Source organism: Solanum verrucosum, unplaced genomic scaffold, assembly GCF_900185275.1.
Source record: "Solanum verrucosum unplaced genomic scaffold, falcon-dt-bn FXZP01000284.1, whole genome shotgun sequence".
NCBI classification, from domain to species: Eukaryota; Viridiplantae; Streptophyta; class Magnoliopsida; order Solanales; family Solanaceae; genus Solanum; species Solanum verrucosum.
In genome coordinates, this window is record NW_026019936.1 from 2,816,422 (window position 1) to 3,104,779 (window position 288,358).

Sequence of the window (288,358 nt, forward strand, 5' to 3'; positions counted from 1 at the left end):
ACATGTAAAGAAAAGGCTAACTAAGGTAACTACATATCTAAATCCCTATAACTTATATACAAGAAAACATATAGCTTTATCATGCCAACTTGTTACAAAGATAATCAACTCGAGTTCCATTCAATATTTTTGTGAACAGATCAGCTAGTTGCTCTCCTGTCTTCACGTAGCCAGTGGAAATCATGTTTTCCTGAATCTTCTCACGAATAAAATGGCAATCAACCTCAATATGTTTAGTTTTTTCATGATACACCGGATTTGACGCAATATGAAGAGCAACTAGATTATGGAGTATGCATTGTTTGTCCTAGAATGTGATTTGTTTATAATCTCTTTGCTTGCAGAGCTGTCGACATATATCCACTCTGAGGAAATTCTGCTGGAAAACAAATGTCTGAAATAGAGAGGAGATTTCTTGGTACTTTTTTGTTTTGGGCAACTCAAAAAGGAAGGATTAAGGAGGGGAGATTGCGCGGACATGGAATGAAAGTCGGTGACACTGTCTCGGGACCAAGGGCAGACTTATCTTCTGCTGAAGTCAAAGAAGGTTATGAGTTTCTCCTTTCATTGGTTCCAGGGAGGTGGCCTTTATCAAATTTATGCAGCCCATTGTTTCAGAAATTCATTGAGTACATCCTTCAGAATGTGAAGGATCTTCTCATCAACAAGAAAGATTTCGATAGGTTTGTTCTTCTGAAGAAAGAGTTTCAAGTCCTTGAAGAAAGTCTAAAATATCTAAAAACCTTCCTCAATTTCATAAAAGATGCAAGCATGGAGCTAGAGAAATCCAACATTCTTTTTAATCATATAGAGGGCATCACAGTGAATGCTGCATACATATGTTACCTTTGCTATGGGGAAGAAATGGATGGAGATTCACCATCTAAGTTGACACTTCAAATCTCTCATGTTTTGAAAGATATCAAGCCCATTAAGCCACACGTTGCAGAAATCTATACTGGAGCTCTAAGAGGTTCAGTTAAATTGCAAATCCAATACAGCCGGGATGTGATAGAATTTGTTGAAGGTTTTGTTCATTTCATCTTCAAGGATTTGTTGAAGTTATCAGACGGTGAGGCATGTTCTTTGATGCTTCCTCTTAAAAAGGATCAAATCAAAAGCCTTGCCGAAGCATCAAAGCAATTGGTAACTTTGCTCATTTGTCCACCAGAAGATTTATATGTTATCCAGGAAAAAATGAGTGACAAACTTACTTGCATTGAAGGTCTGATTGCTGAGGTAGTATCTGCTGCTTTCTCTTTCTCCGTTGACAAAGCAGCAGAAGTTAACTCGGTATTCAGTGACTTGTTAAAAAAGATTGAACATGTCATGGAAGATCTAAAAGATGTGATTCTGAAAGATGTAGTGTCATCAAAATGTAATTTTCCTAGGACAAATGGATTGGGGTTTATCGATTATCTCTTACGCTATCTGAAAGAGCTGCTGCAAGACGGAAAGTGTGATTCTGTTGTCAAGCATCTTATTGAAGAAGCTCAGGAAGAGTTATATCTCTTAAGATACTTCTTGAAGGAAGTTGAGAAGAAAAAACATGAGTTTGAGGAGGTGAAGAAACATGATCTATGGACAGAAGTCATATCTCTAGCATACCAGGCAGAATGCATAATTGATTGCCTGGTTACCGGAGATTATCCTGTTTGGTATCTACATTTGTTATGTAAGATCACAACAGAAACTAAGGTTGTAAGGGATCATTTGAAAGAGTTCCATGCTACGATTATGCGAGAAGCTGAAGTCCCTATTGAAGGACAAGGACCAAATCCTGTCAGACAAGTAGTTGAGACTACACAACTTGATGAGGTAATGGTGGGTTTTAAGGACGAGATTGACTTGCTAATCGACCGGCTCACTAGAGGACCAAAGGACTTGGATATTGTGTCTATTGTAGGGATGCCTGGTCTTGGAAAAATTACACTAGCAAAGAAAGCTTTTCATGATGAGAAAATGCGGCATCATTTCGATGTCAAAGCTAAGTGTTGTGTTTCCCAAGCTTATGACAGGAGAAAGTTGCTGCTTGAAATTTTGAATCAAGTTAAAAGTTCCAATCAACAGAATGAGTCAAATCCAGCAGATGCTTTGCAGAAATTCTTAAAAAGGAAGAGGTACCTTCTCTACATTGATGACATTTGGAGTGTTGACACATGGGATGACTTGAGAGGATGCTTCCCGGATGATAATAACGGAAGCAGGATTTTATTAACTAGCAGACTCAGCAATGTGGCTTCAGAAATTAACCCTGATAGAGCACCTCTTCACCTTCGTTTCCTTGACGAAAATGAAAGTTGGGAACTAATGAGAATCAAGCTGTTCAAGGAACAAACTTGCCCACCAGACCTATCAAAAGTAGGAGCAAACATCGCGAGTAAGTGTAAAGGACTACCTCTCCTTGTGATTTTGGTTGCTGGAGTTTTGTCTGGGATAAGCAAAAATGAGGAAAGTTGGAGAAGAATCGCAGAAAGTATAAAGTTAGATACTGTTACTAGTGCAAAAGAGTGCATGGAGGTTATAGAACTGAGCTACAAGCACTTGCCTGATCATCTCAAACCCTGCCTTCTATATTTTGCATCATTTCAGGAGGATGAAGAAATTCCACTCTCAAACTTGGAGTGGTTATGGACTATTGAGGGATTGGTGCCAAACATAGAGGTAGAAAGTATACACCTTGCTGTAGAAAGTTTACTGAATGATCTCATTGGTAGAAGCTTGATAATGGTGAGCAAGAGAAAGTCCACTGGAGGAGTCAGAACATGCCACATTCATGATATGTTACATGATTTTTGCGTGACAAAGTCTAAGGAAGAGAAGTTTATGCAACTAACAAGCACCGGGAAGACTGATTTGTCTAGTTCCTTTTATGAGCACCGGAGACTTTGCATTCATCATAGCCTTTATTGGGCAGGGAAGATTGGAAACCTGCAAGTTCGATCTGCATTCTTCAGACCCCCGAAATCTGGCTGCCAGGAATTTCTTGATCATGAGAACTTTAAGCTATTAAGAGTACTACAAATGGAATGTCCTATGTCGGACAGTTCATTCCAGAGATCAAAAGAGCTGATCCATTTGAAGTACTTAGGAATCAAAGGCTATATGGTATCTATGCCATTATGGATATCGAACCTTTCAAACCTAGAGGTATTGCTTGTAATAACAGTAGGCAGTGGCACAATTTTACCGATGACCATCTGGAATATGCCAAGGCTAAAGCATGTACATGTTGAACCTGTTGCATCTTTTGATGGACGCATTCCTCAGACATCGACAAACATATGTTGCATCGAGACCTTGGCCACAGTGTCTCTCACTAATGAGCTAGTAGACTACATGGTCAAGAAGGCAAGCAGACTGCGAAAGCTCAAATGCCACTGTAAAGAGCCTCTCAAACTCAAATTAGATGCTCTTCAACTTGAAACACTCTGTGTAAACGGTAAGATTTTGAATTTCACCTTGCCCGCGACACTAACAAAGCTAACTCTATCAGATGTTTTGTTGCCACAAAGTGAACTGTCTAATATCGGAAGATTACCAAATTTAGTGGTTCTCAAGTTGGAACATAGAGCATTTCAACAGGAAAAATGGGACATTGAAGATGAAGAGTTTCTGACCCTCAAGGTTCTTAAATTGAGATCCCTTAAAATAACAACATGGAATGCCTCAGATGAGTCCTTACCCAATCTCGAACACCTTCTTGTAGAAAACTGCTTTAATCTTCAAGAAATTCCTTCTATGGTTGGAGATATTCTTACTCTAAAGATGGTTGAAGTGAAACGATGTGGCGAGTCTCTTGAAAAATCAGTCAAGGACATTCAAGAAGTGCAAGAAGGAAATGTAAATGCAGAGCTCAAAGTCCTTATTTACCCCTTGCATATAAAAAGCTGCAACACTGGTACTTTAACAGGTAACTGACTCAAGATTAATTGCATCATCTTTTGAGCTTGTACACTTTTACCTGTTAAATCTTTCGTAAAATATATTTGAGAAGTGTTTCTTTGCTGTGCAGAAATAGAAGATTGCGATTGAAAGAGGGAATCTAATGGACCAGTTTTTCTCTTAAGCTGTTTCCTTTATTCATTATGCATAATAATCATATCCAGCTAGATGGATAATTTTCTTGTTTTTGAGTTTTGTGTGTACTTCAAAATAATTTCTTTCATGAATCCATTGCATTGACATATGAACTTTATATGATATTCTGTATGCTTTCACATTAACACTTTGTTTGGATGGTTGTTACACATTGTATTGTATTGTTAAATTAAATACAATACTTGTGCTGATTGTTACTTAAATTTTATTGTATTGTATCATTTAGATCCATAGTTACCACGAAATGTCTCATTTCATGTAACGACCGATTTGGTGTGATCGGGTAGTAGTTTGTTTTTGGGTTGTTTGGAGGTACTAGTGGTCACTGGTCCGGTGATGATGATTTCAGTTTTATGAATTATTGATTCGGTATTTGGTTTCCGAATTATGTCAATCTCTAAAGTAAATTAATTTAAATAATATTGAAATGTTTGAATATTAAAAATTTATTTCTACTGTAGACCCCTTATTGAAATTTTGTTTCAGAGAATCTAAAGATTTGAGCCCTTAGGTTCTGATACCACGAAAACAAGAGAAGTTATATAGAATTTCTTATCTACCCCCCTCACTCTTATTTATATGCCACAATTTTAGATTTCACGTTTAGGTGAATTGACTGGTGTACCCTTATTTAGTGATCTCTTGAAGTCAAGTTTCAATAAATGAATATAAATTAATTTAGTTTGATTAATTAAATTGATCAATGAAATATGATTTAATTATTTAGTTTTCCTATTTTGGTCATATTCATACTTTCAAGGCTAATAACTTTTAAAGGTAAAAATAAAAAGAATCGTTTTATTTATGTATTGGTTTTGTGAAATGTAAAATATTAAAGATTATCTATCCTTAGAAAAGGACGACATATAAATAGAAACGGAGGGAGTATTACTCAAAGAATACAAAGATATAAATACATGAGAATAGTCAAATTATGGTAATTAAATATTCAAATTCCCACAAATCAACTATAGTATCATCTATACATTATTCTGTAACAAAACTTAATTAAAGATACAATATACGGTTTATAAGTCACATTCGTCGAACATTAGTAATATTTTTCTGGAGTTTTTCCTCAAGAAGTTTGACAATTGAGGAAGGTAAAGAGGAAGGGGGAGAGCTTTCATTGGTATTAGTGTCAAGCACATAAAATATTTTGTTATGAGAATGTATCACATGAAGTATTCCAGGAAATAAAATGGCTTTTAGTTCCATTTCTTGCTGAGGCAATATCAATGACCATGCTGATGTCAAAGTGTCTGGTGGTAGTTCTTTAAGAAGATTCCTCAACAGATTAATCATACACTTTGTTGTTTCTTCTGTAGCAAGATGTTTTCCACCACATAGAATCTTAAAAAGCGAAATCGAAAAAAAATGTCTTCAGTTAATAGTTTGATTCAAAAATATGTCGTGAAACAACTGAACTCGGACATGCATCTATAGATTCTGATATGGAACTAACCTCTGCAAAAACTGACATAATTTTTGGTAGGTGTTCATAATTGGAACCCAAAAGTTCCCTATCTGACCTGCAATTGAGAAAATTTGATAAATCATTAAGGGGTCGTTTGGTTTGGAATAAGTTATCGTGACATCAACTATTTCGGGATCAAATAACTTATCACATCACTAAGGTATAAATGGTGGGATAAATAATCTTATGATTACATAATACTTCCAACTAAACGTGGGATAAAATAACCCTGCATTTTATGAAGATATAACATATTAGAGTTTGCAAACAAATCCAATACCTTTCAACCATGGAACATAGTTGACCATGAACATATTTGGCTTCAGCAAGGTCACCTTTTATAGGCAGGCAATTCAACCAAATGGGAATGACCTACACAAGGATTCAGAATCAGAAATTATAACAAGACTTAAACATTAGGGATTCTGAGAAGGACAAACCTGGGCTGATTCGATAAGTTCTCGATGAAACTGACATATTTTACCAAGTGTAGAAACAGCATTATCATATGCAAGTTGATTCTCAGGTTCACGAGCACGTAAATGCATTATCACTACATTGATCCGTGAAATAGCCTCTAAACATAAACGCGTAAGTTAAACGAATACACTTACTTGATTAGAAGTATCACATTCAACAATATTCATACCTCTAACATAAGGTTTGAAAACAGAACCATCATATTCTGCATAAAGCCCAAGTCCATATAGAGCATTCTGAACATAAAGTCATTGTGAGCAACCAACTTGAGTAACAGGAATGTAAACAATCACTATGATCCAAACCTGTCTAACTGATGGATTTTCATCGTTGCTTGCTTTCAGAAGCAGAGGTAGAAATACATAAGAAGTAAGTAATTTATCAGAGGTAGAAGTAAGCATTCTGAACATCAGAGTACCTAAGTTGGCATAAGAAGTAAGTAATTTATCAAAATGGTGACACCAGAAACTCATACAGACAAATTAAACTCACGTTAGAGCTGCTTCAGAGCACTCCTTCAAAAGACCATCAAAGATACCAAGTGATGTAGATTTCTCTTGAATTGTCATTTCTTTGTCCTTAACAGAAGTCGGAAACAATAAGATATGGTAGATATGAATAATAGTAAATAAACTAACGTCATGTCAGAATAATGTCAATGAACTTACCCACATCGGAATCAGACATAATGATAACTCGTCAAAGTAAGGCAAGAAAACAACCTTGAATGTTTCGATCAGTCTACATAATATGAAACCAGCCTGTGTTCAAGAATAACAGCATAACCAAAGTGAAAATGCTTGAATATATAAAGACAACAGTGAATCACTGTTTTAATATAGAACATACAAGGAAAAATATTTGATCTTGTCGATGTTTTTCCCCTCTCAGCAATTCAGCTTCCTCAGCATCAAAATCTTCTGTTTTTTCTCTCTCTGTTAGTTTTCTTTGGCTATTTGAACTCTCTGTAATGATATGCTTTATCTCATCCACAATCGGATGAAGCTGATCTTCATTGAGAAGTGGTCCACATATCTGAAACAATTCCAAGAACTTCATACCTAGCTCATAGTGAAACTCCGAAAACTTTGGATCAAAACAAATAAGCAGTGTTTAAAGATCACGAACCTGAAGGCACACTTGTAATGTATTCAACATAAGTACATATATCTTTGTTTCAGGCTCCTGCATGATATAGAAATCAAAGTGTTACTTTCTCATTATCTGAATTGAAGAAGCTTAATGTTAAAAGTAAACCTCATGCAAAGCTTCCACCAAATTCAGTATTATATTGTCCGAAAACTGCTTGAAATCCGAATGGCTTTCACCTGGAGCAATCCCTTTCTCATCAGCCAGTTTAGCAGATTGCAAAAGGTGCTGCATCGCTATAAACATTACAAATTAAAAAGTCTTGGCGGTGATCAGATAGTTATAAAAGACGGAGAAATTAACTATGTGAAATCCTGAGAAATCTCACCTTGAACTGTATAGATCCTGACCTCATTGAAATGGAATTTCAAAAGTGGAAATAAAATTGAAGCAGTCTGTATCATTTATCAAGCATTAGGCCATTGAAACCACTTGTTAAATTTTCAGCTCGCAATCAAAAGCACGGGTAGAAAAAAAGAAAAAGAGAGAAGTCCAAGTGTGACAACCTGGAAAATCCATGGGTAGAAGTCTTCCTTCAATTTGTAAGCAACCATGACTAGGATTTCACATGCTAAAGCTTTCTTCTTTAGGGAACTTTTTTTTATACATATCGTTGAATCGCCAACCTTGACTCTGTGTTTACTACAAGATGTGATAATGTACATAAAAAGGCGATCACTCAGAGCAATGATCTGACAAAAAGGCCAAACGTCATGACAAAAAAGGCGTACCTATTATCATCTGAATAAGTATGGTCTGAATCTGGAGATAATATGATTTTATCAGGTTCAAGTTGAGCACATTGAAACAAAAGGGGCATGACAACGCTGGTGCAAGGAAGAAAACCTTTCCCTATGCCCTCACAAAATCCACTAATAGCCTGCAATGAGATCAAGAAATATAGAGAGACCAATCTTGAAAGAATTTCTGACTGATTAGCATGTGGAAATTCTTTTTAATTTGGGTGGCGGAGAGATTTGAGACCTCTGTCTGCTCTGATATCATGTTGAATTGTGTGACCATCTCATCTAAAAGCTTAAGCTATTAGAGAGAACACATTTTTATTAGTTAACGATATTCTCAACAACACATACCTGTAGCTTGAAGATAGTATTTGCATCCTCATCATCCTCTTGTGATCCTTGTAATGATATAACTGCTTCCAAAATCTTATTGTGACATTATGACAACAACAGAAAAATAGAAAACAAATAAACAATAAGCTCTAAGTTGAGTGAGATGTATAGAATCCATTTGGTATAACTAGTGGAAGACCTGTTTTGGAAGTACCGAAGTTCCAGGTTTGTACGATGCCATGATCATCTCTAGATCTTTGCTTGGAAAATTTGCTTGTACCAAGGTAGCTTTCAAAAGTGGATTAATCAATTCGTAGGTGTTCCCAAAGCATTCCTGTTGAAGTAATGTTAATATACATATAGCCAGCATAAAAGTTGAAGCAGAATTACTAGGTAATACCTTAAAATGCTTAGCCAAAAGTTTGAGTACAGTTGACGCTGATTCTTGGACCTTTCATGTCAAAAACAAATATAAATCAGGCAAAGGCAAGATCTCAAGGGCATTCTTGTTTACTTCTTAAACGTGGAGGGTGCTTACCATTTGAGCAACTCTCTCACTCGTCTATTTGCTACTACTACTAAACACCTCATAATGCAGCTCAAGCACTGGACAATTTATGTGATGCACTTTCCTTTTAAAACTTGTCATTTTATAGTCACACAATATCTATTTAAGTTTCAAAAGCTTTTCTTTCTTCCCATCAATAGAGCATTGCATAAATTATGGTTGTTTCCCTTTATGTATTTGTAATATTTTTTTTTGGAAAATGAAATGTATTTGTAATATTGTATGTTCATTGTTCAGGAAAATATCTGGTTTCTCTTACACTTGGTTCTACAATACGTACCATCGCAACAGTATGTGACGACAGTTGAAGTAGTTTATTGTGTATTTCGTGTATGTAAAGTGTCAAATATTCAGGCGTGCCAACGCGAAGGAAGCCCCAGACCGCGAGTATGACCTTGAGCTATGAAAATATGAAGATGGTGAAGTTAGAGCAGGGATTAAATCTAATAAAATTAAAAGGTAAGCCCATCGAAAAGGTTCAGTAAGAAAATTTTGGTCATAGGACATACAGACCTGCACTTTTACACTGTCATCATCCATAGCTTTAGTTAATGCTGGCACTACTTGGTGATGACATTGTTCTTGAAAATGGGGACGCATGAAACGCAAAAACTCGTGAATTGCTTACAAGGAGGCGAATCTGACTCCAGGATGAGGATGTCCCATACAATCCAGAACCATTGTCACCACTAGATTCATATTCTTAATCATCACCTATTATAATGAAAGAAGAGATGAGAGCAAGCTAAGTACTTAATGTACAGAATAACAGAAGAAAAGTATAATAATCGAGATGACCTTCTACTATCCCAAGATCGTTAACTAATCATTTTAAATGCAATTCTTAGTAGTGTATCAATAAATACACACCTCAGAGCAGCCTTTAACAATCTGAGCAAGTGCATTGAGTGCTGCGCATGGCTTCTGCCACGAGTCGTCAGCCAAGTGAGCACGGAGCTGCTCAAAGGCAATAGGACCAACAGTCTTACCACCCAGCGCATTGGACAACCACCATAAACACATCTTGAGAAAAACTAAATCATCTTTGTTATCCCATTTATCATAAGGATCAGGCAAGAGAGGGTCATAAACCTCATCCTCTAACAAATTCAATAAAATTCCAAATTATTTTTCAGTAAACAATGGATACTTCTTGATCATGCCAGGGGTCTTCTCCTTGGCCTCAACCAATATCATCACGAATTCAACCGCCAAATGTCTCGTTTTCTTTTCATAACTCTCGCATTCGACTATATCAAACATGGAACCCACCACAACCACAAGCTGCATCCTGAAGAAGCTAGGCTCATTCTTGGCCAACTTGATTAAAATCTTGAACTCAGACTGAGCTGATGCCTCACATTTTTCTTCCAATGCCTCATTCAGCATGTCCATCATCGCAGCCAACAGATCCTGAAACCTCTCCCTATCTTTTGAACTCCCCACCCGTTGAATGAAGTTAATCATCGCCGTCAGGGCAGTGATCTTCACTTCTAGATTAACCAGGGAATCATTCAATGTGTTTAGGAACATAGGGTGTAATATATCAATGTAATCGACTAATACTTCACCGTCAATGTGTTGGATTAATTCAACAAACAAGTTTAAATTCTCTGTTAAATGGGAATTAGTACTGAAACATCTATACAAGATTGGTAATAATTCAGGCCAGTTGTTGTCAGGATGAAGTGCAGCAGCTAGCTGATCAGAGCCAAGAGACTTGGCTAGCTTAAGAGCTAATGAGTTAGGATCCTTCTGCTTCATCATTGACTTAGATTCCGACCTTTTCTCGACGAGATGAGAACTAACAACTGTAAATGGCTGTGAATCAGGCCCCAGAATTTCATCCATAATGCTAGTTCCGATAACAGATGATCACTAACACTCTATTTTTTTCCTCGCAGACTATTTTCTTATACAGTCAATGGTATACCTCATTCTGCTTTCTAATACGAACAATATCATGAGTGAAATCAATGACAAGAATAATATCTAACTTGCAAATGTCTTATTTGAATTTTCTTCGCCAATTAAATAATATTTGACAAAGTGGTGAAATTGGTAGCAGCAAATGAGGACTTTCTTATGTAATTCATGAGATATTTCAATGATCTAATTAATATGATACTGACTCTTGACCTACTTTTCTTTTTAGTAGGTTCAGACTTTCAATTACTTCCTCCGTTTTAATTTGTTTGACCTACTTTTCTTTTTAGTCTGTTTCAAAAAGAACGACCCTTTCTTTTTTTAGCGACTCTTTAACTTCAACTTTCCACACGACATGTTTAAGACCACAAGATTCAAAAGTCTTTTTCACTTTCTACAACTTCACGTCAAAATCAAAATAGGCCAAACAAATTGAAACAGAGGGAAAAAAAATCATTTCTTATCCATTACCAGTGGCCAGAATGAAACAATCAAACTGCATCATTTTATAGTCTTCATTTACCTGTAACTTTTAGTTTCATTATACTTTATATTAAGTAATCTCAAAAGTCTTCCATGATTAACACACATATAAAAGCAAGTCCACTTTAGTTGTTTTTGGTTAAAATTATGGAACAAATTGATGAACCTTAGATCACTGCTTTCTGCTCTGCCAAAGTTGTTAAAAAGGTATGTGATAAGACTTTTATAACAAACTTAATTTGTATTAATTCTTGCATCTTTTGCTACATAATTTTGAATGCAGACATAATGCAATCAGCTATTGTTATATATCAAAGAATGAAGTTTAAGAGTATAGCTTGTATTTGTATATTATCCAAAGAATACACTGATTTAAGTACACGTAAAGAAAAGGCTAACTAACGTAACTAGATATCTGAATCCCTAGAAATCATCTAGAATATTATATACAAGAAAACATATAGCTTTATCATGCCCAGCTTGTTACAAAGATGATCAACTCGAGTTCCATTCAATATTTTTGTGAACAGAATCAGCTAGTTGCTCTCCTCTCTTCACGTAGCCAGTGGAAATCATGTTTTCCTGAATCTTCTCACGAATAAAATAACAATCACCTGAATATGTTTAGTTTTTTCATGATACACCGGATTTGACGCAATATGAATAGCAGTTAGATTATGACACCAGAGTTTTGCTGGTGTAGATTTGGAGTATGCATTGTTTGTCCTAGAATGTGATTTGTTTATAATCTCTTTGATTGCAGAGCTGTCGACATATATCCACTCTGAGGAAATTCTGCTGGAAAACAAATGTCTGAAATAGAGAGGAGATTTCTTGGTACTTTTTTGTTTTGGGCAACTCAAAAAGGAAGGATTAAGGAGGGGAGATTGCGCGGACATGGAATGAAAGTCGGTGACACTGTTTCGGGACTAAGGGCAGACTTATCTTCTGCTGAAGTCAAAGAAGGTTATGAGTTTCTCCTTTCATTGGTTCCAGGGAGGTGGCCTTTATCAAATTTATGCAGCCCATTGTTTCAGAAATTCATTGAGTACATCCTTCAGAATGTGAAGGATCTTCTCATCAACAAGAAAGATTTCGATAGGTTTGTTCTTCTGAAGAAAGAGTTTCAAGTCCTTGAAGAAAGTCTACAATATCTCAAAACCTTCCTCAATTTCATAAAAGATGCAAGCATGGAGCTAGAGAAATCAAAGATTCTTTTTAATCATATAGAGGGCATCACTGTGAATGCTGCATACATATGTTACCTTTGTTATGTGGAAGAAATGGATGGAGATTCAGCATCTGAGTTGACACTTCAAATCTCTCATGTTTTGAAACATATCAAGCCCATTAAGCCACACGTTGCAGAAATCTATACTGGAGCTCTAAGAGGTTCAATTAAATTGCAAATCCAATACAACCGGGATGTGATAGAATTTGTTGATGATTTTGTTCATTTCATCTTCAAGGATTTGTTGGAGTTATCAAACTGTGAGGCATGTTCTTCGATGCTTCCTCTTAAAAAAGATCAAATCAAAAGCCTTGCCGAAGCATCAAAGCAATTGGTAACTTTGCTCATTTATCCACCTGAAGATCTATGTGTCAATCAGGGGAAATTGAGTGACATTCTTACATGCATTGAAGGTCTTATTGCTGAGGTAGCATCTGCTGCTTTCTCTTTCTCCGTTGACAAAGCAGCAGAAGTTAACTCGGTATTCAGTGACTTGTTAAAAAAGATTGAACATGTCATGGAAGATCTAAAAGATGTGATTCTGAAAGATCTAGTGTCATCAAAATGTAATTTTCCTAGGACAAATGGATTGGGGTTTATCGATTATCTCTTACGCTATCTGAAAGAGCTGCTGCAAGACGGAAAGTGTGATTCTGTTGTCAAGCATCTTATTGAAGAAGCTCAGGAAGAGTTATATCTCTTAAGATACTTCTTGAAGGAAGTTGAGAAGAAAAAACATGAGTTTGAGGAGGTGAAGAAACATGATCTATGGACAGAAGTCATATCTCTAGCATACCAGGCAGAATGCATAATTGATTGCCTGGTTACCGGAGATTATCCTGTTTGGTATCTACATTTGTTATGTAAGATCACAACAGAAACTAAGGTTGTAAGGGATCATTTGAAAGAGTTCCATGCTACGATTACGCGAGAAGTTGAAGTCCCTATTGAAGAACAAGGACCAAATCCTGTCAGACAAGTAGTTGAGACTACACAACTTGATGAGGTAATGGTGGGTTTTAACGACGAGACTGACTTGCTAATCGAACAGCTCACTATAGGACCAAAGTACTTGGATGTTGTGTCTATCGTAGGGATGCCTGGTCTTGGAAAAACTACACTAGCAAAGAAAGTTTTTCATGATGAGAAAATGCGGCGTCATTTTGACGTCCAAGCTATGTGTTGTGTTTCCCAAACTTATGACAGAAGAAAGTTGCTGCTCGGAATTTTGAATCAAGTCAAATGTTCTAACCAACAGAATGAGAAAAATCCAGCAGATGCTTTGCGGAAATTTCTGTTAAGAAAGAAGTACCTTCTCTACATTGATGACATATGGAGTGTTGAGCAGATGCTTACCGGATAATGGAAACGGAAGCAGGATTTTATTAACCAGCCGAAACATTGATGTGGCTTCCAACATTACACGTGAAAGAGAACCTCTTGAACTTCGTTTTCTTGACGAAAATGAAAGTTGGGAACTAATGAAAATCAAGCTGTTTAAGGAACAAACTTGCCCACCAGACCTATCAAAAGTAGGAGCAAACATCGCGAGTAAGTGTAAAGGACTACCTCTTCTTGTGATTTTGGTTGCTGGAGTTTTGTCTGGGATAAGCGAAAATGAGGAAAGTTGGAGAAGAGTTGCAGAGAGTATAAAGTTAGATACTGTTACAAGTGCAAAAGAGTGCATGGAGGTTATAGAACTGAGCTACAAGCACTTGCCAGATCATCTCAAACCCTGCCTTCTATATTTTGCATCATTTCAGGAGGATGAAGAAATTCCACTCTCAAACTTGGAGTGGTTATGGACTATCGAGGGATTGCTGCCAAACATAGGGCTTGATGCAGAAAGTTTACTGAATGATCTCATCGGTAGAAGCTTGATAATGGTGAGCAAGAGAAAGTCTACTGGAGGAGTCAGAACATGCCACATTCATGATATGTTACATGATTTTTGCGTGACAAAGTCTAAGGAAGAGAAGTTTATGCAACTAACAAGCACCGGGAAGATTGATTTGTCTAGTTCCTTTTATGAGCACCGGAGGCTTTGCATTCATCATAGCCTTTATTGGGCAGGGAAGATTGGAAACCTGCAAGTTCGGTCTGCATTCTTCAGACCCCCGAAATCTGGCTGCCAGGAATTTCTTGATCTTGAGAACTTTAAACTATTAAGAGTACTACAAATGGAATGTCCTATGTCGGACAGTTCATTCCAGAGATCAAAAGAGCTGATCCATTTGAATTACTTAGGAATCAAAGGCTATATGGTATCTGTGAGAAATATATACGAAAAATATTATTGAATTGTGTATCTAAATAGTTACATTGAGACCCTATTTATAGACACTACATTGGAATCCTTTTCCAACTAGGATTCCTATTCTTATTCCTATTCCTATTCCTATTCCTATTTCTATTCTAAGTAGGAAATACTTATTTCTATTCTAACACTCCCCCTCAAGCTGGTGCATACAAATCATATGTACCTAGCTTGTTACAGATGTGATTAATACGAGGACATGTGAGGGACTTGGTGAAGATATCTGCAAGCTGATCATTTGACTTCACAAATTTCGTAACAATATCTCCCGAGAGTATCTTTTCTCTGACAAAGTGACAGTCAATCTCAATGTGCTTAGTCCTTTCATGAAACACTAGATTTGATGCGATATGAGGAGCCGCTTGATTATCACACACAAGTTCCATCTGATCAACTTTGCCAAATTTTAGTTCTCCCAGCAACTGTTTGATCCAAACTAGCTCACAAGTTGTTGTCGCCATTGCTCGATATTCTGATTCTGCACTAGATCGAGCAACCACATTCTGTTTCTTACTCTTCCACGACACCAAATTACCTCCTACTAAAACACAATATCCGGATGTTGAACGTCTGTCAGAGGGTGATCCTGCCCAATCAGCGTCTGTATATCCAATGATATGCTCATGGCCTTGATCCTCAAAGAGTAGTCCTTTACCGGGAGCTAACTTTATATATCGCAGAATATGAACAACTGCTTCTCAATGACTATCACAAGGGGAAGTCATAAACTGACTTACAACACTCACAGGAAAAGAGATGTCAGGTCTAGTCACTGTGAGATAATTCAACTTTCCAACAAGTCGTCTATACCTTTCAGGATTACTAAGTGGCTCCCCCTGTCCTGGAAAGAGTTTAACATTCGGATCCATAGGAGTGTCAACAGGTCTACATCCCATCATTCCTGTCTCCTCAAGAATGTCTAAGGCATACTTGCGTTGAGAAATAACAATACCTGATCTAGACTGAGCAACCTCAATACCTAGAAAATACTTCAATCTGCCAAGGTCTTTAGTTTGGAAGTGCTTAAAGAGATGTTGCTTCAAATCGGTGATACCATCTTGATCATTACCGGTGATAACAATATCATCAACGTAAACAACCAAATAGATACATCGACTGTTAAATTAGGTCTTAGGCCTAACTCACACCCCAAAAGCTAGCTCAAAGGGAGGAGGATTGCCCAAGCCTTATAAGGAGTCCACCTATCTCATGAACCACCGATGTGGGACTTTTGTCATTCTTTAACACCCCACCTCACGCCCAGTGCTTAGTATCTAGTGCGTGGGCAATTTTGATTTTGGGGGCCCCAACATCGGGTGAGACGGGTCCTGCTCTGATACCATGTGAGAAATATATACGAAAAATATTATTGAATTGTGTATCTAAATAGTTACATTGAGACCCTATTTATAGACACTACATTGGAATCCTTTTCCAACTAGGATTCCTATTCTTATTCCTATTCCTATTCCTATTCCTATTTCTATTCTAAGTAGGAAATACTTATTTCTATTCTAACAGTATCTATGCCATTATGGATATCGAACCTTTCAAACCTAGAGGTATTGCTTGTAATAACAGTAGGCAGTGGCACAATTTTACCGATGACCATCTGGAATATGCCAAGGCTAAAGCATGTACATGTTGAACCTGTTGCATCTTTTGATGGAACGCATTCCTCAGACATCGACAGACATAGAGACCTTGGCCACAGTGTCTCTCACTAATGAGCTAGTAGACTAAATGGTCAAGAAGGCAAGCAGACTGCGAAAACTCAAATGCCACTGTAAAGAGCCTCTCAAACTCAAATTAAATGCTCTTCAACTTGAAACACTCAGTGTAAACGGTAAGATTTTGAATTTCACCTTGCCCGCGACACTAACAAAGCTAACTCTATCAGATGTTTTGTTGCCACAAAGTGAACTGTCTAATATCGGAAGATTACCAAATTTAGTGGTTCTCAAGTTGGAACATAGAGCATTTCAACAGGAAAAATGGGACATTGAAGATGAAGAGTTTCTGACCCTCAAGGTTCTTAAATTGAGATCCCTTAAAATAACAACATGGAATGCCTCAGATGAGTCCTTACCCAATCTCGAACACCTTCTTGTAGAAAACTGCTTTAATCTTCAAGAAATTCCTTCTATGGTTGGAGATATTCTTACTCTAAAGATGGTTGAAGTGAAACGATGTGGCGAGTCTCTTGAAAAATCAGTCAAGGACATTCAAGAAGTGCAAGAAGGATATGGAAATGCAGAGCTCAAGGTCCTTATTTACCCCTTGCATATAAAAAACTGCAACACTGGTTTAACAGGTAACTGACTCAAGATTAATTGCATCATATTTTGAGCTTGTACACTTTTACCTGTTAAATCTTTCGTAAAATATATTTGAGAAGTGTTTCTTTGCTGTGCAGAAATAGAAGATTGCGATTGAAAGAGGGGATCTAATGGACCAGTTTTTCTCTTAAGTTGTTTCCTTTGTTAATTATGCATAATCATATCCAGCTAGATGGATAATTTTCTTGTTTTTGAGTTTTGTGTTCAAAAAAAAATTCAATGGATCCATTGCATTGACATATGAACTTTATTATATGATATTCTGTATGCTTTTACATTAACACCTTGTTTGGATGGTAGTTACCCATTATATTGTATAGTTAGTTTAAATACAATACTTGTTTGGATTGTTACTTAAATTTTATTGTATTGTATCGTTTAAATCCATTGTTAGGTAACGACAAAAATTTCAGTGTGATCGCATCATTACCTTAATATTTTCTTATCATTTTGTCTTTACTTATTATTTTATAATTCAATTTTAACCTTTACCCTACCTTTTCATAGTATCTCTACCCAAAACGTACTTTTCTTATTGATTTATCAATCAAATTGTTGATGTGTGATATTTATATAACGATGGGGAACGGTATAATCTATCCAAACATAGTATACATTAAAGTAATACAATATGGCACAATACAATATAATATATTACAATACAATACAATATGAAACAATACCCACCATTTTCACCTCATTGCTCTCCTCATCTCCACTCATCTCTGTCCACCACCAACTCCATGTCTTCTTCTGGATCTACAAATATACCCACCATTTTCACCATCAGCAAAACAGAAATCGGCAAAAAAAAGAAGGTAAAATTGTAAGAACAATAACAAAACAATTTCTTAGTTGATAACATGTTCTTGAAGCTCTAAAAGCTCTCCCGGTGCACGGCTACTAACGTGCGCTAGCCATGGGCAGGAAGCTAAAGAGCACAAACCTAGCTGAAGCAAGCACACTAGGAAGTACACAGAAGAACACGCAACCTGGTAATGGGGGACCGGCGCAGCTTAGGGCTTAAGAAGCAATCGAAACAGTGCAGGAACACCAGTTGAGGGATGAAAGTACGAAGGGAATGGGCACTCCAGCGAAGGAGAGAGTTCAACAATGGACAGAGGTTGTATCTGGAAGGAGCTCACGCATCTCATGGGCAGACAAAGTTAAGCAAGAGGTGAATTCCAATGCAATTGATCAAGGTAAGGGCACACCTATGAAGGGCAAATCAATTTGGGAGAACTTTGACATCTCAAAAATTGCTAATGCAGGGTTCAAATTGGAGTAAGTGAATCCTGAATGTTGTGACAACAAATTAATTGGTGAAATTGATTTGGGGGATATTAGCTCTAAGATAGAGTATTGGCAAAATGCTATTGTTTGCTATTTGTTGGGTGCACACCCACCATTTACAGTACTTAATAGATTTATCCAAAGAGTGTGGGGTAAATATGGAATCAACGAAGTGGCAATGATGAGGAATGGGATTGTCATGGTGAGGTTTAATAGTGAGGAAGGAAAATTGGAGGTGTTACAGGGAGGTATCTATCATTTTGATAACAAGCCGTTGATAGTTAAAGCTTGGACTCCAGAAATGGAGTTTTCTAAAGAGGAACTACTGACCATACCAATATGGATCAAACTGCCAGGATTAGATTTCAAATATTGGAGTGCAAGGGGTTTGAGTAAGATAGGTAGTCTAGTAGGTAAACCGTTGATGGTTGACAAACAGACTGAAAAGAAATTGGGATTAAGCTATGCTCGACTGTTGGTTGAGGTTAATGTGGGTAAGACACTACTTGAAGAGGTGTTGTTTAGAAATGAAAAGGGTGTGGTAATTACACAATCAGTGACATATGACTGGAGGCCATCTTTATGTGACCATTGTCATAAATATGGTCATGATAAAGATAATTGTAGGAAATTACATCCAACCCAACAGCATGTGGATGAAACGAAGGAAACCAAGGAGGAGGACAAGATGCAGACTAATGCGCGATTTGATAAGGGGAAGGAGAAAGTGCAGGAGATTCGAAAGTATGGTGGCAATACTAGGAGGTATCAGTAGGGAAGAAAAACGATCGAGACTCAGCATGTCAGTGCAACAAATGCTTTCAAACCTCTTACTATACGAGATGAGCCTGAGCAAGTTTCTAATGAGGGAAAGGATGGTAACATTGTCCAAACCCCTCTGGGGAATGGTTACTCTCCTTTGTTGGAATGTTCGAGGCCTAAATGGCCTCAATAAGCAGAGGGAAGTGATGTACCTCTGTAAACAGCTTGATGTTTGGGCTTCTCGAGACCAAGATTAAACATAAACGTATTAATAGGGTTGCAGTATCAATGTTTGGAATGACAAAGGAACTACAAATGGAGTGTTCTCTAAAATAGATTGGTCTTTTATAAATGGAGTATGGGTAGATGAAATGTTTGACTGTCGAACAACATTCATGAATGAAGGGGTAAGCGATCATAGTCCAATACATGTTAGAGGTGGGGGCAGAGTGGTAAGACAAAGAGCAGCATTTAAGTATTGCAATATGTGGAGCTCTCAAGATCAATTTAAGGGTATAGTTCAGAAGTGTGGCAAAGACAAGTCCCTAGGTGCCTGATGTATCAACTAATGCAGAAATTGAAGATGCTGAAAACTGAGATACGGAAGCTACATACTCAACATTTTGTAAATTTGTTGGATGAGGTTAATAAGCTTAGAGGGAAGTTGCAGGTGGCACAGGATCAGTTACAAGCAGACCCTCCAATAGGCTAAAACAACATGAGGAATTAGAAATTGGTAGGGAATTTAAAAGGATGAGCTACTTGGCAGAAATGATGTTGATTCAGAGAAGCAAAGCAACTTGGCTGAGACTAGGGGATGATAATACTCAATATTTCCATTCCATTCTCAAACAGAAAAGGCTTCAACAAACTATTACTCAGTTGCAAGATGAGAACATGCAGATGCAAACTCATCCTAAACAATGTTGTTATAATTGTCAGGTATTTCTCTCAACTATTAGGGGAAAAGGAGTTTGGACAACGACAAAAGGCTGAAGAGGTGTTCTTAAAGAACGGAAATCAGTTATTTGTGTATCAACAAGTGCAACTACTTGAACCGTTTACCAGGAAGGAGGTGAAAGAGGCAGTATTTAGCATCAAAATAACAAAAAGTGCATGACCTAATTGTTATAGTAGTGGGTTCTTTAGAGATGTCTGGGATATAATAGGGGAGGATGTTATTAATGTTGTGCTGGAGTTCATGAAAACTGGGAAGTTGTTAGGACCGGTTAATGCAACTGTAATAATCTTGATTCCTAAAGTCAAAAGACCTGATTCAGCTAGTCAGTATATATAGACCAATTTCCTGCTGCAATGTGATATACAAAGTGATTTCCAAGTTGTTATGTAGCAGACTGAAGAAGGTGTTGCCATATTTGGTAAACCAAACTCCAGCAGCGTTTGTAAAAGGGAGTTCTCTAGTACACAATGTCCTTATATGTCATGATCGATTGAGACACTACAAGCGGAAAACTACACCAATGTGTATGATGAAAATAGACTTAAGGAAAGCCTATGACATGGTGAGTTGGGAATTCATGAAGGAAATGCTACATGGTTATGGTTTCCCACAAAAATTCTTCCACTTGATTATGGTGTGTATAACATCAACAAAGTTTTCAGTCAGAGTTAATGGAAACAATTATGGCTACTTTGAAGGGAAAAGGGGCTTGAGATAGGGGGACCCATTATCACCTTTATTCTTTGTACTTGTAATGGAGTACTTAACTAGAGTCTTGGCAAAAATGGGACAACCTCCAGACTTCAGAATCCATCCAATGTGTAAAAATCAGGCTCTCAATCACCTCATATTTGCTGATAATCTGATGATATTTAGTAAAGGGCATGAGGAGTCAATGCAAACGATTGTAGAAGCTTTAAATCACTTCTCCAAAGTAACAGGACTAGTAGCCAATACAGATAAGTCTAGTATTTTTATAGCTAGGGTATCCGATGTTGTCAAAGAAAGACTGTTAGAAATGACTAGCTATGTTGAAGGTGAGTTTCCTATCAGATATCTAGGACTCCAACTGTCCCCAAAGAAATGGTCCAAAATAGAGTGCAACAAGCTATGCCAAAAGATCATCGAAAGAATCATATCAGTATCAAATAGGCACTTATCGTATGCGGGGAAGTTGCAGGTTATTACATCTATCCTATTTTCCATTCATAATTTTTGGGGGGCTGTATTTATTTTGCCTCAGAGTGTAGTTAAAGAGATAGATGGGAAATGTAGGGAGTACCTGTGGGACGGCACTGAAGGAAAGAAGAAAACTTCTCTAGTAGCTTGGGATAATATTTGTAGGCCTAAACAACAAGGAGGCTCAAGTATCAAAAGCTGTAAGCACTGGAATGTGGCATCAGTTGGAAAACATATTTGGTTACTAATGGAGAAAAAAAGATATTTTGTGGGTAAAATGGGTGAATGAATTATATATGAAACATGATTGTGATTTTTGGACAAGTAAACCCCCTGGGGATTGCAGCTGGTACTGGAAAACATAACATAAAATGAAGTTGAAGATGAGAGCATGGTATAACAATGATCACTATTATTTAACAGGTAATGGTGAGTATTCAGTGTCTTTGGGATATGACAGTCTAATAGGCAGTGTACCGAAATTGGAGATAGCTACTCTAATATGGAATAGAATCACAGTACCTAAACATCAATCTATCAATTGACTTGTTGTTTGGGGTAGACTACTTACGAAAGATAAAATACAAAAGATAGGTTTCGGGACAGGAGATACTGATTCCAATCTATGTAACAGTGCAGCACTGGAAGATGATGAGCATTTATTTGGTCAATGCCCATGGAGTAAAGAGGTATGGTTGGGGATAAGCTTACCATGTAAAGGGGTTAAGGATATACATCAAGAATAAGCACTGGAATAGAGGGAGAAAAGTAGTGGTTGCTGCTACATATGAAGTTGTAATCTACTACACATGGCTGACTCGAAACCAAGTGATCTTCATGAAAGCAAAAAGCTAATAGTAGGTTTGTAATCCAGTAGATAAAACATATCATCAGGGAGAGTTCACATTTTACAGCCAAAAAAAAAACCTTTACCAAAATGGACAGGAAGATTTATTTTCCCCTGTACTGGAAAATTTTGCTGTGTGATCGTTTCTTCTAATGAACCACCAGCTACTGTCAGATATTCCAATCTCTGCCATTTGAAGCAGAACCGGACTGGCAATTACGATTCTGACGAGAGCTTCTTCGGAGAAAGACGATGATAAACCCCGCAGTTGAAACTGACAGAAAGTGGTATTAAAAATTGGGGAAAAGGGAATTTGATGGCTGCTTAGTGGTTTGTTCACCGGAGATGGAACGAAAATGGATAATTGGCGGTGGGACTATGGTGGAGATGAGGGAATCCGTGGTGGTTTGTTTTTAGGTTGTTAGGAGGTACCGGTGGTTCGGCGGTGATGTGATTCGGTTTGGTTCGGTTCGATTCGATATGAATTAGGGTCTAAATTATCAATCACATAAACTAATTTAAATAATATTGAAATGTCTGAAATTAACATGAGTAATATTTTTATATATTTATATTAAAATATTTTAATTATATATTTATTGCATATATATATATATATATATAATACCAAATCAAAATGAATTATATAATTGTTATATACTTTTTTTTTATTAATGATGTTAAAAATGTATTATACATTAATTTCAAGTATTCAAATATTATTTAAATTAGTGTATGTATTCTTATATCAAAATTGTGTTGAAAATGTGTTATATATATAGAGTGAGAGCGCTATTTTTAATAAGAAATTAAGGTTAACTTGTGTAAAAATAAATATTGTATTACAACTTTTGAGTAAAACATGTGTTATAACTCATAAATAAAGTTTTATAATATATTATTTAAATAAATTAGCCTTGAGAGATCCTACCTACATTTTATATATTTCTATTTCTATTATATAGAAAGATGAAGCCAACCAGACGACCAAGGGTAGTTTTGTCAAACAAAAAATATTTCAAGCTTAGTTTAAGTGTACATTGTGCATAAAGTATTAAAATTTCCAAAAAAAACCAACCAAAATTTATGTAATTCCCAATGAATCCATCACTAAGTCAATAGTTGTGGATTTTAATGGGCACACGTGTACCAATACATTGGGAGGAGTAAAAGAAATCATTGCAAAATTACATGGACCCCATTTATTGATTTACTTCAAAACCATGTACATTCAAGCTGATAAATTTTTTTAAAAATTCTTTTTTATTTTTGAATGTATAATTTTTAATGAGATTTTTTCATACCAAAAATTCAAATTTGAGGGCATTTAATCATTTCCTTTCTTAGTGTGGTTTGATCATGAAAAAATACTGTTTATTTTATTTAAAAAATTTATAGTTGAAGTCATGTTTGGTTAAATTTTATGCAAAAAATATTTAGAATTTAAATATACTTTTTCTAAAGGCATAATATATAAATATGTCATTTAATTTGTTTCATCTAACATGTCCTTCAATTTTAGATATCCATAAGTAGACACATAAACTTGTATAGAATTGAACAAGTTGACACTTGTGTCCTACTTGACGTCCTATGTATAATTCACGTCCTATGCGATATTTTATGTGGCTCCCACGTGTGTTATTCCCCGTAGGACGCGTGTGTCTACTTCTTCAACTTTATAAAATTTTAAGTGCTTACTTGTGCACTCCCTAAGTAGAATGTCATAGATGTCAGACGAAGTCAAGTTAAAAGATATATTTATATATTATGTTTTTCTAAATATGGTTTATATTCCTCAGTTTCTAAAAATTACTTGACTAATATACCTGAGATGTACAACCAAATTGCAATAAAAAAAAGTAATATCTCAAAATACATAGTTGTATAATGTCATAGATTAGATCTCATATAGTTAGGGGCTGTTTGGTTATTGGTTAGACTTACGCAGTTTTTAGTAATGCATGGTTTAGTTATGTAGGATTTAGTTATGTGGTATTAATTATGTTGGTGTTAATTATGCAAATATTAATTATGTAGGTATTACTTAGTTATGTAGAGATTACAATACATAAATTATTAATTATTGAATATATTATTTACAAATAAATAAGCAAGCAAATAGTATAATTTCCAAAAAAAAATAAAAATAGAAAGAAATCTTCTCTATACTTAAGTGGGAATTCTATTTATTTTTTCTCTCTCTATTTTTTTTTTAATGTTTAAAGCTTATAAAAATAAAATACCATAAATATATTTCAAGTACATTATAAAATCCTATTTTATATAATGTAAATTTCTATCAAGATGCTGCATGTATTGTTTGTACATTTTTAGTATACCAAATATATGAGTTATATATAAATTTATATTCCAAATAAAAAAACAATACATAATAATTAAATATGTGGAATATATTTAGTAATATATGGTGATAATATATGATTAGCATATGCGTTGTCAAAGTTATACATTCCGATTCATCATATTAATAAAATATTTATATTTTGATTTCAAATGAAAACAAATAAAAAATTGTTCGTATACAAAAGAAATAAGACACAAAAATAGCTAGGAAAATAGAATAGTTATGTAAAGTTTTTTCTAGAGTTTTCAATATAAAAAGGTAATAGGGATAAATGTGTAGTTTTTTTAATACATGTATAACTAATACCCTCATAACTTATTCCATCTTTTATCATGCATAATTTATACATAGATTCCCTCATAAGTTATGTAGGTATCAATTATGTAGGATTACAAAAAATGTAACCATACACCGTATAGAATTAATACAAGAATGAAACGTATCAACCAAACATGGTAAGTCATGTTGGCTTTTCTACCTAATACAAAATTTCTACCAAATATAGTAAAACAGATACAACTTTTTATATATGAGAAAAAAATGCATCTTATACGGTAACCAAACGGCCCCTTAAAATATTAACAAGGTTTTGAATGTTTTTCAAATTTCAAATACAACTTTAAGTTATATTTGTAATTTTCATAATCAGATGTTGATTTTCAAATAAAGTGAAATAAAAAGATTATCTATTTCTTTGTGTTAATTTATTTTTCATATCTATTAAAAATAAATAATTAAAAATAATTTTATTATCTTAAAATAAGATATAATTTTATTTTATTTTTCATGTTTATACTACTCTAAATGTGAAAAGAATATCATCAAATTAACTGTTTAATTATGTTTGACATTATGTTAAAATAACCATTGGTGCATATTATATTGTATTGTTAATTAAGACAATTTAAATAAGTTACAAGTTATGATTTGATAAAAATATATGTTTATATATATATATATATAATTAACTGTTTAATTATGTTTGACATTATGTTAAAATAACCATTGGTGCATATTATATTGTATTGTTAATTAAGACAATTTAAATAAGTTACAAGTTATGATTTGATAAAAATATATGTTTATATATATATATATATATATAAATTATTATTATTATTGTTATTAATATAAAGTGTGATTTTATTATCATTTACTCTCGTTTTTATTAGAAAATATTAATGATAATTTTTCTTTTCAAAAAATTAATTAAATACCTCTTAAATTTGTAATATTGGGCCCGTTAACGGGCCCTTTCATATCTAGTATTACTATATATTAGAAGAGTCTAGGATTTACTACCAAAAGTGGGCCCCATCTCCTTCCACTTAAATAATATTTTTCAACCTTATCATGGTAAAAGTTGAATTTATTATCCTTTTCATTTAATTTTATATGATATTATTTTTTCTATAAAATCATTATATATGTTTTAATAATTTAAATTTCAAAAACATTATAATTTAACTTTAAAGATTTTATTTTATCAAAATCTTGTGCATTGAAATATATAGTTATGAATTTAAAATATTTTTAAAATCATATAAAAATTTCAATAACTTCTCAAATTCCATAATATAACACTTAAATACTACATATTATATATTAATTATACTATACTATAAATGACTTAAATACTCCATATTATCTATTACAATAATTAACAATTATTTGACACTTTAAATTCTATCAATGCCATATAAATTAGGATAAAAAACCTAACATATAATATTTAAATATATTTAAAAATACTATAAGTAATACTATACATTACAATAATTAACAACTTAATTATTTAAAACTTATATACAAAATTTAATTGACTCTCTAAATTCTATTGGTACCACATAAAATGGATTATATGATAAACATATATTGTTTGAAATTGACGAAAAAGAAACAATAAATTACAATAATTAATAAAAAAAATAGTCGACGAAATTGACGAAAAACAAATTATAAATTACAATAATTAACAAAATAAATCTCTCAACTCCAACAAATCTATCAATTAATGCCACATAAATTGGGACATGGCAAATAACATATATTATTAAAAAATTAGGTTCAAAATGTACTATAAAATACAATAATTAACAACTTAATATATTAAAGAGACATATAAAAAAGGGTTAATATTTGAAATTCTGCATGTGCCACATAAATTAGAACAAATAGATTAATAAATATTATTTTCAAAATTATGTTAAAAAAAGTACTACAAATCACAATAGCTAACAATTTAAAATATTTTTAAAATCATATAAAAATTTCAATAACTTCTCAAATTCCATAATATGACATAAATTTAAAAAAAAAGTGTTATAAATCATAATAAATTGTACAATATTTTAACTACTTTAAAAGTATTATAAATTGTAATAAATAATACAACAATTTAAATTACTTATTACTTAAAATTTAACGACTTCAAAATATTTTTTTAAATGTATTAAAATTTTGGTTAATTGTCAAAACTATACATGTGCCACATAAATTGGGACATGGAGAGTCACACATATTTTTTAAAAAAAATTACATTAAAAGTATTCTATCAATTAACAACATATATTGTTTGAAATTGACGGAAAAAAAATAATATAAATTACAATAATTAACAAAATAAATCTCTCGACTCCAACAAATCTATCAATTAATGTCACATAAATTGGGACATGGCAAATAACATATATTATTAAAAATTTAGGTTCAAAATATACAATAAAATACAATAATTAACAACTTAATATATTAAAGAGACATATAAAAAATGCTTAATATTTTAAATTCTGCGTGTGCCACATAAATTAGAACAAACAGAGTAATAAATATTTTTTTCTAAATTATGTTAAAAAAAAGTACTACAAATCACAATAGCTAAAAATTTAAAATATTTTTAAAATCATATAAAAATTTCAATAACTTCTCAAATTCCATAATATGACATAAATTAAAATAAAAAAATATATATATTTGGGCCCCGTGCTGGCACGGGGTCCTATATCTAGTATATATATATAGCTTCTAATCGCTTTTATTATTAATATGGATTTAATTCGAACTCCCAACACCTCACTTCACTTGCCAAGTGAATGAGTGGAAGGTTAATTTGATAGCATAACTATGAGATACAAGTGCTTTACTCCTAATATAGATTTAATCTTTTCGACGTAAATTTAAATTTAGTCAAGCTTCAATATAGATATGTAATACTCCTATAATTTATTTATTTTTTTGGTTTCCCACCCGATGTTCGGAACCCACATTGAAGCTCCGACTAAATCTAGATCGTGCACTCTAGAGCCCATTCGGGGATGGCGCTTCCAGAATTTTCTCCATAACCAAAGCTCGGATCCGAGACATCTGATTAAGGGTGAAACACTCTCACCAGTGCACCACAACCCAAGTTGATACTCCTATAATTTGTTGAATTCTAGTAACAACCATCAATAAGATTGCTAAGCCAAGTGCTACAAAGATTATATTTTAATAGTTCATCTATTAGTATTATGAAAGAATATTGAAAAGTAAATTTCATATGAGTTCATAATCTCAAGTTTGACTAGGTTGGGTGAGATATAATTTCATAAATTAATTTTACCATCTCTAGATTACACAAATAAATCAAGTTTCCGATAAAGAGCGAATTCCGGCATGCACAAAAAATATATATTATAAAGTAAATTACTTTATCAATTACAAAATAAGTGACGTAAAAGTTATTTTATTTATGAATAAGAATAACAAAATTAAATAAGTATTAGCAAAGTTGAATCAATTTTTATAGTTGGTTTTTTTTCTTTTCTAAACATGAGAGAATCTCATAATTTGTAAAATTTAACAACACATTTTCAACTCTTATATAATTTTAAATTAAACAAATCATATAACATGTGACATAATCCAATTTTAATCATAGCCTCAACCAAACTTTCTTAACTTTAATTATTTATATATTTATTTATACGCGCTTTTGTACTTTTCTTGACTTTGACTTAAAGTGTAAGTGAAAAAAAATGATACTATAGCTAATTAAAATCAATTATTAACAGCGCTGCCTTTTTGAAGGTAAATTAAACATGTGACATAATCCAATTTTACTCATAAATTACATACTCTTTGGTAAATTAGATACTTCAAAGTTTTATCATTTAATAGCAAAAATTATTAGTAGTTATTTATCATTTAATAGCAAAATTTTAAAAAGCTCTTTGGTTTTATCTATTGAAAAAGAAATAATGAAAATGACAAAAGAAATGGCGTTGACCTCAGCTTCCTAGCCATTCTTCTTGTTACATTTGTGGCATTTGCATGGTCCTTTATTTATCTTTTGAAACTAAATTGTTTTTAATTTTCACTCATTGTTCGATATTCTGTATTTGAAATGTCAATTAATTAAAATTTATGTCGTATATGACTCATTAAAAGGAAAACGTTTCTTACTAAGATTTTCTTCAAATTTAAAATTCGAGCCTCGGACTTTTGATAATGGGTGAGTAGAATATAACAATAACAACAACATATCTAGTGAAATCCCACTAGATGGGGTCTGGAGAATACAATGTACGCTACGAGATAGCGAGACTGTTTTTGAAAGATCTTTAGCTCAAGTGTGTTAAACTCAAGTAACAGAAGAAGAAATCATATCAGTTAATAAGAAAAGTTGTGTAAAGTCTACGATAAAGAAACAATAATAACAATCAAATAGTATGATAATTGAAATACTATAAACAGTATATGAGTACGACTAATACTACGACAGACACTATCAAGACTAAACATTTGCAAGGTAAGACAATATTCTACCCTAATACACGATTTCTACTTTTTCTTATCTAGAATCATGTCATCGGTAATATGAAATTGCGTCATGTCGTGTCTAAGTACAATGTTGGAACACATATCATAAATATTTATTATTTTATTTTTTTAATTTGTTATTGATATTATAGTTTAGGGGTATTATTGGAAACATATGCCTTGAAGCAATCGTTGGATTGGTTAACTTACTTGCAGACCTCGTAAAGTGGGGAAATTAAATGTTTAAAGGTCAATAATCCCATTAATACCCTCATTAAAAATCTAAATTTACTTTTAATGCCATTATTTATAGAAAATATCGCCGCCAAACAAGTAGGAAAAATAATATTTTTTTAAAAAAAATCTCATCACACCAACATTGAATTTGGGGGAAATTAAAAAATAAAATAAAAATTGAATGTTGGTGGCTAAATTACATAATTTACCCTTGGAAGATCAAATAATTCACTATTTTTACCATTTTTTTCTTTTATAGGTATCCATTTTAAAGTCTGACTAATTCAAATACGTATAGAAAACTCTTTAAAAGAAAACTTTACTTTTAATCGAAAGTAATTTTTATTTTCAAAGCTCGAAATCAAAATCTTTTATTAATTCTCTCTACTTTATTTAAAAGCTCTGCCCACATTATGATGTCAAATTTCCATTTAAGAAAATGCCCATCACAAATTAAATAGTATTTTTTTTTGTGGGAAAAAAAGATGACAGTTATGATACTTTGTTTTTATTTTCAACTTGTGTGTGAAATATAACTTCTAATTTATTTGTTGCTCATCTTTGCTATTGCAATGTAATGACTTTTTTGCCCATGTACACAAGTATATTTGCAATATTTTTATAGTAATATACAAGATATTGCTGCCGAATTTTAATATAAATAGGTAAACATACAAAGAAATCGCAAGATGAAAAAAGTTTTGACTTTGTATATATAGTATAACCTTTCAATAAAAAACATTCATATGAACTCCTTGCAATCCTAGCTTCAAATCCGATCACGCATATATCATAAACTTTTTAAATATGCATATCATATCTTTTAAAACTTGACAATTTTGAGATACACCATGATTTTCATTCAATTTTAGTGTTTTAATTTAGTTAATTTCTTTCATAATGAAATACTTACTCCAAAAACATAATGATGAGGCCAAATTTTGAAATAGAAAATTTTCCAACAACCATAAAGCAAGGTATATCCCTTTGCTCTATCTTGAAGAATAAAATTAGACGTTGTCAAATGTATGTTCCTTTTCACAAATTAAAGTAGATTCTTTGTGGATTTTTTTTTTGTTGACAAATTATAGAATGATTCTTTTTATAATTCAATCCATTTTGTATGATTATACTAGAATAGCATGATAAAATTAAAAGTATGTCTACTTTAATGGAATCTTTGTCCAAGACCATTCGAGTTAGGATGGGATAAGGTTATACTGAATGAATGATTAGATTAGAAATTAAAAAAAATAAATCATTTTTTTAGAATCGCATGGTGTTTAGATTAGCTTTCGTGTACTTTGATTAATTTTATGGGATATTTGTCACCTCACCAATAACATATCTCGACTAATTTCACAGGACACGTCACATTCCACCTGCAACATGTATCGACGGATTCTACAAGATACATGTCATCCATCTCCCACCAACAACATGTCTCGACTAATTGCACAAGATACTTGTCACCTCCCACTAACAACATGTCTCGACTAATTCCACAAGATACATGACACCTTCCACCAACAACATGTCTTGTCAATTTTCACAAAATACTTGCCACCTATCACCAACAATAAGTACCAAGTTACTATGTTCATCAATGTTAGGGCGAATGAGAAGAATCAACTAGTAATTTTTTGTCTTCGTTAAAATTTGAGCAGACTTCAGGGGTGGGGGGCATTTGGGATAGTCGAGTTGATCGGGTGTTCTCATTCTAACATCGGTACATAAGAATAATGAAACGAAGTGAGACGTTGAAGACAGGAAAAAGAGTAGAGTCGATCATGCTCGACGATCGGGAGAAGCAAAAACGAAATCAGAATTTGATCGAAAAAGAAACAAGGCTATGGATACCATGGCCAATCATCATTGATAAAGAAAAAATCTTTCTATGATTCTAAACCACCAGATTCCACAATAATTGCAGCTAAACGACGTCACATAAATTGAAACAGAGACAAGTATAATTTTAAAAGGTGTATATATTTCTAATTTCTAAAAGTGTAATTTTGTGAAAATGAAGGGCTAATATTAGAGACAATAAATTAAAGCAGTCCTAGTCACACACAAAAATTGATTCAACCACCACAGAAGGGTTTTCCCTTCTTAATTGGCTCAACAATAGTGGTACTATTTGTTTGTTGTGTATAAATACCTCTCTCCCCTTTGCCAAAACTCCTCTTTTTACTCTTGTGAAAACCCTCGAGAGCTTCAGTCCCCAAAGGCCCTATTCTCTTTTTGAAATCTGAAGAGAAAGAGAGCTGAGAAAGAATGGGTGAGAAGCCAGTATCTGGAGGTGTTTGGCCTACTGTTAAGCCATTTATTAATGGAGGTGTTTCTGGTATGCTTGCTACCTGTGTTATTCAGCCTATTGATATGATAAAGGTAACATCTTTACCACAATCTTGATTTTATTTTTATGGGTATTGCTTTTATTGATTGTTAGTGTGTTCTTGATTGTAAGGATCCTGTCTTTTTTGATGTTTTGATGTGTTTTTGGGGTTTTGAGATGTGTTTGGTTAGTGGGTCGTGTTCAGATCTTGAATCAAATGAATGTTTTATTGTTATTTTGTTTTATATGGGATGTTTGGTACTGATATTTTGGTGGATTTGGTTGGATTTCAGATCTTAGATCAAATGGATTTGGTTGAAATGTGTCAGTTTACTTTTCTTATATAGAGTTGTTTTGTAGTGAATGGACAGGATTTAGCCTTGTAAATATTGAATCTTTGGGGTAGTTTCTTATGCAATATGAGGTAAAGTTTGAGTCTTTCAGCTTGTGGTGTGCTAAAGTTTGATGGGATCTATTCTGATTTATGTTACGTCCTTCTTATGATGGCGAGCAGGTGAGGATACAATTGGGACAGGGATCAGCAGCTGATGTTACCAAAACCATGCTTAAAAATGAAGGCTTTGGTGCCTTTTACAAGGTTTGTTCTCGTGAGATTTATATCTATGTAGCTTTGGTTGATGATTAATAATGTATCGGCATTTACTTGTTGATCTCTGATTGAATGAATCTTTATTTTATCTCGGATCACAAGAATCAGATAGGTATTTTAATTTCCCACCAGGTAATGAGTATACCTTGTTCTTTTAAACTCGGTGAGGATGCATTTGTATTTCATACATTATAGTATCCTCAATAGAGTAGGAACGATAAATCTCTCCAATACTTTGGTTATGCCGTACTGGATTACCTATATTCTTGGAAAAAAATCAGCAAGAAAACTAGATGATGCTTTTCCCACTAGAAACATTGGAGAAAGCTGCCTGCATTTAATGCAAGTGACTCCCAGACCATTAACTTATCTATTGTACAATTATTAATTGAGATAGTTGTTAGATTTCCTATGAGAGTACCTAGGGAAAATAGACGATTCTACCTAAAATTCAGATCGCTTTTACTTGGAGGACAATTGAGTTAACTCTGAGATGGATGCAATATTATCGCTGTCATCTAAGACTGATGTCTTATATCAAGATTGTCCAAATTAATATTACCCATCAGTGGATGGCTTAATGCACTTCCTCTCATATTTTTGTGTTATATGTTTTTTTTGTTATTCCATGCCATCAATTATTTATCATCTTACGCAGGGTCTGTCAGCTGGGCTTCTAAGGCAGGCAACCTACACAACAGCCCGACTTGGGTCATTCAGGTGACTGTTTGTCCTAAGTTTATCTTTTCTCCATTCAGAATGAGCCGGGTTTATTAAAATTTTCAAACACTATTGATGATGTGTCAAGGTTCATAGTTGTGACACATGTTACTGTGGAATAACTTGGAGGTTGTCCAAGGATACCACTGTTATTCTGCATAGTCGCACCTTTCTTATCAGGTCTAATTTTTCATTTGTCTTATTTGAATCAAGATACAGTCTGAACTACTCATGTTGAGGTGCTTGGCGCATGTCTTCTAGTGAAGTTACTCTTTGGTTATGTCAATTGTCAAGATGGAATAAATTTGTGAACAGTTATATTATTGATTTTCTGCAAGTGTTGCTTTTCAGATTTTTTGAGGATTAAGACACCCCATGTCACCCTCTCCCTCTACCCTCCACCCTCCACTTGGCTGTTAACTTTTTGAAGGTTTTGCAGCTTGGTATTATTTTATAATTTTATGAGGTGGTTGTGATTATTGGGTTTACTCTGTTCTTTTCTGCTTATTCTATTTTCAAGGGGTGCGATATCATTGTTGGACCTCCATTAGAATTCAGGGTTTTGCTAAAATTTTATGTGTTCATGGAAATATTGAGCTAACATACCTTTTGAAAAGAATTAGCGTGAAAAAATATCTGCAGGTTCTAGAAAAAGTAAACAAATTTTAGATAAAATACAAAGGTTTAATAATCTACTAAACTTATACCATGCTTGATTGTTGTGCCAAGTGTAGTTGCAAGCCACTTAAAGTCTTGAATCCTCTAAAACCACTTCAAATCCTTTGGCTCATTAATCATGAGATGTTGAAAACTAGTTTGGGTTTCCATCCTCCATGTGGATAAAGACAAATCAATGAGAATCCATTGTCTTCTTCCTTTGGAGGAATGTGAGCTGGTTTCAGGACATCGATTTATGTGCAACAGGAAGCTACATTTCACATGTAATTAGCCTATCATTAAATGAAGGCCTGTTTTTGTCTGTTGTCTGTACCCTTCAGCAAACAGTGTGAAGACCTTGAAACTTTTTCGTGATTTAAAACCTAGCTTTATACACTACATTGTTGGTGATTTTGGGATGAGTTTTTATAATAGTACAACTTAATGCTGTTATGCCTTTTGCTTGATAATGTTCTTTCTATAGTCATCCATGAAAAGAAAAAAGAAGTAGGACTAACTCTTTTGCCTTTCTTCTGGTTTTCTTAAAATAGAATTTTGACGAACAAGGCCATTGAGGCTAATGAAGGGAAGCCCTTACCTCTGTACCAAAAGGCTTTGTGTGGTTTGACTGCTGGAGCAATTGGTGCAACTGTTGGCAGTCCAGCAGATTTGGCCCTCATTCGTATGCAAGCTGATGCTACCTTGCCTTTAGCACAGAGACGCAATTACACAAATGCATTCCATGCACTCTCTCGTATTGCGGCTGATGAAGGAGTTCTAGCCCTCTGGAAAGGTGCTGGCCCAACAGTAGTAAGGGCAATGGCATTGAACATGGGTATGCTTGCCTCTTATGATCAGAGTGTGGAGTTCTTCAGGGACAACCTTGGCATGGGCGAGGCTGCCACAGTAGTAGGTAAGATAATTTCTGTACAAATGCTTCCTTGGTTTTAGCACCGGTGTATCCTATATGTACTACAGGTCTTGATTTTAGTTTTAAGTCGAGTTTCTTCAGTGTGTTTCCTCAAGAAGGGTTTGAGTTCAGATTGTAATTTCAAGAGGGCATCAAATGTTTCCAACTTGTCTTGAAAAAAGAAGTGAACTTCTCTTTGGAGAAATCCGCCCATCTTTTGCATAGCGTTGCTAATCATTTAAGTTACTAATTGCTAGAGACTGCAGCATCTTTAGGCCTGATTTCTCTCTTTGGTGCAATTAGTGCTTTATGGCGAAAAACGGCTTGCTGGGAAATGTTTTGTTTAAACTTTGCTTCCTGTGTTTATGCATATGGAACTTGTATCCATTCTAGTTTCTTGGTGGATTAAGGGAAATTGGGACTCTTTAAAAGCTGGTTAACACTTAACAGTAGTGCAGACTGTTAGATGGTGTAAGTTATTCCTTTGAGTAGATTCTTCTGCTCTGGCTCTAGAATGTTATCAAGTCAGTCATTTTTGTTGTGGCAATCAATAACCATGGAAAGGGGAAAAGGTTGTCCGGGGTATTAGTGTGTTCAAGCACTTTTTTTCCTTGCTCTTCACATTCAACTGTCTTGAACGTTAGTGTTACCATTGAATGATGAATATGCTGCAAATTTCAATATCCCCCATGAGGCATAATGTTTCATGCTCTTACAAAAAGTACCTTTTGTGTTATTAAAATACAGGGGCCAGCAGTGTTTCTGGATTCTTTGCTGCTGCTTGCAGTTTACCATTTGATTACGTCAAGACCCAGATTCAGAAAATGCAGCCAGATGCTGAAGGAAAAGTGCCCTACACTGGTTCTTTCGATTGTGCCATGAAGACTTTGAAGGCAGGAGGACCCTTCAAATTTTACACTGGATTTCCAGTATATTGTATTAGGATTGCCCCTCATGTTATGGTATGTTTCCCTCTGTTCTCCCAACTTCCTTTCTCTCGGTTTTATATTAAAGCTTTAAATATATGTTTGCTTCTTTCTTTTGCCTATGCAGATGACTTGGATTTTCCTTAACCAAATTCAGAAGGTGGAGAAGAAAATCGGATTGTGATTTTTGCAAAAAAGATGCATCCTCTCAAGTTGAGCTTCATTAGAAATAACATCTTCGCCTTGTTGTATTAGTACTGTTTTCTCTCTTTCTTAAAGGCGTTAAGATTTTTGTGGTGATACATTGACTTGCGGAAATTTAGGTTAGACATTTGGTCTTTTCAATATTCCTACCAATATAGTTTTGGGAAGATTACTTTATCCAAACTGATGGGAAGATTCTTTTAGCTGAATAATCTATGTGCTTCAAAAACCGTCTTGAAGTAGGTAGTATGGAATTCACCAATTTTATTGTCATCTTGAACTTGATCTTGTTGCCTATTTTTGGATATACACTCATTTGTTAGCATCCATCCTGGTATGAGCTATTGAGTATTATTGGAGTAAAAATGCATCCTAATGCTCTTGCTCCATTTGGATATATAGTTTTTCATGCACTTATCTTTGTCTCCCTTATCATTTAGCCAATTGTTATATCCCTTGTCTATGCATTACAAGAACATGTAGAATGTGCGTAGACCTTGCCATTATCTCGTTGAGGTAGAGACTGTTTCTGAAAGACTCTTGGCTCAAAAACATGCATTATATATACATAAACATGCTCATGAATTTCTATGAAAATGTTTCATTTAACTAAAAGAATATTTGTGATGGACAATCTAGTTGCCATATCAAGGTGCAATGTTGCAAAAGTTATTGAACTTGAGTGGAGGTGTAGAGTAGTGTGTCGAGAGTATTTTGGAGGCAACAAATCCATTAGCTGCTTCTGTGTAGTGAATACCATCCCAACTAATGTACTTGAATCTATCTTCACATATTGTGTAATTTCCTTGCCCACATTTGTTGTTTGATTCAAAGTTGTATGGTGGCCCTCCATATCCACAACATCCCATCAATGGATTCACAAACCCTGCCAAAAAAAGGAGAACCAATACATTGTCAAGAAAGTCCTGTCCGCACTCGGTGTTTACACCAAACTGGTCACCAATAAGGTAATTATAAGTAGATAAGAAAGGACATGTTTCTATGGGTTCACGCGCTAAGGAGGGACCTAATCTCCATCTCCACTCGTTCAATGAGACCCCAACCTAAGTTGCTCAGACTCTCCAAAAATGTTGCCACACTCGTGTCGGATCCTTCAAAAATACACGCACCCGTCGACATTTTTGAAGAGTCCGAGCAACATAGACCCCAACAATAGTTGTTTCTATTTGGCATAATTTATAAATGTACCTTTTAACTTTGCTGCGTTTGACATCTATGCCCTCCAACTTTGGTTGTGCATAAGTAGTGCCTTAAATTTGTATTAAGTTGAACAAGTAGATAAAACGCGTCCTACGTGGCAATTCACATTCTACGTGTATTATGCAACGTAGGACATGTGTGTCTACTTGTGCACAACCAAAGTTGGAAAGCGTAGATGTCTAACTGATATTTAAGGAAGGAAACAAAGACTTACCATAAGTAGAAGAGTTAGCAATGAGATCATATTTGATGGAGTAGATATCAACATATACAATGGTGATATTCTTCATTTCATCTCTTAATTTTTCACAAAGGAATTGTAATTTGTCATTAAATGTTTTTGCACCTTCATTAAGAGAAATTAAACATCCATTCTCATCATAATCATTCTCATTTTTCTTATATGTTGCAAGTGATTTAGGCAAACACCCTAATGGTCCTGTATTGTGTACCCAAAAATTATTTCCACCTTGTTCATAAATTGCCTGCAAATTCAATAAATCCAATAAAATAATAATAAAGGAAAAGTAAAAAAATTAGAAAATAATATAATAATAATAATAATACAAATTCACTAAACTTACCTTTATAACATTTTCAATTTCTGAAATAATATCAGGAATTTTGAGAATTGCTTTTTCATATATGAGTCCACCAAATATTCCATCCAAATCATTTTGTCCAATATCAATTGTGTAAAGTGCATTCCTTAAATCTTTATCTCCTAGCAAATTTCCATCACCTATCAATCAAGAAATCCGCGATGGTTAATTATGTTTCGAAATTCAGTACATGAATCTTACTCACACAACACGTGTTGTGCTCATATTACTGAATCAAACTATTGTGTTTCGAAATTTTAGTCTATCTATCACAAAAACACGTGTTGTGCTCATTTTACTGAATCAAAACCTTGAGGGGATCAGCTGGTTAATTATATCTCGAAATTCAGTCTATCTATGACAATATGACATGCGTCTGACTTATACAACACGTGTTATTGTGCTTATATCATTGGATCAAAGACTCGAGGGCGTTATAATTTCATATACCTTTGTTAAATAACTCAAGAGAAAGAGATTGAAACCGATGGAATTGAGCAAATTGGATGTGCAAATTGAAAGAATCTAATCTTGGAAGAGTTTTAGAACCAGCAATAGCAAAATTAACTCCATTTGTGAAGTTTTTGCCTATTGATTCCATAAATGGAGTCAAATATCCATTTCCCACACTTTCACCTATAATAAAAAATAAAGAAAATCAAATTAAATAAAATTAATAAATAAACAAAAACTAATCATGAGACGGAAAAAATAAAATATGAAATTACTTTAGATAAGAAAGGCATTACTCCCAAACATCGAATAAGAAACAAAAAATATTACAATTTCTTATAGATAATATGATTTGAAAAAAGAAATGGTAACAAATTATTTCAATTATCTAACGATATCACACTGTGTAACCATCATAGATTATAGTAGAACGGCATATATTCCTCTTCTTTTAATCAACTATCTCGGGTCCAAAACAATGAATATATAATTGTTTTTGATAGAAAGAGTTTTATTTTGAAATAAGATCTTCCGACATGAATCAAGATCTTGAATATCGAACATCGAGCAGGAATTCAAATAAAAGATAGTGTAATAACAAACCAAACTTACATAAAAAATCAATAATTAATCTGCCATCACACATTCGACCAGATAAATCATGATTAAAAGTATGTATTTTTGGAAGCTGTCCCATCATGCCACGTACTATTACATATCCACCAGTATCAGAATTTGAATCACCAAAATTTATAATTACTAAATTTTTATTGCATTCTGAATCAACAGATAAAGGGAAAAAAAGACCAAGAAAAATGGAAATTGCAAATGAGATAAAATAAAATATTTTTTCCTTCAAATCCATCATCAAACTTTTTTTTTTTCTATTTCTAAATTTAGGGTAAGAAAAATAGATGAAATGATAATTTTATGTAGATGTAATTAAGGATCATATAAATTCTGTAACGGAAAATTATTTTATTATATGAAAGAAACCAAAAGATTAATTAATTACCATTTAATGAAGAAAATTGTTTAGCTTCTTAAACCGCAAGAAAAATAATTAATTTCCCTATAATACAATTAAAGTTGAAAATAACTCCAATCAAGCAATAAATATTCTAGCAAGGACTAGTACAATGGTAAAAAATTATTCGAACTCGATGTTTGTTACAACACTTCCAATCATGTAACACGATTTGTGCAGATATATTTTATAACGTTAATCATAAAATTAGTTAATTGAAATATAGTTTAGTATAGATACTGAATACGAGTACGTATTTACCTTCACATAATAGTAATAGTTCATCTTCCAAAAACATGTTTAACGGTGTAACTACTCATGATGTCTTATCTCTAAGGAAATAAAAATAGAGATGATGAATATTGTTCTATTAGTGATCAGTATGAGTTAGACTCAATCGAATTTAATTAATTCGATTTTCTGTCAAGGTGAAGAACTGAACCAAAAATTCTTTCTTTATCATCAATCGAATCCCCTTGTACACACAAGATTCGGGGTAGGTGAACCCAAATAGTGTGATGTAGGGAACCTAGCTACCCTGATTGGCTCGTAACCTATAGATCATAAAGACAATTTTACCTTTGCTCCAAAGCTCTTCTTCAAAGTTTTAATCTTTATAAGGTATTAGCTCATATACAAAGAATCTCTAGTACACACAAAATCCGAAATAAACACACCCAAAAAATGCGATGTAATCATGTAAACAACCTAGATACCTTGATTCAGTGGCTTATAACATATCGATCGATCACATGAAGATAATTTAAATTTTGCTCCAACACTCCCCTTCGAAATTATAATCCTTACAACAAACAAACAAAAATAAGAAACATACGTGGTGATTCTAGCAGATTAATAAAAGATAAAATTCCAAATTAGCAACAATCAAGAATCTAAAACCCCACAAATAGACAAAATAAATGGATCAATATGAGCAAAATAGACCCTTTTTTTTTACAACTCTCTAATTTTAACTTTCCACACGATAAATTTATTATCATAAAAGTAAATAACGTTTTAATACATTTTATCTATCTTTAACTAACACCATATTTGGATATTAATTTTTTAATTGTTGTCAAAAAGTAGGAAGATAAATAAATATTTAAAAAGGAGGGACCATTATTAAAATATAAAAAGATAATTAATTTTTAAATAAAAAATCGTAGGAAGACGATAAAGTTGCTGAGAAAAAAAAGCTGATTTTGGCCGAACATTGAAAGTTTGAAACACTATACAAAAAAAAAATTCAAAATTTTCTAGAAGAGAGGCTGAAAGGGGAATTCTTTGTTTTTTTTTCTGAATATTTTGGGAATTTTATATTTTAGTTGAAAATTTTGAGATTAGTATTGTTGATTATGGTGTCGATTAGATACATATTGGTATTAGGTTTTGTATTTGCAGCGTTTGGATATACGAATTCCGAATCGGTTTCTTCAATTCAGTCTTATAATTTTCTCTATGATCTGAAATCTCAATGCCCTTTTGGGATCTCCGTTCCATCTTCTAAGATTCTTGAGGTAATTCAGTTTCTAATATCCTTTTTTGGGGGATTTTGTTATGCATTTTGGTGTTTTTTTGAATTAATAATTGAAATGGGTTGTAGTTTTTTTTTTGGATTTTTTTGGTGTTTGGGTTTCATTTTTGAAGTGGGTTTTGATTATTTTGGTGATTAGGAGAGGTTTGGAGTTGTTTTATGATTTGTGAGAATTTAATTTTTTTAATTAATTGAAATGGGTTGTATATTTTTTGATTGTTTTGGTGATTGGGTTTCGTTTATGAAGTGGGTTTTGATAATTTTGGTGATTGGTAGGGGTTTGAAGTTGTTTTTTTAATGATTTGTGAGAATCTTTTTTGTTTCTTGATTAATTGGGGTTACTTTTTTTTTTTTACCCGCAGCCGCTACCCTTTGGGTTTGCTTTTTGATTAATTGGGGTTGCTTTTTGAATAGCTAATTATGGTTTGGTTGTGATTTGTTGATTATTCATTGAGTTGAATCTGTTTTCTGATTATTTTTGCTTTAAAGATTGGATTTTTAGGTTATTTTGGGGGGTTTGAGATTATCTCAAGTCATTGGGGGGAAATATTTATTTGGTTTGGGTATTTTTAATGCTCTTAGTGTTATGTATATGAATTTGGAACAAAGAAAGGATTATTGTATGAGGAAGATTATGGTTTCAAGTTGTGTTGATGTGGAGATACTTGTTGCATCATATAGCCCGTTTGAGTATTTTCGATTGCTAATCATGGTTTAGGTTGCTCAAGTCATGGAGTTGATGCTGAATGTTTAGGAACATCTTTTGGAAGTTATAATTTTTGGTATTCTTTTAAATTGTTGTAGATGATTTAAAAGATTTGTGTTGTCATGAATGATATGTAAATTGTATCTTTTAAGTATTGCACGTTCCTGTTGCAGAGTCCTCTTTTTTAGCCCCTTTTATAGCATAGCTGAACATAGTCGGAAAAATGATTTTTCGTTGAATTTAGATATTGAAAAGAACGTTTTCAAGTAAAAATTGAAGAAACGGATCAGAGTAATCTGTACACTGTAGTATTAAGTTGTAATTGTGTAGCTTTTCCTTGGAGATGCCCATGAGTAGGATACTTCTCAATGTAATGATGTTCACTTTGTTTTTGATGATCTTCTGTTTAGAAATTATATGCCATGTCTTGAGAGTAGGCAGTTAAGGGCATTTAGTGCGTATAGAAATATTGATTTTTGGATTTATTGCATTTTTATATGCATTAGATATAAAAGTTTGTGCAAGTGGTATGAGCGGCCTCTCTTCTTCCTTGGAGAAAAGGCTCAATGTTAAGTAATTGATTCCATCAGTGAGAAAGGCTCAAATTGATTTTGTTTTGGAACTTTGCCAAGTATTTGGAAAGTGTATGCGATTGTTCTAACTTTTAAGAATTGAGAGTGAAGTGTGCCTAGAGTTGGAAACTTGGGTGGTTGAGTGTTAGGTTATCTGCTTAGCTTCCTTTGCAGTGGGAGATTGTTTTTGTGGACAGCAGGACAATTTTGGTCTCAGAATGTAGCTCATGTATTCTCCCTTAGGATGTATTCACATGAATGTCTACAGGTAATGAGTTGACTGATTGTGACCATCATGGCATTTTAACTTGGCTTCAATCGGAATGTGGAATTATTTCTACTCTATGTGAACATTATAATGCTTTTCAACATTTTAAGGAAGGGGACATCCACAAAAATAAGTTTCTATTTGACCTCCTCAGGCTCCACACTTCTCTTATCCTTACTTGGTATGCAAGTTTAAGAAATTGATTTATGTTACCACCTCCTACAAGCAAAAGATTGACCAAAAGCTTTGGTTAAAAGGTGACAGTAGCATGTATAAGAGCTGAAATAAGACTAGAAATAACTGGCTTCCAAGTAAGTGAATGAAAAAGTGGTCATTAAGTGGTTGGTGAACAGACAAGTTGGTGGTCAAGCTATTTTAAGCTTGAATGAATGTTCTTATCTAACTTGTTGTGGTTTCAGATGGATTTGTGATGTTCCGTTCAACTTGAAAAAATAGGTTATTCAAGTTCTAATGTAGGTTCTGAAGGTGTATCTAGTACATACTGTTCAAAACAGGTGTATCTAATACATGTTCATCAATGTGTGACTGTTGTGTCTCAGCAATATATACGTTACTTTGGTTCTAGGATTGCTCCTTTTTTTCTTATTCTGTGTTGTTTCTGACAGGCATTCTCCCTATCTACTAAGTTACAGGATTTTGTGTACAATATCAAAACAAAAATGATACCATTACTACCATTATTATGATAATACATATTCCAACCTGCTTGAATACCAGAAAATAAATGGATTGGACATTGATCTTTTCTCTGAGATAAAGGCATAAAATCGAGAAAGAGAACATATAGAATTGGACTATTCTTTTTAGCTTAGCCCACTTTTATGTTATATGATTTTCCTGAATACTTGTGAGGAATGCTTACTGTTTTCTTTCATAAAATTCATCTCCAGCCTGAACTCTATGCAACCTTGATATACATATGTTGTTCTTATTGGATGGGTCTCATATAGATCCTTCCATAGTTTCCCAAAGTTCACATTTGTTATTTGATCATTTTCTTTTCCATTTCTGTTCCTTGGCGTAAGAGAGCTCGGTTGTTTTTTTTGGGAGTAGCAGAGGGAATCGATGACCTAATTTCTCATAAATTAACTTTATAATTCTTCATGTGAACTGCATTATTTTTTTTAACTATGACATGTATCTTAATATAGTTATTTTTCTTTTATCCTGATTTTTTGCATTTATGCAATTTTCTCACAAGACGGATGGAGAATCACTTGACAAGGCTCTAAGGTCCAGTCAGAAAGATGAGGTTACTGCTATTCTGTTTTACGCCTCGTGGTGTCCTTTCTCGACAGATGTTAAATCGAAGTTTGGTGCTCTGAGTTCCATGTTCCCGCAAATCAGACATGTGATGGTTGAGCAATCAAAAGCTACGCCTAGGTTGGTTTAATTTTTGTTAATATTATCTTTTCTGAGTATGGTAAAACTTGTCATCTTCATTAGCATTTTGCTCCACCGTTAAGAGCTTTTACAGTATTGCAGTAACTGCTCACAAGGTGCCGATAAAGTTTATGGAAATGGCTGATCCCTGACTACCCTTAATTCCCTTGTTAAAAATACTTAATCAATGCCGGACATTAAACAATTAAATAGTCGTCCCAACTCTACCTTTTTGTTTTCAGAACGTGGATGTACTGCATGGAAATTTGTGTTGCGTTAAGTATGAAATTGAAACTATTAGATCAATATTTTGCCGAGCAACCTAGTGACAGAAGCCGTTTGAGTTTTGACGTAGACCTACATATGCTTTCAATTAAATAAGTACTTTATTGCGCTTCAATAATAAAGCATGTATCCCATGATGTCATCATAACTTTTCTCCAAGAGAAGGAAAATTGATAAAGAATTTTGCCTTTTCCTTTCTCCCTAGCTTCTCCGCTCTTGTTTCAGCTGCTCTCACAATTTTAATCATGTGCCTTGCCTCTCATCTGCAGTGTCTTCTCAAGATATGGAGTTCACAGCTTTCCATCAATATTGATTGTGACTCAGACATCAAGAGTGCGATATCACGGCCAGAAAGATCTTCCCTCCCTTGTGAACTTCTACAAAAGGACTACAGGTGACCTTTTCAAATGCTTGCCTATATTCTCTTTTGCCTGCTTTTGGGTGGCATAGTAAGAGTTCATCCATACTGTTGAGAACGTTTAGGAGTGAGCATTTTTCATCTTTTACAAATCACAAGCCAAATCTAAACCTATGTGACTGGCCTTTGATTATTGTGGTGGAATGGTGTTAGGTTTTCATTTCCACTACATTTGATTTCGAGTTTGGTGCCATTTTTTTAAGGGGCACATTCTACGAATTGGCAAAAAAAAACCAATTTCTCATTTTGAAATGTCCTACATTTAACATATGCACATGGTTAAGCCAAAATAATGTTGAAGCAAAGAAGAACTAAAATTGGTAACCATGGTTAACTCTTCCCCAGACCCCAGTCGTGGGATTACACTGAGTTGTTGTTGTACAGTTTAACTCTTTAATTTAAGGTCCACACACTTATATTGAGGCACAATAACCCTTCTTGGTATTTTGATTTTGGTTCCGAAATGAAGAGCCCACAACTAAAAACTCAACTAGTACAAATAAGTTTGAGAGAACCGAATCTGAATATTTCTTAACTCAGCAAATTAGTTTCCAAAAAATAATTACTGAAGAAACCGTATGAGCAAACCTAGTAGCAGCAGGTACTATAAAAAGTATCTGCTCAATGTCCTAGATCAATTACACACTATTGTCAATTGATAACATTTAATATCAAGGGGTGAAAGTCCTGATTGAATAGATTGTGCAAGTAAGATATATGCGTCTTCAGCAATTTCTTCAACAGTTCAAAGCAATCTTACAAAAAGGTCAAATTTTGAACTACTTTAAGCCTAGTTTTGGCACTCCAGGGAATACTGTATTGTAATATCGTGCATTCAGAGGGTATGAAGACTAGTTAAGACTTAAGAGGAGTACTATTGGGAGTTGGGACTTAAAGTTCGTTAACTAAACTCATCCAAAATTTGGCAGTTCTCATATGTAGGAGGAACATTTTCTTGCAATTCAACCGCTTCTTCATCATTTATTGTTTTTTAATCATCATTGCTTTCTGCTGCAATTTATCCGATGTCCTGTTTTGATCCATGAGACTTGAGAGATACCAAAAGTCAGACATGCAGAGAGTCCCATGATATTCCAATTTGTTAGTTTTTGTTCTCATCAGAATACTAAAATGACAACATAGCTCTTAATGTGAGTTCATTTTGGGATATTGACCTAAAATTCATTTTTATCCTCTCTAATATTCTCATATTTTTTCTCATCTACATCTCTTTCAAAGGTCTCTCAATTTGCCTCTTTCAGACAATGTCCACAAATGATTTTACAGCTGCTGAAAAATGCAAAGGAAATTTGCCACACCGCATAGAGTGAACACCTGAAAAGTGGCTGTCTTTTTTTATGAGTTTAAAACTTGAAGTCATTATTGGAAATTTGTACAGTATGCAACAATTAGTGTTCTACCCTTTCTCATTTTAACTTGATGGCATTGACTTCACACTTGTATGCTTGTTTCAGGGCTTGATCCTATGGTCGATGTGACTGAAAGTCAAATTACCTGCAAGGCAGATGGTCGCAAAGCTTTTCAGAAATGGAAAGGGTCCTCTTTGAGGGAATTATTCTCGAGTGAACCTTACCTTGTATTATCGGTTGCATTCCTATTGTTTAGGGCTTCCCTATATTTCTTCCCCAGGTTGGTAGCTCGTGTAGTAGCATTATGGGCTGCATATATTCCTCATCCAAACATGGGGATCTTTGGAGATTCAAGGCAGATTCTGGGGCGCATCTTCCACGTAATTGATCCCAAGAGGGCTTGGAGCAAGCTAAAGCTATGCAAAACGAGAAACTTCCATAAAGGTGCTAGGAATGCTCGAGTTTGGGCTTCGTCCTTGACATCAGTTTCATTGGGAGAGACCTCAGCAGCAAGAATAGCCCCCTCAGGAGACTTGTAAGCTACTACTCGTTGTCTCTTGCATCAGATTGTCACTAAAGCGAACAAGTTAGAACTCAGAGTCTGGCTTCTACAGCAAGTAGAATCGTCTTACTTCTTCATTCCCTGTTATTTCTTCCCCCTCGGGTTAGCTGTTATTGCCCGGTGTTGTATCTTATCTTTTTCAGAAAATTTAAATATACTCAAGAGACCAGAAGATCTTGTGCTTTTAGAGTTTAGGTGGAAATATGAACAGCTTTCTTGTAAATTTTGAGAACAGAGTGTTTCTATGTATATTACATGATGACAAGGAGACTTTGTAACACTGCATGTATTTGTCTGTGATGATTTGTTGGCATCAACAGAAAGTGTTACACTATGTGTTGGTAAAAATGGCAAGTTACTCATTTGGAACATCATCCTTCATCTTTTACCTTGCAGTCTGTGATACTTGGCTTGTCACTACTTTGATTTAGAAGGTAACTAACGTTACTTTGATTTGAAAGATAATTGACGATTCTCGACTTCTGTTCTACTTTGATTTAGAAGGTAACTTACATTACTTTGATTTGAAAGATAACTGACGATTCTCGACTTCTTCTGTTCTATGTCTCTAATCACTTGTCATTGCGATTACTTCATCCATAACACTATACAAAGGGGTCTGCATTTGCATACTCTCTTGACTTATAAGCTTGAATGCTTTGGGGGGGGGGGGGATGGATTAATCATATATTTAAGCGAAAAGCAGAAGTGGAGCCAGGATTTTCACTTAAAGGGTTTCAAAATATGAAGGAAATGAACACATGAAGAAGCTAAAAGGGATTCAATATCTAATGTATGTACATAAAAAATAATTTTAACGATGATATTATTTTCTCTGAAAAAGGTTTAGATGAACTCCTCGTTCCTACCTAACTCTGCCCCGAAAAGGCCATATGTCTAGGCCTTCTCTTTCATTATCTACTCCCATGTGCACTCCAAATGAAATACAATATGGAGAACCACGTTTTCCTTTCATAATTATGGTGTTTGAGTCTGTTTGAACATATTTTAAATTCATTGTTTGTGGTACATGTTATCTCCCATTAGACAGGTATTGGTTTATGCACTAAATCACTTGGACAAATACAAAGAAAAGTCCAAAAAAAAATTCGTTGAAATTTAAACTTGAGATCTTATGATTTTCAACCAACCACACCCTTGAATGCATAGACATCATTTTTTGTTGCTAGTGTATTTCCAGGTGTCCTTTTTCTTTGTGTTAAACTAAAACTTGTCTTTTACTTAACAATTATCATATTTTTAATAAAGATGATAGCATATTGATTAAGAGGAGTATCTTCTCTTTTGTAGCCATGTGGTGGTTTGAATTAGTGGGGTTCTAGGTTTAACAATAATCACATATTTAATCAAGATGTTAAGTTGAAATTTTTATCTTTTCTTGAGGATTTGTTTAATAATGGTGTTTAGTGGATTTATTTGGTAAATATAGACAATATTCAAAAAACACTCAATTAACATACATTGAAAAGAAAAAAGAAAACAGAAAAGCATCAAAGGATGTGGTGCAATGGATGGTATTGTTCCTCTCTTAATCAGAGATGTCAATTCGTATCATGGATATGAAAATTTTCTTGGTATGAAACGCTTATCCGCGAATGAGACTCTAAGTGGACTCTAATACAAATACTGAACACCGAATTAAAAAAAAAACAGAAAAAATAAACAAACAAATCTAGTAACTATAATTGAAGAGAAACCTCTCATTAATTTGTTTCAAAGAAAATAGGAATGATAATTAATACATATACTAAGTCTTTATTTTATTAGATTTTGATAAAACCAACCACTTACTCATACATGAACAAGACATAAATAAATATAAATATAATGAGAGCACCAAGTAGCCAATTTTGGTACCTATAGATTTATGAAATGAGTTGTCTATAGTTTTCATAATTTGGTGGCCTTTCATTGAACTTCCAATAAGATCACAACTTGTTAGTTCACATGTATAATTTTAAGAGTCACCATCAATTGATTTCAAGAGAATTATTCCTCTCAAAAGTAAGGACTCATAGGAAGTTAGAAGCAAGTAGAGTAAAAGGCGGGTAAAATGCCACTACTCAATAAAGAAAATCTAAATTTGTGCCATCTATTCAATTTCCTTTCTTGGGAAGAGACGGAAAATGTGCTCAATATCTTATGAAGTACTTCAAATCTATCGAAAAAGGATGTGGCAGTAAAAGATCTACAACAAATAACAATTTGAGTTTTTAAAACTACAAATTTATGTTTTGGGAGTTTTGCTTTTTAATGTTATAAAATTATTTTTTTGTCTTTATTAGAATCTAAATTTATGATATAGAATTTGATTCATATATTATGCGTTGCGCTTTTTATCTCTAGATTTAATTCTTTTAAGGCAATTTATGTTTGGAGACTTGAAATTCACATTTCTTAGAATAAAATTAAAATGCCTATTGTACATTCCATTGCAAGTTGCTAGTGGAATCATTCTCAACATGTTCTTTTTCTAAGCTTTGAATTCTTTCTAGAAAGAATAACATAACAAAAGAGGTTTAAAAAGTATATTTGGTCCAAATATTATGCTTATAAAGGTTCTTTTTCCTCAATTATTTTTTTTATCTCAATGTTTATTTATTGGTAATAGTGTTCCCTTGCTTTCTTGAGATTTTTGCAATTTGGTACACATTTAAGGAAGTAGTAATAAATAAATAAATTAACTTCAAAAAATAGTTTCAAATTTAGCTCATGAATAATACTAGGGGAAATCCATTATACAATTCTAAGATTAAAATTAAATAATTTTACCACTATTTGGTCATTTAAAATCTATAGATAACTTCGTTGCGTGGAATTCTAGTATTCTACAACAAATTAAGATAATCTGATAGTATAAAAGTTGATATATATATAATTAATAACTAACTATTTTCCAACATATATTAAAATGAACTAAGCCAAATTTGATGTATTTTTTCAAATAAAAATAATTAAGGAAATGAGAATTGTGAAAGCCAAAACACTAGAATTCAAGATGACAATATCTCTTAATTATTATTAATAATAAATAATAATAATAATAACCTAAAAACTCACTAAATATTCCAATTATATTACACAAAAAAAAAATACATAAAACTAACAAAATACAAATCATAAAATCACCCAAACAAAAAAACAAAACAAAAAAATCAACTCCCACAAATTAAAAAAAAATGACGAAAATACCCTCATGAATAAAGAAAACATAATAGTAGCTTAGAAGAGAAGAGCAAAAGCAAGAGCAACAAATGAAGATAAAACGGCGGGGACGAAGACGGTAGCGTCGGAAGCCGGTGCCGGTGCCGGAGCATCAGCGGCGGCGACGCCTTTTACGGCGGAGATAGCCATTATCGTCATCATCATGACTGCAACAACGAAGATCTTCATGTTAATAGCCTCCATTTTTTTTTCAATTTTGGGGAAAATGTGACTGAAATTTGTAGAGAAATTGTAATGACGGAAGAAATGGAGATTTTGGGAGATTTGTGGGTAAATTGGGGATTTATATATAGCTGAGTAGTGTGTGGTGTTTGTGTGAAAGTGAAGAATAAGTACGGGCAGTTAAGCTGCCCGTTTGAAAATATATCACATGTATGTCACTACACCATAAATAAAAAGTGTGAGATAAAATGAAATTTCATAATATATAAACGTGTCTTTTAATTTGATGATATTTGTGTCTTTCAATTTTTGATATGTATAAGTAGATGCTTAAATTTGTATACAGTTGAATAAATATATACGTTATTTGTGGGTTATGGCATAATAATGTATAACGTATATGACATCAAATGTCATGTAGGATATCGTCAAGTGGCCCAAGGGCTCCCTTTCTTTAATAATATAAGGTAAACTTTGAAAAGTAACACGTTTCCGACAGACAATTAATCCATAATATCATCCATCATAAAGGACGTATCTATCTGCAAATACTCAAACTTGAAGGACATAAATGTTTGTTGAAATAAAATTAAAAGGCATTTTTTCAAATATATTATATACATGTAAAATTACAGCATAATACAAACTCCAAAATATTTCCTTTAATTTTGTCTCATCTTATATTTATGCCCTCAATTTTTTGAGGTGCATAATTAGACATTTAAATTTGAATAGATTTTTATATGAAAAATCATGTTCTACACGATATTTTACATATCTGCTTGTTCAAATTTATATTTACGTATCTACTTAAGCACATTCAAAATTAGATGACATAAATATTAATTAAAACTAGATTAAAGAATATATTTATGTATTATGAATACAATTATTATTTCCTACATCCTAATTGATCGTAAACCAAATGTATTAGCATGTAAAAATATATTGCTCAACGATTTGACCATTTGCTTAGACATATATTATAGATACTTTTATGGCTAATAAATTCACAATCAAATATGTCTAGGGCAAATCAGTGTATCGATTGTCTAAGGATATATAATCATGAATAGTTTTTAGTACTACAAAATAATGTCAAATTTAAAATTTCAAAATATCAATTATCAACAATAATTAGCTTAACAAAATGTATATTTAATTAAAAAAAATTAAAAAGTATACCAAGTCAAAACGATCCGAATATTATAAAACGAAAGAAACATATATAATGCATGTAATGTCAAATTTAAAATTTCAAAATATCAATTATCAACAATAAGATTAGCTTAACAAAATGTATATTTAATTTATTTTTTTAAAAAAGTATACCAAGTCAAAACGATTCAAATAATATAAAACGAAAGAAGTATATATAATTCATGTAATGTCAAATTTAAAATTTTCAAAATATCAATAATAAAATTAATTTAACAGGATATACATTTAATTAAAAAAATTAAAAAGTATACCAAGTCAATATGATCCGAGTAATATGAAACGGAAGAAGTAAACTGTGACAGCAAATAAAGGATAGGCTGCCCGCTGCCCAAAATTTGACAGAGTGTACAAACAGCGATTTATAAAGTACAGCTTTTATTTAAATAAAAAATGAAAATATAATCTAAGAATTTTTTTTTTAAAAAATACTAGTGGGTCACCACCTCAAAGCTGTCTTATTAACAACACTTTTTATTTTTTATTTTATTTTTTAGAATTTATTTATGTATTTTCTATCAGTAATTTTGTTTTGAGGTCCGTTTTGAAAGTAAAACACTCCCTATTAAAAATACAACTCATTAAAATGCGTAATTAAAGATAAATGAGTATTAATCGTTCCATCGTAATATTTGACGTTCACTTTGTGAAAGGTAGTATAAATAGGCAAATAAAAAGTAGGTATGAGTTGGTATTTTTTTGACGTTTTGTTAATTGTAATTATTTATTTTTTGAATATATATATGATAAAAGAGTGTGTGAACAGTACATGCGCATGCCACATAAATATTAGAAAAATAAAAAAGTTGAAATTTAAAAAATAGGAATGTGAACATAAATTCAAATATAATAAAATGTAAATTTTTTAAAACAAAACAAATTCAAAAAACTTATAATTTAATTGATCTATTGTTACTTGGTCGTTTTCTAGATGTTGAATGCTTTGAATATTAACCAAAAATATTAGTACTATTGTTATTATTAGGAAAGGTATATATTATCAATAGAAAAGTCTTTTATGTTTATTCAGAATTCGATATTTATATTAGGGTTTGATTAAATTTTGAATTCGTAATATAACGTTGATCTTTCATAGTCATATTGATGGATAAAATATTTTCTAACAAAGATAACTTTATATTAACTATCAAGTAGAGCTTAAATTTTATTATTTTTTTATAAAAAATGAAAAAATATTTACAACTGTATCGTTAGAACAGTGGGTAACAATAGAAAAGTCATTATGTTTCATCACTCAATTAGTTAGGCTGTAACACCACATAATACATTATGCACTTTAATTAGTGTAATGTAAATGTAGAAATGGTAATTCATTAAATTTGGCAAGAAAATTAAGAGTCGCATCAAAATAATTAATGCATCCATAAGTCAAAGAAACTTTTAATCTACCAAAAATAATGATGAAACTAAAAATCTCATTAAAACTATTCAATATTTAATTATATATTCAACAACTATTTTTTGAATGATTTACACTAATATGCTGAATCAATATAAATAGGGATCTCCATTTTCACATAATTCCAGATTAATTATCGCCATAATTTTGGGGTTTTTAAAAGACTATTCGTCTAATCATATTGGTCTCAATATTATACTCGTTCTGTTCATTTTTATTTATCACAGTTTAACTTGGCATATCCATTAAAAAAACAATTATTAATAGAAGTATTTTATCAAATTATTTCTATTAAATGATGTTTAGTATTAGGTCTTGGAAAAATGATTTGAAGAATAAGTATTTAACACTGAGGGTAAAACATGAAAAAATAATTGTTTTTCTTGATCAGTCAAATATAACAAATAAAAATGAAAATATATTTTAGAAATAAGAAATCTATTTTAGAAATAAGTGACAAGTAAAAGAAACGGAGGAATATTTGATTCATATATAGACATTCAAGTTCTAATTTATTTTAATACTCATATAAATACAACACGATCAAACAAAATCACAAAAAACAAGAGCTCATTGCTTAATTAATATATTTTTATTATCATAAAATTTCCTTCTTCTTCTGCCTTTACTTTTTTTTGTTTTTATATCTTAAAGCAAACCCCTTTAATTTGTGCAATTTTACTTACAAGGCAACCTTTAGAAAAAAAATTCTTTTGATTGTTTTTTTCAAACAAAAGGGTAGTTAGGAAATGACACTAAAGTTGCAATTTATGCTCCAATTTTTTTCAAAAAGAAGGGTTCCCACTCTACACATGAATTATATACTCATATTTCTTGATATTTGTTTTATATGCCAATTTATACATCTATGGTCTATATATTGTGTGAATATATAGAGTTCCATGATTAGTCACTTGTAACATTATATATATACCGAAGATCGTGGTAGAGATCATATTTCTGATTAAGTCCTGAGAATGAAATCACTTCTCTACTTTGGTAGAGTGTTTTATCCCATAAAGTAAAGTTTATTTCCAAAGTAAAGAGGATAATGAAGAAAAAATAAAGAGTAACTTGTAACAATAATTCTTGAATTCAACTCCAAATATATATATATCATGTTTTAGATTTTTATTTTTTTTGTGGTGATTTTAGATTTTAAAAAATTACCCAATGTACATCTTAACCTATTAATTTGTGGGTAAAATTATTTCAAATTTTGAATGATAATGTTCATGAGCAAAGGTAAGATAATTGCATATGATAATGTTCTTTTTACGTGTTTAAACATAATAATTACAATCATGCATGTCAAATTATGAACGATATCAAATTAATTAACAGTCATCCTTAGTAGTATTTTTTAAAAAAACTTTCTTTAAAGATTAATCTTTTGTTTTCTTCCTTTTAAAAATAAAATAAATTTAGTCTTTTGCTTTTCCTCCCTTTCAAATTAAAGTTTCAACAACAAAGACTTCTCCACCTTTTGTCAATTTTGCAAATTAAAGTTAGCTCAATTATAACGTTTGATTATTCTTCCAAGATTAACTACATATTGACCGTTGAGAAATATAATGCAAATATTACTATCGTAGATTTTTCGAAATCTCTTATTAAAAATTTAAGTAAAATCAAAGCAATGTTATCAAAATATATACTAAAAATAATATTTTTTTATCAATCCTTAAAAGTTTTAACATATATATATATAGAAATTTTAATTTTTGTTCCATGCATGCATGATTAGTTTACCTAACGAGGGACCAATAGTTGTGTTTAATTGCAAGTCAAGTTTGTACCAAACACTCCAAATTTAATTTCTATTCTCAAGTTGATTTTTATATCTACCGGTCAATAAAAAAATGTTCGTTTAATTAATTAGGATAATGACTCTCTAGCTAATTAAATCTTACTTGTATTATTTTTCAAACTCAATATCTATCTCTAAATTTAACTCAACCATTATCAAGTTAAGAATTATGTGCATGTTATGTATAATCTAGAGTAGACAACTTTACATAGTCAAAATATTTTATACAAATTAATTAGTGTAACTAGATATATTCATTTGGTTATAGAAACCCTAATTCTATACCATATATTAGTGAGAATATATTACACTAAACAATATTAGGGCTTGATAAAAAAATCTCCATTTTAAGTGATTCTTGTTAAATCCTTATAATTATTTCCCAAAATGTTTCATTGCGAATCACTCAAACATTTGTGTTATAAAATATGTTTTTCATCGTATTCCCACTGAACCAACTCATTCGAAAAACACATGGTGGAAAACATATTCCCACTAAAATAATGACAATAGCCATTGAATATGTTGTCTTATTTTCTCACTAATTGTATTCAATTGCGGTTCAAGCTAATTAGTGGCCTAAAGCCAAAAATCAACCATAGCCTAATTTTTCATTATTTTTTTATTTTTGAGATGCAATGTTATTTCTTTCTTTTTAATAAAAAAAACTTTATGTTTTTTATGGTCTTAAGCTAAAGATATATATATCCAAAACATCTTTTAATCTTGTGGTGTAAAACATATCATGTGGAGGTTAAATTTAAAAATTGACAAAAAAGACAGAAATATTTTTTAATGTTTCGAAATGAACTAAAAAAAATAAAAGATATAATATATTATTTTGTTAAAAAGGGCTTATAATAATTTTATTATTACTAAAAAAAAATTGGCCTTCAAATTTTGGAGCCTAAGTTAGATGCCTCATTTTAAAAGGTATTGAATTGATTGTATTCAATCAAAATATCTATGAAAAAATCGATGAACAATAATGATATTTTAGAAGTGATATAGTGTTTGTTTCATGACCATCCATCGGAATCAATATAATGTAGGTCTCCCACTTTTTTTTTTCTTTCAAAAACCAACAAAACATCAACTTTTTATAATAAGCCTAGATGATATATGTAAAATATATTCCATATAATTTTATATGACTAGCAAATTAATATATACCTTTAAAAAGTTTGAGAAACAACCAAATGGAATAATGAATACTACAAGGACATGCATGTGTATCAAAGGGTCCCCATATTGCAATTATTATTATTTATTACATGTCTTCTACTAAAAAAAAAATTCTTTGTTTCACCTTTTTGTGGGGGTCATCAAGAGAGTGTGTGAGATGGGTGAATATATATATAAGTTGAACATGGAGTTGTATGAAACAATTTCCTTGAAAGTTCCCAACACATATCAATTATTAGATACACATGATTAATTAATTGAGAAACTACCAAAATTATATTCATATTAGTGAACTAATATTATTAGAGAGTCATCGTCTGGTGAAAAAGACTTTGTAATTTTGATCATGGATTTGGGCAAAAGAACTTTGCATGGGATCATGGTCGAATCCTTTTATAAATGATAAGAGAGAAAGTTGATAATGATAGACGACATATTGAAAGAAATTCAATTCCAAGAAAGAAGTAAGCAAACGACCGTCTCAACATCTAACTAACTAGTTCCATAGTTTCGTTGCACCCCTAGACGTTTCACCGAACATTTCACCGGGGGTCATTTAGTAATATCTACATCAATAGTAAGAACTGAACTCACAACTTTTTATCTATAGACTTAGACATATTTTAGCATTCAACTAACCATCATCAAGAAATCAAAACATTACAAATTCAAAACTCCATGAGGCTCAAAATGACAACTTAAGACTTGAGCTAAGTTTGAAACCCTAAGCCCAAATTTTCTTCTCTTAACCTAACCCTAGCCCATTCCCAAGCCCAAAACCCAAGCCCAAACTCAACAAAACATTTAGGCCCAACTCATTTTGATGATTCATTTGGGCTCAACTTTGAGTAATTTTTCTCCACAAACTCCCAAAAGTCTTCATCCATCACTTAGAGGGAGTGAAACACATCTAGTCGTCCATTCAATATCCAATGGCCAAGATTTGCCTCACTTTAAATCTACTTAAATAAACCCCCACCCCACCCCCTTAAAAAAGGAAAAAAAAAAGTTGAAAAATTACTTAAAACCAGAAAACTGTGGGAGGGGAAAGAAAAGGAGGTTAGAGAGTAGCAAAAAGACAGAAAGATTATCTACTGTAAAGAAGACAAAGTGCACCTGTTTTTTGAGGAAAATTCAAGAACCCCATTTCATTTTAATGGAAAAAGAGATGATCTTTGAATACATATTGGAATTTTGTTAGGAAAAAATCATTGAATTCTTCAATAAAAATCTCATCTTTTTTAGAGTTACTGTGGATATTCAAGAAGAAGAAGATTGTTTCTTTGTAAAGTTCCTATCTTTTGTTTGTTTATTTCAATCTTTATGTGTTTTTTCCACTTCTTACTTGAGATTTTGGTTATGTTGTTACAGAGTCAAATCTGATTTGGAGTATCTAAACCATAGATCTTGAGGTCAGTCTTTGTTTTCTTGTTTTTACTGTTTCAAAATCTAGTCTTTTTCTTCAATTTGTGGTTGATATGTCAATTTGATTTTGTGGGGTTGTTGCAGATATGGATAAATTACAGTGGGGAAACAGAAAAAGACTTAGGTGTTTTAAGGTGAAAGATTCAACTTCAAATGGGAAATCTGATGGAGGAAGAGGTCTTGTGGTGAAGAAGAAAATCACATCTAGAGTTGTTGATAATAACAAGGAATCTGGTCATCTTCCTCTTCCTATGACTTCACCTCATAGGCTTAACAGGTAACCAAAAAAATCATATTTTTGATTGTTAAGAAAACTTGAGATTGAAGATTGAGGGGAAAAAATGCCTCATTTGTGTTAAAGATTTGATTTTTATGTCAAATTATGACTACTTTTGGTTTCTTTAGATGTTGTTTGGTAGAGATTTCTTGTATATGTCCAGATTTTGATGCAAAGAATCATTCTTTGATTGCATAGGTGTTTTAATAAGTTTTTTGTATATCAAATTGAGCTGTATCTGTCCTGAATTACGCTATTTGATGTCTTACTTGTACATTAGAAGGAAAGGAAGTTTCAAAGTTTTCGACTTTATGTTAGGTTGGGATTGGTTTGTAAACACATTAGATGTGAAGTTAGTGAAGCATAGGTTGTTTTGGAGCTGGTAATTATACTTGAGAATGAATCAGATTGTTTCTGGTGAAGCTGTTACTTCGAATTTCAGTCGTTGATTTACTGATTTTCGTAGTTTTTGTAAGGGACTAGAGGTGTTTCCTGTTGTGGTGTTTTACCTTTGAGCACAATATTGCTGTTTGATTCCCGAAAAGTAAAAGATTGTAGTACTACAATTTGGTGGTTCTTGTTTTGGCAGGGATTTGGGTGTGAATAGATCTAACGCAAATGAGCACCGTAAGACATCAGTGTCATCTCCCGAGAAGGAGGATCGATATTATACGACGAGAGGGTCGGTAGGCGTGGACGATAGTAGCAAGTTGTTGATGGAACCAAGGGAGGAAAAGAAAAAGATGGTTTGGCCAAAATTGCTCATCACATTGTCAAGTAAAGAAAAAGAAGAGGATTTTATGGCCATGAAAGGTTGCAAACTTCCTCAAAGGCCTAAGAAAAGGGCTAAGTTGACACAAAGAACCATTCTTGTAAGTCATGTGTTATCCAAGAATTGAAAACTTTGTCATTTAAATATTTCTTGATTCTTTCCAAGTTAAACAAGTCTCTTTATCTTGTTGTGTGCAGTTGGTGCAACCAGGTACATGGTTGCAAGATTTGTGCCAAGAAAGGTATGAAGTGAGAGAGAAGAAGACCTCTAAGAAGGTAATACACCTCCTCTCCTCTTATTACACGCACCCGTGTCAGATCCTTCAAAAATGCACTACTTTACGTTTGGAGGATCACATGCACCCGTGTCAGATCCTCCACTCCAAAAATGCACTACTTTACTATTGGAGGATCCAACACACACCCGTGTGAGATCCTCCAAAAATGCATTACTCTACTTTTGGAGGATCCAACACGCACATGATAGTTCTTGACGAGGGTGTATTCTATTATTATAACAGTGTTGTGATGTTATTTTCAGAAACCGCGAGGATTGAAAGCTATGGGAAGCATGGAAAGTGATTCAGAATGAAATGTGGTGATGATAAGTGTGAGTTAAGGAAACAAAGATAGTGTCAGTGTAAAGCCAAGATTGATTTTTGGGAATTATTTTGGGATAGTTGAAGATGAAGTGAGCAGAAGATGGAAAGAAACATTTGGATCTTTTGTACTTTATTTTTTGGGGGGTAGAGAAGGAAAGAAAAATTGTGTATTTTGGCATATTATTTTTCTTAATATTAGCTCACCTTTGGAAAATGAATGCTTCATTTTTTTTGTGTTCTTATTGCATACATATTTGTGTATTGGAAATTGATGTTTCCCTTCTTATTTTTTTAGCTTTTCCTTATTCTTTAGATACTCAAAAGTGTAGTCGCATGACATAGGGCTCGAAGTTGTGACCTAAGATACAAGTCCCTCAATCTAAACTTCATGGCATAGGGATCAAAGTTGTGACCTAAGATACAAGTCCCTCAATCTTGGCTAGTTGAGCTAAGCTATGTAGAATGATGTATTCTACGTATTAGATCGTATAATATTATTGTAGCATATGTGTTAGTTTACATGATATACATATATTGTATCATTTCACTTACAACTAGTTTTTAGTTTTGTGCTTGTTTATATATATAAAATACGTAACAGATTTGAAAAAGTTATTTTCTTCATTTTTGGTCCCTCCATGATTTGTACAATTTTGTTTGGTTCTTGTGGTATCCAACAAGGAAAAAAACTAACATCCAACTAAGTATGTTTAGTATTCAATTAATTGAAGTGTGCTCTTATTATTTTGTACTAATGAATTTTATTCAAGCTTGACAAATCATTAGCTCTTTAATCATGTGTTATATTGAGGTATTTATAATTGTAATTTTTCAATTGAATTGTATATAAGTGTAATAACAAGCGAGTATTTGTTAAGTAACCTAAAAAAGATAGTTTGATGCATGATGTATTCGTGTTAATATAGGGTTTTAGGAAAATTTACATAGAAATGAACTTTACTAATTATTTTCACACAATTATTATTTTGTACCATTTCTTCAAATTCTCCTTCTTTATTTTAAGCAATTTACCTAAAGATACTCTTGAAGATAAAAATTGAAATGAAAACTTCAACTATAACTTAACACGAATACAAATATGAGATTAGTGATTACACTGCAAGACACATGTTCTCTCATGCATTTTGAACATGTGTGCTATATCATTTTCTTTAGTAAGACTAGTTTGTTGATGTTTAATGCAAATTTATTTATTTTTAATTCAAATCAAACTCAAATGTTCATCAAATGGGAGGGAGGAGAAGGGGGTGAGAAAAAAAAATATTATTAAGGAAAAATATGTCCTCTCATGCATTTTGAATATGTGTGCTAAATTAACTTTTCTAGTAAAATTAGTTTGTTGGCATTAAATACAAATTTGTTCTTTTTTAAAAATCATATTAGACTCAAACAGTGTTTTAAAAGGCGGGGTGTTTTACTTAGTATAGGGCGAGGTGTAAGCCTTGAGACATGGGGCCTAAGCCCTATGGATCTTTAAAGTTTTAATTTATAATATAGTATAATAATAATCTAATAACACAAAATTATAAAAGTACATCAATAGTTTGAAATAACTACAAGCATGATTAAGAAAACTCATAGAAAATAAAATTTCTAACATGACTATACAAGTGTAAATAATCTAATATCTTAACTTTCTAATAATAAAAGAACCATTATTTCTAAAACTATTTTTTTTTATCATTTTCCTCCCTTAAAGAAAATAATCAATAAAACTTACTAGTATTATAGTAAAAACATCACTCCATCATGAATAAAATTAAAATCACTTTCAAATAGTTAATAAAATATGATAATTTTGAGACATATGACAAAACCATGAAACCAATGATAAGTGAAAAAGTAAAATTTCGCTAAGTATTTTTAAAAGAAATATTAGGTAATATATAATCACCTTCACAATGTTAACAAATAATAAAGATGTGATACTACAACTTGTTATTTTGAGTTACTCTCAATCTTCTTATCTCTATAAATTAAAAAATTATTACGTATCATTCATTTATTTAAGAATTTATGAGGGTCAACAATGTTAATTAAAGATTTTAACACATAATATGTGTAAGATCTATTAGGCGAGCTCCAAACGTTGGGCATTGGACGTACTTAGTATTATTTATCAAGCAAAAATATATCCTCTTGAATATGGGTGCTACACCAACATCTCTAGTAATCCTAGTTTGTTGATCTTGAATGCAAACTTTAATTTAGTCAAAACTTCTCTATATAGTTTTGTTTGATATTATATTAGATGTTAAACAATGAAATAATTTTTAAATATATGTGAATCACGCTTGAATATAATCTATCTAGAAAAAAAATTACATCTAATTTGAGTCGCATATATCCTATATACATATATCTAAGTGTACTATATATATATATCTGACAAAATAAATATAATACGAAAGATATTTTTTAAAAAAAATTAAAATAAAGATACGTAATTAAATCTTAAACTAATAAATTTGTGTTGTTTAATCCTTGTATAATATCTCAATTGCAAACAACAAAAATTTCTATCAAAATACCAAATCGAACCCTCACCAATAAAATGAGAATTCAAACAACAAACCAATTGAGCTACTAAAATTTCCTCGAAACTTCTATATCAGTCCATTGGGAAAATCTTTTTTAAAATATGCACAAGTGTTATGAGGTAATAAATTAATACAATGGGAAGGGAAAAAAACAACCCAACAAAACCAAGAAAACTCATCTAGCCATCCATTCAACATCCAATGGCCAAGATTTGTCTCACTTAAATCTACTCAAATACCCCCTTATCCCCACCACCCCCACCCCCTCCCCCACGCTCCTTAAAAAAGAAAAAAAGAAGAAGGGAAAATTACAAAAAACCAGAAAACAGTGGGAAGGAAAAGAAAAGGGGGTTAGAGAGTAGCAAAAAGACACAAAGATCAACACTTGTATAGAAGACAAGTGCACCTGTTTTGAGGAAAATTCAAGAACCTCATTTCATATTTAGGGGAAAAAGAGATGATCTTTGTATATATATTGGAAAACTCATTGAATTTTTCAATAAAAATCTCATCTTTTTAATAGTCACTAAGGCTAAACAAGAAGGAGAAGAAGAAACGATGATCTCTTTGTAAATTTACTATCTTTTTGTTTGTTTGTTTCAATCTTTATGTGTTTTTTCAGTTCTTATATGAGATTTTGGCTAATGGGTGTTGATTTTTTTATGTTGTTGCAGAGTCTTTTGATAAAATCTGGCTGAGAGTATCAGTATCTAACCCATAGATCTTGAGGTCAGTCTTTTTACTGTTTCAAAATCTAGTTTTTTTGTTCAGTTTCTTGTTAATATCTGAGTTTGATTTTGTGGGGTTGTTGTAGATATGGATAAATTACAGTGGGGAAACAGAAAAAGACTTAGGTGTTTTAAGGTGAAAGATTCAACTTCAAATGGGAAATCTGATGGAGGAAGAAGTCTTGTGGTGAAGAAGAAAATTACATCTAGAGTTGTTGATAATAACAAGGAATCTGGTCATCTTCCTCTTCATGTGTCTTCTCCTCATAGGCTTAACAGGTAACCAAAAAAAATCACATTTTTGATTGTTAAGAAAACTTAAGAGTGAAGATTGAGGGGGGAAAATGCCTCATTTGTGTTAAAAGATTTGATTTTTATGTCAAATTATGACTACTTTTGGTTTCTTTAGATGCTGTTTGGTTGAGACTTGTTGTACATATCAAGATTTTGATGTAAAAACTCATTCTTTGATTGTGTTTTGGGGTTTTGGTAAGTCCATTGTATGGAAAATTGATTTGTTGGTTTTTTGTGTATCAAATTGAGCTGTATCTGTCCTGAATTACGCGACGATTTGATGTCTTATATGTAGTTATGTACATTAGAAGGAAAGGAAGTTCAAAGTTTTCGACTTTAGGTTTGGTTGGGATTGGTTTGTAAACACATTAGATGTGAAGATTGGTTGTTTTGGAGCTGGTAATTATACTTGAGAATGAACCAGATTGTTTCTGGTGAAGCTATTACTTCAAATTTCAGTCCGGCATATCCAATTCATCATTTAACATATCTTGTGCTGAATTGTAGTTCTCTACCGGTTTTTCAACCTCATATACCAGTTTTCCTGTTGTGGTGTTTTCCCTTATGAGCACAATATTGCTGTTTATTGAAGATTCCAAGTCTTAAAACAGAAAAATTCATCGATTTGGTTACCCAAAATGTAAAAGATTGTAGTACTACAGTTTCAGTTATTGATTTGCTGATTTTCTTAGTTTTTGTAAGGGACTAGAGGTATTTCCTGTTGTGGTGTTTTACCTTTTGAGCACAATATTGCTGTTTACTAGAAGATTCCAAGTCTTAAAACGGAAAAATTCGTCGATTTGGTTACTTGAAAAGTAAATGATGGCTGTACTACAATTTCAGTCATTGATTTGCTGATTTTCTTAGTTTTTACAAGGGTCTAGAGGTATTTCCTGTTGTGGTGTTTTACCTTTTGAGAACAATATTGCTGTTTTTTTTTTGAAGATTTCAAGTCTTAAAACTGAAAAATTCATTGATTTGGTTACCTGAAAAGTACACGATTGTAGTACTAAAATTTGGTGGTTCTTGTTTTGTCAGGGATTTAGGTGTGAATAGTTCTAACGCAAATGAGCATCGTAAGATATTAGTGTCATCCCCTGAGAAGGAGGACCGGTATTATACGACGAGAGGGTCGGTAGGCGTGGACGATAGTAGCAAGTTGTTCATGGAAGCAAGGGAGGAAAAGAAAAAGATGGTTTGGCCAAAATTGGTCATCACATTGTCAAGTAAAGAAAAAGAAGAAGATTTTATGGCAATGAAAGGTTGCAAGCTTCCTCAAAGGCCTAAGAAAAGGGCTAAGTTGACACAAAGAACCATTCTTGTAAGTCTCTTTACTTCAAATTCAAAATGTGTGATCCAAGAATTGGACTTTTGTCATTTAAATATTTCTTGATATGTTGTGTGTAGTTGGTGCAACCAGGTACATGGTTGCAAGATTTGTGCCAAGAAAGGTATGAAGTGAGAGAGAAGAAGACCTCTAAGAAGGTATTGCGCTCGCTCTCTTTTATTATACGCACTCGTGTCAGATCCTCTATAAATGCACTATTCTACTTTTGGAGGATTCCTGTCTCGCACCCGTTTCAGATCCTCCAAAAATGCACTACTCTACTTTTGGAGGATAGCATGCACTTGTGTCAGATCCTCATATACACTACTTTTGAAGGATCCAACATGAACTCATGTCAGATCCTCCTAAAATGAACTACCCTACTTTTGGAGGATCGCACGTACCTGTGCCAGATCCTCCAAATGTACACTACTTTTGGTGGATCCAACACGCACCCGTGACAGATCCTTCAAAATACACTACTCTACTTTTGGAGGATCGCATGCACTCGTGTCAGATTCTTCAAAAAATGCACTACTCCTTCTGAAAGATCGTACACACTCGTGTTAGATCTTCCAAAAATGCACTGCTTTTGGAGGATACAAAACGCACTTGTCGTTTGAGCAACATATATAGTTCTTGACAAGGGTGTCTTTTACTATTATAATAACATATTATGATGTTATTTTTTGGTGCAGAAACCAAGAGGATTGAAAGCTATGGGAAGCATGGAAAGTGATTCAGAGTGAAAATGTGGTGAAGATAAGAGGAGGAAAGAAAATTGTGTAGTTTGGCATATTAATAGTATATTTTGCTTTTTTAATTTTAGCTTCATCTTTGGAAAATGAATACTTTTTTTAGGGGTTCTTATTTTATAGCATATAAATGTTCAATGATGTTATCCTTTATTTAGCTTTTCCTTTTTTTGCCATCATTCCTTTTTCATTATATTTTCCTATTTCTTCTCATTTTTAACCTCTCTATGAACACTTCAATTTCATTAAACATTTTGGTATATATGTGTTTAAGTATGTCTTTTATACTTGAGAAAATTGAAAATAGATTTGTCTTTGAATAAACTTTTTACAATTTGATTTCATCATGTATATGTTGATTGTTAGATGAAAAACTACCAAAGTATGTGAGATTTGTGTGAAAAGATTATTTGGTGGAATTAATGAAACATGCTTTAAAGGGATCAACTTAAATTTGTGACTTTATGTTACTATATATACCCTTAAAAAACAACATTTATGTCATCTACTTTCCATGCCTTTTTTTTCTCGATTTCGAATCTGAAACCTCTAATTAACGAGAACAAATATGTACATACATAAGTGTTAGAACTTTATTGTAAAAAAACACACATTATAATAGCATTTTTCTACCACAAGTATTTGGAATTGGACTTAATAATCTATACCAATTCTTCTCCTACACAATTCACTTTACTAGCCCAATCACCTGCATCTGCATGCATATATATATTTTAAAAAACATATAACATAACTAGTGACATTATAACTAAGGTTTAATACATAATTATGTGTTCTTCAAAATTTGGCTTCAGCTGATATTTATGTCATCTAACTTTTTGTATGAAGACTTTTGTTCAAGTATTCATGACATATGTTTTGTTCTGACATAGAAATATATGGATCTTGATCCTAATTGAATTCTAAAAATTAGTCCATGAGTAACTAAAGTTAAACAAACAGATATACATGTCCGATGGTAGAGTTAGAATTTTGACAAAAGAGTGTCAAAATATAAATAAGTGAAATCACATACCAGTCAGAGACACCCTTCAAATATATGTGGCTTAGTTACTACATATATCCGACGTAGCATAATACATGTAAGTCACGTATGAGGCCAAGTAGGATAGGTGTGTCTACTTGTTCAACTCTATACAAATTTAAATGTCTATTTGTGTACACTCAAATTTGGAGGACATAGATATTAGATAAGGTCAAATTAAAAGGTACATTTATATATTATGCCAAAAAAAATAAAAATTCATGCTAGCTAGTAACACACACATATTTTATTTGCATGCAAATAGGTTATTATAATTTCAAGTTTCAATTTACGTGACGTAATTTAATGGACGTGGGAGTTTTAAGAAAACAATTGAATTGTATTGTTGAAACTCGGGGTCATAATAAGCATATCTGGAATATTTGTATGATTATAAAAGCTTCTAATTAAGGAGTAAAAATAAAAGTTTAAAGTTAAATACTTTCAAATGAAAGATTAATATGCATGAAAATTGTGTCATATAAACTGAAACAGAAAGATTAAGTAATATATTTGTGATAAATGAGATTAATAATTAATTTGCATGAGCATGTATATATAAATTAAATTACCATACAAGTGTGACCAAAAGCAAAATCAATTTTGGTGAAGAGGAAAACCTAGCCAATTTTATTTATTTTTAACACTATGAATATAGTTTAATTTAATTTGTGATAACACGTTAATATTTTTAATTCTGGTGGCTCGAGTTCATTAAATTAAATAGAGCAACTTTCACATATAGCAAATATAAAAATCATATTTGTATGTTATAGCTATAGTTTGGATAATTGCTCTCCATAGCAAATTTTATGTTTGCTATAGAGTTTTTGATTTGTACAATTCGCTAGATACATCCAATTTTATACAAATTGTCCAGTTTTGTATAAATTCATTTATACATTGTAATGTGTATAATAAGATCTGTATTTGTATAATTTTAAGTGTATAGGACGAAAATACATATATTTGTATTTGTATATACACTTTTTTCTCGCTTTATACAAACACATTTTATACATTTGTATACTGAATGGGTAATTATATATCGAAAATGACTAATTGTATACCGAACCAGATGGCAAAAAAATGAAATATTTACTGCGAATTACAAATAAAATAAACTATGACTATAACATTTAATTTGAATTAATAGTTTGTTATTTCATACATTTTTTTCCAATTAAATAAGCTACCAAATATGTAATAAATATAATTGGGCCAGTGCAATCAGCAACCCTAATAATTGAATTTTTGAAAAGATAAAAAAAAAAAAGTAGACAGAAAAGATAAGATCTGGCCTGCCTTTAGCAATAAATTAATTTAAAGGTTGATCAGAATATTTATTTTCTTCGTTCACTTTTATTTGTTCTTTGAACTTGGTATGTTTTTTAAGAAATAATGAAATAATACTCATATTAATTGATCTAGAGTTTTAGGTCTTGGCCGAAATAATTTAGAAAATAAATAATTAATTTTGAGGATAAAATAAAAGAATATATATTTTCTTAATATGTATAAGATGACAAGTAAAAGTAAACGGAGAAAGGCCATGACCTGATCTGGAGAATTATGGTACCTTATAACTAATCAGATCTATTTTCATGATTCAATCTTTTTATTTTATTTTTTTACTCATTCCTAAGGTACCAAGTATAATTACATAATTTGATCAGTTTATTATCAAGTTTATACTAAATTACATTAATAAAATCACTTTTCTAGAACATATGAGACTAGATATACTAGAAATCTACTCACTTTTTTTATATTAAAAAATGTAGATAAGTCGTGAATAATAATTCAATTGAGGAAGAAAAAAGAGAGTTCTTAAAAGCAACACATTCACAAATCAATGCATCCGTGAGTGTTCGAACAAGCTTGTGTACACCTCGATTAAATTCGTAAGACACTCGTTACCTCATACAACAAATACCAAGTTACTCTATCCAGCCAGAGTTAGATGGATGGAAAAACATCATCAAATCTCTTTGAAGTTGATTTAAAGACTAAAGAGAAGTCCATTATAGGACCAATCCTCTTACCACAGTGAAAGGGGAGTTTGGGAAGGGCAACCTTGAATAACGGGTAAAAATTGTTGTCATGTTATAAAAAGGTCACGAGTTTAAGCCTTGGAAATAGCATCGGGAAAAAAATGCAAGGTAAGGCTATGTACGATAAGCTCTGGTGGTCGGGCTCTTTCTCAAACCCTGCGCATAGCGGAAGCTTTAGTGCACCACGCTCTAACCACAGTACTTCAAACTTTGCAACAAATAATGAAGAAAGGGTTTCTTTAAGCAAATTGATAAAAAAAAAGGCAACAATAAGCTATGTGTACAACTACAAATTGGCAAATAACTTGCAGCAACATCAGCAATAGGAATTCAGATTTAAATGGTTCAAAATATAGTGTCTGCAGAATAATCCTCAACCTAAAAGATAAAAACCTCTTGAAATTTAGTATACCAAACAAGGCCTTAACTCCTTTTATTTCTCTTCAATTCAATATGCCTCAAACTGCCTGAGGAAGAAAGACTTGTCCTCACACATTTAGGCCTTTGCTTTCAGAAGTCTTGCTTTGAGCTCATCGGCAACAGCGTCAATGAACTCTTCCGTGTTCAGATAATGCTCTCGTGAAAGCCTATTGAAAAGGCGGGAAAAGGATTTAAAAGGGATGAGAATAGAAGCTCGATTAACGATTAATAAAGACAAACGAGAAAAGGAAGATAACAAGGCTCACTTGGATCCATGGATGATGAGTGCAAGATCTTTCGTCATCTTTCCAGATTCCACTGCACCAATGCATGCTGCCTCTAGTTTCTCAGTAAAATCCAAGAGCCTTTCATTGTTGTCCAATGTTGCCCTGTTCACAAGCATTTTATTAGGTACTCATACTTCCTAAGCTTGTGATACCAGGCTAAAGCTCAGCTGATCGAGAACTATAGTAACCTACCTGTGTGCAAGTCCACGAGTCCAGGCAAAGATAGAGGCAATGCTGTTTGTGCTGGTTTCACCTCCTTTCTGGTGAACCCTGTAGTGGCGGGTAACAGTTCCATGGGCTGCTTCAGCCTCAATGGTCTTGCCATCAGGACACACCTGAACCATACATCCACAACTTTTCAGAATCCAAAACAATGAATCATATCAGCGACGAAAAGGAAAATGATCTAAAGAGCCAGAAGCATTGTCATATATTTCAGAGAATTATAGAAAAAAGATAAACTGAAAACGGCATAAGGAGTTGGTTGAAGCAATTGAAAATAAACATACCAGGACAGAAGTCATCAACCCAAGGGATCCAAAACCTGTTCCAAGGGAAAAGGGATAAAATTATAAACCTCTAGGAGCAGAGATTATAGAGAGAAAGACAGGAATACTAAATTCAGCAATTAGCACGTCAATACGTCATAACATATTCTATGAAGATTTGTCGAAATGACAGTCTTAAGGCTACAAAACACATGTGATACCTTGTGCTAAGAAATCACTCTGAACATCCCCATCGTAGTTCTTGCAAGCCCATACGTAACCACCTTCACTCTTTAAAGCATAAGCAACCATATCGTCGATAAGACGGTGTTCGTACCTATAAAGCATCACGAAATAGTCAATGTTTATGTACTTGTGATATTATAACCATGCTTACCAAGTGAACTGTGGAACTCACCAGATTCCGGCTTCCTCGTACTTGGACTTCCAATTTGCTTCATAAACTTCTTGGAAGATATCCTTGAACCTTTATAAGAGTATTTATGGTAGTTCAGAGGAACAGAATGTATACAAAAACCACTAGTTATGTGAGCGGGAAAAAATGGCTCAAGGTGCCAACCTAATTTAAAATGGATTAAGTGAAGGCAAAATGGGAAGCAGAAAGATCAACTGTTAGGTTGCTTACCTCCCATCATATTTCTTAAGAATGGTATTCTTTGTACTAAGATAGAGTGGCCATTTCTTTTGGAATGCCATGTTCATTGAAGCCTCAGCAAATGAACGAACAGACTGCATCACATCAAGAAAGGGAAAGTGAAAGGATATAAGTCTGCAGCAATTTAATATTCAAAATTTGGAATGGAAACCAAACAATTGTAAGCAAACCTCGTCTGTGTTGTACATGGATAAAGCTACTCCACCAGCACCAGTAAAGTTGTAAACTTCAAATTCAGTCTTCTCGTCTGATCCTTCTGGCACTGAAAGTATTATACACAACATTTCAGTAAACATATCCTAAGCGAGTAAGCAAAACCCTTGGCTAATAAGTAAAGACTGGAATAGACCCTAAAAGGTGAGTAGCATTGCTATCTAATAGGTTCATATCAAGTAAAGCAACCAACAAAAATTTACCAAACACCAATTTGAGTTTTCCAGCTCCTTTAATAACTGTATCAGTAGCTCGGTATTGATCTCCAAAAGCATGTCTACCAATGCAAATTGGTTTAGTCCAACCTGGTTTAAGAAGCAAATTTTACTTACCTACACAATTAAATCAACTTGAGGGAAGACGCAAAAGCAGAGAGCACAAGAAATCTGGGATACCTGGGACAAGTCTGGGGATATTTTTGCACATAATTGGTTCTCTAAAGACAGTTCCTGTAGACAATGCCAATGAGTGCAACAAGCTATAATTAAGCACGCCATAACTAAGAAAGAACATGATCCAGAAACAAGAAGAAATGCAGGGGTACCATTTAGGATGTTTCTGATTGTCCCATTTGGGCTCCTCCACATGGATTTCAAGTTAAACTCCGTTACACGGGCCTCATCTGCAAAATAGCACATTTTTAGAATGATAGTCAACAGAAAGGATTGATTTTTGCTGAAAATATGAGCAAAAGCTCAACAAAAAGGAGTAGAGTCCAGTTGGACACTGAAATAAGCACCTGGGGTGATGGTTGCACACTTGATAGCTACGTTGTACCTGCAGTTAGACCATACAGTAGACATTAAGAAACCAGAAGGAGGCTGAAAAGTTACAACTAATGGACAACCGATACCAGTTAAAGTTAATATGAAGCACAAATGGAGAGATATCCAGTAATCTAAAAAAATTAATGAAGACATGAATATAGGAAAGAATAGCAAATGGATTTGCTCCAACAAATGGATATTTTCTTTCCTGTTAGTTGTAAACTAGGAAGTAAAGATGAACAAAAACGTACTTCTGAGTGGCTTCCGCACTTTCAACTGTAACCTTATCATCTGTGGCATCACGGTGGGGAAGGCCAAGGTCAAAGTATTTTATGTCCAATTCCAGAAAGGGAAGGATGAGCTAAAGCAAGCAAAGAAGATTCATATATTAGTGGCTTGCAATTTTATTATTAGAAGGTGACAAGAAACCCATACTGATTCAGAAACAATCCAAGAAAACTTGTTACCTTATCCTTGATAGATTTCCAAATAACTCGTGTCATTTCATCTCCTGAATCACATAATCAAGAAGAAGATAGTAAGAGATAAAAATTTGTAGTCTTTAACAGTCAAAGTCGCATGAATAATTTAGATAAAAATTACGTTAAAAAGATTCCTTCGGACCAAAATAACCAAAACTAAATTGACTTCTGAAATGATGTCACCAGTCAATGTTATAATGAAATACTATAGAAACCAAAATGAGGTCACAAAGTACGACTTACTATCAAGTAAGACAAAATTTTAAAGAAACCTTTCATATGATCAGTCTTGAACTAATTCAAGAATGGTGGGAATAATTCAAATTAAGAAAATTAGATTGTTTCCCATTTTTTACGCATCCCCGCATATCAAAAGAATGGTTAGAAGACTAACATCTGTTTAGTTTGGATTATGAAAACCACTCTGATTCTTCACATAAGTGATTACTAATCGAAGAACTGTCTATTTTTAATTGAGAAAGTGATTCCTCTACACACGATAACTAACATTGATTTTGAAAAATTCCAATCCAAATAGTCCCCAAGTAATATTGAACAAACATAAAATAAACAAATAAATAAAAAAGACAGTCACTAGATTTTCCTCTTCAGCATCAAAACAGAACAAACAAGGACCCACAAGATATATAAATGCAAGCAATAACACAAAAGAAGACCAGCATATAAGTTTCCCATTTGTTAAAAGTTTGAATCTTTTTTTCATCAAAGAGCTCAATATCAATTCTTGAAATGGATGGTCAATAGTTATACAAACTAGTTAACAACTCTGATCCAACCAACCCCACAAGATATATATATATGCAATGCAAGTAATTACACAAAAAGACCATGTTTCCCATTTTTTCAAAGTTCAGATCTTTTTTTCATCAAAGAGCTCAAAATCAATTCTTGAAATGGATGGTCAATAGTTATATAGAGTAGTTAACAACTCTGATCTAACCAACCCCACAATATATATACAAGTAACAATGCAAAAAAACATCATATATATGTTTCCCATTTGATAAAGTTTGGATCTGTTTTCATCAAAGAGCTAAATCAATAGTTATACAGATTAGTTAACAGCACTGATCTAACAAACCCCACAAGATACATAAATAAATAAATAAAAAGGACAGAGTCACTATATTCTCCTCTTCAGCATCAAACCCAGTACAAACAAGGACCCACAAGACATATATATATATATATATATACAAGTAATAGACCAGCATACGCAACGGAGACAAAAAAAACACTAGGTAATTCTTCTCATTTGTCATTATGGTATCTTTTGCTGCGAAAGCTGACTCGGACACTAGGGTCATCAAAAAAATAAAAAATAGACCAGCATATATATTTTCCCATTTGTTAAAATGTTTGGATCTTTTTTCATCAAAGAACTCAATATCAATTCTTGAATTGTTGATCATTTTTTATATAGACAGGTAATATATCTGATCTAAACAACCCCACAAGATATATACAAGTAATAATCAAAGAAAACACCATAGTTATGTTGCCCCTTTGTTAAAGTTTCAATCTTTTCCCTTTTTCAAGAAAAACAACAGAGCTCAAATCAATCAGTAGCTAAACAGTCAATCAGTAAGATCTACAAAAAGAAAAAAAAAACAGATCTACTAATCAAAATGGAGAGAAAGAGATCTAACCGTCCATCTCAACGATGGGGTTTTGCACAGTGATTTTCTGAAACGCCATTTTTGCAGATTGAGAGAAAAAATAAACAGAGAAATCTCAGCCGAATGGAGAAAAGTTGGTGGAAGAAAATGCAGTGCACAAGAGTTTGCTATGCTTTAATATATATAGAGAGTTGGTTGAGTTGAGTTGCCACCTAAAACACGGTTGTGGTGGTGTGGTAAATACGTTTTCATTTTTAGTTAAAAATTTCAATTTGAGTATTTCTTCTTCTTATTTCGAATTTAGTCGGATATCAAAATGAATACCAAACACTATATTGAGAGCCTGCTCGATTGTAATTTTTGTTAGAAAATATTTTAATTGAAATTTAGTCAAATTTTTATACGTATAGTAAATATTAAAAATTGAGATTTAATCGAATTTTTATATGGATAGTAGACACTAAGTGAGGGGAAAAAAGGAGTTGGTTGAGCTAAGGATACTTTTTTTTTTCTTTTGGTGGTCTTTTTAAGAATATTCATTTTCAATAATTGCTATCTAAAAATAAATGACAAATAACATACTTATAACACAAATAATCTTTATCATGATCATTTAAAAGGGTAACACTTAATAATGGATAGGTTGTTTTTTATTAATTAGAAGTTTTATGTTCGACTTGAAGTATAAAAAAGTTATTAGTAGGGAGTGTTTCTCCTCTAATAGGATTTTATGTGGTATGAATTTAAATTAATCAGATTAAATATAAATATCAAAAATAGAATGAAAAATAAAAAAAATAAGGGAAAAGGCTCAAATATGTCATCGAACTTTCAGAAAAGGCTCATTTATGCCATCTGTTAAAAGTTTGGCTCATCTATGCCATTACCGTTTAAGAAAAGGCTCATTCATGCGATTATTTTTTAATGGTGGTTTTGCAAAACCATTTTTTACACGTGGCCAATTATAATTCGGCCACGTCATTATTTTTTTCAGAATTTTGATTTTTTATTATTAAAAAAATAATGACGTGGCCGAATTATAATTGGCCACGTGTAAAAAATGGTTTTGCAAAAAATGTTTGTTTAGAATTTTGATTTTTTATTATAAAAAAAATAATGACGTGGTCGAATTATAATTGGCCACGTGTAAAAAATGATTTTGCAAAATCACCGTTAAAAAATAATGGCATGAATGAGCCTTTTCTTAAACGGTAATGGCATAGATGAGCCAAACTTTTAACGGATGGCATAAATGAGCCTTTTCTGAAAGTTCGATGGCATATTTGAGCCTTTTCCCAAAAAACAATAACTTTAAAAGGTATAAAATCACAGATTAAGTAAAGTTTACAAGTTCATTTGTCCCTTTTTGAATTTTTCAACTTATTTGGTGAAGTAGACCAAAAAGCACTTTTATGATATTCCTCTCTTATCTTTGGTTCTCATTGGTTGATAAATATATAAGTACAAAGTAAATTAGGTTTGGACTCGTTCCTCATTATAAATATCGAACATCACATGAAAAATAAAAACCACAAATGAACCCATTAATAATAGATGAGCTTATAATTCTGTAGAAATATACAAGTGAAGTATTATTATCTAGGATTAGTAGTACTTTTGATTCCTCGTTTACGGGTAAATTATGATTTTAATTTTTATATTACGTAGATTACTAAACTTTCAATTAATTGGATTATGCATTTTTAATTTCTTTCCTTGTGAATATTCATAAATTCAATATAAGTATTAATCATCTTATATCATTAATTACTCACGTGATATTATTAAAATTGTATTCTTATTTCATATTTGATTTTAATATAATTCTTTAAATAGTCAAATATATAACATATTTTCTACATGAAAAAAAACACATATTTTAGTTAATTGAATATTAAATATACTAAATCATATATATTACAAAAATGACCAAAACTAGAATTTTACCAATAACTTGAGAATCAAAAACTACTATTATCCTAATATCTATTTTTCTAAAGTTATTATAATATGAATAAGGATCATAAAGTCCTTATCCTCATTGATATTATATTATATTCGTCCCCATATATGTATATTTATACACCTATTTATGCAAATTAAGTAAAAGTCTCTTTCTTGTCCCTCCATCATTCATTTTATTTTATTTTTGGATATTGTTATATGTGAAAAGGCAACATATATATGTGTAATTCTGTCATTGGTTTGTCAGAAATATTTGAGGATAATTAAAGTACAATTCAAAAATTGCAAAATTTTCAGAGTTCAAAAAATATCTTATCTAAAAAACATAACAATAGAGGCATGAAAATTATAGCATATATATAGTAATAAATAGATATTGGGAAATGATTTTATGTGAAGCCAAAAACCAGCTATATATATATATATATATATATATATATATATACAAATAAAATTATTAATAATAGCCAAACTTTTGTGCAATCGTTTGGGAATAGTTAATTAAATAATAATGTAGAGTTAGGTGAGATGCTATTTATTTTTATATTTAAATTAAATATATCTACTAGAGTACTATACTTCTTTCAATTTTATTTTTTTTCTAGTTGCATATCTCTATCATGGGAAGTGGGGACTTGGAGCCAGACTTTTCTATGCAGAAATAATTGAAAATAAGTTAATATCAACTATCCACTTTGTTTAGTAAGAGATTTCGTATTTGAGTTTTGAATGTAAAAATTTTATGATAAAAAATGTTTTTTGTCAAACAAAACTTATATATGACGTGTAATCAAATTAATCAAAGTCTTGATGTGACATCAAATGGGAAACAAAAGAAAAATGAAAACAAGAGGGATGTCCATTCAAGAGTGGATAAAGGGAATTATTTGCTTGTTCCGATAGAAAAGAAGATGAACTGAATCTTAGAGTCTGGTTGAACAAGCGATATGAAATCAGAATGATATGAAATTAAAATTTTAATTGAACATGTAGTTTAAATTTCTTAAATTGTATTTATTTTCATAAACATAAAAATTTCACAAGTTAAGAAAGTTATCAAAATTTTCTCAATTCTTACACAATCTTATCAACGGAGGAAAAACATAATTCATAAAATAAAATATCGTAAATTTTGTGATGGTAATATTAACATTTTCTTTTTTGGTAGGCTTTCTAGAAGTTGTCTAGAAGACATATGACTTTATAAAGATGACAATATAGGGGTCTTGTCCTACCCTACACAATGTCACAAGTAATATACAATATATAGTACAAATTTTAACTAAAGGTTCCAAATATTTGTAGATAACAATAATAATTACGCATCATCAATCATATCGTATTCCAATCAAGTTAAAAATTGAGCAAATTTTATATTAGATGCCAACCTATCAGCAATTAAAATTCTTTTTTTTATTCGGATATGAAACTAACAATATGAGTAAGCTCATAAATATTTGTCTTAAGATTAGATATATTAAACTGAGTTGTCTAGATTTAAAGTTTAAACGTTTCTATAGCCATGTGAGAAGATATAAATTCAAATAGTCCCTCCATCTAATATTATTTATTTAAGTGGACAACTAAATCTGACATCAATATCAATAATTATGTTAATTTGATCATGGAATGTTGAGGATATATAATTTTATATAATCAATTATTAAGACTAGTTGACTGAATATTCTTTGTATCGACTTTTATATATATATATATATATATATATATATTATATCCTATACGTTTACCTAATATATAGTATAATGTCTTACTAGCATACTTATCTCATAAAATGTCACATCAAATTAGTTACGTATGATATTTTTTATGAGAACACAATTTTTTTAATTATGTTTGTATTACATATATATTATCAATTCAATCCTTATTCTTACCTAACTCTTATATATACGTATATTACATGTATCGAATATTATATGCATGAGTTCTACATGGATATATTTATATTATCAAACTTACAATTTAATTAACAAAGTGTCAATTCATAACCAGCTATTTGATCCTAAGCACAACCTTATTATAAAAAGAATATGGAATAGAGTAATATCTTATATTTATCAATAAACTATGATCTTCTTTCTCTTTTTTTCATTTTTTGATTGATTTTAAGGAAGTTATAGTAGAAATTTGGAATAACAAAAACAGTTAAACTAAGAGACTACTAGAAAACATGGAATTACCTACGAAATTTATCAGTATTCCTAGCTAATTCATCGCTAAATAATTTCTAGCTAGTTGGATTTTCATATAGTCTATAACTAATCTATAGCTAAATGAGATTAGAATGAAATTCTTGTTCGTCACAAATTTCTTATTTTCCTGTAGCGCTAAAATGTACATAAGGAGGTCCAGTAAATTAGATTATAGGCTTCCATGGTCCAGTCTGTAAGCCCAAAAGTTTCACAAACCCAATTGCCTTTTAATCTTGGGCTTTATGTTAATTCACTTAGGTTAGGACTTTCCTTTGACACCAAATTTTTTTGGGAAAATTTTCAAAATAGCAATATTTTAGCTTTTAATTGGACTCCTTAGCAATAGTTTCACTATTTATTTAAAATGTCAATATTTTAATTTGTTAAGGATTGAGTTATGTATTTATTTTATTTTGATTAATTTAAAAGAATACAAATAATTAATAATTGAATAGAGAAAATCATGGAACAAAAAATTTCAAAAAAAGTAATTTTTTTAAAAAATTTAACATCAGTTACGTTTTTGAAAGAGCATATGTTGCCATTTTTCTTTCTAGCGTTTTTTTCTTTGTTCTTAAGAATTTCAATTTTTTTTTTAAAACAGTAGTTTGTATTTTATATCTTATATGAGTGGAAGTGTTGGAAAATTTCTAATGCCCTCTGTTTTGTATATTTAAATGTTTGAACTTCTTTAAATCTGTGTTCATCCGAAATGTATTCGAATACCTAATGATATGTATAACTAATTTAAAATACAAAAAATGTTGGTATTGATTTATGATGAATACAACTCTTTGGCATTCTAGTTCAAGTACAAAAATAAAGGCAGTTGTGTAGTATATACCAAAATATAAATACAAATTAGTTGTAGATCGAAATGATATTGAAAAATACAGTTGCGATGAATACATAAATAATACATAGAATAAGTTTAATCAAAATAAATTGTATTTATATTTCAATATCCAATTTTGTTATATTATTATTTCACTTTAAATTTGCAGAAAGTATTTTCTATCTTAGTTTTTATTTGAAATATCAGGTTATATTGAAATATCATTTTGTATATCAAACGCAGAATGAATACCAATAATTTTGTATTCCCCTTCTTGTGATGTATTCGTCGCACAATTTTATATATTATGTATTCATAAAATGATATTGCTTTAGCCAAATAAAATACAAAGTATGTCTTACTAAGTTTGTATTTCAAATATCAGGTTGTATTTCAATATGATTTTGTATTTCAAACAAAAAAATGAATACCAATAAGTTTTCATTTCCCTTCTTATAATGTATTCGTCACAATTCTATAAATTATGTATTCAATCATAATATATACAATTGTGACGAATACATTATATACCTATTTAAATTACTACAAACTAAAAAAGAAAGACAATATTTTAAAATAAAAATACAAATGATGAGTAAAAGAAAAACAATTGACAAACAAAAATTAATATGAATACAATTGTGGTATCAATACAATTTTGTAACCTTCTTATTTGACTTTGTCTTTCTTCTTCTTCTTCATCTACTATGTTCTTTTTTTCGATTATTTTCCATCAAAACCGAATCTGAATCCGTATTCACTTGTGCATTAGTAACCCTATAAGCAAAATTCAAAATTATTAAATATGAATGTATAAAAAAATCAAACAATATATGATGTATGTGTGCTAATGTAGTTACTACAATCTACTAAATCTCAAATATGAAAACAAAATTTTTGATAATTTGAATTTCGAAATTATCAAAAATTAGAATGTATTAAATATCAAACAAAATAAACATACATATGAATTTCTAGATTCTCCAAAATCTGAAAAATTAAAAGAAAATCACAAAAAAAATTGAAAATTTTGAAAATCATAACTATTTGATGAATAACTAAACAAAATCACATAAAAATTGAAAAATTCGACTGGAAATCCGTAATATATAGAATCGGTGATTTAAACATCAAATCAAAGTAAATCAAAATGGATAATGGAAATTACCTTGCCAATCGAGAAATTTGCTTGAATTAATAAATAGATTTCATTTAACAATAAAGAAGATTTCTTGATGAACAACAATTTAGCACCTTGAAGAAAGATAAACTTGAAACGTGAAAGGTAGGGAAGAAACGTGAAAAGTGGGAAAGAAACGTAAATGGAGTTGAAAAAAGGTTAATGTGTATTGGTTTAATTTTTTTCTTTAAACGGTTATTAATATATAATTTGATCCAATATAGGACTCTTTCCATAAATAAAATTAATTTTAAATACTAAAATCTGAATACATATTATTTTATAAAAATATTGTCATTCTGCCATTTTAAATAAATATTTTAAAGTGTTGTTATTTTAACTAATTATGACTTAATTGCTAATTTTCCCAATTATTTTTAGCAACTTTCACATTTAGCAAACATAAAAATTATATTTGTATGTTATAACTATAATTTGCATAATTGCGTTACATAGCAAACTTTATGTTTGCTATGGGGCATCAGATTGTATAAATCGTTGGAGGCATTAGATTTGTATAAAATCGTTGGCAGCCTCTCATTTGTATAAATCGTCGGCAGCTTCTCGTTTGTATAAGTCGCTGGCAGTCTCTCAATTCAATTTTATGTGTTTGAATATCTGCATAAAATTTGAATTTGTATACAATTGAATCAAAATAAAACGTTTGTATATCAAATCTCTCTCTCTCTCTTTCGCTTTATACAAACACAAATTATACATTGTATTTTGTATAATCTGTGTTTGTATAAAGCGAGAAAGAGAGAAAGACAAAAGAGAACTAGGCAGAGGAAGATTTGTATTGTATAATTATAAATGTATAGGACAAAGATATATGTATTTGCATGTATATACAATTTTCTCTCGCTTTATACAAATAGAAACACAATTTATACATTTGTGTTTGTATAAAGTGAGAGAGGCGAGCGAGAGAGGGAGAATGGCGAGCGAGAATTTCAGGGAGAGAGGCGAATGGCAACAGTTTGCTACGGGTTACAATTAAATCGTGGTTATAACATATAATTTGAATTAATAGTTTGTTATTATATACAATTTTTCCAAAAAAAAATTCTTAAAGAGGTTGTTTGGTTTAAATACAAGTTACGCAAGGGATAATTATAATGCAGGAATTAGTAATGCAAGATTATAGTGGAACCAAACGAGCACTTAAGTTTTGAGCCTAGTGTCACGGACTTAGAGTGATGGCTAAGGTTCCGTGTGGCCCTTGACGGTTTACTCACTAATCTTTCAAGATCTTGTAAACTCAAGGAAGCCTTTAGGACTTGGATTGCTAAGAGAATGTTTAAGGAAAGTTTTGGAAAGAACAAAGAAGGCTTTTTGAAGAAGGCTTTGTATTAAGCTTTGGAAGATTGCTTACAAACTTGCTTGGTGCCTTTGCAAATGGTGGCACCTCTATTTATACTACTCTTCAAGGACTAAAGTGTAATTAATATTTACATGAGAAGTCCCTCAAATATTTACACTTTGACCCCTATCTAGAGAATTCTACATTTCTCTAAAGTCTTCTTGAAATATCTAAGGTTTTCTAGCCTATTCTAGAAACCTCCATGCCTTCTTCGCTGCAAAAGTTGCCTATGTGGGTGGCGGGACGTCACACTAGGTCCAGTATAGTATTAGTTAGGTCCGGAGGCCCAAAAGACCATGGATTAGTGGCCTAATTCACTGTTCTTGCTAAGTGATTATCTTTATGTTATGCTAATTGCCAATGTGTATATCTAGTTTTGATCATTTCAAGTTGTAGTTAGTACTAATTACTATCTCCACTAGCATTAGTGCTAAATCATTAAAATTAACCACTTCTTGAAGCAACTCTGGACTACTAGTGCCAATCTTTTTCATTAACTAATAATTCAATGTACATGTTATAAGTTATTACTGTGGTGTTTTAGTAAGCTTGTGCATGCATACCTTAAGGGGTCATTTGGTGTGAAGTATAATACCAAATAGACATGGAATTAAATTATAGTATCACTTAATTTGTTGTTTGGTTGGCAAGTTTGGAATAACTTATCCCAGGATTAATAATTAGTACCGGTATAAGTTATCCTTCCCCTTGGATGGTATAGTAATCCCGGGATAAAATAAGTAAATGACAAAAATGTCTCTTTCAATCCTTTTTATACATCACTTTTTACATTCATGAAGGGCATTTTTGTAAAAAATTAAATTGTTCTTAAAATTTATTATTTTGAATATAACAAACCAAATACTCAATAAAAAATAGGCAAAAGTACTCATTACCCCCCTGAACTTGAAGTTTTTTATACGGTGTACACCTAAACTAAATTCCATTTTAATTACCCCCCCCCCCGACTTGTTTACTCCTCCGTCGGGTACACCTTTTTTGTCCACCTGGCGTAGAAATTGACAACACACTCTACTAGGCGCGTGAGGAAGTGATTTTTTGCCACATCACAAAGCTACAACAGTAAAAAAAACATAAAATCTTCATTTTTCTTTAATATTTGGCATATTTTAAACGAAAAATAAGGGAAAATGTAAATGAAAAGTAAAGGAAACAAAGATTAACACTTACTTGGTAAGAATTTCCGACAAATTTGAAATTCAAGGAGTTCCGCGAAATCAGCCCTTATTCAAAAATAACTTTTAAACAATGAATTTTAATATTTAGCATATTTTAAACGAAAAATAGGGCAAAATGTAAATGAAAAGTAAAGGAAACAAAGATTAACACTTACTTGGTAAGAATTTCAGAAAAATTTGAAATTTAATCGACCAACTTCACGTCTAGAAAAACCCAAATCCAAAAAGAGTTCCGCGAAATAAGCCCTTATTCAAATATAACTTTTAAACAATGAATTTTAAATTTTAGAAATTTATTTTTTGCAATATTAATTTATCTAGGTGGCTATTATTTATCCAGGTGGAAATCCACATCATCAGTTTTGTCAGCTGTCGCGCGCGTGTAGTCACAATAGGAGCAGGTGGACGAAAAAGGTGTACGCGACGGAGGAATAAACAAGTTCGGGGGTAATTAAAACGGAATTTAGTTTAGGTGTACACCGTATAAAAAGCTTCAAGTTCAGGGGGGTAATGAGTACTTTATCACAACTTATCCCATCATAACTAATCTCATCATAATTTATCCCATCATAACTAGAATTCAAACCAAACGACCCCTAAGTGATTCAACTGGACACCTACTACCTCCTATCTGCACTAGCGGAGTCAAGATTTTCACTTAGGGGATTCAACATCTACTCTATCTATAAATATAAAGAAAGAAAATAACCTTATAATGTATAGTGTAATTTTTCGCAAAAGGAGTTCAGATGAACCCTCTTCTCTCCACTTGGTTCCGCCCCTGCCATCATCACATGTTCACCAAGACTTGGATGGGTGGCAAGAAATCACCTAATGTTTTTGCCTATTGAACTTGAGATCCCATAATTCTTAGTAGGGGTGTACAAAACCGAATCGAAAACCGAATCGAACCAAACCGCAAACCGAGAAAAAAACCCGACTAGTGGTTGGTTTGACTTGGTTTGGTATTGAAAAAAAAAACCCGATTATATTTGGATTGGTTTGGTTTTAACTAAAAAAAAATAACCAGAGACCAAACCAACCCGACATTATATATAGAATTTAAATTTTTTATTTTATACATAAAAATATTTACTTTGATATAATTTTTAAATATTTCTTATACTTTTTCATAGTTTTTATCTTTTAATATATTATTTCAAGCTTGAAATTTAGAATTCTGAATGGTTCAATAAAGATTATAATCCACATATGTTGGTAATTATAATAAAGCCTAAATCAAAATCAAATTAATACTAATGCAAAATGAAAATCAATTCAACACTAAGAATGACAATAATATTGATATTTGTTCTTTGATTTTACATTGGTTTAGATAATTCAAATACATAATCTAATTTTAATTTCCTTTAATATTTAGTCATGTAACTAATACTTATTAAACTTATTTTAGCATGATTTAGTACTTTTAAATTATGATCATTTTCATTATGACTTGTTAATTTGCAATATTTGTTTTATGTGATTTCATTATTATTATTTTTTTGTTAGATATTTTAGTGTCATTACTCATATCATATTTTGTGTTATTTTCTTAAGAAACAACTTAGATAGTTGTATTTTAGTAGGACTAAAGAAATAATTGAAGTACAAGTAAATTATATGTTTGTATGAATACTTTATAGGAAAAATTCGAAAATCCGAAAAACCCGAAAAAACCCGAGGTTGAAAAACCCGAGTTTTATTGGTTTGGTTTGGTTTATAGATTTAAAAATCCGACACAAATGGTTTGGTTTGATATTTGAAAAACTCAAACCAACCCAGTCATGTACACCCCTAATTCTTAGATTATTTCGTTGATCATTAGGCCACACCCGAAGATGCAATTCAATGTATATGTTTAAGGACATGGTCTTAGGTTGGCATTTTACTTCACAACAGGCTTTTTCAGGAGGGGATGCAGTTTCAACATATTCACTAAGAGTAATGATCATATTGGTATTTCACCACTTACATTTCTGAATTCATCTTTAACTTTTTTTTCCCACTAGTGTATAAAAGTACCATGCAAGTTCTTACAAGACCAGTGTTTCCTACTAATGGTTTGTGTAATATTCTTGAAAAAAAGTGAATCATTATGAGTATTATAATATATTCATAACATGTATTACTACAAAATATTCTACCAAAAAGAGAAGCAATTTCCAAAATAATATAAACTCATAAAAAGGTTGCAACTTTACAATCACTTTTCATGCAATGGTCACCTAACAATTTTAAGACAGATAACCAACCAGAGTTGCTGTGGAATGATAAATACTTTTTCATCTTTAACCAGAGGTCTCAAATTCAAATCTCCCAAGTAAAGACTTGTTTTTGTTAGGAAGCATTTTAACTTTCCGATGCAAATCCAAATTTAATCGGACTTCATACTAGAAAAGTTTTAGGACAGATAAACATTGGACACAATGTGATTAGTGGGAGTGACAAAAGTGGGGCTATTTAGAAAAAGTTAATGGACCATCCACAGATGATAAAATATAGTGAGATCCACTAACACCCCATCCAAAATGCCTTTCTTCTATCCACTCAACTCACTCACATTATAAAACAAACAAAAAAGTCACATTCTTTGAACAAACAAACCACAAACCAAGACTTGGTTGTAAAATGAAAACTAATGGGATACATTTGATTATCCATAGAGTGACATTACTCCATAGAGTGGAGTATATAAACAAATGAAAAACAAAGAAGATGACAAAAGGCCCTTTGTTTCTTTCAAGCTTTTTTTGAGAAACTAGGCCACACTTTCCCATTCACTTACATGGGAGATCACCTTTCAAGGTGAAGGAAAAAAAAAGCAATAGGATCAAAACTTCCCACTAAAGAAAAAAAGTTCACATTTTTACTACTAACTCAAACCTAAAAAATCAAGAAAACCAAAAGGGGTATACAAGAAAGAGAGCATTAGACTAGATTAAAATTTTACAAGGGTGGGGACTATTATCAATAATGAGATCTTCTTCTCTTTTTTTTTTTTTCTTGTTTTTGAGCTTTTTTATTGCCTCATTGACAATTGGGGTTTCTACCAGGGCCTCCATAGTAAAAGTGATGGCCCCAATCCTCATTACTTCCTGTTTGGACATCATAACAGTTGGATTGCTCAGTGAAGGTGCCAAGATCTTTTGGAGATTTAAGATTATTTGAGCTGTCAACAACTTGAATGTTTCTGAAATAACTGGACTTGCCAAAACCTTCTTCTGGAAATCTACCACTTCCCATTTGTGTAGCTGTATGTTTACCATCTGGTTGTGAATTCACCACTTCACCACCCCACTCTATCATGGATGCACTCTCTGCTAAATAGGAAAACAAGAAAGATGGCCAATACCCTAATACATAGTCATTTCCAAATTGCATCCACCAATGTCCTTCTTTTGGATCCTACAATAATTATGTCCAATATAAAAGGATTACACAAACAAGAATAAACATAAAGTTAAGTTCTTTCCTTTTTTTTTTGAGTGTGTGTGTGTTTCAGGTACAAGAATGCACAGTTTGTTTTTTGAGGGGAGTAGAGAAAGGGGATTACAAAGTGCGGAAATGAATTCATGTAGTCAACCAATTGAACTAATAACATTTCCTCAAGAATGCACAGATCAATACAACTTGTGTGTTTCTGAATAATAAAGATTTAGTCTTTCTATGTGTTCAGAAATGCATTTTTCCTTATAGTGATGTTGAGTGTACTTTTCTTGCACTCAATTTACTTTATGAGATGCTGGCAACTGGTGCCATAATTTGGCACAGAAGGCAGAGAATATTAGGCCGAAAATCTTGAAAGTGGATTTTTACCTTCCAGATAAGAATACTGATATCGTACTGAGAGTTTCTCAAGGCAGAAACAGGAGAGATACTTGCTCCCATAGCTATAGCACTGCTGACTTGAATGAAACCTGAGCAAAGAAGGTTGTAGCAACCTGTTGCTTGATATGCATCACTCTGCAAATATAGTAACCAAAAAAGATTCAAGAGAAGATTACATAATGTTCAAATGAAAATGAGATAAAGAGTTAATCAATTTACTCAAATTAGAAAGAAACTTACAGTCCAGTAAGTGAATAGTCTTGTGTTATTGTCACCATAGAGGTCAGGGCTAACCTGACATTCACATGTATGCTTACTGTTAGACTCAAAAATACTTTTTGACATGTGAAGGTGAACTAACTTTTTAACTCAAAATAGTTCAAATGTAGCTAAAACATCTTTCATATAATTAATATACCTGCCAACCAGCTTCAATGCTGTTTAGATCTTGACCAAAAGAACCACCAAGAATCCAAAGCTGAGATAAGCTAAACTCATTTGATTGTTGTACCTTAGGTTCCCATACATTAATAGTTGCTTTAGCTCCATAATACCTATCTCCTTCAACATAAGCTATTGCATGCTGGAAATACACACACACAAAAAAAAAGACGGTCAGAATATGGACTCCAACACAACCTCCAAAGGAAATGACAATGAAATCAAGAAATGGTTTTGCACCTGATGGCCACTTTCATTGGTAAGGTCAGGATCTGTAGACCTTGGCTTAGCAATGCCTTTGGGCTTCTTCTTACCATACTTTTTGACAGAACTTGCCCTCAAAACATCATCTTTCTTTGTTCTCCTAACAGGAATAGTGTCCTCAGGGCATCTTCCATTCATATGCCACAACTGAGTTATGGGATTAGTACTTTCTTTAGACCTTGTTGACATTTTCTCCTCATCATAAAGCCCTTCTGGATGATAGCTAGGTCTCATCTGAGCATATTACAATAAATTTTCAAAAACTGATAAAGTCATTTATATTAAAAGCAATGAACAAAACAAAAAAGAAATATAGACCTGGATTTTGTGATCTTTGAGGAATGGGTGGTCAAAAGCAGGTTGCTGAGAGATGTGTATACAGTCAATGATATCCCCATCTACACTCTGTATAATCATTACATTCACAACATTAAAAATCTAATCTTAGTCACTTCCCTTCATCTCAGAGATGCCATTATTACTCTTAAATAATTTTGAAAAACTTCCAAGAACAAAGGAGGAAGAAAACACACAAATTGGAACAAAAAACAAGAGAACCCTTACCCACACACACACACACAAAACAAGCTCCCAAAAACCCAAATGTAACAAAACACTGAGAACATCATTTTTCTCCAGCAAGAACTTAAAAACTCAGAAAAAGATTGATTTTTTTTATTGTAACTATCTCAAAAGTAAGCTAAGTACCTCAATGCTTTTAATGGGAGGTTTATTGACCCTTTTCAAGTGTTTCTCAACCTCAAGCTTCTGTCTTGAAACAGATAGTCTAGCAGCACAAGATAACGAAATCAAAGAACCCCACAAGTAAACCAACATGAAAACTACAAGATAAGCTCCTTTCTTCTTCTTAAAACAGCTAAACTGCACAGCAACTGCCATTGTAGTTAAGCTAAGCTAGCTAACCACCTCAAATAAAGAAAACAAGCAAGACCCAAGTCAAGATTTGAGCTAAAATCACTACCCAATAAACAATTTCAGTGTTTTTTGACCTCAAATCAACTCCACCATAGCTAGATAACCAAGCTCTTAAACTACACCCCCCTCTGCTTATCCTACCCACCCCCTTTTTTTTTTCTTCTCCTCCTCAAAGAAACACACTTTACTATAACCCCAAAGTGTTTGAGGACAGTGAGAGGCTAAAAAAGCTTTTGCTTTGATTGTTTCTTCTCTCTCTCTCCTTTCTGCTTCTATCGAAAAATCCAATAAAAATGCAGAGATGGGTCTGTCTTTTTCTGTTTCCATATTCACACCCATGTATTTTATTACTCTTTCTTTTCAATTACTCCTATTAAGTAATTCTTTTTTGAAAATAATAATAATTTGTTTATACCCTATGACTCGTTTGATACAAGTGATAAGAGATAATTAATCAAATTTATTTTATGTTTGATTGGAATTAATTTACCTCGGAATTTACTTTGTTTGGATGGTTGTTATGTATTGTTTCATAATGTATCGTATTAAATTGTATTGTGTTGTATTGTATTATATTGTATTATTTTAATGAATACATTGTTTGGATAGATTGTATCTTCTTTGTCGTTACATAATATGAATGACAAACCTAAAGTAAAGAGTAGGGTATGAAGTAAAGCTACTATGAAAAGGTAGGATAAAAGATTAAATGTAATTATGAAATAATAAATAAAGATAAAATGAGAAGAAAATATTAAGGTAACAACGTGACCATACCAAATCGATCGTTACATAAAATGGATATTTTTGTTGTTACCTAACAATGAATTTAAGCGATACGATACAGTAGAATTTAAGAAACAATCAAAACAAACATTGTATTTAAAATTAACAATACAAGACGATACAACGGATAACAACCATCCAAACAAGGTGAGAATTGCCTTGTAGCTGGTTATAATTATGCTTGTAATAGTAATATAGGAATTAGTCGGAAGTTTCATGACTTTAGATAGAAGAATGTGAGGAGGTCGCGAATTAATGGAGTGCTATCTTGTTTTTTAATGATTTTAGGCTTAATGGTGTCTAACGTAAAATGAGTCGTATTATATAGTTTCTTGCTTTTGATATCTGTTATCATTTGTTATTTGTTGTATTTCGATTATCGCATTATTATTATTGTTCCTTTTTTGTATGCTCTACCCTACTTTTTATAAATACTTTAATTAATCGTATTTGAACCAAAAAATATTTTTAAAAAACTATACCTTCACAAAATATGAGTAAATTTTGCGTACATTCTAGACTCCACATATAGTTGGGTTGTATATCTTATTTTGGTGAACACGAGGGGTAAAAAAGGACGGTGGGTGGAGAAAATGCGGCACCACTGATGTCCTTTTCTTTTTTCAAATTAGGGTCCACACTATAAATTAATGTGAAATTATGTTTTTGCCCTTTTGTTATTCAAAAGTTTTTTAACCGTTATCATTTCGAATTTGTCCCTCCATTTACCATCTCGAGACAATAGTTGGTACCAACTTTTTATTATTTTTTGGTGTAAAGATAAATTTTATAATTCAATGGATATTGTTTTATTAGATTCTTTACACAAAATACATATGAGACTAATAAATAAAATATTGTTTATTTTATCAATAGTTTAGATATTTAGGCTCGTTAAACATATTAAGGGTGATTTTTTTGTGAAGTTATAACGGGTGTGAATTCATGATCTCTTTGTTGATATTGCGCTTAATTGAATGATGTATTACTTACTCATAGGAACATGGATGGTTCTAACCTAATATGTTGGTGTTTCTCCGTTTTCTAATAATGCATTCATATTCTAAAAATTCTGGATTGACCTTTAATACATATGTTGTGAGTGTGTTGTCATACAATATTATATATGATTAAATGATTACTATATTTGCCAGTAAAATACAGGTATAACACGTAATCATGAGGATAACATAAGAAAAATCTATTGAGATTATTTAAACATGTTTGCATTTATCTATATATTCAGATATGTGTAAGTATCAAATTATAATAAGTGAAAATGTTAAAAGGACTAAGGAGTGAGATAAATCTAATATCTTACGAAAAGAAGTCGTCTCAAAAAATGTCACGACCCAAAAATGGATGTGATGGCACTCGTCGTATCCCACCAAGACAAGTCAGCCTAAAACCCAATCATTTCGATAAAGTGCGGAAATAAAGCAAAGTTCAATAGCAATTACTATTACGAAAACAAGTCAACTTAATTCAATCCCCAAAACCTGGTTGTCACGTGCACAAGCCTCTAATGTAAATACTAGAATTGAAAGAAAATACGCAAGTCTCAAATGACGTTGTCTTTCAAGTAAAAACAAAATCATAAACAGGAGTAAGAAGGTTCGCTGAGATGACAAACAGCTACCTCTCAGATCTCCACAGAAAACCTCGGAAACGAAGAGAATTGAAGGTATCACGAAGATCCGGGCTCGTAACCTACAAAAGATTGTAGAAGCAAGGGGTGAGTACCAAACCACACGGTACTCAACAAGCAAACCTCTAAACACAAGCTAAGAGTACAGAATACGGGTACTCCTTACACCCCATCCTAACCTCCATAACTACAACCTGCATAAAACCAACCCAACCTAACAATTTACAATTTACAAAGCATACAACTCAACAATAGCACTCTAACAGGTCATATATTCTCAATAACACCTCAATATTCGTCAGTCACAAGTTCCATAGAAAGGCACTCACAAGATCAACAACACACAAGATCAAGTTCATTAATAATAAAAATGTGCAATGCAATGAAATGCAATGTCAATTATAGTGATGCATGTCTGACCTAATGATACACACCCGCTGTCTCTCAGTCCGGGACCCATGGGGGACATATCTGTCCATGCATCCATCGCGGCGCGCGATACGTCCCTCGAAATATAATATCCGTCGCGGCGCGCGACACGTCCCTCGAAATATAGTATCCATCGCGGCGCGCGATACGTCCCTCGAAATGGTACATCCTCCTTAATTTCTTATTCTTTCTCAATGCACATAACACTTGTCACAACCATGTCTCAGAATAATGCAAATGACATGTTCACACAAATAATGAGGAGATGACCATTTTCATAACATTGCACAAATCACAAGTTCAACGATGATTCAACAAGTCTTTCAAACAATTCTCAACACATTACACAAACAATTGATCACATTACTCCCAAACATATACCACAAGGAAATACACGAATTCCATACGCTTAACAAGGGTTTAGAAATCCACTTGCCTCAATGGATTCACAATTCACTCCGAGACTTGAGCCTTCCCTTTTCGTTGAGCTTCCAAATCAATACAATCTATTCAAATAAATAACCACAATAAGATTTCGAAATTAACAATATTCATATTACTCTATGTCCAACTAGACCCAAGAGCTCACCCAAACCTAAAATCAAGTTCCTATATCTTGGTGCCAATTAACATGTCAACTCTTATATTTCCAAATTTCAAGTCTACGGTTAAGTCATAATTTCTCCAATATCATAATTATAATAGTATTCATATTATAAATTACTCCTTATATTCAATTATCTACCTTAATATATCAAAACTTGAATCATAATATGATAATTATAAGAAAGAATTGGAGAAACACTAAAAACCCGAATTATGCACATAGCTTTTTAGATTAGGGGAAAACCAAAACTTTCCAGAACTCAAATTGACACAAGTTAATCTCAAAATCCTTTTCTCCATCCTATCCTTCTAATTATTATACTATAATTTGATAATAATTACTGAATGACTATATCCTACCAAATCACACTTCCCTTTAACCAACATTCTGCCGCCATTCACCAACTGCAAACAAAATTATAACCTCCTCATTTTATACCCACCAAACACCTTAGCCATTAATAATCTTGCATACATTAACCCACCAACATGACACACCCACCAATAGGAATAACGATCTTAACCAAATTTGAAAACTAAATTGTTACCTCTAACATATAGTAATAATAAATTAACAAAATGTCACATTTACGCATACACTCAATTCATTGTTTAAAGGCGTACCTACCTGAATCTTGAAGTTTGGCCGTTCTTTTTCATCTCGTTCATCCGCCTAGGTAAGTTTCTGCCTCCCTTTCTTTTCTAAATTAGTTATTTATTAAAAAGTGACAAACCCCTAATTTATTATAATAATTGTGGGCCAAATAATAGAGGGTCTTAAATAAATGATCACTTTAGCCCACTAACTATCGATTAATTAACTCAAGTTAAACAAATAGTTTAAAATTTCCAAAAATGACCTTTCGGGTCATTACAAAAAACCTATAAATCTTGAGAATCAATACTAAAAGAGATTATTCCATAACTATACCGTATTATTCATAAGTCCCTCAAATTTACAGGTTACTTCCCAATTAATTATATACTACAAGATTATTCCCAGGTTCCTCAAATTTATAAATTATTTATCAATTAACTATATGCAATATTATATTACTCCTTTCAATTTAAAAGAGTGTCTCTTTTTTGGTTGGCAATTTTAAAACGTTAATTTTTTACTTGACATGTTTAAGACTACAAAATAAAATAATATTTTGATATATATTTACGTATCTTTAATTTAAGATCACAAGATTCAAAAAAAAATTATAAAATTTTATATCGAATTAAACCAGACACACAAATTTAAACCGAATGGAATAATTGCTTATTGCAATTGCACATGGCATCTTTTGCCATTGAGTCGTGAGAATAAAGATGAATTATAAGTCAATTTGGTCCATAAAAGTTTTTCCTTTTTTTTCCTTTTCATCTTTATTGAGAAAAAAAAAAGATGATTAAAGCCAAATGTGTTTAGTATTTTTAGAGCATATATAATCAACTAACTTTATTCCACGTTCACCCTAATTAATGGCCACTAATTATAAATTATTGTAATAATAATAATATTCCTTAAAAAGTTCCTTTTTTTCAGAAAAAAAATCTTAATGTTTTATTAGTAGTAAAATAATTATTATTAGAAGAATAATGCACATACTACATACCTTCTGGATTGATCCTTCTTTAATTTGAATATCTGACTCACCTTCCTTGTGAGTTCTTCATCAATTGATTAAGAAAGTATGGCCTCTCTTTTGTATTTTAAGATGTGTGACGTTCTTGACAGAGGGCGGATCGATGAGAACGAGTCAAAGAGAAAGATCGATAAGATTCTAGCTATATATCGTTAGCAAGTTTTAAAAAAATAGATGAATGTTACATCTTAAATAAATCTCGCATGTGAATAAGAGAGAAAAATGAATAGCTTTATATATGGCATAGTTGATAGTTAAGTTGCTCGGACTTTTTAGAAATATCGATGTGTGCATGGCGAATCCTTCAAAAATAGTGTATTTTTTTTTAATGACTCAACATATATATAGATGATATCATTTTTGAAGAGTCCGACCAACACAACATAGGCTAATAACACAAATAATTCTTATGCTACGCACAATTTTAATTTTTAAGTTTGAAAATAATTGTACGTCTGAACAACAAATTCATGAAATCTATTAAATTTAAAACATATAATACGTGTCATTGACTTGGGTTATGACATTTAACTTTTTCTTAATATATATAATTCAAACTAAAATGAATGTTCAAACATGAATAACTTTATCTAAGACATAGCTAATAACACAGATTCATACAAAACGTATGATTTTGAGCTCCATTATTGTAAGCCCGAAGAACAAAATCGTGAAAATCTATTGAATTCAAATCAGATAATACGTGTCATTGACAACTTAGGTTAACATTTAATTTCTTTCTTAACATAATACAAACCTAAAAAAAAACATACATGTAGATGAGTGGAATCCAATGAAAAAATGTGTCATTAATTAATTAATTATATTTTAGTCAGAGAATCCACTGCCAACTTGGAGTCTCATCCACGATAATCTTTATTAATTTGTTCTTAATTCATCTTAGACAAAGATTCTATGCTTTTGATATATTCTAATACAAGTAAAATTAAAAAATTATTTCCATATATATGAACACTTAAATTAATAAAAAAAAATTAACAATTATTAGTAAAATAAATTGAAGTAAAAACGAATATACTTCTGACGTGACAGTGGTCAAATAGTGTTTTATGTGTAATAATAAGTTGGTCAATAATATTTGTAAAAAGCACAATTTCCAAGTTTATGATTTTTGCAGTTTATTTGTATTTATTCGAATAATAATTTTATTTATTTGTATTTATTCTAATAATAATTACTCTATGGAAGAAGAAGAAAAAGACAAGTTTTTGGCTAAGTATTTGACAAAAAAACAGGATTAGAACTTAAGAAAGCAAATTAATGTATTTTAACTTCCAAGTAATTGGAGCTAGCATTTCTTGTTATCTAGCTAGTCAAAACTTTGGAAATTCCTTCTAAATTGCATTTTAAAATCCATATTTTTTTAGACGGGTTGAACATCTTTATTATCGATAAATATAGTATTGAAAAATAAGTCGAAACACTATTAATTCTTGGGATGAGGTGAGAAAAAAATATCGCAAAATGGATTAGATGTTTCAAATGAGTTTCTCTTTTATAAGATTTTTATATTAAAAAAATTGAATTAAATTAATGTATAATGACATCAAAACTCTAAAAAGAAAGTGACGTCAATCATGTAGAGATAAGAAATATCGTTCACTATGTCTACACAAATGGACCTATAAAATTTGGAGTCAAACGGAGCTGGTTAATCATATTCCAAAACGAATATGGATTAAGATACACAAAAGTCTTGGACAATCCTGACTTTCTGTTTCATGATCTCGAGACTCCAAAAAGGTGATGACTATCCAGTAGAGGCAATGAATGCCATTCACTTGAGCCATCACAAATATATATATGATCAAACAAACTAGATCATACTTATTCCTGAATCTTCGTGAATAAATACACACATAAAATTGAGATTATGTTGAATTCATGTCATCCGACTCAAAAACTCTAAAAAAGGAAGAAGATATCTATCCTTGAAAAGTAACGAGTATCATTTATTAGATTATCATGAATAGACAGACTCCATCAAACATATTACAAATAATGAGTAAAGACATAAATACACCATCAAAGTTGTCCCGTATTTTCATAAAGACACCTTAACTTTCAAAGTGTCCTATCACCCCACAGAACTATTTAATATCTTTGTAAATGGGCCATTTTGACCCATTCCCTCGTCTATTTAGTGGCGCGTGTTGCTCACTCCCTATGATGAGAAAAGACCCGACCCGACCCGACCCTGTTCTTTGAAGAAAGTCGTTTCTCCTTTTCTTTTCTTATTTCTCAACTTTCCCTAAAATCTAAAGAAATAGAAAAGTTTTCTCGTCGTGTTGTTGTTGATAATCTTGTTGTTTATGTGTCTTGGAGAAGATTCTTGGAGATTGAAGGTCTAACATGTTAGGGCTCTACATCATATGATAAAAATCTTCTCTTTTTTCGATTATTATGATTTTAGGGATTATTAAAATCCTCTTGTAAAAGTGTTGGAATCGACCTCCTATTGTTGCCATTGTTAAGATATTGTTAGGATATTATAGTTTTTTGTTGTTACAGGTTGATCTTGCTATGGAAAAAACCATGAAATCAAAAAATTAGGGCTATTTTGGGTTTAAAATTGGGGAAGATGACATAAATTGATTATATAATTAATAATAAAGAAAGAAAATGACACGTGGCAGTTTTAAATTGGTCCATGGCAGTGAAAACACGGAATGACGCGCCACATGTGCGTGGTAACAACTCAGACGGGGAATGGGTCAAAATGGTCCATTTACAACGATATTAAATAGTTCTGTGGGGTGATAGGACACTTTGAAAATTAAGGTGTCTTTATGCAAATACGAGACAATTTTGATTGTGTCTTTATGTCTTTTCTGTACAAATAATTTATGAACTAAAACATATAACAATAAAAAAAATCAAAATAATCCTGAATTCTTATTTTATGACATCAACCTTAGAAACTTCACAACCATAACTTACATAATATATTATTATTATTATTTTCATGATGAGAGTAACTAACTTATATTCATTTGGTAAAAATCACTTTACCGTTACTTTTCAACACTAACGCCGTTAAACCTAATCGTCCTTTTTTAATATACACGTGCAACGTCCGTCATATAAAAGCTGAGCTCCGTGAAGAATAACAGTAATAATACTTAGTCAAAATACCTGTCATGCCCCTGCACGAATCACGATGCATGTTTCTGCAAAAAGTGAGATTTTTTTCATGGGTTGATTTGGTGTTTTACTCAATTGGCTAAAAGAGAATCCAATGGTAAATATTTATGGTATCGACACTATGATAAAAGAGATATTTAGTGATAACAGATTGGAAGAAAAGATAAATATACCCCTAAACTATCATAAATGGTATGCAGATATCCTCCGTCATACTTTTGGGACATTGGTGTTTCCACCGTCCAAAAACTAGAGCATATATATCCTTTATACTAACGGACATACACGTGTCATAATCTTATACACTGACCCGATATTTATTAAATATCGGATCGACGGATAAGATTGTGCCACGTGTCCCTATTTCGTCTTCCGTTAGAGTGAAAGACATATATGCTCTAGTTTTTAGACAATAGGGCATCAATGTTCCAAAAGTATGACGGAAGGTATCTGCATATCATTTATGATAGTTCGAGAGGTATATTCATCCTTTTTCCCTAACAGATTTAACGATGATGTCATAGAATTTAGAGTCGCCAAGTCTTTGATGATATTTATATAGAGTGTTGATTAGTATACCATCTCCGTCTCATATTAGATGGACATCTTACTAAAAGTATTTGTCTCATATTATTTGATCACTTACTAAATTAGTATATAGTTAAATAATTTTTTTTCATTTTATCCCTACAATTAATATGACTTTGGAAGTTTAAATGAATTTTGAAGATCTAAGAATTTCTTTTTTCAAGATGTTAAAAATAAGAACAAAGGGTAAAATAGTAAAGTTGATTAATCTATTAATGATTTTTTAATCACTGTGTAAAATTGTAAGGACTCATCTAATATGGATATGCCATTTTTTCAAATAGAATTAGCATAGATGACTCTGACTCTTAATGATATAGATGAACCATTTTTCAAAGTTCGATGATATATTTGAGTGTTTTTTGTATAGAATTTGAGGTTTATGTATTCGTCGATTCACGTTATTAGTTTTTTTTGGTGAATAATTTTGTCCATGTTATTTTAATGAGTGAAAAATAAATAATTAAATACAAAGTTCATTGAATCATTGTTCTTATAAATGCAATTATTTTGACACTTTCTATGAGTGTGAATCTAGGTGGAGGGTCATAGTACTTTTAGGCATCACAATTGCTCCTTTTTGACATAACACTCATATATATGTGGGCTTTCATGTTATTTTAACACAAAAAATGGAACCATCCCATAAACATGAATCCACCCAATTAATTTTTTTATTCTATTTTATATATCACTTCCCAATATCTCAAAAAGTTGATCTTCTATTGATTTTCTTTCAAGAATATGTTTTTTAGGCTATAATCATTTAGAGATGAAATTAATATACTTGTGTCAAGTTGAGAATTCATAGATGGAACTAATAACGTACGTCAAGTTTAGAATTCAGATATAAAACTAATAATTTGTGTCAAGTTCAGATTTCAGGGATGAAACTAATAACTTACGTCAAATTCAAAAATAAAATGAATAACTTGCGTCAAACTCCGAAATGTTTTCAATAATTCTCTTTAAATAAAATTATGTGTAAGCTAACTAAGACTATAAATCTATTTAGAAAATTGAAACCTAAATGACTTGTAATGACTATGATGATACATGTTGTGTTGCATCACATCACATTACATATAGCATGTGAAGGTGTCTTATTTAGCCAGAAGAAAGTGGGGGCAATATTCTAGATGAATTTGCAATCACCAATAATTTTTTTTCTCACATAAAAAAATAATTTTACAAATTCGAGATCACTTAAATGTTTAAAAAAATTGTCCCTTGAAAGTGCCATATGATAGACATGATGTTTTTTTTTCCTTAAACATTATTGAAGGTTTTATTATTTTTAAAAATATATATAATGCGTTACATATTCGATATTTTTTTTTTATGTTAGATACACCTTCAATGATGTTTCTAACGAGGGGGGAGGGGGGAGGTGAGGTGAGGAATAAAAGGTAAACTTCAGAAGACGAAGTATATATACATGATATTTTAGACGAATCTCATATCGCAGAGAGAGAAAAAAGGTGAAATTATGAATAGTAATCTTGATTTAGGTAAGATTTAGAGATAAGATAATTTAGTTATATTTCATCAATTATGAAATGAATAAATGCCAAATGAAATGAAAAAAAAAATGTTGGAGATATATAAAGATTGTTCTTCATGCTTTAATTAATTGATTTGCTATAAAGTTAGAAATGATTCATCTTTTCTCTTCTCCTTTTTTTCAAAAGCATTTTTTGTTGTTTAGATGGATTTATAATACAAAATTATTCTGGAATCAAAATAGAATATAGTAGAATTCATCAATCTTTTTCATAGTTGTTCATTCAATCATAATAATAATTAACATATTTTTATAATCATGTGTAGTTGTTTATTAGAGATTAGTGGATTATTATGTCACAAAAGTTCCTTTTCATAATAAACTTTCTTTGAAGTTTGAATGAGAAGCTATAGATAATATAGATTAATATATACCCCATCCGCCCTTAACTTTTTACTAGTCCAGTATACTAAAAATATATTGTAATAAGATTTAGTTTTTCAAATAACTTCCTTATCGTCAAGTAAGTATTTTCCAACCTACTAAAATACTAATAGTCAAATTTGGATTTCCTTAGTATATGAGCGACCTAATAAAAAATGCATGTACATATAGTTAATATTAGACGCGTAAAAAAGAACAAAGGGAGTGGAGTATAAATCATTAATTCACTACTAGAAAACAAAGAAATAACGACGAATAAAATTTTAGAGCTAAACAACAAAAATCTCATGCTAATATTGTTTAGTGATGAATTTTAAGAAAATTTAATTAGTTATGAACTTTTTAGCGACTGACTAGCTAGTTAGGAGTTACCTACAAATTCCATATTTTGTAGTAGTGATTGTTGGTGCATGCATAAATAATCATAATGTATATATATGAATATGAGTATATATGGATTTTATTAGAGAAGAAAATCTTGAAGAGTTTGTCACTATATATCATCAACTTTAATCATAGATTATAGAAGTACTACAAAAAGTTTTTTTTGCAAAATAGTCTGAATACAAACTTACAAAATAATCACTTAACTTTATTGTGCGTTGCCCATCATGAAAAATTGGGACAAGTTTCAATAGTAATCTTGTGAACCATTATTGTTTGAATATGTACCATATAGTATTTTTTGTCATTCTGTATGAGACAAGAAATATTGGACAAACTATTGGTACACACAAAAGTGATTTAATATGATCTAATATTTGTCAACAGTTTGGATTTTATGGACACAATAGGTAATTAATTAAAGATAAATAATGATTCAATAATAATCATAATTGTTTGTTAATTTGTTCACTCAATTTGTTTCCAATTAGTATTAGGAGTAAAAGTTTAGGGAAAATTGGGAATACACATGGAAACTAGCTAGAAGACAAAAAACAAGAAGATTTTAATTATACCAAGAAGTTTTTCGACAGAAAAAATAATGTATGCATTAACTTTGTTTATTATAAATATCTTATTTGTTCAGATTTTCAATTAATGCAATCATTAGTCATACATTCTATTTGGTATTTTATATAACCATTATATGACAAATCATGATACCATTAGCAATTGAAGGTTTTGTAATGCATGCATTCATTAGCATGGTTAAAGAGACAATTTCCCCTCAAAACTTTTTTTACATTCTTTTCACGATATTTGTGGAGAGTGTTTTTTGTAAATAATTTTTTTAAAAATAGAAATTATGCAATGCATATGATTTTCAATACACCAGACCAAATAATGCATAAACAAATGTAAGCTCTTACATAACTAATATTAGCATATCTAACCTCAGTATTACTAATACAATCAACCTTAATACTATCCTCCCCCAGTATAAGTAGAAGAATCACAAATGAACATTGATAAACCAATGTAGTAGCTATATTGGAACAAAAAACTAATGATAATATTTTTTTTGAGATTCTAATAAGTTAAGTTAATGATATATATTATTATGCCTTTAAGTCACTTTTGAATTTTTCATTTACATGATGATTCATGATTTTATATTTGGTGAAACCACCAATTAATTGAAAACAAAGATATTATTAAGACATTAATATTCCTTAATTTTCTGCTAGCTATTAATTAACTTTTTCCTAAAGGTTAAATGGGGAAAAAGAAAGAGAAAGAAGTGGTCATGAATTTCCTTTCTGTTTTGACTTTCTTCTCCAAACAAATGATGTTAAACACGACTATCTACTAATTTTCTATTTTAATTTGTATCTTTCGTAACTTCGTATCTTATGTTGTGCCTTCAGTAAGTTAGAGTTGTGTTATATTCAGTGTAAATCATCATCTCTCTCCAATATTTCTTCGATCTATCTTTACCTCTCCTTAACTCATCTATAGTCAGCCTCGTTCATACCTTTACACTGGGACATCCAAACATCTCCTCTTTATATCTCTGAGGACATCTTAACCTCGCTTCTTGTATTTTGTCGTTCATAGTAGTTGTTCCCACCTTATTCTGAATACCTTCATTTCATATCCTATCTCTCCTCTTAATTCGTCCACACATCCATTCACATCATCCTCTCATTTCCGCACCTTTCAACAATTCTTACAATACAATTGGTTTAACTACATTTCTATATTTTTAAAGTTTTGATATGACATCTTATGACACAATACTCTGAATGTGAACCTCTATTTCATCTACCCTATACCAATACGACAAGTGACATCCTTACCAATCTCTTTCCTTAGATATATTTTAACCCCTAAAATACTTGAAACTTTTTCTTCTTTAAATAATCGACGTATCAAACCTCACTTCCATATCTGCCTCATACGTTACCAACTACAAAAACTAATTACACGTTACTTGCTTTTAGCTTTCTATAAGTCCACCAAACTTCCTACTAGCTTGATAAGACTATGTACACTATTATATTTTAAATTCCTTTCTGAATTACCTCGAATAGAAAAAAAAATAAAAATCAGCAGCAACATTGAAGTAATGTATTTATGGAAAATTATTAATAACTCAACTAATTTATCATATGTCCTTTTTTTAATTTTCTTGCATGACATGATTGAATTTTTTTCCTTTTGTTGTAAAGTTTTGACTTTTTTCCTTGATTGTCTTGATTACAAAGAAGGAAAAAAAATAATTTCCGTGATTAGTGCGGTGGAAATTAAATACAATTTCTCTCAATAATTTATTGTATTCTTTATGTCAAGGGGTGTCATTCGATATGGCTTGTAAAATATCACAATCGATGAGAAAAATATAAATTTATGTCACAAAAAAAAGTTATTTGCGGGACAAAAATTAAATCCATTTTAATTTAATTTGTTTGACATGAACTTTTAGTCTGTCTTTAAAAGTGATTTTTTCCATCTTACCAATTTTTTAATTTCAATTTTCCACGTTATATATATAAAACCATGAGATTAAATATTTTCTTCTTTCTATATTTGCATATGCTTAATAAGACCACAAAAACCAATTTATTTTCTTTCAAATATTTGTGTCAAGTTAAAATAGGTCATATAAATTGAAACGGATTGAACAACTTTTTTTGGGGCCTTCATTACTAGTACAAAGCCCATTATAGTTGGGCCTGCATGGCAAAGTCCACAACCAAAATAGAATCGAAAGCAAAATAAATAAATAACTATTATGATATTTATACATACGAAAATACATATCTAAATACAAACAACCTCAAAAAAGTCATTAATTAGGTTTATCAAGAGGCTTATTGAATTTGTCTACAATGAAATCTGAACTATTAATATTACCAAGTGATACTATTTCTTTCCTAGAAATCAATGGTCTACATCCCTTGCGACAAGCACCCTCACAATCGTGCGAGGTGGCGTTGTCTAAATTCATGCAGATACGCATACAATCTCTTACACATATTACGATGTCATCATTTAAACCAGACGGCGCCGTTGATGAACTGTTATTTTCATCTGGTGACAATGCTATTGATGAATCATTATTATTTGTTGGAGACGTCAATGATGAATCATTATTTACTGTTCTAGACATCATTGATAAATTATTGATTTTTGTTATAGGTGCGATTGATGAATCATTATTTTTTGTTGAAGAAGCCATTGATGAATTATTGGTTTCTGCTGTAGATAAGATTGATGAATCATTATTTTCTGATGTCACGAACGACAATGTTGATGTATACGCCACCGCATATAACATTTGGATCCCTAATAAGTACCTAAAGTATCCCATTGATCTTACTTTTTTTCTTTGTGAGTGAAACCTTGAAAATTTGTCATGTAAACTTTAATTTGGGGTGTTAATTTTTTTGTTGTTGTTGTTTGTTTTTGGTTAATTTGTTTCTAATTGTGTGATAACATGTTGATTTGGATATTGTTAAATGGGAGAAGTGGAGAGTGAAGTGAGGAGGTTTGGACAATTGCCATTGCCTTGACTTTAATTAATTAAATATATATAAGGCTAGCAATTTCTTTCTAGAAATTTAAAATACTCTCAATTTTTCTTTTATCAAATGAAAAGAAGAAGCTATATTGAGTTTTTAAAACAATTTGGAAGTGAAGTATTTTAGAGTTGAGAATTTGAGAACAAGAAAATGGCAAAGTGCACTTGTTTGATCAAACATTTTCATTTAGAGTTTAGTTTATGCATTTAATCACGTTTACAATTGTCAAATAGTCAAAAATTCTTTTATTAATAAGCAACAAGAGGGGAAAAAAGATTTATAAAATGAATCATGAGGACAATTAAACAAATTTCGATACCTATTATGATGGTAAAAAAAAGGGAAAATGCATAAGTACCCCCCAGCCTATGCCCAAAATCCCCAAGACACGTCTAATCTTTACTAAGGTCCTATTACCCCCCGAACTTATTTTTTAATTAATTTTCTACCCCTTTTCGGCCTACGTGACACTATTCTTGAAAAAATTGTCAACACGCGCTGGGCCCACAAGATAGTGCCACGTAGGCCGAAAAGGGGTAGAAAATTATATATAAAATAAGTTCGGGGGGGGGGGGGAGGGGTAATAGGACCTTAGTAAAGGTTAGATGTGTCTCAGGGATTTTGGACATAGGCTGGGGGTACTTATGCATTTTCCCTAAAAAAAATAGTAGATTTTAGAACAATTAACCTCATCATTCATCAACTTTTATTAAAAATATATCTTGAAAAAATTTAAAGGAATATTTTTTAGAGGTCAATTTTAAACATTAAAAACTAGTGTTTGGGTTTAGTTTTAACCAAATATTTCGAGAAATAGTTTGAGATAAAGTAGTACTATATATATATACACATTCTATTTTATGTAGTTGAAATCAAAATATAGTTTGCCCCCTTCTTTTGTTGAGCTTATTAATTTTTGTTTAACTCTAAAATGTTTTAGGTTTTTATTAGCTAAAATATAATGGAAAGGCTACCCAATTATACAAATATTTACCATAAATAATAATCCATTTTGTAGCTTGAAATAATTACATATTGTCTCTCTAATTAATAATTTCGTACTAGATATTAAGTCAGATACACTACTCTTTTAGATTTCAAGTCAGATACATATATATTTGATACCAAATAGACAGATACATTCTCAATATACATATACAGAGATAAAAAGGCGAGCGAGAGAGGAGATAAAGGTGCTCGAGAGAGTTAGTGTATCCTAGATACATGCGGATCACACTAGATAAATATATTTGAGATACTAGATACATTTTAAAATAGAGATATACGCAAGTGAGTAAGAGTGTTAGTGTGTCCGAGATACATACAAACAAGTTTGGACACAATATATGTGGAACAAATTACTATTTGAGATACATCTATCTGAGTGCGACATATACATATATCTGACAAAGTAAATATGGTACAAAGGTAATTTTAAAAAGAAAACTCACAAAAATTTCACTAGTTTATGAACTAATTACTTATATACACTTTAGTTTGCAATATTACGAATCTTGCAAGATTTTGGTGTTTTAGATACATGTATCTCGAAATATATGAGTCAAAATTAAGTGTAATTTGTTTAAGTTACACTGTATCCAAGTAGATACATATGTATCTGGGATACATAGAAAATCTCGCTCGCGTCCCTTCGATCTCGCTCGCCTCTCTTCTATGTATTTAGTATCCAGATACATGAGAATCACACAAGATACATACAAATACATATCTTGTATCTATATAACGTGATTCACATGTATTTGAGATACATGACCATCTCCCTTCCCATCTCGCTCGCCCGCTCGCTTCCCTCTCATCTCATTCACCTTTCTCCCTATTTTAGTATATATAACAACAAAAATACATGTATTTAGATGTATCTTCATCAATACATGGTAGAATTTTTTTAATTAATGATAAAATGCATAATTATTTGAAAATATAAGTAGAATTAATATATATATATATATATATATATATAATAACATAATTTTCGAATTTTATAAACCCAACTATAGACACATAATTAAAGCCTAAATTAGATGAAAAATTGGGTAGAAGTTATAGTGTAGATAGTGTTTGTTTGGGGGGAAGAGAGAAAGAATGGAAGCTCTGCAGCCATTGAAGCAACTTATCCACTTTACTTCTCTCAGATTTAGACCTTCTTCTTCTTTCTTCATTGTTCGTTGCTGTTCTTCCACTACAACTGAAGTCACCGGTAGAGCCGCCGCCGGCGGTGGCCGCAACCGTAGGTCCTCTTCCGGCACCTCTACTTCCACTTCTGATAAAGAAGCTATTCGTGCTATTCGTATCAAGAAGGTAACTTTACTTGATTAGTTTACTTGTGAAAGCTTATTGGTTTCTTGAAAAAATCACTTTTTTATGATTGTGAATATTTGGGTATGAAATCAATTGAAATTTAGTTGAATTGAATTGGGTGTAGTTAGTGTAAAGATTGAGTTTTCATGCAATGATCATTGTTAAAACTTATACCCTTTTGTTAGAACAACAAGGTGCAGTAGAAAATACTGGAATTTAGCTGAATATGGGAGTAGTTGGTGTAAAGATTGCATCTTTATACAATGGTGAATGGTGAAGTTCATACCCTTTTGTTAGAACAAATAGGTGCAGTAGAAACAACTGGAATTTAGTTGGATATGTGAGTAGTTAGTGTAAAGATTGCATCTTTATACAATGGTGAATGGTAAAGCTCATATCCTTATGTTAGCACAAAAAGGTGCAGTAGAAATTACTGGAATTTAGTTGAATATGGGAGTAATGAGTGTGAAATTGTATCTTTATGACAATGGCCTTTTTAGTAGTTATGGAAATTATACATGGGAGTGCTTGCTGAGATTAGTGGCGTGATTACAATCAAATATTTGGTAATCAATCTGCTCGGAGGCTTTGTTACCAGGGGTGGAGCTAGGTAGGGAACCCCCTCCAATGAAAAAAGTACACTGTTTATACATGGTTAAAGTTATTTTATATATATATATATATATATATATATATATATATAGCAGATGCCATATGTTAATCCCCTTTGACTTCTTCATGTGTTCACTTTTCATATTTTGAACCCTTTAGTGAAAGTCCGGCTCCTCCACTGTTTTACCAATATTGTTGGGGTAGGCGTTATAATCCTCTGTAACCATTCTACTCTATTCGGGGGATAAAAAAATGTTTTGTAACAGGGATCAGTAAATTTTATTTACAATTTTTTTTGACATAACAATCACTGTTAGTGTATGGATCAGTGAAGATTGATCTCCTTTATAATTAACTTAATATTTTTGAGAAGGTTTATAGTTAACTTAATATTGCTTTCACTTTAGGATCATATCATTATTGTGGTTTGCTCACATATTTTGAGGTGATAGCTTAGTTTAGATACAATACAGATGTGGAAACTTCTCCAATCTTGTTAACTTGTGGTTCATTGGGACCTTCCATTACCTTAAGAATTCAGATCAATATTATACAAAATACTTGTGCATACTATAATTATTCATATTCACTTATAATTCTTCTTTTGCTTTAAAATTTATGCTGATAAGGCAGATTCCTTTTATGCTTCCCGAAACTGCATTTACAGTGTGGTCTTAACTCCCATGCATTGCTTAAGAATCTGTGACATTTTCCATAGTTAGGCTTACATGGTTCACGCCAAATCTGTTAAAGAAGTTTTCTGGTGCTGGTCAGTTAGGACCTTGACGAAGAGCACAGAGGGTCTATCATCCCACTATGCATCTTTTCTTTTGAGTTATTTGGAGTGAACAAAATCAAAGGTATTTTGAAGGAAAGGAAGAATCAGTATAGAATTAAATACAAAAGTTTTTCTTTTTGGCTTTTTGGTGTGAAATGCTAAATGCATAAGAACTAGATGCTGATGGTATTTCCTCAGCAACCTGCATTTACAAAAGACGCTGAGGTTTGCTGTACATATCAGCACCTACTTGGTGCAGTTTACATTTATAAAGTTGTTTGATTTATCAAGAAAAAAAATCATAAGAAATGCTTTCTTGACGTACTTGGGGCCATTTAAATATTAGAATTCACTAGTAAAACACCCTCTTTCAACTAAAAACTCCCTTCATCCAAATTTGACAGTGTTTGATTGGGTACGAAGTTCAAGTTATATATTATAGTAATGGTCTGTGTTGGAGTGACTTTGAGTCTCACATTGTTTGGGGAATGGATTGGTGTCTGCTTGTATGGACTTGGACAATCCTCCCCTCAAGAGCTAGCTTTTGGGGTTGAGTTAAGTTCAAGTGCCATATCTTCACATGGTATCATAGACAGGTTCATCCCTGTTTGGGTTCCTGGTCCACACTCCAATTGGGGTTGGGCTTGAAGGGTGTGTTAGCGTGAGTTAGAGTCCCACATTGGTTGGGGAATGGACTGGTCGTTTGCTTGTATGGACTTGGGCCATCCTGCCCTCAAGAGCTAGCTTTTGGGATTGAGTTAGACCCAAGTGCCATATTTTCACAGTCTGATAAAATTGAATTTTGGAAAGTTGTGTAAGTTGTATAGGAACAGAATGGTTTCAAACATTTTGGGACGTCCTAAAAGGAAATAATTGATTTATAAATTGAGGTGAAGCTAGGACTTAGCTATAGAGTTTGCATCTGTAACTATTCTTTTTTTGGGGTAAAGGGTGAATTGTGAACCTATTGAGAATTTCTGGGAATGAATCTTGATTTTGTTAAGAATATGTGTTCTAGTTTCTCAGGATAAAAAACCGACCTCAATGCTTTGTTGATGTCTTAACGTCAGTCCTTTATGAATCTTGGCTTTATCATGAGTACATATGCTGGTTTCTTCCTGACATTGGACATCAAGATGCATGGTATATCTAAGCTTGTGTGGATTTAACTATGACTTATGGGAACATGATTGTAAAATGTAGCTTAATATTGTTCCCTAGCATGTGAAGGCAAGAACCTTGGGTAATGCAATTTATCTTTGAAGTTTCATCGAAGGTTTAATAAGGATTCAAAAAGATTTTGTAGTAATCTTCCCCACTAATGGCACTTTTGTACCAGCATAAGACATTTGATCTTTACATTTTCCTGATTCTACTGGATCTATGCCATTTCCAATGTAAATTTTCAATTTCATCTTCAGAGCATAAGTGTTCTGCTTGCTCACAGGTGGAAGAATTAAGAAGCAATGGCTTGGAACCCTATGCTTACAAGTGGGATCGAACTCACAGTGCCAGTCAACTGCAAGAAATTTATAAGAATCTGGGAAATGGTGAAGAATCAAAGAGTGAAAATGATTATGTTTCTATATCAGGAAGAATAGTGGCTCGCAGAGCTTTTGGAAAGCTTGCCTTTTTAACTTTGAGAGATGATTCTGGCATGATTCAGGTTTTTATATTTGCCATAATCTACTTACTGTTTTTTGCTTTGGGTTGTTTTATTCGGAGACAACCTCTCCACCTCCATGAGGTAGGGGTAAGGTTTGCATACATTCTACCCTCCCAGATCCCCACCTTGTGGGCTTACATTGTGTATGTTGTTGTGTTTTACATTGCTCACTGTCTGTTAGCTGCAATAGCTGTAGTGCTGCTTTACTACAAAATACAGTTTTTGAGACATCTAGTTAAATATGTTTGATGATACTGTTAATTTTACTAGATAGGCTCTATCTAGGACTGGATATAGATAGTGCCTATCCTCTATTTGCTATGCGAAGTTTGAACTGCATATTCCTTTTAATCTGTACTTCAGCACATTTCATGTGTTTCTTAACTAGATCTAAGCAAATATGTATGGAAGAAACTGGGATTGCAATTTCTTGAACTTTTAGGTTCAGTTGACAATTTGGTGATTTACAAGTTAGGATCCTCTCTGAGATATATCCCTAGAACCTGTTATAATAGATTTTCTTGTGTTTCTGGATAAGCAACCGTTTACCTTTTACCTTTTAATTTAGCAATCTTTGAATAGACAAATGTTGCACTCTATTGAAATAAAGTTATTGTTGGTTTTAGCTTTATTGTGAGAAGGAAAGGCTTCTAGGTGATCAGTTTGACCAATTGAAGACTCTTGTTGATATTGGTGATATATTGGGCGCAAATGGTTCAATCAAGCGCACAGAGAAAGGTAAGTTTGTGTCTGTACCCATCCTAGTTCTACTTTGACATCCATTCTTATTTCTTTGTTGCATAAGTTCACTTACATCTGTATTCAACAGTTTAGATCATTGAACGTGGAAGTAATTTAAACCTATCACAGATTAGTTCATAAAGACATTTGTGCATTTTTTTGCCTTTGGTAGTCTTGTGAAGTATTTGAATCCTCTTCCTCCTCTTCCTGTTCATCTTATTGTCAGTTTGGGTCTATCTGCTGAAAGTTTTAAGATCCTAACTTGAGTTTGCAACCCAGTTAAAAAGATGTTGCTTTCTTCTTGACATGCTGAAGACATGTGGAGGACACATCAAGGGTATATCTGTAGCAAGAAAATGAATTATAACTATCATCTTTGCTGTCCCTATGGGTGTAATCAAGAGAGGATTTTTCTTTAATTTCCTGTCTACTTTCTTCATTTGATCATATCGTTGCTTGGGTGAAGAAAAAACACAAATCAAATTGAATAAACATGAGCTTTTAGACAAAAGAGTACTACAAGAACAATAAAATCTCTGCTGCAAAGGAGACCACTTAGTAGGCTGCTTACAACCTTAGAGGTTAACATATATGATAGATCTATGAGATCAAGTGCTGCCCTACATCAAAGAACATGCCAAATTTAGGTCCCTTAGGAATAAACACGATTTCTTTGCAGATATTACATACGTATTTTGGTACACTCAGTCCAATTTGTTTATCCCTTTCAACTTGACATTGTATTAAGAGGAGTTAAAATTGGGTCGTATTTGACTTTTGTGTTCTAAAAAAATAAAATAGAAGATGAACTTGTGTCTGGATTCTGGAAGAGTAATGTGGATCCAATTAGATTTTCTTTCTCTGGTATTTAATGTATCAAATTCTTTTTTTTTAAAGTTTAAGGGATGTTGACTAATTTTCGGGAAAACACAGAGTTGAAGGTATGACAAACATTTTGAACAGAGGTAATATATTTTTAGTCCACGTGTATGGTTCGCTAGACACTCGTTACTCACTCATCAATGTCATCCTATCTTCTAGTTCTTCGATTTTCACTTTTAAGGAAGCAGATGATATATACATGAGCATTCAGATAGTTGTGGTATCCTCTACATGCCTAAGATGGAAATCTCTGGTTGGCATAGCATGCTTTTAAAATTCACTTCCTTTTAGTCACTAGCATCAATTCAGTCTTCAGATTCTGTATATGCTTGCAATTTAAGTTTGATTTGGTTTATAATTCCAAACTCCTGAAACAGAAGTGCATGATTTTGAGTAGGTTTTTGCAAAGACGTGAATCATATTCTTTTGAACCTTGTTTCTTTTGTTTGTGTTATTGTTTGAGCTGTTGTCTTGAAGCCCTTTTCATTGAAGTATTTCTTCTTGTTTTCTTTTCAGGGGAGCTATCTGTATGCGTGAACTCATTCTCAATTCTCACGAAGTCATTGCTTCCATTGCCGGACAAATATCATGGCTTAACAGATATAGACAAGCGCTATCGACAGCGGTGAGTTTTATTTCTTGCGCAAGTTTATTGTTGAAGCTTCTAGTTGCATGGTTCTGACTCATTGTTCGAGGGGTGGCTGCACAACTATCTTAGGAATTCTCTAGAATGGGTCATTTCACAATCAAATTTTTAACTACTCAGTTTGAATACATAATTTGACTGTCATTTTGTACCTCCTTGGTACTTCTATTTATAAAATTTTACTTTATCAAAAAAAAAAAAATCTCAATTTTTTTTCCAGCCAGAATAATTTTAGATATTTGGGTCAATTCATAGAATGGTAGATGGTACATAAGCAACTCTTATAAGTTGCTCTACAGGGGTTGTCTGCATCTGTGACTGGTGCCCTTGCCCCGTATTCTTGCTATGCAGTTTTGCTTGTATAGCACACAATTCGAAACTCCATGAATAATGGGGACTACCCCTCTATTCGAAGGCTAGTACTGCTAGAACAAAGCCCCGGGGGCTCTGCTTTTTTGTTTCCGCATACATAACTTAATCATATCGAAGTAGCTAAAGCAAAGAAAAATACACGATCTGCCTTAGATTTGGGCATTTGGCATATATCTACAACTATTTTTGTATATCAGGTTTCAGTAGAGGATATTTTCTATTACAAATGTTTCTCTGATTTTCTTCTCATGATGCATACAAGGAGGAAACCAGTCAAATGACTAATTTTCTTTTCTGTTGCATGGAAATTTTATTGAGTCATGTGCCAATAAAGCACGGAACAAATTGTGATAACTGGTATTCCAAAATCAGGGTGTATTCACTCTCCTTGCTGTTTATGATAGGTATGTAGACATGATTGCAAATCCTGAGGTTGCTGATACCTTTCGCAAGAGGGCAAAGGTAGGTTAGCTAATTTTTTTTTTCGGACTGTTACGTCTAAAGTACAATACCATCTTTCTCTTATCAGCATTTGGTCACCTCTTGAATTGTAAACCTTTCAGTAAATTACTTTTGCTCAGCAGTATGGTATTTACCGAGTTAATAGTTTGTGATCGTTGGCCTACAAATATTCTTCTAGTTTTTACTTCCAAACTAAAATGACTGGAGACTTCGTCAGTTTTGAGAGTTAGGAGCATATAGTTTTCTGTTTTGGTCTCGAACTGTCTGTTGGTTAAGATCCTCCACTTCCTTTTTGTTGTAGGTTCTCCTCTTTTGGTATACTACTTGTATATGGGGTTTCCCCCTTTTTTATTAATAAAATTATTTACCTGATTAAAGAAAAATCCTCCACTTCCCATCTCATCTCATTATTTCTTAACAATTTCTTATTAGATCAGATGTATTTTTGTTATTATGGATAACATTACAAGCTGGATTCTTAAATATTTATTTTCAAACATGCATTTTGTTGTACTTGATAATTTTAGAAGTGCATATAGCAAATCATAGACATATAGTAGATGATATCTACTTATGAAAGAATGATAGTGATTAGTACTTTTTCTTCATCAATGAATGAGGTTCTTTTTCTTTGTCTCTTCTTTTGGTTTTATAAAGTCTCTTCTTTGTTGAAGATCCATGTGTCTGATTTTACTTTATTGGGTTTCTAGTTCAATCTATTCCACCCAGATCATGAGCTATAAATAGCTCAATTCAAGCCCTAAAATTTAAAGCTACTTTTCAGCGCATTATTTTAGCTTGCATGTGATATTTATATATATTTCGTAGTGAAGTTGTCCTCTATCAAATAAAGCACTTATCCACATTTAACTAGTAAAAAACACAATCTACAAGATTCTACTTGGAATTTTCTAGTATTAAGGAAAATGCTCTCAGTTGTTCGTATTGCTCTGGGCATTTGTTTCTTTGAATCTTCCCAAAGTAATTTGCAATAGTCTTGCAAATGAAGTTAACCTCAGAAATAGCCTTTTTCTGATTAGTCTTATATTGTTTTGTTTTTCTTGAACTACCTAAGGTGGAGACTTGTAGTAAAACTAATACTACTACTTTCTCTAGAAGTTCTGCTGCAATAGGCAGTAATGGACGTTGTAAATGCATGATATTTCTTCTTTTCCTATGAAAAATGTGCACTATATTCCATGCTGATTTAATCCTTCCTTCAGTAGATTGTATCAGAAATACGTCAGTCAGTGGAATCATTTGGCTTTCTGGAGGTTGAAACACCTGTTCTTCAGGTTTGTGAATTTCCTTTTGGTTGTACGGGTAAATGTTATATCCTATTTAGTCGTGATCTATTTTCCATCTTAGTGTTTTTCGATAAAGCTTGTGAGCTACTCTTCCATGAAAGAGTATAATATGCTTTCAGTGTCAAAGTATTTGCTTTTGTAAACTTCAAGTGCTGGATGCAGCAGAATGGTTGCTCCTCTTGTTCAAGGAATATATAGATTTTTTAACTGGTATTGGTTGTTACAAGAAAGAGGTACTGACAGGTTTTCAATCCCCACAAATATCCTTGAATGGAAGGAGTTAGATGAGCCCAATATTAATCTCTTCTGTTTTCAATAAAATAATTGTAGAATTAAAATATTGGAAAGAACTCTCATATACATGTGGCATGCATGCAAAAGGTAGAGAATCTAAACAAAAATGTGATTCTATGTTGCACTGGTCATATGTACTAACTGAATTACTGAAATCTTATTGGTGCACCAAAAATTTATAGAAAGCAAAGCCCCTAGTTAGTAGAGAAGAGTTTTCCATCCCTTCGAATGCCCTCCTATTTCTTATCCATATTGTCCACATAAGAGTTATAGGAACTACGTGCTACGCTTCACTTCTCCTACTCAAACCTGAGCGAATTAGCAAATGTCTTCCGGTGGTACACTCGGTCCATTCTGTACCAAATAAATTCAATGCGTGCCCCATAGCTAGTATGTTACCTGACACTGACCAGCGAATGATCAACATCTTCTCCGAATCTCTTGTACATATAACATCAATTTGTGTGTATTATACTTCTTTCTCTCAAGTTCTCAGCTTTAAGGATCTTGGTGCTGCCAGCCAAACTTGTAACTTTAGGAACCCATGCTGAAGAGTACGAGAAAGCTGTATCGTCTGATCTCTTCCTTAATAGTGGGTCATGAGAATGATTCATGATCCTAGGATGAGTGTATTAATGTTCTAGGTATCCTGATCAACAGAGGTCAATCTAAGAGGGTGTTTGGATTGGCTTAAAAGTTGGTCAAACCTACTTTTATGTCAGTTTTTTACTTCTGGAAGTGTTTGGCAAATATAAAAAGTAACTTTAAATAAGTCAAAAATGACTTAAAATAAGTTGGGAAGTGTTCGGCAAGGTCAAAAATGACTTAAAATAAGTTTAAAATGACTTAAAATAAGTCAAAAACCAAAAGTAGGTCTCCCCCTACTTTTTATTTTTTGACTTAAAAGTCATTTCAGTTCGACTTTTTATTTTTGACTTAAAAGCTACTTTTTTTAAGCCAATCCAAACGGGCTCTAAGATTTGATCTTTATGGGTTCGATTTTGAATTTTATTTTGATTTGTTGGGTGCAAAATTTATTATTTATGCTTATACAATGTTTGAGCTAAAGCTATTGGATTTGAATGAACCCGTATCTTCTTCCATATATTTGCCCCTGCTGACCAATTAAGGGTGAGTATATAAAGGAAATATAGAAAAATTAAAAGAAGAAAGACTTGATATATGCATACAAAAAATTGTGATCGTGACTTCATCCTATCTATATGTTTTTCCCTCACCTTTTGAGGATTCATTTTGTTGTTTCTAAGAAGCACATTTGCTATTGTGTTTAATCAGTTTCATTTACTAGGGAGCAGCTGGTGGTGCAGAAGCTAGGCCATTTATTACATTTCATAATTCTCTTGGAAGGGATCTTTATTTAAGAATTGCAACAGAGCTTCATTTGAAGAGAATGCTGGTGAGCTTTTCCTGTAGTTAACGTTATATTTCTTTTCCAAGAAATTATTTACATGAGACTGCTTTTAACTATTTAGTTCTTCATGGAGATAAAATGTAAAAGATTGAATAGCTGCTGGAACCATGATTAGTCCTGTGCATTTGTGCAGATAGGACCAAAAATAGGGGAAGGAAAGAACCCCTACTTTCTGTTGTACTTTCCTTCAGTCTTATTAGAAGAGGTGTGCTTCTTCTGCTTCTTTGTAACAGTCCATCATATTTCTTGTGTAACTGTAGGTTGGGGGATTCGAAAAAGTTTATGAAATTGGCCGTATATTCCGTAATGAAGGCATTTCAACTCGTCATAATCCTGAATTCACCACTATTGAGGTAATAGCTCTTTGTCAAAGGACTTCTAGTTATTTAGTTTATTGGGCTTCAAATCGAATTTATAAATCCATTTGGAGAATGTTTCATCAAATAATTTTCCTGCGAAATGATCATTTAATCATTCCAACTTTGATTTTAGATGTATGAAGCATACTCTGACTATGAAAGCATGATGAATATGGCAGAAGAGATTGTGACACGATGTGCCCTTGCAGTTAATGGGAAACTTAAAATTGATTACCAGGTAAGTACCCCTTCCTCTGGATGATCTTTATCAGTAGTGTTTGAAGATCATTTTTGCACTTTCATGTATCTTCTCTGTCAAACTTGATACTAGTCATTTTCAGGAATATGTGTGGCAACCATTCTTATATTGAAGGCATAATACTGAGAATTGATTAAACTTGCATGCATCTGGTTTTGCTTGTTCTTTTAAGTTCCGTTAGAAGCCAATCTAGTTCTTTCTTGATCTGGCTACAAGTATGGACCATGAGCGATAGGAGGAATCATGTGAACTTCATCTTTCTCAATTGCAATACGTGTTTTTGTGTGGCACCTTTTCAGTTTTCATTCATAGGGAGGAGCTTCCTTAAGTGCTCATCTTCTGTATTCAACCATCTTGTGTGTCGTGACAAGAGTATTCTCTCATCATAACAAAATAATTTTGAATGGCTGAATAATGTTGGTCCAAAAATGTCCAGCTAAACATTTTTAGTTACTATTTGGATACCTGAACTGTTTCCTTGAGTTTATGCAAACCATCTTTCGTCTTATTTTATCTTTTCCAGAGATCCTACCTCATGTCTTTTCATGTGCTGCATATGTTTTCTTGGAGAATGTGTAAAATGTTTTAGCAATGGTTTTGAAACATGGCCAGATTTTACACATAATGAGTTGAGCTAACTTTTCAGTGAATGATGAGTTTATGCTTGATAGGTTTTTGGTCTCACTTTTGGTATTTAATTTCATTTTTTCTATCACCTTTTAACTTTGATCTAAGGAATCAAACTTTATGTTTTCTTGCAGGGTGTGGAGATCTGCTTGGAAAGACCTTGGAGGAGGGAAACAATGCATAATCTTGTGAAAGAAGCTACAGGGATTGATTTTAAAAACTTCGGCGACGATCTTAAAGCTGCCAAAGAACATACTCGTAAAGCAATTGATATTCTTGGTGATGATTTGGATAAGAGTTCAATTGAAGCATGCTCTTCTGTTGGCCATTTGCTTAATGAGGTTGAATAATGTTCTATATCCCCTTCTGCAGATACATAGAACTAGCAGCTTTTAACCACATGCCAGTGTATCTTATTGGTTAAGATGGTTCTTTTATGTTAACTGCTTTGTGTTATAACCATTTTCAGGTCTTTGAGATGGTAGTAGAACCAAAGCTTCTACAACCGACTTTTGTCTTGGACTATCCTATTGAAATATCTCCACTGGCCAAACCACATAGAAGGTGCTTAATCTTCAACTGAATTCTCAAACAAGCAGTAAACTAGAAGACTTTCTTTTAGTTCTCTTTTGAATGTTGAAACAAAACTAACTGCATATGTCCGCTTCAGATTTATTTTTGTTGATCATTAAGGATCTTTCTAAGGCAACATGTGCTTGCTAGTTGATCAATTTTCAAACAAGACAGACTGAAAACCAAGATGTAGCAAAGAAAGAAGATACTCTTTTTGTCTAGAAATATTGTTTAGTTCCCTCTTTGGTCAGTCCCAAAATGGCGATCGCCGATCAGGTCACAAGTTCGCGATGTGGAAACAACCTCTTTGCAGAAATGCAAGGGGAATGACACAGGATTTACTCCCCTCTGCCCTTAAATCCACACTACCTTCTCTCTTGGCATCTTTGTGGTTTTAGAAAGAACATTTACATGATGTAAAGCACATTTCATCTGAAACAGTACATGAAAAGTTTGTTTTGAATCACCTTCGTTTCTCGAGTTATTGCTGCATTTTTCTTTGGTTTAAATGACTTGTCCCTGGCTGCTTTGTGTGAATATCAGTGTTTAATCACTTTCTTTACTACATGAAAGATCTAACGCTATGATCACCTTCTGAATTATCACTCACTCTTGTACTTCTGTAACAAGTAAAAGTTACTTGCTTTGCTCTCTGAGATGTTTCCAGATATTTGAGTTTTGGTGCTGAAATCTCCAATACATCAAGAATAGGCAGAATAATTTTTTTTGAGGTCATGTCTAGTAGTCTTGTGATTTACCTGATAAGAAAGTTATACACACTTACTGTACAAAAGTAGACTGCTTTAGTAGTTTTCACTTCTATTATACACACCAACTATCTTGTTACGTGATATTTTGTTTTTTTTGCAGACATTCAGGCTTAACTGAGAGATTCGAGCTATTCATTTGTGGCCGTGAGATGGCAAATGCCTTCTCAGAATTAACTGATCCTCTGGACCAGGTATTCTGATGTTGAAATCTTGAAACTGTGTACCATCCGTATGTTTATTTTGCTGTTCTGTCGCCATTGAGGAATTCTGATATTGCCTAATCTAGTGAATGGCTTGTGAAATAATAACGTACACCATATCCAAGGGAAAAAAGAAATACAAAAAAGCAAAAGAATCTCTTGCCACCATAGTATCAAAATGATGGACTGCTAATCTCTGTAAGAGTAGAAAGAAGTGGTTCTGTCCTTAAAGCTAAAAATATGCATTAGTTCTTTCCAGTCTCTTTAAAGATGGTTCAAAGATGGGTCAGTAGAATATCACGAAAGAGCTTATGGTCTTATACACCGATAGGACAGGGAATCCACTCTATCCCAGACATGGTGCTCTGAAAGAAATTCCAGCTGTTCTAAGCATATGGTTTTGCAGAGTAGATATGTTGTTAATAGTATATCAACCTCCTACGCCTGTTTGAGCTATCTGCAGGACCAACACTTTTATGAATTAGAAGTTTTATGCACAATATAATTAGTGAATTCTTTGTTAGTCTGGTGCTATATATGCAGAACAAAAATTAATTGTCGCGTTTAAACTTGCTGCAGAGGAGACGGTTGGAAGAGCAAGTGAGGCAACATAATGAGAAAAAAGCCGCATCAGGTTTAAATAAGGCTGGTGCCAAGGAACAAGAGAACAAAGATGATGATGATGACTCGTATGAAGTAACTCTTGACGAAGATTTCCTCACAGCTTTGGAATACGGAATGCCTCCAGCTTCTGGAATGGTATGTTGATTCAATGGCGATTTGTTTTTCTTTCTCAAGTGCATACTTTTACGAAACCAATGAAACTTGACGATTCACAAGAAGTAGATTCTGACCATTACATCATGTTGTCACATTCATTTCTCAGGGACTTGGCATTGACAGGCTAGTAATGCTTTTGACAGACTCACCTAGCATCCGCGATGTTATTGCTTTCCCAGTCCTCAAGATTCAACAATAACACTTAATGAATAGTTGCTTATTACACACAATTTCGCCAATTTTGTGCTAGGATTGTCGTCTTTATTACCTGAGAAAGTCGAGTTTGAGCAAAAATTTCAATAATAGATCTTTTTTTTTCCGCGAAATATATACAAGTGTTGTTCACATCATTTTTGTGATTCTTGCAGTTCTAACTGGACATTGTCAATTGTAACTTGATAAGTGTTGAACACAATACACTTGTTGGTTTTATTTATTTAGCTTGATAGATTCTTGTAAAAGATACATCATATCTAATGGAAGAAAAAAACTATAGCCAATGCTATTCATTGATTCCTTTTATATTTTTTGAGTTTTGAGTGTGCTTGCTTGCACCTTTAAGAAAATAATAATGGTAAAAAACATATCCAAACTATTACTTTTTCGTGAGTTTCGTACCCCAATTATCAACAGGTCTCTTTTCCTACATGTTCCCATTAACATCTTAAAACACACCTCGAAGTTGACTAGGTCAATTATCCTGCGCCATCTATTCAAATAGGTGTGTTTCAATGTTATATATATTGATAGTTTAAATAGGAAAAAGGAACAACTGATAGTCAGGATTTAAGTGTGTTAGACCATTATATCTAATAATAATAACAACGAACAAAATATTACTATTTGTTTGATACTAGGGCATGTGTAGTTCCCTAGTGAGTAGGTGTGAAAGATAGGTCGAAGAAGTATTTGGGAGAAGTGATTAGACAGTATATGATAATTTTAGTTTATCGAGGACATGATCTTAATAAGATATGCGTACATTCTATCCTCTCTAGACCCCACTTTATGAAATTTCACCGAATATATTATTGTTTGCGATTACACCCCTACCTCCCTAGTAATTGTTGATCATTTCTTACTTTCTCCTTTTGATCTTTTCCTAATAATTACTGCCACGAGCGCTCATGAAATGATGTCTAGGTTATCATTTTTGTTTTCTTGTCTTGTCTAGTCTTCGATATATCTATATTCACACGATATCAAATTCATTAAACAAGAATTTTTTGTCATATTCAGGCTTCGAACTCAAAACTCATAATTAATCTAAAGTAAATCTAAACAAAATAAGCGTGATGTGGAAATTATATATATCATTGATGGATATACTTATATCTTCATTTTATTTTTATTTTTTGAAAAAGTTTAGATGATTGTAGGGTAAGAAGACAACAACTTTGCTTCCACAATCAAATACATTACCATATGCGTTTGTCCCAATATTTGAGGGTTAAAGTTTAATTTTTTCTTTATAAATTAAAGTTGGTGTATAAAGATTGGAACTTTTTTAATTTTTGTCCTTAAAAATTAAAGTTCTCATCTTTATTGGCCTTCCCCTTAATCATATTGTTTGCTTCTATTTTCATTTCACTATCTTATCTAAAATTAAAATGCCTTTATAGAATTTCTATGTGAAAAAAAAGTGGCATGCACCACGAATAGAATACGAAGAAACAAGAATATTTTATTAATAAATAGAATGAGTATAATTCTATTATGAATTTTCTCCGCGATTCGAGGGCTGTTAATAGCGTGTTTTATGAATTATCTTGAAGTATTTGATTGTCAAGAGTAGTCCAATCATATCTTGATTTCTTTATGAATATCACAAGAGTTTACGGGATATTCGAGATGCCCTCTTCTAGACAATATATTACCCTTTATATAAACATGAACTAAGGTTTAGAATGAATTAGCCCTGCAATTAAAATCGTCAGGTAGAGTTTAGTAAAATGATGTTTATAGTAATATTTGTGTGATTAGAGAATATAATATCACTAGTTTGTACCAAAATGATATTGATCCACAAATGTTAAAAACATGCATGAGAAATGAATGTTTTTAACAATGTAATTAGTGAAAAAAGTTAACAATTGTATGAAAATGATATGCATTTCTAATAGGAAAAAAAAGCATGTAAAATGAATTTAAAAAAATCCAAAGGTGTATCAATCAAGTAGCCCAATTTGAAATAAATGCCAGTACAGGAAATAGTGTGTTGGTAAACAATTGAGCCTTCTTATTAAATAAAGTAAAAACAATTATGAAGGCAATGAAAAGTTTTTATGACTATAGAAATACACAGTTGAAACAAATAATAATTCCACCTTAATTTTTTTAAAAAAAAACAAAGTTAAGGTAAAATATGTGTGACATATTAATAAGGTAAAAAAAAAAATCTATTGCCACTAAACGTCTCTTTTGTTGCAATGATCTGACTATATGAGTCTTAATGAAAGTGTATGTTCCTAAATTTGGGTGAATCACGCGGTAAGGTGAACAAGTGAGAGTTGCTCGGATGCTCGATTGGAGGGTCGAGTCACCAAGACTCCAAAAAAAGGGGTTGATTTTTTTCTTATTATAAATAAGTCTTACATCAAGGTTACGCCTTATAAAAAAGTTTGTCTTTCACAAGATTCTTTTCTTATTTGTTGTCTAGCTTCACATGGTTGCATAAGCACCATATTGAACTTGGAAAGTCTTTGATAAGCCTATATATTCATCAACACTCAAGTAAACCTAGCTAACCCTCAAAAGTTAAATTGTCAAGGAAACCAAAAAAGATTATTTATATATATATTATGCTTTAAATGATTATTTTAAATTTATAAAAAAAAATAAAGTTTTGGTATGAAGTCAATATGACTAAGAAAAGAAAGGAAACTAAAAAAAAGAGTATATATTATGCAAATCAATTGAGTTATGGATTGTCTTAAAGAAAAAGAAGCACCAATTTGAAGACTTAAGTTATTGTTCAAATTCAAAGTCATTACCTTTAAATCAATTTTACTTTAAAAGTGGGGTTACCATCATGCAAACCACCACTAGGTAGCAACTCCATATTGTCTTTGGTGTCTTCTTTTCTTGTACAATCTTGTCTTGTTGAACATCCCAATTCATTTCTATATTACATAAAATACATAAATATATTCTTTAAACTTGATTTCAGTCTACGTTGCATGAACTTATCATTTTCAATGTTGCACTCATTTCAGATTCTTAAAAAATACATTACTTTTGGATAATCCAATATGTACCCCTTGACATTTTTGAACTGTCCGAGCAACATAGACTTCAACTGATATCTATGCCATCCAATTTTGAGTGTACACAAGTAGATATTTAAATTTATATAAAGTGAAATAGACACACGCGTTCTACGTGACATGATATACGTAGGAGACAATGTAGGACATATGTAATCAATTTCTTTAAATTTATGCAAAATTTAAATGTCTACTTGTGCACACCTTGAAGGACATAGATGTCAGTTGAGATCAAGTTAAAAAACATGTCTATGTGTTATGCCTTTCTTTATTTGCCAAATTTAGTTATTACTACTATTATGGTAATATTGATATGTCAATATTTTTATGAAAGTAGTTTTAGTTTGTGTTATTGGAAAGAGTACAGTTGCCATATTTTGGATTCTTGTGAAAATTTGTTTGAATCATCTTCTTCATCAGTAGTTTCTCTTCCAGCTAAGCTTTTTGTTCTTTCAGATAAAATTCCAATTTGGGTTTTTTGTTCCAATGAATCAGCAGAGGGTAGGACAGACATTTTACTATTAGGTGGAAGCAATCACCTTTGTTTGTTTCTTTGTTTGTTTTCTCTCTCTCTCTCTCTCTCAACTACAAAGACATGTCCTTTTCTTTACATTAAAATAAAGTCTCAAGAATCAGAATTTTCATGTAAAAAAAAGTGGAGGAGCAGAGTTTCTTGATGTTTGATTGAGGGGTTGTTTTGGAATTCACAATCAAGAACCCCCTCCAAATCCCAAACTTATTGTTTCTTGATTATGGGGTTTTGCTTCTTTCTTGAATATATATAAATATATATAGTGTTTGTTTACCTTTTTTTCTTCTTTACTCAAGAATTTATTAGTACTTTTGTTGTTTTCTGCTGGATTTGGGACATCATTATTTTATGTGTACTAAATGTCAGCTCAATGGAGAACTTTGTCATCTAATGTAATTGATTGTTTGTGTTTGATACCTATATGAAAATTTTGGGGCTTTATGAGGTTAAAGATTGGATCTTTTTCAGTTTTAAGGTGGAATGGGGGCATTCTTGAAATGAGTTATTGATGAAAGAAAGCAGTTTGATGAGGGTTTTGTTCTGCAAAATCCATTGTCCATTTGTTTGTTTTTGTAAACCCTCTGCTGCTCATCTTTACACTCCAGGTCCATTGAAATTGGAAAGTACCCCACATGTTTCTGGTGCCTCTCATCAACAATCTGAGGTCAGTCTAGATGCTGGAAATGGTCTTAAAAGTTGTATTAGGAAAAGTCCTGTTGTTGGACCTAAGGAGATTATTGACAAGAAGAGAGTTCAATGGATGGATAACATAGGGAAAGAGCTTGTTGAGATCAAGGAGTTTGAATCCAGGTAAAGAGCAGCATTACTTTATGCATTAAAAATGTGTTCTTGGAAATTTTGAATTAAGGGGTCAAGATGATAAAATGTGGAGAATATAGATCTAGGTTACTTAGATATATTATTGAGATCTATCTGCTAGAAGAAGTTAATATGTCCTCATCTATATTGCTGAAGAAATCAAGAAAATTAGATAGAGGCACGTGTTATGATTTATGAAAATGAAGATCTGACCATAAGACTTTTCTAATTCTGTATACTTTTGGGAGAAAATTGAATGAACAATGATAAGTACAGTACCAATGTGCAGTGCTTGTTTTTTCCTTTCTCAGATTTTTGTTGCTGATATTGAAGAATGTTTACTTGATGTGCCCATATATAGCTAGTTTGTGGTCACAACTGTTTCGTTCAAATATCTTTGTTCATGGTGTTTTATTTGGATTGTTAATCTTTTACTATCTGTTATGCTTTTCTTTGCTGATGCTAAACATGGTTTATTTTGATGTATACTTTCTTTGCTTATACAAAACGAGTATAAGGTCGTTAATTTCTTTATTCTGGATGGGGAGAGTTAAAAGGATTAGGAGTCCAAAATGCTTCTTTTATGTAAGTACATAAGATGAATTACAGTCCATTCGTTGATTTCGAGAAAACCGAATCAATTGGCTTTTTTCCCAGTGATGCCTCCCACTCTTACCCGCCCTTATTAGTAGTAGGCAACCTTTCTTTCTCACCTTTCTTCCAGCTTTTTCCAGATAAAGGTCTAATAGAGTTGCGCTTTCTTAGTATATTGCCTTTCATTACCAATCTGTCGTTTTACAGCATGAAGTCTATTGCATTGTTAGTTGCCTGTTCACTTTTCTTGTCGTGTTGTTTCTAAATCCTATTTCATTTTTATTCTCTCTGGGCTTGTTCCTTTAGTATGAAGCTGAATGTTAAAGATGATGTTTCTGTAGTGAAACGGGAGATACTGACACTGAAGAGGAGACAAGACATTGTCTATGCATTATTCTTTGATGCTGCTTAACCAGCTTCTTCCTGCAACTACTTCCAAGTGGCTGCAGTTTAATCTAATACAAGAACAATGAGGAAATGACTTCATGTGCATGAGAACATTGTTCATGATCGGAAAAGCTTCAGGCGTTAGTAGAAGTGGAGCTGATGCATTCATCAGAATTGCTATTCTTTTTCATTTGCATCGAGATTTTCATCCATCCGTCAGATTCCTCATTTGATTATCTGGGAAACCCCCTACATGGGAGTGAAGGTTATTCATGTCTCCCTTTCCTGCTATTGCGGATTGTGATCACTTTCAAGATTTCTTATGTGAGAATTCAGGTCAACTGACAATTGCTCCCTGTTGTAGAAGTGTGAAGCTAAATTGATGTTTATTCTTGCTTGATTCGTCTGAGTAATTAAGCCACACACAAGCTAACTGTCATCTCCTGCAATATGTTTTCTGGTTCTAGCATCTGAAGGCTACTGGAAAAGCGATGTGCACAAGTGTTAAACTTCGAAGAAAAAGCAGCGCGTGTTATTTCTGCTGTTCTCTCAAAATAATAGCCTTTTGATGAGTTCCAGCTTGGTAGACTGATAATATATTGCGCGTCAATGAAACTGCTTCATAGAGGGAGAATACAGGTTATAATTCCTCTTCATTGTCACAAACAGGTAGCACACACACCAATGATCAGCTTGAATGGTTAACATTGAAGAGTTCGTGTCAATCGAAAAGAAGAGCTTAGGTTGCTATAATTTGCTGTTCTATTGCATTGTTAGCTGAATTCAAAGGCAGAAGTTATGAAGATCATACTATTTTTTCTACCTTTGCTTCAGTGCAATTTTACTGACTTGGATGCACCACTGAAATCTTTAGTGGAACAGTAGATTTTTGGTTTCAAATTATCAGTCATTCTATTGTCTTTTGACACTCAAATGTAAACACTCTCTGCAAATGGAAATATTTATTAGTAAAATCATTTCCACTTCCATTTGTGTCTTGTTTTTGCTGCTTCTTGATCTGTACTGTGCGTCTTCGAGGGAGGAGGCTGTGCTGTTCTGTAAGCTAGCCAAATCCAGTAAGTAATATGGCGTTGATATAATGAAATGAAATGGCAATCCTATTCACATTGCTTCCCATGCAAACCATGATTCTTCTTGCTCTCATTCTCTGGTTCCGTTTGTTGTAGTGACTTCTTGTCTGGACAGTGCAGTTGAATTTGGAAGCCACAAAGACACTATTATTAGCACAAGAAGTTCGATCATCCATTGGATCCCTTTGGCCTCCAACTAGTGTTTTACCTTTGGGATGGTTATTGCTGATATCTATCGTCGTCTGTTGTGTATTGTATTTTGATTATCACACTATTTTGTTGTTCTTGGTTCTTTCTTGTAGTCTTTGCACTGCTTCCTTTGTTAGTTGCTACGTTTTCTACACTGTTTTCTTCTTCTTTGTACTTGGATTCGCTGCTCTTGAGTCAAAGGGTCTTTCAGAAACAACTTCTCTACCTCCACGAGGTACTAGTAAGGTCTGGGTACACTCTACCCTCTCCGTACCCTATTTGTGGGATTTCACTGAGTATGTTGTTGTATTGCTGACATCCAAAAGTAGTGAGTTGTTGAAGCTTTGTAAAGGACTGGGGAATTGGACCAGAGAAACTGTTGTGAGACAAATCTATGCTATTAAGACTCTCCAAATTCCCAGGAGTTGCTGGAATCTAAGGCCATTGTAAGAGATGTTAAGCATCTTTAGGCCTCTAAATTTTCCTAAAGAAGATGAGATTTCACCAGAAAAATGGTTTTTTTTGACAAGTCCAACCAAGAGTAGATGTCGATGCTGGTGCTCGATGACAGACCTTGTACTGACCTCTTCCAGTTCACTATCAGTTCAGTGTACTCAATCGATAAGGTGAAACTGAATGAAATCGATGAGAAGGTGCTTGGTGTTTTGATCATTCCAACTAGATTTCCGACCTCTGCATAAATGCTTCCAGTGAAGCTGTTGTGTGACAAGTCAAGAATATGAAGATTACTTGAGTTTGAAATGGTACAAGGAATCTGTAGGCACATTAGCCAACTTAAGAGCATGTACTATTGATGGATCGACGAGATATGTAGGTTTCAAATTGAAGATCTTTTCATATTCAGAATACGAACCTTATAATTACACGAGATTGACCATAGTGTAATACAATTGAAATGAAAAAAAAAATTAATGATCAGAAGTAATTTCATATCTATAACTCACCTATAAACAAAATCCAAAAAAGGGAGCATAGTCAATGTATTGACATTTCAGTTTATGAATGTGCTGCTGCTTCTATTTCTTGTTGAAGCCAAAAAGGGACTTAATCGCATTGATGGCATTCTCATTGATGAACGATTCATCAAACTTTTTCATGAGTGTCTCGAAATCCTCAGACGTTCTTAGATTAGCAAGATCGGGGTCTGTCCTGATTCTCTGTTAACACAGGCAAATATGAATCAGGTACAGTACTAAACCATACCATTTCCTGCAAATTTCTGAATCTCATTTACCTTGAAATCTTCAAATCCTGCTTCCATTGCATCCTCCAAGGCAGATAACCCTGCTTGAAGCTATCACAGGGCAATAAAATGAGTCATTTCGAGAACCACGATCCAGTAAATTATCATCCAAAATGAATTATGGTCAGCTAAAAGCTCAGCATAATACATAAATATCCCCTTTAACTTGACCTCATTTCACATTTATGCCCTCCAACTTTGGGTGTGCACAAACAAACACTTGTATAAGCACACACGTCCTACGTGACATCCTGTATGGGAATTTGCATCTTACGTGGTGTCCTATGTGTATTATGTCAGATAGAACTCATGAGTCTACTTGAGAGTCGGTGTATAATCAAATAGAATTACCTGATTAAGCTTAGAATAGCAACAAGCAACATTGTAACTTGCCACAGCAGCTTCATCTCCAGTTGGTCTTGATCCTAACACAGACTCAAACTTTTCGAGTGCTTCTTCGTATTTGCCATTCCTTTTTTACCAGGAAGACAAACAATCCATTAATAGGAAACTTTTACATGAATGACAATACATTGGTAGAATGATGTTAAATGACCTTACTTAGAAAGTTTTAGTCCTTCACGAAGATCTCTTTCTCGTTGCTCCTTTTGTTCTTTCTTCCTCCGAGCATTCGTTACCTGAGCATCACAAGGAAAGAAAGGGTCAAGGCATATGTGTTTTTATCCCATTTATACTCTAAACTTGTTTACTTACTTGAAGTTCTCTAACTCTGTCACTAATGAAACCAGCATTCCTCTCAGCTCTGATAATTTCCTTTTCTGTCAATTCACCTACTTCTTCCACCTTCCCTGAGAAATGCGATGATTCGTATGAGGTAACATATCGAACAACGGTGTCTAAATTAGTTTAATGTTCTAACCATATCTCTTTTGCATCTTCATGAGTAAAGGTCCAATTCTCTGTCTAATAGTGTACATTGTTCTTCCATATTCAGCAGCAGGCCATATTTCCTCTCCAAACACTGCACTGAACACATTTTGCCATTCCACATTCTTTACTTACACATGCACAAATAAATAAGGACAAATAACACAAGTAGATCAAAACTACTATTCGTGCTAGATTTCGATCATCAAATACATGAGGTCAAAATCAGGTATAATTTGTTCCAGATACTCTACATCCAAGTAGATTCACATGTATTTAGGATACACGACTCTCTCCCTATGTATCTGTGTTTCAAAATGGGGAAAAAAAGATAAATATACCCCCGAATTATCGTAAATGGTATGCATATACCCTCCGTCATACTTTTGAGACATTGGTGCCCTTGCCGTCAAAAAACTAAAGCATATATGCCCTTCACTCTAACAGAAGACTAAATAGGGACACGTGACACAATCTTATCCATCGATCCGACGTCGGGTCGGTGGATAAGATTATGACACGTGTATGCCCGTTAGTATAAAGGGTATATATGCTCTAGTTTTTGGACGGCAGGGCACCAATGTTCCAAAAATATGACGGATGATATCTGCATACCATTTAAGATAGTTGGGGATATATTTGTCTTTTTTCCCTTTCAGTATGTATTTGGATGTATCTGATATCCAGATACATATATCTAGTGTGATTTGCATGTATCTAGGATACACCGACTCTCTCTCTTGCCTCTCTCCTCTCTAATTCAGAGTATCAAAAATACATGTATCAAAGTATATCTGACTTGAAATCACAATATGTATAATTATTTCAAACTATAGAAAAAAATTAGTAAATGTAGTAAGAATGTTTGAATAATTAGGTAGTTTTTTTCCAATATAATAATAGAGTACTAAAATTGACACATCTATTAGTAGTATAACATATGCTCAGTTGGTCGGCTACCTAAACTTTATTGGTGCGAATTCAATTTCCCACCTCATAATCCCCAATTTTTTGTTAAAAAAAGCAAATACCTGGTGGCAATGACTCTATCTCCAACAGTAAATTTCCCAGTCTTATCAGCTGAACCACCAGGAGCAATAGCATCAATGTAAGTTCCTCCATCTCTACCTTTAGTAAATTTAAGTCCAAAAGGCTGAACAATCTCAACTTCATACTCTTCATACTTGTCTTCTTCTTTTTCTGACTGAGTTGCCTCTGTTTCTGAAGCTTTAACCATAAAGATTGAAGCTTTACCTAAATGGCTACAAAAATTGCTGCTAAAACATAACTGATTCTTGATCTTAATCAAAGAAGAAGAAGAAGAAGGGGAAAATGGGGTTTTTTGGTTGTTTTGGTTGAGTTTAAGTAAAGAACAAAGTGAAGTGTAGCTAATGGTGGAAGCCATTGATTCTTGATTTTGGTTTTGCCTATTCTTGAATTTTCTCCTTCAACAAAGTGATCATTCAAGATTTTGTGTTGATGCTAAAGGATTGTGACTAGTGGCTCTAATAGCCTCTTCAATTTTCACTTCCAATTTGTGGTGCCACATCCACCAAGTTTGATGCTTTTTAAAAAAAATTAAAATTCTACTTTAATAAAATAGAATATACCACAAAAAAATGTAGAAACTATATGTTAAAAATAATAATTATAAAGATACTAGGAGAAAATAGTAAGTTTATTCGAAGTAGCTGAATAATTGAATCGATTGACATAATGAATAAATGTAAGTTTTAACTTGGTCTCAACTGACATATATGTCTTCTAACTTTGTGTGTACTTAAATAGACACGTAAATTTGTATAAAATTGAATAAATAAACATATTCGTCTTACGTGGCATCCTACATGATAATTTTGTATCCTAAGTGTATTATATATGTCATGTAGGACGCGTCCTAAAGTCTCTACTTGTGCACAACAAAGTTATCAATTTAACTAGATAATGAATCATCTTATTTGTTATCTTAAATTTTTCTCACTATCAACTTATTATAAATGGAATAATCAACCTCTTCCCGACTCCTATGATTAGAAGAAATGATAGAGACAAGTTGCAGATTTCTACAAAGGTATGTCATTTTATTTGGTTGTTTTTCTATGAATGTTTTTTTTTATTTTATTTATGTTCATGAAAATATATATCTTTTCGTGTTTTTTTTAAGCTCTATCTAATTTTTTTTACTGTGCTTCTTTGTCTTTGTCAAATAATCGTAATATGTTTAATCTCTATGATGAGGAACCTCAAAAATATTTGCCTCTATATAAGCTTTCAGAGTTTTTAGATGAATTTATGTGTTTGTACTTAATAGTACCAAAATGTAACTCATTCTACACTTTAACTACCTAACCATTAATTGGTGTCGAATTAGGCTGCATTTTCAGCGATTTTTGTTAAAAAAATTATTTTTTAATAAAAACGCTGCCTTGTTTTCAAAACGATTTTTTTTTTAAGAAAAATGATTTTAAGAAAAAATAAAAATTGAAGAGAAACGAATTTAAAAAGAAAAAAAAAATTAACTAAAAAGCTGCCAAGGCAGCAATTTTCAGCCATTTGGCAGCTTTTTTATAAAAAATATATATATATCTTGAAATCGCTGCCTTGGCAGCGATTTTGATGGAACTAGTTTTTTTTTTTTAAAAAAATCGCTGCCAAGGCAACGATTTTGGTAGATTTTTTTTTTTTAAATTTCTGTCAACTACTCAACATCTGATTGTAAATTTTATTTTATTTTTAAAATCACTGCCCGTGCAGCGATTTTGGAGAAACTAGTTTTTTTTTTTTTTTAAAAAAAAGAATATTTATACCATTTTATTTTTAACGGAGTAAACAACGTTAATATGTGTCAGAATAAAATCGCTACCGGAGCGATTTTGCCCTTTTGGTTTTAAAAAAATATGATGTGCCGTTTTGGAATTTTTGGCAATTTTTTTTTGCCCTTTTGACTTCAAACTCATATTATATCTATCTTTTTACCTTCTTCAATATGATCCATGTCTTTTCATTCAAAAGAAAGAAGGGAGGTTAAAACCCCATGTTAAGAAAGAAAGGAATGAATAAAATCTCATATTTTATTACAACTTTCATAAGTTTTGGCAGGATATTTTGATTATTTTTCTCATGAAATTATATTAACTTTCTAAGCTTAATTTTAGTTGATTATTTTAGTTATTTGATCCATAAATTATACCTCCCTTTCTCCTTCAAAATTTATGTTACTCATCACTCACATATTGTAACATTATTTATTAGCATGCTTTTTTGTTTCTCAAGTACATTTTATCAAAACTGATTCATAAAATATAAATGAAATGTTGATTTTCCTTTTTAACTAAAAAATATTATAATTACACTGAGTAAAGAAAACACAACATATGGAGTTTATTTAGAAATATAATATAGATTTTGGTGTTAGGACAAGGGTTAATTGATGATATGAATGAATTAAGTGTGTAATCTATGAGTTGAGTTTAATTAGCTTTTTTTTTTTTTTTGGCTCAAAACATAACACCTATATAAAAACTACTAAAATTTGACAAATTCATATTAAATTTAACTTATAAATCCAAAAGAAAATTAATTTAGGATTAATTAAGAATCTTAAAAGTTGACACTTCAAATTTTGGATGCCATTGATTTTTTATGTGATTTTTTATTATATTGATCATATTTATGTGATTTTTGAAAAATACTTATGCTCACCTATAAGGGCTACACGTGCAACGTGCGTGTCCAAATACACTGATCTCTTCCTCTCTCTCTCTCTCTCTCTCTCTCTCTCTCTATATATATATATATATATATATATATATATAAACCACAATCTTAGGTTTTGTCTGAAAAATGTTATAAATAAATACACTCGCAGATGATGACGTGAACAAAGAGCGTGTTGAGGTGGCACAAAGAGCGTGCTCACTCTCTTGAACACTTGTGGGGGAGGGGGGGGGGAATAAACTTAAAATCTGATTAATATTGACCCTGTCATTTTTAATTTTGAACATTTTACAATTACACTAGTTCTCAAACACGTGCGTTGCACATGCATTCCATGCTTAATAGTATAAATATTTTCAAACTTAAAGCATTTAAATTAATTTTTTTAGACTTCTATTTGACTTTTCATTTCTTTTTTCATTGATAAACTAAAAATTAAACATGAAAAGTAGATTCAATTTGTGAAATCATATACATAATCATCACATGTTTACCTTACACCAACAAAGATATTGTTTATATCCTTATAAGCAATTTTAGTTTATTCAACCAAACATGTTTTGTTCAAGGATCAATAACAACGTTGTGTTATTAGGTATATAGGGGTGGTATAAGAATGTGAAAGCAAAAAATTGATATAAAGAAAGATGAAAGATAAAAACAATTAATGTAATAACAAACAAAATTCATAATGTTATAACTAAAGAATGTAAAAGGGTGTGAATAACGTTTGCAATAATTAGTAATAACAAAGAGAATTTATAATGCCATAACTAAAGAATTAAAGTGCAATAGCTGAATTTCTTATTAATTCTGCATTTACTTAAATAAATAGGACTTCTACTTCATTTTACTGTTTATTTAGATAGTTAATTAGATTTTAATTCAGTGTAGGGCAAAATAGTAATTCAACTTTTCACTTTAAAGCTTTTTGTGTGTTGCACGTTTATTCCATATTACTTAGTATAAAGTTTATTTTGTGAATGAAATTTTTTAAATGATTTACATATTTTCCTATTTTCTATGAGTTTTTTTAAAATAAAAAAGAGAAGAAATTATAACATTTAAAAATAATATATTTTGAAGTTAGAAAATCTTGTTAACATGATGATACTTTCATGACAAATATAATACTTTAATTTAAATACAAATGTGTGTGAGTGTGTGAAGATTTGCATATAATAAACATATTTATCTCATAAAATAAATAATTAAATAAAAAAAATACACTAATACACCCTTCAACCAAGCGTCATTATAAATCATATGAATTTTTTCTTCAACTAAAATACATAAATATTAAAAAAAATGTAAATAAGCAAAACGAAAGGGAAATGTTCATATAGTAGTAACTATTTTGAAGCAAACTTCCTGACAATATTAAATCATTCTTATGTCTTGAGCATCAACAAAACAACTCGTGCGATTCTCTGACTCATGAGAAGTTCAATAATTTTTGAAAACAATATTCAGAAGCATATATCTGCTTCACGGGAGAAATTGTCAACAAAATCAAATGAATTTAAACTACTTCACGTTAGCTTCATATATTTGAACATTACATACTACTGTAAATATATTAAGCAAAAAAAGAAAAATAATTATTATATCACCAAAAATATATTTCCTCAAGTACTTGACGTTCTGGAAATATATCCTCTTAGGATATAATGATTTACTTCATCAGAATAGTGGTACCTCAAATTCCCTGACCTTGTTTTAGAAGAAGAGTAGAAAATTAGAAAGTTTTAGTGATTGAAAAATGAGAGGAACTCCCCCTATTTATAGCCAACAAAAAGTAATATCAACAAGTTTTAATTGTGCCTTATCTGAAAAGTCATGATCCTTTGAAAATGTAACAATCCTTTAGAAAAGTCACAACTCTTTGAAAAAGTCAGAACTCATCTGTAAAGTCACAATCCTTTGTAAAAGTCACAACTTATCGGTAAAGTCACAACCTTTTGGAAAAATCACAACTCATCGGAAAAGTCACAACCTTTCAAGAGAACATATGCTATTCAAATATATATATAGATGGGTGTTTTAAGTAGGGTATTATAGCAATTTAACATTCAAGTTAGTGAGTTCATGCTTTTAAGGTAGTATTAATATTAAATTGATGATATATATATTGTTATTATTATTATTAAAAGTGGGAAGATCCTAACTTCAAAATTGAATTACGATTTTGCTCTTATACTAAATTAAAAATTAAATAATAGCATATTAATCTTCTCATATTTTTAAAAATATTTTCCTCTTCTGTTTTTCTTATTTAATTTATATAAATTTAAAAGGTCATAAACACTCTGTTTAAGAAATATTAAACCACAGCTGTGAAACTGTTGCTGGAGAATTGTAAGAGTTAGTTGTAGTCATGAAATGCCTTAATATCAAATGTGAATCCATTTTATGCTTTAGGCCAAGAAACTCATTAGTTGCACTATGGCAATTTTAAATGTAGAACAAATACCATGTCATAAACTATTTTCAAAAAAATTCAAAAGCCTTAATAATGTTTAACATCTTAATGAGTTCCACATTTATATCAATATGTAAAGACAAAAAAATCAGTAATTTCATTTCTCATCAAAATCTGCTCCTATTGATCTGTTAACTATGTTTATAAATCCAAAAGATAATAATCCTCATTAATAGCATAAAGACATATCAGTTACAATATTTTCACTTCTCTTGGCATTTTTCAATTCTGAGTCTGCAATGCTACATTGAAGAATCTAAAAAGACATATTTTACATCAACTATTATATTTCAAATCAGTTATAAGCCTTTTCACCTCTCATATTTTCTCTCTATATATTTCAATCCTATATTAACTATGTGTCTAATTTATGGGCAGCAGAAGTTGAACTTAGATAAGGTGGAGTAATACTTTTTTTTTTCCTTTTTTGTTTCATACAACTTTGATTTATTGATTTGATGTCTAATTATATGGATAATGAAAGTTATAATTATATAAAGTGGGTAATACTTTTGTTTCCTTTTTATTTATCAATTGGAAACACTTTTGTTTCATTGACTTTTTATATGATAATTTCAAATTTTCATTTAGGCAATTCATTTATTTTTTAGATTTGTAAATAAGTATGTATATATACAGATCTAAGGTTACCATTTCTTTTATATGTTTCTAACTTTTTTGCGGTATTTAATTTATTTATTTTTTAAATTATGATATAAATATGTATATATACAAATACAAATTATCATTTCTTTTATATGTTTCAATTTTCTTTTTTGCGTTATCATTTTTGTTAAATAATAGAGTGTCATACTTTTCATGAAGTACAACAATATCTTGCCGTCAATATCTCACAAATGATTATATTATATTTTATAATACATTTATATTTATACAACTTAACAAATTTTGATCATGTAAATTAAAAATACAAAATCATTTTATGGAGTTTCAACTAACAAAAAAATTGAAAGAGAATTATTGTGCACATATTTTAATAATTAACAAGGATACAACGTGTAAAACACGTTTCAGAGACAGGTATATTAAAAATGACAAATAAAAATAAACGGAGAGCATAGTTCACATTTTATATATATGCATAATATTCGTATCTTTGGTTCAATGAGAAAATGAGTCAAATTCTAACCAATTGTACCACTCATTTTGCTAAATTTTAGAGGAATACTAATAGAAAAGAATAAGTCAACATATAAAATTATTTGTCGCTCAACAAATAAGTCGTTTGAGTACTCGGATTGTTCATCAATTTCAATCTGTATTATTTCACTTTGAATTTTTTGTTATTCATTTCTATCAGTGTGCTATTTTCTTAGAACACACGTCCATAGCAGATTAAGAACTAACATTATTAAAAGTGATAAGCATCAAAGTGTAATATTAAATTACCGTTTTATCCCTATATTAAATAAAAATATTATAAATATTTAATCAATAAAATATTAAATAGTAATCCTATCATATTATATCTATCTCTTTACCTTCTCCATTATGATTCATGTCTTTTCATTCAAAAGAAAGAAGGGAGGATAAAAACCCATGTTAAGAAAGAAAGGAATGAATAAAATCTCATATTTTATTACAACTGTCATAAGTTTTGGCAGGGTATTTTGGTTATTTTTCTCATGAAATTATATTAACTTTCTTAGCTTTAATTTTAGTTGATTATTTTAGTTATTTGATCCATAAATTATACCTCCCTTTCTCCTTCAAAGTTTATATTACTCATCACTCACATATTGTAAGAATTGTTAGCATGTCTTTTTGTTTCTCAAGTACAATTTTATCAAAACAGTTTCATAAAATATAAATGAAATGTTGATTTTCATTTTTAACTAAAAAATATTATAATTACGCTGAGTAAAGAAAACACAACAAATGAAGTTTATTTAGAAATGTAATATAAATTTTGGTGCTAGGACAAGAGTTAATTGATGATATGAACGGATTAAGTGTGTAAGATCTATGAATTTAATTAGCTTAATTCTTTTTGGCTCAAACCATAATATCTATATAAAAACTACTAAAATTTAACAAAATCATATCAAATTTTAACTTATAAATCCAAAATAAAATTAATTTAGGATTAATTAAGAATCTTAAAAGTTGACACTTCAGATTTTGGATGCCATTGATTTTTTATGTGGGTTTTAAATATGTTTATCTTATTCGTGTGATTTTTGAAAAAATACTTATGCACCTGTAAGGGCTACACGTGCAACGTGCGTGCCCAAATATTATATATATATATATATACTAGCCGCAATCTTAGGTTTTGTCTGAAAAATGTTATAAATAAATACACTCGCAGATATTGACGTGACACAAAGAACATGTTGAGGTGGCGCAAAGAGCGTGCTCACTCTCTTGAACACTTGTGAGTGGGGAGGGGGGGGGGGGATAAACTTAAAATCTGAATAATATTGACCCTGTCATTTTTAATTTTCAACATTTTACAATTACACTAGTTCTCGAACACGTGCAACACACGTGCGTTGCACGTGTATTTCATGCTTAATAGTATAAATATTTTAAAACTTAAAGTATTTAAACTAAATTATTTTTGATTTCTATTTGACTTTCCATTTCTTTTTTCATTGATAAACTAAAAATTTAAACATAAAAAGTAGATGCAATATGTGAAATCATATATATAATCATCGTATGTTTACCTTACACCAACAAATATATTGTTTATATTCTTGTAAGCCATTTTCAGTTTAATCAATCAGATATGTTTTGTTCAAGGGTCAATAACAACGTTGTGTTATCAGGTATATAGGGGTGATATAAAAATGTGAAAAGTAATTCTGCAAAAAAGTTGATATAAGGAAAGATGAAAGATGGAAACAATTAGTGTAATAACTAACGAAATTCATAATGCTATAACTAAAGAATGTAAAAGGGTATGAATAACATTTGCAATAATTAGTAATAACAAAGAGAATTTATAATGCCATAACTAAAGAATTAAAGTGCAATATCTGAATTTTCGTATCAATTCTGCATTTACTTAAATAAATAGGACTTCTACTTAATTTTACCGTTTATTTAGATAGTTAATTAGATTTTAATTTAGTGTAGGGGAAAATAGTAATTCAACTTTTCACTTTAAAGCTTTTCGCGTGTTGCACGTTTATTCCATATTATTTAATATAAAATTTATTTTAAAAATGATAAATTTTAAATGATTCACATATTTTCCTATTTTCTATGAGTTCTTTTTTTTTTAAAAAAAACAATAAAAAAGAAATCATAACATTTAAAAAAATATATTTTGAAGTTAGAAAATCTTGTTGACATGATGATACTTTCATGACAAATATAATACTTTAATTTAAATACAAATATATATATATATATAAAGTATTATTATTAATTTTTTTTTGTATAATATTCGTATCTTTGGTTCAATGAGAAAATGAGTCAAATTCTACCAAATTGTACCACTCATTTTGCTAAATTTTAGAGGAATACTAATAGAAAAGAATAAGTCAACATAATTAGAATAATTAATTAATTAAGTGCTAAATTTTAGAGGAATACTAATAGAAAAGAATAAGTCAACATAATTAGAATAATTAATTAATTAAGTAAAGAAGAAGTAAACAAAAACTAGAGGAAATGCTAAAATATAGTTAAAAATATAAGGAGAGCCACACATATAATGTAGGTAGTTAAAAAACATTTAGTATAAATTCCATCAAGGAGAATGTATCAAATGCAAGCTCTAGCAACTAAAAAAAGGAAGCAAGAAGAAGATATTTCCCTCTTCTTCTTTGTCAGAATTAAATAAAATTTCCCCCCAAAAAAATATCCATATATTAAAAAAAAAGGTTGTAATTGGGGAAAAAAATATGGAGAGAACTAGTATAACAGTTGTGTCTTTGCTAGTTTGCCTTACATTTGTGTTGGTTAAAGCTGAGGATCCTTACCTTCGTTTCGAGTGGAATGTCACATATGGAACTATCGCTCCATTAGGGGTCCCACTACAAGGGATCCTTATAAATGGACAACTTCCAGGGCCTAGGATCAATTGTACGTCGAATAACAATATCGTTGTAAATGTATTCAATCATTTAGATGAACCGTTGCTGTTAACATGGAACGGTGTTCAACAAAGGAAGAATTCGTGGCAAGATGGTACCCCGGGTACTATGTGTCCAATTATGCCTGGTACAAACTTTACATACAGATTCCAGGTGAAGGATCAAATCGGTAGCTTCTTCTACTTCCCAACAACAGACTTGCATCGCGCTGCTGGTGGTTTTGGTGCTATAAATGTTCATAGTCGTGCACTTATCCCAGTTCCATTTGACAACCCCGCGGATGACTATAGTGTGTTTGTGGGTGATTGGTATAACAAGGGGTACAAGTCATTGAAGAAGATATTGGATGGGGGACGGACAATAGGAAGGCCAGATGGGATTCACATAAATGGAAAATCTGTAAAGGTTGGTGACAAAGTTGCGGAGCCACTATACAAGATGGAGGCTGGTAAGACGTATAGGTATAGATTTTGTAATGTCGGTATGAGGACATCAGTGAATGTTAGGATCCAAGGACACCCGATGAAGTTGGTGGAAATAGAAGGATCCCACACAGTGCAGAACGTATACGAGTCACTTGACCTTCATGTTGGTCAATGCCTATCAGTGTTGGTGACTGCTGATCAAGAGCCAAAGGACTATTACATGATTGTTTCGAGCAGATTCTTGAAGCAAGCTGAATTGTCCTCTGTGTCTATCATTCGATACGCAAGTGGAAAGGGACCAGCATCTTCTGATCTCCCAGCACCACCACCAGAAAACACTCAAGGCATTGCCTGGTCCATGAACCAATTCCGGTCTTTCAGATGGAACCTTACTGCTAGTGCTGCCCGTCCCAACCCTCAAGGATCATACCACTATGGACAGATCAACATCACTCGCACTTTCAAGATTGTAAACTCAAGGAGTGAAGTTGATGGAAAGCTTAGATACGCGTTGAATGGTATCTCCCACACTGATTCAGAGACCCCATTCAAGCTAGCTGAATACTTTGGAGCTACTGATAAGGTGTTCAAGTATGATCTCATGGGTGATGAACCATCAATGTCGTCATCAGACAAGGTAACCGTTGCCTCAAATATCAAGAATGCAACATTCCGTAACTTTGTTGAGATCATCTTTGAGAACCATGAGAAGACCATCCAAACCTATCACTTGGATGGTTATTCCTTCTTCGCAGTTGGGGTTGAGCCAGGGAAGTGGACTCCTGAGAAAAGAAAGAACTACAACTTAGTCGATGCCATAAACAGACACAGCATCCAAGTCTATCCTAACTCATGGGCCGCGGTCATGACCACACTTGACAATGCAGGACTATGGAGCTTGAGATCAGAAATGTGGGAGAGGTTCTACTTGGGACAACAACTATACTTTAGTGTTCTCTCACCAGCTCGCTCGTTGAGAGATGAGTACAACCTCCCTGACAACCACCCTCTTTGCGGTATTGTTAAGAGTATGCCAATGCCTTCTCCATACAAGGCGTAGATCGTCATACATTACATTCGAGGGGGTCCTATCTAAAATAACAACAACAACACCTTGATTTTTCGCCTTTCTTAAATCATGTATTCTTTCCATTTACATTCTTTCTTATAATAAAACTTAAGTCAAGGCTTTTCCCCCTCCATATAATCTTGTCAAGTGTCAAGAAATTGTAATTCGAGATGATCGATACATTAAAGAGCTGCATTTTTATGTACTACAATCTCTGTTGCATTTCAACTTATATATGCCTCGTTTGGTAGAGTGCATAGTTTACTTCTTTATGAGTTGTAAAAATAAACCGTTAATTCGTGATCTTCCCTCTGTACTAGATATATATATATACAGCTCAACTTGAATCCTCTTTGTTTCTTCTGTGTGCGCTTCTTTATATTTTGAACCCCCTTTAGTAAAAATTCTGACTCCGACACTGCAATAGCTGTGCAAGTTACTTGATATGTCTCACTCATGAACATTATATGGTGGTCAATTAACATATGTTACTTCTGTTTCCATAAATCAGAGAACATCAATCACTTTCCTACATTGTCAGACTATCAAGTTGCTCATGTCGCACCTGTGTCAGATTCTTAAAAGATAAACTACTTTTGAAGGATCTGACGCACACCAGTCGATATTTTTAAAGAGTTCAAACAACATAAGTCAAGAAAGCCTATGATAGCGCGTTGTTTACCTATATGCACCTTTATAATGATAACACCTTTACGTCAAGAAAAAGTAAAAAGACATTTTTTTTAAAAACAGATTAAATAAATTGAAACGAAACGAGTATATATTAACCAAAAGAAGAATAAAAAGTACATGTCATGTGTCACAAAATTTGTTATTGGATAACAAGACAACTTTCAAAGACAATTCAGACTCCAAACACCGAGTGGGAAACCGAATCAAAGTCCTCAACACATTATTAGATAACAAGACAACAAATCCCAAAAATCTTGGTTAAAAGCCACTAAGAATCTCTCTAATACACATTGGAAAAAGTGGATTAGTTTTTCTATAACCTCCATCAATCATTAAGTTCAATCCACTTACATACTTAGACTCATCACTTGCCAAATAAACAGCAGCAGCAGCAACATCTTCTGCTTCTAATTTTGCTTCTTTCAAATTAGCTGATTTCATAAGTGCTTCATCTACTTTACTTTGATCAATTCCACCAACAAAATTAGTTAACATTGGTGTAGCCACAACATGTGGTGTAATGCAATTTACTCTTATACCATATTGTCCTAATTCCACGCACAAATTGTTCGATAGCCCGATTACCGCGTGCTTAGACGACGCATATGTGTGTGGGGACATCCCGGCTACAACAGCTGTCACACTCGCCGTGAAGAGAATGACACCTTTTTTAGCCGGGATCATCACTCGAGCCGCGTGTTTGGCGCCTAGAAAGGCGCCAAACACATTGATGTCAAATACTTTTTTCAGGTTTTCATAGTCCGTTGTAGTAATTCCTGAAGATATACTTCCTGTGATGCCTGTATTTAGAAATGACAAAATTAACTCATAAAAATATCACATTCTTAATCAGCTCATTTATTAACTCAATCCATCTTGACAGATAAATTGAAAAAAATCCATGACAATAGCTATTTTTTTGTCAAAAATATTTACATACTTTTTTCAATATGTAGCTATAATAATTAAAATTATTAATTTTATTTGATAATTAAATAAATTATTAGAAAAACAAATAAATAAACTAAAGCTTAGTAAAAATTAGGCAGGTTGGACTATCCATTATTTAGCCCATCTTGGCCCAACTAACTTTTGGGCAAAGCTGAATAACGACATTCATTTATCGATTCGATCCATTTAAATTCGTTCAAATTTAGTTTAAATCGCTCATTTGACATACGTACCTGCATTGTTGTACATTATGTCAATCTTTCCATGCTTTGACACTACAAAATCTATGGCCTCCTCGACTTGTTTTTCAATAGTGACATCGCAATGGACGTACGAGATGTGTTCTAGCCCGATTTTGTCGCAAAATGAACGGCCAAGATCATCTTGAACATCAAGAATTACAACTTTAGCACCATTTTTGACAAACAATTTTGCAGTAGTAGCACCAATTCCACTTGCACCTCCAGTAATAACTGCTACTTTACCATCTAGCCTGAAAAATTACAAAAAAATAGCAAAATTACATTTATAGCCTATTTGGCTAAGATTTGAAAAACTAAAAATACTTATTTTAAAGAGTCGAGGTGTTTTAACCAAACTTCAAAGCAAAAAAAATAAGTATTTTGTCATCAGTATTAGCAATCAGAGCCGAAATTAGGATTTGAATTTATGGTTCGAAATTCTAGTTCATTTGAATCACTGAATTTTAAATAAATAATTTATGACTATTCAATAGATTTCTTAAGACAAATATAGAATTGTAACTAAAGTTACTGAATTATAAGTAAGAGTAATATTTTTAAAGTGAGAGTGCAGAATTCTAAACTCGATTTCATAGATACATATAGAATTCTGCGAAAAAGTCGTATTCGATGAAAGTGATCACTAAATACATACCTTTTGGCTGATGTAGAGACTGAATCGCTATTGGTGGCCATTTTTTAAAGACAAAATTCAAGGAAATAATGATTTCACAAAGTATTTTTTGAATCTCTTAGGTGTGTTAGAGTTTTAATGTCTTAGTCCCAATTTTGTTTAGCTTCATATATATAGTGTGAGAGTATACTATTTAATAGAATGAAAAAAATGATTCAAATACTAAATATTAAAAAAATACAAAACATATTTGAAAATCACTTTGATTAGAGAGTGTAGGAGTTGTTATTTGACTACTTGAAAGTCTAATTGGTCTTTCTTGGCTGCTAATTGTTTCTCTTTTTCCAGTGGCACATTTTTCTAAAAAATAATATTTAATGATGATTTATATTATTTTAGTATATTGAAAAAAATGTAGCACATCATCTGCAAGGTCAAAATATGCAACTACTTGAAAAAAAAATTTACCATGGGTTGTGATACACTGGTGGGAGTGTTTCACCCTTAATTAAAAGTCTCGGGTTCGAGTCCTGGGTATGAAAAAAATCCTGTTGGGAGCGCCACCCTCGAATGGGTCCCTGCAGAGCGCGATCCGAATTTAATCGGATCTCCAATATGGGCTCCGGACACCGAGTGGGAAACAAAAAAAAACTACTTGAAAATTAATCAAGTATTGTGGCTTTGATTGACTACTTAGTTAAATGGAAAAATTACTGAAATACACGTCTTATGTTTTTCTCTTATTTCCAATATCCCCTTCTATTTCTAAAAATCTCTAAAATCCCTTATTTCTTTAATATATTCGAGCCAGTATTTAATGTATCCGAGCTACATATTATGTATCTGGTTTATTTTATAATGTATCCGAGCTACATATTATGTATCCGGTTTATGTTATAATGTATCCGAGATACTCTTTAATGTATCTGAGCTACATATTATATATCCGATTTGTGTTACTTTTTAAGGGATTAATGTTATTACAAACTAAAGAGGGATAGATTGTAGTTTCATATTAAAACTATGGGATTCCTAAAATTTGCCCTAGTTAAATTTGGAGAGTTGTGTTCTAATTCTATTGACATTCTTTTAATTTTGTACAAAAGATGTATGTCATTGAAAAAAATGGAACAATTTTGGGATGACAGAAAGGTTATTTTCGAAAGATTCTTTAAAAATATGTAAATAGCGGAGTAATTTTTTTCTCTCTTCCTTCCTTTTTTGTTTGCTTCAAATAATGCTAAAAACAATGATTTATAAGAATTTTCAAAAGTAAATTTAGAACTCAGGACCTGTATAGACATGGTTTGAAATTAGTAAATACGAAAAAAGATTGATTTGAAGTTGAAGTGTTGTTTAACATGAAATTTGAATTTCTTAAGTTGTATTTTATTTTGTGATAAACATGAAAAAATCTAAAAAATATGAAAACTACCAAAAACTCTCCAATTTTTATAAAATCTTACCAAATGACCAAATCATAGTCAAAACCGATATCGACAGATCTACACACCAAATTGACAAATCACATATCTCCATATTTCTTTTATAAATAAATATTTGTGATTACAAACTTGTAGGCATTTAATAAATATCAGTAATCTTCAATAATAGTCTTAGAAGAATGATGTTATACGTCATCCTCGATTCTTAATAAGTCTGACATCAAGTAGACAATCTATTTTCACTTTTAATTCTTGATAGCCCATTACCCCATTAGTTTAGCTAATTTTTTCTCTTTTTTTATGCTCTATAATAGTGAAGCTTGAAGTAAGATTCATCTTGCATGAATAACAATCGTTTTTCTTGATAATCTCTAAAAAGAAATTTAAAAGCGTTATATTCAGACTATATCTTGACACTATTATCAATGTTCAATTTTAACTTCAAACCTTCAATTTCATAACTCTGAATTTAATTCTAAAATAGCTAAATATTTTATAATATTTTACTACTATCTTAAATATAGATCATTTAAAATCTTTACACTTTAACCCATCCCCAAAATTCAATAATGTGTGGTAGTTGGTACAACATGTCAACGTGAATGAAAAAATTAGAGAAAATAGGAGCATGCTGTAATTAGATTAGCCTAACAACTATTCTAGTTTCTATAAATAGCTTAGAATTAGGGGCGATAAAATTAATTCATGAAAATAATATGCGTTCAATTTAATTAATAATTCTTTCATTTACCAATTTAATCTATTTTGACTCACTCAATTTATCTTAAAAAACAAATTGATATGTAATCTGAATTGATCCACTAGAAAACTGTGAAAGCTTTTCAAAAGGCTTTCACAAAATGATCCAACTTAGAATATTTTTATAGGTAGTTAAAAACTATATATATAAAAAAAAAAATTAAAATTTGGAAAGAATGGAGCGAATTAGATTATATCCGTTTTTTTTAATATTTTGGCGAGTTATTAACCTGCTCATTTATTGACTCAATCATTTTAACTCATAAAATATGTGTTATTAGTCTTTTCATGTGAAAATATATTATATCTTTTTCAAAGTTTAAATAATAGTACAAGTTTAATATAACACATATATAACTAATGGTGAATAATATAATTGCTCTTGGTAAATTGGTAAGATTCACAAACAAATGGATCAATAGTGCATGTTTCAAGTAGTGAAAAGTTAAATATATTAAATTAAATATTATAAGGACTTAAACATAAATGAAATTATCAAAAACTGAGGAATCAAAAGTGCTATTAATTAAAAAAAGATTTCAATTGATCACATGGAGCTATAGTTCAAGAACATAATTAACTAGATAGCCGATTGATTGGTAAATACTTACTCGCATCTGAAGTTGAACAAATCTACCTCCCTTCACAAAAATAGTGAAATTCAGTGACAACGTAGTTTATCCCGATATCTTTTCCTCGAGAGAAAGCACTTCATTTTAATCAAGTTTATTGTTAATTAATCTATCAATTAGAATTAAGCTTCAATCGGGATTGCTTGTCATTTCTACATGTTAACTAATCAAAGAAAAATGCTAAAGAATTGTATACATATATTATATATTTATTAACTTGACGTAAACATCGAATACAAATAAACTTTTAACTAATTGAATTAGCTCTTATTCCTTCTACTCTATAATAGTATCTAAATAGCTACATCATATTGTGTACAGTAAAGTTAGGCAGCTAATAAATAAAAGCTGACTAAATTATTTCCCATTTTTAGTTAATAAACTATAATTAAGTGATTATTTTCCTTATAAATACTCGAACCAAAAAGTTATTATGCCATCACAAAAACAAAAGGTGATACAAAGGCATCAAAAAGCAAAATGGACAAGAGTTCATGTGTATTTTCTCCAAACAGAAGGTGAAAAAAATATCTTTCTTTCATTAATTTTTTGGGGTTAAAATAGTATAGTATTTTTTTTTACTATCATTTACTAAGCTTGGCATAATTAAGTAACTAAAAATTGTTCTTATACATGTATATATTATAATGATATCAGAGCAGATAGAGATTATGTTTAAATCTAAAAGAAATATTTTATTGAAATATCAATGCATGTAAGTGAAATCTCGAAAGTCGTTTTTCAGGTTGGAGGGAAAGGTAGCTATTATCACCGGTGGTGCAAGTGGTATCGGAGCGACTACGGTCCGAGTCTTCATCGAGAACGGCGCAAAAGTCGTCATCGCGGATATTCAAGATCCCGAGGGTGAAGAAATCGCAACCAATCTAGGCGAAAACGCCCATTACGTTCATTGCGATGTCTCGAAAGAGGACGACGTAAAAAATTTAATCGACGTTACGATTTCAAAATTTGGTCATCTCGACATAATGTACAATAACGCTGGCATTTACGATACGAAGATAAAAACCATCATGGACACGGAAATCGATGACCTAGAGCGTAAAATCGCGGTAAATTTAATCGGATCTTTTTTAGGCGCAAAATATGCAGCGAAAACAATGGTACCACGTAAAAAAGGGTGCATTTTGTTTACAACAAGTTGTTGTACACAAGTGGCTGGAATTGGATCACACACTTATGTTGCATCAAAATATGGAATTGTAGGTATGTGCAAAAATTTGGCTGTTGAATTAGGGTTACATGGTATAAGAGTTAATTGTATTTCACCTTTTGCTATATTATCAAATACTAAACTTAATAATGAAATTGGAGAAATGTATGAAGGAATGATGGGTGTTATAGGGAATTTAAAAGGGGTTAATCATGGCAAAGAAGATGTAGCAAATGCTGCTGTTTTTCTTGCTAGTGATGAAGCAAAATATTTAAGTGGACAAAATCTTGTAATTGATGGAGGGTTTAGTGTTGTTAACCCTAGTTTTCTCAAGATGATGGAGCAATATCAATAAATGTTATTAGAAATATGATGAATAAGAATGTTGTCGAAGGTTTTTCGAAAACAATCTCTCTATCTCCACGAGGTAGTGATAAAGTATGCGTACACTATACCCTCCCCAGACTATGTTATTGTTGTTGTTGTTGCGTTTAAGAAGAATAAGAAAGCTTGAAGAGGTGGTGTAGCTAGAAATTTTAATAAGGAAATTCAGAAAACTTGAATTATTAGTGTATCATGGTCTATTAGGACATGGTTTTACTATATACTTGGATTTGTTTAATTTTAAAGATAGACTATTTTTTAGTTTCTTTTTTTGATGTAATAGTACTTTATAATATGACATGGTTTTACTATGTTATCGTTAGACATGGATCATGTTGCTAGGAATTTATTTGATAATAATATTATTGCTAGTGTGAATACTTTATTTGAATTATTGTGATCATGGGAATGGAGAATTATTAAAGGCAACTTGATATGAATACTTTATTTTTGGATAATCATTTTGTAATAAGAAGAATAAGTGGCACCAACTTGACTTATGGGCTCAAAATTAAAAATTCAAAATATATAAGTCGATTAATTCGAAAAATCAAATTTAAGAAATTTGATCCAATTCAATCTCTATGAATTAAATTTGAATTGTAATTCTTGAATCGGAAAATCAAATCTAAATTTTCATATTTCATCTGAACGATCACCCCTAATCGTTGATTCACCTTTCAAATTCGTGGCCTATATTTAAATAGCGCAGACCTAATTGTGAAGTATAAGAAATATGTTAGGAAAGGTGTCTACATACCTAATAACCTAAATTAATTACATACTTATTTGCTAATTAAAAAGTCAACTTCCAACTAGAAGTACTTACTAATTAAATAGTTGCACAGGTAATTATTATTGATTAATTAATAATAATAATTATTATAAGATGTATCCTAATTAGAAAACAAGGGAGTACTAATTAATAAGAGCCATTGGACTAGTACTAGTACCATTCTCCCTAACAAGTAATCTTCCTCATTTTCAAGCACTCAAAGAAGAATTCCATGGCCTCCATTGCTAAAAGGTACGTTTTAATTTGTTTGTCATGTTTTTCTAAATCTTGACCATTATCTTCTCGAATATGATTGTTCTTATTAGTTTGTGAACACTTCGATTATATCAAATTTATTAAAATTGCCTGATCTTTAATTGATCGTCTAGTTGTACCACTAAGCCCCTTTCGCCTATGTTGTCTCAGTCTTGGATAGAGTCCATTACCTAGTTTTCTTTGTTTAAATGAGACTATCAGATATCCTTTCATCTCAATTTGAATATAATAAGAGTGAAAAAATCTTTGAGGTTTTCAACAAAAAAATTGATAAAGTTATAATAATCAAACCAAATTTGGAATCTTGAATTTGCCACTACCACTAAGTAATCCTACTATTGATCATGAGTACACATATCTTGTGTACTCTATCGCAACCAAAACTTAGACAGATTGAAAGACTTCACCTAATGTATTTTATTTTTTTACTTTTATTTGAAGAGAGTTGACCTTTAATGTCGCTCTAATGATCATATTAAAGCACAATCGTATAAAATCGATCACATGTTCGATTGTATCAGGCTAGAGGGTAAAATTGCTATCGTAACAGGAGGTGCTAGCGGAATTGGTGAAGCTACAACAAGACTTTTCATCAAACATGGTGCAAAAGTCGTAATTGCAGATATTCAAGACGATCTTGGTCAATCCATCATTAAAGAAATAGGCGAAAATGAAGCCATCTCCTACGTGCATTGTGATGTTAAAGTGGAAAAAGATGTCGAAAATGTAGTGGACATGACGGTCTCTAAGTACGGTAAACTTGACATAATGTTCAGCAATGCAGGAATTTCTGAAGAACTCGGTTCCACAATCTCAAAAATCGACTATGAAATTTTCAAAAACGTATTCGATGTGAACGTCTTTGGGGCATTAATGTGCGCCAACCATGCACTCGTGTGATGATTCCGTCCAAAAAAGGTAGCATTATATTCACATCGAGTATGGGGTCCGTTACGTGTACCGGTGCGGTGCACACGTATTTGGCATCGAAACATGCCGTGGTAGGTCTAGCCAAGAACTTAGGTGTTGAATTAGGGAAACATGGAATTAGGGTTAATTGTGTTTCTCCATTTTGTGTGCCAACTCCAATGTTAAAGAATGGTCTTGGAATTGATGAAAAGGAAAAGATTGAGGAATATATTTGTGTGTGAAATTGCAAATCTTAAAGAGACAATATTGGACGTTGAGGATGTTGCACAAGCAACATTGTATCTTGCTAGTGATGATGAATCAAAGTATATAAGTGGGATGAATATTGTGATTGATGGTGGATTTAGTACTACAAATGTTGCTCTTAGACAAGGCATTACCATGTTCCGTTCTTAAATATAATATTTATTTTGATTTGTTATTAAAATTTTATCGTATCGCTAATAAAACTGCTATTATGTAATGATATGATGAAAAGAATCATGTAATACCAATTTGATGCAGTGACATCATTATGTTATTTTTCTTTCCCATTACACCTTTAGTTTATTCATAATTTCGTAATTTTATTTTTCTCTTTACCTTGGTATTATTCTACCTTTTTTTCTTTCTCAAGTTAATAGATATTTTTTCTCCGCATGTGATTGAATTCCTATGTGAAGTTTTTGTAAAACCTTAATAGATATTTCACTTGATGCTCGCATAACGTACGTATGAATTATTTATCTATATGAATTACGTGCATTATTAGCATTGTACTAATTTGGATCTAGTCCATCATGTGCAAAGTGAAAAATGTCAAGTATTGAGATTGAATCGCAATGTGGCACTCCAACTCGACCCGTTTAGAAGACAAAATCGATTTGGAGTAATTTTTCAACATCAAATCTAAAAAATAAATGATATTATTGATAGATCTAGACAATTTTTTTTTTCTATTACGATTATTATAACATTGTGTCATGTACTAGTTGTTGGACCTCAATTATTTGAAACATCTAATTGATTATATTAATTACTCAATTATTTGCGGGCAATCAACTAATCAAGATTGACAGCTATCGCTGATCTCATTGTATTGTATAAAATAAGCAAATTTATGATCTACCTATAGCTGTCAAAGATCTAATATTTTAAAGGATTTAATTAACTTATTTAATACTAACTTTCAAATGGATGTTAACACTCTCTACACTGATTTTTATTTCTCTAGTATTGAACTAACACATCTTTTAAGAGGCAAGAAAATAGAATAACAACTTTAGAAAACAAGTATAGTTAATAATAAGGGTAAGTCTAGATGATAAATTATCTTTTGATTATCTAAACTAGATAAATAAAAATAAACATAAATTTTTAATAGGCATAATAAATAAATATGTTTTTTTAACTTGGTTTCAACAGACATTAATAAAAAGGACTTTAAGTCCAAATTTAAATGTATTTATTCCTTCAACAATGATTATTTATTTATTAATAGTAACACTCCCTGGAAGCAAAAGAATAAATTATGAAATTATTAATGTACGTGACTACGTAATCTTGTATGTAAGATAATATAGTGTTTTAGTTTTAATGACTGATAGGTTTTAAGTATTATTTTCTAAATTCCGTGATATTAAATTCTCACGCGACCTTCAGCTTTGAATGTGAACACGTAGACACTAAAACTTGTATAAAATTGAATAAATAGACACCCGTGTTCTATGTGATATAATACACGTAGGATGTCGTCACGTAGGACAAGTGTGTCTATTTGTTTAATTTTATATAAATTTTAAGTGAAAGAACATAGATAGATGTCAATTGATATCAAAGTAAACGAAAGGTCTATGTATTATGTCTTTTAAATATAATAATGAACACTTAAAACAAAATGGGGGAAGTGATTTTATATTGCAGCACAAAAGATAAGATCCATAACTTTGAAGTGTGGGGGCACATAGCAAATATATCTCATCTTCCTCATTTTTCAAACACTTGAAGGTGAATTATATTCCATGGCCTCCATCTCCTCCATTGCTAAAAGGTATATACCTTTATATTGTTATGTTTTCCTTAATGTTGAGCTCATATTGTCCCATTCTAATTGTTCAATTTATTTGTATATCTTTGATGATATTAGGGAGTTCATTTAAACCTTTATTATATGTACACTTCTTACTTTTTCTTTTATGTATGTTAGCACTCCTTCTGTCCAAATTTATGTGATGATATATTTGATTGATTTAAAAAAGAAAAGAAAGATAATTTTTTTTTTAAAGTTATCTAAAACTAGTATAGACATTGGTGGAGTAAAATGAAAAGTTTAAATTGTTACTGAATAAGACAAAATAAAAGTATGTCCCGTAATTTAAAGTATAAAGAGTATATATATAGTTCAAGTCGAAAACAACATAATTCTCCTATATTTGCCTATTGTTGTTATTGCTTTAATTGTTTGATTGTGTCAGGCTAGAGGGCAAAGTAGCAATCATAACAGGTGGTGCTAGTGGTATTGGTGAAGCTACGACAAGACTTTTCACCAAACATGGTGCAAAAGTTTTGATTGCGGATGTCCAAGACGATCAAGGCCAATCCATCATCAAAGAAATAGGTGAAAATAGAGATGTCTCTTACGTACATTGTGATGTGAAAGTAGAAAAAGATGTCAAGAATGTAGTGGACATGGCGATTTCTAAGTACGGCAAGCTTGACATAATGTTCAGTAACGCTGGAGTTCCAGGACAACCAGATACCACCATCTTGAAATCAGACTACGAAAATTTCAAAAACGTATTCGACGTGAACGTCTTCGGGGCATTAATGTGCGCGAAACACGCGACTCGTGTGATGATTCCACCCAAAAAAGGAAGCATTATTTTCACTTCAAGTATCGCCTCGGTGACCTATGGTGACGTGGCACACACGTATTTGGCATCGAAACACGCGATAGTGGGGCTAGCAAAAAATTTAGGTGTTGAATTGGGAGAACATGGAATTAGGGTTAATTGTGTTTCTCCATTTGGTGTGGCAACTCCAATGTTGATGAATGGTTTTGGAATTCACGACAAAGAAAAAGTTGAGGAATTTGTGTCACAAATTTCAAACTTGAAAGGGACAATTTTGGAGGGTGAGGATGTTGCACAAGCAGCATTGTACCTTGCTAGTGATGAATCAAAGTATATAAGTGGGATGAATATATTGATTGATGGTGGATATAGTACTACAAATGTTGCTCTCAAACAAGGCATTAGGAAGATTGGTAGTCTTGAATGAGTAATTTTCTTTTTTAGATCAAAAGTGTGTAAGTTTTATCCTTTGGAAAAAAAAAGTTTGTCCATTTACCTATGAGTGGAAATATTAAAAAATCAAACTGTCCCTCAACTTTGAACAATAGATTTATTTGAATGTAATTAAAGTGTTGACAAATTGAAAAAAATGGAGTTACTTAGAAAGTACATTATTTATAGGGGTATTTTAGAATTTAGAACCTATCAAAGATATTTCTATTATTGAAAGTATCACAACTATTACACTATGTATGACGTAGGTATGTGTGTACTTATTCAATTTTATATAAATTTAAGTGTTTTTTTCTTCATATCCAATGTTATGATAGTTGAGGAAAATCAAATAATTGATATTAGATTTGAAACTCTAGAAAAAAAGTGAACCTACCAAAGATGTCCTATTTTTGAAACGGCATGATACATAAACGTGTCTTTTAATTTGGCTTTGGTTATCAATTTATGTCCTTCAACATTGAACGCTCACAAGTAAACACTTAAGTTATATAAAATTAAATAAATAAACGCATGAGTTGAGGACGAGCATGACATAATACAAATCATGCATATGATAGTAATACAAATCAGTTTGAATATATCTCACAGAATTATCATATAATATGTACAACTGAATTCAAACTTAAGGAAACACAAGCAATTGATAACAAATATGAAACTCTCGAAAAAGTGATACTTTAGTATACTCCCTTTGTTCCTTTTTAATTATCATATTATGTTTTTGAGAGTCAATCCGACTAACTTTTAAAGTTAAATTTTTCAAATTCTTTTAAAAATATTTAGACTCGATAAGATATGATTAAAAAGTCAAAATTCATATAGTTAGACTCGATCACGAATACCGAGTACTAAAAAGGAGTCTGGATAGTAGACTCCTCACATTTTGGTTTTCCATTGATGGATTCGTTAAGCACAAACTTGTTCTTCTTCCTCTGCATATTCTTACTGGTATTAACATGTTTTCCATACAATTTATGGGCTGTAGAAGAGACCCTTTTGAGATCTGAAACTGAGTTGCTAACTCATGAACTTCTTGAATCGGCGAAGCAGCCGGAGTTTTTCGATTGGTTAAAAAGGGTTCGGAGGAGAATCCATGAGTACCCAGAATTGGCTTTTGAAGAATACAAAACGAGTCAATTCGTTCGAGATGAGCTGGATTTGCTTGGGATTGAGTATGTATCGCCAGTAGCGAAAACGGGTCTGGTTGGAACTGTCGGGTCGGGTCGTCAACCATGGTTTGGTTTGAGAGCTGACATGGATGCTCTCCCTATGCAGGTAATCACTTTTATCAGTTTCCAAGTTTGCGTTTTTTGCTAAATTTTGTTCTTTTGGTGAATTTCAACTGATTGTGTTTTGTGATTGGCTAGCTTACCGTCGTTTAGTACGTGGGATAATGATAATAATTTCGGGATAAAATTTGGGAATTGGGATTAACTTTATCTCATGTTTGGTTTGAGGTATTTACTAATGAGGGTACTAAAATGGTAGGATTACTAACTTACTATCCCATATAAAAGGCATAATACATAAACGTGCACTTTAACTTGATCTCATCTAGTATCTATGCCCTCCAATTTTAGCTATGCATAAGTCGACACTCAAATTTATATAGAGTTGAACAAGTAGACACACACGTCCTACTTGACACTCTACGTGACAATTTTTGTCCTACGTGGCATCTGTTGTGGTATGTGTGTCTACTTCAAATTTATACAAGTTTAGGTGTCTACTTGTGCACATTCAATGTTGGAGGGCGTTTAAGGGCATATTTATGTATTATGTCAAAAAATAATCCTATGAGATATCCTTGTTTATCCCATGCCGTGCACCAAACGACCCCAATTGTCAAGCATTTTCACTAGTGCAAGAAGGGTGTTTTTTTCAATTACTCCTTTAACATTAATTTAGAGTAGTATAGTGAAAAAGTAATGACTTTTGGAATGATAAGTTTGAAGTGTTCTGGAGCCTAAACATGCTTGGAGAACAGAAGTGGTTTGCACATAATTGAGATATGGTTTCCCTTGCTATTTGTGATATAAAGTTGTGGTATAGTGTGCTTAATAGAACAAGTAATGTTCTAATTAAGTGTAATGTAGTGATTAGAGAGGATGGAAATCAGTTTCCTTTGGCACCAGGTGAGAGATTTGTAGTCATTCTTTAATCTTTTGTAGTTTGAACTTGGAAGGTATTGCTATTAAGAAATCCTACTTTAAGATTCTAACATTAACTCTGTCCACCAAAGCTTGGTAGATGGGAAGAAATCACCTTTTTTGCCTCCACTAGGTTTTGAACATGTGCTGGTGGGAGATAGCAGGTAGTCAGGTACCTCGTGAAATTAGCCGATGTGCATGCAAGTTTGAAATTGCCTTTAATTGAAAGTATCGTTATAATTTATGGCTTGGTTGGGGCATTGCTGGTTACTTCTTTGACATCATTTATTTTGCTTTTCTGGAATTAATCCGTCTGTAGTGAGTCCATGCATCATCACTGCTAGTGGTGTTGGTGTACAAAACGCCTCTTTTGAAGCCAATATAACATGTTGGCGTTGTAAATCTTCTGGGTTGTTTGTTAAAACTGTCAAATGCCAATTCTAGGAAACTTAAGGTAATTTTATGATGCCTTGGTTTCTGTATAAAGATTTCACCTTCAAAGTGCCATGTATCTGTTCTTTCATACTTATGGCTCGGATAGATGACGAGATTTCCATGCCATGTTAAGTTACATACAGGTCAAATTTGTAAGTAGAGATAATGCAGATGGTGAGTAAAGAAGAAGTTCAAAATATGCATCTGATGTGTTCTTAACATCAGCATTTCTCAAGTCCCTCCTTAGTGGCCCCAACCTTCACCTTTAATTGGAGAAGGAAAAAGAGAGATCATCATAAGCATTCTCATAGTCTCGTTTCTATCATTTTGTTTCTCAATCTGTTCCTTGTCGAATTGTTTGTGCTAGTAGAAAGAAGTTTTCTGATGAGTGAAGTAAATGAATCAAAGCATTAATTTGAAGGAATTGGTAGATTCAGAGTACAAAAGCAAGATCAATGGCAAAATGCATGCCTGCGGCCATGACGCTCATGTCACCATGTTGCTTGGAGCAGCTAGATTGCTTCAAAATAGAAGGGACAAGTTGAAGGTAGGAAAACTCGCTATTGTTTTGTCTTTTGATATGAACTTACCACTTTTGGTCTTCGTCTAAATTCAATAAGTTGATATGGGTATTTTGCGCTCTGAACTGTAGGGCACGGTTAAGCTAGTCTTCCAGCCTGCAGAAGAAGGCTATGCTGGAGCCTCCTATATGATAGAAGAAGGAGCATTAGATGGGGTTAAAGCAATATTTGGCATGCATGTCTGGCCATTTATTCCCACTGGTATTATTGGTTCAAGACCTGGTCCTATTATGGCTGGTGCAGGAAGGTTTACAGCAATAATGCAAGGGAAAGGTGGACATGCAGCAACACCACATAGAACTAAGGATCCTATTCTTGCTGTTTCTATGGCAGTTCTTGCACTCCAGCAACTTGTTTCTCGAGAAACTGATCCTCTCGAGTCTAGGGTATGTCTCGCTCTGATTCCAAACAGTTAAAACAAGAGTGAAGGGTCAAAAACATGCTTAAAGTATCCCGGTTTTTCGAGTTTCAACCTGAACTGTCATCAACTATTTATCAAAGCACCCCTCAACTATCAATTGCTCTCTTTTCCTACCTGAACGATGGTGATATTTCAAGTAGGAAAAGGGAACAACTGATAGTTGAGGTGGTGTTTTGATTAATAGTTGGTGATACCGTGATAGTTCAGGTAGGAAACTAAAAAAATTGGGATACTTTAAATGTGTTTTTGAGCATTATGATTTTACTTCTCCGTTCAGAATGCTGGATTCCATGAAGCAGGATCTAAATTATGTTTCTGCTTATGCGCAATTACATGCAGGTTGTCTCTGTTGCATTTGTAGATGGTGGTGAGGCTGGAAATGTGATCCCTGAAAGTGTGAAATTTGGTGGAACGTTCCGGTTCATGACGTTTGAGGGTCATTCCTATCTTAAGCAAAGGATCAAAGAGGTATGCAGTAGAGTTTCGCTGCTACTAATAGCCTGTCTAACCAAGCTTTTGGGAAGCCAAAAGTACTTATTTTAGAAAGTTGAGGTGTTTGACCAAGATTTTAGGAAGAAATTAAATGTTTCATGAGTAATAGCAGAAGTCGTTTTTCAGAAGCTAAAAAAACTAGTTTTTCCTTGGAACATTTTTAGAACCTTGGCCAAGTACAAATTACTACTCCAATATAGGCACAAGTGTTCTCCAAATCGAAAATCACAAGTACTTTCAGAATAATCAGATTTGGAAGTTCGACGAAAAGGCGATAAATCAATTACCCCCCTCAAAGTCTTAGATGATCATTGAATCTTCCTTAAACTTCTTCATCAACTGTAGGTTTGATAACCTCATCTGTAATATCAGGTCATAGAAGTTAAACATACCATTTTGCAAAAGCTTGTGCTTTAATTTTCCAGAAATCTTCAGCATTACTCATAATAAGCATTGGTTTAGATGATTAACACTGAAAATACTTCCTACTCGTAGATCATCGAGACACAAGCAAGTGTACATCAGTGTTCAGCCACTGTTGATTTTGCGGAGGACTTACTGAGACCATATCCACCAACTGTAAACGACCCCACGATGTACGAGCATGCTAAGAAAGTTGGAGAAGTCTTACTCGGTGAGAAAAACGTGCAGTATGCCTCAATTACAATGGGTGCAGAGGACTTCAGCTTCTATTCCCAGAAGATGCCTGCTGCATTTTTTATCATCGGAGCACAAAATAAAACGGCCACCGCGACTGGTGTTAAAGGTTTACACTCCCCTTACTTCACTCTTGATGAAGATGTTCTTCCAATAGGTGCGGCCCTCCATGCTGCTGTTGCCATTTCTTATTTTGATACACATGTTCAGATACAGTAGAATTATACATTTTTGGAGATCGAAGAATCATCCCATTTGTAAATGAAAAATATTTTGATTTTAATGAACAAGAAGTCCATATGGAGCCACTTCTGGGCTAACCACATCCTTCGATTCTCCGCTTAAATTCTGAACTTAGTTCCCTTGACGCAGGGCTTGAACTTGTGACCTATGATAAGTCCATTCACTTTTGCCAATTTAAGAGACAAATGCATTCAATGCACAATTGAATATTCAAATTAAAGAACACACACATAGGCATATTATAAGTCGAGGAAATGCAAGTAGTTAATATTTTAGTGTAATTTCTTATTATTATTTAGTTGTCATTGATGTTTTCGACAAAATGAGCTTCAAGAATCAACACATCACATTTTGGTTTGCCATTGATGGATCCATTTAGCACAAACTTGATCTTCTTCCTCTGTATGTACATTCTATTGGTATTAACAAGTTTTTCATACAATTCATGGGCTGTAAAAGAGACCCTTTTGAGATCTGAAACTAAGTTGCTAACTCAGGAGCTTCTTGAATCGGCGAAGCAGCCGGAGTTTTTCGATTGGTTGAAAAGGATTCGGAGGAGAATCCATGAGTACCCAGAATTGGCTTTTGAAGAATACAAAACGAGTCAATTCATTCGAGATGAACTGGATTTGCTGGGGATTGAGTTTGTATCGCCAGTAGCGAAAACGGGTCTAGTTGGAACTGTCGGGTCGGGTCATCAACCATGGTTTGGTTTGAGAGCTGAAATGGATGCTCTCCCTATGCAGGTACAATCACTTTTATCCAGTTTCCATTTTTGCCAACCCCTTTTCTAATTTTGTTGTTTTGGTGATTTTTTTTTAAGGAATTGGTAGATTCAGAGTACAAAAGCAAGATCAATGGCAAAATGCATGCCTGCGGCCATGACGCTCATGTCACCATGTTGCTTGGAGCAGCTAGATTGCTTCAAAATAGAAGGGACAAGTTGAAGGTAGGAAAACTCGTTAACGTTTTGGCTTTAGATATGAACTTACCATGTTTGGTCTTCGTCTATATTCAATAAGTTGATGTTTTGGTCTGAACTGTAGGGCACGGTTAAGCTAGTGTTCCAGCCTGCAGAAGAAGGCTATGCTGGAGCCTCCTATATGATAGAAGAAGGAGCATTAGATGGGGTTAAAGCAATATTTGGCATGCATGTCTTGCCATTTATGCCTACTGGTATTATTGGTTCAAGACCTGGTCCTATTATGGCTGGTGCAGGAAGGTTTACAGCAATAATGCAAGGGAAAGGTGGACATGCAGCAACACCACATAGAACTAAGGATCCTATTCTTGCTGTTTCTATGGCAGTTCTTGCACTCCAGCAACTTGTTTCTCGAGAAACTGATCCTCTTGAGTCTAGGGTATGTCTCGCTCTGATTCCAAACAAGTTTAAACAATGATTTTACTTCTTTAGGTCACAGCTCCAGCCGTGGAAGTAGACACTAACACTTGCATTAGGGTAGGCTGTTCCATCCCCTGGACTCTGCTAACGCAGGATGCTTTGTATACCTGGCTGCCCTTTTCTTACTCCTTCGTTCAGAATCCTGGATTCCATGAAGCAGGATCTAAATTTTGTTTCTGCTTATGCGCGATTACATGCAGGTTGTCTCTGTTGCATTTGTAGATGGTGGTGATGCTGGAAATGTAATCCCTGAAAGTGTGAAGTTTGGTGGAACATTCCGGTTCTTGACATTTGAGGGTCGTTCCTATCTTAAGCAAAGGATCAAAGAGGTATGCACTAGAGTTTCACCGCTACTAATAGCCTGACCAAGCTTTTCAAAGCCAAAAGTGCTTATTTTAGAAACCAATGCGTAGCATTGGTTAGGATGATTAACACTGAAACTACTTGCTACTCAGATCATCGAGATACAAGCAAGTGTACATCAGTGTTCAGCCACTGTTGATTTCAGGGAGGACTTAATGAGGCCGTATCCACCAACTGTAAACGATCCCACGATGTACGAGCATGCTAAGAAAGTTGGAGAAGTGTTGCTCGGCGAGCAAAATGTGTGGTATGACTCAATTTCAATGGGTGCAGAGGACTTCAGCTTCTATTCCCAGAAGATGTCAGCTGCATTTTTTAGCATTGGGGCACAAAATAAAACGGCTGCTGCCGCGACTGGTGTTAAAGATTTGCACTCCCCCTTTTTCACTCTTGATGAAGATGTTCTTCCAATAGGTGCAGCTCTCCATGCTGCTGTTGCCATGTCTTACTTTGATACACATGTTCAGACATAGCAGGAATTATACATTTTGGAGATTGAAGAATCATCCATTTATAAAGATAAAAAAAGAACTTGGTTCAAACATCAGTACCATAATCCTGAATATTAATGTTACTCATGCATTTCAGCTAACAAAAAGACATAAAGAGTACAAAGCCAATGCTGCAACATTCACCATTATAGTGATTTTGTTTATCATGTAATAGAGAAGGAAAAGAGAACAAATCTTGTGCTGGCAAAAAAGGAAAAAATGTTCTTGTAAATGATCGTTCAACGACACTGGAAAATAAGGGAAGCACGAATCGTGTTCCTCTTCAAGAATCTCCTATCAGACCTGTTCGTTAATTCTAAAACGCTATAGATACTAATACTCGTAACAGGTTATAGCTAAGATCCCACCTTAAGTTTTTGATTCACCAAAGAGCTAGTATAAGGGATATATATAGTTTTAGAAGTGATCAGGATATCAAAAGCTCCTGAAAATAGATACCAAAATAAGCACCTTGCTGGAAGACAAGTACCCCTTGGTCCCAAATAAGCTGGGGTTGTGCTATATGAATCTCCGCTTCTTCATCAGCAGTCTTCTGATGACTACGAAAACTTCCTTGTCTCACCCCCTGAAGTTGCTGACAGCGGTATCCACCATTGAACCTGAAATGGATAATATCCAGTTACATGATTATTCACAGTCAACTGAAATTAGGCCCACAAAAACAGATTTTGAAGACATGCTGAAACTTAGCATCCTAGCTAAATCTTATTTTGTGATCATTGACTTTGCATAAGTGATTTAGATAAAGCTTGACTTCTCCCATTTCAAATCGCAGTGTGATCTTTTTCTTCTTCTTTTTTAACGTAAGCAAGTCATATGTCAACACTTCTCCTCGACTATGCATCTATTAAAGCAAGTGCAATGCATTTGACAAACTGATACTTTAAACTCACTAGAACTTAGCAAAAAGGCGGAGAAGGTTATAATAACTGATATGACCAAGAATGATGATTATCACCAACAGTAAAACAAATATTAATGCAGGAATTAAGGCACTGAAAGTTCAGCACAGTGCAGGAGGGTAGCAAGTGTTCGGTGAGGAAAACAACCATTGCACATAAACAATTTTAACTCTTTTGGAGTTGTGTTGTAGTTCCTTACTAGTTGTAAAAAAAATAAAGGAAGGAGTTACTTTGTTTTCATTTAGCCCCCCCTCCCACCCCACCCACCGGCCCGGGCACTCTTTCTAGTTGTCCATTACAATCACAGAAAAAAATAATCAAAAAGGCAAGTTTTACATGTCAGAAATAATTGGATATCGAGAAGAAAAAAAAGAAAAGGTACCAAAAACTAATGGAGGAAGGATTTCTTACAATATCACATGAACTAATTAGTCAGGATCCTGATTTTGATGAAGGAGATAGTCGAGAAGATGGCGTCTGGCCTTATTTATTGCAGAAAAACATAGGCACAAATGCTCCTCAAGACCCAGAAGCTCTTCCAAAAAATTGCTATGTTTCCTGTGAAGTTGCTTCACTACCTCCTGGATGGGGTATCGGTCTTTTCCTCTCTCTAGCGCAAAGCGAACAAGCCGCTTGTAGTACTCCACTTCATCATATAATCGGCCCACCAAGCAATTTACTGTTTCCAAGTGATTGTGGAGGAAAAAGATCCCCTTAGTTGCAACATCCAGTTGCACCAGATGGACCAGTTCTTTTTTTGCCATTTTTGAAGGGACGCAAGCAGCGCATATCGGGGCTGCTACAAGGGTGACCAAAGCATGAGAAGCTATAACAGCAGCTGTTATGACCACTCCAATAGTAGCTGCAACTAAACATACGACTGAGCCTTTGGTAGCATGACGGAGAAGTTGGACCTTTGAACGTGACTTGTGTAAAAGAAGGTCAAGCTCACGCTTTAGCTGGAAGTAGCAATGACACATATCATTGAAGCTATGGGTATCATGTATAGGAAAGGGATTGTTGAGGCTGTCAAATTGGAGGAAGATGTCAAATGCCCAATTGCATTGAGCTTGAGAAAGGGAATGTCCAGCGGACTCCATGTCCAGGGGAAGGACATCGAGCAGCCTACAAATGGGAGCATACAAAATTCGAGCTTGCTTCACACTTTGAGAGAAACTAATACAGAGACGAGTGGTTTGCTCACTGTCATTCAAGTACTTAGCGATAAGTTGGTTTAAGGCTTCTGGTTTTATATGCAAAAGTGCCTCTTGGACGCACTCATGATTTGGTTCAAGGACATCTTCTAATTGCAGTGGCTCCTCCTGGAACTCAACTTGTGCTTCCTCCACACTAAGGTCAGAAGGGACCTCATGGTGGACCTTCAACCATATCTCGCGGTAGGAAGAAGTTTCCACTGCAAGGGTATATGCTCGTGATAGGTTAACGGTAGGTGAAGGTTGGGAACTTGCAGGGATATCATCAGCTAAGCCACCTGTGTTTATTCACATACATTTGAAGCTATCAGAATTTCCGTAAGGGGCTTCGAAAACTGCTAGAGTTCCACTCAAGCCACTTTATTTTGATCTTGTGCTAATTGAACCATCCGAACTTTAGAATATGAAGCAAAAAGTAAACTGTCAACAAAAAAAAAAAAAAAATAATTGTATGTCATCCACCTAATATCTAGGGAAGCACAGGTCTGTCAAGTTTAGTCAGAAAAGGGATTACTTCATGGGTCCACTCCGCAACCACTAACACCTTGGTACCCCTTAAGAAGGCAAGGAAACCTGCATTGCCAAGGGTTGCCAACAGCCCATCAGCTCAGGCAAAAATCAAGCAAACAATTAAGTGACTGTAGTGGCCCTCATTTTTCCCGTAGTCGTACAAACTGGGAGAGATTGTCATGATAAAAGCATCAGACCTTATTTCTAGCTGCTAACTTGAAGAAAATAATCATCTGACAGGATTCTAGCTTTCCTTTATTTTTTGGATAAATTAGAATTTCACTAATACCATATAACAATGGTTATTGAAAATATGTATTGGGGATATTCTACCCATATTTGATTCCTTCCCAAAAAGGAAAAATATATTGAGCAGCCACATTTCTATTGATCCATCACTCAACCCCTAATCCGCCTGATCTAGTCTATGCAAGAGAGATTTCTTATCCAAATTAAATTTCTAGAACTTCTGGTTAATCAGACGCATTTGACAAGTGCTAAATTACAAATTGCCTCCGCCGTTTCCATCGACACAAAATTTTACACAGAATGTGACTTTTATTCATTTTAAAAACTTCAATGCTTCAAACATTTCAAGCAGCGAAAATTCCAGTTAAGGGTCCAAACAAGAACCTGCCTTAAGTGACTTATAAGTTATAAGAGAAAAGATAGAACCTGGCCAAAGCGTAATTGGCCCCTTTTTGTACTTTTACTGCATCTAAATTCATAAACATACCTTCCAAAGATGGAGATGAGCAGTTAGTTGTTGCTGTTAATGATAGCTGCCGCAGACAATGCAGCATTTGTTTCCACGGTATAGTACTGGGTACACTGCATAAACTTGAACCATTTGCTGATGAAACGTAGAAAGTTCAATTAACAAGCCAAAATGCAAGCATAATCTCCAAGAGCAAGCTATAACACGATTAAACAAAAAGGGTGAAATAAGTATTGTATGACGGAAATAGTCTAACTAAACTAAGTACTAAGTGACAGAAAAGTTCCCCATGAAAGTAGATGAATGTAAAGGAACCTTGATAGGCTTTATAAGAAGACTTGCTTAGCTAGCAAGTGAAGTAAACACTCATGATTTTTACACAATGGGATAAGTATTGACGACATAATTGTTTGAGAAAAAAAACTTGTTCACACTCACACGACAACATAATTTCTGTCGACGAGCCGTAAACAAACAAACAAGTCCAGCTGACTACTCAGCCTTAAATTATTGCAAAAATTAGTTGATAACATATTCGGATACGGTAGTTAGAGTTTTTGTTTTACAAGTTCAATTGGGATTCACAACTGATCTAAGTCGGCTCATTTTTATAAAAGAGCAAATCAAGTTGTGAATTGTGCGGAAAACACATAATGTCACGGTTATCTTATCAAGATACTTATAACTCCTTTGTTCTTGTGCTTGATCTAGTAGATACTAAGCACCAAATTAGTAAACTTAACATATTGCCACCAAGCACTGTTTGCTGATAGATGGGAAGATGTCCGAGTTACTCAAGAAGCTCTAAGCTTAATACACATAAAAGTTACTAGTCAGGTAAAGAAAATGGATAAATCCATCTGGCTTTCCAAGAGTTGCAAAAAAGGCGATGAGGTGATGGCTATACCGAAGGTAACAACATTCCACAGCATATTCTAATTAGGACATCTTAATCCATTTCATGAATGAGTGGCTAACTTCCATTTCCTCCTCAACTAACAGCAAACGAACATTCTCTCTCACCCCTCCTCCTTGATTATTTTTCTTCCCCAATAATAGTTCAGCAAATCATTGAAGCACCTCACTCTTTTTTTAACTTTTTGTTCTTTCCTTAGTTTTACTAATTTATTTTTCTCCATTGTACTCCCCACATTAATATAGACAATGTAACAATAAGCTTTACTACCCTTTGCAACAATTTCCAGTAATTACTAACATACCACACATTCCAATGATTCACATAATCTAATTCCCCACTCAAAAAATCAAATTAGCATTCTGCAAAATTTAGAGCTTTTATAGCTTTTATAACAAAGAGGATAGAACAAGAGAAGAAAACAAAGGGCAAGAAAAAATATTTACTAAAATTTTTGACAAAAAGCTCAAACTTGCTCACACTGAATCACACACAAACATAAACTCTATGTTGCTCGAACTCTCCAAAAAATGAAGCCTCGCCCATGTCGGCTACTCCAAAAATGCACTATTTTTGGAGCATCCGACACGCACCCGTGGCATTTTTGAAGAGTTCGAGCAACATAGCAAAAATACACTCACAGATGAAATTTTTACCCAAAAAAAAACAGATTTTTCTGAACATCCAAAAAACCAAATGGATTGAATATTCCCTCAAAGAGTACTAAATCACTAACAAATAATTACCAAATATCTGACAAAAAGCTCAAATTTGCACACACTAAATCAAACTCAAGCATAAATTCACACCCAAATGAAATTCTTACCCAGAAAACAGTTTCTACCTAACACCTAAAAAACCAAACAGGTCAAAAAAATCCCTCAAATTAGTACTACTGGAACACATATTTACCCAAAAATCAACAAAAAAAAACTCTAATTTGCTCACACAAGCATAATATTCACTCCGAAAATGAAATTCTTACCCAGAAAACAGTTTTTCCTAAACACCCAAAAGCTTAAATGGGTCGAAAATTCTCTAGAAGTAGTAAACACTGAAGTTGATTTTAATCTTGTACAAGCTGTTTGAGTCGGGCTTTGATGTAATCTTTTCGGGCCTTAGCTCGAGCTTGTTGAGGGGCAATGTTGGAAAAGGAAAGATATGCACCGGCGGCGATGAGAGTAACGCCGGCGACGACGCCGGAGAGAGTGAATTTGAGTTGCTTAGAGGTCGGTGGAAAGGACCAAAACACCATTTCTATGGGGTGTATATACTAAACAAGACTAAAAAAACATTTTGGTGTTGACTTATGTGAATTTTTGACTCTTGCTAGGAAAGAAACATAAATTTAAAAAAGGAAAAAAAAATCTCACTAATTTTTTCTTCTTCTATAGATTGAAATAATTATATTTTATCTCATTAATTAATAATTTCATATCATATTTTAATTCAGATACACTATAATAGGGAAAGAGGCAAGAGAGAACATGAGGGACACGAGTGAATTGTCTATGTATCCGAAACACATGTAAATCACACTAAATACATACTTGATACATATATCTGGTATGATTCACATGTATTTGGGATACCAAATACACAAGCGAGATGAGAGAGTGGTGAACGAGATTAGAGGGAGGCGAGTGAAATTTGTATATGTGTTTCAGATGCATGCGAATCCACTTGGATACAGTTTATTATAAATAAATTACACCTAATTTTGACATCATGTATTCTGAGATACATGTATCCATATGCATATAGATGCACCAAAATATGGTAAGGTTCACAATATTGCAAGCTAACGTGTATATAAATAATTAACTTCTAAATTAGTAAGATATATGTAAGTTAACCTTTATTTATCTTGGTTTTTAAAAAAAATGTCTCTTCACTTTTCGACAAGTCTTTGATTTCAATTTTTCACATGTCATATTTAATAACACAAGATTAAAGGGTGTTTTGATATATGTAACATATCTTTAATTTTAAAAAACAAGATTCAAAGGTATTGTTTTACTTATTTGGGAAAAAAAGTCCTCAAAAATTATATCTCCAAAAAATTCATTGACTAACATACATAAAAAACTGAGTAATCGCCTAATTCATGTTGAATGGTGCCTAAATGTTAAAAAAGAAGAAGTGTGGATCGTGGTGAGGTATTTTTCACCTAGGTCATTGTTGAGGGTCCTGTAGATTTTGAAAAAAGTATCTTAAAATCATATTATAAAAAAATTTATTGACTAACACACATAGAAAATTAAGAAAACCGGCTAATTCATGTTGAGTGACACATAAATGCTAAAACAAATAGTGTGCATCATGATGAGGCTATACATATTGTTTCGCGAGGTCATTATGGAAGGTCTTATTAAGGGTTTACAAAAAAGTGCCTGAAAATCATATCACCAAGAAAATCATTAACGTTACACACGAGAACTTAAAAAATTGCCTAATTCAAGTTGAATGGCCCCTAAATTTTAAAAAATGGTGTGGATCATGGTGAGGCTATACATATTGTTCTCCTAGATCATTTCGGAGGGTTTTATAAAGGTTTTGAAAAAAAAAAGTAGTGAAAATCATATCTCTAAAATCTCATTAACTTACACACAAAAAATTGAAAAATCACTTAATTCTTGTTGAGTGACTCCTAAATACTAAAAAAGTAGCGTAAATGAGGGTTAGGCTATAGGTTTTGTTCCTCCAGATCATTATGGAGGATCCTATAGAGTTTTTGCAAAAAAAGTCCCCAAAGTCCATATCACCAAAAAATTCATGTACTAACACAAACACGAAAAATTGAGGAAATCAACTAATTTCTATTGAGTGGCCATGTCAATCATGGTGAGCTATATGTATTGTTCCTAAGTTCATTATGAAGGGTCTTGTAAAGTTTTTGAAAAAAAACTTGGACGAAATCAGTATCACCAAAAAACTTCATGTACTAGTACACACAAAAAATTGAGAAAATCATCTAATTCATGTTGAGATGTCTCTAAATTATAAAAATGACGCGTGAATCACGGTGAAGCTATATGTTTTTTTTTAATCTCATATCATTATGGGGGATCTTGTAACGTTTTTGTAAAAAATGTTACCAAAAAGATCATGTACGTTACACATAAAAAAATTAGAAAAATCGCATAATTTCTATTCAATGGCCCCTAAATGCTAAAAAAAGGTTGTGTGAATCATGGTAAGGCTTTTGGTATTGTACCCCTAGGTCATTACAAAGGGTCTTGTAAAATTTTTGCAAAAAAGTTCTCAAAATTGATTTCACCAAAAAATTCATCTACTAACACACGAAAAATTAAGAAAATCGCCTAATTCTTGTTGAGTGCCCCCTAAATGCTAAAAATGACTTGGATCATAGTGAGGCTATATGTATTGTTCTTCTAGGTCATTATGGAGGGTCTTGTAAAGGTTTTGAGGAAAAAAATATCAGCAAAAAAGTCATTGACTAACACACACAAATTTTTTTGAAAAAAATTGTCTAATTCTTATTAAGTAGCCCTAAATGCTAAAAAAAATGTGTGGGTCATGATGTGGCTATATGTATTGCTCTCAAGTCATTATAGAGGGTCTTATAAATGTTTTGAAGAAAAAAAGGCATCCGAAAACAGTATCACCAAAAATTTTATTGAATAACACGTACGAAAAATTGAGAAAATCGCCTATTTTTTTGTTGAGGGGCCCATAAATACTAAAAAATGGAGTGGATCATAGTGAGACTACGTATTGTCACCAAAATCCTAGTTTTTCATTAAGAATCGGAAGAGTTTTTCAAGACCTAAGATTAGGAATTAAGATCCTCCAAGTATGTCATTTATGGTTGTTTTTTATAACTCTAGTGTCGAGATCAACTTGTGCACACCTTCATTAATTTCATAAGTTACCCGACATCTCCCAATAACACTATCTACCATAACTTGAACACTAGAAAAGAAATCATCGAATAGCTTATTTATCTTTCATGACATCAAACACATTCATCTTCTAACAAATTAAATACTCTCTTGTTCAAAGTGGATATCAAATGCAAAACTTACTTGAAGACAATCATGAACAAGAGAATGCAAAATCTTGAAAAAAAAAATCATAATTGAAATGTTTGGATGCAATCAATCTAGAGGGCATGTTATGTATTAAAACAAAAAAAAAAAAATACAACATACCATACATGATACACCACTCTAAAATAAGGCATTCATAATCAAACATAATAAGAATCATAACATCACAACATTATTTCCAGAATTTAAGAGTAAATCACATTGATACTCAAGATGGGGCCAATAGGATTACAGTACATATCTTGGCAAATCTTTGGTGAATATAAATGAAATCATCTAAAGTTATGATAGATCATAGTAAATATCTCTTTAGTTTATCATAGATTTTAAATTTAAATCTTGAAATTAAAATTGACTTTGATAAAACAAATTTATCCCAAAATTAAGTGACTCTCCAACACATATCTAAATTTATTAATCTCTAAGCGAATATGAAACTTGGAATAAAATATAAAAAAAATAAAATGAGGCAAATACCTATATATCTTTAATTAAAGATATCAAATTTAAATTATCAGAGTTAAATTACCTTTAGTATTCTACCAAAATTTTTTTACCTTTAGTAGAAAATATTTTATATTCAGAATAAGAGTTTAAGACACGAATAAATTAATTAAGTCGTAAACTTAGATGAAAATAATAATAAAGAACGCAGCTAGTGTATCTTCATTCATTGTAAGGGGCCTGTGGTGGATGAGAGATTTTTTCATAGTGGCTAACTCATTATTACTTCCTCCGCTTTAATTTATTTATCATATTTGACTTGATATAAAAATATTTTAATTTTTTTAAAAAAAATTAAAATTAAAATTAAAGATATTAAAATATACTCAAATATTCTTTAATTTTATTATCTTAAATCTATCGCATGAAAAATTATAACTAAAAAATGAAATAAAATATTTTTAAAAATAGATAAAAATAAATATGACAAATAAGAGTATTATATTCTTTTAAACTTATTAGCTGTATGATTCGTTGATTCTAATGTCTCTTTTCTCTAGCCGCCTTGCCCCACAACACTTAATTTATAACCTAATGTATTTATTTCAAAAAGGTGTAAATATCTTGTGCTACTTGCAATTTTAAAAGATTTAAAGAAAAGAATATCATAAAGTTAACGATGAAATTAGAAATCAGTGCTAGTTCCACCAATCATTTTTAGCTAGGAAGTATTGATGAAATTGTCTGGAAATAAAACTTCAAATCCTAACAACCGATTTTGAATTCAACAAACTATAGAGATTTACAGGTCCGAAATTATATCATGTCGTGGAAAAGGCACATTAACTAAGTGTGCTTCGAAAATTAAGGTTTCATTATTAACCTACTAGAAAATTTAGTATTAGATTTAGTTGATAATTTTTGTTTGTAATTTCATTTAGGATTTTAATTAATATATGTTTCAAAAAATACAATAACCTACATAATATGATTCTTCATTTAGTAATTCTCATTGACGATATAATTATATAAATAAAAAAATATTACCTCTAAAAGTTTGTAGTAAAATATGATGATTATACATTTCAATATGATATCAAAATTAAAAAAATGTAAAAGTCACAAATATAAATTTGGCGGCTACTATTTATTATTCAATTATATTTTTAAAGATGTAATTATTTATAAAAAATAAAATAAAATAAGACGACATATTTTTACCCATATAACAAGTATTAAATTGAATAAAGTTTTGCAACCTTATCCACATTCTCAACACGCTTTGGCCACACCCTGCAATTCAGCAGCCATGGACCAATGCATTCATATGGTTTCGCTTTCTATTAGTTGTTATAGTTAAAATTACGAGAGTTATAATATTATAATTGTTTTAAAAGTATTATATAGTACAACTCTTTTTGTTAATATAATAAAAATATATATCTTAAAACGTTCAAATTGATATAGTTTAACTATTGAAAAGTAAAATATAATAAATATATTGCAACGATAAAAGTAGTTAGTTAGAATCGTTGACTCCTAATGTTCGAATTAATATCTTTCTTTTTACTATGTTAGGGCTAATAATAATTCTTTTGTATTTTGATGTGAGAGGTGAAAGTATGGTGAGGTATAAGTTCATTGATGTTCTAAACGTATGATGAGGTGAAATTGTGATTTGAGACACAATTTTTTTTTAAAAAAAATGAATTATTGTAATCTTACTTGTTCAGAAAAGTGATCGTATTTAAATTCAAATTCGTATAAATAATTAAACACGTAAGACAATTTTTTTAATTATTATATAAGGAACAAAATAACGTAAATCTACTACTCTATTTTTGTTTAAACATTAAGCTAAGCCAATAAATTGAATGTATTAATTCTTAACTGTCATGATACTGATATAAGAAAAAATTGACTAAATGCATTTGAAGGAACAAGAAGTCAAGATCATATTAAAGGATAAGAAAACCAACATTAATTAGTGATGTGAAAGAAATGAAAAAAAAATTAATCCATCATACATTTTATTTGATTTCGTGCTTCGAAAAATCATTTTTAACGGATAGATAAAATTAAGTCTTCACATTAAATTCGAATTAATCATTGAAAGTTCTAATTTAGATCAAATCGAATGTAAATATCAACGAATTTTCCTATTAAGATTGAATTTATAAAATACGTAGTAGAAAAGTCATTGGCTTGACTATACATCGTGTGCCAAGTCCATTGTATTTAGAAAATATTTGTGTGGTAATTTAAAAAAATGATGTCTCCCTCAATTTTGGTTGATTTACGTAAATATTTTATTTTTGGATTTTTATTTAGATAAGTATTTTATTTTTACTTTTAAAAGCTATGTGAATATAGTTTCTACAAAATTTAAAAGCAAGTTGTTTGGAGGCAAATTTTCATTGAACCTGATTGGTATGGATAAGATAATTTCTTTGATATTATCAGTCTCAACACGACCTTGCTTGATCAAATGAGAAGATTAAAACGGTGTATTTTTATTTTATATACTAAGTCTGATTTCGATTATTAGCTCCTCTACTTTCGGATAACAAACTCGAATCTTATGATTTTAAATCATACTTTTAGTAACATGCTTTCGGATAATATACTCGAATCTTGTAAGTTACAATATATATGTTGAGTTTATTAATTGAGCAATGTTGAGTTTATTGGCTAATTATATTAATTACATATCAAATAGTCAATGTCAAAATTTATCAAGTTAGTTTACCTAACGATTGTCAAAGCTAATAGAATCCTTCAATTAGAAAACTATAGTAATTCTTTATAAATTACAATTTGACAGAAAATATAGTTAATTCCTTATAAAATATAGTTTGAGATAAGAATATACTCATCCTTCTAATTTATATAACATATTTTGATCGGTCATAAAATTTAAGAAATAAAAAATAATTTTTTTAAACATGTCATAACATATGTATGACTAGTATATTTTGGAATTTATGATTTAAATGTACCATATAATCTATGTGGCTAAAAATTTATTTCAGTAAGGTAAAACATGAAAAGTTAAAATTTGATTGTACTTTTCAAATATAAAATTATGTTATTCTTTCTGAAAATACGATTGATAAAATGCAGTTTCTACCTTGATCTTTAGAGAGAGTAGAACAGGAAAGAAAACGTCAACTGACGTTAATTAGTTAGGCAAGGTAACAAAACTTTGATGCAAGGTAACAAGACTTTGATGCAAGGTTTGGCATATTAAAAAATATTAATAATAAACAAGAGCGAGAGTATTAATTAATTTCAAAGAACATCTATTACTGAAGAGTCGAACAATTTTTTCTTTGATCATAATTTTTTTGAGATTTTGTTTCATTAATTATCTATATTGACTACAGCTCTTTGTACAATTTTGAACTAGGTAGATTTTACTTCAAAAAATTTAAAGAATCTATTTCTGAATATATAATCAAATTTAAATATTTTGACTCTAGCTCATACTCCTAACTCAATAACAACAACAATAATAATAATAACATATTTTATATAATTTTACAAGTATAAAGCCAATATTCATCTTATCTTATTTCCATGAGATAAAAAGATTATTTTCGATATAAAAGAAGCATTATGTTTTATTTTCACACATGTAACAATAGGTGGCGTGGCTGCTTATTAGAACTGTCAAAAACTATAGACTAAAAAATATAAAACATTTTAAAAAGATAAAAAGAGAACAAGTTGCACCCAAAATTACAAAATATTTTTTTAAAATATAAATAAAAAACACAAGTTGCAACCCCAAATAACACGTTAAAGAACATTTCTAAGTAATCCATTTATTGACCATAGACTCAAAACCAAGTCAATTACATCCTTTGTTGACTCCTCCTTCATAGTACTAACACTTACGTTCTCCGTTTAAAAAAAGAATATCTCAATTTTTGATAATTTTTAATTTTAATTTTTATTATATGACATGTTAAAAATCATAAAATTGACAGATATTTTAATACCTTCAATATATTTTTAATTTAAAATAATAGGATTTTTTTTTTAATCTTCTTAAACTTCGCATCAATAGAGAGGAAGTCTTTTGTTCCAATTATTTAAGATGTCTTTTGTTTTCCCCTCACTATAAATACAACTGATATTTTGCATATCATTCACAAAAACTACATACTTTTTTGTGTCATTCATTTCATTTTCTCTTGTTCCAATTATTTTTAAAAAAAAACCTCTTTTAAAGTTTTTAAGTCATCATGAACCCCTCAGCTCAACCAGCTTACGGCGAAAAACCAATGACCGGCATCCCCGTGCCGGGCCAATTTCAAGCTAATCATCCCGGAACTTGGTCCACCGAACTTTGTGATTGTTTCTCAGATGTCCCGAATTGTAAGTGTTTATTTTCTTAATTTGTATGACACTATTTTCCTATTAGTTCGTTTTAAAAAAATGTTATTTTTGTATTACACGTGACATTATTATTACATCATTAGTTTTTTTTTTTATCAAAAAATTATATTATGTATCTTTAATTTTTTTAATTATTAAACATTTTTTTTCAGGTTGTTTAACTTGCTGGTGTCCATGTATTACATTTGGACAAATTGCAGAGATTGTCGACAAAGGGACCGTTTGTAAGCAATTTATATCCTTTCGTTAAGAAGTGGTCGTTCAAAATTAAATTTTTATAGTGATAGAAGTAAAATTGCGTAAACGGTATCCTCTCCAGATCTAGTTATGGAATGAGGAAATAAAACAAAGAGATTTGAAGAAGAAAAGAAAAATCATTTCAAGAAAATTTAACAACTTATATATGTACACGAAAAAAAAGAAGATATCATTCTCTCCCTATTTACATAGTATATTTTTCAACGAAGATGATTCAATTAACCCCTCTACATGTACACCTGTACAGACCTCTGAAATTTCACTCAATATATTAGTATTCATGTTATGATTGTTATTATCAAGACAATATGAATTATAATTTTAAAGATATTTACATAATAATAAAAGTTAAAAGACAATAATTACATGTCCCACTCTATAATTATAGCCATTTATTATTTTTGACTTAAATAAGCTATTATCGATTATTTGACTTCTTCGCTACTATATTAATTTTTTTTAATTATAGTCAAATAAATATTTATAACTTTTTTATAAAAAAAATCGTGTTCAGTTAAATATTATCGTATTTATGACTTGTGAATGTAATTATTTGCAGCTTGTGGTGCAAGTGGAGCTCTATATTTTTTAATAGAAGCATTAACAGGATGTGGATGTATTTATTCATGTTTTTATCGTACAAAAATGAGAAAACAATATATGTTACCAGAAAGCCCTTGTGGGGACTGTTTGCTTCATTTTTGCTGTGAATGTTGTGCTTTATGCCAAGAACATCGTGAACTCAAACATCGTGGATATGACATGTCTATTGGTAAGTAATATTCACTCTTTTTTTCGATCGATATATCTGTTTTAGACTCGACTAGTAAAATTTACATCGAAACATTTCACTTTTTAAGGGGCGTACGATTCGCTTTAGAGATATTTAAAATAATTTTTTAATGTATCAAATTCTTTTTTAATTCATAAACTGTCTATCCAGTCAAATATCATTATATAATATAAGACGAACAAATTATTTTTATTTTTTAATTAAATATTTTTGAGATATACTTATTTGTGGTTGTTGTGTTTACAAATATATGTATAGGTTGGCAAGGAAATATGGATAACCAAAATAGAGGGGGGATAGCAATGGCTCCAGGAGTTCAAGGAGGAATGACTCGATAAATATTGGATTTTATTTATATTAATAATAATAAAATTTGAATTTGTTCAGTGTGTTTTATATTTAATTTGTTGTTCTCTTTTTGTTATTAAAAGTGAAAAATAATGGTTTGTTAATCAATGGATATTGATTCTTGTTTTTTGCGAGATGTAATATAATGTTGGTTGTTGATTTGATTTTATGTATATGATATTTATAATTTATTTACTATTGGGAAAAGTCATAAGTTACCTTCTAAAGTTGTTTGATAAAGTCATTTATATGTTAATACTTTACGACAATCTATCGTCATTCTATTCTTGTTTAAAGTGAATTTAAGGCCAAAAACTAATATGACAGGAAAAAAAAGTATACATAAGAAATAGATGTTTGAGTTAAATTAGGTATTAGGCGTAATCCACATTCTAAAATATAGCTTAAAGGGAAGATGAATTGTCTAGGTCTTATCAGGAGTACATGAATATTTGATTCCTTTGTTGGTATGATGTATGCACATTCATGGACCAAGATGTTCCACCTCACAACTATCCGATTTTTTGAGAGCCTACATTCGATTTAACTCTGATATCATGTTAAAATGAAAATGCAGAAACCTGTTATTCAATATCATCTCCTTTTATAGTCTGACTTCTTTGTTCAAATAAAATTACAATAAATAATTACATGACTATCGTAAACCCTATATACTTCATTAGAGTTCTATTTAAATAAATATTAATAATCAATTTTTCCTTTGCAATATTTTTCTAATCAACAATAATTAGTTAAGATATTATATTAGTGGTGGTGATATTGTCATTTCTAGTGATGGAATTAAAGGTATAGTGGAAGGTGGTGCAATTGAGTGATGGTGTTGTGATATGTGGTGGTGATGGATTTAATTTGATGACAATGGTGAAATTAATTGTGATGTGATGGTTTTGGAGATGTATGTATGGTGAAATTAATGGTGGTTATGTGACAAATTGGCTAGTGGATAATGAAAAAATAAATTTGAAAGTTGATTTTGTATCAACAATATAATGGATAAGAAGAGATCACAAAAAGATACGATACAATAGATGGGGTTGCTTATTTCTTAATTATACGTTTTGGATTTGAATTTTAGATATAAAAAAATCTTGATAAAGACCATTTCCCTTTAAATGAAGCCTTATGCATCAAGAACCAAAAATAGTTAGTCACCTGTATATACAAATACCAAACGTCAGATGAGAAATAAAAACAATAATGGAGAAGAAGAAAATGGAGTGACTTAGTTATTTGTCATGTCATTTTTTTCTAGTATATAAAGTGCTAGACCTAGCCTCACATAATTTGTCTTTTATTTTACTCTAATATTCGATATTCAATTAATTTAAATCTGTATCGAAAAGTCTAACTTCATTTGTCTTTTTTTCTTTTCTTCTATTCACGTGATACGCACAGATAGACAAACCTATAGGCTATGATAGTGATAATCCAACGTTGTATCTGTATGATGAAATTGTGTTATAATTATGGATAAGAAAAATGAATGATTAAAAACAGTAAGGAAAATGATATTTTTATTGACTATTCCAACTATTGAGATAGTGCGTTTTAACATCAAATAATTAAGTCACTTTATCTTATATTATTAATTGGAATTAAGATTTCTAAAAAGAAACTTATGTAGATGACATTTCATCTATCATGAAAATATTATTCCTTGAACTCTTATAAGTATGAAATTGACCACTCATCTACTCAACTTTGGATTATTTTTCTACTTTTAATTTGAAGTGAAATGGACACACACGTTCTACTTCATATCCTATATGACAATTTATGTCATACGTGGTGTCCTATATGTATTATGTTACATAAGACTCATGTATTGTTTAACTTTATACAAATTTAAGTATCTACTTGTGCACACCTATAATTGAAGGACATGAATATGAAATGATGCCAAACTCAAGAATATATTTATGTATTATAACTTTTATAATATATTATACCAAATACTCTATAAGAAACCAACTTTACATTATAATATTTATATTATTATTTTTTTATTATAATTTATATTTAAACCATACAACGCTAATCACTGATAATGATTGATCTTGCTTTTCTATGTTTCCCTTTTTAGCAAGACATAATAATGACTCGAAATATCAATATAAATTGTGGTAGGATGTCAATGAAGATTTTGGAGTCAAGCTCTAGAACGGAAAAAAAATTGTTGGTAGCACTACCCTATTATAATGTGTAAATTTAAATGTAATTGAACGTTTGATAAATAAACATCGAGTGAGAAAAAAGAGAGACTAAAAACAAATTTGAAATGGTCAAACTTTTGGAGGTTCATCTCTATGAAGAAATTTTTTCAAGTGTGCCCTTCTAGTTTTAAATATAAGTATTATATATAAATATACCTTTTAACTTGACATCAACTGACATTTATGTAGGTGTGTACTTCGATCGATTTATCAGTTTTCAATTTTTAAATACGTTAAACCAATAAGATATTTTTATCGATTTTTGATTTATCAGTTTTGGTTCTTAACGGTTCAATTTCCAGTTAACCAATAAGAAAATACATATAAAATAAATATATGATTACTCTAATAAATTTGACGCAACAACACAATAATGTAACTTTACAAATGCTCATAAAATAGAAATGATAATAGAGTAACAAACTTGAAAAGAACTATACAAGTGTAACACAGAGAGAAATAAAGAGGGTTAGGATTCTTACTTGAAGTTTTGACATTTTGTATAATGTGAAATTGTGAACTCAAAGTCATTGTGAAGTGTGAATTGGAGGCTAAAGGACAAAGACAGTAACTAGTAAGGCATTGCGATTAATATTTAATATTTTTGTACAAGAAAAAGTAGTGTAGTTGTAATAGGTTATCAGTTTACCCAATATTAAAAATCAATACTGAATCAATAACCCGATTTTTTTATAAAATCATTAAAAATCCGTTAATCCAATAACCCAATAATAATAAATCAACAACACATTTTTCAGTTCGGTTTATTGGTTGGCTCGGTTTTTGCACACCCCTACATTTATGTCCTCGAACTTTAGGCGTGCATAAGTACACAATTAAAATTATATAAAGTTAAACAGGTATATACACGTGTCCTACATGACTTAATACATGTAAAACGTGAATTGTCACGTAAAACGCATAGGCCTCACTAAGTTGTAAAACCTTCCAATTGGGATTCATTTATATATTTAAATAAGATGATATAATTTATATGGTTAACTTAAACAACCTAATAAACGCTTGAGAATACATACAAAAGTTCATTCAAGATTTGAATCAAATGTGTCTAATAAAATTTACTAACAAAAATAATTATCGATGTATTAAGTCACATGACGAACAAATTGAAACACCAACAAGAATTGTGGTTAAGTGATAAGTGCTCCTAACTAGAGGAAAATTTGATTGTTGTAAAAGTTACTGAATGAATCTATTTCATTCTAATTCGATCTAAGAAGAAAAATAGCACGCTCTATAGAATTTCAACTTATCACACCGGGTTTTGGAGATTCACGTTTTTACCGAACTGAATTAAAAGCACTTTTGTATCAGAGTAGATACATACGACTATAAAAAAAATAATTCTTTTTGTACCCCCAATATATCTTGCATGTATATTCAATTTGACTCTTCGATTTGAATTTCTAAATACGAAGTCACCTTCGTTAGGAAGGGATTTCCAATGCTACCTACCATTGCTGGTCTACTACAATCTACTCTCAAATGGGGGCATTAAAAGTAACAAAAAACACTTGACCAAAAACCAAAAAGGTAAAACAAGGTACAATTTCTTCACTTTCTTGTCCAACCCTTACTTTTTCTTTTAACTTTTTTCTTGAAAAAAGAGCAACCTTTTTTGTTTGATTGAAAGAGGGGGAATGATGATGAGTTAGGGGTGGAAAGGGGGGATGGAGAAAGCAGAGGAAGAGTTAGAGAGAAGGAGCAAGTTCTTGAATAGTTTGATATTGAGGAAGAAATCAGTTGAGGAGAAACAGCAAAATGAGGATTTGAATGTTCGTGTGAGAGCTTCAGATATGCCATTTTCTCTGCAAAATCATGCCTTTAAGTGTGCAAGAGACAATCTTGATGCTACTATGGCTTGTGGGAAGCTGGACAGTAAACGACTTGCTCTGGTTCTTAAAAAGGTAGTACTATTTTTCTACTTGAGTTTTTGTGTGATATTGAGGTGTTGTTTCTGGTTTATGATTCTCAATTGTGAGGTTTATGGTTTTCTTGGAGTTTTTGCATTGTGGGTTTTGTTTGATTTGATAAGTTCTGTTGAATGTGTGATTAAAGTTTGCATTTTGATAGTTGTGTGTGTGGGGTGGGGGGTGGGGGGGTGGGGTGTTGGGGATTGGGAGAGGCTCGTTCAAGTTGCTCTTATGTTTCTTGTTTTCTTTGCAAAATGATGTCTTTATGTGTGCAAGAGATAATCTTGATGCTATTGCTTCTTAGTTTACGTGTTTCGGTTATTGCACTATTTTGTTGTTGTTACTGTTTTCGAATTAGTTGCTATGTTTTCTTCACTGTCGTTTTCCCTTTTCGTACATGCTTTGATTTGCTTGTTGTACTTGAGCCGAGGGTAAGACTCTCTACATCCACGAGATAGGGCTAACGGCTACGTACATTCTACCTTCCTCATTGCTTCTTGTTTATGCTTTTTCAATTCTTAGGCTTGTGATTTTCTTGGATTTTGCTAAGTTCTGTTGAATGTGTGTTTGCATTTTGATAGTTTTTATGTGTGTGTGTGGGGTGGGGTGTGGGGGGGGGGGGGGAGGCTCGTTGAAGTTACTCTATGGTTCTTGTTATCTCTGCAAAATCATGTCTTTAGGTGTGCAAGAGACAATCTTGATGCTATGGCCTGTAGGTTTTGTTTGATTTGCTAAATTCTATTGAATGTATGTTCAAAGTTTGGATTTTGATAGTCATGTGTGTGTTGAGGGGCGGGGGGATGGCTCGTTCAAGCTTCTGTATGGCTTGTTTTTCTCTGCATATCATGCTTAAGATAATCTTGATGCTATGGTTTGTGAGAAACTTGACAGTAAATGCCTTGCTCTGGCTGCCCAAAAGATGCTACAATTACTTGGTTATATGTGTAATGTCAAGCTATTGGTTCTTGTTTTATGCTTCTCAATTCTGAGGTTTGTGGTTTTGTTGGACTTTTAACGTTCCGGGTTTTGTTTGATCTGCTAATTCTTGTTGAATGTATGTTCAAAGTTTTCTTGTGTAAGCTTCTCTATGACTCTTGTTTTGTTGAGTCCCACATTGATTGGGGATTGGATATATGTCTTTTTATATGGTCGTGGACAGTACTCGAGTGGGGAATTTTAGACCCCATTAGGGAATTCTATGAATTTGATAAGATCACGTTTGAGTTAAAATTTCTGTAATGTGGTTAATAATTTTCGGAGTTCGATAGAATGACATGAGATGGCTTTAATGGAATAAACATGGTTAGTGAGGATTCATATAGCCGACCCAACTTATTTGGGATTAAGGCATAGTCGTTATTTATGGATGACAATGGCAGTGCTGAATTGTAGTAGTACGATACTCACATAACATGATTACGTAATAGAGTAGTGTAAATGACTTGCCCCCAGTTAGCTCAATTCGTAAAGGTTGAGAGACTTGTGACTTAGGTCATAGGTTCAAGCGCTGCACCTAGCAAACTAAGTGCGTATAAAGTTCCCATGTCATATTGCTCACGCTCTAAATGTCCCAATCCTATGCATGTGGGAGCGTTAGAATGTCCTACATTTGTTGAGGAATGAGCTGTTGTCTTTTTATATGAACTCAAACAATTCTCACCTCGTGTGGTTGAAGTATGTCAAGGTTTATTTTCTTTTGTCCATTAAGCTATAAATGGAGTAGTGGATGTATTCTACGTGTACAACCGTAGTCAGGATAAGGTAAGTGTTGATTCTATCCCGACAAAGCAACCCAAGCCGGGGAGCTAGGTTGGAATAGAAACAACCTCACTACCTCTGTCCTAGGGAAAAGGTCCTGCATACACTCTATTCTTCTCATACCTCACTTTATAGGACTACACAATGGGCATCTTACTCTTGTTGCTTCATTTCTATCAACGTATTTTTGATCTTTTTTTCGTTATGATAATAATAATAATCAAAATTCACATTATTTTTTGAACTTTTTTCAGGAATTTGACTCAACATATGGACCAGCTTGGCATTGTATTGTGGGAACTAGCTTTGGTTCATATGTGACACATTCCATAGGAGGTTTTTTGTACTTCTCAATTGATAAGGTTTATGTTCTTTTATTTAGGACTGCTGTTGAACCTTTAAATCATTGATTTCTACTTTGTAATTTCTGAAAAAAATTAATTTATGAGAGGTTTTTGTTTAATTTTTATGTTGGATTGTACAATCACCAAATGTGTTTGCCATGCCACAATTGAAATTGTCCTTAATATTTTACTATTTTAAACTAATTTTGTATACGATCAATCAATGGTGTGACCTAGCTGTCAATGAAATTAGAATAGACTATGGGAAATGAACGTTGAAATTTTAGCGGGGGCAAAAAAAATGTCAGGTAATTTCTTTCCATTGATATAAGCTTTGGTAGATAAAATTACCTTGTATTTGTACTAACCAGAACAATAGTAAGTACTTGTGAATTAATGAAGATGTGCGCAAGTTAATTTGGATACGAACCTATAAAAATTAAGTTTTGACTTTAATACATGTTGAAATACATGTGAATATTTTTCTTTTTTAAAAAATAGTCCTTATGTTTGGGATACATTAAAAAGCAATCCTTTAAATATATTTCTGATCAATTTTAGTCCTTAAGTTTATCTAAAGTGAATACTTTTAGTCTCTGTCAAATATTTATCGAATTTTGTCGGTTAGATTTGACGCAAAATGTGAAACAAAGGATTAGATGGAATTCACATTTGTAGGTATAATTTTTGTAGTTTCTTCTATTTTTAAAGTTAGGTGCAACTTTTGCTATTTTCGATGTCTAATGTAATTCTTCTATATTGCGGATTTTTATAATTTGATAAAAAAAAATTCTGATGTTTCTCGTTAAACTTTGTTTTCATAGTTCTCCTCAAATCTTGTTAAAATATTCGATGGAAACCAAAAGTGCTCACTCTAAAAAAACTTCAATGACTAAAACTGCTCATGAATATATATTTAATGGACTACTTTAAATTTACACAAACATAATGGGCCATTTTTCTCATTTTCCTCTCATATACAATTTCATCAATTGATATACATGACAAAAATGTCCAAAATATATCCATCCATTTTTTTTGCTTTTCCCATTCTAGCAAAATTTATCAACACACAATTATTGCTTCATTATCTTCAAAACTAACACATAATTTTTATCATACCATAACACAAAAATGACACAAATTTCTTCACAATTAAGTCTACCACATGAAGCTATGTTCTTGATCTTGCCTTATCTCCCTTTATTTGAACTTTTATCAATGAGTCAAGTTTGCAAGTCATTTAGAGATGCTCTAAAACATGATATACTTCCATGGTTGAATATCATCGTTGAAAAACCGATAAATACTCGATTTTCTGATGAATTTTTGATGAAAATAATGTCTAAGGCAAAGGGTAGATTGAATGTTGTTGCTCTGAGAAATTGCTTTAAGATAACAGATGAAGGGCTTCTACAAGTTATTGCTAGTAATCCTTTTATCAACAAGGTATGTTATGGCATAGTTTTTTTTTTTAATGATGAAATGATATTATTATTAATGGATAAGATATGGTTGGTTGGTGGAGTCCTTTTTTTTTAAAAAAAAAATGTTTGATTTGAACCCATAATTTTAAAGATAACATGAATTTAATATTAAAAGTCGTACAAGATCAAATTTGTCAAGTTAAAATTTTGGATTCTATCTATATATAATTTTCGCTTGGTGTCGGATATTTTTGGGCCTCAAGTAATTTGAATTCAGTCGCTTCCCGTAGTATAGTCATAGGCATGGTTAATCGCTGAAGCGAGATATAAAATATGTTGAGTACTTCGTCTCACTTAACTGGTGCTTTAGTGTCGTCATTAAGGCCCTAATGCATATTTGTTAATAAGTGTAATCTTAAGGAGACAACTAAATAATTATATTTTATTTTATTGTAATTTTTTAAAATTTCTTTGTATATCTTTGTTATAATGCTTAAAATTATTAATCTTGAACTATATATCTACATATTTGTAATTTGCCCCCTTTTATTTATGTCTTTCTTTGTTAGACCCTATGTTTTATTTGTGTTTTGTGCTTGAAGCCCTATACGGATCTTGTATACTTTAAACCGAAAAAATTCCTCTGTAACCACTCATCCATAATAATAAATAAATCATTTTTCAAACGAACGAAGTCACAATAATCCTCCTAATTCATTACTTCAATCATTTTCAAGCACCTTGTATCTTTTTCACGATGTCCAAAAATTTGAAAATATTCGTATAATTTCTCTTTGCACTTCCCTTTCCAACGAATTTCGAAACTTAAAATCCTTCATTTATCAACCAATAAACTAACCTAGGTAAATTAATAAACTCCATTAGATTTATTCTTCTTGCCAAACATATGAACCATGAATTTAAACTTTGACTAATCTAAATTCACATCATATAAAGTTCATTAAAGGTTAAAGTCCTCCCAATAAAAAATAATACGTTGACTAATCTAAATTCGTATCGTATAAAGTTCATTTCGATCGAGACTTTGACTAATCTTAATTTTTTTTTTCCAGCTATATTTACAAGGGTGCACTAGCTTAACCATTGAGGGAGTCATTGGTGCAGTAAAATTACTCACCAAACCAAATCATAGGCTAAAAAACTTAGCTATTTCTGGCATCTACAATGTGAAAATAGAAGATTTTCAAACACTTTGTCATCTGATGGAAATAAATCAAATGCAAATGAAGCAAATAAAGAAGAATTACTATCACATGAGACGCGAATTATACACGTTTAAACAAGAATCTCAGCCTTCAATCGACGTAGATACATGTCCGAAATGTGGTGAAATAAGAGAAGTTTTTGATTGTCCAAGAGATTCTTGTAAGAAGAGAATGCAACAACAACAAAGGCAACTTCTTGAGTGCAGGTATGGTAAAAAATTGTATGAGCTAGTTACTTTTTGAATCGATTTTTGAAAAATAGTTTATGTTTGAAAAGTAATCACTTTTGATGCAAAAATATCATGATGATGATGATGTTATGAATTTCGAACTTAAACAAGTGAAAAGTCTGACATGTTGTCATTGTTTGGATTGAACTTTAATAAAAAGTGAAACTTCATGATAGTGTCTTGGATTTCGTCTAGGATACAATGATGATGGAATTTCACCTTTTCAAGTTCAAAATTCATGAGAGTATCATGGGTTCGATAAATTAGTTATTTTTCAATAATGAGTTTGGAAACTATGAAGGGGTTAAAACGGATTGAATTAATAAATGAATGGTTTGTTGACCCGGCCAAATGTTACTTTGGGCTGAGATGGACCGGGTCAACATGGATTGAACAATGAATCATAGTTCAATATGTTCAACTCTTATAATGTTTTAACTTTTTATTTGTTTTTTCATATAATTTATTTAATTATCTATTAAAACTTTATTTTTATTATGATTATACATTTAATTCTCATAGGTCAATTTGGATGACATATTTAGTCAACTCGACCAGTATTAAATGGACTATACTGAACAAGTCAAAATAAGCTGAGTTAATAAATGAACAATGTATTGCACAAGTCATATTTTCGTGAGCTAATTTTGCCATCCGTAAATGTAGGGGTTGCTTCCTTTGTGTCCCAAGATGTGAGGAGTGTGGTGTATGCACCAAAGATGAAGAATTAGGTGAAGCAGCTTGTGTAGACATATTGTGCTTAAATTGTTGGCTTCATCTTCCAAAATGTAATTTTTGTAACAAGGCATATTGCAACCAACATGCTTACCAACAACATGTTGGCTCTTCTTTAGGGTTCTTGTGTAGTGAGTGTAGTTTTCAATCAACACAAAGTTCACATTAGTGGTTTTGAAATGTGTATTGTATATTGCTTTTTGATAAACGGATTTTGAATTTTAAGTTTATGGATTCAGGATATTAGAATATGATAGTAATTAGTGATCGAGTTCGAGATAAGACTATTCATATTTCATATATATCAAGTGGATATCTTAATAGAAATACATAGTTTGGGTTAAAGTTATTGATTTGTGCTGAATTCGTAACTTGTGGTGTTGATTTTCCCTTGGTTAATTTTTCTTCGTCTCAATTTATCTAATGATATAGTTATTCTCATGATCTCCCTTTTTGCAAGTTTCATTCCTCAAATATTTATTGTTCTATTTACTTATTTAAACTATTTCTCCCTTTGAATTAAAACACACCTCTATGCTGAATTGGTCTACACACCCTTGTTGTTGATTGAGAATAAATACTTGACCAACTCAATATCAAGGTGTTATAATACAAAGTAAGTGATAGATCAACTATTTATTATTCTATTTACTTACCCTAAACTACCACTTCATTTGATATAAAATACACCTTGTTGTTGAGTTGGCCTAAATGTGTCTGTTGTCAATTAATATTTGGCCAACTCACCATCAAAATGCGCTTTAATACAAAGAAAGTGACTGGTTTAGTAGGTAAAAAGAACAGTAAATAGTTGAGATGAAACTGACGAAGAGTGATAATTCAAATGTATTTTTAACCATTAACTTTCTTTAAATATCTTTTTTTTTTAAAAATTACTTTCTTTAAATATCAATCTTCTTTTTGTATGATATGTTATATTTAACCATAAAATTTTTATTAGGCACTTAAATAAATTATTTAAAATGAGTAAATTTAATAAGAATTGAGTGGGTAGATTATTGACCGTTTAGTAGCCTATTTCAGTCCAAGTAATTAATACGTGAGTCATTATTTACCAACTCCATCTATTTTGGAGAAAATGATCAAAATGGTCTTTGATGTATAGGGGTTGAAGTATTTTAGTCCTTATGTATATTATCTCATCCAAATAGTTCTTGATGTATATGAAAAGATGGTCATTTTAGTCCCTCGCCTTAAAACTAACCAAAAAATAAAAAAATCTGTTAAATTTAACAGTGGGTCCCACACTTGGTGGAACCCTTATTCCTCCCTCTTTCTTCCGTAATCTCTTCTCCTCCATCGATTTTCTTCAACCATTTTTTTTACAATTTTCAATTGATCTATTTTTGTTTCCACTGATAAAATCCTCTCGTTTCTTAAGATTTTTATTTTCTAGCTCTGTCCATTCAGTTTTAATCCTTTTATTTGAAAAATGGAATGAATATAGATGCTGGAAAAAGATTCTCGTAATTTTGGAAAGGATAAAACAAAAAGAAAATTAGTTACAACTTGAAAGGAGTTGATTTATGGTGATCTCGAGGAGAAATGGAGTTGTTTAACTAATTTACTTGGTTCACATTTGTTTTAGCGATCTTGATTTTCTTCTTCCTCTTCTTATATAAGAAATTAGGAGCTACTCAAATTTTTGTTCTGACGAAAGATAAGAAATGAATGTAGTGTGTATTATTTTTCTTTCAAGGATATGGAGTATGACCTTGTGAAAGAAAACAAATTGAGGAAGAAGGGGTTTTACTAATTTTTAATTATTTATTTTTTAAAAAGTTTGGCATGTTGTGGGACCCACTGTTAAATTTAACAGTTTTTCGGTTAGTTTTAGGGCTAAGAACTAAAATGATCATATTTTCATATACATTAAGGACTATTTGGATGAGATGATATATATAAAGAACCAAAATACTTCAACTCCTATACATTGAGGACCATTTTGATCATTTTCTCATCTATTTTGATTCATTTAGCTCAATCCGCTCATTTGACACTTTTAATTACTTCCATCCAACACAATAACAAACACATATTTTTTTTGTTGACGAAGTCAACGTTTAAACATGGCAACAAGCTCATGACTTGAATATTTTGTTCTCCCTCCGTCTATTTTTATTTGTTTAGTATTGACTTGTCACATGTCTTACGGAAAAACAAAAAGAATGACAAATTTATTATATAAACCTTTGAATATAATAAATTCAATATTTTAAAAAATGTATTGAGAGATGATTATAGTTAATAATGAAGGATAAATTTAAACTAAGAGATACATTATCTTTTTTCTTTAAAAACCGAACAAATAAAAATGGATATATAAAAGTGAACGGATGGAATAGTAAGTTTGTAGAGCTGCAAAACTAATAGCAAACTTCATAGCATTTGAATATGTATATAAATATTTTTGAGATAATATTTTGTATTTATATTCATCGAACACCAAAAAATATATAAGAAAATTATTCATTTTTGGGTGAAGGCACCTTTATTTTTCACTAAAATTTGAAATAGTGACACCCAAATAAAAATATTCTTGGGTCAATTATTGACAGACAAGAAAATCTCAACTTGCAAGCAATTACCAAACAATTGGGCCCCATAAAAATGAAATGAAAATTTTAAAAAACGTGTTAAATTTTGTATACCTATAGAGGGAAAAGAATAAAAAAAAGAATTTTGAAACTAACCACTACCATATAATAATTAAAAAGAACATATAAAAATGTATGATGTAAAGGACATCCACTCAGAGTTGGTCGATCCTATCTTGAGCATTTATGGGTCATTTAGTTATCGGAATGAGATAGATAAAAATATTCTAATACGTAAAGTAAGTTGAGTATAATTTAGTTGATTGAACTTTCATCTCTCATTTTCCCTAGCTATCGACTCTCTACATGGAATAGATAATCTCATTATTTTAATACAAAATATGTAATAAAATTAATTAATTAATATCTATGATCAATTCCGAAATAAATAATCTCAAATTTTTATTGTGATTTTTTTATATATATAATGATATAGACCCTTTTGCACGTGAAAGCTATGTATTGACAACTTGTTAGATAGTGGCATTAAATCAAACTCCTTATCTCCACCCAAAATAAATATCCATTTTTTAAAATTTTAAACATGTTTGTTCCAAAAAGAAAAAAGATTTTTTGACCCTCAAATAAAATATTCAATATAGTTTATTGTCTTTTTCAATTTATTTCTTGGAAGGAATCTTATTTATTTAACACAATTTTACCATTACTCCTAAACTCCCCTCGTCTTTGGTTATAGTTCCTTAAATCCTAAACTCCCCTCGTCTTTGGTTATAGTTCCTTAAACCCCAAAGATTTGGAGAGGGTAGTGTACACAAACCTCACATGTACCTCAAAGCAGATAGGTTGTTTCCATTAGACCCTCAACTCAAGGAAAAATAGTACAAAGCAATTCAAAAAAAAGAAGGCAAAAACAACCGATAGTAACAGAACAATACGATAATCAAGATATAAGGAAGCATGTAATGACTAAATAACATTAATATATATATATATATATATATATATATATATATATATACTTGTGAAACACAATGTAACAAAATAAATAGTTACAAATTGAAGAAGTTATTTGGATGGGGATAAATTCCATCAGGTTACAGAAAAAAAAAGACCAAACCAATTGGATACTAGGATGTCTAGCTAGAGCTAAACCAAAGCTGACATTACAAATTACAACAAACAAAACTTGATAGCTACACAGATTTTTAACTTGCTGAATAAAATAGATTATGCTTCACTGATTTACAGCGTTAAGCAGTCTTCAGAGATCATAGCTAGGTCTCCTTACCGGCTAACAGAGGACTGGAAGTCGCAGAGAAACCAACTCCATTAGACTCGGGGGTGAAGCACTCAGGCGATTTCTTGCTGAGGCCATATGGTGCTAAGTTCATCACCCTACAAAATATGAATCCGCACTTACATCTCAATACTTTCTTGCATTGTGCTAGCAAGTATCCAATAAAGCATAACGAAAAAAACAAGCGATAAAACAAGAATGGTTAATAGTTTACCTTTCCTTACGCTTCTCCAGAAAACGAGCCAGAGATGCTTTCCTAGCTTGTGGAACCGCTGCAGAAAATGTAAATGATTAGAAGCAATGAAGGTTGGACTAAATGAGTTGCATTGAAAGTAGTTACTTCCACTTCGGAGCAACATAATTAGTTATTGCAAGCTTTTATGTCACAAATATGTTCTGAGTTTCCACTCCGACATGCCATACCTGCTGTCATTATGGTAGTCGCCCCAACAGGTCCTAGTGATGTCACAATCTTTGAAGTGTCCAATTTGACAAGGGGAGTCACTGAAATGTTTGCAGTTTTAGACATCTTCATGTCATCTTTGTTTCCAGAACTGCCATCAGATTGACCAATGGGATGGGAAGAAACAGACATAGGGCTAGAGAGACCCGAGGCAGGCAGCATGTTTGGGGTTTGGTTCACACAAACACCATCCGCAGCAGCAGGTTTTGATGCAGATGCCTGAAGTTGAAACCTTGGTTGCACCACATTAGGTGGAGCACAGCCATGTCCAGCCAAAAACATAATAGCCTGTGCCTGAGTAACACATGCCACGCAAAGATAAACAAACCTTAGAGAAACTTCTTAGCTAATTGCATTTTTTTTCTCTCTTTCTGGATTAACGATAGCCTCTCTTTATATCAGTTTGTGTGCATGCGAGAGTGAGAAAGAGTGGGTACCTTCTCAGGGGAGATATCCTCGAAGACATTGACCGTCCCACCATAGAAGATGGTCAGTTGAGCAGGTGCTGCAGAACTTTTGGAATTAAACCTGCAAAAGATGTACGACATTTTAGACAAAGTTTTAGTTTCCGTTTCAATCCACTGAGGCTTTCTTAGCCAAGTTGTCGTATATATTTTATGTTTTACAATTAATCGTGTGTCAACCAACTGCATAACAGTCATCATTGGTATTAACTGCATATTGATGTGCTCATTATAAGTACCAAATACGACTTCTGTAACACAAAACATACACTATTGTGTGCAAAAAAATGGTGAACTTACCAAGGTTCGGTTGTCCCAGCCACAGAGCCACACGATGGAAGCATTGAATGAGGAGCTGTAACAGGAATTCCACCAAGAACTTGCTTCATCTGGCCAGAACCACCAAAATGAGTCTTGTAGGAGGGATTGTTCATGTTAAATGGAAGCATCTTAACATCATACGGAAGATGCATTGCATGCACATTCTGTTGCAGATTAGAATGTGTCAAGCTAAAAAATGTTTCCTTGTCACCCATAACGATCTATTTTTTCTTCCCAAATGGATTCAAAAGAGGTGCCATTCATTTCGAAAGGAATCCATAGACAATAAAAACAGGAGATTGTTGACAATTTATTGCGATTGGTTACTAATTCGGAGTATAATTTCGCAAATGAATGACACAAGAAGTCGAGATAATTGACAGTCTAAAACTTCGGCAAAGCATTAATAACAAATAGCTTCACTAAAGAACATGTCAAATTTGAGTGCTCTCATTTGTACGTCGCACAGATCCTATATAAATATATATAAATCGTTTGATTAAAAGGACAAGACAAACCTGGAGTTCACCAGACTGACGTTTGAGACCAGCATCGACTCCATCTGTGGCAGATAGAGCTTTGAAGGTGTTTTCATCTTGAGCAGAGTTCAAGGACATGAAATGAGGTACACCAACCTTACTCGACATTGGCCAGCGAAACCCTGATACAAACGAGAATCATTTTAACTTAATACATACAAACAATAACAAAAAACATGGACCGAGCTAGAAAGTTTTGTGTGGATTCGGCTGAACCCAGTAATTTTACTCAAAATCATGTAATTCTATTAGGAAATCAACTACACATGTACAGAAATTAGATTCAGAACCCTGTTACTAACACCAGATATTGTTATCCTAGAATTTAGAATCCATAAAGTTCAAATCTTGGCTCCACCTATGAACAAAGACTACAATCGATCCAAATTGCTATTATCTCATAACACAATACCACAAAAGGAAATCTTTCGTTATGTCCAATTCAACAAAGGAAACACTAACTACCAAAAAGATCTTTATTCATAAGCTTTATACTTCAAACTACTCAAAAATTTAACAAAGTACTATAAATCAAAGTCAATCAATCAACATATGCACTGTAATCCTATTCGTGGGGTCTAAGGAGCATAGTAGAGTGTACACATACCTTACCCCTAACGAAACTGTTTTTAAAAGACCAAACAAATTACTAAAACCAAAATCAATCAATCAACATATCCGGACTGATGTCTAGGGAGGGTAGAGTATACGTACACCTTACCTTACCCCTACTTTCGAGGTGGAAAGACTGTTTTCGACAGACCTCACCTAAACAAGTTATTAAACCAGAAAGTAAAAAAAAAATCTTTTTAGCAATTAGAAATCTAGCCAAAAAGTTGCATCTTAAACAGGAAAACCAATTCACCAATCAACACACAACACCAAAATACTCAATTTAGCCTACAAATTAAAGAACACATGCATTTAAAGAACTCAACAAATTAAATTATATACTTTTTTAGGCTGAAAATTCAAAAGCAACCCTTTTTCCCAAACTCATAAATGAACCTAAAAAACAACTAAAGATTAGATTTTTATGCTCACAAGTCACAACAAAACCAAAAAATTGACAATTTTGGTTTCAAAGAAAACAAACCAGAGTCTTTGGAGCTTTCAACATGTTCTTCCTTGACTACAACTAAAGAATCTTTAATATTCAATCCCATAAAGTCCCTCTCCATCTCTATGAATTTTCAAGAAACACCCAAAATTCAAGATTTCAAGAGAATTTAAAGAACCCCAAGAAGCAGATCAAACTCAAACAAAACTAGAAAAAATAAAACAAGAAACCCCAGAAACCCAAAAGCAAAGAAAAGTGAGAAAGGAATGAAAGAGAAATAATTATAGTACTAAATGCTTCTAACAACAGCAAATAGAGGCAAATAGAGAAGTTGATAGCTTTTATATTTTATTATTAGTGGCTTAATCAACGTTTTTTTCCTTTTCGTTTAGGGAGGTGGGGTGGGGGTGGGGTATGCACTTCAACAACTTGTCGAAGTGCAGTAACGGAGTCAGAATTTTAATTAAGAAATGGTAAAATAATAAGAAATAAAATCACATAAAAATCAAGAAGTGTTAATATATGTTGAATATATTTTTATCTAGCTAAATAATGTAATTTTCCGACTAAGGGACACCCCTTCAAGCAGTGGCAGAGCCACCTTAGAGTTATGGGGTTCATCTGAACCCCTTCAGTGAAAAATTATATTATTATTTATATATGGTTAAAATAATTTTTTAGGTATATATAGTAGATGTCGAACCCCATTCGACTACTTCGTATGTCTATTTTTTTAGATTTTGAACCCCTTATTAAAAATTTTGATTCACCACTACCTTCAAGTGTATGTGGCTCCGACATTCCTAGTGGGGTCGGTGGAGATAAAAAAGTTATTTTTGATAATGGCTTAGCAAAATGTACATGTATCCAGGAGAATAAAGTATATACAAATCTTCCTTTGTAGTGTAAGAAGGTTGTATACTATAAATCCTCGATAGGGATTCATATACACCGAGTAAAAATATAATATTCCTATCATTTCAATTAGTGTGATTGATTTTAACTTGACATGCAATTTAAGAAAGTAAAGAAGGTTTTTGAATCTTACGGTCTTAGACAAAAATAAAGTTAAAGTTAGATATAATGTACCAAAATGTCTTTTAATCTTATGATTTTAAATATATATCAAACAAAAAGTAAAACTAAAGTCATGACAAAAAATAAAATTCATTCTTTTTAAAACCACCTAAAAAGGAATGTACGATATATAAATTAAAATGAAGAGAATATTTTCTTTTATGTTACATATTTTAATGTACCAAAAAATAAAATGTAGTTAATCAACTGCTATCAAAATTATTTTTTATTAATAACCAAGAGATTAAAAGGCGTATTCCTTACTTAAAATATTGCATCTTTGTGATCTAAGATTATAAATTTAAATCATAAAAGTAAATAATTTACATTATATTTTTTAAGACGCGATTCTTTTTCGAATCATGTTAACATGATAGCTTTGTATTTACGACTGTTTTTTTTTAAGAAGCACAAATAAATGATGGTAGTACACCTAAACTAATTACAATCACGTGTTCTTTAGCCTTTCAATGTGTACTGTTAAAAATTAATAATAAGTGCAAGAATCCATTTTGGTATCGAAAATAATTCATATTTTTACCATTTTTAGGAAGAAAAAACAAAAAAAAAGTACATAATAATATAGTTTGTCACATTTTTTAAAAGCATCATCTTACATATATTTTAGATGTGTGATTTATATTTTCTCAAGGATAAATTATCATGTTTTTTAGAGTTATTAACATTGTAATCATGTAAAAAATATGATTAGTTTCTCATTTAGAACCATATCAATTTCAATTTCATTAAAGTATTATTTCATGTAAGGAATCATTCTAATAACAAAACGATCCTTATACGATGCTAAAAAAATATATCAAAATATTATCGAAATGTATCAATATTAAAGAGAAATTCAGATGATTAAAGGACTAAATTAAACTATATATACACAATAGAGTAATAAAAAAATTTGGTACGATATATTCCTTTCTTCTTAAATTAATTGTGGTGACTCATCTTTTAAAAGTTTAAGACAATATCAATTATTTTTCTCTTAATAGAAATTGTTCTCGAAGATTACAAATACCACGTGATGACACATAAATAAAATAAGGAAAAATTTTCAAAACAACAATATTTTAGCTTTTAGTGGAACTCCTTAGCATCAATGTCATTATTTATTAAAACGGTCATTATTTTAGTTTGTTAAGGGATTAGTTATGTATTTATTTTATTTTGATTAATTTGAAAGAATACAAATAATTAATAATTAATAACAGAACAGAGAAAATCATGGAACAAAAAAATTCAAAAAAGGTAAAAAAGATTTTAAATACAGATCAGTTACGTTTTGAAAAGAGCATAAATAGCCATCTTTCCGTCGAGCGCTTTTTTGCTTTCTTCTTAAGAACATAAAAAAAAAACTAAAATAATTTAGTTTGTCTTCCGAATCATTCATCTGATAACTTTCAAAGCTTCTTCAAGTTGAATACGACATATTTTTGAAACATAATTTTTTAAAATTGACAACTATAAATTTGTCGCATCTAGTGAACAATCGAAAAACAATTAAGTATTTTTTATTTTTTTTTATTTGCTTGGATGAGATATTCGTATATGTGGAGTACAAGAGTGTTTTTTTTTCTTGATTGAATCAATGAAATCTTTGTATGCATTGGGATTTATAGCTTTTTTCGGATGTTTTGTATCCAAATTATGATGTATAACGAATGAAATTGTTTTTTTTTTAGTTAATAGCTGTTTTTTCTGTTTGAATGCATACAATAATTTGTATCCCATTAAGTTAATGTAACTAATGGATCATGAACTATATGTTGAATACAACAATATATGAATACAAAAGTGAGATGAAAATACAAAGTGAGATTGAATATAAAGTTGTGAATACAAAAGAAATACTCTCTTCATTTGAAATACAAAGTGACTTTTAAAGGTAAAATCAACTAACGGATCATGAACTATATGTTGAATACAACAATATATGAATACAAAAGTGAGATGAAAATACAAAGTGAGATTGAATATAAAGTTGTGAATACAAAAGAAATACTCTCTTCATTTGAAATACAAAGTGACTTTTAAAGGTAAAATCAACTAACGGATCATGAACTATATGTTGAATACAACAATATATGAATACAAAAGTGAGATGAAAATACAAAGTTATAAATACAAAGTGAGATTGAATGTAAAGTTGTGAATACAAAAGAAATTAAATACTCTCTTCATTTGAAATACAAAGTGACTTTGAAAGGTAAAGTTGGCACATAAAATACAAAACTTAGCTTGTTGGTATACAATTAGGTTGAATACAAAACAAAAGAGAAATACAAACGTGTTCACATATAAATTGAGGTTAAATACATAATGAATACCCAATAAAATACAAAATTGTTAGCATACAGTTAAGATGAATTACAAATTAAGAAGGAAATACAAACATGTTGTATACTATTTGAGATTCAAATACAATGTAAAACAAAAAATGTAAAACTTGTTGATATATAGATAGAATGAATACAAAATAAACTATTGATTCAGACATTATAGACAGATAAATGCTTTCCCCAAAACTAAAACCCTAAAAGCAAATATAAATGTATTAAAAATCAAACAAAATAAACATATGAATGAATTTGTAGATTCTAATAAATCTGAAATATTAAACGAAATCAGAAAAAAATTATTTAATCGACTAAAAATCTAAAATACATAAATTTACATGAATATGTAAACAAACTTGCATAACAATCGAAAAAAGTAACGGAAAATCCTTAATATGTACAATGCGAAATATAAATCATAAACGGTGATATTGAAGACAAATCAAAAGAAATCTAAATAACTAATTGAAATACATAAATATTAGATGAATATGTAAACAAACTTGCATAAAAATCGAAAAAATTGACGGAAAATTCGTAATATGTACAATGCGAAATATAAACCATAAACGGTGATATTGAAAACAAATCAAAAGAAATCAAAATAACTAATCGAAATGGATAATGAAAATTATCTTGCCAACCGAGAAATCTGCTTGAATTAATAAAGAAATTTCGTTTAACAATAAAGAAAATTTCTTGATGAACAATAATTTAGCACCTTGAAGAAAGATAAACTTGAAACGTGAAAGGTGGGGAAGAAATGTGAAAGTTGGGGAAGAAACGTGAATGGTGATGAAAAAAGTTAATGGTATAGGTTTAATTATATTTTTTTCACTTTAAACGGTTATTGGTATATAATTTGGTCCAATATAGGACTCTTTCCATAAATAAAATTAATTTAAATACTAAAATTTGAATACATATTATTTTATAAAAATATTGTCATTCTGCCATTTTAAATAAATATTTTAAATTGTTGTTATTTTGACTAATTATATTAGATATTTATGACTTAATTGCTAATTTTCCCATAAAATAAATATTCAATAACGAGAGATTATATCATTATATCATAAGGTATAAATAAAAATAAAACAGTCAAAAACTCTCGTACCATTAACACCCCTACTTTCGTAACGATGAAGATGACCAAGGGTATTCTTGACATTTCATGATGGAATGGTTTTTCATGTGATGCTAATAAAATAGGGTATATAGGGGTTGGGGGTGGGATGGGGTGGTGGGTGGGGGTGGGGACAGCTTACCTATAGAACCGGTAAATAACCGGTCGTACCGGTAAGGTACCATGTGCGAACATTTAGATAAACACATGTTAACAAATATGTATCATTTTATTCCACCCACTGGTATGTGGTACCACAAAGCACGTGCTTTCGTCGAATTAGAGATAGACATGTGTCCACTTATAAGAATTGTGTTTCGTAGACACACGACGCTAATATGACAAAATTTTTGAACGTATTTAGGTGATCATTTTATACGTTAGAGTGTTCAATTAAATGAATACGAGTTAAGATCAGGTAATCAATCTATGAATTATTTTTCTCAAGCTAGTTGGGAAATTATCTTTACTTTGCACCTTATCCTTCGACCCAAGCCGCCACATAATGGTACTTCAGGAGGATTTTAATGAATCATATCTAAGATTAAAACGAGCTTATCGACAGACTATTGTCATTCCATTTCTGAATGAACTAATTAAAGCGTTTTGTTAATTGGATTAGTAAGTATAAGTAAAAAAACCTTGAACCAGGTTCAAACAACTCTTCATTTTGTGTCAAGAGATATCAATATTAATATATATAGATATGAAATTAAAATTTGACCTATCTATACAACGTAACTTTCTCGAGAAATGAAGTTGATATATTCTCGAGAAATTGTGTGTGGATAACAATTAGGAACATGTGGGCCCGTGTGATGTGTCATGGTCCCACAGACCAATTTGTTGACATGAAAGCACGTGCGAATTTAATAAGAGGATAAGTGGTATAGTCGTAAATATGTGGAAAATAAGTTCAATTTTGACCCCAAAAAAAGTTGAGAAATTTTTTATTTTAAAAAAAATATATATATATATATATAAAGGAAAAGGTTAATCATGCTGGAAGAAATATATATAAAAAGTTTAGTAGTAATTAGGTAATAAAAACTTTTTAAAAAATAATAATTTACGGATCATAATCGTTAATCATTTGGTATGTAGGATGATAAGGATTGAGATTATCTTATCTCATCTTTAACATGAGATAATAATTTCACCATTTCAATATAAATGGTGAGATAAACTAATATTGAGATTAACAGTTATTTTCTCTAACTAAACCAAAATAAATTATCTTGATAACAATCAAAAATTAATTAAATAAAAATGCAAAAACCTTAAAGAAGCAAAGTTCTGGTTAACCATATGTTTGAATCTATCGTTCATTTGCTAAATTATAATTAAATAATATATATATATATATATTGATTCTTTTGGCTTTTCTTTGTATATTATGTGCCATACAAAGTTGTCCAAGCCTATTATTCAGAAAAGATAATATTTGTTCAAGGGTATCTCCTTCTATGCTTTCTTTTTCATATTCTTCTCTAAAATATTTGATCCAAAAACCTGGTAATTTTTTATAGTATTTTTCAAGATATGGTTGCATTTCTTTGCTACTAACAAATATTTTGTAGTAATATTCTTCGAATTCACAAGTGTATTCTTGAATATAACTCATTTTTTAAATTTGCAATTTTTCTAGTTGCTCTTTTGCTAATGTCCTTACTTTTTCTCTATTTTGCAAAGTACTCATACTAGGGTCTGTAAGTATTAAAGTTGTCCTTTCCTGATTTCGTTCCCATTTTTCTAATGAATTTTCACCATAAGATTTTTGTAGATTTTTTTTAATCTGTTCAAGATTAAGACATTTATAAGAGATTTTTCTTAGATTTTCTAAATACTTTCTCTTATAATTTTCATTATCTTTTTCAAGACTATATGAATTTTGTTTTCTTGGGACTTTGATAAATGTCTGCAAGGGGTTTTAAGGCTTATCATATATAATGTCTGATGATAATCCTGAAATTGTTGGAGAAAATCATTACCCAATAATAAATCTGTTTTCAATTTATCATAGGCAAATATTTTATTTATAGAAACAATTTTTTATCCTAAAATTATTTCTACTTTTTCCTTTGATTGAGACATTATTACCTGTAATTTCCATCATTGATATATTATTTTTGTTGGTATCCCAATCTTTTATTAAAAAAGATTTTGTCAAACTAACTTCGGATCCATTGTCAATTTGACAACATGTTGTTATTTTAGTATCATAGAAGGTTATTTCTATGAAAACTGATACCTTATAAGATGTTTCTTTAGGCATTTTTTGGTATGAAACAAGTTTCATTTTTATGACTTATTTCTATTCCATTCTTTCCTATACTATAGTCTTCTAGACAATTAAGGAACATGTTTCCTAAGATTAAATTATGATCACTTTGGGAGTATGAGACTGTTATTCTTATTGTGTCTAGTTGTAATGGCAAATCTTCCATATTTATACAACTAAAGTTGTTTCCTTCAAAAGTTTTGTTTGTTGGTTGTTGTTCCTGTTTGGACCAAGATTTCTTGTATTTTTCATTATATTCCGTTAAAGATTCTTTAGTGATTTTAATAATGTTAGAAATTTCAAGAATCCTTTTAGAATATGTATATATATATTTACTTCATAAAATTCACTCAATTATAATAAATTATATTAATTTAATATAAACATCCGATACAAATAAATTTACCAGATTATTGCATAACCATGAATTCATAATGCAACACATATGCAACTAATGCATTTATTGATTTACCTAAGTTTTGTGTCTACTTTTTTTAATTAAAAAAATGATAATTTTTTTTTGTTTGAAATTGGGTGACACCATGTTATATCACCTGTTACTTTAACTTAACCTTATTAAATAAATGATTTGCATTATTAAAATAAAAAAATTTAAAATAAGAACGTGGCGTTTGGTGGTATGAAAGTTGAGCTTTACACGCAATTATGTGAAAAAATTGATTAGTTATGCCTAACTAATTAATTATTCCTTCACGTGTTTGGTCAAACAATACAATAACAATTCTAAAGATATAGGGCGGAGGTAGAAGCTCGAATACAAGTTATGTCGAGCTTATAACCATAATAATAATAATAATAATAATAATAACATATATAATATAGCCTCACGATGAAATCTGAAAATATCAATTTTTTTGTATAGTTGATTAATTTTTAAATGTAGTGCTTCTGGAGAATCTTAGTAACTCAGTTGATTGACTACATGAACTTTCATCTTCTACTTGATTGACTACATGAACTTTCATTTTCTACTTGATTTGTCGACCAATAATTCATTCTTATTTTCTCCTCCCACAATTTTATTTGAAAAAAAGGCGTAATTCTTCTTTCCCTATGCTGCCTATTGCTTATATATGGATTCTACATATTTTTATTTTTATTTTTCATTCAGAATTCGATATTCATATTGAAATTTTTTCATTCAATATTTGATATTCATATTGAAATCTAATTAATTCAATTTTTTTTACATATTAATTCTACTTTCATTTCAATATTAAATAGTCTACACCCTTAAAAAGAAATTAGGATCCTTCACATACACACACACACATATAATTTATTATTATAATAATATATTCAATTACCAAATAAATCTTGCATGCAATTTTATTGGCCCCCCTAAAGTATCCATCATCACATGGTGTTACATTGAAGCCCCCAAATCGATCTATAGAAAAAATTAAATATACCTACAATTAATATTGAAGCTTTTGTTATCCCATGTGACATGCAATGTTAATTTTTATGCAAAGTACAGATATCAATAGTAATTTTTACTGATGATAGTATCAACACTAGTATTTGAAAGTGTTTTTTTTTTGGAGTGAATCCTAATTAAAGTGAGCATATCAAAAATATTTGGAGGGGGTAAATAAAAAGCATAGATATATGGAGCGTACATCGTAAAATTTAAGATGTAAATTTCGAGCATTCAAGCGTAAGTTTTCAGACGTAAAAACATACATTTTGAATATAAACTTTGATTTCTAATATTATTTAAAGTATTTTTTACTATAAACCATGTTTTTATTATTGTATAATGATAGTTTTACTTTATGTTATCATGTGTTACCCTTTAACTGTATTTACTAACTTTTTACTCTAATTTGATTTTCGAATCCTTATATAAGGTCAAGTCTTCGACGAATAAGTAACATTTGTTCAAACAATATATTTATGATAAGAAATTCACAAAATATAAATAAGTATTACGTCTAGAATCCAGTTACTAACACTTGAAATTGTTATTTTTAAATCCAAATTTGTAAAGTCGAAATTCTAACTCTTCATATGCTAATCAACATAATAATATAGGTGTTGCGTGTCTATTTCTTTTATGAAAATGAATCTTTTGATCCCCCAACTTTACTATTCCTTCCATTTATGACTTGGAGTACAAAAAATGAATCATCTAAAGACAAATTTAAATTTTGTAGAACATATATAACATAAAAGTATTTCAATAATTCTCACCTAACATAGCACAAGAACAATCACATAGCTTGTTTTAATAGTGTGTATTCATTAAATTTATAGGTAGACATAAGTGAAACAATATAGAGGTATAATTTTCATTGAAAAGATTCTACTTTATTATATATATTAAGAAAATTGATATTTGTATATACATCTAATTTTTCGATGAAACAAATTATCCAATCCTCTTTTGTGCCTTAGCTCCTTATTTAAGTCACATATTTTTTTATTAGTATTTTGATCTTTAATCAAATTTCGAATAAACATACATCATTTAAAACAAAATTTGCATGTATGAATTTTTAAATTTCACTTTATTAATAAATTTGATATTGATCCATCTCGTAGTCCCTTTCCTCATTTTTTTCTTTTTAAAAAGGGTGTAACGCTTTTTCCCAATACTGTCCCATATCTAGAAAAGATCAAATCGAATAATGAAAATAGTATCAAGACTAGTATTTTTAAATATAAAAATAAAAAATATACACATAATTTATTTATTTATTTGATTTCAAATAAAATCTGGCGTACGCTATTAAATTTTTGTTTTGGTCCCCTCTAAAGTATCCATCATCACATCGTGTTACATAGAAGGCCTCAAATCAATTTAGACAAATATGCCTACAATTAATGTTGAAGCTTTTATTATCCCATGTGACATACATGTTCATTTTTATACAAAGTACAAAATATCAATAGTTTATTTTTGTCTCCTCCTATATATATTCAAGAAAGGTTAAATTTAATAATACTTATGATAGTATGACTAGTATTCTCAAAAGACGTTTTTGTGGTGAGTCTCAAAGCGATATTTTGAGATATAAATAAAAAGCGTAAATTCATATAATGTATATCTTAAAATTTGTGACTTTGAATGTAAAAGCGTACATTTAGGATATTTTGATTTTTATTATTTTATATATTTTAAAAAAAATGTATTTTCTATTATCATGTTTTACGCTTTGCCTGGTGCTAGGCAAAACACCTTACTCTCATATCTCCGATTTTTAAAATACTGATCAAGACTTATCTTTTTGAATTTTGTTTTATGAATGTTTAAGAATTATCGAAAATTATAATACTACACTCGTGTAATTCTATAAATAAAATTTGAAATTATACACATCTAAGGAAGACTAATAAATATGCATTTTTTTTTTGTAAATAAATAATATCCATTTAAAAGTATACTCTTAAGAATAAATTTCTTTTTAATTTTTTTAAATTATTTTTTTACGTTTGACGAATTTAATTATCCATATAGCTTATGAAAGATTATAAGAAATTGTTAACTTTTTTTCCAATGTAAAAAAAAAAATTAAAAGAAAAAAGAAGGTATCACAAAATTTGGCTTTGAATATGACATTTCATTTAAAGAATTGATTTTTATTCAAGTGTCGGTATATCTTTATCATTTGTCTATGGCTATAATGCAATTGGTATAAAAGAACACAAAATTCCCATGTGTTTTATAAATTTGTCTTTATAATTCGTAATACGTGTCTAAGTTACGTGAGAATTTATGTCATTTTCATCCTTCAATGCAATTTATATTTACCTTTACCCTCGTAGTCTCCGTCCTCATAACCCCACACCCTTAGCCCCTCGCCTCTCGCCCCCCACGACGCATAGTCTATTGCTATAATTCAATTGGCGCAAAATTCCTACGTGCATAAGTTATGTGAGAATTTATATATATGTATCCTCCGATACACCTTATTGTTACGTACTTACCTCCATCTCCGTAACCCTCATCCCCCATAACTCCACACTCCTACCCCTCCGCTCCCACCTCTTATAATATTTATGTAAATTATATATAAATGCATATAAAATAATTTATGGGTTTTGGACCTCAACTTTGGTTTTATTGAACTATATATATATAGCTATTTGAGCTGGATGCACAATTAAAAATATCCACCAAACTTTGATTAATATGTTGACTGTACCTTCCATTGCATGATACTTAAAAAACACCCTGGCAAATACGCAGCTACGTGCTATTCTTTGAGTACGCATTGAATAAATTCATTTTTGTACAGTAACACACAAATCATATCGAAAATATAAATTGCACTACTGAACAAGCCTAATATGACGAACTCGATGGAAAAGGGTTGATAAAGGAAATCAATTTACCTTTCCTAATCAATATACCAAAAATAACTTATCAAAATATGATTTCATAAGTGGAGTCTGGAAGGAATAGAATATATGCAAACCACCTTACTCTTACTTTTGTAGGATAGAGAGATTGTTTTTGATAGACTCTCGATTGGTGCAATTTAAAGAGTCGTTTAGTGTGAGGTATAAGATATAATAATCCTAAAATAAAATGCAAGAATATTTTATCCTACGTTTGGTTGTATACATAATGGGATAACTTATCTCAAGATAACTTGTTCCCAAACAAAAGACGATACTACCAACTAATAATATTAGACTTAGAAAATAAAATAAAAATAGATGTTGCAAATTTTAACACCTACAAAGTAGATTTTGCCTTGAATTTCAACAATCAAAATTATCAACTTCTTAATTTTTTGAAATAGGTAACTCAAAATTATCAACTTCTTAATTCATTCAATTAATTTGTAACCAATTTTTTATGAGAAACTGATGTTATCAATCAAACAATACAACAGTACTGTACAGTTAGACTATCATTTCCACAAACAAGAATATGCAGAAAAAGGGTAAACAGAACAGAAAAATCAAGAATTATTGGTCTCCGATGTAATTAAGACGTCCAGAGAGCGAACAAGAGGCTTACGAGGAAGAAGCTGATCCAGTCTCGAGGGGCTCGCTGATTTCAAGAAGCTCATTGCAAAGACCTGTAAAAACGACGGAATCTGTTTCTATAGGTTTAAATTTGAGTAGAGCTGAAGGAATCAAATCCTCCTCTTCAAGGGTTATAGCCCTCTCCCCGGTAGCTGGAAAATGGGGAATCACCCGCCTCTTGACAAGCACCGGATGTAACAAATCAAATTCTAAGCTTGGTTCCTTCAATGCCGAGCTCACAAACTATAAAGTACAGATAAAGGAACCAAATATGAGGAAGAAAAATCTAAAGAATGTATACATGCCGACAAACACTTAACTGGAATATAGAACATATATAGATAGTAGATTATCTATGAATCATCACATGGAAGAATAGATATGAAGAAAGAACTGCACGATAAATCTGGAAATTTACTCTGGAAACAAAATGTAGGATCATTCATTAACAAAAGGGTAACTTATACAACTTTGCGTTTCTGGTTAGGAAAGTTCCACTTATATGTTGAGTTAGGACTATCCATGTGTCCTATACACCTAAACAGGTATGGTGGCAGGACTCCTCAAAAATGTTGATGGGTGCATGTTAGATCCTCCAAAAGTAGTTCATTTTTTGGAGGATCCAACACGGGTGCAACAACATTTTGGAGAGTTCAAGTAACATAGCAAATAATATATTTAGTCTAAACAACATGTAATATTAGCTATTCTACATTTCTTCTTTCACAGTTGGGTAAGGTTGTTGTTCTTGTTTCCTAATAACATCAGGTTTAGAATTAGAGCATTTCTTCGCATTGTTGTGAGTGCCTATTACAATAGCAACAACTATGCCTTAGTCCCAAACAAGTTGGGGTCGGGCTGTGGGTGACTATTCTTTCACAAAATATATCTGGCTTATTCGACATTTTAACTTTTTTTCACATGGAGATATAAAAAATGGAATTTCTGCTTTAGTTATTTTTTTATGTAAGCTATACTTTTTCTGGGAAAATAAGATATACTTTGTCCAACATAGTTGATTAATGCAAATCCAAATCTAAACTATCCAAATGGTATGCTGTAATGCAACCAGAGAACTTCCTTGTACGGATTTACTCATCCCCGGTGCCCCATCCTACCTTTTCTTTCTGATATGTAAAATTACTCACCACTTTTTGTCTCCTATTTTCATGTTATTGCAAGAGAGTATGTTGCAATCAGAAAGAAACTGAATCGATTCCCAACACCCCTTATCTTGTATTTTTCAAGCCTTTTAGTAATGCTATTATACCGTGTATCGGATATTTTTGAGAACTCAAAGCTTATTTATATCGCCTTCTTATTGGTATATGTCTAATGATGAGCCACAATCCTTCGACATACTCAACAGAGTGAAGGCAATAACAGATCAAGTGTGTGAGAGAGAGGGAGAGCGCAAATAGTACAAGATTTAGATTAGGAGCTAAGAAATATCGGGGGGTGGGGTGGGGGCAGTGAAGAATCTTTTATTGCTCTCGGAAAGTTAATGTATTCTATGCTTAGTATTCTGGAAATAAATGAAGCTTTACATTTGAATCTAACATAAGTTCCTTTGAAAAGAATCCCCAATTTGAATTTAGGAATTCGACCATAAATATAGCAAAAATAAAAGGCAAAGTACAAACCTCATAAAGAGCACTAGTTGGCTCAGAAGGTAGAAAGACACCTTGAAGCAATACTCCATCTGGAAACTGTATTCGGATAATGGATTTTGTGTACTTTTTTCTTGCAGCTTTTGCCTGCTTTTCCCGAAAAGATTTAGGAATCAATAATTTCGACTCTTCTAGTTTCTTCCTCTTCATCTCTGCCTCTCTTCTCAATTCCTCATGTGAGAGGTTAAAGAATGAGTCAGGTAGCACAATTTTTGCTGCTACGCTCTCCGGAACAGAAAAGAACACCTTAATCTGTTGCGTAAAGAAATAAGAATGTCAGAGGTAGAAAATAGCGCGATTGCTGAACAAAATGTCATATGAATAGGATATTAAAATGCTGTTTCAAAAGTATAAAAAGTGTTGATATAACTTTCCAAAATTAAGCTTGACCGTATTCATCAAAATAGATAATGTTTGGTATTATTCCCCATGACAATATCTTATAAAAGTCTATAGAGGCAACTGAATCATGCCATTTCTCAGAAGAACAGACATAACCCAACAAAGTTAATTCTAAAGCAAAATTCACGAAGTTCGATCATTATATAAATAGTAAGAAACATACAAGTAAAGAACAACATAGGTAGTTCTTGTCCTAAATACAGAAATGAGGTAATCGTATAATTCTGTCAAAAGACTGGCCCACTTAAAAGTTCAACTTCACTTTTCCAAACTGAACATCATGTACCCAACCCCCAGGTTCAAAATCACACTTACCATAGGAGGTTATGCCCTTAAGAATCATTCGTTGATGCAGACACTGAAGAACAAAATCGAAGAAGGATTTGGAACTGTTACCTTTTTGTTCAAATCATTACAACACAAAAAGACATTTCACTACATATGCATTTTAATACAATATTCTTATTATTTCTTCGCCATAGCTACTCCACTTCCATTATTTCTTTTCCTTGAGTCGAAGGGGCTAGGAGAAAAAACCTCTCTACCACCCAAGGTCTGCATGATTACACTGTGTTGTTGCCTTATTATTCTAAGTTGCTTGGACTCGGGTATCTGAGACGGATGCGAATCCGAGAGTTGGATTCGGCAAAATCTAATTTTAAGATTCGGGTGGTGAGAATCTGAGTATGGAAACGGATGCAGGGATTCGGCTAAAAATATTCAATATTATAACTATACTTTTATAATACTTAGCCGAATCTCCGCACCCGTTTCCATACTCGGATTCACACCCCCGAATCTTAAAATTTAAATTTTTCCGAATCCGACTTTCGGATACGCATCTGTCTCGTATACCCTCACCCGAGTCTGAGCAACTTAGATTGAGACAGACAGACACAACACTTGAACCAAAGAGAAGGAACAGAACAGAAAGACGGAAATAGAAATGAGTAAAGACAGTCCTGAATTAATGTAAAGCATTGTGTTCAATATAAAAGAAAAAGAGAACATAAAGAAATTAGCAAGCAACTAAAGGAATTTTAGTCCGAAATATCCAGCATACTCTCATTAAACTTTCTTTCCTAGCACAGATTCATACAACTACGCCCAAGTCCCAAACAAGTTGAGGCCCTGATACAGATTCATGCATACAGAAAATGATCATATTTCAAGAATCTGAGTATCATTTGGCAAAAAGAGACTGGGTGATTACTCCAGTTCATAATGCTAAAAATAGCATTTGAACTACAGAAGTAGAAAACACCTTAACAAATTACTGGAACTTCAAATGTAATTTATCTTTTCCGAGTCAGATCACTTACTCCAACAGCCTAGATCTTATTGGTTGAGATGAGAATCAAAGAATACTTTTATGTTTATCATGGATTGAGAAAACATGAAAAACATAAATGACATGCTCCATCAATTTTATAGATTCCATAATATCCCAAATAATAGATTCACACAATTCAACTTCACAAAATTTTTCTTTTTGATGAAGTGATAACTTCACGACAAAGTTCAACATAATTCATTGGATTACTCTTTTGAAGATTTTATTTTAGATGTCTAGAGAAATATTTTAGTAAAATCAAAGAGTGAGGTCGGTGTTCACGGGATAGATACACAGTAGGTGAATTGAAAATTATTAGAAAAGTACGACACAACAGGTGGTATCTGACATGCTGAGATACTAGTAATGGTGTTAGAGAAAAGGTTCATCAATTCATTTGGTAGAGTAATATCTCTAGTGAAGAAGCCTGACCAAAGTAATTGCCCAGGATTAAATCTTTTCAGCGAACAGAAACATGTTATAGTTGTCCATCTAAACGAAAGAATTATATGCTTAGGACAGCTAGCTTAGCAAATGTTAATTTCTTTCTGCCTACGGATTTCTCTGCATGTAACAAACTATGACATAGAGAACAAACCAAACTGATCGGTCAGGATACATATAGAGGAAATGTTTTTAGTGACACTCCTATACTGAATTCACCTTCAAAAGAACCTTATGATTGTCATTTTATTACTTTTTTTTTTTTTTTCAAAGACCCATTCGGTCAAACATTTTATAATAAAATTGATAGTGTATGTGGGCTAGCTAGTGAGCCCACTTCTTAAACAAAAAGCCTAAAAAACACAAGCTAATCAGAATTGAAAAAGGAAAGTAAAGTAAGCAGTCACTGTAATAAATCCTGATAACCATGAGAAGCTAATCAGATTGTCATTTTATTACAGTTCTCACTCAGACCAAAAGTATGTCAGTTTTCCGTACAACCACTCTATAGCTCTCCTTCCTAAATCCTGATAACCATGAGAAGGACCGATAAATGAAAAGCACCAGTTAGATGCTCGGGTCCCTTTCTAAAGCAAACACATGTTAACACGAAACAATAACCTAATTAACATATTGTTATCGTTTCATCTCTTCCATACACGTTTGGCAATCTGTGTCTCAGAGGAACAAGTATCATGAGTGTTAATTATGAATAAAGCATAAAAAATTATGGAGTCAACAAATCCAACAGTTCATGTAAGAAAGAAACAACAAACCCAGTGTAATCCCACAAGTGGGGCCTAGGGAGAGTAGAGTGTACGCATACCTTACCCCTCGTAGAGATAGACAAGTTGTTTCCGAATTTGTAAGAAAGCATATAAAAACATTGTTACTCCACCAACTTATCGAATAATAGTGTTATTTCTGCACCTATTTCAAGTGTTATTCTAGTTTTAAGCATCAATCCGCATTCTCTCAAAACATATTATGTCCAGTTGATCAATACACCAGGCCAGAAGCAATAGTAGCCTTTAATGTTTTAAGAAGTTATGGACTAAAATGCTATATCAGGATGACAACATCATTCATCAATTCTCATGAGAAAGGACTTTACTTATTGGGAAGCCAAGGTGCTACATCATGTTCAACTAAGAGAAATAATTGAATGCCAAGCAAATTTTATAGCTGAAACATCAGGAAAAGTAATATACAGTCATAATAAAGAAATTAAGCATTCAAGCACTAGTAAACTAAGGCATTGATGAGCACATGGAAACTAAACGACCGAACGAATTCTACCTGTCTATCAATCTTCTTCGGCTCAACTGGTTCACTCGCCGCCTTAACTTGGGATGCTGATGCCAACTCTTCAACCTTCTTTGGTTCCAAAAGTGAAACTACATTCTTAAGTTTAACAAGTTGTTCTTCAGAAGGAACATCCATCACACCCCAAATTTCCCCACCTTCTTCTTTCAACTCAAATCCAACAAATTCCAATAGCTCAACTCCTCCTACAACATCACCTATAGCCTCCTTTATCTTCGGATTCCCCATCCGTATCTTCCTAAACTTAGCGTTCGTTGGTTCCTTCCCTATATTCTTTAACAACTTTACAACAACCTCCACTGATCCATCTGATGGCTTTCCTGAAACATACACACTAACACATTCTTCCACTTCACTCTTAATTTCTTCATCTTTACTTTCAACTCCCAAATCACTCACTTCAGAGGCTAAACAGTTATCAATATGACTTGAAACCTCTTCCTCAGAACCAAAAACAGTACAACAAACAGGACATTCAAAAACGTTTAATGAATATCCTTTTGGATTCCTCTTACCAGAAGTGACTAATTCACCATATGGATCAAAACCATCCTTTAATTCACTCTTTTTACCATGATTAACACATTTATTCTCAATTCTTTTATCAGAATCACTTGGTTTTTGAGCCATAGATTTTGTATTTTGCTTTGAAGGTAAATTTTGTGATGACAAATTATTAACATGATTTGGGGGTGGCCCTGAAGAAGAAGAAGAACTACCCAATACTCTACCTTGGCCTTTAAACTTACCTGAAGAAGAAAAAGAGACCTTCTTCATGAACCCCTTCATTTTATCCTTCATATCACCCATTTTTCAAGAACACCCTTTTGCTAAAACCTTTCAATCAATCAAATCAAATCAAAATCTTGAAAAAATTCAATCTTTATCTATATGGGGTTTCTTAATTTGTGTTTGTATATATCAAGAAAGTGAAAGATATTTTTTTTCTCCTTAGATCTCTTTATAGGGCTGAGAAATCTAAGGAAAAAGTTTAGGTTTTCTTAAAAGTTGAAAATTGGGAAGAAGAAAAACAATGAGAAAGTGGAAAATAAGAATTTTTATTTTATTTTTTTATAAAGAAATCTGATTTTGGATTTTTTAAATTAAGGCGTGTTTGGATGGAATGTTCTATAAAACACGGGAATTTTCAGGTGGAATTAGTAAAGGAAGAGGTAAATCATAAGCAAGTAAGCGAGTCACAAGAAAATCGGATTTTAATCACAAGTCAATAGTAATCCTATTTTTATTTATGTCTCTGCTTTTGAAACTGTCTTTTGTGTTTTTGAACGAATCAGTTCTTGGGACAAAAGTTCGGAATCATAGAAGGAAGACGAGACTCTATTTCTTGCCTGATTAGTGAAGAAGGCATCTCAAAGAGGAAAATAGATTGGGGTTAGACAGAATATGTGATTCGGAGGTCGAATTATATACAAATTAAATTATCTTGAGATTATAATTTATGAATTAATTATTTTATTTAAGAAGTGGCATAAAATAACTAAAAATAAATTTATATTATAATAAAATTTCAAATATAATATTGAAATACGAATATCTCTTTTATCCCATAGATCAAACTATTCCTGAATTCATAAAAGACATCAAGAGTAAAATAACTTTGTAGATATTGAAATTTTGTGAAATTCTACAAGACGTGTTCAATTTACGTTTGGATTCTATAAGTTGTTCAATTCCAATTAGGATTCAATTTCAATTAGCATTCTCGAAGGCTACTCAACCATAAACCCTAGTTCATGTCTATATAAAGGGTAATATGTTCTCTTAAAAGGCATCTCGAAAATTCCATAAAGAGATCGAAATCTCGAAAATTTCACCACAAATTCATGGAATATTCATAAAGAGATCAAGATCTCGAATATCTCAAATATTCCACAAACTCATGGAATATTCATAAAGAGATCAAATTCAAATCATATTAATTCAAGAAATACGTAACTAACGGCCCTCGAATTATGTAGATCAAGTCCAAATCATCTTAGTTTGAGAAATACGCCACTAACGGTCCCCAAATTATGTAGATCAAGTCCAAATCATCCGAGTTTGAGAAATACGCCACTAACGGTCCTCAAATTATGTAGATCAAGTCCAAATCATCCTAAGTCGAGAAATACACCACAAACGTCCCTCAAATTATAAATAAATATTTTATGAGAGAAGAATCACGGGATCAACAGAATTATGGATAAATTTTGGAATATTTTTTGTGATCGTAATTTAATTATAGTCACTTTAAAATTTGTTGCAAACAAACTTATTTCCACATAATGTCACGTAAGATAATTCATTCACAATATATATTCCAAATTTTATGTAGTATTTTATTCATAACATTTATTTTAAAACATCATCAAAATATACACTAAAATAGTCCTTTTATATCCATTTCATCAGTCGTAATATCTTTTTCAAACTCTACTAAAATATTATCAAAATTTTAACATTTATAAGTTCACGTAAAAAATGTCACTAACGAGAAATACATAATGTTAAACATAATAAAATAAGAAACTAAAAAGAATCATTAAATTATTCGTTTGGAAATTTTCCATATGCAGAATTTATAGCTCAAAATATAATTAAAATTAAAATTTCGAGGGATGCACGTCTCCATTTCTTGATTACTTTATTTGTCTTTACTTATAATGTAAGTAATTGACTTTAGACATGTTTAAGCTGATTTTTATCTGATTATATTAAAATAATTTATATACAATAAATATGATATTTTTGATAGATTCTCAATTCAAAAAAGAAAATATTAAAAAACAAGTGTATCAATAATGTAGTATAATAGTAAAAGAAAAAAATCATACTGAAAACCATGAAAATGAGAATAGAAGCAACAATAAATAATACAATAACTACAGAAAACAACATGTAATATTGAAATCGAAGAAATAAAACAATAAATTAGAAGGGAACTAGACAAATACTGAAGTACATACTACCATTCAACCCTAATCTTCGACCTTTATATTTTTCTATTTAAAACATGTCTTCGATAAGCTACAAATGAGTCATCTCTATCGAATTACCGAAAAGCTTTTTATTTTTTATCCTTAAATGTGATAATGTATAACCCAAACAAATACTACATAAAAAATAATCATAATCTTTAATTTTTACAAATAATTTAGCTGATATGCCAATAACTATGTATATATTATACATAGATTATATTATAAACTATTACAATTAGATGGGTTAAATTATTTTAGAAAGTACAAATTATCATGATTTAAAATTACATGTCCTTTCTATTTGATTAGCCACTGCGATTATTGAGGGCCTTTTAGTAGGATTCTTGAAAGTGCAACAAATTGCTAGTTCTAACAATTGAACTATTTGATCTCCAAATTCTTGGTAATTTTGCACCATATTCTTGTCAAAAACATCAATAATAGGCTTTTCTTGAAACATTATTCGAACCCAACTAGGCAAATCAATCCCTTTGTTCTTGTCAATGGCATCTAACGGGGCATTACCAGTCAGTATTTCCAACAACAGGACACCAAAGCTGTAAACATCTGATTTTTTAAAAATGTCGTAGGCATATCCCACTTCTGGTGCCTGATAACCCCCGTTGAGGGATAATGTAGGGTTTGACATGAAAAGTCTAAATAATCCATGATCTGAGAGATGAGCATCAAAAGAATTGGTGAGTAGAACATTGGATGACCTTATGTTACCATGACAAACGCTAGGACCTTGAGCATGGAGAAATTCGAGGCCACGAGCGACTCCATAAGCGATTCGAGTTCTCACTTTCCATGTGAGTTGGGATCTCTTAGTCTCTCCATTTACTATGTAACATGTCAATAGTTAATCCAACAATAATGTAAGTTAAGGAACATTAAGGAACAAGATTGGTTGTCAAGAATGTAGTAAGAAAGATGTAACAATAAAATTGATGCATGCTTTACTAGTTACTAGTTATGTAGAAATCTTCTAAGATTATATTTTATATATAAATAACAGTATTTGTGAAGAAAATATACCTTGAACTTAACTCAACTTTAAAAGGTTAGCTCATCAACAAAAGATTGTCTAGTAGGATAAGTTAATAACTCATTCTCTTACTCAATATGGGATACTTCACACCACCTGACGCCTAGTCTTTAACATCTAGAGTCTGAATAACATAAAGAGAAGTGATGGGGCTGGGGGTGATATTAAGTAAACTAAGAATAAACTTTGAGTTTGATTTCAATATCATGAGAAGAAAATGCACGTTGAATCTAGCTTAATTTTCAGACAGCTTTATGAGATAAGAATCGTCCAAAATCATATAAGCAGACAATATTTCATTCCTTCAACCAATGTGAAATAGTTGACAGTATTATACGTTTTCTCATTGATCTTAAAGAGATTCTTAGTGTTTCTTGGTAAAATAAAAGTTGGTTTATCTGCATAGGACATGGGATTGGATAAAATCCCCTGATCTCGACATTCAAATTATTATCTTAGACCAAAAAAATGAGTTGAAATACAAAACTACTAGTTCTTTCCAAAGAGAATAAAGGGAATTAGATGACTTACTATGCAAAAGGGAAGCCAAGCTACTCATAGGCATATGATCAAATACAAGAAGCTTCTCATCTTTTGAATAATAATAAGCTCTTAGAGGAAGCAAACTCTCATGATGATTACTCAATTTTGCCAATTCTTGAATCTTTTTCTTGAATTCCTCTTGAACCAAACAACAATCTTTTAGCCTCTTAACAAATACAATTTTCCCATTTTCCAATTCTGCCTTGTAGCTACTTCCAAATGTTCCCTTTCCCAATAACATTGCTTCTGATCTCAACAAGTCCACCAAATCATATTTCTCTTTAGAATTCCCCAAAAACACTAGCTTTTGATTCACAAATGTGGTTTGGTTTTGTGCCATCTTGTGCTCTAAAACACCTAGGACAAGAAAGTCAATATACTTCTAATGTCGAATCACGATCAATTAGGACATTCAGTTCATTGTTGTGTTTAGTATAATTTCATAAGTGGAGTTTAGGGAGAGTAGGATGTGTGCAGACCTTATATATCTTTACTTTTGTGAGGTAGAAAGATTGTTTTTTTTAGACTCTTGGCTCAAAAGAAGTGTAATCAAAACAGGACTGAAAGAAATATATAATAACTACAAAATATCAAGATGAACAAAGCAAAGAAGCAACTAGTAATAAATCAACTAGGTTAATATATAGGAAAATCAGTCCATTACGGTGGCGAAAACAAGACAAGATGACTAGGAATGTTGAAGGGACGTTAAGACTCAACTAAGGTATGAAAAAACTCCTGATAACAGGAATATCTGCAAGAACTCTTACCCATATCTTATCATTTCTTTGAAATCATATCCTCTCATAACACAATGAATTTATAGCACGACATGCTGCTTCAATAGCTCGATATGAAAGAGGGCCAACTTTATAAGTCGGAATCTCTCGATAGCTGAAAAAATTGATAAAAGGTGTGAAACTCTATTGCACAAAGAAGAGAAGATCATCTAGGTGACAATTATTCTTTGTTAACTTTTTTTTTTTGACACAAAGGTTTTTAGTTGAGGATTAAAATAGAAAATATAATGTCTTGACTTTTTTTTGTTTGTTAAATATTTCAAAAGTCAACTTGAGATGTATTTTATATAATGACTAATTAATCAGATTATGATAGAAATGCTTGTAAGCCACCTACTTTATGTTAAATACTTATTTATGGTTTTAGTTTAGGGACATTACAACATAAGTTGACCAGATGTTTGGACTATTATTTGTTTTTTTTTATTAGAAATAAAATAATACATATATCAAAGAAAAAAAATGAAAAAGAGTAAGTGGCCAACAAGTGCAAAGAGAGCCTTATATTTGGACAATATTTTTTGGTTAGGGGTAACAAAATTAATTCATGAAAATGATTTGTGTAATTTATTTAAATTTGGACGGATATAGTAATTTGATTATTTTAACATATCCAATTTAATTAATCTACAAATTGAATTGTATATAGCTTAAATTGATCCATGATATTTTTCTCCTAATTTGATATATTATACATATACCTAATAAAGAAAACACAAATTTTAATAGATGCTTGAACAAATTATTAAAATGAATGAATTAATTAAAATTTAGGGAAAAACTGGGTGAGTGGATTATATATATACTATTAACAAAAATACAAAACAAATACTTGCCTCTCTTTGTTTGGAAAAATAATTATGTCAAATAATTTGTGACTTCTTATACTAGTAAATTATTAAATGAGTAATATAAGAAATCATTTTACACTTACATAATTGGTAATATAATTAAGTTAATAATTAATATACCAAAATTTCAACATCTTCTTGTCCAATAACATAGTATATATATTAAGGATCCTAGAATTTTTTTTTGTAAATTTAATTGATCAATTTTCAAAATGGCAAAACTCATCAACATACTCTTTTATGCCATCCTTATAGCTTTTATATCAGGTACATACAATTACTCTCTCCATCCCAAATTATCTGTTAATCTGAGTTTCACAGACTCTTCACTTTCGATGTTCTATTCGAGTCAAATTTTCTAAAAATACTCTATTTTTAAAGGATCTGACACACACATGTTGACATTTTTGAAGAGTCCAAACAAAATAGCTATTAGTTTTCACTTTTCTGTATTTAAATTATGTAAATATTGATTAATATTTTAATTAAATTTTTTTTCCCCCATATATTGATATAAGAAGTGTTGTGAAATATTTTTAGTTTTTAAATATTGAGTTAATCTAATTCACTTTCACTAATAACAACTAATTATTAGTGGTTTCTTGAAACTATTTTTTATATTATGCTATAATAATATATGTTTTTTATAAGACGAACGATACTGTTATAAAAAAGTTTGACTGTGATATATTTGTTAAATAAATGCAGATGAGGGATTTATGATTGGGAGAGTTGATTGGCTTTAATATTTGCACTGGTGCTAATGATGATTGTTTAAAAAATGCAAACAAGCTTCTTTTTATTTGATTTATAAAGCTTCTTGTCAAATATCACCTAATGGTTCTACATTTGTGAATGTATTTTTAATAGTGTAGATGTTACACATGAAAATAATAATTATTCACTTTAACAAAAGACTAAATAGGGACACGTGATGCAATCTTATCCGTTAGTCCAATATTTAATAAATGTCGGGTCGGTGGATAAGATTACAACACGTGTATGTCCGTTAGTATAAATAGTATATATGTTCTAGTTTTTGGATGGCAGGGGCACCATACCAATGTCCCAATAATATTATGGAGGGTATATATCTGCATACATTTACGATAGTTCGGAGGGTATATTTGTCATTTTTCCCAAAAAAGAATTACCCACTTGGCCATAATAAAATAGTAGTTGTTGCTGATGTATACTCAATTTATAACAAGTAGTACATAATAAATGCATAATTAAAATATACATTGACTTTACATATTAAATACATTGGTTAAAATTGATTTTAAAAAAATAAGATTTAATAAATTATTTATTGTTATGGTTTTTGTTGGGCTGTTGTATAGTGTAAATGTAGATTTTTACGTGAATAGTCGTTAAAATATTACTCCATAGATATTAGATCTAATTAGCCTATAATTTTAAAAATATAATTATAAATTTAATGCTAAGAATTTTAAAAATCAAACCTTTCAAGTAAAAACGCCACTCTTAATAGTTCCCTCTAACTATTCTTGAAAACCCAAATGGCTTCCTTTCTATACTTTATATTTTAGAATTGAATAATCATATTCATAAATAATTATAACTGATTAAATACATTAAATCTTCTATTAGTAAAATAATGTGTGTGTTATATCTAATTAAAACTACGACACAATTGTGATCGATGAAATTCACACACATTTACCAGTCAAGCCCCTATACAAGTGGACCTAATTACAGCTCATGCAAAGAGTACATAGGACAAATGTAATTATATGGAAACGAAATTATAATCGAAGTATGTGATGATTTTATTTTAAAAAATAAAATATTTATTCAATTATATATCTCAATACAATTTGTCTCTTACGTGTGAGTTTAGTTTTTTTTTATGAGTTAAACATGCGAAAAAATATTTTTATCTTTTGCATGGTTGGGAAATTGAATTCATTTGCCTGTTTTGATATCATATTGATATGTATACCCATTTTATTTTAAAGTCTAAACTATTAAGAATATAACATATTTTTATTTACTTAATCGCTGACTCGTCATTAATGTCTCTTCATCCATGGACCGCGTGGAATAATAATTTTCAACGTTTACTTGATCAACCAAAATACCATTAATATCTATCTAGGTTTTGTGGTCCTCATTTTGGAGTTTTTATTAATTGATATATTAGGTCATTCAATTTTTACAAAGAATAGAAACAAGTTTTGCTACAAAAAAGTTTGCTTGTTGAAACTCATAATATGGAGGGAAGATTTTTATACTTTACCGTTCATTCTGCTAGTAACCTCATAGATGTTCGAAAACTTGGAGAAATGAAAGTTTATGCAAAGGTTTCAATAGCAGGAAAGAGTAAGTGTACAGAACCTGATGTTGTGAACAACATAAATCCTGAGTGGAACAAGACGTTGGAATTCATCGTGCCAGAGATGAACATCATAGAAGCACAAGGTAAAATTTCTGTTAAAATCGAGTTGATTTGTAAGAGGAGTTTGTCACGCGATAAATATGTTGGTGAAGTAAATCTTAGTCTAGATTCTCAATGTCCAAAATCATGTAATACTTGTTTAGTGGATATGAATGGTTCAAGTTTTGGGACTTTGATGTATTCAAGTGTTTTAGGTGAAAAACACATAGTTGTGGACTCATCACCATCAAAGGATTACACTAACAAAATTGGTATAGCTCAAATTGGAGCAACATTAGTAGGTGCAGTGGCTGCAGTGGGTGCAGCAATAGCAGGCAACTAGATTTACTTACACGATAAAGGAAAGATTAAAGACGAGTTGATGGAAAATGTCCCACATGAACTATATTTGAACTATCTAGGTGGAGGATATGGATTCATGTGAATCAATGCTCTTGATTTCACAAATCATGTATTATAGTAATTAGTGTTTGTAATTGTTCAAAGTTGGAATTAAATTTATATGTGTGTGTAAATCTAAAAGAGAACTATATATGGTGCAATAACTATTAGATTTATGTTTACAAATAAAATTTGGGTCCTTTCTCATGTCTGGTTTCTTTCTTCCTTTCTAATTAAGTATTTGAGTATCTTCTCATGTGGATGCATGGGTAGGTCTGGTGTCCCATCTTGAGTTCTAATTAAGTATTTGAGTATCTTCTCATGTGAATGAGCACGTATGACGTCCCCTCTTGCATTCTAATTAAGTATTTGCTTCTCTTCATATGTGGATGAGTAGGTCTGGGTCTCCTCTTGTATCTAATTAAGTATCTTTTTTTCTTTATTTTTTTATTTGGTTTATTCCTCGTTAATCGCACACTTTGAAAATTACCATTTTCCTATTGCCACCTTAAAATCTGTTGACTTAAATATATAACTAAAATTGGTAGCAGTAAAGAATGTAGCTTATAATAATTTTCAAACTAGCGTTACGGGGACTACTTTTCAAACCCTATGTCGACAGGCAGCAGTCATGGCTGCTACGGTCACTGGACGGCCTCCTTTCGAGGCTGTCCAGCCCACCCCACCACCCCCAAACCACCACATACGCCACCCTTTTCAATTCCAATTCTATAAATCCTAAACAATCTGTCCTAATTAACTCAAAAACAATTATAAAATCAATCGAAATAATTCATGGAGAACCTACTATCACGTTTTCAATGGAGGAAAGACAAGACTTTATGATCGAAGAGGGATTACATCAAGAAGTGGTGTTTAAATTATCCCATGGTGCACCAGATTTGAATGTATTAAGGTCAATTTTACCGAAACATCTTGGTACCAAGGGCAATTGTTTAATTGGCTTACTTGCTCCAAGACAAATTTTGTTGAGGTTTGATCTATATGAAGATTATGTACTAACTTTATCTCACTCAGCTAATTATCTTCTCTACAATGGAGAGGAGCACCAATGTAGGGTTTTTCCATGGTCCATTGGATATAACCCTAAGGAGGAAACGACGTTAGTTGTGGTTTGGATTTTTTTACCGAACTTATCTCCTGATTACTTTGTTGTCTATAGCATCAGCAGTTGGGAAACCAATAGCTATAGATAAAGCAACTCAAATCAAGTCAAGGCCTAGCACGGCTAGGGTCAATGTTATACTTGATCTAATGGAAAAGCTTCCAAATCGTATAAGGTTGCAGTTTGTGGATGGAAAATTTGGTAAGTTGATCGAGGTTTTTCAGGAGATTGTATATGATAATCTACCTTTGTATTGCAATTATTGTAAGCACTAAGGTCATGATGAAGATAGTTGTCGTTTGATTTCGAAAGGAAATCAAAATAACAAACAAATTGATGATACAATTGAAGGTGTTTTAAAAGGTACTACCAGTAGTGAAAGGTATTAAGGCGATGCGAGAGAGATATTAAATGAAAAAAGAAAGACTGTAGATGTCGATCAAAGTAAAGCTACTTCTTTAGATCGACAATTGGTTGCTTCCACTTTCAAGCAGAATCGTGTAAACTCAATGGATGTTGATACAAGAACTATTGGTGTTCAAACAACTACCGAAAACAAAGGTGATTGCAATAACCAAGAGGTTGCTACTAATGAGGTGCAATCAAAAGAAGTTGGGCTGAATTTGATGTCTAATGCAACTAAAAACACAGGGGGAACACCAAGAGTTGGGGTTGATGCGCCGCGAGTTGATTCGGGACAAAAAATATAGAATACATCTGATGTTGAAGATGCTGAAAATTCTGGGCAGCATGTTTTGCAAGTTGAAAATGAGAATCCAACTAAAATCTGGACACTGGTTGCACACAAAAAATCAACTAGTAGTCGGAGCCTTTCCCTTACTAGTCAAAATAATTCTCCATGTAGTGAAAAGGGTCCGACTGGAAATTTTCATGACAGTGAGAAGAGGCAAGATACTAGTTTAAGCTGATTTTTATCTGATTATAGTAAAATAATTAATATACAATAAATATGATATTTTTGATAGATTCTCAAATCGAAAAAAAAAATTAAAAAACAAGTGTATAAATAAATGTAGCACAAAGATAAAAAAATCATACGGAAAACAATGAAAATGAGAATAGAAGCAACAATAAATAATACAATAACTACAGAAAACAACATGTAATATTGAAATCAAAGAAATAATATAGGTCAAAATTAATACTACAACAATAAATTTGAAGGGAACTAGACAAATACTGAAGTACATGTTTTATTTAAGAAGTATAATTAGACTATTGGTTTAGAGTCGCCACTTAATTTTTAAGGTAAAATTAAGAAAATTGTTGTTTCCAAGAGACTAAAACAGAAATCTAATGAAAACTTTAAAAGGGGTTCAGGGTTCTTATTAGTATTTCAGAAAGGGTTTGAAAGCACCAGAAATGCACGCTAATACGCGATTATCCGACAATTAATTATTTGGCTAAAATAAATTTAACTTAGCTTGAATTGCAAAATTGAACTATTTTATAGTTAAGACCATTTTAAGGGAGAAGTAGAAAAATATTGTAATATTATTTAAATGAAGTATTTTGTAAACTTATTTATTTTTTAAGTCAAGTAAGAGACGAATAATTTAGTTAAGTGATTATTTCAAAACGGGTGTCTTCTGGGGGTTTGAATGTTCGAAACCTTAAGATTAAGTAGCAGATATCGGCAAGTAAACAAACACGATAAAGCAAAGAGGGAAAGTGACTTGGGCCCAAATTTGGTTTTCTTGTCCGCCTGAGCCAGTATTTGGGCCTACTTTCAGTTTTGGGCCTTTGGCCCATCAAATCATTTGTACCTATCCTATTCTAACATGCTAAAAATATTTTATCTTTGGGTCTTAGGCCCAATTCTTCCACCTGTCCTAGATTAACACATAAATAACAATTAAAATGACAAAGGGCTTAGGCCCAAAGTAACAAAATACAATTCTTGGTATTAAAGCGGGCCTTTGGCCCGATCTTTCCAATTTTCCAATCTGCCGCATATTTTTCAACTTCGGAGCCTGTTCGTCCATTTTTATGGCAGACTGACTCCGATAAAATAGAATTGGGCCTCCATAGCCCAAAGAAAAATGTAAGGATAGGGTCCGTGAGGACCCGGACAAGTTTCACATGCAACGACAAAAAAGAATAGAGGTTAGTATACTAAAGAGAAAAGAGAAAGGGGGACTGCCACATTTTATACAATTAATAATGAGGAAATGATGATTTAATGGGCATCAAATATATATATATATATAAAATATAAACCAAGAAAGCATTGTCATAATATATTGGGAATAAGATACAATACAAATATGTCTTTAGCATAAAATAAAATAGAAAAAAAAAAGAAATTGGATAGCAGGCAAGTATGTCATGTATGCTAATGAAGAGCAATACTATAAGATTAGTTTAAGCATGATGAACATATTTATTTATTTTTGGCCATGATTCATATTCGATTTACATTATCAGTGTTAACAAAGAGAATAACTAGTCATTTGTTCACAAACATAATCAATAAAATGGACTAAGACGATGAAGATAATGACCCTCAAATAAGAATAACATTACTGATTCACTTCTTCATAAACCAAATGAACAAACCCATTTTCACAAAAAAAAAAGAAAAGACAGGGTACTTCGAAAAAATTTAAACTATCAGATGTTGCAACACTTCAACTCTCACGTGCTTTCCCAACTCACTTTCAATTTGGAAAATATAAGCTAACACACACATAGTATAGGGGACTTGAAAACCACGTTAATGAGCAACCTCAACAAAGAAAGGACTCACTACATCATTCTGCATTTATTTGAAAAAATTAATAAACCTATGAAAACCAACTGTTACAGAAAGCTTAAAAGACACAGTAAACATAAAAGAGAAAACAGACAGAAGAAAACTACACAAAATCGATCCTCACAGGTAAAAGGTTTAAAATGAAAGCACTTCAGACACAAGATGAAATCTAAAACCTTGACATCTTGATCCATTCACCCAACTCGAGGTACACAAATGAAGAACGTGACGTCTGACATAAAACGCTATCACAGAATCCCAACAAATAAGGATAAAAACCAATACAGGCAGAGAAGTTTGAGACTAAATGAGATAAACTATTTAAAGAAAACAAGTAGGATATCGAGTTATAAATATGAAAATCGTCTCAAAAATATACTTTAAGATTCACACAACCATATTCAAGTCATATTTAAATGTCATATTAAGGATACGTGACTAGCTAATAGTGAAAACCGACGACCTTTGGATAGCAAGCAGAACAGAACACCCATCATCTAAAGAGGGAAACGAGAAATAAGAACGAGAGTGTTACCTTTTCTGGTGCAGCGAACGAGGGTGAGACAAGCTGATGACCACAATTTTTCCACCACAAAACCCGAACACAAATGATCGACCGGAAAACCTGGGCAGAATCTCGAATTTGAAGGAGCTTGGAGGAAACAAAAGTAAACGCAGAAAATATTGACACTCGGATTGAAAACCAGTCTCTCTTCTCTCTTATGAACGGATTTGTATGAGTAGCTCTTTTACTGTGCTATGCTCCTTCTTAAAAAATAAAATAAAATTCCAACTCAAAAATCCCCCCTTAACAAAGAAAGAGGACATCCTTTTTAAGGGAAAAATCCCGGTCCCAAATTAAGGGGGGGGGGGGGGGGGGGGGAAACCATATCAAAAATTGGATTCACGGGCCCATTTGAAAATCAAAATGCCAAAATCTTTCACAAACACCTTTTTCCTGAAATTTTGTCCCATTTCGAAAGAGGAAATAAGGACAGACGCGTGCTGCTTTTCTCTGCTCTAAACGTACGATTGAGAGGGACATGAGGAAGAAGACAAGCTGTTTGAGAACGTTGGAGCTGCTGTCCTTTCTGGGTTTCTCTGTGAAGAAAAAACACGTAGGGGGTGGGGCGTACTGTATTGGTACGTGTATAGGTCTGTTTGGTGTATGCTGTTGTTTTTAAACGTACTGGGTCGGTTTAGGGGAAAGGAAGTGGGCTGGGGCGGTGGAATTTAAAGGAAAAGGGAATGGGATTATTACTGCTGGAGATGGTGGGCTGGTACTGTTGTTTGTAAGTTGTTGTTGTATTATTGTTACGTATGGGTGGGTAGTGGGTCTGTTTTGGTATTAAATTTGGTCTGGAAATGGGTATTTGGAATTGGAAAAATACAATGGGTTATGGGAGTTGGTAAAATGGCCTGATTTGGTTTTTAAAAAAAATTTCTATCGGATTTAAAAATTAGCCAAATTTGATAAACTAGTGAATTCGACTAAAAATTGAATAAGACGAATTAATATAATTAACTAACGAACTTCTTAATTTTAACAAGATAAAATAATTAACTTAATTATTAACGAAAGAGTCAAAATATAAGCGACTAATTTAGACAAATTAATTTGATAAAGTATTTAAGTAAAACTAAATTCTTTTTGAGATAATTTTTGAATATTTATAAGGTATACTAATTATATATAAAAAGTTATATAAAATATATATTATTTAAAAATTATAAACATGATAAAATTAATTAAAATAACTTTTAAAATATTTTGAACTTTATAAAAACTAATTATTTTAAATCGTTTGGAATTAAGAAGTTTGAAAATTAATTATTATCGGAAAGGGTCAAAATTGGGTGTCAACAATACATATTACCTTTCAATCCTAATATTCGACCTTTATATTTTTCTATTTAAAATCATATCTTCGATAAGCTACAAATTAAATGAGTCATCTCCATCGAATTACTGAAAAGCTTTTTATTTTTTATGCTTAAATGTGATAATGTATATCCCACACAAATGGCCATGACTTGTTTATACACAGAGCATTATTTATAATTTGGACTCTAGTAACCCAAACAAATACTACACAAATGGCCATGACTTGTTTATACACAGAGCATTATTTATAATGGCCATGACTTGTTTATACACAGAGGATCAACTCTACAAGTCGAAATCTCTTGATAGCTGAAAAAAATTGATAAAAGGTGTGAAAATCTATAGCACAAAGAAGAGAAGTTCATCTAGGTGTCAATTATTCTGTCTTAACTTTTTTTTTGGACATAAAAGTTTTTAGTTGAGGATTAAAATAGAAAATATAATGTCATGACTTTTTTTTGTTTGTTAAACATTTCAAAAGTCAACTTGAGATGTATTTTATATTCATATAATGACTAATTAATCAGATTATGATATAAATGACTTGTAAGCCACCTACTTTATGTTAAATACTTATTTATGGCTTTAGTTTAGGGACATTACAAAATAAGTTGACCAGATATTTGGACTATTATTTGTTTTTTTTATTAGTAATAAAATAATACATATATCAAAGAAAAAAAAAAGAAAAAGAGCAAGTGTCCAACAAGTGCAACAGACAGCCTTATGGACAATATTTTTGGCTATGGTTAGGGATAACAAAATTAATTCATGAAAATAATTTTTGTAATTTATTTAAATTTGGACGGATCTAGTAATTCGATTATTTTAATACATCCAATTCAGTTCATCTATAAATTGAATTGTATATAGCTTAGATTGATCCATGATTTTTTTCCTAATTTGATATGTTATATATATACCTAATAAAGAAAACACAAATTTTAATAGATACTTGAACAAATTATTAAAATGAATGAATTAATTAAAATTTAGAAAAAAAAATGGATGAGTAGATTATATATATACTATTAACAAAAATACAAAACAAATACTTGCCCTTCTTTGTTTGGAAAAATAATTATGTCAAATAGTTTGTGAATTTTTATACTAGTAAATTATTAAAGGGAAAATTACGCGGTTAAGCAAACTTATACTACTTAATTACTCATCATAGCTCTAGTTTGCTATAATTATCACTCACGACTAACATTATACATTAATTACGCGAGCTGACTTCGAGTTTGTATAATTAGCCACGTTTGTATATGTATAATTCACTAGAATATACAAATACATATGTATAATATATAATTATCTAACCTTTATACATATACAATTCACCTCTCTCCCACTCTCTGCCCCCTCTCGCTCGCCTCTCTCCTCCCTCGCTCGCCTCTATCCTCCCTCTCCCAATCTCGCTTGCCATATATACAAATATATATGAATAATATACAATTATCTAACTTATATACATATACAATTCACCTTTCTCCCACTCTTTGCCCCCCCCCCCCCCCCTCTCTCTCCTCTCTCTCCCAGTTTCGCTCGCCTCTCTCCTCCATATAACATGTAGCTAGGAATTGTAATTATCAAACTATAGCTATGGAGAGTAATTAGGCTATTTTTGAGTGGCTATATGTGAAAGTTCCCCATTATTAAATGAGTAATATAAGAAATCATTTTACACTTACACAATTGGTAATATAACTAAGTTAACAATTAATATACCAAAATTTCAACATCTTCTTGTCCAATGACATAGTATATATATTAAGGATCCTAGAAAAAAGTTTTGTAAATTTAATTGACAAATTTTCAAAATGGCAAAACTCATCAACACACTCTTTGTTGCCATCCATATAGCTTTTATATCAGGTACATACAATTACTCTTTCCATCCCAAATTATCTGTTATTCTGAGTTGCATAGACTTTTCACTTTCGATGTCCTATTCGTGTTAGATTTTCTGAAAATACTCTACTTTTAAAGAATCCGATCGACACACATGTTGACATAATTAATTTTTTTTTCATATATTGATATAAGAAGTGTTGTGAAATATTTTTAGTTTTGAAATATTGAGTTAATCTAATTCGGTTTCACTAATAACAACTACATTTATTAGTGGTTTCTTGAAACTACTTTTTATATTATGCTATAATAGATGTTTTTAATAAGACGAACGATATTGTTATAAAAGGGTTTGACTCTGATATATTTGTTAAACAAATGCAGATGATGGAATTATGATTGGGAGAGTTGAAGGGGATGAATGTACAGTTGATATTGGCTATAATATTTGCACTGGTGCTAATGATGATTGTTTGTCACACCCCAAAACCAGATGTGATGGCACGTGCCCAAATCCTACCGGACACGTCAGCCTAACACCCAAAAATCCGACGATACGAAATTAATAAAACAAGAATAAGATAGAAAGATAAGCGGAAGTCTTTAAATAAACTCAACATAACCCCAGAATTGGTTGTCACATGTACAAACCTCTAATACGGAATCTGAATAAAATATACAAGTCTCATAGTAAAGTTCTAGAATAGAACAGAACAGTAAATATAGATAACTTGAGGGCACGTCTGGAATGAACCGCTACCTCTCAAGTAAGAAGCTCTAATCTGAAAATGAGTAATAAGCCGGATCTGATAGAGCTGTCAACCTACACAACTGTGTAGAAGCAAGGGTGAGTACCAAAAGCAACAGGTACTCGCAAGTAACACTAAACTAAGCTAAACTAGCAGCTACAAACAACTCCTTTCAATTCCAACCGAACCACCGAAACTTCATTCTAATATCGAACCAACAACCTATACTACACAATTCATAATCAACAGATATATCCAACAGTGTCTCAACATCAACCTCATATCCTCACGTAAGAGCAAATAGATCATATATCACATGAAGAGGGGCAAATGGGTAAAATCCATACACCACAGACAAAAATGAAGTCAAATGTGATGCAAATGCAATAATGATGTCATGTAGTCGTGATACATGTCTGTCCTAAGATACACATCTGTTGACGTAATCAGACCGCACTGAATACTTAAATCAGAACCCATGGGGGCCACACATGGACCATGTATCACCGCCGGAACCAGATCCCATTGGCATCCAAATCGCTAGCCGGAGCTAGTCCATCTCATATATCTCTAGCCGGAGCTAGTCTCAACTGTGTCTCATATCCATCCATCCTCATATCAGTGTCTCAGAACTCATGCAACAGATAGTTCACACATGGGATGAATAATGAATATGCACATGTCATCAATCACAATCATATCACGATCACATCATAGTATTACACATCATCTGTCTCAATCACAACCATATCACGATCACATCATAGTATTACACATCATCTGTCTCAATCACAACCATATCACGACCACATCATAGTATTACACATCGTCTGTCTCAATCACAACCATATCACGACCACATCATAGTATTACCCATCATCTGTCTCAACATCAATGTCTGTATCAATCATAGCCTACTCATGCTCTTCTATCCCCTCAATATCAGTTATCACATGACTTATTCAACAAATTCAAGTCACATATAACACATTTAGCTCGTTTTATTCCCCATCTTTCAATTACACCAATTTCAATCAACAAATAAAACTCATCCTCAATCCCCATTACTCCCCAACACAATTAGGAAAGTAGTCATGTGTAGTCTAAGAGTTTAACAAAGTTTAGAAGTCTCTTGCCTCAAAACACTTCAACTAGTAACTCAAATTTGAGTTTTACCCTTCCGAGCACGCTCCAAATCACCACAATCTATTCATAAATGGAATCCCACAATCAATACGAATCTAACAACACCAATATCGTGAAATTTGGAGAAAAAGGGTAAAATGGTCAACAAATCTCGTTCCGGAAAATATTCTCGAAATCTGGAAAATTTTAGTGAAAAATGTTCCCCAAGAAATTTAGAATCCAATAGTGAAAACCGTTTCGAAAAAGGAGTTGAAATGAGTTCACAAACTCAAATTTTCTATTAAATTCGGATTAGGCAAAAAACCCCAAATTTTACAGTTGAGATCTCAAATTTTGATGTTAAAATCCATAAATAATCGATGCAAATCAAAGATATAAGTTGGAAATAACTTACCCAATGAATTCCTTGCGAAAAACCACTTGAAATCGCCTATTTTCGAGCTCTCAAAGTCTAAAAATGGAGAAATGGATATTTTCAAGTTGTGGGAAAATAGCTACTGATTTTGGCTTTAAAAAAAGAAAAAAAAACGGTTGTTGTAGCTAAAAAACACGGCAGCTGAAACAACAATAACACCAAAGTTTAAGTCCCCGTTGGACCCTCGGGATTCATTCGGAATCTCGTGCACACAAACTAAATATGTACCCCCACTAAATTCGACGTTCTGGACTCAATGGAACCGTCGGAATTTGAATTCGAGGACTCCTTGACCCGAAATTCAATAAGATGCCAAGAAACTAGTTTAACGCCAAAAAAATTCGAAACTCAAACGGAGCGTCTAAAAATTCAACCAAGACTCATTCTAGACTTAGAATCGCCTCCCGAAACCAACGGTACTCTCGGAATTTCAATTTGAGCCTCGGAACCTCATATGTTGACCAAAGTCAACTCTTTATCAAAATTTCACAACTTTAGCAACTTAGGACCTCAATTCTTCGTTTCAACTCCGTAACTTCACACAGACCCATTTCGACATTTTAAAATTGTCGGAATCGACAGAAATCCGATCCGAGTCCCGAAACTCCAAATGACTCGAAAAACACTTTTTAACCAACTTTAACTCATAAAAAACTCAACTTCTCAAAAACTTAACTTTTTACCAACTTTTCCTCAAACCAACTTTATAACCACAAAAACATGGGACTCGGGGCAACTACCGAAAGGGCAAAATAGTCATTTCCACGAAAAATCACCAAAATGACCTTTTGGGTCATTACATTGTTTAAAGAAGAGCAAACAAGCTTCTTTCTATTTGATTTATAAAGCTTCATGTCAAATATCACCTGATGGTTCTACATTTTGTGAATGTATTTTTAATTGTGTAGATGCTACACATGAAAATAATAATAATTCACTCTCACGGAAGACTAAATAGGGACAAGTGGCGCAATTTTATCCGTCAGTCCAACATTTAATAAATGTCGGATTAGTGGATAAGATTTGTCCGTTAGTATAAAGGATTTATATTCTCTAGTTTTTGAACGGTAAGGACACCAATGTCTCAAAAGTATAATGGAGGATATCTGCATATTATTTACGATAATTCGGAGTATATTTACCTTTTTTCCAAAAAAAATTAACCGCTTAGCCATAATAAAATAGTAGTTGTTGCTGATGTATTCTCAATTCATAACAACTAGTACATAATAAATGCATAATTAAAATATACATTGACTGTACATATTAAATATATTGGTTAAAATTGATTTTAAAAACATAAGATTTAATAAATTATTTATTGTCATGGTTTTTGCTGGGCTGTTGTATAGTGTAAATGTAGATTTTTACGTGAATAGTCGTTAAAATATTAATAGATATTAGATCTAATTAGCCCATAATTTTAAAAATATAATTATAAATTTAATGCTACTTTTTTAAAAAAAAATCAAATCTTTTCAGTTAAAATCTTAGATAGGCCACTCTTAAATTGTTCCCTCTAACTTTTCTTGAAAACCCAAATGGCTTCCTTTCTATACTTTATATTTTACAATTGAATAATCATATTCATAAATAATTATATTTGACTAAATACATTAAATCTTCTAGTAGTAAAAGAATGTATGTGTTAAGACACAATTGTGATCGATGAAATTCACACACATTTACCAGTCAAGTCCCTATACAAGTGGACCTAATTACAGCTCATGCAAAGAGTCCATAGGACAAATTTAATTATATGAAAATGAAATTATAAACGCGTTATTGAAGTATGTGATGATTTCATTCTAAAAAATAAAGCATTTATTCAATTATATATCTCAACACAATTTGTCTCTTACATGTGAGTTCAGTTTTTTTTTATGAGTTAAACATGCGAAAAAATATTTTTATCTTTTTGATGGTTGTGAAATTGAATTAATTTGCCTGTTTTGATACCATATTAATTTTTATTTTAAAGTTTAAACTATTAAGGATATAACATATTTTTATTTACTTAATCACTGACTTGTCAATGTATCTTCATCCATGGACCGCGTGGAATAATAATTTTCAACGTTTACTCGATCAACCAAAATACCATTAATATCTATCTAGGTTTTGTGGTCCTCATTTTAGAGTTTTTATAAATTGATATATTAAGTCATTCAATTTTTACAAAGAGTAGAAACAAGTTTGTTACAAAAAAGTTTGCTTGTTGAAACTCATAAAGTTTGCTTGTTGAAACTTATAAAAAAGTTTTTATAAATTGATATATTATAAAAAAGTTTGCTTGTTGAAACTCATAAAGTTTGCTAGTAACCTTATAAATGTTCGAAAATTTGGAGAAATGAAAGTTTATGCAAAGGTTTCAATAGCAGGAAAGAGTAAGTGTACCGAACCGGATGTTGTGAACAACATAAATCCTGAGTGGAACAAGACGTTAGAATTCATCGTGCCAGAGATCAATATCATACAAGCACAAGGTAAAATTTCTGTTAAAATCAAGTCCTCTTTCATGTGGATAAGTAGCTCTGATTCTCTTCTTGCGTTTTAATTAAGTATCTTTTTTTCTTTATTTTTTTATTTGATTTATTCTTTCAAAATTCTCACTAATCGCACACTTTCAAAATTACCATTTTCCTTTTACCTTAAAATTTGTTGACTCAAATATATAACTAAAATTGGTAGCAGTAAAGAATGTTGCTTATAATAATTTAATTTGAATGTACAATTTTAAAGTGTTCACTCCTAAATTTATTGTAATATCTATATTAAAGTAAGAAAAGAAATAACTTTTTCTTTATATACTTGGAAATCTCTTCTTGTTTTTTCCGCTTGATGTTTGGACTCCCTTGAGATCCAACTAATCCTAATTTAGATTCATGTCGGGAATTAGTGCGAGATTTGAACTTGAAACTTTACAGCGAGTTTTAAATTCTCTAAACTACTATATATATGAACCTCTAGTCTTGTATTCATGAGATTCAAAATCTATATATACAGTTAAAAGAAATTAAAAATATATCTTATATATACAGTGTAATTATTTATCGAGAGTGTTCGGATCGACACCTCCTAGATAACCCTAGTCAGAAAGTTTCACTTTTGGGGTTTAAACAATCCTTTTCAAAAGCAACTACATGTTAATTAGGCTCGAATATGAAACCTCTTATTGAGGATACAAAAATATCTATCGTGCTAATGTACATATTTCAAGTGAAATTGCACAAGTGCATGTTTCACGAAGCAACAGTTGCAACATGAACAAATTCCGAATTTGTGACAAGAAAAATGCAACAAATTGTAGCTAGTTTTTAATTTTCAAGTACTCTATGAATTACAACTTGAGTCTTTCTTTCTTCTCTTGTTTATAAGTCACGTCTCCATTCACACGTACCAATAAGGATTCGTAGAATGATAAATACTTATTTATTTTTATTTAGAGGTCTCATGTACAAATTCCGTTAAAAATTAAGAGTTCTAATACGAATATAAAATATTGGAACAATTTTCTCTAAAAATTAAAAATTTATTCATGTGGACCTTAGCATTGAATTAGAAGTGTACGATTATATTAGATGTGCAAAATAAAATAAAATTTGCAATTGTGCTAAATTGGATCGTGAACAACTAATTACTATATTATAGAAGAGTCTAGGAATGACTACCAATGGTCCAATAAGATCACTACTAATGTCCAATATATTTATAAAATATATAAGTGGGCTCCACCACCTTCCATTTAAATACTACATATTATATATTATTAATTACTATACTATAAATCACAACTAATGTCCAATATATTTATCAAACTATATAAGTGGGCCCCACCACCTTCCACTTAAATACTACATATTATATATTAATTACTATACTATAAATGATTTAAATACTCCATATTATCTATTACAATAATTAACAATTATTTGACACTTTAAATTCTATCAATGCCATATAAATTAGGATAAAAAACCTAACATATAATATTAAATATATTTAAAAATAATATAAGTAATACTATACATTACAATAATTAACAGCTTAATTATTTAAAACTTATATAAAAAATTTAATTGACTCTCTAAATTCTATTGGTACCACATAAAATGGATTATATAATAAACATATATTGTTTGAAATTGACAAAAAAGAAACAATAAATTACAATAATTAATAAAAAAAATAGTCCACTCCAAAAAATCTATCAATTAACAACATATATTGTTTGAAATTGACGAAAAAGAAACTATAAATTACAATAATTAACAAAATAAATCTCTCGACTCCAATAAATCTATCAATTAATGCACATAAATTGGGACATGGCAAATAACATATATTATTAAAAAATTAAGTTCAAAATGTACTAAAAAATACAATAATTAACAACTTAATATATTAAAGAGACATATAAAAAAAGGTTAATATTTGAAATTCTGCATCTTGCACATAAGTTAGAACAAAGAGAGTAATAAATATTATTTTCAAAATTATGTTAAAAAAAAGTACTACAAATCACAATAGCTAATAATTTAAAATATTTTTAAAATCATATAAAAATTTCAATAACTTCTTAAATTCCATAATATGACATAAATTTTTAAAAAAAAGTGTTATAAATCATAATAAATAGTACAATATTTAAACTACTTTAAAAGCATTATAAATTGTAATAAATAATACAACAATTTAAATTACTGAAAATTTAACGACTTAATTTTTTTTTAAAAATGTATTAAAATTTTGGTTAATTGTCAAAACTTTACATGTGACACATAAATTGGGACATGGAGAGTCACACATATTTTTTTTTAAAAATTACATTAAAAGTATTCTATCAATTAACAACATATATTGTTTGAAATTGAAGAAAAGGAAACTATAAATTACAATAATTAACAAAATAAATCTCTCGATTCCAACAAATCTATCAATTAATGCCACATAAATTGGGACATGGCAAATAACATATATTATTAAAATTTTAGGTTCAAAATGTACTATAAAATACAATAATTAAGAACTTAATATATTAAAGAGACATATAAAAAATGGTTAATATTTGAAATTCTGCCTGTGCCACATAAATTAGAACAAACAGAGTAATAAATATTATTTTCAAAATTATGTAAAAAAAAAAAAGTACTACAAATCACAATAGCTAAAAATTTAAAATATTTTTAAAATCATATAAAAATTTCAATAACTTCTCAAATTCCATAATATAACACTTAAATACTACATATTATATATTAATTACTATACTATAAATGACTTAAATACTCCATATTATCTATTACAATAATTAACAATTATTTAACACTTTAAATCCTATCAATGTCATATAAATTAGGATAAAAAACCTAACATATAATATTTAAATATATTTAAAAATAATATAAGTATACATTACAATAATTAACAACTTAATTATTTAAAACTTATATAAAAAATTTAATTGACTCTCTAAATTCTATTGGTACCACATAAAATGGATTATATGATAAACATATATTTTTTGAAATTGACGAAAAAGAAACAATAAATTACAATAATTAATAAAAAAAATAGTCGACGAAATTGACGAAAAACAAATTATAAATTACAATAATTAACAAAATAAATCTCTCGACTCCAACAAATCTATCAATTAATGCCACATAAATTGGGACATGGCAAATAACATATATTATTAAAAAATTAGGTTCAAAATGTACTATAAAATACAATAATTAAGAACTTAATATATTAAAGAGACATATAAAAAATGGTTAATATTTGAAATTCTGCGTGTGCCACATAAATTAGAATAAACAGAGTAATAAATATTATTTTCAAAATTATGTTAAAAAAAAGTACTATAAATCACAATAGCTAAAAATTTAAAATATTTTTAAAATCATATAAAAATTTCAATAACTTCTCAAATTCCATAATATGACATAAATTAAAATAAAAAAATAATATATATTGGGCCCCGTGCTGGCACGGGGTCCTATATCTAGTATAATATAAGAAGATATTTAGGCTAAAGTGTCATCCTTATTAAAGCATTAATTTTACTCCCCAACCTCAGATTGTTTAAATTAGATAAATGCATCTATATTTGTAAGTGGGGTAAATATTTATGTATACATGGCGTTTACATATTTTAATTATAATAATTAATAAATCAAAGTAAAAATTTATATTACTTAATCATAATTAATTAAGTAAAAAATTTATCGGTGAATATTTAATTCTCCACAATTTTAATCTCCTCCCTTATTTTTCTTTTGTCGACCCTTAATTTTATTTTTTGACTTTTAAAAAAAGTCATGGCGTTGAAAATTTGGAAAGCCCTTTTTTATGCCAAAATTGAAAGAGCTGAGAAAATAAGGCATAAAACGCATTCGGCGAATGCGACTTATGTACAAATTTCAGTATCCTCTTATTTATTGTTAAAATTACATTATTACCCCTTCCCGTTTAAGTTAAAATTCAACTTTATCGGTGAATGTCCGATTCTCCAGATTGTTAATCCCATCCCTTATATTTCTTTTCTCGACCCACAATTTTATTTTTTGTCTTTTAAAAAGGTCATTGCATTGAAAACTTGAAAAACCCTTCTTAAATGCCTAAAGAAAGAGCTGAGAAAATAAGGTATAAAACGCATTCAACAAATGCGATTTATGTACAAATTTCAGTCTCTTCTTATTTATTGTTGAATTTACATTATTACTCCTTCCGTTTAAGTTAAACTTTAATTTTATCGGTGAATATTTGATTCTCCAAAATTTTAATCCCCTTCCCTATTTTTCTTTTCTCGACTCACAATTTTATTTTTTGACTTTTAAAAAAAGGTCATGGCGTTGAAAACTTAGAAAACCCTTCTTAGATGCCTAAATTGAAAGAGCAGATAAAATAAGACATAAAACACATTTGGCAAATGCGATTTATGTACAAATTTCAGTCTCTTCTTATTTATTGTTGAAATTACATTATTACTCCTTCCGTTTAAATTAAAATTCAACTTTATCAGTGAATGTTCGATTTTCCAGATTGTTAATCCCATCCCTTGTTTTTCTTTTCTCGACCCACAATTTTATTTTTTGTCTTTTAAAAAAAAGTCATGGCGTTAATAACTTGAAAACCCCTTCTTAGATGCCTAAATAAAAAGAGCTGAGAATATAAGACATAAAGCACATTCGATGAATGCGATTTATGTACAAATTTCAGTCTCTTCTTATTTATTATTGAAATTGCATTATTACCCCTTCTGTTTAAGTTATAATTCAACTTTATCGGTGAATATTCGATTCTCCATAATTTTAATCCCCTCTCCTATTTTTACTTTCTCGACCCACAATTTTATTTTTGACTTTTAAAAAAAGGTTATGGCGTTGAAAACTTGGAAAATCCTTCTTTGATGCCTAAATTGAAAGAGCTAAGAAAGTAAGGCATAAAACGCATTCGACGAATGGGATTTATGTAAAAATTTCAGTCTCTTCTTATTTATTGTTGAAATTACATTATTACCCCTTCCGTTTAAGTTAAAATTCAACTTTATCGGTGAATGTTTAATTCTTCAGATTGATAATTAATCCACAATTATTTGTTAGATTTGACACTGCTTTTCTTATTAACTGCTACGTTTTCTTCATTATTTTCTTTCTTCTACATGTAGAAAACTTTTCGATATAAATTCAAATCCTTATGATATCGAATAATGAGTAAATTCGAAAAAACAAAAAGTCAAGCATCTATATGTGTTTGTGGACCTTACACCACACATGCCATTGAGTCAGAAATTTACAAATTGTGTTAAATATGATTTTTTTTTTTGTCCATAATATTGTCTTATGTTACTAATAATTCCAAATTCTTTAACACTTACTAGTCAACCTAGGGCGGCTCTATGCTTTATAAAATAAGGCTTACGCCTTAGGCCTCAAATTTTTATCAAGAATAAATTACATGTTAAAAATTTTATAGAAAAAATTAATTATTTATGATTAAGAGTATAATATTTTAAAACTATATTATTTTACCTATTTGAACATCCTTTGTACTTTGTTAAAAATAAGAATTAATAGTGAAAAGTGTTGGACAAAGTGCATTACAGATTTTTTTTTTTTTTTTTTTAAATTTTAGTTTCAAGCATATTAAAATGGGGTATACCAAGTCATCAACTTCTTTAGATTCTATAGTTCTAACTCTTATCTTTATTCAATATTTGTCAACTTATTACTTATAGAAATAAAATTTGAATAAATACATATAAATACGAAGTTTGTTTATATTTTAGGCCTTGAATTGAAATTTCGCTTTAGGCCCCGAATTACGTTGAATTTTTTTTATGTTGTTGAAAACTTGAAAAACCTTCTTAGATGACTAAATAGAAAGAGTTGAGAAAATAAGGCATAAAACGCATTCGCCGAATGCGATTTATGCATAAGTTTCAGTGTCTTCTTATTTATTGTTGAAATTACATTATTACCTCTTTCGTTTAAGTTAAAATTTAACTTTATCGGTGAATGTTCGATTCTCCACATTGTTAATCCCCTCCCCTATTTTTCTTTTCTCGACCCACAATTTTAGATTTTGTCTTTTAAAAAAAGGGTCATAGCGTTGAAAACTTGAAAAACCCTTCTTATATGCCTAAATAGAAAGAGCTGAGAAAATAAGGCATAAAACGCATTGGCGAGTGCGATTTATGTATAACTTTCAGTCTGTTCTTATTTATTGTTGAAATTATTATATTATCCCTTATGTTAATTTTATTTTTCCACTATTTTAAAAATATATTTATTTCCTTACTTTATCATATCAAGAAAATATAATTATTTTTTCCATTTTATATTCAATATTATTTGCTTATTTTTTCTGAGAATCTTCATATCTCAATTGATTACCACCTAAAATTTAACTTTATCGGTGAATGTTCGATTCTCCAGATTGTTAATCCCCTACCCTATTTTTCTTATCTGGATCCACAATCTTATTTTTTGTTTTTTTAAAAAAAGGTCATGATGTTAAAAACTTAAAAAACCCTTCTTAGATGCCTAAATAGAAAGGGCTGAGAAATAAGGCATAAAACGCATTCAGCGAATGCGATTTATATGTAAGTTTCAGTCTTTCTTATTTATTGTCGAAATTATTTTATTACCCCTTCCATTTAATTTTATTTGTCCACTATTTTTAACATATATTTATTTCTTTTATTTATTATTTTTATTATATCAAGAAAAGATAAAAAAAATTATACTCAACAACATAATTAACTCTTTCCAAGTATTAGACGACCTAAGTCTTACTCTCTTCTCGTCATGTACTATTTTCTTTGGATTTTCATTTAGCATTTGATATTCATATTGAACTTTGGATTAATTTAGCTTTGTGTGGCTTATGAAAGATGAAATAGATAAAGTTATTCTATGGATTGAGATATCCAATGAGATTCGCTATCTCGCTATAATGGTGGGAATTAACTTATACCTTTAATCATCCGTAAGATATTTTACATTTTAATTATCCCGAGATTATTATCTCTTACCCTACCAAACAATCTCTTAAGAGTACTGCTTTCTTTGGATTTCTCGTTCAGTATTTGATATTTGTATTAGAGTGCAAATTAATTCAAATTCATGTCACATAAGTCTTATTTAAAAGAGAAGCGCTTTCTAATAGAATATTTTCATGATACTCAAAACTTAAATTTAAAACCTCTAATTATGAATACTTGAGATCATATATTCATCTCACCACAATCCGATCATTTTACTAAATCTTTTGAAGAAGAATTATGTTTAGATTCAAATTCAATTAACTCACACTTGCTTTAGTCAAGTCTGTATTCATGTGGACCTTACAACACACATTGAGTCAGAAGAGGACTCGTACTAGACTTTACAACATCCTTTTAAATATAATTGTGACCATTTTTTTTCATAATATTGTCTATCGTACTATTTAGTGCATATTTTTTCAACACTTGCTTGCCAACTTGTCGATCATCGTCTGCGTGAATTAATTTTTCATATTTGACTCGATCAACATATCATCATTAATTCTACTTTTTTTAAGCTAGCTCTGCCCCTGCTTGTAATCTTCATCTTGGGATTTGTAAAAAAAAAAAAAGAAATATAAATAAATTGGTTAAATAATTGATATTATTATAATTTTATTTGATTGACGCAAAAATGTAATTTTCCCATTAGGAAAAAAACAATAACAAAAATGTGTGTGTGGAAGAGGGGCCAAGACAGGCAGCAAGCCACATTCAATGGACCACTTTTAATGATTATCTGTTTGGGTATTTAGAAAAATAAGTGAATTTTTAATAACCTACAGGTGAGTGTTTGTGGACCTTACACAACACATGCCATTGAGTCAGAAATTTACAAATTGTGTTAAATATGATTTTTTCTTGTCCATAATATTGTCTTATGTTACTAATAATTCCAAATTCTTTAACACTTACTAGTCAATCTAGGGCGGCTCTATGCTTTATAAATAAGGCTTACGCCTTAGGCCTCAAATTTTTATCAAGAATAAATTACGCGTTAAAAATTTTATAGAAAAAATTAATTATTTATGATTAAAAGTATAATATTTTTAAAATATATTATTTTACCTACTTGAACATCCTTTGTACTTTGTTAAAAATAAGAATTAATAGTGAAAAGTGTTGGACAAAGTGCATTACAATTTTTTTTTTATTTGTTTTTAAATTTTAGTTTCAAACATATTAAAATGGGGTATACCAAGTCATCAACTTCTTTAGATTCTATAGTTCTAACTCTTATCTTTATTCAATATTTGTCAACTTATTACTTATAGAAATAAAATTTGAATAAATATATATACGAAGTTTGTTTATATTTTAGGTCTTGAATTGAAATTTCGCTTTAGGCCCCGAATTACGTTGAGCCGCCTCTGAGTCAATCAATCGTTGACCGCGTGGAATAATTTTTCATATTGACTCGATCAACATATCATCAATAATTCCCTTTTCTATAAGGTAACTCCGTCCCTGCTTGTGGTCCTTAGACTATCTTGATATATTTGTAACTAAGGCTCTATAAATTGATAACTTAGGTCAATCATTTTTTTCATGCAGTATCTAAAAAGTTGCCACGAAAGAAATTGTTTTTCGAAACTCATAATAATATGGAGGCAAGGTATTTCTATTTTACCATCCATTCTGCTAGAGACCTTATAGATGTTCGAACCTTTGGGGAAATGAAAGTTTACGCGAAGGTTTCAATAGCAGGAATGAGCGGGTGCACGGAAGTTGATCTTGTGAACAAGACGAATCCTGATTGGAATACTAGGATTTGCTTCTACGTGCCCGAGAAAGATATCATACGAGGGTATGTTGATGCTGTTATTAAGTTGTTTTGTAAAAGGAGTTACTCAGATGACAAGTATGTTGGCGAGTTAAACCTCACCATGATAAGACCTTTTAAGAAAGGAGAGTGTAATTTGTCAGTGCGTAGGAATGATTCAAATAGGAATGAAAGTTTTGGGACTTTGAAGTATTCATATGAATTAGGAGATAAAATACTCGTAGTTCAAGACGAATCATCATCATCGTTGTCATCGTCGTCATCATCATCATCATCATTGTCATCGTCATCATCATCATCATTGGAAAATTTCAGTGACATGAGTGACATGACTGATATACTCATGTTTGGATTGGAGGTAGTGAAAGTTGGAATAGAAGTAGTAGGGAATATAATAACTGCATGAGCGTTCAAGAATTGACTTTTTCATCATCAAATGGATTTTATTACTATGCATGTCTTATCTATATGTATCTTGAGTCGAGGATTATAGGAAACAATTTCTTTATATCTTCACAAAATAAAGATAAGGTTATTTACTCTTCCATACTTCACTAGTGGAATTATGCTGGATGTTTTTGAAGCACAAAATTTGTTGTTACACCAATGTAGTTAACTCTTTCCAAGTATTAGACGAGACCTAAGTCTTACTCTCTTCTCCTCAAGTACCATTTTATTTTTATTTTCATTTAGCGTTTGATATTCATATTGAAATTCGAATTAATTTGGATTTGTGTCGCTTATTGGAGATGGATTAGATATAGTTATTCTATGGATTGAGCTATCCAATGAGATTCGCTATCTCACTATATATATATATATATATATATATGGGATAACATATTTCATTTGTAGTATAATGGTGGGAATTAACTTATACCTTTAATCAACCGTAAGATATTTTACATTTTAATTATCCTGAGATTATTATCTCTTATCCTACCAAACGATCTCTTAAGAGTACTACTTTCTTTGGATTTCTCGTTCAGTGTTGATATTTGCATTAGAGTGCAAATTCATGTCACATAAGTCTTATTTAAAAGAGAAGTGCTTCCTAATAGGATATTTTCATGATACACAGAACATAAACTTAAAACCTCTAATTTATGAATACTTGAGATCATATATTCATCTCATCACAACCCTGATCGATCATTTTACTAAATCTTTTGAAGAAGAATTATGTTTAGATTCAAATTCAATTAACACACACTTGCTATGGTCAAGTCTCTATTCATGTGGACCTTACAACACACATTGAGTCAGAAGAGGTTTATGTGACCATTTTTTTCATAATATTGTCTATCGTACTATTTAATGCATATTTTTTTAACACTTGCTTGCCAACTTGTCGATCATCGTCTGCGTGAATTAATTTTCCATATTTGACTCGATCAACATATCATCATGAATTCTACTTTCTCTACGCTAGCTCTGCCCCTGCTTGTAATCCTCATCTTGGGATTTGTAAAAAAACAAAAGAAATATAAATAAATCGGTTAAATAATTGATACTATTATAATTTTATTTGATTGACACAAAAATGTAATTTTCCCATAAGGGAAAAAACAATAACAAAAATGTGTGTGTAGAAGAGGGGCCAAGACAGGCAGCAAGCCACATTCAATGGACCACTTTTAATGACACATGACAATCTGTTTGGGTATTTATGGTGTAAATATTTTTGGGGTTTCGGTGTGAATGAGGTATAGGGTGTCTTTTGGTAGGAATGAAATTTTTTTTTTTAGAAAATAAGTGAATTTTTAATAGCCTATTTTCTCGGGTTATGTACATAGGGCTAAAGGATAGGGGTGGGTGGGACTACAGGTGAATGTGAAGATTAGATGTGTTAAGAGTGTGGAGAGAACACAATTGTGATTTGAAATGCAATTTATAGAACCTGCTTTTTTACTTTCACTAGGAAAGTCATTTTCCTCAAAGTTTTTTTATAACTCCACTTAAACTCAATCAAACAATAACAATATACTCATTGTAATTCCATAAATAAAGTGTGAAGAGGGTACTAGTGCGTAATTATCATGCTTCTACCTTGAGAAGGTAGAGGCGTTGTGATGAATTGTATGAGTCCACCACAAGTAAGGGGACCAGGTCCCTTGACAATATTATGAACAACAAAATCAGTAATACTTAAAGTAAAGGACAAGGATGTTTAAGTGAAAACCTCCTTGCTCAAGGGAGAAAAATCCACGACCTGTTATGCCAAACTAAGTTATTTCCTATGCTCATCAATCATGACAGTCTTGGACATGCGCTAATCATGCAATCAAGTCTCTTTACAAGGTCTCATAGTTTATTAAATCATCAAGACTTGAATATAACACATTTTCGATAAATCATCAATTCAAGTAAAACATAAAAAAAAATAAAAAATCAGATATATGTAAATTAAAAATAGTAGTGAATAGTCCATTTAAAAATGTTCACTTTTGTACAACAAAGAGTATCAAAATAACAAACAAGACAAAAAAAAATTATAGTATAAATAAAATTAACTTTTTTTGAAATTTAGTTAATTCACTTTTGACTTCTCTGCAGCAACTTCTCTTGCCTTTTGTTCAAAAAGGGTTCCATCATAAACATCTCTTACTGCTTCTTTAGTCAATATACCATCCTTGTTTTTTCCCACATCAAATAGGAGCCTCCAATCTGTCATAGCATTAAGCCTACACCAAAAAAATAATAATAAATAAATTATAACAACAACAATAAATTCATTAAAATTACGCAAACTTTATCACTATCTTATAGAGATAGAGAAGCTCTTTCCAAAAAACTCTCGTCTCGTAAAAAATAATAATAATATTTAACCATGAATTTTTTTTTCCCCTTAAAAGGAAATTAAGTGACAGAATTCATTAACAACTTCTTAAATTTGCCATGAAATATTTAGACTACAGTATGTTCCAATCAAACAATTGAGCATATGATAAAATATTCTTATAAGACGCTTTCAACTCATCAAATTTTAAAAAAGCTTATGCACATGTTTTCAAAGCACTTATTATACATAAATAAGTTAATTACATAAAATTAACACATTTCTTTAATATAATATATACACACGATCAACCTCAAATAGAATAGTTGCAAGGTTCTACGATTTATTATTGAGTCTAATGTATACAATTAAAGAATATGACATGTTTTAAATAGTTAACTTATCTATTTTGACTAACGTACGCTTGAAAACACATGCATAAAATTTTCCTAAATCTAGGCCGAAAGAGTCTAATAAGAACACTATTTTATCATGTGTTTAGATGAACAACTAAAACAAATCATAATTCAAATATCTAAATAAAATTTACTGGCAAATTTAAAACTTAAAACACAAAAATGAAAAGAAGTATAAATATACCATCCAAAGTAGTCCTTAGGTTCTCTATTTTTCTTGAGCAATTCATTCACTTCTTCTGATGTTAAAGACTCGGAATTTTTATGTGCATATTTCTTGAAAATCTCCTCAAATTTCTCTGGCACAAACCTTCACAAGTATGAAAAAAATCAATAATGTTTGGCACGAAGAAAAATATTTTCCGAACTTTTAAAAAAAAAAGATAAAAAAATTTGAAACAGATAAAGTATATTGTGTAAGGTCATTTTTACCTTCCTTCAGAATCATAGGCATCAGAATCACTGCCATGTTTGCCAAATTTTATATTTTTAATCACAATTGGAAATAGTGGAGATGGCAATTTTCCCTATAGCAAAACAAATAAATGAGTATTTAGCCAAAAATAATTCCAAAAAAAAAACATTTACACTTTAATCTTGGTACATAATCAAACTAAGATATATAAAATAAAATAAAATGAACGAATTATTTATTTATATGTATAGGATGAACAGTCATATTGTGACTGAGACACGATCCAAACTCCTATAACGAAAAGTGACAATGAACAATTTTTTGTATAATTTAGATTTACGTGATATATAATGCGATGAAAATGCTCTCTCTACTAAAACATTTTCTATTTTCAAAGTTTAAACTTAACGATATTATCCATCCTATCATAATCATTAGTCATAATAAAAAAGAAACAACTAGCATTTAGGTCTACCACTATCTACACCTTTACTTTAGATAATATGAAATAAAGGGAGTAGTATTCAGTTAATTAATGTGACATGTCTAGTGGCCAGTAGGCATTAATAATTTCTGCTATATAATAATATACTACCGACAAGAAATTAAAATATTATTTGTCGTCATTACAAATGTTTTATTTTTATTAACAAAAGACATAAAGTTTGAAAAAAAACAAAATTAATTTATTCTCCTTAAACGGTTTAAGTTTAAATAACCACACAATTCAATATAATATTACCAATATACCTAAATTCTCGATCCAAATCTCTCTGATTAACGATATAAATAAATAAAATAAAAATTTAGATAATTAAGTAAATAAAAATATATGATTCGGAATTCGATTTACCGGTCGAGTCTTGCCACTTGTAACAATATGGATGAGAACAGCAGCTAAAAGTGAACGAAAAACATTACGTCCCAATTTTCTAAAACCTAAAAATGATAAACCAAAAATAAGTAGATATTAAATACTAAAATTAGAGGAAAATATCAAATTTAATACATATAATTAAATTTAAGAAAAATGCAAACCTTGATATGTTTCCCAAGGATATATAATTCCATCTTTGTTAATATCAAAAAACATTACATGCTTTTGTAAAGGAGTCAATTCATCATTATTTCCAATTCCTGCATCCAAATAATATATATCTTAATTTTCTCAATACATATAACTCCTTTTTTTGGTATGTTTTATTTGTGTTGATGAACATATATATAAGTATAAATTTCAAGAAATGAGAAATTAAAATATCTTCGAATTAAGGCGTAAATATCTCACTTTCTTAAAACGCACAAGCATGAAGTGATGATTTTGTTTATGATTCGACTGAACTAAATAACTTTAATTTGAAAATATTTTACATATATTAAAGATCTACTTAATATGTCTAAATAATTTATCCAAATTCCATAAATTAAAATCCTAACCTTGGTGAATAATTCAGTGAAGTAAATTATTAGCTAGATAAAACATGGGACAATAGTCATAGAAATTATGACCACTTTCTCACTAAAAAAAAATAATTAGTTACGAAATTTATTATTAATCTATAACTAAATAAAGCATAGCAAATAAAATGCTAATCTCCAATAATATGTGTGAAATTAGCTACAAAAGAAAAAAAAAGAATTAGCTATGACTGCTCTATCGCTAAATATCCTTTTTCATATTATTATATCGTCAAATAAGATCTATATTATTTAACAACATAATTTGTCTGGCGCTAATTTTTTTTTTTAATTAACGATGTGTATGAAAGAGAGAGAGTATAGAGAGAGAAAACATGAGTACCACTTGAAGAAGCCATTGAATCAAACTGATTTCTTTTTTGCCTTTGTGGATTAATAAGAATTAGAAAAAATGGAAGAGATACATATATTAAGAAGAAAGAAGAAAAAAGAGAAAGAAGAGAGATTTCAATAATATTTGTTTGGACTTGGAGGGAGTATATATAGTGAAATATATTATAAAAATATGGACTTCTTTTTGTTCACGTTTGATTTGATATATTTTTTATGAAATACTTTCTTCAATTGTGAAAGTTAATTTTAACTAATTTTTAAAGTTAAATTAGATAAGATAAATTTAATATTTTAAAATTAAATTTAAATTTTAAAAATTATACAAAAATTACTGTAATTTTCTCATATTAATAATAATATTAAAAAATAAATTATAAAATGTCGATCAAAGTTCACAATACTAAGAAATCACTATTTTTCTATTGAAATTTTCTGCTGTAACTATTCACATATATATTCCGCTTGAATCAGTGAGAAAAAAGAAATATTAATGTTTTCACAAGAAAAAATTAGAAAGATTCTTACTATATATAATGAAAATTTATTTTTTACCATTCATTTTTTTAATGAGCTGATTTGATAAAAAGTGAGATGAGAAATCATATTTGATAACACAAATTTCTATTTTTTTTTTTCAGTACGAATATCAAATGCCAAACAAAAATTTAAAAAAAGTCGGCAATAGAGAGATTTATCTTCCTAATTTTCGTCCACCAAACAAGGAAAAATGTTAAGACTTTTATGTACTATTTCTCTTACTTTCCAAATTTAGAAATTAAAACAAGGAAAAAAAATTATATAATACTACTTTCATTCATTCCTTTTTATTTCTTGTTAAACTATATGATTTTGATGAATATTTTTTTAAATTTTTTTATTATATTAATATAAATAATTTATATTAGTTTTTATATAATTTTTTAAATATAATTTAATTTAAAAATTAATCAAATTATTTTTTTATAAAATAAAATATAACAAATAAAAAAGAACGAGAAATACTTATTTGAGGCCAACACTATTAAGTAATCAATGAACTCATCTCTCTAACCTATCATGTCGGGTAGTGTGAAAATTAAATGTGTGGTTGTTGTAGAGTCAACAAAAGATATTACAAGTTATTTATTAAAATAATAAAATGTCCATCCCCTTTTTGGTAAAAAAACAAAAATATTAGTAGTTATGTGAATATAAATATTATGGCAATTGGTATCGACAGATGTGACAACGAATTCTTAATGATTTGAACTTTAAATATGGAGGAGCATTTTTTCTGAATGAGACCCGATGCATAGGGATGGCATTTGGTATTCGATTCGAGTTTTTCAAATTTCAGATTTGATAATATGGTAATTCATAGTTAAAAGTAGATATCAAATACTAATTTTTAAATTTTGATTTGATAATTTGGAAAATGGTAAATTAAACTTTGATTTGATACGACATTCAATAATACCGTATTGAAGTTATAGTCACTTATATTACAAAGTTAATACTATTTCTCTATTCATTTCTATTTTTTATGTGGACACACTATATAATAGAAGATCAACAAGTAAGAAGACATCAAGAAAATCAAATTAATACAACTAAAAGACATGTATTTGAATTATTCATGCTTATTTTTTAACTTTCTCTTTGGACTTGTACTAATGAGTAATGGATATGTTGATATATGACTTTCATTAAGTAAATAATTTGGTATTTGGGAAATACCGAATACCAAATGATACTAATGTCTCATACCAAACCCAAATCCGAATACCATAATTCTAAAATCTTACTCCCGAATATCATATCAAATATCGAATTACCAAATACCAAATATCAAATAACCAAAAAATTCGATTTGATAATTCAATTCTTGGTATTTTATGCCCAACCTTACCTATGCGTCATAAATTCAAAATAATTGAGCTTTAATGTGTGTATCGGACGTTAATATATTACTCCCTCTGTTTCAATTTATGTGACTTACTTTTTTTTCCGGCAATTTAAAAAAGAATGACACATTTCCATATTAAGTAACAATTTAACTATAAAATGTCTATTTTACCCTTAATAAAATGATTTACAGTCACACAAATTTCTATCATTCATTTTGGATCACAAGTTTTTTTTTTAAAAAATTATTTTTTAAATTTCGTATCGAATCAAACTACATTACATAAAATGGGACGGAAGGAGTATGATAATTGGCACACAACACAACATTACAATTATTGGGGATTTGTGAAATCTTATCAATTGGACCAAAAAAGTCAAAAATCTTGAAAGATGTCGCTGGAAATCATCACCCCGTCATTTCAAGGCACGTTCATTTTTGGTACGTGTACTTCAAGTTAATTATCATAAAATAAAAAATAAAAAAAACAATATACCATGAAAATGATAAATATAAAATTGACTAGTGATGTCGAAATTAATATCTTAGTCTTAAATAACATGCATTATATAATATTTAGAAAGTTATTTGTTTTAAAAAATAACCTGAATTATATTTAGTACAAAATGAATTTGAGGGACCTTGGAAATATAAATTTTTTTATCATTTTTACTGTCTTGTTCTCAAAATAACTAACCCAAATACTATGATTCTACCTTTTAACAAAAATAATTTATTATTATAATAACTATTAATCATAATATAATTTATTCCAAATTAATAACCAAATAAGAAACAAGTTTTTGTCTATCTATAAGCACTATGGGTGGCATAAAAGTTTTAGTGATGCGTAACGATTCTTCTAATTTCAAAAATGTAATGAGTTAAAAAATAAAGACATAAAAATTGAATCGATTAAATTTATATTTTAAATTCATTTTTTATAATTGCATATTCATCTTTCTTAAAATCAAGAATTTACCCTGCCACTTGTTGCTTCTATTGTTTTATTAGACTTTCCTATTGCAAAGTTATTGGGCACCGCACCCTACATACAATTTCATAATAAAACTAATTCTTTATTTTTTTCTTTTATAATTATTGACAATGGTGATAATATAAAATTATTTATATAGTTATAACTTTATTATTACAATAAAATTTTATAGTATCACATCACCATGGACAAGGAATATGTGTATCACATTATTATTATTTGGATAGGAAAAATATGTATGGTCATATTATTATTTGGACAAGAAAAATGTTATTAGATGTGTGTCACATGATACTTTTCTAATTAGAGCGTAACATAAGGTGGTCCAATTGATGCATTATTACATTCATGATATTTATATTTGTTCTTTATTCATTGATGTTGAGGGGCCTTAAAACAAATTAAAAAATCGAAAAAAATGATTCACTATCCTTTTAAAAAGAGGTATTTTTTTATTTTTTAATTATATATACACAAAGCTAGCTATGTTGTTATTTTGTAATTATACACAGTACACACAAATATATATTTCAAAATGACCTCCGAGGTTGTTTTTTTCAAAAATATTATTATTATTATATTTATTTATTTATTTATTTTTAATTAAGTTTCCTGCACGGGTTCCATTTCAACTCTTTTAAAGTTCATAATTTGTTAGGTTCATTAAAGTTGCGTTTACGTAATTGTGATTTAGCCATGTAGTTTTGAAGAGAAAAATCATTTTTTCAAATTATTGACCGCATTAGTTTTTATTCTCAATTTATATGACATTTCAAATTTGAGATTTAAATAAGTTATTTTTATACTATAATTTTTTTAAAATTTTCAAATATCATAAATTATAATACTTAATTTTCAAATATATAAATTTTATTTCAAGAACTTAAAATTTTTATGCTCAAATTCATAAACAAATTAAATTGTTTATCATATGCTACTATTTGCACATAATTTTAAACGTATTAACACGTTATTGACTTAAAGGTATTAACACGCTGTTCACGAAGATTCTTACAAATTAAAACCAATCAATCGCATACCATCACAATGCTAACTACTTCAACTTACGGAATTAGGATTTTTCACTAAAAAAATTCGAAATATGAAAAGATAATTACACAAATTTAGTCGAGAGATGTTCAACCTCTAAATTTGCAACGAATATTAAATATATGAAAAATAAATTAACTACAAAAAAATATGAAGAAACATAAATATGTTATTAACAAATCAATATGGATGCAATTATGTTCCTCCCTTGATTCTTTTCTCTTAAAAATTCTCTGTGATTCGAGGACCGTTCGTGGCGTATTTCTTGATCTAGGATGATTTAGACTTGATCTCCATAATTCGAGGACCGTTAGTGGCGTATTTCTCGAAGTTGGATGATTTGAACTTGATCTCCATAATTCGAGGACTGTTAGTGGTGTATTTCTCGAACTAGGATGATTTGGATTTGATCTCTATATGAATATTTCATGAACTTGTGGAATATTCGAGATGCCTCTTCAAGGGAATATATATATATATATATATATATATATATATATATATGCGTATGAGCTAGGGTGTAGGATTGAGTAGCTAGCCTCCGAGAACCCTAATTGAAATGGAACTCGTCTGGTAGAGTCCTACAAATTTACAATGCCTACAAGTGACCTTGCTTCAAGCGTTGTTGGAGTGTAGACTTGATGAAACTCAAAGACGAGACTTGAAATACTGATCATTCTTCCACCTTTGCAATTTCAGATTTGCATATTTGATTTGTATAGAGAGAAGAGATCATGAAGATCAGACTTGGTCCCACTGGGTGTGTCATAATTTATTTGCAACGAATTTTAAATATATGAAAAATAAATCAACCACAAATAAAATATGAAGAAACAAGAATATTTTAATGATAAATCAATATGGATACAATTCTATTCCTCCTGATTCTTCTCTATTAAGAATTTTCTGTGATTCGGGAGCCGTTAGTGGGGTATTTCGATCTAGAATAATTTGGACTTGATCTCCATAATTCGAGGGTTATTGGTGACGTATTTTTTCAATCTAGGATGATTTGGACTTTATTTTCATAATTCGAAAATCGTTAGTAACATATATATTTCTCGAACTTGAATGATTTAGACTTTATTAATTTTTAGCTTTCATACCAATATTACCTAACATTTGAAAATCAAATCACTATTATAGCTAATCTTTTTTCGACGCATCACATGCAAAGCCATGATCTATTAATTGGTTATTTATGTAAAGATTATTTGACAACTAATACAGATTCGTCCAAGCACTTGTCCTTTTTGTCCCCTTGTTTGCACAATATATCAACAACCTCTTAAGGTGCGGTATTTTATCTAGATGTTCAAATTATGATAAGTTTCAATTAAACACGTAATAATATATTTATATTAGATATTTTCCGTTCAAATTTTGGGAAAGCTTATGTATGTACGTAAGTTGTCTAACATATTTTCATCAACGGACTAATTAATACTCATTGCTTACTTCTTCAGAGCATGAAAATTAGGTTGAAAAGTTTCTCTCTTACTTGCTTCTTACATTTTATTTATTTAAAGGACTAAATAATTGTTTATTTCTTACATTTCATTTATTTATTTATTACAATACTCTATTTTTTGGTTTTAAATTGGGGTAAGGTGGAATACAATGTGGCGAATAGAATCCTCGCTAACAAAGTAAGAGTTCACCCAATCAACTAAGTTTCTAAGAATCACCTTATTTCAATACTCGCACACATTCTATAATTCTAAATCAGAAGCTTTGAGTTCATGTCTTAAAAATAAAAAGAAATTATACAGAAAAAATCCTTATTTTAATGGACTTTACACCGTGTGAATTCAAAATTTAAGAATTATATTACTGTCAAACACCGAATAATAGAAACAAATTAAAATTTAAACATGAATCATACAAAACCAAAAGTCTAATGGAAAGTGAAATTGTAACATCCGACAATTTGAAATAACTTGGAAGAGGCTTAGAATTGGAAATAGTCATTTTTGGAAGGAATTAAAAATCTGGAAATTTGGCTAAGTCTGGAAAATAATGAATTTTTGGCCAACTTTGAATAGTCGTAAATCCTAGCTCAGGTTGAGTTGGGTGTAGTCCCAGTTAGTTTTGCAAAGTTCGTGGAATGATCTTTCCAACACCATCGAGTTTGCTTGTTTCCAAGTTCGTATGAGCGAGTTATGCCCTTTGAAAGTTGGGCAGTTGGCAGGGAATCCGTCCGGAAATTTATAAGGGCATTTTGGTCTTTTCCCTAGCCTTTTCTTTTGGATATATATGAGTGTGTTGAACTGATTTTGGATCAGTTTGTCTTATTTTTAAAGAGTGAAAGTAAGGGTTTAAGAGTGAAGGGGAGAAGAAGAGGAAAAAGAGAAGATCAAGCTAGTTTTCGTCAAAAGATCGTCGTGGATATCGTCGGGGGTGATCCCTATTACGTATGTGAGTTCATAGTGTTGGGTTGGTTCTTTCCCCCACATGCCAAGCTCGTTTAATTTCGAGAAAAGATTGAATATGTTTGTTGAAGTTGTGTTGTGTTGAAGTTCTTGTTGGTTTGGTGTATGTTTCCGGTGGTGTTTTTGAGTTGAATCTAGTGTATGTTAAGGGTTTTGATGATCCTAAGTCTTTGGGGGATAAAGCTTTGTAGTCTAGAAGGTTTAGAGTTGGAGAAAAGGAAGAGAAAAGTCAAGTTTTCGGGGAAAAGGGTTGGGGCATTGCGCCAGCCAGCGCGCCCCAAGAGGGACTCTGAGGTCCAGCCCTTGGGGCGCCGCCCCTACTAGAGCCCCAACCAGACCTCTCTGAAGTTTGAGGTCTGGCACTCCGCGCCTCTCAGAGCGCCAAGTCTTCTCATTCCTTCCCCACTTTCTCATACATGTTCCTAGGTATTGTACCTATGTTCCCAAGTTGTTTCTGTAACATCCGACAATTTGAGGTGGCTTTGAAGAAGCTTGAATTTGGAAATAGTCATTTTTGAAAAAAATTTAAAATCTGGAAATTTGGCTAAGTGTGGAAATCAGTGATTTTTGGCCAACTTTGAGCAGTCGTAACTCCTAGCTCAGAATGATTTAGGAGTATTTCCAGTTATGGTTTTGAAGCTTGTGGAATGATCTTTCCAACGCCACCGAGTTTGCTCGATTCCGAGTTCGTATGAGCGAGTTATGCCCTTTGAAAGGTGGGGCGGTTGGCAAGGAGTCCGTCCGGAAATTTAAGGGCATTTTAGTCTTTTCACAAATCATTTCTTTTGAGGTTATATTGTTGTATTAGGCTGATCTTTGGATCATTTTGTCCCATTTTGAAAGAGAAAGAGTTAGGGTTCTTGAGAGTGAAGAAGAGAAGAAGAAGAGAAGAAGGAGAAGAAGAAGAGAAGAAAGAGGAGAAGAAAGAGGAGATCAACAAGATTAGTCAAAAATCATTGTGGATGTTCGTCGGGGGCGATCCCTATCAAGGTATGTGAGTTTTTGTGTGGGTTGATCCTTTCCCTCACACACACCAAGCTTATTCTATGATTTGAGAAAAGATTGGAATTAGTTGTTGAAGTTGTTAGTTGTTGTTGATGTTGTTGGTGTTGTTGTTGAAGTTATTGTCCGTTGTGAGACATGATTGGGTTGTGTATTAAGTTGAAACCTATTGTATGTTAAGGGAATTATGATTCTAAGAGTTTTGACCCTTTTCAAGTTGATTCACCATCGATTCTCAGCAAATTTTGGCTATCGTTCCCCATCTACGGGCGTGACCTACGGACCGTAGATCGATTGACGGTCCGTACTGGTCAACTGTCAATCGGGACAGAAGTTGGGTTTTTGGGGCATCGATCTACGGGCACGACTTACGATCCGTAACCTGACCTACGGACCGTAAGTCTGGACGGTAGGTCAACACTTAGTCTTTTTAAAAAAAAAATGAATTCTGGGGAAGTTTCTGTCGCGATCTACGGACCTGCAGGACGGACCGTAAGTCCATCTACGGTCCGTCGATGGCGTCCGTAAGTGCCATCTGTGTCACCAGAAATTTGAAGTCTCAGCCAAGTTTCCCCATTTCTTTTCTCACTTTCTCATGCATGTTCCAAAGTATTAAACCTATGTTTTACAGTTGTTTCCGACACTCCAAAGTACGTCTAAGCGTTCAAGAATCCCTCCATAATATGTGATCGAACACCTTGAATTCATAATTCCGACTCAAGGGGAGATAGTTTCAAGTCGAGTAAGAGTCTCAGTTTCAAGTTAAGTCATGAGTTTAAAGTTGAGTTCGTTTCTCAAGGTTATTAGGGAACTATGTATTCCCAAAGAAGTTTTAAAGAAATGTCTTTACATTTGAATAAGGTTGGACACTGAGATTTCCAAAGGGGGCCTTCGGGCTAGTTTTGAGTAATTATCTCATATCAGCAGGAATAAATATGTTTTAAAAAAAAAAACATAAGAGCCAGTACATTTTTGGGAGTAGTATCGAGCACCGATTTGGGGGAGCGTTCAAAGAACCCACAGCCCCTATAGAACCATGTTAGCCACCATGGGTAGAAAATGATCATACTTTTTAGATGAATCCTTTTCATATTAGACTAGTGGATCCATTAGGCAGTTCAGGTCTTATACCTTTGGCCGGGTATAAGATGCTCTGGCAGCGTGAGTTCGATCGCTGTATCATCACTATAGCTCTTATGTGATGGTTGTCGGTTAGAGAAACTCCCACAGCAGTTATTGTATTTTCATATGCAGAGATTATTGTATTTTTATATACATCAGTTTATTGTATTTCTATATACTTTTCAGGCTTATTGTATCTTTGTATACACACAGATTTTATAGCATGTTTTAAACAGTCTTTCTTTATATCGCACTTGTTTTAAATTGCCTTATATTGAAAGCAGTCAGTCAGGTTGAGTTGAGTTGAGCTAGGTAAACTATTCAGTTTCTTCCAGATTTTCCCTCTAGCCTTTGTTGCTTAGTTTTCCAGCTTGCATACTCGTACATTCCATGTACTGATGCCAGTTGGCCTACATCGTTTGATGATGCAGATTCAGGTACCCCGAATCAGCATCCTGAATGTCGTTGATCCAGCTGAGCACTCCAGAGTCAGTGGTAGCCTCCTTGCATTCCGGAGGACTCAATTATTTTGTATTAGTTTTTGTTTTATTAGGATGTTGCGGGGTCTGTCCCAACATCCATCTCAGTATTTTAGAGGCTTCATAGACAGACAGTCAGTCAGTTAGTTTTGAGTCTCTCATCTATATATATATGTAAATATTATATTTTGAGATTCGAGTTGCCTTTATGGCCATATTTTATAAGTTAAGTTGTTTTGTAAAAAATTCATTGCATCGAGTTATTCTGTTGAGGTTTCCGCTGAGTTAAGAAAGCTAGGCCAAGGGTTCGCTTGGGGCCAGAAATGATCTCCGGGTGCCGGTCCCGCCCAGGGTGTAGGCTCGGGGCGTGATAGTTTCCAACACCCCAAGGTACGTTTAAACGTCAAAAACTCATCCATAACACGTGATCAAACACCTTGAATCCATGATTCCAATTGAAGGAGAGTAAGTTTCCAAGTCAAGGGAAGTTAAGAGTTGAGTCTAGAAGTTAAAGAAGGGAGTCAAAACAAGTGTTTAAAGATTTCCAAGAGTCTTTGTTGAATGTTTTAACTTCATTTTAAGGCTCAAGAGTTTCAAGTTAAGTCAAGTTTCAAGTTAAGTTAAGAGTTTCAAGTTGAGTAAAGAGTTTAAAGTTGAGTTCATTTCTCAAAAGTTATTAGGGAACTATGTATTCCCAAAGAAGTTTCCAAATGTTGTTTTTACATTTGAGTAAGAAAGGAACTATGATTCCAAAAGAGCCTTTGGGCTAGTTTTTAAGAAAAAGGAACATCAATTCCAAGTGAGCCTTCGGGCAAAGTTTTGAGTAATTATCTCAAATAAAGAAAGATGTATTTAAAACACTTATGAGCTAAAGTATTTTTGGGAGTAGTCTTGAACACCGAATTGGGGACACGAGTTCATATAAACTCAACTCTCCATAAGAACCATGCGCTAACATGGGAGTTAACGGGTCATACTTTTTAGATGAATCCGTAAGATTAAGCTAGTGGATCCACTAAGTAAAGTAGCTTCCTATATCACGGCAAGGTATAGGATGGTCTTTGGGCAACGTGAGGTAAAACGTTGTACCACCACTAGGGCTCATGGTGGTGGTTGTCGGTTAAAAAATCTCCCACTAAAGTTATATTACTTTTATATAAGTAAAATTGAGCTGTTATTGTTTTATCTTTAACAAGCTAAGTTGTTTACACTGTTTTACAAGCTTTATATATTGCATGTGTCGTATTGCTTTATATATTGAGTTCAGTTATTCAAGAGTTAAACAGAGCCAAGGTAAGAGTTCATTTGTACTCCTTTCAAGCTTGAGTGGTGGTTTAGCTTTCTAGCTCGCATACTCGTACATTCAATGTACTGATGCCAGTTGGCCTGCATCTTATTATGATGCAGACACAGGTACCCAGAGCCAACATCCGGTTCGCCGTTGATCCAGTTGAGACTTCAGAGTCAGTGGTGAGCCTCTTTGCATTCCGGATGACTTGGTTATTTTGTTCTCTCAAGTTTTTTTCTATTAGGATGTCGTGGGGTCTGTCCCAACATCTATCTCAGTATTTTAGAGGCTTCATAGACAGTCAGTCAGTTGGTTTGGAGTCTCTTATCTATGTATATATGTAAATATTCTATTTTGAGACTTGAGTTGCCTTTTTGGCCAGATTTTATGTCAGTCAGGTTGTTTTAAAACCTTGCATTGCATTGAGTTTTCCACTGAGTTAAGAAAGTCAGGCCAAGGGTTCGCTTGGGGGCCAGCAATGGTCTTCAAGTGCCAGCCACGTCCAAGGTATAGTCTCGGAGCGTGACAGAAATTGCTAAATATCGATTAATACATGAATAAATTCAACACTTCTTTTCCCTTTTTTTTTTAATTTTTTTAACAAAGAAACAAATACCACAACTGTATATATACAAAGTCAAAGTTACAAGTAAAAAAAAAACTGCTGCACCTTTTTTATGAACTTGATTTACCCCTGCAACAAAAAGTTAGTAGTAATAAGATCAATAATGTCAAATACAAATATTTAAAAAAATTAGCTCTATATACAAAGTATAACCAAAAAAAATAAAAAATAGTCAGGTGCACGAAGTATGTTGTGTTCATGCAAAGTTAAAAAAAGACCGCACTTCAAAAGGGTAATTTAGTAGCCTATAATGTACCTTTCTCCCCTCTCAACAAAATATAAAAGTACAAGTGTTAGTAGCTAATTCCACCCTCGAACATATGAACCCCAAGGGGAACATAATTTAACATCCTATCTTGTCCTAAATATCAATGCATGATCGATTGATCTCCGTATCTAAAAACCAACTCATAACATATAGGTTATCCTAGTGATCATATGAAAATAATTTTACCATAATCTTCTAGAAAATGATAAATATAAAATAAATTAGTTATGTCGAAATTAATATCTTAGTATTATTTGATTTATTATTAGGTGCACCCTACATAAAATTTCCTAATAAAACTAATTCTTTATTTTTATTTTTTTATAATTATTGACAATGGTGATAATAATAATTATTTATATAGCTATAACATTTATTATTACAATAAAATTTTATAGTATCACATCACATTTTTATTATTATTTGGATAAGGAAAAGATGTAGGGTCATATGATTATTTTGACAAGAAAAATGTTATTAGATGCGTGTCACATGATACTTTCACAATTAAAGTGTAAAATAGATGGAACCTTGGCTTATCCAGCAAATTAATTTTTAGCTTTCATACTAATATTACCTAACATTTGAAAATCAAAGTACTATTATAGCTAATCTTTTTTCGACGCACATGCAAAGCCATGTTTATTTGACAACTCATACATATTCGTCCATGCACTTGTCCTTTCAGAAAACTCGAATTCAAAATTTCTGACAGAGAATGAAGGAGTGCTTGTCGGTTCATCCTAATTCTTGTTGGTGTTATTTATACAAGTTAAGTAGTCTGAACTTTTATGTGCATATTTCTTGAATATTTCTAAAGTTGTGTATAAATGGACTTCACACAACTTGAATTCGAATATTTAAGAATTATATTACCGTCAAACACAGAATAATAGAACAAGCTTAACATAAAATATGAATAATACAAAACCAAAAGTCTTAACGAAAAGTGAAATTGCTAAATATCGATTAGTACATGAATAAGTGTTACTTCAACACTTCTTTTCCTTTTTTATTTTTTTTATTTTTTTTATAACAAAGAAACAAATACCACAACTGTATATATACAAAGTCATAGTTACAAATAGCAAAAAAAAACTGCTGCATCTTTTTTATGAACTTGATTTACCCCTGCAACAAAAAGTTTGTAGTAATAAGATCAATAATGTCAAATACATTTTTTAAAAAAAAGTTCAACTCGATGTACAAAGCATAATAATTAAAAAAAGACCGCACTTTAAAGGGTAATTTAGCTTTCATACCAATATTACCTAACATTTGAAAATCAAATAACTATTATAGCTAATCTTTATTCGACGCATCACATGCAAAGCCATGATCTATTAATTGGTTATTTATGTAAATATTATTTGACAACTCATACAGATTAATTCGTCCAAGCACTTGTCCTTTTTGTCCCCTTGTTTGCACAATATATCAACAACCTCTTAAGGTGCGGTATTTTATCTAGACGTTCAAATTATGATAAGTTTCAATTAAACATGTAATAATATATTCATATTAGATATTTCCCGTTCAAATTTTGGGAAAGCTTATGTATGTACGTAAGTTGTCTAACAACATAAGTTGTACGTCGCTAATTTCTAACAACATATTTTCATCAACGGACTAAAAAATTGCTTACTTCTTTAGAGCATGAAAATTAGGTAGAAAAGTTTCTCTCTTACTTACTTCTTACATTTTATTTATTTAAATAAAGGACTAAATAATTGTTTATTTCTTACATTTCATTTATTTATTTCAATACTCTATTTTTTGGTTTAAATTGGGGTAAGGTGGAATACAATTGATAGAACCCTCGCTAACAAAGTAAGAATTTACCTAATCAACTAAGTTTCTAATATTCACCTTATTTCAATACTCGCACACATTCTATAATCCTAAATAAGAAGCCTTGAGTTCATGCCTTAAAAATAAAAAGAAATTATATAGAACAATTCCTTATTTTAATGGACTTTACACCGTGTGAATTCAAAATTTAAGAATTATATTATCGTCAAACACCGAATAATAGAAACAAATTAAAATTTAAACATGAATCATACAAAACCAAAAGTCTAATGGAAAGTGAAATTGCTAAATATAGATTAATACATGAATAAATTCAACACTTCTTTTCCTTTTCTTTTTTTTAACAAAGAAACAAATACCACAACTGTATATATACAAAGTCAAAGTTACAAGTAGAAAAAAAAACTGCTGCACCTTTTTTATGAACTTGATTTACCCCTGCAACAAAAAGTTAGTTGTAATAAGATCAATAATGTCAAATACAAATATTTTAAAAAAAATTAGCTCGATATACAAAGCATAACCAAAAAAAATAAAAAATAGTCAGGTGCACGAAGTATGTTGTGTTCATGCAAAGTTAGAAAAAGACCGCACTTCAAAAGGGTAATTTAGTAGCCTATAATGTACCTCTCTCTCCTCTCAACAAAATATAAAAGTACAAGTGTTAGTAGCTAATTCCACCCTCGAACATATAACCTTTTGCACGAACCCCAAGGGGAACGTAATTTAACATCCTATCTTGTCTTAAATATCAATGCATGATCGATTAATCTACGTATCTAAAAACCAATTCGTAACATATAGGTTACATGAAGACATCCTAGTGATCATATGAAAATAATTTTACCGTTGCTGCAAGATTCTTCTCGTTAACAAATAAGATAGGTAATTAGGTATACCTATGTTTCTTGGATTGCTTTTCCTTGGCCATTTGTTCAAAAAGGCTACCATCATACACACTCCTTATTGTCTCTTTAGGTAACATGCCATTTTCATCTTTGCAAAGGAGATAAAGTATCTTCCACTCTGATTTAGCTGCAATGCTGCATAATTCATCAAATTATTTCTATAAAAAAAGAAAGAAGTAAACATTGCATATATTAAAGAGAAGCGTTCATTGTTTAAGTCTACGTTTCACGCTTTTCAGGACCTCGATCCAAGCCCTTAGTCTCAAAAACTTCAACATGCATGGATGGATAAATGACGTACATATGTTAGCTATTAAGTATTTCGTATATAGCAGGACTATGACCTGTAACGATGGTGAGAGAGAGAGAGAGAGTGTGTCTTACTGTCCAGCAAAGTCCTTGGGTTGCTTGTTTGCTTTGAGTAGTTCATCTAATTCCTCACCGGTTAAGGCATTGTCGTTTGTTCGTCCATGCTTGTTGAATAACTCCTCGAATTTTTCAGGAACGAACCTTCAAAATAAGAAGCAAGATTTAATTTATATACATCGATGATACAAGTTATTTTTGTATCGACAATGCTTTAACTATAACACGTCGTCTATCTTATTTTTCAAGTAACTTATAGTTTCACTCACCATTGAATAGTAACATACAGGTATCCTTTTAAGTGATCACTACTAAAAACTCATGTATATATATATATACTATCAGTGTATAGACGTTAAACTCATTACGTCCTCATCCACATATCCACTATACTAATATCACGATATTGCAGGAATCTAACACCCCAACATGTCCAAGCCTATCAAGTAACTGGAGTGTGGACAACATAATAAAAGATCAGGATCAAAACACGGGATAAATCAAGAATCGAGATAAGTCGTGTGACTCTGATATACGATGAGATGAAACGAACCTTCACTTAACGTAACCTAAAAAAATTAGCTCGAAGTAAAAATTATAAAGACTCCATATAAGGAGACTAAATCTCTTATACCTTGTTTTTCACGTAACTTGTTCCACTTATTACGTGTAGTTATCTGTTACGCAACGCGATTACATAAAATTCTTTACACTATCAATGTATAAAAAGTATAAGCATTACTCCCCCGTCCCATTTTATGTGATGTAGTTTGACTCGGCACAGAGTTTAAGAAAGAAAGGAAGACTTTTAAAACTTGTGGTCCAAAATGAATGATAGAAATTTGTGTGGATGTAAATCATTTCATTAAGGGTAAAATAGACATTTTATAGTTAAATTGTTACTAAATATAAAAATGTATCATTTTTTTTTGTACTGACTAAAAAGGAAAGGAAGTCACATAAATTGGGACAGAGGGAGTAGTATATTACCTTCCTTCAGTATCATAGATATCACTATCACTACTATGTTTGGCAAATTTGATGTTCTTCACCTCAATAGGAAATAATGGAGATGGCCACTTCCCCTGTACATAAAACATATATGCACATTAATCTTATAGCATTTTTTGGCTAAAAGTTAAAATCTTACAGCATAAACTTGCATATTAATCTTATAGCACCTCTCTTTTTTGGTTAAAAGTTAAAATCTTATAGCATATACTTGCACATTAATCTTATAGCACTTTTCTTTTTGTGATTAGAAGTTAAAGTCTTATAGCATAAACTTGCACATCAAACTCATCCTGATGGCCCAATTTGTTGGTAAAAAATAGAGGTCTAGTCCATGAAAGACCTTTTTGGGGGAGGTGTAATTCTAATTGAAATATTGGGTAACTTTCAAAAATTTTCACGTGAAAGAAATACTATTTTTTCTTTTCTCACTAATTCAATAAAATATGTACGAAAATAGTCACTAGACATTTTTCAGTAGAAAATTCCAACCAAAAATTAAATTAGTAATGTTTTAGTAGTGTGTAATCTTGTACTCCATACATCTGATCATTCTATATGATGCACTTTTCTTTTTAGTCTGTATCTAGAAAATGATACATTGCTACTAAACAAATGCATGTATTAATTATTAAATTAAATTCTAAAATTTTAACTGAAGTCATAAATTAATTAATTTTCCTAAAAATAAAATAATACTAGAGAGAGAAAAGAGGGAAATTACAGGTCGAGTTTTGCCACTTAACCCAATATTAATGAAAATGGAAGCAACTGTTGAGAGGAGAACGCCACTTCCAATTTTTCGAAAACCTGATACAAAGAAAAAAAAAAGAAAAAAAAAGAGAGGTTAAATGATAATTAAAAAACTCAAAATGATAATAATTTTAGTTAAGTGGAAAAAATATATATGAAAACACCTGATATATATTTATTAATTAATTTGATATAAATAATCTATGCAGATAAAAATTGTATCGTTAAATTATAAAATAAGGTGGGAATGTGTGTATTAATATAATCCACAATAATTTGCATGGTTACAAGTGCACATGAAAAAAGTGTGACAAAATTTAAATAAGCACTAAATTAATAAAAGAAAATATATATTTTTTTGAAACATGTTCTCTCAAATATTTTATAACATTTGTCTATAATAATAAAATAAAAATAATCTGATATTTTTTAAAAATTAATATATTTCCAAATATATAAAATTGTCATAAAAAACATTAAAAAATAAAAACATTGTCACATAAATTAAAACATAGAAATATCATTTATTGTAGTTTCGCTCTTCTAGCTCCGCCCCTTTAGGGGTTACTCAACCTAATTATAAAAAAAATAACTCGATGAATTTAGTAGATTGTTTTAAGAGGTTGGTGAGGGACTAGATTACCTTTATAAGTTTCCCATGGGTAAATGACACCATCTTTGTTAATATCAAAAAACATAACATGTTTTTCCAAAGGTGTTGGTTCCTCTTTCTTCTCAATTCCTGCATATTCAATTCCCAAGAACCATAAAATTACTCACACAAACAATAAATATAATAAAATTATAAACAAAAAAATAATTAGAATTAAAGAAAAAATTTTAAAAAATGCATACCCTCTTCATCAACATTATTGGAGGAAGAAGCCATGTGATAAGAAATCTTGTAAACACAAGATGATCAATAAATAGAGAATAAATTGAATTCCAAATTTACCTTTTTTAGAAAATATATAAATAAAGAAAAAAATTGAAGATTTAAAGCATTAGATGTGGATTTAGAGAATATAATAAATTGGGGTTTTGCTTTTTAACTTTTTTTTTTTTTAATTCTTTTGTGTTCTGTTAGATTCCCAAGACAAATGTCTATAATATATAGTTGTGAACATGTAAAGTGTGTGTAGGTGGCAACCTCAAAGGAATTGTGAAGTTTGCTGAGTGTTCTCACACAAAAGCACTATCCCCCCCTACCCCCACGCCACCCTAATTTTTTTTTGAGGTTTTGGATAAAGATATCGAGCTGAGTTGAGCTGAGCCGAGCCAAACCAACTCAATTTAATAAGGTGGGCATGAGCTTTGATCGAACCGAGTTTGATCTGTCTTTGATTGAGTCAATAAGATATAATTTGAACTATTTAAGCTTAAATTAAAAAAGAAAAAAGTATAGGTTAGAACACAAGTTCATAAGATATGATTATTTTTTAAAACTCTATGATAATAGCTTAGTTCAAGAGATAAATTTACAAATCCGATTGGATTAAAATAGCTTAAAAAACAATTAAAATAATATTTGTGTACAATATATATATATATATATATATTTTAACATATAAAAATGTAAAGGAAGATCAAAACCATATCCACAAGCAATGGTTCCCACTCCATAAAGACATCTAATGATTAGGGAGATATTAGTTCCTTTCTTCGCTATTTGAACTTCATTATATATATTTATATATATAAATATAAATATTTGATTGGTTAAACTATTGTTTTAAAAAAAAAAACATGGTTTTAATGTAATTTCAAATTAATATATAATAATGAGTTCATAGTTAAATGTTTATAGATATTTAATATATATAGGGGGAAAAGTTATTGTGTTTCGTGAGCTAGTAAGTTACGTTCTGAATTCGCTATAGTTTTACTCCTCTAAATTTTACCTTTTCATTTATTTTTATTTTTATTTTCTTGTGTGGCTTAAAAGGCATTATAATAGTTTACAAGAAGTAGAAGCAACGAGGGGATATAATAATAGCGTGGAAGTTAAAGCATGGTTCTCTTAAAGGGAAAAAAAATAATTAAAAAAATGTTTGCTTTAAGAGTAAATTAAGTATAACGGAAAAATATAAAAAAAATAATTTGGGGGGGCTTTAGCTTTACTCTTTTTCTTATTTATATAACGTGCAAGATTTATGAGGTCAATTAGAGTTAGATTATCGTATAAATGTCTATAAAGTTTAAGTTAGCATCTAATAATCTTGATAATAACATGATCGATATAACCTTGATACAAGTGGTATAGATTGATGATCTTGATGTAATGACTTTGCGATGTGATTGACAAATAGTGGGACGTGAAACAGAGTTTAATTCATCGCGATAGGAGTTCACTAAGTCTAAAAACGGATTGGGGTTCTACATAGGGTATCTATTATGACTTCTTTAGAGTATATTAGCCTAATATCCATTGATAAACTTAGGTAGCTATTAGTAGAGGCGAAGCTAGTATGAGAAATACAAAATTCAATAGTTTTGATTAAAGCCATGTATATTAATTTAAGAATTCATTAAATATGTATACATAATAGACTCTAAAACTCATAAACTCCGACTTGTGAATTTACCTTTGCCTATTAGATAGCTTATATGCCTTGTTTCTCACTACAACTTTTCCCATGAATAAGCCTTCAAATCTGTAATGACCCGGATTGTCATTTTTAGAAATTTACATAAAATTACCGTTTTTACCCCTCTCAATAGTTGACTCGAGTAATTTTTGATTAGTCGGTGAAGTTGATTTGGAAATTTTGAACTATTCGTTTAACTTAAGTTAATTAATCGATAGTTAGTGGGTTAAAGTGGTCATTTATTAAAGACTCTATACCACTTGACCATGGGTTAAAATGAATTAAATTATTTGGGGTTTAATATTTGAGTCATAACTGAAAAAGGAAAAGAAGAAAAGGGCGTAGGGTTTCGGCATCGTGAGTTCGATCTGCCTCAGGTACTGCATCAAGTGCTCTGCATGCTCTTCATTAATTTCTACATATGTATATGTGTGGAAATAATAAAATATTAGGTAGGAAAAGGAGGATTTGCTTCATAAGTTTGTAGATAAGAAACAGTGTTAATATTATTGTTATTATTATTATATTTCTTTTCGTTTGTTGTCAATTTATGGGGATGAAGGGAGTTGAACTGTTAGGAGTATATATATAAAATTATTTTTCATACATGCCATCTCCAGTTTCAAGTAGTAAGTTGAATTCTCACTAAATGAGTTAGATTATTACTCTATATATGTTAAGGCCTAATTGATTTCTTGGGGAAAGAATAATGTCATTGTTGTACACTTGGTGGGTTTTGAAAATTGTGAGGATAAAGTTAAGATTACATATTATAAATTTAGGAACCTGCAGGTGACATATTAATGTCTTTATTTTGTCGATTCCCACCACTGGTTTCATAACCAGTGGTTCCGAAAATTGGTAATTCTTATGTTATTATCACATTGTATATTTAATTTTGATATATTAAAATAGGTCATTAAACATTAGGTATATCGTATTTTTGTGAATGTCATTAGATTTACGATAATTGAAGGAATTGGAAGAATTGACAAGTTAATGGGCATCAAGACTTGAGAACTTAATTATAAATTTGGGTAAACTTTTGGGTTTAGGCTAAACCTATAGTGACATGAGTGTTGTTAGTTTCGGAATCTTATTGTGACTATGTACTTGAATAGATTGCATTGATTTGGAAGCTCAACGAAAAGGGAAGGCTCAAGTTCCAGAGTGATTGTTCGATTATTTGAGGCAAGTGGATTTCTAAACCCTTGTTAAGCGTATGGAATTCGTGTATTTCCTTGTGGTGTATGTTTGGGAGTAATGTGATCAATTGTTTGTGTAATGTGTTGAGAATTGTTTGAAAGACTTGTTGCATCATCGTTGAAGTTGTGATTTGTGCAATGTTATGAAAATGGTCATCTCCTTATTATTTGTGTGAACATGTCATTTGCATTGTTCTGAGACGTGGTTGTGACAAGTGTTATGCGCATTAAGAAAGAATAAGAAATTAAGGAGGATGTACCATTTCGAGGGACGTATCGCGCGCCGCGATGGATACTATATTTCGAGGAACGTGTCACGCGCCGCGACTGATATTATATTTCGAGGGACGTATCGCGCGCCGCGATGGATGCATGGACAGATATGTCCCCCATGGGTCCCGGACTAAGAGACAGCGGGTGTGTATCATTAGGTCAGACATGCATCACTATACTTGACATTGCATTTCATTGCATTGCACCTTTTTATTATTGATGAACTTGATCTTGTGTGTTGCTGATCTTGTGAGTGCCTTTCTGTGAAATTTGTTATTGAGAATATATAATCTGTTAGAGTGCTGTTGTTGAGCTGTATGCTTTGTAAACTGTGAATTGTTAGGTTGGGTTGGTTTTATGCAGGTTGTAGTTATGGAGGTTAGGATGGGGTGTAAGGAGTACCCGTATTCTGTACCCTTAGCTTGTGTTTAGAGGTTTGCTTGTTGAGTACCGTGTGGTTTGGTACTCACCCCTTGCTTCTACAATCTTTTGTAGGTTACGAGCCCGGATCTTCGTGATACCTTCCATTCTCTTCGTTTCCGAGGCTTTCTGTGGAGATCTGAGAGGTAGCTATTTGTCATCTCAGCGAGCCTCCTTACTCCTGTTTATGATTTTGTTTTTACTTGAAAGACAACATCATTTGAGACTTGCGTATTTTATTTCAATTCTAGTAGTTACATTAGAGGCTTGTGCACGTGACAACCAGGTTTTGGGGATTGAATTAAGTTGACTTGTTTTCGTAATAGTAATTGTTATTGAACTTTGCTTTATTTCCGCACTTTATAGAAATGATTGGGTTTTAGGCTGACTTGTCTTGGTGGGATACGACGAGTGCCATCACATCCATTTTTGGGTCGTGACAAAATGGTATCAAAGCCCCAGGTTCATAGGTTTCACGTGCATACAAGCCGAGTCTACGTAGAGTCTCAAAGATCGGTACGGAGACGTCTGTACTTATCTCCGAGAGGCTATAAAGACTATTAGGAAACTTCCCTTTTGTTCATTCTTTCTCATCGTGCGTGGTTACCTTCTTTAGTACTGAGCTATTGTATACTCTTTTGACAGATGACGAGGACTAGAGCGACTGTTACTGGTGGTAGAAGGGAGGCACTTCCCGAGGCAGTTGTTGAGGCCCCAGCTAGGGGTAGGGGTAGAGCCCGAGCTAGAGGTCGTGCTCGTGGAACGACACTAGGCAGAGGTCGTGGCCGTGGAGCAGCACCGGTTAGAGGTCGTACTAGAGAGGCCTCTCCTGAGCCTCAGATTGATGACAGAGAGGACCAGGTTCCTCCAGAGCCTGCAGTCACACCTTTGCTTCAAGATACATTATTGAGGGTGTTAAGTGTGCTTGAGAGCTTTACTCAGGTTAGTGGTGCAGCCGCCACACCACAAGACTCTCAGACTAGAGTGGGGGCTCAAACCCAAGAGCAACAGGAAGCTCCAGTTATGCATGATGCGGTGGGGCAACCACCAAAGGATCCCATGGTTGAGAATGATCTTGCACCAGCAATTGGGGGTCAAGGTGCACCATTGGTTGTTCTGACAGAGGATGAGCAGCGTAGGTATGAGAAATTTCGAAAGATGGACCCACCTCAGTTTCAGGGTGGGAAGAGTGAGGATGCTCATGAGTTTCTGACTACATGCCGAGAGTTACTAGAGGTTGTTGGATTAGCTGAGTCACATGGGGTTCGATATGCTACACTCCAGCTTCGTGGGCCAGCGAGAGAGTGGTGGAGAACTTATTCGGGGGCTTTGCCAGTTGGATCTCCTCCAGTGACTTGGGAGAGGTTTTCCAGTGCCTTTCATGACCGTTTTATCCCTTGGAGCGTGAGAGAGGAGAGTCGTTTGAGGTTTGAGAATCTGAGACAGGACAGCTTATCAGTTACAGAGTATGAGGCCCGTTTTTGCCAGTTGTCTAGGCATGCTTTGGCCATTATTCCAGACGAGACAGAGAGGATCCGTAGATTCGTGAGGGGGTTGACTTTCTCTATCAGATCGGCTGTGTTTAGAGCATCTAGAGAGGGGACATCCTTCCAATCCATTGTGAGTGCCGCTAAAGAGGCGGAATTGATGGAGAGAGAAGAGTTTGGGGACCCTAAGAGAGTCCGTACAGCAGGCCAGTTTCATGGTGCCTCATCTGGAGGCAGGGGATCACACAGAGGGAGTGGTTCCTTTCAGCAGCGAGGACCCGTTCATGCATCTATGCCGACATCCGAGGGTGGTCAGATACCTCGGGGTTCTTATAGCGTGGGTCACGGTTCACAGCAGCGACCTATGGGGCGAGGCAATTATAGTGGGTTTTCAGGGTCCGCACAGCAGTTCCCGGGACAGAGATTTTGCTTTTCTTGTGGAGATCCCGATCACCTGATGCGACAGTGTACTTCCCAGAGGGGTCGTGGAGGATCCCAACCTAATTCTTCATTTCAGGCTAGACCACCGGTACCACCGGGTGGAGGCCGAGGCAGAGTTCAGTCAGGTAGAGGCGGTAGAGCTTCTAGTAGTGGTTCTGCAGCTCAGCAGAGTGGGGGTAGAGTTACCACCCAGGCTGGAGGTGGCCGAGGGGGCCACTGTTATGCTTTTCCGGGGAGACCCGAAGCGGAGACTTCTGATGCTGTTATTACAGGTATTATCCCAGTATGCCATCGATCTGCTTCTGTATTATTTGATCCAGGGTCTACATTCTCTTACGTGTCCACCTATTTTGCTGCTGAATTTGATATGATATGTGATAGCATGACTGTACCTATTCGTGTTTCTACACCCGTGGGTGAGCCCTTAGTGGTGGATCGAGTGTATCGATCTTGTCTTGTTTCTCTAGCGGGGTATGACACTTGGGTAGATTTGATTATTCTGGGGATGGTAGACTTTGATGTTATCTTGGGTATGAATTGGCTTTCTCCTTATCATGCTGTCCTTGATTGTAATGCTAAGACTGTGACTTTAGCAATGCCTGGTGTTTCGAGGGTTGAGTGGAAGGGTGCTAATGGCTCTTATCCTAGTAAGGTCATCTCCTTTATCCGTGCTCAGAGATTGGTGGAGAGAGGGTGTTTGTCTTACTTAGCTTTTATTCGGGACACTAGTGTTGAACCACCTTCCATGGATTCTATTCCCGTGGTTCAGGAGTTTCTCGATGTATTCCCTTCTGATCTTCTAGGTGTTCCTCCCGATAGGGATATTGATTTTGCTATTGATTTGGAGCCGGGCACAAAGCCCATTTCTATTCCTCCCTACCGTATGGCTCCAGCAGAGTTGAAAGAGTTGAAAGATCAGTTGCAGGATTTATTGAGTAAGGGGTTTATTCGCCCTAGTGTGTCACCTTGGGGTGCCCCTGTGTTGTTTGTGAAGAAGAAGGATGGGACTATGAGGATGTGTATTGATTACAGACAGTTAAACAAGGTAACAGTGAAAAATAAGTATCCTCTTCTGCGTATTGATGACTTGTTTGATCAGCTACAGGGGGCATCTTTGTTCTCTAAGATTGATTTGAGGTCTGGGTATCATCAGTTGAAGATTAGGGCATCAGATATCCCTAAGACAGCTTTTCGGACTCGGTATGGGCATTATGAGTTCTTAGTGATGTCCTTTGGGTTGACTAATGCCCCTGCAACTTTTATGGAGTTGATGAACGGGGTGTTTCGACCATACATTGATTCTTTTGTGATTGTCTTCATCGATGACATTTTGGTTTACTCCAGGACCGAGGATGACCATGTCCGACACTTGAGAATTGTACTTCGGAGATTGAGGGAAGAGAAGTTGTATGCCAAGTTCTCAAAGTGTGAGTTCTGGCTTAATTCTGTGGCATTCTTGGGACACGTGGTGTCCAAGAAGGGTATTAGAGTAGATCCGGCCAAGATTGAGGCAGTTAGAGGCTGGACGCGACCTACTTCTCCTACCGAGATTAGGAGTTTTATGGGATTGGCAGGTTATTATCGACGATTTGTTCAGAGTTTCTCTACTATTGCAGCTCCATTGACTAGATTGACTCGACAGGGTGTGGGTTTCCAGTGGTCTGATGAGTGTGAGGAGAGTTTTCAAAAGCTCAAGACTTTGTTGACTTCGGCTCCTGTGTTGACTCTACCTGAGGAGGGCGTGGACTTTACTGTGTATTGTGATGCTTCAGGAGTCGGTTTGGGTGGTGTATTGATGCAGAAGGGGAAGGTGATTGCTTATGCTTCTAGGCAGTTGAAGACCCATGAGAAGAACTACCCTACTCATGATTTAGAGTTGGCAGCTGTAGTATTTGTACTTAAGTTATGGCGTCATTATTTGTATGGGGTGCATTGTGAGATCTTCACTGATCATCGGAGTCTTCAGTATATCTTTAGTCAGAGGGATCTGAACTTGAGGCAGCGTAGGTGGCTTGAGTTGTTGAAGGACTATGATGTGACCATTCTATATCATCCGGGGAAGGCCAATGTTGTTGCCGATGCTTTGAGTAGGAAGGCTCCTAGCATGGGAAGTCTTGCAGCACTTAGCATTGAGGAGAGACCATTGGCTAGAGATGTTCAGAGGTTAGCTAATAGTCTTGTCCGGTTGCAGATCTCAGAGGAGAGTGATGGGATAATTGCTTTTATTGAGGCTCAGTCTTCTTTAGTCGAGCAGATCCGTGCGCACCAGTTTGATGATGAGAAGTTATGTCTCATTCGAGACAGAGTATTGAAAGGGGAAGCCAAGGAGGCTGTCCTTGATTCTGACGGTGTCTTGAGGATCGGAGGCAGGATTTGTGTGCCCAAGACGGGAGAGTTGACTAGACTGATTCTTGAAGAGGCCCATTGTTCCCGATATTCTATCCATCCGGGAGCTGCGAAGATGTATCATGATCTGAGTCAGCATTACTGGTGGTGTGGGATGAAGAGAGATATTTCAGACTTTGTTTCTAGGTGTTTGACTTGCCAACAGGTCAAGTGTGAGCACCAGCGTCCTGGGGGTGTATCTCAGAGGATGCCTATTCCTACTTGGAAGTGGGAGCGGATCACTATGGACTTTGTTGTGGGTTTGCCTACCACAGTGGGTGGTTATGACTCCATTTGGGTGGTTGTTGATAGGCTGACCAAGTCTGCCCACTTCATTCCGGTTCGGGTGAAATATACGGCAGAGAAGTTAGCCGAGCTATATATCAGTCAAATTGTGCGACTACATGGGGTTCTTGTTTCTATTATATCAGATCGAGGTTCACTATTCACTTCTCACTTCTGGAAGGCATTACAACATGGTTTGGGTACTCAGCTAGATATGAGTACAGCTTTTCACCCTCAGACAGATGGTCAGTCCGAGAGGACGATTCAGGTGTTGGAGGACATGCTCCGAGCATGTGTGATCGATTTTGGTGCTAGATGGGATCGACATTTACCCTTAGTAGAGTTTGCTTACAATAACAGTTATCACTCTAGTATTCAGATGGCCCCATTTGAGGCGTTGTATGGCAGACGATGTAGGTCTCCGATCGGTTGGTTTGATTCGGCGGAGATGGACTCTTTGGATACTGACTTGCTTAGAGATGCTATGGAGCAAGTCCGTAGGATTCAGTATAGACTGTTGACAGCCCAGAGTCGACAGAAGAGTTATGCAGACCGGAGAGTTAGAGCCTTAGTGTTTATGGAGGGCGATCATGTTTGGCTTAGAGTGTCACCTATGAAGGGTGTGATGAGGTTCGGCAAAAAGGGCAAGCTTAGCCCTAGATTCATTGGACCTTTTGATATTTTGAGTCGAGTGGGAGAGGTGGCCTATAAGTTGGCCTTGCCACCTAGTTTGTCGGCAGTTCATCCTGTTTTCCATGTCTCTATGCTTCGGAAGTATATTCCGGATGAGTCACATGTGCTTTCACTCGATTCAGTGGAGTTGGTCCAGACTTGACATTTGAAGAGGAACCTATAGCTATATTGGATAGGAGGTTCGAAAGCTTAGGACCAAGGAGATTGCTTCAGTGAAGGTGCAATGGAAGCACCGATCAGTGGGAGAGGCAACTTGGGAGACAGAGTCTGATATGCGTGCCAGATATCCTCAGCTTTTTGAAGCTTCAGGTACTTTCTTTCACCTTATTTCGAGGACGAACATGATTTTTAGTGGTGGATAATGTAATGACCCGGATTGTCATTTTTAGAAATTTACATAAAATTATCGTTTTTACCCCTCTCAATAGTTGACTCGAGTAATTTTTGATTAGTCGGTGAAGTTGATTTGGAAATTTTGAACTATTCGTTTAACTTAAGTTAATTAATCGATAGTTAGTGGGTTAAAGTGGTCATTTATTAAAGACTCTATACCACTTGACCATGGGTTAAAATGAATTAAATTATTTGGGGTTTAATATTTGAGTCATAACTGAAAAAGGAAAAGAAGAAAATGGGCGTAGGGTTTCGGCATCGTGAGTTCGATCTGCCTCAGGTACTGCATCAAGTGCTCTGCATGCTCTTCATTAATTTCTACATATGTATATGTGTGGAAATAATAAAATATTAGGTAGGAAAAGGAGGATTTGCTTCATAAGTTTGTAGATAAGAAACAGTGTTAATATTATTGTTATTATTATTATATTTCTTTTCGTTTGTTGTCAATTTATGGGGATGAAGGGAGTTGAACTGTTAGGAGTATATATATAAAATTATTTTTCATACATGCCATCTCCAGTTTCAAGTAGTAAGTTGAATTCTCACTAAATGAGTTAGATTATTACTCTATATATGTTAAGGCCTAATTGATTTCTTGGGGAAAGAATAATGTCATTGTTGTACACTTGGTGGGTTTTGAAAATTGTGAGGATAAAGTTAAGATTACATATTATAAATTTAGGAACCTGCAGGTGACATATTAATGTCTTTATTTTGTCGATTCCCACCACTGGTTTCATAACCAGTGGTTCCGAAAATTGGTAATTCTTATGTTATTATCACATTGTATATTTAATTTTGATATATTAAAATAGGTCATTAAACATTAGGTATATCGTATTTTTGTGAATGTCATTAGATTTACGATAATTGAAGGAATTGGAAGAATTGACAAGTTAATGGGCATCAAGACTTGAGAACTTAATTATAAATTTGGGTAAACTTTTGGGTTTAGGCTAAACCTATAGTGACATGAGTGTTGTTAGTTTCGGAATCTTATTGTGACTATGTACTTGAATAGATTGCATTGATTTGGAAGCTCAACGAAAAGGGAAGGCTCAAGTTCCAGAGTGATTGTTCGATTATTTGAGGCAAGTGGATTTCTAAACCCTTGTTAAGCGTATGGAATTAGTGTATTTCCTTGTGGTGTATGTTTGGGAGTAATGTGATCAATTGTTTGTGTAATGTGTTGAGAATTGTTTGAAAGACTTGTTGCATCATCGTTGAAGTTGTGATTTGTGCAATGTTATGAAAATGGTCATCTCCTTATTATTTGTGTGAACATGTCATTTGCATTGTTCTGAGACGTGGTTGTGACAAGTGTTATGTGCATTAAGAAAGAATAAGAAATTAAGGAGGATGTACCATTTCGAGGGACGTATCGCGCGCCGCGATGGATACTATATTTCGAGGGACGTGTCGCGCGCCGCGACTGATATTATATTTCGAGGGACGTATCGCGCGCCGCGATGGATGCATGGACAGATATGTCCCCCATGGGTCCCGGACTGAGAGACAGCGGGTGTGTATCATTAGGTCAGACATGCATCACTATACTTGACATTGCATTTCATTGCATTGCACCTTTTTATTATTGATGAACTTGATCTTGTGTGTTGCTGATCTTGTGAGTGCCTTTCTGTGAAATTTGTTATTGAGAATATATGATCTGTTAGAGTGCTGTTGTTGAGCTGTATGCTTTGTAAACTGTGAATTGTTAGGTTGGGTTGGTTTTATGCAGGTTGTAGTTATGGAGGTTAGGATGGGGTGTAAGGAGTACCCGTATTCTGTACCCTTAGCTTGTGTTTAGAGGTTTGCTTGTTGAGTACCGTGTGGTTTGGTACTCACCCCTTGCTTCTACAATCTTTTGTAGGTTACGAGCCCGGATCTTCGTGATACCTTCCATTCTCTTCGTTTCCGAGGCTTTCTGTGGAGATCTGAGAGGTAGCTATTTGTCATCTCAGCGAGCCTCCTTACTCCTGTTTATGATTTTGTTTTTACTTGAAAGACAACATCATTTGAGACTTGCGTATTTTATTTCAATTCTAGTAGTTACATTAGAGGCTTGTGCACGTGACAACCAGGTTTTGGGGATTGAATTAAGTTGACTTGTTTTCGTAATAGTAATTGTTATTGAACTTTGCTTTATTTCCGCACTTTATAGAAATGATTGGGTTTTAGGCTGACTTGTCTTGGTGGGATACGACGAGTGCCATCACATCCATTTTTGGGTCGTGACATTATCATAATTTATTGTTAACTGTTTGTCTTCTAAATTATATGGTTTTACTTGTTCTAACCATTTTATTCCTAAAGTAATATTTTTATCTCCTTGATATATTTTAAATTTTATTACTATTGGTACTTCGCCAATGATTATTTCTTTTTCTGTAGCTTCTTCTGTATTTATTAATGCTTTTGGTAGTTTAGGGGATAACTGTTCAATAGTTACTATTTCATCTTCTGTTACTAATTCTCTTGTAATATAGTTTTCTTCTTGTCCTGTATTTATTAATATTAAATATTTTTGTTGTTCCATTACTCCTGTTATGTAGTAATGATATGGTTTTATTTCTTCTTCTATTGATTTTTGTGGAGTTTTATCTATTCTTCTTGAGTTGCTCATTTTTTATGATATTTGTGGTATTTCATAGTTTATTCTTTTTGATGTGCTTAATCTTTCGTTCACTATTTCTAAATCTTCTTCCATATCAATCTCATTATAAATTATCTATAATTGTAACTATTCTTTCAGAAGGATTTTCTATTTTTATTTTATTTAATTTATTTTTTGCTGTTATCTTATGTTTTGTTGTTAAAACATACAAGTTTTTACATCTAGATGTAAATATTTTACTTCTTGGTGCTAATTCTATTCCTGACATTTTCCAATATAATACTAGTGATTTATCTCTGTTTCTATCATTTATTGCTACTGAGTAGTTAGCACTTATTATGAATTTAAATTTTTGCTATATTAAGTTACCTTTTACTGCACTTATTATACTTTTTTCTATAGGTTGTATAATTCTATCATCTGTTAAGTATATTTCTATAGGTGTATCTATTCCTTCTCTAAAACATGCTTTTATTAGTATTTTTGTTCCTCCTAAATGTACATATTTAATTGGATTTTTAGCCTTAATATCTTATATTTCTTTATTTATTATTCATTTGTTTATTATTTGTATTTTAGCCTTTCCTTTAGTGTATTTGCAATCTATGATATGTTCTCTTTGACTTACTACATAATATTCTTCTTTTTCTCGTTTAAACCAATTTCTTATTGTTGGTATTTCGAATATTTTTTCTACGTTTAGGTCTAATTCTTTTCCTTTTATTTGTTCAAATATTTTATTATCAAATATTATTTTTTGTTCTACAGATTCTTCATCTTGATGATATTCTTCTTTAGTTATAATTCGTATATATGTTTCAGTCATTTATATAGTATTCATTATCTGATTCGTTTATTTCTTTTTCTGATAATTCATATATACTATCGTCGCTTTCCAATTCATAATCTATATACTCTCTTTGTATATATTTTTCATTGTCTATTAGTATCTGATATTTGTTTTTTCTTTGGATTTTTAGGTAATTTGCAATCTTTAGCTATATGTCCTAATTTTCCAAAGTTATAGCAAGTACATTCGGTTAATTTTTTATTTGGCCTAAATGATCTTTTAGTTTTATAATTTTTTACATAGTATCTCTTTCTTGGTTTATTATGTTTATATTTTGATCTGTATTTTTTATTATACTTCTTTTTATAATATCTATTTGTACATTCAAATTGGGGTGTCATTTTATTTTTGCAACATGCTAAGTTTTTTACCAATATTTTTTCCATTTTTATTTCTTCTTTATGTTTTTCACATAATTCTATAAACCATCGTTGTAAGAATTTCATTCTCTCTCCTAAAGTATCTGTTAGTCCTGCTTCATTCCAACTTCTTATTACTTTTGAACCAAAAGGTTTGGGTAATTTTGTAAAATATAGTTTCCTTATTTCTTTACTTTCTTCTGAACTATATGTTCCTTTATAATAATATTCTCTAAATGCACACGTATATTCATCTATATAACACATGTTACATAGTGCTAATTTTGTCATTAGATTCCAATTTATAATTTTTTCTTTATTTTGTTCTTCTACTTCTGTTGTCATACTACTAAATTCATTTCTTATAGCTATTTCGTATTTGTATAATATTTCCATAGTTGTAGTAGCTAATTCACCGTCAAATTTTTTATTACTTCTTAAAGTTTTTAAACTTTCATCTGATAAATTTTGTAGCCATAATTTCCTATAAGTGTTCTTTCTATATTTCCTGGTGTTTCTGTCATTCCTATTTTGTTATCTATTAATTGTTTTGATATGTATCTCTTCCATAATTGGATTGTTTTATTTATATCTGTTACACAGTCCAAATCTAAAAAATTATGTTGTTCAGTTATTGGTTTAGGTGTCCATTTTTATTCAATCTTTTATCCCATATAGTTTTTTCTCTATCATATTGTTCATAATTTGCATTATAATATTTGGATTCAAATTTTTTGGGTTTTTTACTCCTGATGTACTAGGTTTTTCATCCATGTCTACGTCTCCTGTATTTACTTCTAGATTCTTTGTAGTATCTATGTTTGCTAAAAGTTTCGTATATGTTTCGTTTGTTTTTGAATGTTGTTCTTCTAGATCATTATTATTTATTTCATCAATCCCTATCTCAGGTAGATTATCTTGGTTTTCTTCTAATTGTAATTTTTCTTTAAATTTATTTATCTCAGTTGTTAAATTTGCTGTTTATTCTTTTTCTTTTTGTTTTATTGCATACATCTCTTTTAACATTGCTAGTTCTTTTTCTAATTCTAATATTTTTGTATTTTTTATTTCTTCTACTTGTTGTAATTCCTTCTTTGCCTGATGTTTTATTTTTTCAATTTCTTTTTGTCTATCTATTTCTTCATTTTCTTTTGTTATTCTTACCATAGCCGTTATGCTATCTTCTAATTTTACTGTCTCTTTTTCTAACATTAAACTTAGATTGTCACCTATTTTCTTATATCTTCTTCCTAGATTAGAAAATACTATCTTTATTTTTAATCCATCGTAATTCTCATATGTTTTTTCATCTATTGCATATTCTTCTTTGTTCATTTATAAATTATGTTGAAGTTTATATTCTAGATTTTCTATTTGTATCTGTAGATACAAAATAGTTTTCTCTATGCTACTATCGATTTTTTACAAGTTCCCGCAAATATATTATTGTTAAGTCTATATTGCCCATGTCTTAATTCTTGTCTTTTTGCTACGATTATTTCAGTAAGTTGTCGTATGTATTCGTTATTCATTGTAATTTTAAATATTGAATATATTTATATTCTATTTTAGATATATTATTTATCAATTGTTCTAATTTATCATTATTAGTTTTAGTAATGTTAAGTTGTTTATATTTTGGGTATAATTTGTTTAATTTCTTTCTATTTTTTCTTAATTTTCTTCTAACCATCTTTTTCTTATCCATCGCTCTGATCAATGTGATTAATCATTGGTGTGTGATGTGTTGAGAATGGTTTGGAAGAATTATTGATTAGTTGTTGATGTTGTATCATGATTGTGTTGTTGTGAAGTGTGTGTTGTCATGCAAATCGTCATCTCCTCATTATTTATGTGAACATGTTATTTGCATTGGTTTTGAGACATGATTGTGACAAGTGTTATGTAAATTTAGTAAGAATAAGAAATTAAAGAGGATGTACAATTTCGAGGGACATGTCGCACGCCGCGACAGATACTATATTTTGAGGGATGTGTTGCACACTACGACAAATTCTATTATTGAGGGACGTGTCACACACTGTGATGAATTTTATTATTGAGACTCGTGTTGCACAACGCGACTGATGCATGGACAAATATTACCCCCATAGGTCCCGGACGGAGAGACAACGGATGCGTATCGTTAGGTAAGACATGCATCACTACACTTGAAATTGAATTTCATTGCATTGCACATTTTTATCATTGATAAACTTGATCTTGTGTGTTGCTAATCTTGTGAGTGTCTTTCTGTTGAAGTTGTAATTTATGAATATTGAGTTTGTTGTTGAGGATATGTAATTTATTAGAATGTTGTTGTTGAGTTGTGTGCTATGTAAACAATGAACTATTAGGTTGGGCTTGTTTTGTGCACGTTGTAGTTGTGGAGGTTTGGATGGGGAGTAAGGAGTACCTATATTCTATTTCCTTAGCTTGCGTTTAGAAGTTTATTTGCTGAGTACCGTGTGGTTTCATACTCACCCCTTGCTTCTACATTTTTGTAGTCTACGAGACCGGATCTTCGTGATACTTTCTATTCTCTTCTGTTGTGAGGCCTCCTGTGGAGATTTGTGAGGTAGTTGTTTGTCATCTCTGTGGACCTTCTTACTATTGTTTATGATTTTGTTTTACTTGAGAGACAACATCATTTAAGACTTACATATTTTCTTTCAATTCTAGTATTTATATTAGAGGCTTGTGCACGTGACGACCAGGTTTTTGAAATTTAGTTAAGTTGACTTGTTATCCATGTTGGTAATTGTTATTGAACTTCTATTTTTATTTTATTTTTGCACTTTATCGAAATGGTTGAATTGTAGGCTAACTTGTATTGATGGGATAAGATGAGTGTCATCACATCTATTTTTGGATTGTGACAGTCATTCATCTGTCTTACTCCTACATATTAGTTAATTAATTGTATTCTACCCCATTAATTATCAATATTCCTTGTTCTATATAGTACTCAATTCTTAGTATACATTACATTTTACCTGGTTTATTAATCTATGTTACTTTTTTCTTGTTTTGGTAATTCAGTAATTATTATTTGAAAAAACAATTATATATGTAATTACGGTATTGATCTTTAAAGAAGCCCATTATAACTTATTCATTAGTCTTTTATGTTTCCAATCAAACATTGCATAATTAATAATAATATTTTTAAGGATAATGCATAAGTACTATCTAAACTAGGAGGAAAATTCTAGCGACACCTAATTTAAAATAGGGTCCTACTACCCCCCCCCCCCCCAAGTTATTTTTAAACGGAATAAGCACACTCTCAAAAGTTAACCTGACAAAGAGTGTGTGCACAATTTCTTGAAGGCAAGTGAAGATAGAAAAATAGGACACATGTTCTGTTTTGATTGGTCTATTTATAATTAGTTAATACACATAATTATTAATATTAAAACTAATATATATATATATATATATATCATTTCTTTCTTTTTAAAATATTTATTTCCCTTCTCACTTTAAACTTGTAATTTTTTAAATCTTTTAATGTCTAATAATTTTTAAAATTGTGTGTAATTTATAAAAAAATATTATTATTATTAAAAAGTTTCGTTTTATTTTAATGTCCTAATTAACTTTTTAATGTTTTATTTAATTTTCTTCACTTTTTTTGATATCCGCCCGAAATGAACTTATTTTAAATACAAGACATTTGGAATTAAATTTTAAATCATTCAAAAAGTAAATATAATAAAAAGGATAAATAAAATCAATAGGAAAAAAAAAGAGAACAAACAGTGAATGAAGTTAAAAATTATTATTTTTTAAATATAAGGCAATTTTTTTTTAAAAAAAATTATATGTATTAACTTAGTTAACTACAAGATAAATAAATTAAGTAGCTTTTCTTTTTTACCAAAAAAAATTAAATAAATAAATAATAATAATAAAATAAATATATAAATATATATATACACATGTACACACACAATAAATTTCACTTGGTTAATTGTGCCACATCAGCACAAAAGGGCATGGAAATAAAGAAAAACTGATTTCGGGGGCGGGGGGGAGGGGAGAGAGAGAGAGAGAGAGTCATAGTTTTGGGGGAGGGGAGGGTAGATACGTATGCATTATACCAATTTGTTCATGTCAAAGTTATTGTTCATTGTGTTGTCAAACATACACTCCATATTCTTTTAACACACATTGTCAATAAGCACCAGAGTCTAAATCTACCATTTAATTTATAATCTGAGTCCACTTCTGTCACGACCCAAGCCTAGGGCCTAGACGTGACATGGCGAATGAGGAACCCGAAGGAACCCCAAACAAGCCTCTCAAACTTGTCATCACACTTCATCGGTCGCGGAAGTACATTCAACATTAATTAACGGGAAATAGGGACTAAGGCAAACCATTTCAAAATGACATCATAGAATAAGAGTCAAGCTCGTTTACAAAATACTTGTCCAACTCACACCTCTACATACATAGATAGGACGGGGGCCATGACATATTACCGGCTCCCCTCATAGTTAAAATACAATTGCAAGCTAAAGTCTCAAAACATAGGAGTAAGAAACATAACATAGCCCTCGAATTATTGAGGACTCACCAACAAACTCGGATAAGCGTCGTACTAGCCACGTGAATGGAGAGAAGGATCAAGAGTAGCTCCGGTCCCTACATGGTGACATCATGTAGGCAAAATATGCGTTAGTACTTGGAATGTACTAAGTATGCGGGGTGCAACACAACAATAAACAAGGACACAATCGAAATACAAGAAATAGTTTCATAGGCATTATGAATAACAATATGAGGATGCATGATCAAAGTGAAGTCAAAACATGTTTAAGTAAATCTATACTAATAGTAGATATCATATGTGTATGCATGATCCAACCAATCTATAACCCCAACTTAGGATGGGGGATGCCGTTCACACCCGGACACCCTGGTGGCAAGGTATAAACCCCTCACATGGTTGATGTTGGTCACACTCCAAGCATCCTAGGTGGTGAGATATAAACCTCTCACATGGTTGATGTTGGTCACACCCCAAACATCCTAGGTGGTGAGATATAAACCTCTCACATGGTTGTCCGGTTCTTTTCCCCCGGACCGGGCATGGTCATGCAACACTTTATATAGGAAATTCTCATTAGGCTCTAATGCAATCTCACGTATGGAATGAACATATACACAAGCTTAGTTTGTCATCAACACATCTTTGAAGTTCCATACATCTCATAACTCAAGCTTTAAAACATCAATTTATCAATTCTCCATAGTTGGACATTTTGTCAAACACCTTGAAGGCATGTAATGAAATCAAAGAGCATGGAAATTAGGGTAGTAATTATGCAACCAAAACAGTGAACAACCTACAACAACACCTTTACATTCATAACATGATCACATTATCTTCATTGGATTCTCATTCATATAATGTCATGATAACACTCCAATTTCTCATACTATGCCTTTAAGGCCATAAGCCTCACATACCAATACACCAACAATACACCATAAAATAAGCATGGGTAATGACATACTTCAACAATCTAAAGACCTTTAAACAAGTTTGATTCATATACATTCATTATCTAGCAACCACTTCATAAAGGCATAAACTAGGAATAGAGAGAAATCATGGGTTCATGGAGTATTTTCATCTTAAATCGTCAATACAACAACAATATAACCATAAAGTGCCATTAGAAACCTTTTAAAACCATTTGATGGAAGAACCCATGAGATTGAGTGAAAACCTAGATTTTTCATATTTTGAAGTAACTTTGGATTTGGCTCCTTGTATGGAAAATTAGACAAGGATCAAGACCCCCATACCTTTGCTATGATCTCCCACGAAAATTGATGAAGAAAGCCTTGAATCCAAAGCCCTAGCTCCCACTTCTTCTTCTTCTTAAATGGAGGATTGTAGAGAGGGAAATGTTTTTTTTTTTGGGATGGGAATTGGATTATGGTATCTAGGAATTAATATAAGTCCTTTGAAAAAAAGGGTCCAACACTTAGAAAAAAAAAACAGGCGGGTGAACAGTAGATGAACAGTAAAATCAGCTACTGGAATTTGGATTTTCTGCCGGACAGACTTTACGAAAATGGGCATAACTTCTTCGTCCGAACTCCGAATAAGGTGAAACGAAGTGCGTTAGATAGCTAACTCAAAGGGCTTTCCATGGATATATTATTAGCCACCAAATAATTTGTGTGCTAGGAGATATGATCCTCCAAAGTAGACCCTCGAAAAAGGCTTCACTTGGAAATTTTGGATTTTGATACGGTTGCTCTAAAATTTGGGTTAGACCCATTTCCCACTCAATTTGACCCCCTAAACAAGAATATGAAGTCGGATTTTCGAAAAACGAAACGGATTTTGAGATATATGGAAATTACAATTATAGGTGTTTCCGAAGCACATTTTCGGGCATTTTTTTGGGGTTGTTTCAACTTCAATGTTCAAATCCCTACATTTCATGATCTAGATTCATGTTAAAATCTCAATTTCACGTCTCATGGCGACAATAACAATGCACATCATATTGATTGGGCGTAAGTTATTTTCTTATAAAACCGTTTTAAATCTTGCACGTTCTAATTCATTTTTTTCAATATCCCAATAATTCATAATGTCAGCCCTAAAAGTTGTACCACTCGTTTAAAAAATATCAGTCTCAAATGACATGATTAATAGCCGAATGTGATTTTCAGATCTATTATGGTTACTTCTACTCATTCTATTATTAAATTGTTTGAAGATCAAGACTAATCATAATATTAAGAAATCAAATGAGCGGTAGATCATTAAATAGAAGAAAATTTAAATAAACTCAAAAACAATTTGATACAATAATATCTTACTACCATTGATACTAAAAAGGAAAACACACATAATTCCGGACTCTAGATGGAAAAAAGAGAATAACAGACACTGATCCATATTGAACCATCACCTTCACTTTGGTTCGTTTTTTAGTCCAACCGATTTCAATAACCTCAATACAGTTCTTAACATGTACTAATTAATTTTAGATGTATTTTGCAAACATAAGTTTCATATTTAATCCCCTTCCTTTTCTAGACAAACCCAAAACAAGAAAAGAAACATACTCAAAGTAACCCTTAGTAAAAATTTATAAAAAATCAGATAAGGTTTTCTTGTTCTTGGGCCTATCGCAAAATTACCTCTATCATAAATCAACAATGCAAAAAACCATTCTCATTAACAATCTACACTATTCACTAATAGACTATTCAAAACATAGAATACTAGATTCATCTCCAAAAAGTAAAAGAAAACTAATACTATATTCAAGTCTATAATATCAAAGAATACCCATAACTCTACAAATAAAAATGAATATGGATCGAGTGACTCTAAGAGTACCAAGGAAGTCCTGTAATAATATAATAAGCTTGTTGCCCACAAGGACAAGTGAGGGTCATAAAGAATTATCAACTCATAAGCACTAGTTAATGAAATCCTCACCAACGCCACTTGTGTTCTCTACAACAAAAAATAGAAGGGTGTGAGATGATAGCTCAATGAGTTATAACACTAAATTTGTGATGACCCTAAAGGCATTTTTAGATATTTTTTGAATTTATCATTTTACCCCTCCCATTAGTTGCCCCTACTCTTATTTTGTTAGTCTGTGAGGTTAGTTTTGTCGCGAAATTGAAACTTGAGATTTTTGAAAGTTTTAGATTTTTGGAGACTCTTAATTGATATAAGTGATTTTAGTCAACATCCAGAGATACAAGTCTCGGAATGGAATTTTGTTAGTTCCATCACCTCCGGAATATGAAATTTGGTCACAGAGTGTTTATCATTTTTAATTTTCGAGTCCTTATGTATATTTGAGCCCTTGAGTTGGATGTTTAAGATAATTTAACTAAGCATTGTATTTAGTCAAAATTCAGAGTTTGGATACTAAGATGAGATTTTTGACGATTGTGTTGGATTCAAGAGGTAATTTCATGCCTAGGTTGGGCCTTGGTTAAATTTTTAGAGGTTACAAAGGCCTTTTTTGGCTTTTAGGGTGACAATTTGTTTATTAAGGCCTTAATGGGTGCCATATCAAAAATACATGCAGTCCATCTTTCGATGGATCCATTTGGTCCAGAACATCGAATTTAGTAGGGTAGCATAGCTGATTTGTGTGTTCAGGGTTCCGAATGATTTCCAAGAGTCCTTTTGAGGGGTTTTTGGTGATTTCTTTTGGGTTGACTAATGTCCCAGCAACATTCATGGAGTTGATTATTGGGGTGTTTCAACAGTATCTGGATTCCTTCATGATTGTGTTCATTGATGACATCTTTGTGTATTACAAGACAAAGGCTGATCATGTTTATCATTTGAGGACAGTCCTTCAGAGGTTGAGAGATGAGAAGTTTTATGTAAAATTCTCTAAGTGTGACTCTTTCCTTGATTTTGTGTTATTCTTGGGAAACGTGGTGTTTAAAAAGGGTATTTGAGTGGATCCGACAAAGATTGAGGCGATTAGAGGTTGGACGAGACCTACTCCCCCTACCGAGATTTGACGTTTTGTGGGGTTGGATGGCTACTATAGGAGATTTGTGCAAGGTTTTTCTTCTATTACAACTCCATTGACTCAGAAGAGTGTGGGTTTCCAATTGTACGATGAGTGTGAGGAAAACTTTCAAAATACTCGATAATATGTTGACTTTGGCTCCGGTTCTGACTCTACCTAGGGAGGGTGTGGGTTTTAATATGTATTGTGCTGCTTCAGGAGTTAGTTTGGGTGGTGTGTTCTGATACACCCAAATTACACCTCCCTAAAGAAGTATAAGCAGTCGTTGTAAAATAAAGAACATAACTAAGGTTAGGATCGATCCCACGAGGAATATGGTCTAGGCTTAGGTTAATTTATAGTTAATTGTACATTTAGTCAGATTACTTATCTAAAAATGGGGGATTTGTAAAGAAAGTAATGATTGATTGATTTGTAGTAACAAGTGAGTAGGATTTATAGTTTATAATATCAATATGAGATGAAACTAGGGCACATGTGTTCCCCCCTAAGTTCTTAACACAAAAATCCTAATAATAGTAACTTTTTCCTAGTGTTTAGCATGCAAAGTTGGTAAATTAGGTATCTCTTAAATGATTGGTCATTCAAGTAGGGAATTTCACAGTGCAACTTTGTCAGTCTATGGGTGTGTGCTTTACTAACCATTACCCTTGACCCCATATTAGCCCTCCCTTATTTTGGTCAGGCTATTAGACACTTGATTGTCATGCTAAATCATCGATGTTTAATACCTTTCTCATTCATTACTTCCTTGTCGGGCAAGTAGGAATAGGGAGGTTCTAACGTTGCACGCTGTTAAAAAGAATTCACAACGAAGATATTAACAATACATACATAAACATTATTTCGTAATTACTTAATTATTAGTTTTACATTGGTAATGAATCATGGTTCCCACAACCTTAGTTGTGGATTTAGTTACTCATGCTTGTGAGATGACAATTCATAACAGGGTTAATAATATAAATCATGAACTTACAATTAGAATATATAAAATCCAGAATCGTGAATCAAAGAACAAGCGAAAATTGCATAAACCACACTTCAAGAATTGAATTCCAGGAGTGTTTGCAAAATAATTCGCAAAGACAAAAGTAAGTATCTCAAAAATACTAACAACCCAAAAACAAAAACAGAAACGAATTTGTTTCTAAATTTTCCCAAGCATCACTTTTATCTCGAACAAGTGATGAATACATGAAGGTTCTAATGTGTGCACTTATTAGAAGACATTCATTATGAATATAGAAACAACATATGCAACTAACAGTCAAGAGTCATTCATATTTGAATTTGTCGTTGTCTTTTAGTCATGTTTCCCACAACCTTAGTTGTGGTATTTAGCCTCTCATGTTCTTAATGAAACAAACATTAGAGATTATTGAAAGCATAACGAAGTAGACCTATAATAATACCAAAACCAAAAGCATTTTTATTTTCAGCACATAAAGATCACAAAGTCGATCCCAAAATGTTTGACCAAAAATGTGTTCAAAACAGAGAGTATCATTTTGCCACGCTTAGAATATCTCAGAGATTCGATAATTATAAAAAAAAAATCACTAAGGATTTTAAAGTAGTCTTAGAAAAGAGTCCCACATGAATTAGGAAATAAGCTGCTGACACTCTTCATGAGCAGGGTAATGGTCCGTGAAGAAGTTCATGTCCCGTTAAACCCCTTCGGGAACCCACACTTAGACAAAAAGTTGTCTGTCTTCACTACACCTTCTTCACGAGCCACTAAATGGATCATACAGTGCATCATGGTCCATGTAGGACCTCATCTTGTTACACTTTGATTTTATTGTTTCCAGATCACTCTCACGAGCATCTTCACGGCTTGTACAACACCTCACGACTCGTGCAACCCTCCGTGTAGTCGCTTTGACTTTTACTCCTTTCTTTCCCTCAATTTATTTTAAGTGTTTTTACCTACACATTAGCAAAATAACATCATATCCACATAAACAAGCTCGACCTCTTGCACTAATCCTTTGTTTTGGGCGTCAAACATGTTATGAATTCATGGAGCATGAACACCCTCATCAACTTAGAACCATTGCTTGTCCTCAAGCGATGAATAAGAACAACATCTAATGCTCAAATACATAGGAACAATATCACAGATATGCAACAACTATTTCCATAACACTTCCATCAAAAATCATATATTTAACATGCAAGGATCAATGAAATACATCCCATTACACACAGTCGATCATGCTTATACTAGTACAACTTATTAGCAAACATAGACAAACTAGAAAATGCAAGCATAGTGCCCTCACAACCAAGAAGTCCCTCACACATCATATTTGGGACTGACAACTACTCTCACTCTCTAAAAGAACTTCTAACACTGCAAACATAGAGACCATATGTTTGCCCTTCTTTTATATACTTTAACTATACAAAAAACTGAAATAGGATCACTAGAGGAATTTTATTGGCTTGTAACATTGGCTCAAATTAGGGAGTGGAACATTTTTGTCTATGAGTTACTAGATTACCTTTGTTACCCAAAGTTCTTATTAGCACACAACTCTTATTTTAATGGTTCCACCCTTTTTTTCTTTAACACATCCCAACAGCCACCTCACTTCTTTTCTTCTTCTCTTTCTTTTTGTTTTTCATTTTTTGTAACTACCATTTACTTGAACCATTCAACGCATGCATTGTGATTTTGTGTCTTCAGAATAACCAAGGATACAATATTACTGAGCTATTTCTTTTTCATTTAGGTCATGGCCACTCTCAACGTAGGATTTTGGCTTGAGTTGTGGCATCGTGCCTTCGGAGAACCAATGATACACTATAAACACATTGAATACAAAATCATCTTCAAGGCTAAAATAGGGTTCAAAGGTTCATGATTTCATTTGGTAGTTGTTTTTGGCTAAATTAGACTAATACAAAAATGGCCTAAGATCCTTTCCTATCTAGTTAATCAACAATCATCCGCAAGACTAATTAGGAAACTTTAGCTTACACCTATAGAGTTTGACTTCATACAAAAACTTACACTCACTCATGGCATACACTTATATTTTTAGTATTTTTTGTCAGTGATGAGTCTGAAATTTGGACTCATTTGGAGCATAGTTTGATAGTTTTTAGTGTCCTCAAATGCCTAATCTATGCTATAAGCTGATGTTAACACCTTGATTGTCCGCATTACAGGGTAAGGAGCAAAGCAAGTACAACAACGAACATAAATGAATCAACAAGCTGAAGAGATGGCGAAAATTGATCCTGATGATCGCCAAAATCACTTGGCGATTCGCCAAGTCGCTCCTAGCCTGCCTAATTTTACAGTACACCATGTATGAAATGAGAGAAATTTGGGCGAACAATGTTCCATATCGGCGAGTCGTCGAGTTGATCGGCGAGGAGACATTGCACTGCCGAAAGCACTGACTGAGCAGTAATGATACAAGAAAATTGGTGATCTAAAGTAACAAAGGGCGTATAGAAGACGTGATAGACGATCCTAATATAGTCCTCCTAAAGTTACAGTTCATGTTGGATGAAAACATGAAGCAAGAAGGCGATGGAAAAGGGCGATCGATGAAGCCCGACATTCCTCGCCGATGAACCCAAAAAAAGTTAAATCTTAGACCAGTATAAATTTATTTTTTAAAGAGAGAGAAGGCATCCAGACATTTGTTGGAATGAAATAGATAGAACAAAAACACTATTCTTGTTGATTGGAAGAATATTCGTTAGAGATTTTAATTGGGCGTTGTAATAGAAAGAAGTTTTATTCATTTTAAGACTTGGGAAATGAATACCCATCTATGGAGCATGTAATAGGTACTGAATTTTCTTATTTTATGATGATTAGCTAAAATCCAATTCTTCGGGGTTTGACATTGTGATTAATTGCTAGATTTGGTTGAATGGGTGTTAGTTATTATCAATTGGAGTGCTAATTCGAAGTGGGTCTGATTTATTGTTGTAGTTGAATTGCTCTGTCGTATGTTTATTTCAGTATGATTTAGTATTTTATGCTTGCTTGAGAAAGAAGTGTAGAACCAAGATGATAAATTGGCACTCGTAGTCATTGGATCATAGTGGGTTCAGCTCGACAGAGTGAATCCCAAGATTAATTCTGGGTTTCTAGCTTGAGAGAGTGGATGCAGTGAAGTTATGGGCTAGTTTTCATGTTTAGAGCATTGAGGTTCGAGAGAACTGAATTGAAACGAGGTAGTTGTTCGAGAGAAAATTATCTCATTTAAAATTTATCTTACTCACAAAGAGTTAGTACTTTTGGTGATCAAGTTGCACCCATTGACTTAAGTTTAGCAATTAGTTGGTCAATCCCCAAGTATCTTTCACTCATTATATTACTCTTAGTTAATTGTTGTGGTTGTTTTCTGATTAAAAATCCCCTTTCCTGACATTGATGCAATCCTTCTAATTTTATTAAAAGTTTCTGATAATTTCTATTCCTTCAACTCTTGAAATCACTGTTATAACGTCATAATTGAATTTGAAATTGAAATTCTCCCTATCGGATCGACCCCAACTCATTCGTTGGGTTTATACTTAACGATCGTCTACACCTATTATCGAATGAGGTGTAGTTGATACGTTAATCAAAATGGCGCCACTACTAGGGAGTGGTGTTTTTTAGAATTCTCCTATCGAAGTTTTATCTGTGATTTTGTTGGCTGTAGTTAAATTGATTTAATTTGTTTTGTGTTTGTGTTGGTTGTGTTGAACAGAAGAAGAAATGAGTGAGGCAGGAATTAATAGTAGCCAAGTAGGCCACCGAGGCAATATTGACGATCTTAATAGTATAAATTACCCAATCCGATTGGGTGGAATTGGTGTAATTTGTCTACCATCAACAAAATGGAATGCTATATTCCATGTTACTAGCACAACACTCCATCTTCTCCAATGGAAAGGACTTTATAGAGGATTGGCACACAAAGACCCACATAAGCATATGCAGAATTTTGTAGATATTTGTGGTCCGTTATCATTCAAGAACGTGTCACAATATCCAGTCCATCTCAGGTTGTTCCCATTATCTTTAAATGATAAAGCTAGCAAATGGTTGGCTAAGTTACCAAAAAATTCCATCACCTCTTCGGATGAGCTTACCACGACATTCAATGTGAGATTCTTTCCCTCTTAAGGATGATGATACTCAGAGACAACATTTAAGGTCTCAAGAGATTGGAAGGTGAACTAATACATGAAACGTGGCTGAGGTTTAAGAAGCTATTACTTTAATGCCCGACTCACAGACTTTCAAACAATGTGCTGCTACAATACTTCTATAGAAGTCTTGACTCGGTAAATAAAGGAGTAGTCGATCAATTGGTTCGAGGAGGAATAATGTCGCAATCGTTTGAGGTGGCTTCATCTCTTCTTGATGACATAACAAAAATAAATCATGCATGGTACACTCAAGAAGACCAAGTTTCATCTTTTTGTTTTAGGATGACGCAAGAACAACTTGATAAGGAAAAAGAGAGGGATGAGAAAATCAGCAAGATGTTATGCCAAATGGAACTGCTACAAAAACAAGTGCTAGAAAATGTGGGAAAACCCAAAGAAGAAAGGGGAGTGTTTAGAGTTGAGGAGGGTTATCACTCGTGCTACTCAAAGTCGGGGGAGAATCAAGGTTTGAACTGTCACAAGGTTGAAGAGGGTTTCCAACCAAGCTAGTTGAAGCAGGATGAGAATCAAGGTTGGAACTCTCACAAAGAAGAAGAGCGGAGGCGATACTATCAAGAATGGGATGAACAAAGTGATCATCGGAGAAGAGAAGATGAACATGGAGAGGACCATACACAATAAGGTGACAGCCCAAAATCAAAGGGTAGTTCAAGTAGTCTACGAGTGGATGATTTGTTATCTCGCATCCTTGACAAGGTTAAGGGCTCGGATGACATGCTAAAAGAGATGAAATCCAATTTCTCGTAATTAAACAATAGACTGAACTCTCATGTTGATTCAATCAAGTGACTTGAACGTCAATAAAGTCAACTTTCAGCACAATTGGAACCTCATGAGTCCATGATTTAGACTCATTTAGTGCTTATTTGGATAGGTTTGGTGTCCTTAAATGCTTATTTTGTGCCAATAACTGATGTAAAATCCTTGATTTCTAGGTATTTAGATTGAGGAACAAAGGATTGACACTAATTTGCAAAAAGAAACGAATCGAGCTGAAAGAACGAAGAAATGAAGGCATGTTGATTGCCGAGTCCCTTTGGCTAGTCGCCGAACGACCTCATGATTGCCTAAAGTTCTAGTGTACCTATATCTGAAGGAGAAAATCAATTTGGCGAGAGAAAGGAACAGTCAGTGTGTCGCTGAGTGATTCTGCGATGCAGTGTTGGATCGCCCAAATTTACAGAACTTGAAGATGCTGAAAGGCAAAGAAAAAAGAAGATGGAACTGACCAAGGGGAGGATCGCGTTTGAGATTCTTCAATTTGGACCTTTGTAAAGACGAAATTAATCTTACCCAGTTGATGGAAACACAATTTGGTAATGATTTTTATCTTTTTATGATGTCTAGCTAAAACCCCAATTCTTGGCGTGTGATTATGTAATTATAGGTTTATTTAGCTCATGGATATTGCTAATTATTAGTTTAAATACTATTTAGAAGTGATTTCAATCATTAATTGTGGTTAAAATTAAAGGATTGTAGCTTCAAATGTAGTTCTACCTTCGTATTTTTAGCTTGTTCGAGAGAGAGATTTTAAAACCAAGATTATTGATTGATGGTCTATGGGTATTGGGTTGTCATGGGTTCAGCTCGAGAGAGTGAATCCTAAACCCTTTTCCATACATTCAGCTCGAGAGAGTGAATGGACTAAGGCGTAGGCTTTTCTTATTTTTCTTGCTTGTTGGTGTTTGAGAGAAACCAACTTGATTTGGGGTCAATTGTTCGAGAGAAAGTTTACCTCCTCTATAGTCTAGCCTATTCACTGATTTCTAGGTATTTTCTAACAGTTGCAGTTACCCATTTGTCTACATTAGCCTATAATAGAGTCACATCCTAAGAACCCGTCTCAATATTTGTTAATTCATATTATTTGTTGTTGTTGTAGTTGATAATTGCAAACAAAACCCCCAGTTATTTGACATTCGTGTAACCCCTAATTTGAATTATATTTTTATTCGATAATGTCTATTCCTATGATTGACTTGAGCATGTTTACACTTTACTCTTAAATCTTAAACACATACAACTCCCTGTGGGATTCGACCCCAACTCATTTAGTTGGGTTATTATACTAACTAGCGATCGTTGACACTTAGAATTAGATGAAGTGTCCTTGAAACGTTAATCAAAATGGCACCGTTGCCGAGGAGTGGTGTTGGTTAAGATTCTTTGGTTAAGTTGATTTTTGTTCTTGTTAGTCATAGGTGAATCTACTTACTTTTAGTTGTGGTTTTTGTGTTGCTTCTTGAGCAGAGGAATTGAAGATATCTTATAGAAACAGTGACCCAATGGACTACCCTCTTTTGAGATTGATGATATGACATTCTAACTTTCAAGCAATTGGAGGGTGAGAACATCCTTGAGTTGTGGTCAAGATTTAAGGCACTTTTGTAGCAATGCCCAACTCATGAAGTTCTAGATACAATGCTTCTGGAACGTTTCTACAGAGGCCTTGGTCCAGAAAATAGAAGAGTGGTTGATCAACTCTCTTCGGGTTGTTTGATGCAACAACCCTATGAAACAATAGTCCAACACCTTGATGGCATGATTAAGATCAAGAAGAAGACAAAAAAAGACCAAGAATTGACCACATTGTTGACTCAGCTGGATGTCTTGGCCAAGAAAGTTATGGAATTGGAGGTACTATCCAAAAAGAAGGACAAGTACCTTCCCCCTCACAAGCGTAGAAAACCCAAGGAATATGAGAATGGACAGGTTGAGGAGACACTCTCACTCATTCTCTATAAAGTCAAAGAGCACGACATAATGTCTTAATGCTGAACCAGATGACAACCTCTCATTCCATGTTCATTCAGCTGCTAGGGTCCCAAATGGACCAAGTGTTGTCTTGTCTCTATCCAGAGCAATAAAAAGAGTTGCCTTGTGACAATGAGGCAAGCCCCAAGAATGAAACCTAAGTGTGGACTTGCGTCATGCCATGATGTTAACTAAGGCGTTCTTGGGAGGCAACCCACGTGTTTATCGCTTTATTTTTGTTTTAGAAATAATTGCGTGTTGATTTTACAGGTTGAAGTGTAGAATGTGCTTGAAAAGTGCAGGTTGTCGGTCAAAAAGAGGTTGGCGAGTCGCCAAAGAGGTTAGCGAGCCCAACTTGGACCGCTGTTTGACTAAAGAAATTATAAGGTTGGAGTCTGTAAAACTCGATAAGCCCAAGAGTAAATTGGTGAATCACCGACCAGGTCGGCTATCAAGATTTTGTTTGCCATTTGGACCCCAACATTAACTGGAGGTCCTGCAAAACTTAGCGAGGTAAGTGCCCACTCGGCGTGTCGCCGAGTGGATCAGCGCGCAAAGCTTATGTCGGTGAATGGGCGAGAGCTGGACGGTTTTAAAGGCCAAAAGTTCAAAAGTTCAAAATCTTTCACATTCCCTCACTTTTCACCTTTCCAAACTCACACTTGTACTATATTTTCTTATATTCTTTCTTTATTATCGCTTTCTAGTCGTTGATTGTATGTTCAAAGTTGGATTGTTCGCCGCCTAACTTTTCAACTTATTTATTTGGCTTCTAAGGTTGGTTTTCCGAACCCCGAATTCATATTTTGTGATTTTACTCATTTACAATTGATTTTCTCTTAGTAAAGTGTGTTGGGCCTCTCTGAATCATAATTGCGTATATGTGTGCCTGTTTTAATTCGATAATCATGCCTAAAATGCCAATATTGTAGATTTCCCAAATTTTTTATGCCTAAAAATTGATTAAAATTGTTGGGTTGTGCTAAAATGATGTTGAGTCTAGTCGGGTGAAGTCTAAGTAACCCGTATTTCTACTAAATGACGTATTATTCCCAATGATTGAGCGGTTGACGTCATTCTTAAGGGCAAAAGCCCTAAAATGGCTAAATTTGGCCAACTTGGGAGAAGTCTGAGTATCCCAGGGGCATGGGTGTAATGGGTATAGGTCTAATTGAATGGGTGCCAGTTTTGATTTTGTTTTCGGGGGCTGTAGGGTTGAATTTGAAAGTCGGGGTTGAAAGTAGGCACGTTGTGCCGTTTGGCGAGCTGGGTCGAGCTCGCCGAACCACTCGACGGTTCGCCAAGTCCCTATAGATCACCTTTAATTTCTTGAAATAGTTGAGTTTGGGTTATGTGACTTTCGGCAAGAAGCTTGAGTTCAC

General features: G+C 32.0%; 32 protein-coding genes, 2 long non-coding RNA genes and 1 pseudogene across 38 annotated transcripts; 19 read left to right on the plus strand and 16 right to left on the minus strand.

The window, feature by feature from the left end:
- Window positions 1–5,856: 5,856 nt before the first annotated feature.
- Window positions 5,857–6,297, minus strand: LOC125837039 (uncharacterized). The gene is made up of 3 exons (XR_007443496.1): window positions 6,228–6,297; window positions 6,019–6,155; window positions 5,857–5,950 (listed from the first exon to the last, which is right to left on the minus strand). It is a non-coding gene; the product is annotated as an uncharacterized LOC125837039 (long non-coding RNA).
- A 2,216-nt stretch (window positions 6,298–8,513) lies between these two features.
- On the minus strand, window positions 8,514–9,161 carry LOC125837044 (uncharacterized). The gene is made up of 3 exons (XR_007443497.1): window positions 9,132–9,161; window positions 8,684–8,734; window positions 8,514–8,617 (listed from the first exon to the last, which is right to left on the minus strand). It is a non-coding gene; the product is annotated as an uncharacterized LOC125837044 (long non-coding RNA).
- Window positions 9,162–9,367: 206 nt separating this feature from the next.
- LOC125837029 (importin subunit beta-3-like) lies at window positions 9,368–10,413 on the minus strand. Its single transcript, XM_049516167.1, has 2 exons — window positions 9,722–10,413; window positions 9,368–9,565 (listed from the first exon to the last, which is right to left on the minus strand). Exons 1-2 carry the CDS (start codon window positions 9,872–9,874, stop codon window positions 9,476–9,478), a joined length of 243 nt encoding a protein of 80 aa, XP_049372124.1. The 5' UTR covers window positions 9,875–10,413; the 3' UTR covers window positions 9,368–9,475.
- A 2,130-nt stretch (window positions 10,414–12,543) lies between these two features.
- LOC125836002 (putative late blight resistance protein homolog R1B-17) lies at window positions 12,544–16,551 on the plus strand. The gene is made up of 3 exons (XM_049515099.1): window positions 12,544–13,787; window positions 13,840–14,755; window positions 16,492–16,551. The coding sequence occupies exons 1-3, from the start codon at window positions 12,544–12,546 to the stop codon at window positions 16,549–16,551; spliced, it is 2,220 nt and encodes a 739-aa protein (XP_049371056.1).
- On the plus strand, window positions 16,483–17,244 carry LOC125837018 (putative late blight resistance protein homolog R1A-4). Its single transcript, XM_049516158.1, has 2 exons — window positions 16,483–17,122; window positions 17,225–17,244. Exons 1-2 carry the CDS (start codon window positions 16,552–16,554, stop codon window positions 17,242–17,244), a joined length of 591 nt encoding a protein of 196 aa, XP_049372115.1. The 5' UTR covers window positions 16,483–16,551.
- Window positions 17,245–18,228: 984 nt separating this feature from the next.
- Window positions 18,229–20,649, plus strand: LOC125836013 (uncharacterized). Its single transcript, XM_049515109.1, has 4 exons — window positions 18,229–18,349; window positions 18,437–19,205; window positions 20,145–20,289; window positions 20,557–20,649. Exons 1-4 carry the CDS (start codon window positions 18,229–18,231, stop codon window positions 20,647–20,649), a joined length of 1,128 nt encoding a protein of 375 aa, XP_049371066.1.
- Window positions 20,650–20,947: 298 nt separating this feature from the next.
- LOC125836022 (uncharacterized) lies at window positions 20,948–22,445 on the plus strand. Its single transcript, XM_049515119.1, has 3 exons — window positions 20,948–21,200; window positions 21,414–21,542; window positions 22,354–22,445. Exons 1-3 carry the CDS (start codon window positions 20,948–20,950, stop codon window positions 22,443–22,445), a joined length of 474 nt encoding a protein of 157 aa, XP_049371076.1.
- Window positions 22,446–31,738: 9,293 nt separating this feature from the next.
- Window positions 31,739–36,305, plus strand: LOC125836604 (mitochondrial dicarboxylate/tricarboxylate transporter DTC). The gene is made up of 6 exons (XM_049515798.1): window positions 31,739–31,985; window positions 32,447–32,530; window positions 33,201–33,262; window positions 34,471–34,832; window positions 35,577–35,791; window positions 35,883–36,305. Exons 1-6 carry the CDS (start codon window positions 31,872–31,874, stop codon window positions 35,937–35,939), a joined length of 894 nt encoding a protein of 297 aa, XP_049371755.1. The 5' UTR covers window positions 31,739–31,871; the 3' UTR covers window positions 35,940–36,305.
- A 301-nt stretch (window positions 36,306–36,606) lies between these two features.
- LOC125836614 (GDSL esterase/lipase At1g09390-like) lies at window positions 36,607–39,103 on the minus strand. The gene is made up of 5 exons (XM_049515810.1): window positions 38,848–39,103; window positions 38,233–38,418; window positions 37,765–37,922; window positions 37,395–37,665; window positions 36,607–36,845 (listed from the first exon to the last, which is right to left on the minus strand). The coding sequence occupies exons 1-5, from the start codon at window positions 39,101–39,103 to the stop codon at window positions 36,607–36,609; spliced, it is 1,110 nt and encodes a 369-aa protein (XP_049371767.1).
- Window positions 39,104–40,492: 1,389 nt separating this feature from the next.
- LOC125836898 (5'-adenylylsulfate reductase-like 5) lies at window positions 40,493–46,650 on the plus strand. The gene is made up of 4 exons (XM_049516060.1): window positions 40,493–40,782; window positions 43,568–43,749; window positions 44,304–44,428; window positions 45,928–46,650. The coding sequence occupies exons 1-4, from the start codon at window positions 40,621–40,623 to the stop codon at window positions 46,359–46,361; spliced, it is 903 nt and encodes a 300-aa protein (XP_049372017.1). The 5' UTR covers window positions 40,493–40,620; the 3' UTR covers window positions 46,362–46,650.
- Window positions 46,651–49,392: 2,742 nt separating this feature from the next.
- On the minus strand, window positions 49,393–49,856 carry LOC125837225 (arabinogalactan protein 13-like). Its single transcript, XM_049516384.1, has one exon. It carries the CDS (start codon window positions 49,811–49,813, stop codon window positions 49,628–49,630), a length of 186 nt encoding a protein of 61 aa, XP_049372341.1. The 5' UTR covers window positions 49,814–49,856; the 3' UTR covers window positions 49,393–49,627.
- Window positions 49,857–56,411: 6,555 nt separating this feature from the next.
- On the plus strand, window positions 56,412–58,723 carry LOC125836966 (uncharacterized). Its single transcript, XM_049516111.1, has 6 exons — window positions 56,412–56,710; window positions 56,797–56,837; window positions 56,935–57,127; window positions 57,717–57,999; window positions 58,097–58,174; window positions 58,440–58,723. Exons 3-6 carry the CDS (start codon window positions 56,937–56,939, stop codon window positions 58,488–58,490), a joined length of 603 nt encoding a protein of 200 aa, XP_049372068.1. The 5' UTR covers window positions 56,412–56,710; window positions 56,797–56,837; window positions 56,935–56,936; the 3' UTR covers window positions 58,491–58,723.
- Window positions 58,724–61,716: 2,993 nt separating this feature from the next.
- Window positions 61,717–64,337, plus strand: LOC125836957 (uncharacterized). Its single transcript, XM_049516103.1, has 5 exons — window positions 61,717–61,790; window positions 61,876–62,068; window positions 63,122–63,404; window positions 63,491–63,568; window positions 64,109–64,337. The coding sequence occupies exons 2-5, from the start codon at window positions 61,878–61,880 to the stop codon at window positions 64,157–64,159; spliced, it is 603 nt and encodes a 200-aa protein (XP_049372060.1). The 5' UTR covers window positions 61,717–61,790; window positions 61,876–61,877; the 3' UTR covers window positions 64,160–64,337.
- A 3,204-nt stretch (window positions 64,338–67,541) lies between these two features.
- On the minus strand, window positions 67,542–72,400 carry LOC125838069 (isocitrate dehydrogenase [NADP]). The gene is made up of 15 exons (XM_049517129.1): window positions 72,268–72,400; window positions 70,583–70,626; window positions 70,367–70,476; window positions 70,088–70,125; window positions 69,893–69,970; window positions 69,744–69,797; window positions 69,552–69,653; window positions 69,306–69,397; window positions 69,106–69,209; window positions 68,878–68,946; window positions 68,681–68,796; window positions 68,481–68,515; window positions 68,164–68,306; window positions 67,951–68,073; window positions 67,542–67,851 (listed from the first exon to the last, which is right to left on the minus strand). The coding sequence occupies exons 1-15, from the start codon at window positions 72,314–72,316 to the stop codon at window positions 67,761–67,763; spliced, it is 1,248 nt and encodes a 415-aa protein (XP_049373086.1). The 5' UTR covers window positions 72,317–72,400; the 3' UTR covers window positions 67,542–67,760.
- Window positions 72,401–83,620: 11,220 nt separating this feature from the next.
- On the minus strand, window positions 83,621–86,763 carry LOC125838058 (uncharacterized). The gene is made up of 7 exons (XM_049517117.1): window positions 86,237–86,763; window positions 85,847–85,933; window positions 85,505–85,762; window positions 85,242–85,406; window positions 85,064–85,117; window positions 84,812–84,958; window positions 83,621–84,400 (listed from the first exon to the last, which is right to left on the minus strand). Exons 1-7 carry the CDS (start codon window positions 86,426–86,428, stop codon window positions 84,023–84,025), a joined length of 1,281 nt encoding a protein of 426 aa, XP_049373074.1. The 5' UTR covers window positions 86,429–86,763; the 3' UTR covers window positions 83,621–84,022.
- A 13,740-nt stretch (window positions 86,764–100,503) lies between these two features.
- LOC125836030 (uncharacterized) lies at window positions 100,504–101,025 on the minus strand. The gene has a single exon (XM_049515125.1). It carries the CDS (start codon window positions 101,023–101,025, stop codon window positions 100,504–100,506), a length of 522 nt encoding a protein of 173 aa, XP_049371082.1.
- A 2,246-nt stretch (window positions 101,026–103,271) lies between these two features.
- LOC125838038 (lysine--tRNA ligase, chloroplastic/mitochondrial) lies at window positions 103,272–116,828 on the plus strand. Its single transcript, XM_049517095.1, has 14 exons — window positions 103,272–103,555; window positions 106,393–106,611; window positions 107,238–107,349; window positions 108,751–108,859; window positions 109,657–109,714; window positions 110,941–111,009; window positions 112,625–112,732; window positions 113,008–113,100; window positions 113,240–113,344; window positions 114,127–114,333; window positions 114,462–114,556; window positions 115,436–115,526; window positions 116,115–116,294; window positions 116,422–116,828. The coding sequence occupies exons 1-14, from the start codon at window positions 103,340–103,342 to the stop codon at window positions 116,512–116,514; spliced, it is 1,755 nt and encodes a 584-aa protein (XP_049373052.1). The 5' UTR covers window positions 103,272–103,339; the 3' UTR covers window positions 116,515–116,828.
- Window positions 116,829–119,882: 3,054 nt separating this feature from the next.
- On the plus strand, window positions 119,883–122,906 carry LOC125838090 (uncharacterized). Of its 2 annotated transcripts, none has more exons than XM_049517149.1 (2): window positions 119,883–120,923; window positions 121,833–122,906. In XM_049517149.1, exons 1-2 carry the CDS (start codon window positions 120,622–120,624, stop codon window positions 121,936–121,938), a joined length of 408 nt encoding a protein of 135 aa, XP_049373106.1. In that variant the 5' UTR covers window positions 119,883–120,621; the 3' UTR covers window positions 121,939–122,906. The 2 variants fall into 2 exon arrangements, with proteins under 2 accessions (XP_049373106.1, XP_049373114.1); XM_049517157.1 differs by having other exon boundaries at window positions 119,909–120,923; window positions 121,868–122,906.
- Window positions 122,907–124,025: 1,119 nt separating this feature from the next.
- LOC125838080 (protein MET1, chloroplastic) lies at window positions 124,026–126,864 on the minus strand. The gene is made up of 7 exons (XM_049517139.1): window positions 126,377–126,864; window positions 125,338–125,444; window positions 125,172–125,266; window positions 125,019–125,095; window positions 124,809–124,929; window positions 124,449–124,508; window positions 124,026–124,371 (listed from the first exon to the last, which is right to left on the minus strand). Exons 1-7 carry the CDS (start codon window positions 126,748–126,750, stop codon window positions 124,231–124,233), a joined length of 975 nt encoding a protein of 324 aa, XP_049373096.1. The 5' UTR covers window positions 126,751–126,864; the 3' UTR covers window positions 124,026–124,230.
- An 8,454-nt stretch (window positions 126,865–135,318) lies between these two features.
- Window positions 135,319–137,111, plus strand: LOC125838047 (L-ascorbate oxidase homolog). The gene has a single exon (XM_049517107.1). It carries the CDS (start codon window positions 135,423–135,425, stop codon window positions 137,097–137,099), a length of 1,677 nt encoding a protein of 558 aa, XP_049373064.1. The 5' UTR covers window positions 135,319–135,422; the 3' UTR covers window positions 137,100–137,111.
- Window positions 137,112–138,034: 923 nt separating this feature from the next.
- Window positions 138,035–139,690, minus strand: LOC125836035 (short chain aldehyde dehydrogenase 1-like). Its single transcript, XM_049515131.1, has 3 exons — window positions 139,650–139,690; window positions 138,986–139,245; window positions 138,035–138,601 (listed from the first exon to the last, which is right to left on the minus strand). Exons 1-3 carry the CDS (start codon window positions 139,688–139,690, stop codon window positions 138,060–138,062), a joined length of 843 nt encoding a protein of 280 aa, XP_049371088.1. The 3' UTR covers window positions 138,035–138,059.
- Window positions 139,691–142,944: 3,254 nt separating this feature from the next.
- Window positions 142,945–146,396, plus strand: LOC125836045 (uncharacterized). Its single transcript, XM_049515137.1, is given in 6 exon segments — window positions 142,945–142,982; window positions 143,210–143,924; window positions 145,009–145,046; window positions 145,592–145,959; window positions 145,962–146,206; window positions 146,208–146,396. Coding segments are annotated over 6 exon segments (1,593 nt in total).
- A 399-nt stretch (window positions 146,397–146,795) lies between these two features.
- LOC125836051 (short chain aldehyde dehydrogenase 1-like) lies at window positions 146,796–149,258 on the plus strand. Its single transcript, XM_049515139.1, has 3 exons — window positions 146,796–146,802; window positions 147,987–148,029; window positions 148,454–149,258. Exons 1-3 carry the CDS (start codon window positions 146,796–146,798, stop codon window positions 149,256–149,258), a joined length of 855 nt encoding a protein of 284 aa, XP_049371096.1.
- An 860-nt stretch (window positions 149,259–150,118) lies between these two features.
- LOC125836920 (IAA-amino acid hydrolase ILR1-like 3) lies at window positions 150,119–154,369 on the plus strand. The gene is made up of 5 exons (XM_049516078.1): window positions 150,119–150,562; window positions 152,294–152,419; window positions 152,525–152,839; window positions 153,214–153,342; window positions 153,862–154,369. Exons 1-5 carry the CDS (start codon window positions 150,185–150,187, stop codon window positions 154,240–154,242), a joined length of 1,329 nt encoding a protein of 442 aa, XP_049372035.1. The 5' UTR covers window positions 150,119–150,184; the 3' UTR covers window positions 154,243–154,369.
- A 262-nt stretch (window positions 154,370–154,631) lies between these two features.
- Window positions 154,632–156,504, plus strand: LOC125836909 (IAA-amino acid hydrolase ILR1-like 3). Its single transcript, XM_049516067.1, has 5 exons — window positions 154,632–155,012; window positions 155,090–155,215; window positions 155,313–155,627; window positions 155,869–155,997; window positions 156,124–156,504. The coding sequence occupies exons 1-5, from the start codon at window positions 154,632–154,634 to the stop codon at window positions 156,502–156,504; spliced, it is 1,332 nt and encodes a 443-aa protein (XP_049372024.1).
- Window positions 156,505–157,873: 1,369 nt separating this feature from the next.
- Window positions 157,874–161,640, minus strand: LOC125836930 (UPF0496 protein At3g19330-like). Its single transcript, XM_049516083.1, has 3 exons — window positions 161,630–161,640; window positions 159,906–160,084; window positions 157,874–158,937 (listed from the first exon to the last, which is right to left on the minus strand). The coding sequence occupies exons 2-3, from the start codon at window positions 159,970–159,972 to the stop codon at window positions 157,874–157,876; spliced, it is 1,131 nt and encodes a 376-aa protein (XP_049372040.1). The 5' UTR covers window positions 159,973–160,084; window positions 161,630–161,640.
- A 7,836-nt stretch (window positions 161,641–169,476) lies between these two features.
- LOC125836833 (protein PLANT CADMIUM RESISTANCE 2-like) lies at window positions 169,477–171,145 on the plus strand. Its single transcript, XM_049515992.1, has 4 exons — window positions 169,477–169,703; window positions 169,877–169,948; window positions 170,542–170,754; window positions 171,034–171,145. The coding sequence occupies exons 1-4, from the start codon at window positions 169,571–169,573 to the stop codon at window positions 171,111–171,113; spliced, it is 498 nt and encodes a 165-aa protein (XP_049371949.1). The 5' UTR covers window positions 169,477–169,570; the 3' UTR covers window positions 171,114–171,145.
- A 3,646-nt stretch (window positions 171,146–174,791) lies between these two features.
- Window positions 174,792–177,573, plus strand: LOC125837132 (uncharacterized). The gene is made up of 2 exons (XM_049516278.1): window positions 174,792–175,285; window positions 177,304–177,573. Exons 1-2 carry the CDS (start codon window positions 175,049–175,051, stop codon window positions 177,457–177,459), a joined length of 393 nt encoding a protein of 130 aa, XP_049372235.1. The 5' UTR covers window positions 174,792–175,048; the 3' UTR covers window positions 177,460–177,573.
- Window positions 177,574–178,482: 909 nt separating this feature from the next.
- Window positions 178,483–181,221, plus strand: LOC125836881 (F-box protein SKIP28). The gene is made up of 3 exons (XM_049516040.1): window positions 178,483–178,842; window positions 179,894–180,252; window positions 180,943–181,221. The coding sequence occupies exons 1-3, from the start codon at window positions 178,528–178,530 to the stop codon at window positions 181,178–181,180; spliced, it is 912 nt and encodes a 303-aa protein (XP_049371997.1). The 5' UTR covers window positions 178,483–178,527; the 3' UTR covers window positions 181,181–181,221.
- Window positions 181,222–184,591: 3,370 nt separating this feature from the next.
- LOC125836569 (protein TIFY 6B-like) lies at window positions 184,592–188,077 on the minus strand. Of its 2 annotated transcripts, none has more exons than XM_049515765.1 (7): window positions 187,771–188,077; window positions 186,654–186,796; window positions 186,115–186,203; window positions 185,788–185,878; window positions 185,311–185,644; window positions 185,102–185,159; window positions 184,592–184,985 (listed from the first exon to the last, which is right to left on the minus strand). In XM_049515765.1, the coding sequence occupies exons 1-7, from the start codon at window positions 187,853–187,855 to the stop codon at window positions 184,865–184,867; spliced, it is 921 nt and encodes a 306-aa protein (XP_049371722.1). In that variant the 5' UTR covers window positions 187,856–188,077; the 3' UTR covers window positions 184,592–184,864. The 2 variants fall into 2 exon arrangements, with proteins under 2 accessions (XP_049371722.1, XP_049371714.1); XM_049515757.1 differs by having other exon boundaries at window positions 186,115–186,299; window positions 187,771–188,068.
- An 11,275-nt stretch (window positions 188,078–199,352) lies between these two features.
- On the minus strand, window positions 199,353–205,674 carry LOC125837557 (plant UBX domain-containing protein 2). The gene is made up of 3 exons (XM_049516654.1): window positions 204,719–205,674; window positions 201,214–201,492; window positions 199,353–199,813 (listed from the first exon to the last, which is right to left on the minus strand). Exons 1-3 carry the CDS (start codon window positions 205,553–205,555, stop codon window positions 199,559–199,561), a joined length of 1,371 nt encoding a protein of 456 aa, XP_049372611.1. The 5' UTR covers window positions 205,556–205,674; the 3' UTR covers window positions 199,353–199,558.
- A 2,323-nt stretch (window positions 205,675–207,997) lies between these two features.
- Window positions 207,998–209,657, minus strand: LOC125836059 (probable inactive receptor kinase At1g48480). The gene is made up of 2 exons (XM_049515147.1): window positions 209,306–209,657; window positions 207,998–208,569 (listed from the first exon to the last, which is right to left on the minus strand). The coding sequence occupies exons 1-2, from the start codon at window positions 209,655–209,657 to the stop codon at window positions 207,998–208,000; spliced, it is 924 nt and encodes a 307-aa protein (XP_049371104.1).
- A 27,803-nt stretch (window positions 209,658–237,460) lies between these two features.
- LOC125836813 (probable peroxygenase 4) lies at window positions 237,461–240,581 on the minus strand. The gene is made up of 6 exons (XM_049515979.1): window positions 240,470–240,581; window positions 239,707–239,805; window positions 239,522–239,607; window positions 238,686–238,780; window positions 238,438–238,563; window positions 237,461–237,742 (listed from the first exon to the last, which is right to left on the minus strand). The coding sequence occupies exons 1-6, from the start codon at window positions 240,483–240,485 to the stop codon at window positions 237,589–237,591; spliced, it is 576 nt and encodes a 191-aa protein (XP_049371936.1). The 5' UTR covers window positions 240,486–240,581; the 3' UTR covers window positions 237,461–237,588.
- A 10,747-nt stretch (window positions 240,582–251,328) lies between these two features.
- On the minus strand, window positions 251,329–257,540 carry LOC125836976 (probable peroxygenase 4). 3 transcript variants are annotated; one of them, XM_049516120.1, is made up of 7 exons: window positions 257,334–257,540; window positions 257,122–257,220; window positions 256,450–256,535; window positions 255,705–255,799; window positions 254,733–254,858; window positions 254,340–254,483; window positions 251,329–251,429 (listed from the first exon to the last, which is right to left on the minus strand). In XM_049516120.1, exons 1-7 carry the CDS (start codon window positions 257,365–257,367, stop codon window positions 251,411–251,413), a joined length of 603 nt encoding a protein of 200 aa, XP_049372077.1. In that variant the 5' UTR covers window positions 257,368–257,540; the 3' UTR covers window positions 251,329–251,410. The 3 variants fall into 3 exon arrangements, with proteins under 3 accessions (XP_049372077.1, XP_049372088.1, XP_049372083.1); XM_049516131.1 differs by lacking the exon at window positions 251,329–251,429 and adding an exon at window positions 252,663–252,759; XM_049516126.1 differs by lacking the exon at window positions 251,329–251,429 and adding an exon at window positions 253,723–253,878.
- A 5,071-nt stretch (window positions 257,541–262,611) lies between these two features.
- LOC125837626 (uncharacterized) lies at window positions 262,612–266,607 on the plus strand (annotated as a pseudogene).
- Window positions 266,608–288,358: the final 21,751 nt, after the last annotated feature.

Coding starts and splice junctions, on each gene's coding strand:
- LOC125836813 (XM_049515979.1), bottom strand. Junction 239,608..239,706: donor TCCTTGGGAAACATATCAAG/GTTTGCATTTTT, acceptor TATCATTTTTAG/GTTTTAGAAAATTGGGACGT. Junction 237,743..238,437: donor CCTAAGGACTACTTTGGATG/GTATATTTATAC, acceptor TTTTTGGTGTAG/GCTTAATGCTATGACAGATT.
- LOC125836881 (XM_049516040.1), top strand. CDS start 178,528: ATGACACAAATTTCTTCACAATTAAGTCTACCACATGAAGCTATGTTC. Junction 178,843..179,893: donor GTAATCCTTTTATCAACAAG/GTATGTTATGGC, acceptor TTTTTTTTCCAG/CTATATTTACAAGGGTGCAC. Junction 180,253..180,942: donor AGGCAACTTCTTGAGTGCAG/GTATGGTAAAAA, acceptor CCGTAAATGTAG/GGGTTGCTTCCTTTGTGTCC.
- LOC125836059 (XM_049515147.1), bottom strand. CDS start 209,657: ATGGCACAAAACCAAACCACATTTGTGAATCAAAAGCTAGTGTTTTTG. Junction 208,570..209,305: donor CTTGGCTTCCCTTTTGCATA/GTAAGTCATCTA, acceptor CATGTTACATAG/TAAATGGAGAGACTAAGAGA.
- LOC125836976 (XM_049516120.1), bottom strand. CDS start 257,367: ATGGCTTCTTCCTCCAATAATGTTGATGAAGAGG. Junction 255,800..256,449: donor TAAGTGGCAAAACTCGACCT/GTAATTTCCCTC, acceptor TTTTATGTACAG/GGGAAGTGGCCATCTCCATT. Junction 254,859..255,704: donor ATCTATGATACTGAAGGAAG/GTAATATACTAC, acceptor CTTATTTTGAAG/GTTCGTTCCTGAAAAATTCG.
- LOC125838069 (XM_049517129.1), bottom strand. CDS start 72,316: ATGGCGTTTCAGAAAATCACTGTGCAAAACCCCATCGTTGAGATGGAC. Junction 69,210..69,305: donor CCATGTACAACACAGACGAG/GTTTGCTTACAA, acceptor GATGTGATGCAG/TCTGTTCGTTCATTTGCTGA. Junction 67,852..67,950: donor CTCATCATCCATGGATCCAA/GTGAGCCTTGTT, acceptor CCTTTTCAATAG/GCTTTCACGAGAGCATTATC.
- LOC125836898 (XM_049516060.1), top strand. CDS start 40,621: ATGGTGTCGATTAGATACATATTGGTATTAGGTTTTGTATTTGCAGCG. Junction 40,783..43,567: donor CATCTTCTAAGATTCTTGAG/GTAATTCAGTTT, acceptor TTTTCTCACAAG/ACGGATGGAGAATCACTTGA. Junction 43,750..44,303: donor CAATCAAAAGCTACGCCTAG/GTTGGTTTAATT, acceptor TCTCATCTGCAG/TGTCTTCTCAAGATATGGAG.
- LOC125836930 (XM_049516083.1), bottom strand. CDS start 159,972: ATGCTGCATTGTCTGCGGCAGCTATCATTAACAGCAACAACTAACTGC. Junction 158,938..159,905: donor CTCATCTCCATCTTTGGAAG/GTATGTTTATGA, acceptor GAATAAACACAG/GTGGCTTAGCTGATGATATC.
- LOC125836909 (XM_049516067.1), top strand. CDS start 154,632: ATGGATCCATTTAGCACAAACTTGATCTTCTTCCTCTGTATGTACATT. Junction 155,013..155,089: donor TGGATGCTCTCCCTATGCAG/GTACAATCACTT, acceptor TTTTTTTTTAAG/GAATTGGTAGATTCAGAGTA. Junction 155,216..155,312: donor ATAGAAGGGACAAGTTGAAG/GTAGGAAAACTC, acceptor TCTGAACTGTAG/GGCACGGTTAAGCTAGTGTT.
- LOC125838038 (XM_049517095.1), top strand. CDS start 103,340: ATGGAAGCTCTGCAGCCATTGAAGCAACTTATCCACTTTACTTCTCTC. Junction 109,715..110,940: donor CCTTTCGCAAGAGGGCAAAG/GTAGGTTAGCTA, acceptor TTCCTTCAGTAG/ATTGTATCAGAAATACGTCA. Junction 113,101..113,239: donor CTGAATTCACCACTATTGAG/GTAATAGCTCTT, acceptor CTTTGATTTTAG/ATGTATGAAGCATACTCTGA.
- LOC125838080 (XM_049517139.1), bottom strand. CDS start 126,750: ATGGCTTCCACCATTAGCTACACTTCACTTTGTTCTTTACTTAAACTC. Junction 125,445..126,376: donor GATAGAGTCATTGCCACCAG/GTATTTGCTTTT, acceptor AAATGTGTTCAG/TGCAGTGTTTGGAGAGGAAA. Junction 124,930..125,018: donor GAAGGACTAAAACTTTCTAA/GTAAGGTCATTT, acceptor CTGGTAAAAAAG/GAATGGCAAATACGAAGAAG.
- LOC125836022 (XM_049515119.1), top strand. CDS start 20,948: ATGGGACAACCTCCAGACTTCAGAATCCATCCAATGTGTAAAAATCAG. Junction 21,201..21,413: donor AATGACTAGCTATGTTGAAG/GTGAGTTTCCTA, acceptor CTCAGAGTGTAG/TTAAAGAGATAGATGGGAAA. Junction 21,543..22,353: donor AGGCTCAAGTATCAAAAGCT/GTAAGCACTGGA, acceptor ATGAACCACCAG/CTACTGTCAGATATTCCAAT.
- LOC125838058 (XM_049517117.1), bottom strand. CDS start 86,428: ATGGCAGTTGCTGTGCAGTTTAGCTGTTTTAAGAAGAAGAAAGGAGCT. Junction 85,407..85,504: donor CCAATGAAAGTGGCCATCAG/GTGCAAAACCAT, acceptor GTGTATTTCCAG/CATGCAATAGCTTATGTTGA. Junction 84,401..84,811: donor TCAGTATTCTTATCTGGAAG/GTAAAAATCCAC, acceptor TAATTATTGTAG/GATCCAAAAGAAGGACATTG.
- LOC125836957 (XM_049516103.1), top strand. CDS start 61,878: ATGGATAAATTACAGTGGGGAAACAGAAAAAGACTTAGGTGTTTTAAG. Junction 62,069..63,121: donor TCTCCTCATAGGCTTAACAG/GTAACCAAAAAA, acceptor TTGTTTTGTCAG/GGATTTAGGTGTGAATAGTT. Junction 63,569..64,108: donor AGAAGAAGACCTCTAAGAAG/GTATTGCGCTCG, acceptor TTTTTGGTGCAG/AAACCAAGAGGATTGAAAGC.
- LOC125837029 (XM_049516167.1), bottom strand. CDS start 9,874: ATGTGTTTATGGTGGTTGTCCAATGCGCTGGGTGGTAAGACTGTTGGT. Junction 9,566..9,721: donor TTGTTAAAGGCTGCTCTGAG/GTGTGTATTTAT, acceptor TCATTATAATAG/GTGATGATTAAGAATATGAA.
- LOC125838090 (XM_049517149.1), top strand. CDS start 120,622: ATGAAAGAAAGCAGTTTGATGAGGGTTTTGTTCTGCAAAATCCATTGT. Junction 120,924..121,832: donor ATCAAGGAGTTTGAATCCAG/GTAAAGAGCAGC, acceptor TTGTTCCTTTAG/TATGAAGCTGAATGTTAAAG.
- LOC125836002 (XM_049515099.1), top strand. CDS start 12,544: ATGGATGGAGATTCAGCATCTGAGTTGACACTTCAAATCTCTCATGTT. Junction 13,788..13,839: donor GATGCTTTGCGGAAATTTCT/GTTAAGAAAGAA, acceptor AGTGTTGAGCAG/ATGCTTACCGGATAATGGAA. Junction 14,756..16,491: donor TAGGAATCAAAGGCTATATG/GTATCTGTGAGA, acceptor CGCATTCCTCAG/ACATCGACAGACATAGAGAC.
- LOC125836030 (XM_049515125.1), bottom strand. CDS start 101,025: ATGGGATACTTTAGGTACTTATTAGGGATCCAAATGTTATATGCGGTG.
- LOC125836920 (XM_049516078.1), top strand. CDS start 150,185: ATGGATTCGTTAAGCACAAACTTGTTCTTCTTCCTCTGCATATTCTTA. Junction 152,840..153,213: donor CTGATCCTCTCGAGTCTAGG/GTATGTCTCGCT, acceptor AATTACATGCAG/GTTGTCTCTGTTGCATTTGT. Junction 153,343..153,861: donor TTAAGCAAAGGATCAAAGAG/GTATGCAGTAGA, acceptor TCCTACTCGTAG/ATCATCGAGACACAAGCAAG.
- LOC125836035 (XM_049515131.1), bottom strand. CDS start 139,690: ATGGCCACCAATAGCGATTCAGTCTCTACATCAGCCAAAAG. Junction 139,246..139,649: donor GTCTCTACATCAGCCAAAAG/GTATGTATTTAG, acceptor GTAATTTTTCAG/GCTAGATGGTAAAGTAGCAG. Junction 138,602..138,985: donor CATAATGTACAACAATGCAG/GTACGTATGTCA, acceptor TTCTAAATACAG/GCATCACAGGAAGTATATCT.
- LOC125836051 (XM_049515139.1), top strand. Junction 148,030..148,453: donor ATCTCCTCCATTGCTAAAAG/GTATATACCTTT, acceptor TGATTGTGTCAG/GCTAGAGGGCAAAGTAGCAA.
- LOC125836604 (XM_049515798.1), top strand. CDS start 31,872: ATGGGTGAGAAGCCAGTATCTGGAGGTGTTTGGCCTACTGTTAAGCCA. Junction 31,986..32,446: donor AGCCTATTGATATGATAAAG/GTAACATCTTTA, acceptor GATGGCGAGCAG/GTGAGGATACAATTGGGACA. Junction 32,531..33,200: donor GCTTTGGTGCCTTTTACAAG/GTTTGTTCTCGT, acceptor CATCTTACGCAG/GGTCTGTCAGCTGGGCTTCT.
- LOC125837132 (XM_049516278.1), top strand. CDS start 175,049: ATGGAGAAAGCAGAGGAAGAGTTAGAGAGAAGGAGCAAGTTCTTGAAT. Junction 175,286..177,303: donor TTGCTCTGGTTCTTAAAAAG/GTAGTACTATTT, acceptor AACTTTTTTCAG/GAATTTGACTCAACATATGG.
- LOC125836569 (XM_049515757.1), bottom strand. CDS start 187,855: ATGGAGAGGGACTTTATGGGATTGAATATTAAAGATTCTTTAGTTGTA. Junction 185,645..185,787: donor AGGATATCTCCCCTGAGAAG/GTACCCACTCTT, acceptor TGTGTTACTCAG/GCACAGGCTATTATGTTTTT. Junction 184,986..185,101: donor CTGGAGAAGCGTAAGGAAAG/GTAAACTATTAA, acceptor CATATTTTGTAG/GGTGATGAACTTAGCACCAT.
- LOC125836966 (XM_049516111.1), top strand. CDS start 56,937: ATGGATAAATTACAGTGGGGAAACAGAAAAAGACTTAGGTGTTTTAAG. Junction 57,128..57,716: donor TCACCTCATAGGCTTAACAG/GTAACCAAAAAA, acceptor TTGTTTTGGCAG/GGATTTGGGTGTGAATAGAT. Junction 58,000..58,096: donor TGACACAAAGAACCATTCTT/GTAAGTCATGTG, acceptor TGTTGTGTGCAG/TTGGTGCAACCAGGTACATG.
- LOC125837018 (XM_049516158.1), top strand. CDS start 16,552: ATGGTCAAGAAGGCAAGCAGACTGCGAAAACTCAAATGCCACTGTAAA. Junction 17,123..17,224: donor CTGCAACACTGGTTTAACAG/GTAACTGACTCA, acceptor TTTGCTGTGCAG/AAATAGAAGATTGCGATTGA.
- LOC125837225 (XM_049516384.1), bottom strand. CDS start 49,813: ATGGAGGCTATTAACATGAAGATCTTCGTTGTTGCAGTCATGATGATG.
- LOC125836833 (XM_049515992.1), top strand. CDS start 169,571: ATGAACCCCTCAGCTCAACCAGCTTACGGCGAAAAACCAATGACCGGC. Junction 169,949..170,541: donor TGTCGACAAAGGGACCGTTT/GTAAGCAATTTA, acceptor AATTATTTGCAG/CTTGTGGTGCAAGTGGAGCT. Junction 170,755..171,033: donor TGGATATGACATGTCTATTG/GTAAGTAATATT, acceptor ATATATGTATAG/GTTGGCAAGGAAATATGGAT.
- LOC125837557 (XM_049516654.1), bottom strand. CDS start 205,555: ATGGGTGATATGAAGGATAAAATGAAGGGGTTCATGAAGAAGGTCTCT. Junction 201,493..204,718: donor CGAAGAAGATTGATAGACAG/GTAGAATTCGTT, acceptor TTTACGCAACAG/ATTAAGGTGTTCTTTTCTGT. Junction 199,814..201,213: donor CAACTAGTGCTCTTTATGAG/GTTTGTACTTTG, acceptor TGTACTTTATAG/TTTGTGAGCTCGGCATTGAA.
- LOC125836013 (XM_049515109.1), top strand. CDS start 18,229: ATGGGCACTCCAGCGAAGGAGAGAGTTCAACAATGGACAGAGGTTGTA. Junction 18,350..18,436: donor TTCCAATGCAATTGATCAAG/GTAAGGGCACAC, acceptor AATTGGAGTAAG/TGAATCCTGAATGTTGTGAC. Junction 20,290..20,556: donor GGAAGGAGGTGAAAGAGGCA/GTATTTAGCATC, acceptor GTTATGTAGCAG/ACTGAAGAAGGTGTTGCCAT.
- LOC125838047 (XM_049517107.1), top strand. CDS start 135,423: ATGGAGAGAACTAGTATAACAGTTGTGTCTTTGCTAGTTTGCCTTACA.
- LOC125836614 (XM_049515810.1), bottom strand. CDS start 39,103: ATGATGGATTTGAAGGAAAAAATATTTTATTTTATCTCATTTGCAATT. Junction 38,419..38,847: donor ATTAATTATTGATTTTTTAT/GTAAGTTTGGTT, acceptor TTTTTATTATAG/GTGAAAGTGTGGGAAATGGA. Junction 37,666..37,764: donor AAATTGAAAATGTTATAAAG/GTAAGTTTAGTG, acceptor TTGAATTTGCAG/GCAATTTATGAACAAGGTGG.